This window comes from Ovis aries, chromosome 1 (assembly GCF_016772045.2).
Source record: "Ovis aries strain OAR_USU_Benz2616 breed Rambouillet chromosome 1, ARS-UI_Ramb_v3.0, whole genome shotgun sequence".
Taxonomy (NCBI): domain Eukaryota; kingdom Metazoa; phylum Chordata; class Mammalia; order Artiodactyla; family Bovidae; genus Ovis; species Ovis aries.
In genome coordinates this window covers 18,773,220-19,037,038 of record NC_056054.1, presented here as the reverse complement: position 1 = coordinate 19,037,038, position 263,819 = coordinate 18,773,220, and the positions used below count along the sequence as shown (strand labels likewise).

General features: G+C 47.6%; 2 protein-coding genes and 4 pseudogenes across 19 annotated transcripts; 5 read left to right on the top strand and 1 right to left on the bottom strand.

Moving 5' to 3' along the window:
* The first annotated feature begins 26,118 nt into the window (after positions 1-26,118).
* ERI3 (ERI1 exoribonuclease family member 3) lies at positions 26,119-158,624 on the top strand. Of its 18 annotated transcripts, XM_027969075.2 has the most exons (11): positions 26,119-26,149; positions 28,922-28,997; positions 35,138-35,302; positions 40,388-40,665; positions 60,852-60,968; positions 67,667-67,726; positions 72,066-72,157; positions 99,435-99,507; positions 110,663-110,746; positions 133,556-133,655; positions 158,098-158,624. In XM_027969075.2, exons 4-11 carry the CDS (start codon positions 40,411-40,413, stop codon positions 158,178-158,180), a joined length of 864 nt encoding a protein of 287 aa, XP_027824876.1. In that variant the 5' UTR covers positions 26,119-26,149; positions 28,922-28,997; positions 35,138-35,302; positions 40,388-40,410; the 3' UTR covers positions 158,181-158,624. The 18 variants fall into 18 exon arrangements, with proteins under 18 accessions (XP_027824876.1, XP_060258599.1, XP_027824891.1 ...); XM_060402616.1 differs by lacking the exon at positions 28,922-28,997; XM_027969090.2 differs by lacking the exon at positions 35,138-35,302 and having other exon boundaries at positions 40,394-40,665.
* Positions 158,625-159,013: 389 nt separating this feature from the next.
* Positions 159,014-168,555, bottom strand: DMAP1 (DNA methyltransferase 1 associated protein 1). Its single transcript, XM_012120828.4, has 11 exons — positions 168,502-168,555; positions 168,170-168,319; positions 167,565-167,656; positions 167,121-167,316; positions 161,072-161,230; positions 160,782-160,949; positions 160,331-160,516; positions 160,160-160,231; positions 159,797-159,869; positions 159,355-159,650; positions 159,014-159,126 (listed from the first exon to the last, which is right to left on the bottom strand). The coding sequence occupies exons 2-11, from the start codon at positions 168,272-168,274 to the stop codon at positions 159,067-159,069; spliced, it is 1,407 nt and encodes a 468-aa protein (XP_011976218.2). The 5' UTR covers positions 168,275-168,319; positions 168,502-168,555; the 3' UTR covers positions 159,014-159,066.
* Positions 168,556-178,925: 10,370 nt separating this feature from the next.
* Positions 178,926-180,540, top strand: LOC101108978 (transcription initiation factor TFIID subunit 9-like; annotated as a pseudogene).
* Positions 180,541-182,371: 1,831 nt separating this feature from the next.
* Positions 182,372-182,798, top strand: LOC101115325 (phosphatidylinositol N-acetylglucosaminyltransferase subunit P-like; annotated as a pseudogene).
* A 46,539-nt stretch (positions 182,799-229,337) lies between these two features.
* On the top strand, positions 229,338-231,080 carry LOC114115285 (RNA-binding protein with serine-rich domain 1-like; annotated as a pseudogene).
* A 5,605-nt stretch (positions 231,081-236,685) lies between these two features.
* LOC101116694 (U3 small nucleolar RNA-associated protein 6 homolog) lies at positions 236,686-238,703 on the top strand (annotated as a pseudogene).
* The last annotated feature ends 25,116 nt before the right edge of the window (positions 238,704-263,819 follow it).

Here is a 263,819-nt window from a genome sequence, read left to right as displayed (position 1 = left end):
AGGTCATAAGCACCCTAGTCAACTCCACATTGTTGAATTTCCTGTCTCCTCTCAGGATACATCAGGTTCCCTATAGGACAGGTGACCAAGTGACTTATCAGAGAGGGTGCCTGTCTCAGTGTGTTTGTCAAATATCAGCAAATCCCAAATTTCTTTCTTCTTCACATTAAAAATACATATAAATTATTGTTCAAACATTTTCTTCCTAAACTTTGAAGACCCAGAGATCAGAAGGTTGTCTCAAGTAACTAGGTTTTCTAGTTGACTTTCTATATTCAATCCAGAGTCTTCCTGAAAACGAGGTTCCAGGAAGAAACATGGGTATCTGGGTCTCTCTGTTCACCTTGTAATGGGTGAGCCTACTCTGCCTGGAGCCTGGGGAGGAGGGGGGCTGGGCCTGGACATCTCAATTTTAAGGTTCCAGAGCCCAGAAGAGTCATAGCAAAACCCTAGAACTGAGCTCTGTTCCCTTGTTTTCCTGGTGACTGTCACAAGAAGACACGGAATTTCAAATGGGCCTGTTGACGAAGGCGGCATTAGTGGAAACTTGTCAGACTCCCTGTTTCACTGGAGAGGGAGGTGTGGCTGGAAATGCCCAAGATCCCCCAAGCCAGTGGGCCTGGGGCTTTTTGTGACTCAACCAGGGGCCAAGTTTCCTTCTGGGCTTGTTTTCTCTATCATGTTACCGCTTTGGGTCAGGGCCAGGAACCTGGGGATGAACCCATGAGCAGCACAGAACAGGGGCAGGCCAGGGGCGCAGGGTCACCTGCCCACCGCACAGACGTTCCCCTCCACATGCCACCTCCACTCCATACTCTGTGATCTGAAAGGCAAGGGAATACCACATTCTCCCTACTACTCACGGGTGTAACATCTAGACCAGTTAAAGGGGGTGCCAGGCAGCCACCAACCATTTTATGCATGTCAAAAGGCTGGAGGTCTCCCATCACCTGGAATATAGCCCTTCCCTTCCATGACCCTTTTAGAGGTGGAATTCTCTGATAAATCAGGAGTCTCCTTAGCACCCCATCATATATACCACTCCTAGCCTAAATCTCTACTCCCTCTCCTTACCTCCCCTTCACTTTGAATGACTTAGAAATTTACCTCCTGATGTTTAGTTTAGGTGCTACAGGCATCCTAGGCCCTTCTAGATCTCTTTCCAATAAATAATAGTAGCTATCCCTTAATCAATATTTCAGTTCAGTTCAGTTGCTTAGTCGTGTCTGACTCTTTGTGGCCCCATGGACTGCAGCACACCAGGCTTCCCTGTCCATCACCATCTCCCGGAGTTGCTCAAACTCATGTCCATCAAGTCAGTGATGCCATCCAACCATCTCATCCTCTATTGTCTCCCTTTCCTCCTCCCTTCAATCTTTCCCAGCATCAGGGTCTTTTTCAGTGAGTCAGTTCTTCGCATCAGGTGGCCAAAGTATTGGAGTTTCAGCTTCAACATCAGTCCTTCCAATGAATATTCAGGAGTGATTTCCTTGAGGATTGACTTGTTTGATCTCCTTGCAGTCCAAGGGACTCTCAAGAGTCTTCTCCAACACCACAGTTCAAAAGCATCATTTCTTCAGCACTCAGCTTTCTTTATAGTCCAACTCTTACATCCATACATGACTACTGGAAAAACCATAGCTTTGACTAGACAGATATTTGTTGGCAAATTAATTTCTGTTTTTCAATATTCTGTCTAGGTTTGTCATAGCTTTTCTTCCAAGGAGCAAGCGTTTCTTCCAAGAAGCAAGTATATCAACATTTACTATATGCTAGCATATTCAAGGAGAAGGCAATGGCAACCCAATCCAGTACTCTTGCCTGGAAAATCCCATGGATGGAGGAGCCCGATAGGCTGCAGTCCATGGGGTCACAAAGTTGGACACGACTGAGCGACTTCACTTTCACTTTTTACTTTCATGCATTGGAGAAGGAAATGGCAACCCACTCCAGTGCCTGGAGAGTCCCAGGGACGGGGGAGCCTGGTGGGCTGCCGTCTATGGGGTCGCACAGAGTCGGACACTACTGAAGTGACTTAGCAGCAGCAGCATATTCAAAAGCAGAGACATTACTTTGCCGACTAAGGTCCATCTAGTCAAGGCTACGGTTTTTCCAGTAGTCAGGTATGGATGTGAGAGTTGGACTGTGAAGAAGGTTGAGCGCCGAAGAACTGATGCTTTTGAACTGTGGTGTTGGAGAAGACTCTTGAGAGTCCCTTGGACTGCAAGGAGATCCAACCAATCCATTCTGAAGGAGATCAACCCTGGGATTTCTTTGGAAGGAATGATGCTAAAGCTGAAACTCCAGTACTTTGGCCACCTCATGCGAAGAGCTGACTCATTGGAAAAGACTCTGATGCTGGGAGGGATTAGGGACAGGAGGAGAAGGGGACGACAGAGGATGAGATGGCTGGATGGCATCACTGACTCGATGGATGTGAGTCTGAGTGAACTCCGGGAGTTGGTGATGGACAGGGAGGCCTGGCGTGCTGCGATTCATGGGGTCGCAAAGAGTCGGACATGACTGAGCGACTGAACTGAACTGAAAGACTTTATATGGATTAACTCCTTTAATCCTCACAGCAAGTTGGGGAGGTAGATACTATGGTTACCCGCATTTAATAGATGAAGAAATAATCACTGAGAAGCTAAAACCCTTGCCTGAGATCACCTAACTGCTTAATGGTGAAGCTAGACTTGGACCCAAGCAATCCAGCTCCAGAGTTCTGTTTTTGACGACTACACCGTGAGTTAAGACACACACCATCCAGAAAATGGATGTTTTCTCGACTTGTATAAAGTATGACTGAAAGCATGTTAACAAACAGTGTTGATCTGTATCATACAAGCTATACCAATGCAGCTTCAAGGTAAGTCCCCCCAGTGATCTTCCAGCCAAACTGCTGCTGCCCCAGAGACCTTCCTTCATAGAAATTCTGGAACTGCTGCTGCAAGGCCCTACATTCTGCTCCTCCTTGAGACCCTTGCTATCCCATGGCCGCCTACATTGGTGGTCCGGTCTGCACGCAGTGATATTCCCTTCCACTCCTCAAGAGGACACCTGCAGTGCTCACTAGCTTAATGTTTACTCCTCCTTCTGGAAGGGAGATGAAAGCAAGCAAGGAGAGCTGGGTACACAGCCATCCATCACGGCGGCTTTTGATCTCTCTGCTCAGGAAGCAGATTTCACACCCAAGCCAATGGCAACAAGTTTTCCTAGTGAAGTTTCCTGTGTGGAATTGAATCTGTCCAGAGGTGAGTCCCCTCATGCCATGCCCCCCGAGGGCCCCGGGCTTGCTGTGGGGTGGGTGCAGGGAACCCTCTCCAAAGACAGGATGTGCAGTCAACTCCTGTAGAGGCTGGGGGGCCGCAGGCCTCACACTTTGAGTTCCTGCTACGTGCTGAGCCTATCATGTGTCTGTACCGGCAGCCACAGCCCACCCTGAAGAGAGAGTTGCCGGACAGGGCAACCTCAGCTGTGGCCACAGCAGCTGCGCTTGAGCCCGTTCATTTTGATGCAGGATCAGGCAGGGGACCTGGGCGCAAGTGAAGAAACTGTCTCTCTGAAATAAAAGGGACTGGACAAAAGGATGAGGGGTCTACCAGGAGGAGATGCCAAGTGGCAGCTGGAGAAGAAGAGTCAGTGAAGGCAAGGAGGGCAGGGGACCAGCTGTGATGGAGGCCAGACAGCTGGTTGGCCAGAGGAAACCCTTTAGGAGGTCATTCCGGGCCTGAAATGCACCCTCAGCAGGGTAAGTTATTGCAACGCCCTTGCAAATATAAAGTGCTGTACAAACACTAAATCTAGAATGGCTAATAATTTTGTTATGTTAAAGCATTCATGTCAGGTAATTAATGTACTCATTGTGATCATTTAATTTTATGGCAGGTAGTGTAGGGCTGGATAGAAATAGGGCTCTTTGGCCCAGTCCTCTCATTTCTCGTTAGATAAGCCAGCAGAGTCTCCCTGATCTGTGCTGAGGTCCTGCAGGAGGAGGCTGCTGCAGCAGGGGCACAGCGCCTGGACCTGAGGCTTCCACGCTTTGTGGCTGTCCGTTCCCTTGGCCCCTGGTGCCTAGAAGCCCTAGTGCCCCCTGGTGGTGCCTCAGGCACCACCAAGTCCTCAAAGAGGACAGAAACTTCTCCCTTGACAAATGGGCCTCAGAGCCACCAGATCCCATGCACAGTAAGGAGGAGCTGTCGTTGCTGCGTGGGGCTTCTTGCGGAGCTGGTGGAGCAGAAGGCTTTAGAGCAGTTGGAGTACCTGGAGGGAACCAAGAGGTGCAGCAGCCATATTGCCCCAGAAAGTCCTAAAGGGAGGCCACTCAGGCTCCTGCCACAGCCCAGGCCATGAGTGTGCTCCATGGAAAGAGAGGCTTTCTTTGGTCCTTGTGTGATCTGCTGAGGACCCAGCCTGCAGCACTGATTCACCCTCCCCTCCTCTCTGTATTCCTTCTCTCTGCCCATCATCTATCTGTCTGCCTCAACATAACCTGAGACAAGGCGACTACTTGCATTGCTTTTCCCAAACCTTCTTTCTCTTTCATAAGGAGCCCTTCCTGATTAAGTAGGTCCCAGAGAAAAAACTCACCTTCCATCGGCTCTCAGTCCCAGGCCCTGTACCAGCCTGAAGCAGGGCTCCAGGGGGTGTAAGGCTAGGCTTTGTTCTGCCCTGAATGAGCCTCCAATCACAAACATGTCTCCATGCACATAAATGTACAGACAGCTGTCTCCAGCTTGATCTTCTTATTGACCCATGTATGCCCAGAGGTGGTGACCAGAAGGCTCCTCCAGGCTAGATATGTTAAGGCTGGCTTGGCGAGATACTGAGTTATAGCGTACAGAAGCCTTGATTGAGGTCAACATGCTCTTACTTTCTCTCTCTCTCTCTCTCCCCTCTCTCCTCCCTTTCCATTTCTCTGCTGGACAAAGAGCTTGAGGGTGTGAGATTGACATTACACACTGCTATATTTAAAACAGATAACCGATAAGGACCTATTGTATAGCACAAGGGACCCTGCTCAATATTCTGTAATAACCTAAATGGGAAAAGAATGTGAAAAAGAATAGAGACATGTATATGTATAATTGAATCACTTTGCTGTATGCCTGAACCTGACACAACATTGTTAAGCAACCATACTCCAGTGTTGGACTTCCCTGGTGGTACAGTGGGTAAGAATTCACCTGCCAAAGTGCAGGGGACACATGTTGGATCCCTCGTCCAGGAAGATCTCACATAGCACAGAGAGGCTGAGCCCGTGTGCTACAACCACTGAGCACGTGTGCTGCAACTGCTGAAGCCCGTGTGCCCAGAGCCTGTGCTCCACAATGGGAGAAGCCGCTGCAGCGAGAGGCCTGTGCATTGCTGCCAGAGAGAGTAGCCCCTGCTCGCCACAACTTGAGAAAGCCTGTGCCCAGCAATGAAGACCCAGGGCAACCAGAAATCAATTAATTAAAAAACTACACTCCAATACGAAATAAAACAAATTTAAAAGGGTAAAGAAATAAAAATAAAATGTACATTGTATTTTAAAATGCTGTGAAGTGGGTCCCTTCTGTGCTGTAAAGTGGATCCCTTGGTCCGATGTGGTAGATTTTGTATGGAATTCTATGCTAGTGGATCAAACGCCCTGTAAACCTTCCCTTGGTGATGCTAGCTAAAGCCCATTAGACACAAAAGACAAACTCGTAAGTGGAAAATGGGACTATTCCTGTCAAAGGGAACTTCTGCTCCTCCTAGAATAGAAAGGGCCCAAAATAGTCAGCTTGCTGCCAGTTGGCTGATCGATCTCTTCAGCAGAGGGTCCCATCCTAGGATTTAGCATTGGTCTCTGTTACTGGTAGGTTGGCCATTCTGTAGTGGCAGTAGCCAGATCAGCCTTGGTAAGTAGCAACTCTTGCTTTTGGTCCCGTGCAGGACTTCCCTCCATCCCTGCCATCATAGCTCCTTTATTCACGCATTCATCGTGCTGATGTTGGGGTAGCCAGTGAGAGGCTGGTAGGTATCAGTGGGCTGGTTCATCTTGCTTACTTGATGGTTTGGTGCCCCTTCTATGATAGATACTCTCTGCTGGGCATTAACATGTGATACAAAAATCATCACACTTTGCGTTCATTCTCATAGGTCTAGTCACTGGCCACTTCCCAGACCTTCTTGTCTGTGATCTTCTAATCTTGTTCCTTCTAGGCCCTTGACCAGTCAGCCCATTCATTAACTACTGCCCATGAGTCCAGATATATTCTATCCTTGAATCACTTCTCTTTCCACACAAGGTGGATGACCAGTGCTCTGCCCATTGGGAACACCGTCCCTCAGCACTGTCTCTCAGTGTAGCCCCTGTCCATTTTCAGCTTGTCCCCCCGCACTGAGTCAACCCAACCAAGAACCAAGTTAGGACTTTTTCCTCCTACCCCCTGGTCATTCCTCCATGCAAACAGGTGTGAGCAGGAGAGACGCGCTGGTGCATCAGTGGAGTAGATGACACAGGAGGCTGGGACACCCACTCAGCAGCTGGCTTGTGCCCTACAGTCCTGCTCGTGCTCAGTGTCACATCTGCCTCTTCCATCTGAGGATGGATTGTCGCCAGGCCTGCACAGCCTTATGACTCAGTGTGTCTCAAAGTCCAGTTTTTATTAAAGAATAAAGTCATGGGACCTGGCTAGAAAAACCCATGTAGCAAGAGCTAGGGGAAGAGCAGCCTCCTAGAGAAATTTTGAAGGAATACAAGGTGGAGGTGAAGGGAGAATTAGGATGTTTTCTATACCACTGCTTTAATGTTCTTTACTGTTTTGATTTTGTTGACTTTAACCCCAGCAAGAGTCTATCTCTGTGTGCCATGCACACTATCCTAAGGTTTTTATATGAATTATTAATTTAATCCATCAAAACTATAAAGTAGGTATTATCATCATCATTATTATACCTATTTTTACAGAAGAGGAAACTGAGACTTACAAAGGGTAAGTGACTTCCCAGGGAGCATGGAGTTGGTGAGTAGTAGAGCAAAATTGCCTTGGAGAAGGCAATGGCACCCCACTCCAGCACTCTTGCCTGGAAAATCCCATGGACGGAGGAGCCTGGTGGGCTGCAGACCATGGGGTCGCGAAGAGTTGGGCATAACTGAGCAACTTCACTTTCAATTTTCACTTTCATGCATTGGAGAAGGAAATGGCAACCCGCCCCAATGTTCTTGCCTGGAGAATCCCAGGTACGGGGGAGCCTGGTGGGCTGCCATCTATGGGGTCACACAGAGTTGGACACGACTGAAGCAACTTAGCAGTAGCAGCAGAGCAAAATCTGAATCTCAGGACCGTGTGACTTCAAGGCCTGTATTTTATTCTTTCTAGCTAATTAAAAAAACTGAATTATAGTTCACACATAGTATTATATTAGTTTCAGGTGTATAACAGGAATTTAATATTTTAATACATTATGATCACTACAAAAAGTAGTCTAGTTAACCATCTGTCAACATACAATGTTGTTACAATATTATTGACTATATTCCCCATGTTGTACATTACATTCCCATGACATTTATTTTATAGATGGAAGTTTGTTCCTCTTAATCCTGTTTACCTATTTCACTTCTTTCCCTACCTTGCTCCTCCTGGCAACCACCAATTTGTTCTCTGTATTTATGAGTCTGTTTTGTTTTTTAGATTTCATGTATAAGTGGAAACCACACAATATTTGTTTTTCTCTAACTTATTTCACTTAGCATAATACTCTCCTGGTTTATCCGTGTTGCTACAAATGGCAAGATTTCATTCTTTTTTTAAATGTTGGAGTAATATTCCATTGCATATATGTATCACATGTTTATCCATTTGCCTATCAATGAATACTTAGGTTGCTTCTAAATCTCAGCTATTATAAATAATGCTGCAACGAACATAGGCGTACATATATCTTTTGGAACTGGTGTTCTGGTTTTCTTTGGATAAATATCTCAAAGCAGAATTGCTGGATCTTATCAAGACCTTTTCTTTAAATAGCCACACAATTAGCCATTCTCTTCAAGCCAGATGCCATGAGATAGAATGAAGAAAGAGAAGTGTGTGAGGGGAGGTTGAGGAGCTTTTCTAGTATACTTGAGCTGTGCTATGCAGGAGAGCTTCAAGATTTCTTACTGATTGAGTTGGTCCTTCATCCAACAACAATCACTAAATACCTAGTTAATAGAGAATAAAAAGGAGGGAAACATGTCTTGCCATTATACCCTTGCTACTTCCCTATGGGAAGGTTCTCCTGCGGGGGAAGGTTACTGCTCAGGACAAGAGAAGGGAGCCACCTGTAGGTAGGGCTGTGCGCATCTGCTCACGACAGCTCTGAGGGCTGGAGGAAGGGAGGGAAGGCAAACCGCTCTCCTCTCTGCTTCCAGGAGCTGCGCCTGCGGAGTCTGGGCAGAAGTGTCGACATTCTGGTCCTCAAAGTTCGTTTCAATAGCCTAGTTTCAGTCTTCTCGCTTCTTAGGGATCTCTGGGCCCTGATGTCTCAGCAGCACCCTGTCCCACCTCATCACTAGAGTGATGGATTACTTTCTATCTCTCCGGCCCTCTTTTCTGCTGGCTACCTGGGTACGTTTTTGAGCTGCAGCCATGCACTTGGCCCAGGTTTTTAACTTCAGCCTGTAAAGATTAACAACTAAAATAATACCTTACATTTAGTAAGCACTTACTGTGTGCCAGGCCTTGTGCCCAAAGCTCCGTGGATGCTTTGATTGCAACCTCGTGTCAACCCCGTAACAGAGGTCCTGTTAGATACAGAGCATGCAGCTGGCACATAGAACTGGCTCTGGTGGCCAGGATCCTGCCCAGACCACCTGGGCCGGCTGCTCTAGCCTCACAACACAGAGCACCCCCAGGTGAGCCCACTGGTGGATGGAGTACACCAGGCTGTAGGCAGGTTTCCCCTGGCCCATTCCCTTCCCTGACCTGGTCTGTGAGGGGCCAGCTGTCTTTCCCTCTGCTTCCCTTACACTTTTCCTGGCCTCGGCTCATGCTGTTCCTTCTGCCTAGAATCCTTGTGTTCCCTTTTCTGCCTGGTAAAATCCTTATTTTCAAGCCTTGCTTTAATGTCATCCTGACCTCCCTGGCCTCCCCTGTCAGAATTAATTGCTCCCTCCTTTGTGTTGCTCAACAGCACTTATCACGGTGAACTGCAGTTACTTGTTTCACCGCTCAGCCTGGGGGAAGAGATGGCAGAGGGCCCGTCTGGTCCACCTCCTCGTCTTGGGGGCTCAAGGGCCGCCCAGTAAGTGTTTGCTGAAGCCTATTGGGATTGGGGCCGGCGATGTGAAGCTTGATGTCCCTGCGGACGTCCCTGGGCTGGGCCTGGCTTCTCCTTGCCTCCCTGCTGTCAGTCTAACCTCTTTCTCCCTGGCTGGCCAAAGCCGGATTTCAGGGACTGTGACATGACTTCCCCTTCTCTGGGCTATGTGTATCTTCCTCCCCTTCCACATGAGTCTCCTTCTTCAGGGGCCAGCCTCCTTGCCTCCCTTCTGCATCCCCTCTAGCCACCCAGCTCTCCCCATTTAGCAGCATCTGCAGATTTCATTAACTTGCTACTTAACCCCTCTCGCTCAGATCAGCTCTGAAGATGATAAATCAGGCCCCTGGCTCATCCTTGCAGTGGCCACCCTCTCTGCACCCCCTCTAACGAGGCTCTGGCTGCCCCTATTCATCACTAGCTGCCCTCTCTTTCTCCTGCAGTGTCACTCCCTGTAGTCTCCCTGCCCCACGTGGACCATGTCAGTGTTGTTACAGCCCAGTCACTTTGGATTGAATTCTGGGGCTGGATTTCAGGACAGACCCTGGACCACCTCAGTCCCCTGGGGGAAATGAGTCTTGGCTTCCACAGGCAATGGGGTTAGCCCAAAGGCAGCACCCAAGAGCTACAGGGGAGGGTGGACTATGGCCCAGGAAAGGATGGGGCGGGGTAAGGATGCACAGGCTCCCTTCCTCACCATAGGACCCTGCTCATTTGCCCTTAAGAGGGGGCATGGGTGGTGTTAGAGCGGGCTTGCATGCTCCCTCCCTTACTTTCTTCCTCAAGCCCTACCCTTCCCTCCCTGCCCAGATTCTCCCAAGAGCCTGCCTCTAAATCTCCTCTGTGACCCTGCTTTTCTTGCAGGCACCCACCCTACCCCCATCTCCTGACCTGGGTGGTGGGGGGATCAGAGCACCATCCAGACTCTCCTCACTGTAGTTCACCCTGCAAGATCACCTCTTCTCTGGGACTTCTCATCCTCATCTTTCTAGTTCATCTTTCTTTTTCAAAGCTCCTCTGCTTACAATCAACCTGTGATGCCACCTGTCACTGAGGCTGCCATTCTGCTCACTGGGTGGGTCACCTGGGCCTCCGAGGAGTGCTAGAGCTGGCCAGCAGTGTGCTTTTTCCAGAACTTAGCAGAAGGGCCCATCTCTTGTAGCTCCCTTGGCTCCTTTCCTAAGCCTCACCCAAATACTCCCTCTCATTTTCCTTCCTCCATGTGAGAACCTTGTGCTCTCTCCTTTCAACATCAGGTCTCTCCTCCTGACTTATTTTAAAATTTTATTTATTTATTTATTTTTGGCTATGCTGGGTCTCCATTGCTGCTCAGGGTTTTCTCTAGTTGCGTTGAGCAGGGGCCACTCTTAGTTGCCGTGTGCAGGCTTCTCACTGCCGTGGCTTCTCTTATGGCAGAGCACGGGCTCCAGGGCATTGCGCTCAAGAGTTGCGATTCCCAGGCTCTAGAACACAAGCTCTATAGTTGTAGTGCATAGGCTTAGTTGCTCTGTGTCATGTGGGGTCTTCCCAGCCCAGGGATCAAACCCCTGTCCTTTGCATTAGCAGACACATTTTTTTTTACCACTGAGTCACCAGGGAAGCCCTCCTCCAGACTTCTTTTTCCTTCTGTCCCATGCCTCCTCGCTTGTTCCCTTCTGGTATTTACAGACATAGCGTTCCAAAGTTCAGATCAGTTCAGTTCAGTTGCTCAGTCATGTACGACTCTTTGTGACCCCATGAACTGCAGCACGCCAGGCCTCCCTGTCCATCACTGACTCCCAGAGCCTACCTAAACTCATGTCTGTTGAGTCGGTGATGCCATCCAACCATCTCATCCTCTGTCGTCCCCTTCTCCTCCTGCCTTCAATCTTTCCCAGCATCATGTCTTTTCCAATGAGTCAACTCTTCACATCAGGTGGCAAAGTATTAGAGTTTCAGCTTCAACATCAGTCCTTCCAATGAACACCCAGGACTGATCTCCTTTAGGATGGACAAGTTGAATCTCCTTGCAGTCCAAGGGACCCTCAAGAGTCTTCTCCAACACCACAGTTCCAAAACATCAATTCTTCAGCACTCAGCTTTCTTTATAGTCCAACTCTCACATCCATACATGACTGCTGGAAAACCATAGCCTTGACTAGATGGACCTTTGTTGGCAAAGTAATGTCTCTGCTTTTTAATATGCTGTCTAGGTTGGTCATAATTTTCCTTCCAAGGAGTAAGCGTCTTTTAATTTCATGGCTGCAATCACCATCTGCAAAGGGACCACCCCAAAGATGACAGGGGCCTAGAATTTTTGTGGTTCTAATCAGGGTCCTGCTTTGCCCCATGTCCTTAGAGATCCCCCACTCTGAGCCCCCTTCAATCACCTCATCTGCCCTCATTCTGGCTCTCCTTTTATCCCCACTCTCACCCCCATTCTCACCTTCATTCCAGCCTTCACAGGAGACAATGTTGGAGAAGGTGGAGCATCCTGCCTGGTTCACAATAGGCTCCTGAAAAGCATCAATTAAGCCCAAACTGAGTCTCCCCATCCCGGTTCCTTACCTGCCCCTTCCCAGGTCCTCCAATGATCCTCTGTTCTACCCTGTGTTGTTAGCCTTCTTCTGGGGTTGTGGGGGGCAGAGTCAAAGCCACTGGATATTCACTCAGTGTCTACTGCCCCCACTCCCCCAACCACTACTAACGTGTGCTTTTTGTCAGGTGCTATTTTTACAATGTCTTCATTACCTCCTAATTGGCCAAATCTCTTTTCTTTATTTTTCTTGTTAAAGACAGATTTAAAGAACGAGTTCAGTAGCTCAGCCATTTTCAGGCCATCATTAATTTCCCGCCTTCTTATTTATTAATGGGGCAACTTCCTTGCTGGTATTTCTCGTTCCCTGGATATCTCTGTAAAAGCCTGCCTGGCTCATGCAGCCCCTGGGACCAGTGCTAACTCACTCTGACTTTGTGCTGCCCTCAGCGGCTCTGGCATTCCCTCCGCAGCCCCCCTGCTCTCTCAGCCCTCTCTGGTCAAGGCCCCTCACCCACTGCCAGCAGGGAGGACAGCAAGGACTACAGCTTCGTTCTTCCTGTGCATGAAGAGAACAGAGACCCCTAGTTCCTTCCTCCACCTTCTCCCCTCCACTAGGCTCCAGGTCCTACTCTAAGCTGGACACGGGCTGTCCCAGCAACTCCTCAAGACCTTTAAGAACACTCCTGCGTTGCAATTGCAGATTCTTTACCAACTGAGCTATCAGGGAAGCCCAAGAACAAGACAGGGGGCAGCAATGGCTTGCCCAGAGTGGCTTGGCTTCGAAGGGACCAGAGCCAGGATTGGAACCCAATTTTACCATGTGACTCCACAGCTTGAGCCTTTCCCCTCTGCCAGCCTTCCTCAGGGGAGCCCATGTGAGAAGTTCAGGTTCAGGATAAGTCTTGAAACAGAGGAAGAAACCAAGGCCAGTGAGAAGGCAGCAGCAGTGATCCCACTGAAGTCAGAAGTCAGCGGCCTGAGGATCAGCAGGGCGGCGGTCAGCAAACTATGCTGAGGGACTTGTGTCTTCCTTCTGGACCTGGCTTGACCTCTTAGTGCTCCACACTCTCATCCTCCATGTCGGTTAGCTAAAGGACTCGTGTTCTCTTGGTGACATTATGTGGGAACAATTATCTGGGGACTCTTGCCACCCTTCTGAAGGGTGGGTCTGTGCACATGGCTCCCTTTGAGACCTTCTGGTGTGTTCTGGGTTAATGCCTTTTGATTCTGGTTCTCCCAGAGCCTCCATCTTTCCCTCCAGGTGAGGGGGTTGGCCCTGCTGCTGCCCACTAATCCCTGCTTTTGTGGGCCAACAGCTTCCACTCTAGAGCAGGCCTGAGTCACCATACGCTGACTCTACGATGGCTCTGAAACCTTCTCTGAGTGACAGGGACTTGTGGAATGGTCCTGTTAGGACCCTCCTCAATATTCCCATAATCAGGAATACTGTTTGTTATCCCCTTGGCTCTGAGCTCAGACTCCAGGTCAGGGCTGATCAAGCCACAGTGGCTAAGGTTGTCACTGCCTGCACATGCAGACGAGTGATCCCAAGCCAGCAAGCAGGCCTAACAGTCTCGAGGACCCTGGGGCTGCCACCAAATGCCAAGTCATGCTCTTCTCTTTGGATAGGAAAGCTCTGGGCAGGCCCTTAGAAAGTTCCAGAGAAGTGGGGAAAGAGAGAGCGAACCCAGGGCAGAATCACCTTGCCTGACCTGAGCCTCATCGGGCCTCCAGCTGCAGTAGCTGGGAGCAGCAGCAGTGCGGAGAGGAGTCCCCTGGGGCCAAGTCCTGGGAGCCGTGTTTTTACACTAAAAGACCTTGTTTCTTGTCTCATCCTGGTCATAACCCTGCTTAATAGAGACATTAAGATGAATGATTGAAGCTGCCTCTCTCCCTGCAGCCGGAAGGAGGGGCAGCCTGGATGACCCTGGACAGAGGGGATACAGTTGGGACGGGTGGAGGTAGGAGGGAATCCTCAAAGCCTCTCCCTGCAACGTGGAGCCGCAGCTTTGGGAGGCTGAAGCTCCCTGCCCTGTTAAGTGCTCCCAAAAGGCTGCTCATCCAGCGGGGCATCTCTGTACTGCCGGCTTTGAGAGGTGTTCTGCCTCCTCCTTCACCCAGCATCAGGGAGAGGGTGGTGCAGGCAGAAAAAGCCATCCTGGGTAGCCCAGGGATAACAAGGACTTTCACTCATATGAGCTTTCAAAAAGGCTCTGGTAAGCTCCTGTACACACAGGATCTAGTTGCTGTTTTTTAATTAATTAATTTGGCTGCGTTGGGGCTTAGTTGAGGCACACTGTATCTTCACTGAGGCACATGGACTCTCTAGCTGCCTTCCACAGGCTTAGCTGTATGTGGGATCTTAGTTCCCTGACCAGGGACTGAACCCAGGTCCCCTGTATTGCAAGGTGGATTTTTAACCGCTGGACCACCAGGGGAGTCCCAGGATTTTGTATTTTTAAAAACAATAGCTAGCAGTTATGGAGAACTCTCTGCTTCTTTCAGGGGCTGTGCTTTATGGGCACTGCCACATCTGACTCCCACAACAGCCTCGTGACACAGGAAGAATTATTATCCCCAATTTACAGATGAGAAGACTGAAGCTTAGGAAGGTTAAGCCACTTGCCCAAGGTTACCCAGCTAATAAGTAGTGGAGCTGGGCTATGAACCCAGGCAGTCTGACTGCACAGCCTGCGCTTGTAACTCCTGTCATCACATGCTGCCTCCAATTTTACAAATTGACATAGTCTGGAATTGGGAGGAGGGTTGGGGAAGACTAGGGTTTGTGTATCAGACAGGGAATTGATTTAGAGGTCAAAGACAACTGTTAGGGATAAACAAGCTCATCTCTGGATGGGACTGCCGGGGAGGTGGGGCCCCAGGGAGTACTCCTGAGACAGGCCTCATTTACCATGTTTATGACAGGTCTGGCAGAGGGCAGCTCACAGAAAACTGCCCCTTCTTAGATGACATGGAACACTTTTGGGCAGGAAAATGTCTTGCTTTTTGTCTTCCTGAGCCCTGCACACTCTGCATCGGATCCTTTGCTGGGTGTGGAGCACATATTCAATTAACAGCTTCTAAAAGATAGATGCTAAATAAAAGTGAAGAGCCACAGCAGCCTTGAACCATTTTCAGTGAAAAGAATGCTCTGTGAGCAGATGAATTGGGGAAAGTGGAAAGTTGGACCAGAGAGATGGCACAAAGACCAGGCTACTTCTTGTGTGGTCTGAGGACCAGCATCACTGGGGGTCTCATGAGAAATGCAGAATATGAGGCCTTTCCCAGGACCACAGAATCACAATTTGCATTTAACAAGATCCCCAGGTGATTGCAATGTGAGCACATTAAAGTTGGAGCAGTACCACAACACCAAACTGACTCAGTCACTGTCCTGCTTTAAAAGCTCCCTTCAGTTCAGTTCAGTCGCTCAGTCGAGTCCGACTCTTTGTGACCCCATGAACCGCAGCACACCAGGCCTCCCTGTCCATCATCAGCTTCCAGAGGCCACCCAAACTCACATCCATCGAGTTGGAGATGCCATCCAACCATCTCATCCTCCGTCATCCCCTTCTCCTTCTGCCTTCAATCTTTCCCAGCATCAGGGTCCTTTCAAATGAGTCAGCTCTTCGCATCAGGTGGCCAGAGTACTGGAGTTTCAGCTTCAACATCAGTCCTTCCAATGAACACCCAGGACTGATCTCCTTTAGGATGGACTGGTTGGATCTCCTTGCAGTCCAAGGGACTCTCAAGAGTCTTCTCCAACACTACAGTTCAAAAGCATCAATTCTTCAGCGCTCAGCTTTCTTTATAGTCCAACTCTCACATCCATACATGACTACTGGAAAAACCATAGCCTTGACTATATGGACCTTTGTTGGCAAAGTAATATCTCTGCTTTTGAACATGCTATCTAGGTTGGTCATAACTTTCCTTCCAAGGAGTAAGCGTCTTTTAATTTCATGGCTGCAATCACCATCTGCAGTGATTTTGGAGTCCCCCAAAATAAAGTCAGCCACTCTTTCCACTGTTTCCCCATCTATTTGCCATGAAGTGATGGGACTGGATGTCATGATCTTAGTTTTCTGAATGAGCTTTAAGCCAACTTTTTCACTCTCCTCTTTCAATTTCATCAAGGGGCTCTTTAGCTCTTCTTCACTTTCTGCCATAAGGGTGGTGTCATCTGCATATCTGAGGTTATTGATATTTCTCCCAGCAATCTTGATTCCAGTTTGTGCTTCTTCTAGCCCAGTGTTTCTCATAAAGTACTCTGTATATAAGTTAAATAAGCAGGGTGACAATATACAGCCTTGATGTACTCCTTGTACTCCTTTTCCTATTTGGAACCAGTCTGTTGTTCCATGTCCAGTTCTAACTGTTGCTTCCTGACCTTCACACAGATTTCTCAAGAGGCAGGTCAGGTGGTCTGGTATGCCCATCTCTTTCAGAATTTTCTATAGTTTGTGGTGATCCACACAGTCAAAGGCTTTGGCATAGTCAATAAAGCAGAAATAGATGTTTTTCTGGAACTCTCTTGCTTTTTCCATGATCCAGTGGATGTTGGCAATTTGATCTCTGGTTCCTCTGCCTTTTCTAAAACCAGCTTGAACATCAAGGAGTTCACGGTTCACATATTGCTGAAGCCTAGCTTGGAGAATTTTGAGCATTACTTTACTAGCATGTGAGATGAGTGCAATTGTGTGCTAGTTTGAGCATTCTTTGGCATTGCCTTTCTTTGGGATTGGAATGAAAACTGACCTTTTCCAGTCCTGTGGCCACTGCTGAGTTTTCCAAATTTGCTGGCATATTGAGTGCAGCACTTTCACAGCATCATCTTTCAGGATTTGAAATAGCTCCACTGGAATTCCATCACCTCCACTAGCTTTGTTCGTAGTGATGCTTCCTAAGGCCCACTTGACTTCACATTCCAGGATGTCTGGCTCCAGGTGAGTGATCACGCCATCGTGATTATCTGGGTCGTGAAGTTTTTTTTTTTATACAGTTCTTCTGTGTATTCTTGCCACCTCTTCTTAATATCTTCTGCTTCTGTTAGGTTTATACCATTCCTGTCCTTTATTGAACCCATCTTTGCATGAAATGTTCCCTTGATATCTCTCATTTTCTTGAAGAGATCTCTAGTGTTTCCCATTCTATTGTTTCCCTCTATTTCTTTGCACTGATTGCTGAAGAAGGCTTTCTTATCTCTCCTTGCTATTCTTTGGAACTCTGCATTCAGATGCATGTAACTTTCCTTTTCTCATTTGCTTTTCGCTTCCCTTCTTTCCACAGCTATTTGTAAGGCCTCCTCAGACAGCCATTTTGCTTTTTTGCATTTCTACTGCCTTCAAAATCAAATCCAAACACTTTAAGAAGGTTTACTTACAAGACTACACATGAGAACTTCCCTAGTGGTCCAGTGGTTAAGAACCTGCCTGCCAATGCAGAGGACATGGGTTTGATCCCTGGTCCAGGAACTAAGATTCCACATACCGCGGAGCAACCACGCCCATGGGCCAGAACTACTAAGAAACAAGAGGAGCCACCGCAATGAGAAGCCCACACACTGCAACAGAGTATTGCTTCCCCCACCCCACCCGCTCTCTGCAGCTAGAGAAAGCCTGTAAGCAGCAACAAAAACCCAGTGCAGGCTAGAATAAATTAAAAAAATTAAAAAGATAGACTATGCATGAATTTAACTCTTGCCTGCTTCAAGCTCCTCTTGTACCACTTGATTTTCCACATTTTCTCCACCTGTAGTCCTTTCTTCCCACCCACACGTGGGCTATTTCTTTGCTTTGAGTCTTTGCTCATGTTATTCCCTTTGCCTGGGTTGCCCTCTTCATTTTTTTCCTCCCCGCCTCCTGGGCCTGGGAAATTTCAGTTCAACTTTTCAGACTTGACTTAAATGTCACATGCTTGGAAAAACCTTTCCAGCTGTGACTTGTCCTTCATCTTCAGACCACTTGGGGATCTGGAAATACTTCCTGAGGCAGGGCACACTTCTCTGGGAGTTCAGTCATAGAGATGGGAATGGGGAAGGTTTCCCCAGTTTAGAGAACACCACCAGTAAAGTCTAAGAGGCAGAAAAGTGCGAAGCTCCTCTGTAAGTAATAATCAGCTCCTTTGGTCTGGAAGATAATGGAGTTAAGAACTACTAGGAGTTAAGGCTGGAAGCATAGGTTGAAGCTGAAGTGTAGAGGATCTGATGCCAAGTTAAGACCAGGAAGGAGGAGCTATGAAACCATAAGGGCTGCAGTGTAAGGATAAGGCTTCATTAGTCTGGGAAGGTAAGGGAAGATGGCAGGTAGTAAAAGGACTTTATTCACTAAATCTTGGGGGGAAATGTAGTGGAATGGGGGTTCTGATGGGTTTGGAGCTGATACTTGGCTACTTCCAGTGTTGGGGAGTTAGGCAACAACCTGTACACAAGTATCTATTTGAATCCATTGTTTTACATTAGGCTGAAAATCCTCTTAGAGCAAAACAAATTTGAACCAAATACTTAACTGGATCAGGTATACACCTGTATAAACAGATAACCCGATAGACCCTCTATTGCTGGAAAAGCCAGCAGAACTCCAAAGAGAAAACTGATATGGGAGGGGGATTCTGCCAGTGAGTGTTTCCACAGTAGGAAGGTGGCTCTGGTTCAGTATGATGGCTTTTATTAAATTCACCCTGTTTTCCTTCCTCTTGTGGTAGTAGGTGTGCATAATGGGAAGAAATAGGTCTGGTTAAATAAGTGGGAAGAACTGTCTCTGAAACACTTAGGAGCTCAAACCACAGTGCTATGGGGTGTTATGTCCCCCTAGCTGCATGAAATATGGAGGGAGTCAACTTCTTACTTCATGAGAGAGTGCCACGTGCTCATGCTGTCATGGTACCACGAGAATGAATGCATCAAGCGGAAGCATTCAAGGCGGCATCCATGGTGCTCTTAGTGACAGATGCCAGTGGAGCACAGTAGCTTGGATTGCTCCAATGGCACAACTGCGGCTTTTTTTAAAGAACATTGCTATGGATTGGTGTTTCCACAAAGGTGGGTGAGGGCCTAGAATAAGCACGACTGGTGACAATGTAAACTTACTGATACTACTACAAGCTGGTGTAGATGGTAGGGAGCATATGCATTGTTACAAGGCAGGCCAGGGAACAGAGCCACCAGGAGACAGCAGTTTGTGAGTACTTTTGGGAAAAATAGAGGGAGCCTGGTCTAGAGGAGAGGAGAAATTGGCACCACTTTGAAGGGACCAGGGTGAATGCTGGCATCTGAACAGCGATGGAAGGGTTCTAACGAGAGCTGAACTTGAAGATGAGATGCGGACAAGCAAAAAATGGGAGTGCTGGTGAGTGATGACCAACTTCAAGGGAAAACTGATGAAGGGAATTTCACTCATTGAGCAACCTACCTCGTGTTGGTTGGACACTGTTGAAGGTGCTTTCCTTGCCTTATGTTTACGTAGGTATTCCCTCCATTTTATAGTAAACAATCTTTACTTGTATATCAAATAGACACATTTGGAATATAAAGATGATTAAATCACAGTCTTCGTCCTTGAGGATCTCAGCATATTTTAGGCAAGAGATACAGAGACAAATAATTTTATTACAGAGCGGTCCTTAGACAAGAATAGAGGCAAGCACAAGATACACTGAAACCACAGAGAGGTCCCCCAAGTCACAGAGTAAGTATCAGAGACAAGGTTCAATTCTTGGACTGTCTGGATCCCAAACTTAGCACCACTCTATACAGCAACAGCTGTCAGGACCCTTAGTCATAGTCTGAGTTCTGAAGAACAGTAGCTCTTTCTGCTGGCAGGAAACATTTAAGAGCAAGAGGAAGACATGAGGAATTGGAATGTGGAAGGTACAAGTGACCCAGCAACATGTTAGGCCCAGAAGAGGAGATGGTGATGAGGAGGGGAGAGGTTACCAGGTCATGAAGCCCCTCCCCTGGGACAGGATGGTTCCAGAGTGTAGAGGTGGCAGTGAGTGGTTCTCCTTCTAGGAACCAATGGGGCAAACCAGAAAATGAAGGGTTTCATAAATCAGCTTGGGATCGAGAGGAGGGGCCATATTGGGAATGGCAGTGAGGATGTGAGAATGAAATCAGACGATTCTTGGGATGGAAGGAAAACCTGCCCAATTTCTAGACTCATCATTTCCTTTTCATTTCTGTAGAGCTCAGTAGGTCCTGACAGGGTGGTCTGCCTTTTGGAAAACAACTCTTTTGCTTTAAAATTTTTGCTTTTCCCTCCCTTTTGAGCACAGATCTGGAAGAGGCCTAAATCTATTTTAGGGGTTCTTTGCCTCTGACTGGTAGTTGGATAGCCTAAGCCAACCTTCCACAGTTGGGACAGCACGGTGGGCCCTATCTCTGGGGCATGTGAATCACAATTCTCTCTGGAACAACGGGTAAGGCAGGGAGAAGTCAGAGGATTAGGGGTGGGAAGGCTAGGACTAGAGAAAGAACAGTGGAGCAGTTGGGGAAGACAGCCTCCCTGGGCAGGTGGCTCCATTTGATTTCCAATTTAAAGGGGAGGCTTAGATAGCCAAGAAGAAAAAGGCTAATAAGAAAAATATTAAACTGCAGTGTGTGTGTCCCCAGGGACTTCCTGTTGCCATGACTGACCTCCCGGAGAGCGCCATTCGTTCCCGAGCATGGCAGCTTTATAGGCACTTGTAGGCCTGCAAAGAACACCAATTTGCTGCTGCAGTTTGTTTTGATAACTGAAACTTTCAATAAATCTATATTAAAATCAAAGGGAAAATTAACTAGGCCCCGGTGAGGGGCAGAGAGATAAGGGAGCACATTACCACCCTGGCCTCAGCCACCCCACATCCATCTCTTAGTTCAGATTCAGGTCACCAGGGAGATGAATGGCTCAGGCTCCTGGGGAACAGCCCTGGGGAAAGCAGGGAGAAGGCGGCATGGTAAGTCTAGCCCTGACTGCTCTTGGAGTGGAAAAAGCTGGGGGTGGGGGGGTGGCGGGTGAGGGGCGAGGAGGTAGTATGGTGGTGATCACAGTAGACGAGGAGTTGCCAGAGGGGTGGGGGTGGGTAAGAATAATAGTAATAGCCAATACATACTCAACTCTACGCAGGATACTGTTCTAAGCATGTTTAATTCTAGTAACAAGTAGAGACTAGTATTATCTACACTAGAGAGATGAAGGAACTGAGCCTCAGAGAATACGTGACTTGCCTAAGGTCACAGATAGAGCCAGGTTGCAAACCTGAGCAGGCTCTATCCACTCTCTCCCTCCTTATAACTGCACTATGCTATCTCACATGGCTTACAGGGACCGAGAATGGCAGAGCGGTTTTTCTAGTTACGAAATAAGATGGTTTCAGACTCAGTCTGGGTTCTCTTAGTTGTGCCATGTTTGAGGGCTGCCAGGCACTGTCCCTGGGTCCTTGAGCCATTTAACTGATAATTAAGATCCCAACTTTGACCGTCATCTTGCTGTTTTTCCTGGTGGCTTGACAGGGCTGCAGAAGAATCCATGTGGTTCTCTTCGGTTCTTGCTCTCAGTGTTCACTTTAGCTCAGTCACTTAATCCAGTAGCCAGGTGGTCTACCCAGGGTGTATCTGTGCCTGTATTGGACTCAGTTCATCTGTCTCCAACAATTCACTTGCCCCATCTTTCACATCCCACCCTGGGCCTTGACGTCCTGTTTTTTGGACAGCCCAGCTGCCACTACTATCACAACATTTACTAATACGTTTGATTGTCTTAGCTTCCTTCAGGAGGAGGGTTAGGTTGTAATAGAGCTTCCAATGTGCCCACTATGGTGAGACTGCTGCTGCTGCTAAGTCACTTCAGTCGTGTCTGACTCTGTGTGACCCCATAGACGGCAGCCCACCAGGCTCCCGTCCCTGGGATTCTCCGGGCAAGAACACTGGAGTGTGTTGCCATTTCCTTCTCCAGTGCATGAAAGTGAAAAGTGAAAGTGAAGTCGCTCGGTCATGTCCGACTCTTCGCAACCCCCATGGACTGTAGCCTACCAGGCTCCTTCGTCCATGGGATTTCCCAGGCAAGAGTACTGGAGTGGGTTGCCATTGCCTTCTTTGTGGTGAGACTGCAATGGCCTATTTTGATCAAGCCAGAGGCTCCTTATGATTAGAACCACTGTGCTTTGGGGTGTGGGATCTGGTGCTCCCTGTGGATGTGGCAGCCCTTTGACAGTGTGGATCACAACAAATGTGGAAAATTCTTAAAGAGATGGGAATACCAGGCCACTTGATTTGCCTCCTGAGAAATCTGTATGCAGGTCAAGAAGCAACAGTTAGAACCAGACATGGAACAACAGACTGGTTGCAAATCACAAAAGGAGTACATCAAGGCTGTATATTGTCATCCTGCTTATTTAACTTATATGCAGAGTACATCATGCGAAATGCCAGGATGGATGAAGCAGAGCTGGAATCAAGATTACTGGGAGAAATATCAATAACCTCAGATATGCAGATGGCACCACGCTTATGGCAGAAAGTGAAGAACTAAAGAACCTCTTGATTAAAGTGAAAGAGGAGAGTGAAAAAGTTGGCTCAAAACTCAACACTCAGAAAACTAACATCATGGCATCCAGTCCCATCACTTCATGGCAAATAGATGGGGAAACAGTGGAAACAGTGACATTTATTTTCAGTTTAGTTCAGTCACTCTGTCATGTCTGACTCTTTACGACCCCATGAATTGCCACACGCCAGGCCTCCCTGTCCATCACCAACTCCCGGAGTTCACTCAAACTCACGTCCATCCAGTCGCTGATGCCATCCAGCCATCTTATCCTCTGTCCGTCCCCTTCTCCTCCTGCCCCCAATCCCACCCAGCACCACAGTCTTTTCCAATGAGTCAACTCTTCGCATGAGGTGGCCAAAGTACTGGAGTTTCAGCTTCAGCATCATTCCTTCCAAAGAACACCCAGGACTGATCTCCTTTAGGATGGACTGGTTGGATCTCCTTGCAGTCCAAGGACTCTCAAGAGTCTTCTCCAACACCACAGTTCAAGAGCATCAATTCTTTGGCGCTCAGCTTTCTTCACAGTCCAACTCTCACATCCGTACATGACTACTGGAAAAACCATAGCCTTGACTAGATGGACCTTTGTTGGCAAAGTAATGTCTCTGCTTTTTAATATGCTATCTAGGTTGGTCATAACTTTCCTTCCAAGGAGTAAGCGTCTTTTAATTTCATGGCTGCAGTCACCATCTGCAGTGATTCTGGAGCCCCCCAAAATAAAGTCTAACTGAAAGTTATGACCAACCTAGAGAGCATATTAAAAAGCAGAGACATTACTTTGCCAACAAAGGTCCATCTAGTCAAGGCTATGGTTTTCCAGTAGTCATGTACGAATGTGAGAACTGGACTATAAAGAAAGCTGAGCACCGAAGAATTGATGCTTTTGAACTGTGGTGTTGGAGAAGACTCTTGGGAGTCCCTTGAACTGCAAGGAGATCCAACCAGTCCATCCTAAAGGAAATCAGTCCTGACTATTCATTGGAAGGACTGATGTTGAAGCTTAAACTCCAATACTTTGGCCACCTGATGCAAAGAACTGACTCATTGGAAAAGACCCTGATGCTGGGAAATATTGAGTGCAGGAGGAGAAGGGGACAACAGAAGATGAGCTGGTTGGATGGCATCTCCGACGTAATGGATATGAGTTTGAGTTGGCTCCGGGAGATGGTGATGGACAGGGAAGTCTGGCATGCTGCAGTCCATGGGGTCACAAAGAGTCAGACACGACTGAGTGACTCAACTGAACTGTGGCTGCTGGAGTGGTGAAGTAATACAACCTTCCTTTCCTGTCTGAGTAGTGATGGTTTTACATGGTCTGTAGGACGAAACGACTGACTAGCTGTGCTTTCTTTCAACCTTTGTTCATATTTATATTTTCTTTACCTCCTTGCTTGCCTCACTTCCATTTTCCCCTGACTCTTGCCATCCTGGATTTCTACTTCCCAATGAAATCTTACAACATAAGCCTTGCCTCAGGCTCTGTTTTCTAGGGAACTAGAACACAGCCAAGGTGGAATAGTGGTAAAGAATCCATCTGCCAATGCTGGAGACACAAGAGATGTGGGTTTGAGCTCTGGGTCCGGAAGATCCCCTGGAGCAGGAAATGGCAACCCACTCCAGTATTTTTGCCTGGAAAATTCCATGGGCAGAAGAGCTTGACAGGCTACAGTCCATGGGGTTGGGTTGTAATGAGTTGGACATTACTGAGGGTGTGCACACGTGCACACGCACACGCACATACACACACACAAAAAACTCAGCCAAAGGCTTGAGGGAGCCAAATGTTGGCTTAGGCAACAGTATAAGGCACCAAGTGTACTTAAATTATCCTATTATTTGGGTGCATTTTGCCTGGTCCATGTCCAAAAAAAGCTTACAATTTGGCAAGGCCCTGGAAGTTGTCCAGATGAGCTCTAGAGCACCAAGGTGGAAAGAACATATTTTGGGGCAGTCGAGGGGACCATGGAAGTCTCCATGGAGAATCCTGGGGCTGGGCACTAAGGAAAATCTCCAGTCCTCATACAGTATGTTTACTTCATTCTTACAGCCAAGAAGGCTGGCTATGACCTATTCTCACACTAGATTTAGGATATAACAAAGCCAGAGGCAAGAGAGGCCATACTAGGGCCTCTTACTGGTCTAATTTTATTATCTATTTGTTCATTGTCTGCTCTTCCTCTCTCTTCTTCCCTAATATAAAAGCTCCTTGAGAACACAAATTTTGTGTGACTCACTCACCAATGAATCCTCAGCAAAAGAAATAGTGCCTGACACTTATCAGAGGCACTATATAATGAAACATGTTGACTGATCTAATCAACTGGGATTAACATCTAGATAACATTAATGAGAGGAAAGTGAAAGTTGCTCAGTCGTGTCCTACTCTTTGCAACCCCATGAGCTAGAGAGTCCATGGAATTCTCCAGGCCAGAATACTGGGTATACTGGGAGTGGGTAGCCTTTTCCTTCTCTACAGGATCTTCCAAACCCAGGGATTGAACCCAGGTCTCCCATGTTGCAGGCGGATTCTTTAACAGCTGAGCCACCAGGGAAGCCTTTAACGGGAGGAGGAAGACCCAGTTCCAGCTCCAAAAATCAGGGGACAGGTAGATGTACTTTCACTTTACTGACCTTGGGTTAGGAGACACTGGTCTCTGCTGATGCTTATTTCCTGATTTGTTCACAAACATTTAGTGTATGCCTGCTTTATATCTGGAACTGTGCTGGGTATTACTTCACAGCATAAACAATAAGCAAATAATGCCTATGTTAAAGGAGTTTACAGCCCTGGGGGAGAGACAAGAAAGAAACAAGACAATTATAAAACCATGCAATAAATTCTGTAGGTGCAGAGCAGAATCGCCTAATCCACCATGTGGGATTAAGGTAAGCATTCCCTGATATGGGGATTATCAGGTTTTCCCAGCTCAGGTGGAAACCATATTATGTTAAAGTCAGATCTCATGGAGGTGGTAAGGTCCAGAAATGACATCATTTTCTTAAGTGAATATATTCAGATGGCAGACAGAGGGCTTGGTGACTGAAGTTGGGCCCAGAAGACGGTTTCTGGCTGAGTGGGAGGCTGTCAAAGCCATCAGTGGCTTGGCCAAGGCTGGGATTCCACAGCTCAGAACCTGGTACTCTTGACTTCCCAGAGAGGCATAATCAAGATGAAGAAATACATCTCTGGCTTTGGCCAGAGTTTCTTCCAGTTGACTGAAGTAATTGTGGAAATTCTCTGTAGCGGAGGCCAGAATCCTTTTAACTCTTTAAGTTCCCTGTGGAGCTGCTCTGACCACTCAGTTCCCTCTTCCTTGGGAAGGCCTTCAGAAATCTTAACCATTTTCTTCTTCGCCTAAAATCCCCCTCCTCTCAGGTCTTCCCCACGCTCACCTTAGAGAGGTAATGATAATAATGACTTGCTGAATGAACGACTCATGAGGTGACATCTAAGTACAACGTGTCACCTTACGAACCTATACTCACCTCATGAGCATACTGGACGGTGGGAAAACGGAAGTGGGTTACCTGGGTCGTTCTAGGCCTCAAAAAGTTTCGTTTTTTAAAAAATTTCTTTCACAGCTCTGAAGTGAGGCCCCTTCACTTTCTTCTAAATACGTGCAATATCAAAACTACAAGTCCCATAAGGCCTGCCGAACGGAGTCACCATCTTGGCACTCCTTAGCGCGCATGTCGGCGGGAGAGCGAGCCTTCGGGGAGAAGAAGCCCCGCCCTCCTGCAGCCCATTGGTCGGAGGAGCCGGCGGCGGGCTCAGCGGTTGGCCACCGCGCCCGCCCGTCCGCTGCGTCGGCCGGGGTCAGAGTGCGCGGAGGTGAGTCGGTGTGTTGTGGACTCGTGGTGCTGGCTGCCGCTGTTGAGGCGGCCGGGAACGGGCGGTGGGGAGCGGGCGGAGCTGGCCCTGCCTCTGCCTGGCCGGCGCCGCAGTCGGCGCGGGCCGCGCCCGCCGCCGTAAACTGTCCTGAGCTTCTGCTCAGGCCGAGGGAGACGTCGGGGCCTGCACCTGGAGGGAGCCTGCCGCGCTGGCCCCGAGGAGGGGGCGTTGCCATGGCGACAGCCTCTCCCGCTGCTGACGGGGGGCGGGGGCGGCCCTGGGAAGGAGGGCTGGTCTCCTGGCCCCCTGCTCCTCCGCTTACAATCCCTTGGACTTGGATGGGCCCAAGTTGGGGGCAACATCCCGGGGTGGGTGATGCGGCGAGGCCCCCCAGATTGGGCCCTGGTAATGCATGCGGGGTGAGGGTCGCGGCGCGCAGTTTGGGCAGCTTGGGGTACTGGCCCAAGTGCTCACCCTGGATGCATATGGTCTACTGAAAAACGTTCTGGCGGAGAGGGAGAGGGGCAGGGCTTTGCAGGACAGGCTAGGTGAGGTGATTAAGCATGCTGACTTCTTACCTGGGGTTCCTTAGGAGAAAGAGGTTTGATCAAAGAGGATAGAAAACTAGCAAGGAGATGGTAGATAGAACATCCCCTTTACCCCCTCTCCGACACACATAACGCGCAGACACGCTAGGTTAGCAGTTTACGTCTTTGTAAATCTGTATCCGTGGTAGTAGTTATGGTGGAAAGAGTGAATAAAGGGCCTAACTTGGCTAGCTTCCTGTTTGCTTTTCCTGCAAATGCTCCAGCAACAGGTGTTTTCTTAAAAAGTCATGAACTTGGATTGGGGCTTGACTGCAAAGTCTTGCAAAATATAACTGCGTCTTGTTGACTTGAAAAATGCTGAACATGGCTCCTCTTTGGGGGCTTGAATTCTGTCCTTAGGGCTGGATTTTGCAAACTGGTACTACCCATCATTGCCTCTGCTATAGGTTTCTGGTATTAGTTCTTGTCAGACATTTTATCAGCCTTCCAGCTGAAGGGCAAAAAAACAGGAATCCCATTGGCTAAAGACTGTACACTATTTGAACTATAGTAGGTTGTGATTGGCTGAATGATTTTTGATTGTAGAGTTTCTACCAGAAATTGGCTTCATCAAATTCTGCTTTATTTGGACTTTATCATACACAGCATGCCTTGTTTTGGTGGGTTCATGCCTGGAGCTTAAGTATATTATACCTGAATTCCCTACCATTTAAAAGCCAATTTATAAACAGGGACTTGGAGTGTGACTCCACTAATGTGTGTGTCTGTGATCTTGGTTAGAAACCCACTTGGCTGCCTCTCCTCAGAGAGGTGGGGGTTGGGGGAAGGTAGCTGCCGGGAAGTGATTGATAAGGTTTCCTTTATGGATTCTGTGGTGCTTCACTGGAGCTCAGAGCACTTTGGCAACTTAAGCAGTCCAAATTAAAAGCTCATTAACAATTCCTGCCCAAAGATCCTGTAAATAATCGGCTAGCTAGGTCACAGAGCTTGGCTGAGAGCTCTCCTTGCAACTTGAAATTTCCAAATAAAAGTGCTTTTATTCCCTTTCATTTTGAAAAGTGTTTTCTTTGTGGTGGGGTAAGTTGGCAAGTGGCATTTTCCTAGGGGATCTAAGTAGAATAAAGTGTTAAATGTGTAGAGTGGTAGACAGGAGTAGATTGGCTCCAAACCTAGGTGTTTCTTTGTGCAAGTGCGTTGCTTGCTGGCTTACAAGGGCACCTCTGCAACTTCCAGTCTTTTGGAAGATGTGGTTAGTAAAAGGTGTAAGATTTACGTGCTATGAAGAGAAAGTATGGAAGATCTGAATTAAGTGATAAATATGATAGGTATCCATTGATGATTTGACTTGGGGTTTGGTTACCTTGACTTTTTTAGAACTTGAGGCAGACCTGCATGTATTTTGCGAGTGTTACCTGGTCTATGTGGCCCACTTGCAATATAGCCTGTGGTTTTGTGGCAGTCAGTGCTTGCCCCAATCCCTGCTTCAGTTCCTGAGTTATGAATATTGTCAGCTGTTACCAGTGTCCCCTCCTTGAGTAAACTAGGATTCTGGATTATCCAGAGAGCCACCACTTCGTGGCAATATTTCTCAGTCCAGGCTCAGATATTTTAAATGTTTATTGTCTCTAGGAGATAAACCACTAGAGAAAATGAAATTCATCATTCCAAAATTATATATGTTGACCATTGAAAAATGCAAGAGTTAAGGAGACCAACTCCCCACACAGTTGAAAAATCTGCTTATAACTTTTGACTCCCCCAAATTTAACTACTAATAGCTTTGACTGGAAGCCTTACTGATAACATAAGCAGTTGATTAACACATATATTTTGTTATATGTGTATGTACTTGCATTTAACACATTCATGACATCTTATTTTTTTCTTAAATTCTTTGGCATGTCTAGGCTGCTTGGCTTATCTGCAAGTTTTTAAAAATTGTCACGCATCTCCAAAAAAGTGTCCAGTATATTTATTAAAAAACACCCTAGCATAGGAAGTAGACCCACACAGTTCAAACCTCTGTTGTTCAGAGGTCAGCTGTAAGCTTCTGAAAACTGTACTGGTACTGTGCTTTCACATAGATAACTGTTATCCCAAAGTAGTTTGAGTTTAGGAGTTTGAGGTATAGCGTGGTCTTAAGTTGTTTCAAAGAGCAGCCCCCTGGGGATATGATCATTTATATTGAAATAGACTTGTTGCAGAGATGTGTATTTATCCACAGCATTGGGGCTTTCCAGCTCTCACTGAACCTTCAGCATCCCCAGCGGCCAGTCTTGGCATCTTCGAAGTAAGGAGAGGTGAGAAATCTTATTGCATGGTCAAGTTTTGGCTTGCCGTCTTCCTGATGAGTATTTGGGCTTGGAGGGAAGGGAGTGGGGACTGGTGCACATTTTACTTTTCTGTAGCTTTTTCTGACAAAATACCACATGCTGAAAGATGACTGAAACTTATGCAAAGTTTATGAACTGGTGAGAGTTGGAGGTGGGGTATCTAGACTTTCAAGTTCTGCCGTGATTTCTTTGTGGACATCGCACAAACACTACTTGAAGTGCAGGAATGTTGACTAGAGCTGGAATAATTCTTTGTCCTAAGAAATACACGTCTTAAGACATTAGGAAGGATCATATTTATTTGTTTTTTTTTTAATAAATGCATTTTACAAAGGCTTTTGGGATGGTTTAATTTGGGTTGTGGATCACCTCTGGGTAGATGGTTAATTCCAGCCTATTCCCATTTTATGAGGATTTTTGGGGCTGGCTAAAAAGTTATACTCTGTTGACTGACATCCAGGATCTCAGAGGCTGTTGAATAACTGAGGTCCAGGCATTTTGCTTGGTGTTGGGCTTGTGGTGAACAAGACAACTGGTATCTCTGTCCCTAAGGAGCCTACATGGGAGAGACAGATAGTAAAGAAGCAGTTACGAGACCTCTGAGAGGGCTCTAACAAGGTAAGTATATGTGCTCTGAGAGTACTTAGAAGGAGCTCCAACCCAGACTGGTGGGTTCAGGGAAGGCTTTATGGAGGAAGTAACCTACTCCGCTAGAACTGAATGAAGATGTGAAAAATTAAGCGTAAAGGTCAGAGCTTTGTTGAGTTTGAGAAGCTGAAGTTCAGTGTGATTGAAACATACAGAACTCAGTGGGCAGGGGACAGGAGAATATGGTAAGAAATGAAGGAGGAGAGGTAAGCAGAAGCCAGGGCCTTATCAACTCTTAGGATTAAATAGTGGGTAGGAAAGAAAGATCTGGTTAACAAACTTTCTGTATAGGACTAGGTAGTAAATAGTTAGCCTTTATGGGTCTTTGTCACAACGGTTTACTCTGTTGCTATGGCACAAAAGCAGCCATAGTATGAAAATGAATGAGCATGGCTGTGTTCCAGTAAAACTTCATAAAAACAGGTGGCAGCTGGGTTTGGCCTGTGAACCAACCACTAGATCAGACCATCATAAAAGTAGTGAGAAGGCGTTGAAAAGTTTTAAGCAGCAGCCTGACTACATTTGTGTTTTGGAAAGTTTGCTTTGATTTCAATGTTCAACGTTAAGAATAGATTGGGATAGGCAGAGAGACCAGTAAGGAGGCTGTGGCAGTTACATATGGATGACATTTTATATTTTCACTATTGAAGCAATGTTTTAAGAACTAAAGATTGAGTACACCCAAATCTTTGCATCGATGTGTATATGCTGTCCTCTTCACTAATTTTTGGTTTATCTACTTGAGCTTAAAGGATATCTACCTGAGAAATTGTTGGCAATACCAGCTCCTATTTCACAGACTAGAAAAGATGGGTGGGAAGGACAAGTTGGTGTGGAATGCATGAGAAGTTTTGGGAAACTCTTTTCTGTTGAAAAAAGTAAGAAATAAAGGTAGCCTGGGAGAGATTTTAGTCTTTGGTCTCATAGCTTACTGTCAATTACTTTGAACTTCCTGAACTGTATACACGGAGGGCGACCCATGTTCCTAAGCTTCCCAGGATGTTGCCTTATTCTTTATATGTCCTGCTTAGTCTCTCCTTTGTTTGCTTGTAGGAAACCGGTGACCTTTCTCTGGTTTTGAGAATGTCTCCTAGTTGAGTATGACGGTATGTGTCAGGTTCAGGGACCAAATAAAGTATTTGTTGAGTGTCTGATGAATTGTCTTCCTCCCCCTACAAGCTCTGGTGTGCACTGCTGGAGGGAAGCCTATAGGTTTCTGATAGCAGTGCTTATGTGACCTTGGGCAAGTGACTGACTTCTCTGAGTTTAGCTTTCATGTCTGTAAAATGGAAGGTTGGTTAAGGATTTGATGAGATGTAAACCTCCCAGCACGATGTCCTTAACTTTTGTTATTAATAGTATTTTACACAATGTTTTTAAAAAGCAGCTAGCAATCGGGTGACTTGGCCTTTGGCTTAGTACGTTTGGGGTCCTCACAGTTGTCATTGTGGCCATGGGGTAGAAATGCAGGCCCTGGCGGAGGCAGCCAGCAGACGAGAGTAAATTATAATTAAGGCACGACACTGCCTTAATGGAAACAATGGACAATGGAAAATTTTCAGACAGCAGGAGTTCCATTCAGAATTCCAGAACTTTTCTTTGGGGTGGACCTTAGCCCCAACACCATCAGGGAAGTGAACTGGGTGAGCAACTGCCTGAAAGAAATTCATCAAAGTGTGACCAGTCATTTCTCCCAGTCTGTCAGGGCCATTTATTAGTGTTGCCACCCTTGTGGCCCTTCGTCTTGGTAAAGTGCCTCGTGAATGTTTTTTTTTAAGTTACTTTTCACCGCCCCTCTGGGAAGTGGGTCAGGTGGCCAGCGTTATTGTCCTTGCTACACAAGTGAGGAAACTGAGGCCCCGGGTGGTTGAGTGTGCTGTCAGCTGGTGCAGTTGCCTCCTGATGAAACTGTGTGAGTTTATTGCTGTGATTTCTCTTCCTTTGAGTGAGAGGTGTATAGTTGTTGCAGAACCGTGGTCTGCCACATGCCTTGTCCACATCTGCCCGTCTTGATCTGCGTCCGTTTATTCACTTGGTCCTGTTGGGTTTTAATTGATGACTGCTAGGAACAGGCCTGCTGGGAAGCAGATTCCCTTTGGGTCATTGTTTTTAGACCATCCCCCTTTGGGGACATTCTTGGGAGAGCCTTGGGTGACGAGAGATTGCTTTGATATGTTCAAAATTGTGCCTCGTGCCCCACAGCTACAGGTAAAATCAAAAGGCAGATAATTTATGGGAGTGTCAGAGCTGGCCGCTGGCACCTCAGGAGGCCATTAGTATGCCTGTTCAGACCCTCTGTGTCCTTGCAATTGATTCCTCTTTGCATGAGCTTGATTTGGGAAGCTGTAGATCTGTGGGTAGTGATTGGATGTGACAGTCCAAACACCGGTCCCTAAATTAATCCTTTTAATAGTATTCCCGCACCAAGGCAATGCTGCCTCACTCTCTAACTGGGGAGGACAGAATTGGTGGGGGGTGGGGGGGGTAGGAAGAAGAGAGAAAGAAAAGAAGCTTTTCCTGGTTCTTAGGCCCTGCTCTGTTCTGACATGTTCCAGTTCCAGAGCAGTTGACGTCATAAATCGTTCAAAAGTTGCCTCCCACTTACTTTGTGCCTGGCCCTGTGCTGAGAGTACAGAAGTGAATAAAACGTGGTCCTTGCCCTTAAGGATCTAGGCCTAGTTCAGTGTTCCTCACACTTTTTAGAACTCATATACTCCTTAGATGGAGAAAAACTATGCTTTACTTTCATGCTACTTGGAATTTTAAAATGGTTTCAGTGGTCCATCTTAAAGAAGTACTGTTTACACACACATACGTAACATATACCCCTACACCTATCTTCCATTATTCTCACCTGATGAAACTCCCTGAAAATTCTCATCTCCCTGAAAACGACTGGTAAGAGGAGAATCAGGTAACTAAACTCTTACAATATAGCGAGATGAAAGTTAGGAAGTAGGAATAAACTGTGCTGCTGGGTCACTCAAGCAATCAGCTTTCTGATGAGGGGTTAGAGAAAGTTACTAGAGGGGGGAGATTTGAGCTGGGTTTTGAAGAAGGAGCAGTCATTTGCCTGATCAAAATGGAAGTACGTTTCAAAACAGAGGGAGCAGCAATTGCCAAGGCACAGATTTGTAAAAGGAAACGTCGCGTTACGGGGCCTGAGCGTGAGCTGGTTGTCACCCTGCTTCCTGCCAGTTTCTTTGCTCTATGAGATGGGAAGATTTGCTCCTATGGAACTGGGTTGGAGGAGAGGCTTTGAGTTCCTTGTGCTGCAGTTGTTCTAATCCAAGACATTGCTTCCTGTTTCCGCTTTTGTACCCAGGGCTGCAATTTGTTTTTCTTCTTAGAAACAAATTTGGGTGATTTGGACAGACTTAATTATTGCTTATGGTTGAGTTTCTTTTAGTTAAAGTCATATCTTAGCTCAGAAGAAAAACTACAGTTGATATGCATTGTTAGCCCCGTGGCTGATGGGAAGATCAGCCAAGTGGAGACCGTGGGCCCTCAAATGTAGGAGAGGAGAACAGAGCCCTGAAGAGCTGAGTGCATCTCAGCCTTAGTGTTCTCACATGTGAAATGGGAATGCTGTTACCTATTTTGCTTGATGGTTGGGGGGCTTAAATGAGATGAAATATGTAAATTACCCACTGTAGTGCCTGGCTTATAGTACATTTTCAGAAAATAGTACTTTCCTTTTTCTCCTTTATTAACAATAATTCCCTTTAACTGAGATCGTACTATTGTGCAAAGCAGTTTGTACATATTATGTGATCTAATTTAATCTTTATGAGATAGGCATTATTGTTCTAGCTATCATTACAAAGAACATGTGGTGGAGTCGGGATTTGAACCAGTGTTTGTCTCATACCAGCATTTTTAACAACTACTTGTTTCTATTCCAGTTCTCCATCTTGGAAGCAGGGAAGTAGCCAGTTCTGGGTACCTCCCATCTGGGGTCAGATACTGTTCTAAGAGTGTGGGAGGAGCTTAAAGGGATGAGAGTACCATACCATACCCTGCCCTTTCTCCATTTCTATTCTGCTTATGGTGTGTTAGGAAACGAGCCTTTGCCCCCTCTTCTGTGCCATGGGCACAGCTGACATGCAGGTCTTTGCAAAGAGAGGTTTCTCAGCCTTGGCCCCTTAGAGGAGTTGGCCCGAGTCACTGGATGTGGCTGAGGGTTAGCAAATAGCAGGCAAATCACAAACAGGCACTTCTTTTTTCCATGCTGTCTTGAGTGGCCGAGGTGGGCTAATTGAAGGGGAGAGGGAGCCTCCTATGGCTCCTATGTTGCTCTCAGAGTTTTGTGTGTCCGAAGGTCTTCAGCGACTTTAGCTCTGCTGGTAGTTTGGGTTTAGCAGCTGCTTCCGATGTTGGACAGAGTCTCCCTAGCCTTGTGGCGCTGAAGTAGCTAAAGTGCCAGGCCAGGAGGGCGGTGGGTTGCACGGAGGAGGAGAGTGTTTTGTTTGAGATGAGGACCTAGCTTTAGAGTTCCTGCTTCCATTCTGCTTTGGGGCCATCAGGAAGTCATGTAGAAGTTCCAGGCTTTTGTAGGTCTGTCAAGCTTTGTGCCACCTTCGGCAGGTTAGGCCGAGCCCTCAGGCTGCTGGCCTCCCCTGTGAGACTGCAGGAAAGCTGAGGGGACAAGTGCTGGTGCCTGCTGCTGGTGCTGGGGGAGTGGCCGGAGGCTCTGAACTGGGAGTTGGGAGTCCCAGTTTCTCTTCTTACCCTTACTTGCTCTGTGAACCTTAGACTGTTCTTTTCTCTTTCTGGGGCTCATTTTCCCTGACTGACGGGACTGTGTCTCCTTTTAGGTTTTCTTTCACCTTTGACAGTCTGTGATTTTCACAGAAAGTGCTGCAGCAGTAAGAATGCATTCATTAGACTGAACATTATGATTCTCAAAGACAGTCAGTTTATTTATATTTTTCCCGGGTTATTTTTACCCGCTTGAGGCAGGGCCTGTGACTGATGAGTTGCAGACAGGTGTTACTGTGTTCTTGAGGACGCCTCTGTGGCTCAGGTGCCCGAGTACCTGTGCTGATGCAGGTCAGATTGGGGCAGGGACTTGCCCTGAGATTCGGTGCTGGGGATGCTGCGGCTGTCCCACGTGCTTCCAGTCACCTGGACCCAGAACCTGCCTCAGTGCCATGGGGTTTCTCTGGAATGCACCGCTGCCTCCCAGTCTGGCTCTCCCACCCCACTCACCAACATGTGGTTTGTAGAATCTTAATTCCCTGACCAGGGATTGAATCCAGGACCACAGCAGTGAAAGCCCTAAGTGCTAACCACTGGGCCACCAGGGAACTCCCCAGTCAGGCTTTTTATGGAATGGATTGAGTTCAGGGATGGTACAAACCCGTACCCTCCCCAGAGATATCCCAAGTGGATGGGGAGGTGGGGTGGGAGTGGACCCCATATTTCATGATGGGCTTCTCTTCTTTTCTCTCCCCCAGGCTCCCCTGGCCTGCATGTGGATATTAAAGGATGGCCCCCTCCTTTCGCCCTTCCTTCCCCCTCCAGTAATGGAAGGCTATAAAATGTCTATTTACCCAAGACACCAGAATGACTCCTCTGTGGTTCCACTAATCTGGTGATTTGGTGCTTCTCTGGTCTCTCAGGTAAATACGGATCGAGGCTTTTTATAAAGGCATATTATTTCCCTCATTAAATGTGTGTTTTGGCACATGCGTTATTTACCTGACCGACAGTAATGGCTGCAGAGGAGCCATTGTGTCTGTTGTGTAAATACTCTGCCCAGAGACGGTCCTCCAGGGGCTGTGGCGCGGGCCTGCGCCTCCGAATCGGGCCGTTTTCCCCTCCCCTGCCCCACGGGGAGGCTGGTCCCTTTATTTTGAAGAGAGAGAATCATTCATTTTCTGCTCTGCCATAGGCTACTTACTACCTTTAATTTGCTAGAAGGAAATGGGTGTCAGAGTAAATGTGTGTAAATCTTGGTCTCGGGTGAAAGCTGGTGTGCAAATAGATATACAGAGAACATAAACGGTTCCTTTTGAGTTCTGCCCGTCAATTAGATTCTCATAGTCCCGGCTGATGATACAGGTTATCGACTTATATTCTGCAGACTTGTGACTGAAGTATAAAGACATCAACAGAAAGGGGAAATCCCTAAGATGTCAGCGGGTAGACAGGCAGGTGGGGCACCTCTGCAGGGAGTGCAGGGGTGTTTCTGGAGCAGATGCTAGCAGTGGCAGGAGTGCCCAGTGAGGGGGCACTGGGCGGGGGCGCTTAGGATGGAGACTGTGCATTGAGGGCTGGCTTTTGCCAGCCTCCGGGCAGCCTACCTTCTGTAGGCAGTACGGGATTATGGCTCCTTCATGTACTATTCCCTATTTCACTTTTTTTTAATAACATTGCATGTGGCTTAAATTTTTTTTTTTTAAGTTTGAAATAGGCCAGATTTATATAAAGTTAGAAGTAGAGTACAAAGAATTTTTTTTCCTGAACTGTTTAGTTGCCTACCTAACACTCTGTCACCCTAAATACTTTGCATGTATTTCCTACGTGCAAGGACATTCTCCTACCTAACCATAGCACAACCATCAAAATTAATGTTGATATGTTGCTTCCATTTAATCCTCAAATCCCATTCAAGTTTTGCCAGTTGGCCCAATAATGATCTTTGTAACAAAATGATCCAGTTCAACATCATGCATTGCATTTAGTTACCAGGTCTGTTTAATCTCTGGTAGACTTTTCCCAGTAAAATTTCCATGATATTCATGACTTTGATACTTTTGAAGATTACAGGCTGGTTATTTTGTAGACTGCCTCCCTTAGGGTGGGCAGACTTAGGGTTTGTCTGGTATTTTCTCGTGATTAGATTCAGGTTATGCATCTAATGCAGGAGACCCTGGTTCGATTTCTGGGTCAGGAAGATCCACTGGAGAAAGAATAGGCTACCCACTCCAGTATTCTTGGGCTTCCCTTGTGTCTCAGCTGGTAAAGACTCCGCCTGCAATGCTCCCCAGGTTGCGAAGATCCCCTGGAGAAGGGAAAGGCTACCCACTCCAGTATTCTGGCCTGGAGAATTCCATGGACTGTACAGTCTGTGGGGTCGCAGAGAGTCAAGCATGATTGAGCGACTTGCACTTCATTTCATGCATTTTTGATAGAAATATCACAGAAATGATGCCTTGATTTTCTCATTGCATCCTGTCATGTGATGCATGATTTTGACTAATCCCATTACTGATGATGTTCATTTTGCTCACTGGATTGGGGTGATGTCTGCTAGGCTTCTGCACTGTAAACTTACTCCCTGTTAGTAAGCATTTTGTGGGTAGATACTTTGAAACTATGTGAATTCCCTTGCCAAACTTTAACTTTTAAAGTTATTCATTCATTTATTTTTATCTTAAGGCCTCATGGTTTCCTTTTTTTATTCAGTGCATAATAATCCATTAATATTATTTACTTGCCAGTGGGAGCCCCTTCAAGCTGGCTTCTGCATCCTTTGAGTGTCTCCCTGCTTTCTGGGACAATAAGATGTTCTAAGCTCATCTTGTGCTTTCTCTGCTGTAGCCCTGGAATCGGCCATTTCTCCAAAGAGGATTGTTTCTCCCTGGCCCTTCAGTAAACAGAGCTAGAAAATATATATACATGTGTCTATATATTTGTGTGTAGATATATACTCATCCTCACATCTACATCTAGCTTTATTTTTATAGCATACATGTCAGAAACCTTGAGTACAACTCCAATTCCAGTTGAAGCTATTTCCAGTTCCACTTTGATATACAGATGTTTTTCCCTTTCCATATTAACAGTGAGAAGCCTGGTCCCACTACCCTTGATGCAGTCCCCTTTTGGGTCAGTCCCTCTGTATGTAACTAATCTCCCTGTGTTGCCACTGCCCTTTCCCCTCTTGGGTGTTTCTTTTACCTACCCTTGGCTCCCCCACCAGGCTGCTCTGCCCTCTCTCCCAGTGGATGCCCTTCGTACCCAGCTAGGGCTGTGGTGCTCTGCATCACACCTTCCTGCCTCTTTATGAATGCTGATATCTAGCCCCCGCCCCCCAACACACATACTCTTCTGTTCCTCCCACTGCAGCTGATGGAGACTTGTACTTTCCTCTCCCACAATTCATGGCTCTAAAGCTTTTAGACTGACTTTTGTAGGAAGAGAAGAGCTGCCTTCTTTTTCTTGACATGAGTTGAACTCGATTTTTAGAAGTAAGGGAAGTATGGAACCCAGTGACTGCGTACATGTGGAGGCCTGGTCTACTGTCTGCTCTCAAGGCTTTTTTAAAAAAAATTCTTTAAAATTATTTTTTTCTTGGGGTATAGTTGTTTTACACTGTTGTGTTAGTTTTTGCTATATAGCAGAAAAGTGAATCAGCTATATGTATACAAAGATTCTCTCTTTTTTGAATTTCCTTCAAAGACTTTTTACAAGAGAGAAACTCTTTGATGTGGGTGAAATCAGCTGAGAAAGGAAGCGTTGGCCATTGTGAGGACCTTTGGCTATCAATGTGTTTGTTGTCCATGCCAGGGGATAGGGCATGTATAGTATATGGTATGGGAGGTCTAGAGCAGTCTGGGGAGGCAGAAGATGTTGATGTTACTCTGAGATTGCCTTATGCATTGGGTTTATAGGCTCAAAGTATGGGGGTCCTGGGTTGGCCAGGTGGGCATAACCCAACAGGATGATAGTAATAATGGTAAGCTAATACTTATTGAGCCCTGTGTGCCAAACCCTGCTCTCATTTCACTCTCATTTAAGGAGTAGGAGCTGCTATTGTCATTTTACAGGTGAGGAATTGAACAGAACTTGTCCAAGGTGCCATGGGCAAGCAAATAAGTGGTAAAACCAGGATTCAAAGCCAGAAGTGCTCCTTAATCACGATGCTTAATTGCCTGCAGTATTTGGCAAGTTGGGTCTGATTGACCATAAACACTTTGCATAGTATATATACATACTGGAAAACATTAAAACTTTCAAAAGTACTTATACATGGCCTGGCTTTGAGGACTTAGAGAATAAGGCACTGAGGGACTTTGAATCCAAACTAGAATGTATAATCTGAGCAGACTGGTGTCTCCCATGTCAGCAAGGCTTCCAATACTGTTCAGGAGTGGGTGACGTGAAGAGTTATTTTGGATTCCAGCTTTCAAAGGAGTGTTGGCCCGTTTGCCTTTCCAAGGGATTCCATAATGGAACCCAAGCCAGCCTTTGTCTATCTCAGGCTCCGGATCTGGGCTGCGGGGTCGGGCTGTGTTTTTGGAGAGGCTGTGAAGCCACGGTGAAAACAAGCACTGTGCTTGTGCTGGGATCATGAAGAACTTAAAATACTTTCCAGTCCTAGTTCTCCGTGGGCTCTCACTGTAGGAGTAGGGACATTGTGGACCCACACCAGCATGTAAATATTGTAGGCCAGTTCGTGTGTCGCAGGAGAGCGGGATGAGAAGTAATACTTTGCATCGTCTGTGCTCACTCAGGTGGTAGTAACATCGTTGCCTTGAGGGTGCAGCTGGACTTCCTGGCTGCTGGCCTCCGTGCTACACCAGGGAGTGAGTGCCCACTGCAGTCTTTCAGAGACAAGCTTTTGGATCTGTCAGAGTGGGGCTTCAGAAAGCTTAAACTGTGGCTGTTTCCATATTGAGCAGCAAGATTTCTGGTTTAACTTTGAGGATTAAAGTTTGAGGGAATTTGAGTATTGGGTATGAAATGGGAAAAACACAAAATTTCTGCTTTATTCCTCTTTTTCTTTTTTAAGGAAGCTTGAGTTATTTGTGAGTAAAACTTAAGCTTTGATTTTTATATTTCGTTAGCTCTCTAAGGAGCAGAGATCCTGCAAATTTAAAGGGAAAACTTGAAAAGTGATTTGGATTTTTTTTTTTTTTTTTGCACATGTTCACTCAGAAAACTTTACTAGATTTTTAGCAATGCTCCCATTACTGCCACATCTGGGTTTTCTCTTTTTCTTCCCTATTTAAAAAAAGTCCTGCAGTCATTCAAGGCCTCTGGTAGAGAGTCTAAAGGCAGGGGAGGGAAAGGGCTGAGGCTGTTGCCAGCTGTGCTCTGCAGGCGTCATTCATTCCCCCAGGTGCCACTTACTGTCTGGGGGCTGGAGAGTCCCCAGACTGTGGTGAGCAAGCTCCCTGTGTTGCCTCTGCCTGCTTTCCAATTGGAAGAAGGGAGGCGGGCATGTGGAGACGGTAGGATACAGAAAGGAATGCCAGGGGCAAGTGGCTGGGAATGTAGCTGAGGAGAGAATCCTGGGCATTTTCTGCGGTTTGTCTGAGTCTACCTAACGCCCAATGCTAGCACCTTTACTGACTGCAATGGGGTCACCCCCGGGTAACTTTGGGAAACTTAGCCTTAATGGTAACTGTTGCCACCTGAGACGTGACCACAGCATTTTTGTCCCTCCTCTCTTTTGAACTTCAGAGCTCCCCTTAAAGATCAAGACCAGTGCTGCATCTTGTTTTGAGATGGTCTGGGAGACTCAGAGCTGTCATAATGCTGTGGGGGCCAGTGTTTAGGGTCTCGAGCTTCAGTCATGAGTACTGGGGTTTAGAAAAGGGGCACAGGAACACTGGGGAGTGGTTCATGTTGTGTGAATATTCCTGAAGACTAGATGGAACAGGGCCACGGTGGGAGGGAGTAACCCAGACTCTGTTCTTTTTTTTTTTTTTTTCTCTTTCTTTTCCTTTTTTTTTTTTTTAACTCCCCCCCCTAAGTTTTAGATGCTTCTGGATGTTCAATGCTAGCACCTTTACAGACTGGAGCAGCTCGATTTTCTTCATATTTGCTTTCAAGAGCAAGAAAAGTGCTGGGCTCTCACTTGTTTTCTCCTTGTGGTGTTCCGGAGTTCTGCTCCATATCCACCAGAAAGCTGGCGGCCCACAGCTTTGGCGCATCCATGGCGGCAATGATGTCCTTCCCTCCCCAGAGGTATCACTACTTTTTAGTGCTGGACTTTGAGGCCACGTGTGACAAGCCACAGATTCATCCTCAGGTAACTGTTGCGTCATTGCTTCAGCAAAGGTGGGGTGGGCAAGGAGGGAGGGAGGAGAGACTGGCTTTCTGGGACGCAGAGGCACTTTCTCTTGTCTTCTTGGCTTTTAGCTACTTATCTGGAGTTCCTGCCTAAGAAGCAAGACTTGCCTCAGGCATCCCAGGGCGAGGCAAACCTGAGAGGCCTCTGGAGGCAACTGGGCACACTGTTTCTCTCTGGTCTCAGCCTTTGAGAATCAGAGATTTCCTTCTGTCCCATCCTTCCTCTCTCCTTTCCCTTCCCTCCTTCCTTCTCCTGCTGCTGCTGCATGTTGTTCGAAGGAATACTGTGTTAGTCAGCCTACAAGTTGGCCCCCAGTGATCCTTGCCTCCCAATATTCCTACCTGTGGTCGTTCCCCTTCCACACTGAATCCGAGCTAGCCCTGTATAGTCAATAGAGTAGCGCGGAAGACACTGTGTGACTTCTGAGGCTCAGTCATAAAAAGCATCGCAGCCCACCTTGCTCTTTCGGATCACTTGCTCTGGGAGAAGCCAGCCACCATGCTTTGAGGACACTCAAGCAGCCCTGGGGAGAGGTGCCTGTGTACAGGAACTGAGACTCTTAGCTAAAAGCCAGTACCAACTTGCTAGTGGTGTTTCCTGGCCCTGTCTTGAAGTGAATCTGCCAGCCCCAGTCAAGCCTTCAGATAACTACAACCCCAGTGGACATCTGACTTCAACCTCAGGAGAGACCCTGAGTCTGACTGACCAGCCGAGCCACTCCTGAATTCCTGGCTCATAAAAACTGTGAGAGAATGAATGATTATTGATGTTTTAAGCCATTAAGTTTTGGGATGATTTGTTACACAGCATTTGATAACTCAAACAACCATTGTTGCACTGTTGGAAAGGGAAGTTTCTTGCTTTTCTTTTTTCTTAGTTAATTACCAGCTGTGTTCAGGGATCTTTTACCTTTGAAGGTAGTGCTGCTAGGAAGCTTGCATTAGCAGCGAGAGACTCGTGCACCTGTGATACTAGAGTGCTTGGTATTTGCTTTGGGGGTGTGCCTGGGGGCTGATATGGCAGCTCATTATAGTGTGGGGGTCTTGGGTGTGCCTGACTCTAGAACTGTAACTTCCCTGTAGGGCTGGATTATCAGGTGTGTAATTTGGGGGTGTGTAGACATGTTGGTCTGGGAGTAGCTTTTAGTAGTTAGAGGAGGAGAAGAGGATGGTAGGAGCCCTGCAGAGGTGAAGTGGGTTCATTTCTCATGGTTGGTTTTTTCCCAGGAAAGGGTTCTATCTTTAGATAGGAGATTATTTTTCAGAAAGCAGATACCATAATGCTTTTACCTTCCCTTACTCCTCTCTTTCCTATTCTCCCTTAAGCTAGTGGTCTACTTAGGGAAAGGACTGAAAGCAGGCCTGCTAAGGCTTGAGAAGACAGGAGCCGTATGAGGAGAGCGTCCTAGGGAAAGGAACTTTGCACGAGAGGGAGGATGGCCTGGGAGCTGCCTGAGCCACTTATTTTCTCAGCCTCTTGCTCCTACCCACGCTGCAGAGTCATCTTCTCCACCTCCCCAACCTCCTGGAGATTCTGTGATAGGTGTGCTTGGGTGGTGGTTGGGAGTCTTGGTTACATAGATTCTCTGGAGTTGAGAATCAGGGAGCCATACCCCGTTGTGCCATATCTCCCTTGCTGATGACTGCAGGCACTGAGTAAGCCCAAGCAGGACCTGAGTCTAAAAATCTAACACATCCCTATTGCACAGGATTCAGCCCTCTTCTGAAGCCTCACGGTTGCTGGGTACCTTCTCCATGACATTTCCTGCTTTCTGCTTCCTGACACCTGCCTGTGTATGTTTGTTTCTGAACTTTTCAGTTAGATTGTATGCTGAGATAATGATGTAGCTTTGTGCTCTTGCCCTACAGAGGGTTCTGCCAATGTTATTGAAGATGAAGCTTGATTCATGTCTCATTTTGGTCTGTCAGTATTACCTTTCATTTCTCTTTCAAGGACATTGTTCTTTTAATTTTTCTTTTTATTAATTTATTACAGTGCTGAAAATGTAATGCAGTGCAGACTTAAATCACTTGTATCACCAACTTCCTTCCGAGGAAGGAAGAAACCTTCTGGACCGGGTTTGAAGTTGGGCTTCCTGCTGTTCACCAGGATCTGAGCCTGATTAAAGATTATCTCCAGAGTCAATGAACCCTGATGATGTGATTCCAAGGGCACTTAAGGAATTGGCTGTCCTGGTTCATTATTAGCAAAGCATTAGCTGTTGCTGTAGAGAACTCAGGAAGAAGCATTTGCTGTCTTGCTTATCTTTAAAAGGCGAATACGAATGATCTTGGAAATTATAGACCCGTTAGTTTACTGTGATTCCAGAGAAGATACTTGACCTGATCGTCAGATAATCAATCAGCAAACAGCTAGAAGAGCATAGGGTACTGAGTAATAACTTGCATGGGTTTGTGAAGAAGAGCAAATCCTGTCAGATCAATCTAACTTCTTGCTGTGACATAGTGATGGATCTGAGTGGATCTAGGGCAGGTGATAAATGTAACGCATCTCTACTTCATTAGGTCTCTACAGTGCTGTGATCAACAGGTAGGAAGGTGAGTTTGGGGCCAGACAGTTCTGTTGTTGAACCAAGACCGCTCTCAGGAAGGGGATGGGTGGCTCAGAGTGACTTGAGACTTACTGTTATTGGCAACTTAAAGCCCTCCTCTCTCTCTCTCTCTCTCTGAAAACAAACAAACAAACAAACAAAATCTTACCTAAAGTTTGCAGGTGGTGGAGTCCTGACAGAATTCAAAGAAAGTTGGAAGGTGGATTGGAACAGTTGTCAGTCCCAGATAACACCGTGTCCTTCCACTGAGCTCTTCACAGGTCAGGTTCTCATTATAACCTCTGCATTGTTTAGGTCTTTTGATCAACATGGCTAGTGAAGGAATTGGAGAGAAGCTTAGGATAAGAGGAACAAGAATCATTAAAGGCACAAAAATTAAGACTTAGAAAAAAAAATTTAATATACTTTTAGTGACTGATTTTTTTGTCCAGACTGGGAAGGAGTTGTTCCAAGGAGAATGATAATAACTTGCTCCTCATTTTAATAAAGACCAAAAAAGAATTTGAATGGGAGCAGGAAAGACTGAGATTTGGGATGAGTGTCTGCTTCTAGACATGACAGTGAAAGAACCTGAGTATGTTGTACAGGTTAGGTCCGCTCTCCCTAGTGGCTTGGTGACTGTCCACCTGCACAGATACTTCACAGGCAAGCTCTGCATGCCTCCTGGGGATACATTTGGACTGTGAATCAGAACCCCAGCTCCTCTCCTGCCTGACTCCCAAGAGTTGAACTCTTGAGAACGCTTGAGCACAGTGCACTTCTGATTCTTCTGGGAGTGTATCATATCCCTCATTTGTGTAGGAGGCAGGAACAAGTTTTGGGCCAGGGCCTCTCTGGAGTCTTGGCGTGGGGTTCATTTCCCTCATCTGTGTCTGCCATTCAGAAGTCCCTGAGTCAGCTTGTAGGGACTATCCAAAAGGATTGCCACCATACAAACGGACAGGCGCAAACTCAGTTGTACTTAACAATACTGATTGTAAATATGGTAAAACATCTGGTATTTTCCATTTGGCATAATTTTTGCTGTTTACTTTTGCACTTTGTTCGGATTGCTGAAACTGGAATGGCTGGTTTGCCAGTAGCAGGCTTTCGCCTTTCTGGTATTTGCACTCATTTTGTTTTATGTGTTTTGATTCGGATTGACATGATAGGTATAGGTTGAATATGAGACTGTTTTTCATTTGAAGATATTTTTTCACGTAATTTAGGTGGATTACCATGTTTTAGAGACTCAGAACGTGAGGTATACAATTCCTTTCTTGCCTCAGGAATTGTTTCTTGACGTGAAAGTAGGTTTTTATCTGGTTGAGAATCGTGACTGCCTTGTCCTCAATCAGCAAGAGTTCACGTTGCTCTTCTTGGTGTGGATGTGCATCAGATGATGGCGGCTGTGACCCTGAAGCCCAGGGAGCAGCCTGAAAGCTTTGGTGGGAACTTTAATTGTGCTGCTTTAACCTGGGGGCAAGTTCTCTCACCACCTCAGTGTTCAGAAAAGCCCGAAGCAAATGTAAGTGAGGGAAATGAGGGGTAGGCCACGAAACGTGGGGAGGAGGAAGTAACCTGGGCTGTCCAGATGGCCAGGGAGGGGTAGCCCAGGGCTCCTCTCTGGAAGCGCAGTGCTGGTTGCCCCTCCTCTCCCTCCGGGAGTTTGTCCATCAGGCTCGGTCAGGCCCCAAGGTGCAGTCTTTTCCTTGCTGCTCCGCAGCAGCCCCACTGACTGTTTTCCTTCCCATCTGTATTCAAGTGCCTATAACTTTGGAGGAAAATGACCTTTGGGGTTGAGGTTTTCTAGTGTTTGCTCTTTGTCCACAGGGACTTTTTTTTTTTTTTTTTAAGGAAACCTTGAAGAGACTCCATCTGCATTTTGAGTTAGAACTATGAGTAAAGGCATTTCTTTTTTATAGAAAGTTGTCCAGATGCTGGGTTATTTGGGGAGGGCAGGGTTGGGGGAGGGTTGATAGTGACAGGAGAAGGGATAATATAGAAGAGGGGCGTTTGGTGGATTTTTGGTATGATTTGAAGCTGACTCCTCATTATTAGTCTTGTGAAAGAGACACTTTGGAAAACTTCACAGGAAATTGATTATGATCACTACAGATCACACTATATTGGTCTTCTTCTCCTCCATTCGAGGCTGGGCAGCAGGAGGCCCCTACCCCCTCTACCGCCCTCCCCAGCCCCCCACCCACCTGATACACACACATTGCTGTTGCTCTGTATTCAGCTGCTTCCCTTCTCTGCTCCTGGTTCCTGCACTTTGCAAGTGGATGGAAAGGTCATTCCCTAGAGAAAGAACTCACCCCTTCTTGCCTTTCACTCGTCCTGGTCCAGGTTCCTCCAAGTGGGAGGGGTCAGGTCAGGCTCTTTAGCAGAAGGGCCCCGTTGCTGGGTTGCGGTCCATCTGCCCATGGCCCCAGTCAGCCCGCCTCCTTTTTCTGTACCGACAGGCGAAGGCGCTGACGCTATTCTATTCTTCTAAACTGGGAAATGAAATGCAAAACCGACGTTAATGTAACATTATGGTTGAGATTAAATGCACCAAAATCAGGAAATTCAAAGTTATGCTTCCCACAGCAACTATAACTCAGCCTCATCTGGCGTGTGTAGTATTTTGTGTTAGTACGGATGGTGTTATATGTTAAGACATTAAAGTTAACACCATAAGCAGAGCACAAAATGCTTGAGGGGGCTGAGTTATGATGACTGTGTGAGCCGTAAGTGTTCTTGCATAGGCTCTCAACTCCTGGAATAATTTTTCCCCTGCCCATCAGACCAATTATTGCCTTTCTTCGTAGTTATATGTCTGCTTTAGCACATCTCTTCTTCCAGGGTCACTATAAATGAATTCCTCTATTGGTGGCCAGTGATGGGTGGGAATGGGGCAGCCCACTAGGCCCTTTTGTCCTTTTTGTTGCTGCTTCCATAAATGTGGTGCCTCCCCTGCCCCCTCCCCGGGCCCCGCCTCCACAGGCTGCAGTTTCCTGGTGGTCCCTCATCGGGATGGGCCTCCCAAGGCTCTCACTGTGGCTCCTCACTAGTGCTCCCTGAATGGGAACAAGCATTTGCTGTGTCCGGGTCTTGGCCCTGTTGAAACTTCAAGTGAAAGCCAAATGGGGCCTTCGTTATTCGGAGCAGACATAGCAATGGGAAAGTAAAATGTACACCTCGGGGAGCGGGGCACCGGTGCCTGGTGGTGCTCCCTGGTGTGTCTGGCATAGCAGAGGTGCAGTCGCAGTGGGTTTATCTGCCCCTCTGCCTTCCCCAGGGTTTATACCTTTAACCCGCCCTAGTGTGTAGCTAGGCTCTGGAGTTGCCTGGGGGTGGGACCAGGAACTTTCCTTGGGAAGCGCTGGGTCACTGGTAACAAAATCAACCACGTAATTTAGTGCGAATCAGGAGACATTTCCCCCAGCCTGTTATTATCTGGTGGCCTCTCCAGGGCTGAGACAGCTGTTGGAATGCAGATTTTGTTAGACACTGGGCTAAGGTTGGTGGTGGGGAAGAGCTCTAAAGAATGGGGCCATTGATGAATGGTGAATGAAATCAGGGATTGTCGAACAGTGACACTGAGCTGCCTTTTAAGGTTTTTGTTGGACATGACAAAACCAACCAAGTCTGTAAAAGAATAGGACCTCATGGTAACCACCTTAGAGGCAATGAAAAAGCCTCTTTTTACTTTCTGGATAAAACCTTCAACCTCTATGTTAGATGCCAGGATATAAAAACAAGAAATGGTTCCTGCCCTCAAGGGGCTCATAGTCAAGGAACATGATAACCACCATCGCCTGGGTGAGTACTTGGCACAGTGGGCGCGCAGAGCAGGGGAACGGTCAGCCCTGCTTCTGGAGGGGTCGCATAGCTCCCCATTAAGGAAAGCCAGGAGGTCAGGAGTGCCAAGTGGACCCAAGGGCTCTCAGAACTGCTGCAGCAGGAACAAAAGAAGGTGCTCACAGAATGCACCAGGACCAACTGACCGGAGTCTGAAAAAACTGAGCTGGATTGCAAGCTTGCTTGTGTGGATGTTGAAAATGAGGGAGAGGGAGGATGAAGACTTTGAACTGGCAATTTTTTTTCTTTTCTTTTTTTTTTTTTTTCTGTGCCACGTGGCTTATGGGATCTTTCAGGCCCCAACCAGGGATTGAACCCAGGCCCTGAGAGCATTGAGTCCTAACCACTGGACCACCAAGGAAGTCCCAGAACCCAGCCAGTGATTTCACCATTTGGCTAGTAGGATTGTCTGTATCATTATTATGGTATTTTTCACATTCAAGAACATCAGTGAGACTGTGAAAGCTACAAAAGGTTTAAGAGAATTTTATGCAATAAAAGTGTGAGAGGCAGAAGGGTGAGGGTCAAATAGAAATATGTGAGCTGAGGCCCTGAGGCATTGTCAGGGAGCTGCCCCAGAAGGTAGCGCTGGGCTGGACTGTGAGGTCTCTAGGGAGAGGCAAGGGCTAGGGGACGACATCACCCCCAACCCCCTGCTCCCAGTACTGGCAGTTAGGATCTGAATCTGCTAGGCATCCCATGGGAAGACCTCCTTCCATAGACTGGGGAGGTTTATACCCTTCAAACAGATAAATGGCTGGCTGACTTAACACTGAGAACAGAAGGAAGGAGGGAAGGATTAATGAAGAGGCAGGAGGAGAGAAATGACTTGCTACAGACTGGAGAGGGTGGAAGGTGGGGACAAAATGAGCTGTCCGTGTAAGCAGCAGCAACAGGTAACAGCCACAGAAAGCAAGCTGGTGCTTTGGGAAGGGGAAGGGGGAGTGAAATCCTGAGGAGCATGTAGGGTTGGTCTTGGGCTTCACTTCACTTCTCCCTGCCCCCGACCTGTCTTGTTTTTCCTCTCCCCTCTGTTGATTACATTTCGTACTTTGTAGACCGGAATCGGTTGTCTGACATGAGGAAAACGGATATTAGGAGGTGCTTCCTCCATCTCTGTGTCTTGTTGGGAAAAAGGATCCTGCATCATTTTGATTAAGATGCTTTGAAATGATTATTTTTTATCCCTTTATCCTAGGTGTTCACAATACTTAAAAAGCTCCCACAGTCATACATTTATGTGATGAGTTTTGAGCTCTAGCTGTGGAACTTGAGTCATTGCCTAAAAGCCTGGAACAAGAGTGTTCCCAGATTGACATCAGCCAACCCCACCCCCACCCCCGCCCCCAGGCTGGCAGGTCTGCAGCAGAAGGGTGAGCAGGCTAGGACAGGCACAGATGGTTTGTGTGTGTTGAGTGCTGCTATGGGCAAAGCCTGGTTAGTTACTGGGAGAATCAGAAAGGAGGGAGGAGGACTCTGGAGGGGAAGTCAAGCATTATGGAAGCTCTTCACTTGAAGTAAAACTGCCTTGGAATGGGCTTGTTTAGACCCTGACCCTCCCGTCTAGTCAAGGCTATGGTTTTTCCAGCGGTCATGTATGGATGTGAGAGTTGGACTATAAAGAAAGCTGAGCGCCAAAGAATTGATGCTTTTGAACTGTGGTGTTGGAGAAGACTGTTAAGAGTCCCTTGGACTGCAAGGAGATCCGACCAGTCCATCCTAAAGGAGATCAGTCCTAGGTGTTCATTGGAACAACTGATGTTGAAGCTGAAACTCCAACACTTTGGCCACCTGATGCGAAGAGCTGACTCATTTGGAAAGACCCTGATGCTGGGAAAGATTGAGTGCAGGAGGAGAAGGGGACGACAAGGGATGAGATGGTTGGATGGCGTCATCGACTCGATGGACATGGGTTTGGGTGGCCTCCAGGAGTTGGTGATGGACAGGGAGGCCTGGCGTGCTGTGGTTCATGGGGTTGCAGAGTCGGACATGACTGAGCAACTGAACTGAACTGAACTGAACTGTCTGTAGTGGCCAGTAGGAGATCTTGGTCCATGGTAGTAAATGTCTGTTGTGTGAGTTCCACTGTTCCAGTGCCCTGGTCGGTGTCTAGTCCAGGGGAGGCCCTTCCAGCCAAGGGCTTGTCTGAAGGCTAACTGCTAGCAGAGGCTCTCTCACTGGGAGGTGCTGATGTTGCTGAAAGAAAGGACGTGCAGAGTCCACAGTAAGGTTTATAAAGTAAAATCGGCAAGCCAGGAAAGGAATTATGAATGTTGTTGAGTGGAAGAGAGGAAACAGAAGTAGATGTTGTTAGCCAGTGTTCAAGGGAATGGAAAGGAAGGTGTTCCAAGGGGTTAAATATGGGCAGAGGGAATCTGGTTAGAAGCTATTACTTGAAAGTGGGTTAGTGGGTTGGACTAAGGTGGTGATGGTGGGAATGGAGAAGAGTTTTGTGTTGTAGCCCTTAGATCTGCTGGGAAAGAAACAAGCTTGAGAACCATACTGTTTAGTAGCTCATAGCTTTTTGGGGTACTGGTGGGGTCTGGTTGTCAGTAGTGCTAAGAGATTTAATGAGGAGTGGAGAGCAGAAACCACGGTGGTTATAAATGGAGTGCTCTGCAATGAAGGCCTGTGTCAGGGACGCCTGATGTAGGTGAGCTTAGTGATGTAGGCAGTTACTTTACTGCTGTGGTATCTGTTTGATGAACTGTTTGACCATGTCCTTTGGGAAGTAGATGGTAATGGTGGATAGGACGATAGTTGGCTGAAAAGCTTGGAATCTTGCTCTACCAGTGGGATAAACTGAGGGCCATGGCTTGAAATTGCAGTGTCTGAAATGGAGTTCAGGGGCTCTGTATTGATCACAGTCTGTGCTCCCCACCTCTCCCCAGCACTGCTGCTGCTACTGCTGCTAAGTCGCTTCAGTCATGTCCGACTCTGTGCGACCCCATAGACGGCAGCCCACTAGGCTCCTCTGTCCCTGGGATTCTCCAGGCAAGAACACTGGAATGGGTTGCCATTTCCTTCTCCAATGCATGAAAGTGAAAAGTGAAAGTGAAGTCACTCAGTCTTGCCCGATTCTTAGCGACCCCATGGACTGCAGCCTACCAGGCTCCTCCGTCCATGGGATTTTCCAGGGAAGAGTACTGGAGTGGGTTGCCATTGAATGCAAAACCAACTGATCTGCTGAAAGGGATGGGTAGCTGGAGATGGAGGAGGCGGGACTGATGCCTGGGAGGAAGCATGCCATTTTGATAAGGTCTCCTTTCACTAGAGAGGTAAGGTGACCAGAGAAACAATGCCTGGGGCAGGCCTTAGAGGAAGTTCATGGTATCGTGTGGAGGTGGTGAGGTGTCTCCAGCTCGGGGCCTCAGGCTATTGTAGGAATTGCTGTGATCCTGCTCTACATCTGTGGCCAGTGTTAGGCTTAATCAGGACCAGGGGTAAAAAGAAAGCTCCTGGGTGATGTCTGTAATGAGAGGTCTTCCTTGGAGAGGTATCCAGCCCCATGTTTTGATTCATTTTTCTGAAGAGAGTAGTATGATGAGTGCTCTGTGGGTAGCTGATGCCCTGGGTCTTGATCACGTTATTGAAAGGAGCAGGCATTGCCTTGGCAGGAGAACCTCTTGCAAGCTTCTTAACAGAAATGTGTCAACTTGCTCTACACAGTTCTGGGATGTGACATGCCAGCTTTTCCACCGTGGATCTCTGCAGCCAGGAGAATGAAATGTCTGATGGCAGAAGCCAGGAGTGGTTGGCAGATATAAAGGGCTCACCTGAGGAGCTTGAAAGTGGGCCGAGCAAGGGTTTATTCTGAGAGTCAAGAACCCTGGGCTCTGATGTTCTTTTGTCAGTATCTCTGCGATAAGGACTTAGTCACACAGATATTCTAGACTATACCTTGGCTAAAATGTGGTCTGAGAACCAGTGGCATCCCCATCCGCTGGGATCTTGTTAGAAATACGGAATATCAGGCCCTTGTCGTTCAGTTGTTCAAGTTGTGTCTGACTCTTTTGTGACCCCCATGGACTGTAACCAGGCTCCTCTGTCCATGGGGTTTTCCAGGCAAGAATACTGGAGTGGGTTGCTATTTTATTCTCCAGGGAATCTTCCTGGACCAGGGATTGAACCCAGGCCACCTGCGCTGGTAGGTAGATTCTTTACCACTGAGCCACCTGGGAAGCCCGTTATCAGGCCCAGCATTAGACAGAATGTATTTTGACAAGATGTCAGGTAATTTGAAGTCTGAGAAACACTGCTTTACTCCACCAGTGGTTCTCAAACTTCAACAAGTCTTAGAATCACCTGGAAGCTTTTTAAAACACAGATTGCTGGGTCTACCCTCAGGATTTCTGATTCAGAAAGTCTGGATTGGAGGCCAGAAACTTGCATTTCTCATAAATTCCCAGGAGATGGGAATTTATGCTGCCTGTAAGGGAGCATGCTTTTAAGTCACTGACCACCTTAGCTTTCCTGTCTGTAAAATAGGGCAGTGATGCCTGCCTTATGGAGATGTGGATTCCGATGAGCCAGTGTGCGGGAGAAGTGTTCAGGCAATGTGGACAAGATGCCAGTCTGTGTCACTTGCTTACTGGTCAGTGATTTTGAAAATCTGCCGTCATGGCAGCACAAGTGTTTCCCTGGCCTGGCTTCTGGCTATTGGGCACACACAGAGAGCAGGGGATCTATGAAGCTCCCTTGAGGGATGCTGTCTTCTGTGAAGAGATGAGCGGCCCCTGGGACTGTGAATGGGGATTACTGTGCAAGGCTTCCTGAAGCCCAACTAGCCTCTCTGGGCTTCTCTTCTAGTTGCCTGGCCAGAGCCCGCTCTCTGCCTGAGTGGGCCTGGTCTGCCTTGATCACCTGTTACTCAGCCCCACATCTTCACTCCTGGCTAGTGGGTCTTCAGTGCAATATTTGCATTGATTGGAAAAAATGGACTTTGTCAAACCAAGCCCTTAATTCATCTTTTGTGTTACATAACTTTCCCCACCCTACTGGGTGATTAACTGAACAGGCTTTGGCTGCAGCATGTGCCCTCGTGCCAGAATGTAGACTCTCAACCTCCCCTCAAAGTGAGGTGAACCAAGGCAGAGGCTGTTCTATGAGAAGCCGTATAGCAGAGTGCTTAGGAGCAGGGACTCCAGAAATGGACCCTCTGGATCCGAGTCTGGTGTCCGCCACCAGTATGCCGTGCAGTATGACCTGCCTTGAGTGAGTTACTTGTGCTTTGTATGCCTTAGTTGGCATTATTGGCAAAATGGGATTAATAATAGTACCAATCTTATAGGACTATTGGGAGGATAAAATATAAGAGCTCAGAACTGTGCCTGGCATGCATGTAATAGTTATATGTGTCAGCTCTTGTTAGGAGAATTCCTACTAATGTTATTTTGACTCATGGCCTCATAGTAAGCTATTGGGGTACAGCAGGTAGCTGGGAGGCAGGCCCTCCTTCCCTGGGGAGCATAAAGAGCCTGCAGGTCCTCTATCAACATGTAGACGGAGCCACAGCACTATCCAAAGAGAGTTTTTCCCTCCGTTAGAATGGTAAGTTGAATTTGGCGCCCTTCCACTTCCATGCCCTCCTGTACTGCTGCCCCTGGGGGACCTCTCCTGCACACAACCTGAGATTTGTTTAAATTAATTCCCGGACAAATGTAGGTATACAGGTAGCTATAAAGAAATCATTTGGTTGTTTGCTGCCCGGAAGGGTCAGCTTCACAGAGGCCACTAATATCAGAAGTTATTTACAATTGAGTATTGAAGATGTTTAAACTGAGGCTGATTCAGAGTCATGTGTGTGTAGACACCAGCTTGTACACCCCTGGGTGAGGATGTAGTTTCTAAGATTTTTGGTCTCCTTCATTTATTGGTATTATATGTTTTTAAAAATTCAGATTTCAGTAAAATCTGAATTGTAATTCAGTTTGCACTCCCCTCCCACCCCCGCCGCCGTAAAGAACAGCAGTCTCTATTTTCACCCTCTTTTCTGTATTTTAATTGCTTTGGGGTCTGTGGGAATGGGTGAAGACAGACGTGTAGGTGAAAAATCAGCCTTGTACAGCTTCAATTTTTTACCCTTCCTTGTCCTGAAACTTCGAGCATCAGCTCTCATCTGTCAAAGTGTAAATCAGCAATTAAAACCCAAACAGCCAAATGCCAAAGATGACCTGAAGCACAAAGCAACTGACAAACAAGTCCGGACAAATCGACGGGTAATTTATAAGCTTTGCCCTAAAATCTAATTATTTGGCAATTCGAATTTGCAGCCAGCCAGGGCTCGGCAATAAATTTAACCCGCCATAAATTATTTAGGAGCAGGCTGTGGTGTAAATCAAAACCACGAGTGTTTGTTTAAGAAATAAGCTCCTTGTGCATAAAATGTCTTTTTTTCTCCCCCCCAAAGGAGAAACTGTTAAGTCAACTACGGTCCCTTCACTCCCCAGTGCAGCCTACACTTCTCCCTTCTCCCTCTCAACTTCCCCTCTTCCCTGTGGTCAAGAGGCTCCTTGATCCCTTGGAGAAAGGTCTTGCCTTTGCATGAAACTTTTATCCAAAAGTCTTTGTCTGGATAAAATCCACGTTTTCACTAGGTACTGCTTTTTCTGCCTTGTTGTGTGATGATGTTGCTTTTGGATTTTGTCAAACCTTTCTCTGCAGGAGTGCACACTTTTTGGACTTTGAATCAGTGGATGGAGAGAAGGCATAGATTAGTTGTAAACTGCGAGAATGCCGGAGAAGGCAATGGCACCCCACTCCAGTACTCTTGCCTGGCAAATCCCATGGACGGAGGAGCGTGGTGGGCTGCAGTCCATGGGGTCGCTAGGAGTCGGACACGACTGAGCGACTTCACTTTCACTTTTCACATTCATGCACTGGAGAAGGAAATGGCAACCCACTCCAGTGTTCTTGCCTGGAGAATCCCAGGAATGGGCCAGCCTGGTGGGCTGCTGTCTCTAGGGTCACACAGAGTCGGACATGACTGAAGCGACGTAGCAGCAGCAGAGGGAATGCCAGTTCCTAGACTGAGAAGGGGGAGCCATGAAAAATGATCTGCTCGTTTCAGAGAAGACCGTAGAAAGATTGGCTCAGGGCAAAGAAGAATCTGTGCTTTGGAGAAAAGGTCTGTAAGAGTGCCACACTATTAAACCCTCTGCCCCATTGTCAAAAAATGCCTAACCCAAAGTCCTTCTGCTTAAAATCCTTTTGTTGTTGTATCTTTGAATATCATCTTACCACTGCAGACACTTTAGCTTAAGGGAGTTTGAATACCCTGAAAGCAACCTACATGTTTATTTATTATAATCTACTGATTGTGGGCGTGAAATTTCATTTGAAATGCTGTTGCGGTTTTGTCTTCAGTTTATCAAGAGAATCACTGGGGTTCCTACTTCAGCAATTAGAAAGTAGCTGCATTTGAAATCTTTGCTCCAAGAGAAACTTCTACTCAAGAAGATAAAAGAATATTTGCTTGGTGCTTCCTTTTTATCTCTCTGTCTTCCTTCCCCTTAAAAAAAAAATACTTACAGCTGGCATTTTATTGAGTGAGACAGCAGATACAATAGGTTTGGAACCATGGGTACTTTGAAAAATCCAAGTTCTAAGGCTTTTGTGCTTAGTTGTCAAGTTGTGGCTAGTTCCCATCCATCATCAGCAGACCAGCTTTTTTGGGTTGTGGTGCTCTGCTCTTGGACAACCTAGTAGTGCAGGTAGCCGTGGATGGTGTAGGGTGACCAGCTGTCCTAATTTTAGCAGATTTCTGCTCCAGGAATCTGTGGTCCCAGGCACACAGAAAACTGGGACGTTGGTTTGTAGCAGTTGAGGGAGGCTGGGAGATGAGAGGCAGGGGATCTGGTAGAAAAGTTCTTTGCAGCCTGGCTCTGCCACCTCCCATCTTGTTACCTTAGGTAGGTCACTTTGCCTCTCTGGTCCTATGGAGAACTCTGTGAAAACAGAATTTTTCTGTTAGAGGCATGCTCTTGGCTTCTCTCTTGCCATTTATCAGCCCCTTTATGTGTTTACTTACCAAAAGCTGAGCGTGGGGTCAGTGTGCTGAAACAGACCTGAGTGCTAGAGATGCAGACTGAAGGCTCATAGTTTCACCCTCCCTGAGCACAGAGCCCAGCACTGTGTGTGTCCCTGCAGCTGTAGTGGAGGCTTTTCAGTTGGAATCCTGCAGGACTTTCTGCCTGGATGGTTCACATTCATTGCTCTTATAACTCAAGAACAGTCTTTCTTCTTAGCAGATAGAGCACTGAGCTCCTTAAAGACAGTCTTTCAGACTAAAAGAATCAGATCTTTCTTGACCCTTCAGATTTTGAGAGCTGTTAGTCCTACTGTCTTTAAGTCTCTTTTTCCCCATTTGGAGTCCCAGCTCTGTCCCTTCCTAGCAGTGCAGCCTTGAGCAAGTGACAGCTGCTTTTGGGGTCTTAGTTGTTCTGTAAAACAGGCCTAGTAGGGATTCCCATTTCGTGAGCTGTTAGGTGGATTCAGTGTCGTCATTCCTGTTGCCCATTTAGCAGAATGTCTGCCACCGCTGTTGTTGTTGTTCAGTCACTCAGTCGTGTCCGACTCTGCAACCCCGTGGGCTGCAGCTTCCCTGCCCTTCACCACCTCCTGGAGCTTGTTCAAACTCATGTCCATTGGGTCGGTGATGTCATCCAACCATCTCATCCTCTGTCGTCCCCGTGTCCTCCTGCCCTCAATCTTTCCAAGCATCAGGGTCTTTTCCAGTGATTCTGCTCTTCCCATCAGGTGGCCAAAGTATTGGAGCTTCAGCATCAGTCCTTCCAGTGAATATTCAGCACTGATTTTCTTTAGGATGGACTGGTTGGATCTCCTTGCAGTCCTAGGGACTCTCAAGCATCTTCTCCAACACCACAGTTCAAAAGCATCAATTCTTCAGCGCTCGGCTTTCTTTATGGTCCAACTCTCATATCCACACATGACTACTGGAAAACCTGTAGCTTTGACTAGAAGGACCTTTGTTGCCAAAGTAATGTCTCTGCTTTTTAATGTGCTGTCTAGATTTGTCATAGCTTTTCTTCCAAGAAGCAAGCGTCTTTTAATTTCATGGCTGCAGTCACCATCTGCAGTGATTTTGAAGCCCAAGAAAATAAAGTCTGTCACTGTTTCCATTGTTTCCCCATCTGTTTGCCATGAATGGGAAATAGTCCAGTGATGGGACTGGATGCCATGGTCTTCGTTTTTTGAATGTTGAGTTTTAAGTCAGTGTTTTCACTCTCCTCTTTCACCTTCATCAAGAGGCTCTTCAGTTCTTCACTTTCTGCCGTAAGGGTGCTGTCATCTGCGTATCTGAGGTTATTGATATTTCTCCCAGCAATCTTGATTCCAGCTTGTGCTTCATCCAGCCAGCATTTTGCATGATATACTCTGCATGGAAGTTAGATAAGCAGGGTAACAATGTACAGCCTTGGCGTGCTCCTTCCCAATTTGGAACCAGTCTGTTGTTCCATGTCCAGTTCTGTCTGCCACATCAGTTCAGTTCAGTCACTCAGTCGTGTCCGACTCTTTGCAACCCCATGAATTGCAGCACACCAGGCCTCCCTGTCCATCACCAACTCCCGGAGTTCACTCAGACTCACGTCCATCGAGTCAGTGATGCCATCCAGCCATCTCATCCTCGGTCGTTTCCTTCTCCTCCTGCCCCCAATCCCTCTCAGCATCAGAGTCTTTTCCAATGAGTCAACTCTTCGCATGAGGTGGCCAAAGTACTGGAGTTTCAGCTTTAGCATCATTCCTTCCAAAGAAATCCCAGGGCTGATCTCCTTCAGAATGGATTGGTTGGATCTCCTTGCAGTCCAAGGGACTCTCAAAAGTCTTCTCCAACACCACAGTTCAAAAGCATCAATTCTTTGGTGCTCAGCCTTCTTCACAGTCCAACTCTCACATCCATACGTGACCACAGGAAAAACCATAGCCTTGACTAGACGGAATGGAAAGAATGAAATGATTCCATCTTGTGTTTGTCTCTGAAGGTGTTGGGGCCGGCTCCTCACTACCCCTGCCCAGGCTCCCAGCACTTCGGAGAGAGGAGACGCCTCACATTGTATTTGCCTTTGTGTCTACACCCAGCCCCCGCCTGGTAAAAGTAGGTGCTTAATAGTATTGGTTTATGACCTGATGATGATGACAATATGACTTACCTTCCAGGATTAAAAAGGGTAAGATGAGAAGGTGTATTTGAAAACGTATAATAAAAAGCATAACCCTGGGTATGTTGCTCCATTAAGATACTTCTCGTAGTGCGTTGTTCGTCATTTGCTCTTTTGCTCTCTGGTTCATGTAAAGTAAAGCAGACATCTTACCTCTAAATCACATTCCTACAACCTGACCAGAGTCCCATACAGAGTAGATGCTCAGGTAGTTTAATTGGATGCAAACATCATACAGAAGTAAGGAATTGTGAAATTACTATTAGGGCTTGAAAAGAGGGCTGTTAAATACAAACCAGTTCTTCTTTCCTTCATGATGCTGCCTTTACACAAGCAGACACTCAGCTGTTCCTTTTAAAAAAACTTTGTCCAAGGGGAATGAGGAAATTGAGGGAGGGCAAAGGAGGAAGGGCAGAATAACAGGTTCATGATCCGAATAGCTGCCCCTAGGAGTTGGCACTTAGGGACATCTTCATAAGCTTTGGGTGGAATGAATGTGATCAGCCTGTAGCTTTGGGGTTCCCTCTCTGATCATTATCAGCTGAAAACTTATGAAGTGTTTGGCCTACCCTAGCTGTACAGGCTGCAGAGTTTTGTCAGCTGGTACAGACTGGGGGTCCTCTGCCATGAATAGGCTGTTGAGAACAGTGCTTTGAGGTTCTGGGCTTGTCTGGGCAATATGGAAAGGTTAGAAGTAGCTAAATGAGATCCTTTTTGTTCTAACTCCCCAAAGGGTCTTCTATCAGAAGTTCCTCTTTCACATGTTCCTTGGCTCAAAAGAATATGCCAGTGTGTAAGGTCGGTGTTACAGTAGCTGATGGTGGTGCTGAGGTAGGACCCCTCCAAACTCATGTTCTGAGATTGGCCTTGTTCTTGGTCTTGGAGAGAAGTCTTGGCTGATGGCCAAACAGCGTTGGAGAGGTGTTTAGGATAGGTCCAATCTGCTGCATGCTGGCCCGCAGACATTTCAGAGGGGTTACCCCTCTTCATACAGAGCCAAGGCTGACTTGTTCCCCCTCTCTGGGAGGGTGATTTTGAGTGTGAGCGCTTAGGTTGGCTCCATTTCCCCAGGGGCGAGGAAGCCAGTGGCAGGAAGGATTGAGCTGCAGTAGGGAAACCCAAAGGCCAAGTTTTAAGAGTATCTACTGGGAATGCTGACTTGGTGCTGGTCAGAGCGGGAGCTGAAGCGCTTACTATTTTACAATAAATACTAATAAAATTCTAGATCTATAATAACATTTCAGATCTCTAAAACAAACCATGTGCTTGTAAAAAAGTGGAAAGAGATCAACTTTAAGCCATAAATTCTTGGTAATAGAGGGGTTTTTTTCTATTTATGTTTGATAGATATTTTTGTTTCCAGAGGAATGTCAACTCCTAATTTCATAATGTATCATGGGCTTAAGAAAATTGAATTTAATAAAAGCCAGAGATGAATGGCATCCTTAAAGGTCCCAACACTTGTCTTTATTAGCAGGACAAACTGCAGGTCTCCAAACACTGCTTCTCTCCAAATGAAAGTTTAAATGAAAAGTACAGTTGTGTCACAGGTTAAATTTCATTGTGGGCCCAGCTAACATTGTTAGTGAGGAGCTGGCTGTATTTGTTTCCTTAGACACCAGGGCTGCCAAACCCACCAGGCTATGGAGCTCTTTCCATTGGAGAAGTGTTTCTTCTACTTAGTGACAGAGGAAGGATATATCAGAAACGAGCCTAACTCAGATGAGCCCCACCTCAGAGTTACAGCCTGGAAATATTGGGTATCTGATTTTTCAAGGGGGCTGGTGTGTACTTTGTGTGTGTGTGTTTTGTTTTTCAGAGCCAAGCTCTCCTCTCTGGCCTACCCTGTGGTACTCTGGGAGGAGAGGCACCACTTAGTTTAAGCAGCAGCCTGGGCCTCCTCTCCGCCCCTCCTCTGCCTCAGTCTTAATTTTTCCGCCCTTCCTGTCTCTAGGGGCTCCTGCCAGCTTCCCCATCCTTGGGGCAGCCCAGGGAACCCAGGCAGCCAGAAGCTTTGAATTTCTCTGTCATGAAATCTGGCTGCCTTGGTTTGGTCTTCAGTCCTGCTGTGATCTGTTGGATAAAGATGCTTGAAAAACGAATCCCATAGAGCAGGTGTGTTTGGTGGGGAGACACCAGGCTGCCGTGGAATATCAGGGAGACAGGCCATTTCTCCTTCCGTCTCCCCACTCATCCATTTCCTGATTGCAGTCAGGTGTCAGCGGCTTCTGTGTTGTTTCTCTGGGATGTCCCTGGAGAGAACCAATTTGCCTTGATTTTAGTGATGCTGGAAAGGTCCTCAGCAGAATGGGTGACCTGGGGAGAGGATGCCACTGGAGCTGACTGCGGGGGCCATTGAGCGGGCAAAGCCCCCCTCCTGTCTCTGCAGTGGAGGCCTCTTTCACATGCTAATTTTACTTGGAGGATTTTGCTTTTATTTATTTATTTTATTATTTCCTATTTGTCTCTTCCAGATGTTTTCAGGGCAATTTTTTTTGTGTGTGTGTGTTGTAAACTAATTCCATTCATGTTTTAAAAATTTATGAAAGCACTAATAAAAATGTCAAAGTGGTAAAAATGTTAGCTTTTCCTCTGCTTTGATTAAATTTTGCAAACTGTTTTTGAATATTAAAAAGCAATAATTTTTTTTATTCTCTCTCCTGGCTTCCCCTCGTCTCTCCGGCGCGTGCGTGCTCTCTCCAGCCCTCTCCCCCCGCTCTGGCCTGTTCCTCCCTTTCCAGGAGCGATGTATGACGCGGGCTGCACAGTCGGCATGCTGCAAGCCTGTTTGCACACCAGGACCTTGGTGCTGTGCATCTCTATTAAATAACGGAGACAAATTAATCTTAGAGACACCAAACAAATTGTCACTCCTCCTCGTTCTCTTCCATTACGTTCCAGCGGACTCGGAAGGGCTGGCTAAGCGACTGGGTTATGGGGGGGCCGACGCTGAGGGGTGGATATGCTGTCTGAGAGAAAGGTGGGAGGCACTAGCTCTTAATACTCTTACTTAGGTTTCTCTTACTCAGGTTTCTCCTCTTCAGTATCGTCTTTGGCTCCTTTGACTTTATTTACTGCTTATCTCTCTCTTTTTCTTTTTGTGAAAACTAATGAAACTCATTGTCTCTGTTTAAACTTCATGCACAGAGGTCTGTGCGTTAGTCTGATGGCTGGTTATCTATGTGGCTGGAGACTTAGGCCCCTTCCAGGGAAGGGACCCAGGCAGGAGGAAGGGGGTTCTCCTTTTAGGGGCTGGAGTGAGCAGACCCCTGCTGGAGAGCCGGGGTGGGGGGAAACAGGGCCAGATGCTCCCACTGTGTCCTTCCCCTTCCCAGAGACAGTGGGGGTGGAGTGTGCCTCGGGTCCCTGGAACCTGTGAGGATGTTAACTGTGGGAGGGTCAGGATTATAACTGAGCTGGCATCTTCTCACTCAAAGTCTTCAGTTTGACCTGGCAGGAGCTAATGAGTCCAAAACACTCCCCCATTCTTGATTCGGAGTTCTTTGAGATGGTTAGTTTAGAAAAAAACAACTGATTCTTCCTTTTCTGTGCCTTTGCCATTCCAGGAAATCATCGAGTTCCCCATCCTGAAGCTAAATGGCCGGACCATGGAGATTGAGTCTACCTTTCACATGTATGTCCAGCCCGTAGTCCATCCACAGCTTACTCCCTTCTGTACAGAGGTAAGGGCCCTGGCTAGCGGCAGGTGCTGCTGGGACAGGAGCTTGGGGATCATTGGTGCTCTATACTGGCTGCTTAGGGAAAGCATAGGTCTTCTCAGTGGTTAAGGCAGGTACACATTGGGCCCAGCAGTTGGCTTTTTACAAAGTCTGCCACTCCCCTCGGATCACTGTGGTCATCGGGGAACCCAGGGAGAGTAGTGATTCACTCTTCCCTGTAGTGATTCCCAGCTTCCCTGACACTTTCCCTTCCTCATCATCCCTACCTTTCCTGGTAAACCAGGCACTTGAAGTCTAGGAGTCGGGTGGTGCCTCTAGGGTTCAGCTTCTTTTCAGTTCCATTTCCCCTTAGGGTCCTTGACAGGAGGTGAAGATTTCAGCTTCTTGGTTATGTTGAGGCTTTCTTAGCTGTCTGGTGATGTTTTTCTGTCCTTGAATGAAGTGGTCCTCTGTGAAGCATTGATGGCATTTGTGGGAAGCACACTGCTATCACTAAGGAAAGAGATGGGCAGTCCAAGTTGGGTATGAGGACAGCATGGCCAATGCGGAGATGTCTTTATCCTTATCCTAGGCTGCTTCTGTACTTGGCCACCTTGCCAACAGATTAGTGTGGCCCCATTTTATGGATTTTGAAACTGGGACTGAGATCTTGGCGCTTGCTAGGGTCTCAGAAGAGTCATTGGCAGAGAGGAGGCGCCCCAGAAGAGTCTGACTCTCGGGACTGTATGAAGAAGCCTTCTGTGGCTGCTTTTCCCTGTGGTGCATCGTGTTATATGCTCTATGCTGGGGTGGTGGAATCATGGGCCAAGTGTGTGTGGTAGCAGAGATCCTGGGAAAACGTGAAAGCAAAGAGATCAAACCAGTCAATCCTAAAGAAAATCAACCCTGAATATTCATTGGAAGGAGTGATGCTGAAGCTCCAATCCTTTGGCCACTTGATACGAAAAACTGACTCATTTGAAAAGAAGCTGATGCTGGGAAAAGATTGAGGGCAAGAGGAGAAGGGGGCAACAGAGGATGAGATAACATCACTAACTTAATGGACCTGAGTTTGAGCAAACTCTGGGAGATAATGAAGGATGGGGAAGCCCGGCGTGCTGTAGGTCATGGGGTTGCAAGGAGTTGGACGTGATTTTGCGACTGAACAACTAGCAGTTTGGGTGAGAGTACGTTAGAGACTTTGTGCCATCATCCAGGGACCTGTTTTCTCCATATGAGTGAATCAGGAGGACAGAAGTTCTCAAGTAATCCCCAAACAATCCTTTTGGTGTGGAGGGGTTGGGGAAGTGCCTGCCTGTGCTGGCTGGGGAGGTCAGTGGTCTCTGATACTAACTTAGCCCAGATATGAGGTCTTGAGCTCCTGGCCTTGATGCCAGTGCCCCAGGTGGGCCTTTTGTTGTAGGTATCCATCTGCCAAGGTGTCTAGTCTCTCAAGCCTTTTGTTGTTCCAACCAATGATGATGAGGCTCTTGTTTCCACTGGGGACAACTTTTCTCCCCTCATTCCCCTGGGAATTACCTGTACCACTAGGGGGCGCTAATCTGTCCTGTTTCCCCCTTTGGGAAAAAATCATCACTTTAATGATGATGAAAATCCCCTTCCTTATGGGAAGGGAAGGGAAGACTTTCCTGAAACTAGCCAGGTTCTTGAGCCCTCCACTGGCCTGAAAGTGTAGTGTCCCCTTATCTTTCCCTTCCTCCTTTCTGTGTGCGGCCTCCCCCTTGGGGCCTCCAGTTCCAGCTCACTGCCTGACGTCGACAGGCAGGCCTAAATTGGGGGAAGCTGGTACTTGTTTAGGGGTGGAGTGGAGCATTGCTGGAGCTCAGCTCTGGGCAGGACTGGACGCTTGAGGATATTGGGAAACGGGGGTTTTTCAGAGCAAAGTTGCTACTGCTTCTCTTTTGAGGGAGGGGAGAAGGGATTGCAAGACTCTGCTGAGAGATGTTTCCTTTTTCTGGAAAGTCTCACCGAGGGACACGCATACATAATTTGGAGGGTAGCGGGCTTGGTGGCATAGGATCCTCCTTATGAAGCCTGCTCTGAAGTGAGGCTGTGACTGTGCTGTAGACATGGATTCTGCCATCCTCTCTCAGGCTCCCAGAGCTCAGAACTCCCCCTGGCCTGGTCCCTGCTTTTTCATCTAGCCTCAGATCTCCCTGCTTCATCTCCGCCTCACTTTCCTCAGTCTGTCTCTACACACGATGGTCCTTCTGCCTGTGTGCCCCGCCTGCCCTCCTGCTTGTCCTCCAACACTCTGCTCAGGGTCACCTTCTCTGGGAAACCTTCACTGAGCCCAGGCTGGGCCGTGCTCAACCCAGCATAGCACCGTCAGATATGTTATACTGCAGTCATTTGTCCATCTCCCCACTAGACTGTGAGCTCCTTGATGGCAGAAACTAGGTGTGATCCCTGTCGGTCCTATCCTTAGGGCCTGGCACCAAGTAAAAATCCATGTTCCTCAAGTGGCTGGTGTCAAGGAGTTTTTCTACCACAGCCTGCCTCCCTGCAGGGTAGCTGTACTGCTCACTGCTCTTTTGAGTAAGTAACGTCTTCTTTGAAAAACCTCAGGTCATCTAGATATCGCCCTGTCTTCGTACTAGATGGACTGTAATGCCAAGGGAGGCACAGACACAGGATGGGGCTGTCCTTCTGAGACCTCATCCAGTCTGGCAGAATGTGCCTTTGCGGACGGGGAGGGGTGAGATCATTCCAGCCACAAGGAATCTTTCATTGGTAAGGGTAAGGAACAACCCCAAACCTCCAGATTTTTCTAAGCAGGTCCCCCGGGAGGATTTTCTCTCTTGGACCAGAAGTTTTTTTTTAAAGAACCCTGGCTGTGTGCGTGCATGCGCAAGCACATGCGTGTGTTAGGAGCGAGACGGGCTCAGTGCCGGGCAGCCAGAAGAGGGGTTCTGCCTCGAGTGAGTCTGCAGCCTGCGTGCAGACACTCTCGCTGTCTGAGTGATGAGCATGTCATTAGCCTTCTTGAGGTCCTTTCTTAGTCCCAGTTGATAGGCTGCCTGGAGATGTTCTGACAGAAACAGGATGGGGGTGTGTTGTCTTCCTTCCCAAGCCCTTTCCTACCACCTCTAGAATCCACTCCAGCTCATTACATCTCTGCCTGTAGCAGCTGGGCTGCTGCACAGTCCCTGACCACGTGCAGTCCTTTTTGTTATTGTTGTCACTGTGGAAAAAAAACAAACTAGGAAAAAATACCCATTTTGCTAAATGCCAGTAAAGGGCTTTGTCTTGCACCTGTACTTGTAAAGGGTGAGATTTATTGGTCTCTTTGTCTGAGGAGAAAGAGTGGGTCTGATTATCAGATTGCACACCAGAGACAAGTGCTTATGTAATCAACAGACTGTCTTGGTGTCAGAATACGATTGTGCTGGAGATAAACTGTGAAGGGAGAAAGCACTGGATGCTGACACGCTATTGGCAGCGAGCATCCAGGGCTGCTTCCTGTAGTTGCCCGTATTTACGAACGAGGAAGCCCACTCGTCCCCAGACAGAGCTCTGGTGCGGGTAGGGGATCTCAGTCACCAGTTACGTTATCAGTCAGGGTCAGAAGCCCCTCGCCTTGTGGTTTCTGAGTCTGGGGAAGCGGGAGTTAATCTGTAATCCCTCAGTGAAAGGAGCCACAGAGCACACATTAATCCTTCCTCTCACCTCTCCTGCTTTAAGTGGTTAAGGTCTCTGAGCTCTGTTTAGCCTGTGAGCCCTGGTTCTCAGCTTAATAAATACTTGGCTTTGCTCTAGTACCTTTCATTGTGAGAATGTGAAAGCTTTTTACAAACATATATTAACTCAAGTGGGAATGGGCTTAAATAGCAGCGTGAAAGATTTAGGTTAGGCCTAAGGTATCACTTCCCAGTATGTATTTTATTATATTTTCTCTCTTCCTCACAGTTTCTGGTATGTCTTATAGGTTGTCGATATCAGGTACGGGGATTGACTTCTTAAATTTCACCCTCCACCATCTTCATCGAGTGGCTTGACAGAGCTGATCAGATGTGATCCATTGTTGGAGGCGTTAATGCAGGGGAGCGAGGCCTGTTCCTGAAAGGATCTCAAGCCCCTGTGTCTCTGGGGGTTGAGTACAAGTCCCTTAGCTGTGAGCTGTAAGCCATGCCTTGGCCCACAGGCGGTTTGGGAAGCATGGAGAGAGGCAGGAAGCCAAGCTTACTAGGCTCCTCCCAGGCTGATGATTCTAGGATTGCTGACCACTGCGGGGAGTGTGAGAAAGCCCCAGAATTCTGGAGGCCGTCTGCACCCCTGCACCCCACAGTGACAGGAGGCGGGCCTAGTCTTTGGTGAGAGACCCCGCAGGTCAGCACCTCGGTGGTTGTTTTCGATGTTGTGCTTTTCCTGGGACCTAGGGCAGGTGCTGACCTCAGTCCCATCTCCAAGGAGCGAGGGTTCTTGGCAAGGATGCTGTTGGTCTCCTGTGTAAGAGGGATTTTCTGGAAGCCCTTCAGAGTTCATCTGAGTGACACTTGGTGGGAACCAAGAGGAGGAGACCCAACCTTGCCTCGGGAAACTCAGACTGGACACGAGACTGTGAGCAGGCCCTGGGGCTTTCCCTGACAAGTGGCTGTGTGCCCTCTTTTCCAGGATCGTCCTGATCCAAAGCCCCAGCGCCAGGCATGGGGATGTGACTCGGCCCTAGGAGAACCTAGCAGGAGAGAAGCTGGGCGAGAAAGGGCAGTAGTGGGTGCAACCAGGCATCTGGCTGTGGGACCTGGAGTTGGCAACAGGCCTGCTCCAGACCCTGCCGAGATAAAACACAGGGCCCTGCCTGCTCAGTGTGGCTCTGGGTGCCAAGAACTCAGATTCCACAATGGCAGGGTTGTCATGCCTTTCTTCACTGCTGGATTCCTGCTTGCTTGAGTGGGGCCCCGCCTTTCCAGCAGTAGATGCTGACTGAATGGAAGGAGAAGTCTCAGCACTCCACGATGAAAGCTACAAACCTGGGGCTCTTCCCCATCCCCACCCGAGCCCTCAAGGGACCACCTTTTCTTCTCTTTGGCTCAGGCCCTCCCTCTGCTGGGCAGTTCTTTGGTCTTCCAAGCAAGGAAAGGGTGTAGAAGTGCCAGCCGGGTGGGCATGCTGTGGGTTAAAGCCTCGCGAAACAACAGTGTAGTTAATCTTTCTAATTTATTTTCCTTTTAGACCATGGGAAGTCTGTAGGCAGCAGCTGTTACCCAATTAAAATACAGATTAATATAAAAACAGTTTCTGGAATATAAAATAGAGTGGCTGTGTCCTTACACTTCCTTAAAATACCACCTAATAATGACTTGATGAACTACAGAAACCCACCTAGAGGAACTCAGCGTTCTTAAAATGAAAATTTCTTCCCTAAAAGGTGTGTATTACCATTCCGTGTAAGTCGCTATGAGAAAATAACCTTCCCTCTTAGAGCCAGCGGTTTGTGTGAGTTGGGTATTTGGTATTCATTACACATAATTATAGTTTAATTGGAGTTTAATCCCCACCCCCCACACTTAAAAAAAAAGAGAAGTTTCCAAGCAGGCCTGAGATGCTACTCTGTCTGGAAGTGGCCAGGATGCCGGCCATGGTGATTTCCAGCTGGGTCCACGTCTGTGCAGGGGCCTCCTGCTGCAGGCCCTGAAGGCAGCCTCTCTAGTCTGTACTTGAGGGATATTTTCCACTTCAAAATAAAGCAGACCAAAGCACCAAGCTGGTTTGAACCTACGCCTGACCTGGGTGGAACAGAGGCCCTTGAGTGAGAAATCCCCTAGACTAGGTTTGTAGGTTTTTTCCTCTGCTGAAGGTGCCAGTTTCCTGCTTGGCCAGCTGGTATCAAGGGCCCAGGAATGCAGGGTGAAGGGTGGATGCCTGGGGGGCACCCTGGCCCTTCAGTGGTGCAGAGGGGGAAGTGCTGGATACCGAGGCTCAGAGAAAGGGGGACTTGGAACTAGAGGTGCTGGTCCCGTGTGCGGGCATTCCCTGAGTTCTGCAGGAACTCCTAAGGAGCCTGGAGGTGAATTTACTTGGGCTTCCCAGGTAGCTCAGCTGCTAAAGAATCTGCCTGCGGTGCAGGAGACCCTGGTTCGATTTCCAGGTCAGCAAGTTCTCCTGGAGAAGGCATAGGCTGCCCACTTTAGTATTCTTGGGCTTCCCTGGTGACTCAGATGGTCAAGAACTCACCTGCAATGCGGGAGACCTGGGTTCAATCCCTGGGTTGGAAAGATCCCTCAGCCTACGTGAAAACTAAAGCCTTGATAGCTTCCTTGATGGCTCAGCTGGTAAAGAATCTGCCTGCAATGGGGGAGACCTGGATTTGATCCCTGAGTTGGGAAGATTCCCTGGAGGAGGGCATGGCAGCCCACTCTAGTATTCTTGCCTGGAGAATCCCCATGGACAGAGGAGCCTGGCGGACTACTAGCAGTAATTCGGGAGGAGTTATTGCACCTACTGAATACAAAAGATGTGTAAAATCAGATTTTCTGCAACATGAAAGCTGAAAAGAGGTCTGAGACCCAGCCCGTGCCCCCATCTCGGGGCAGGAAGTTGTGGGGGTGCGTGATCCCCAAGGCTTCTGCCAGGTTTGGAGCCTACAGCTATGCAGGTCAGAGGCTTTACTGTAGAAGGAGGAAAACAGAAAAGACTCCAGTGCAGCTTTGAGTCCCTGCGTCCCCGGTTTGCACCCATAGGCTATTTCTCTTTCCTTTCAGCTCACCGGGATTATTCAAGCCATGGTGGATGGTCAGCCAAGCCTGCAGCAAGTGCTGGAGGTAGGTTGAGTGACCTTTAATTCCTGACCTCTGACCCCTTCCTGCTGCCTTCCTCTCCCTCCCCTCCTGAGAATGTAGCCGTGTAATTTGACTATGATTATGGCTTGATTAGAATAACATTTGCTGTCACATCAGTGACATGCTGTTGAGAGTATTGAACCATTGATCTGTCATCTCCAGCTGTTCCCGTCAGGGTTACTGACAAGATGTCCGCGCGCCCCCGGGAGTCAGTGGAGGCCCCGCCTGCTCGCAGCCCGAGGCTGTTGCTGGCCGGTGGCTCCGGCGACTATCAGGCAGCCTGCGCCGGGCGGCTGGGAGCAGGGGAGCCGAGCTGCGGCACTGCGGGCGGCCCCGGGGACTGGAGGTGTTTTTGTTTAGCTTTAGTGTTGGCTTCTTGTGGCATGTGAGCACTTCATTAACTCACCCAGAACTCCCCATTGATGGCTTTTGTTTGCTGTCAGCTCCTCCAGGAGGTGCGGCCGGCCCGCCTGCCCCACTGCAGCTTGCCGCTGGATGCATTGTGCCTGTCAGGGGTGCGGAGGCTGCACTGGGTAATGATTCCTAATCAGAATAATTACAACAATTGCCTATGTGAGGAAAATCAAATTAAAGGCTTTAGAACCCTTGGCAGAGACCACACTTCTGGGATGTTCTCCTTGGGGAGCTGGAAAAGGTTAAGACGCTGCTTCTTGTGCTCCAGCCTGAGGGAGTTGGGAAGCCGTGCTTGGCCTCAGCTCATCTCCCACCCCCCGCTGGCCTGGGGTTTTCAGAGAGGGAGAGAGCCCCCCCCCCCCCCCCGCAACTTCCTTCTCTGGGGGGAGAGGAGAGGAGAAAAAGCCTGTGGATCACATTAGGTGCTTTATTTATCCTTAAGAGCAACCCACTCCAGTATTCTTGCCCAGAGAATCCCAGGGACGGGGGAGCCTGGTGGGCTTCCGTCTATGGGGTCACACAGAGTCGGACATGACTGAAGCGACTTAGCAGCAGCAGCAGCAGCAAGAGCGGCAAGCCCCAAGCTCTGCCCTGATCACAGGAGCAAGCCGTGTGTCTGGGGGACAGCAGAGCACACCTACGCTGGAGGGAGCAGGGTGGTGGCAGGGAGGAAGATCTTTTTCTTGGGCCCAGAGGGCCTGTCCCATGGAGGAGAGAAACGCAGACTGAGTTTCCTGGGGCTCCTCAGGGTGGAACTAGGGCCAGAGAGACAGGTCTAGGCTCACCCAGCGGCCGAGTGTGTTTCTGATCTCAGGGAGCATGAGGCCCAGGCTCTGTGGCTGGTCAGGCTCTTGAAGGGTTGGGAGAAGATGAGCTCTGAGGTGTCTCCCAGCCCCACTGACCCTCTTCTTGGGTGGGGAGATTCACCCTTATGACTAAGGGGTCTCCTCAGCCTGGACTGCTCTCTCCAAGACGAGACTCAAGGAGAAAGAGGGGACCCTTCTGTCCCTGTCTTCCAGCCAGCATCCCAGAGCGAGGCCAGGGGACAGGCAGCTTTTCCCTGGAGTGTCTCTTGCTGGGATCTTGGGAGAAAGATGCTTTTTCTGGGCCAGTACCAAACCAGGGCTGTTGAGGTTATGGAGTTTTCTCCTAAGTGGTGCTGGTTGAGGGGAAGGTTGGTCTTCAGGAGGCTTTCTCCTGCTGACCCCGAGCCAACCCTGAAACAGGGTGCTCAGAGGAGTCTGCGTCTCACCCAGTCTCAGTGTACGTTGTGGGTGAAGAGGGCAGATTGCTCGCATTGAGGGAGTCTCTGGGGGCTCGAGGAGACCAGTCTGGGCTCCGCTTTTTCCCATGAGCCCTGAACTGGTTAAAGAGCTGAGGAGCTAGTCCTCATCCTAACCAAGGCCTTGAGCAGTTGGCCGGATGGGTGTTCGTTCAACACATTTGTTCTTGCCGATCTCAGACTAGGCTTCTCCACACCTTCAGTAGCCAGGAAGGCTGGCTACTGTGGGTTGTCTTGGTGGTCCCTCCAACCATCTCTCCATTCAAACAGAGAAGGGAAGGAAAAGGACAGGCCTGATTCCAAACACATGACTTCCCTGGACAGCCTCGTAGCAGAAGCTGCTCACTGAATACCTGCTGCATGAGTGAATGGCCTTGGCCCTAAGCTTCCAAGGAGCAGCGAGTGCTTCCCATGGTAGAGGCCTGGTCTTGCTGGGCGTTGCCTCCTGACAGTCCTGTCCTGTCCTGCTCTCTTTTCCAGGACCACTGTGCAGGAGTTGGGGCGTTGGGGAGCCCCCTAGCAGGTGGGGCACTTACCTTGGGGATTTAAGGCCAGTGAACCGGAGCGAGATTAGCTGACTTAGGGAGCTCCAGGTTTGCCTTCCCTCTTTTCTTATGTAATGTCTTCCTGATTTTCTTTAGGTCACCCTAGGGAAAGGATGCGTGTGTGCATGCATGTGTGTGTGTGCGTGTGTGTCCGTGCAAGGGCTGGGGCCAGAGTGGCCTGGGAGACACACATTCAGCAGTGGAAGGTCCAGAATTTAGCTGCCGGGGAGACCCTTGCACTGAAGAAGATGCTCTGGGGTGCAGACTCTGAAGAGGGTCTGCAGAGTCTGGCCCTGATGTCCCAGGAGGTAGGACTGCCGTGGCCATGAAACTGCATGGGACCCTCGCCCCTGCTCCAGGACTGCTTCAGCTGGGCCAGACCTCCAGAACCTCTGAGGATCCAGGAAGCCCAGGGTTATCATGGGCTGTCCATTATCTGCTGGGTACACAAGGCCTTCACAGTCTGGCCTCCCCCAGCCTCCTTTCAGTCACTGCAGAACTCCAGTCACATTACTTCTTACTCATATCTCTATCAAGAGATTGAGAAGGGACCGTGCTGGGTCAGGGATTAGGACAGTGAATAAGACACCTAAGAGCCCCTGCCTTCATGGTGCTGTTAGTCTGGTGGGAAAGGCAGACTTTAAATAGACAGTTGCTTCTCAGACGCAGAATGTCTGTGCCTTTGCCTCCTGTCCCATGTTCCAAGCCGTCAGGCAAACTCAGCCACCCAGCCATGAGTTCAGGCATCTTTATGCAGCCTTTCTGACGCCTTTCCCCGTGAAAGGTGGGGCTGGCCTCCACCTCTTCTTGGTCCGATGGCATCCTGGGTGCTTCTCCATTGATGCCTCTGTCATATTGTATTAAGATGATCTGTCTTCCTTGCCTTCCCAGCCTCCTGTCTATTTTTAGGTAGGCATTTAATCCATTATCACACATAATTCACAAAACAACCCTGTAAGGTTAGTCATCCTACCTCGTTTTATAGATGAAGGAAACTGAAGTTCAGAGGGGTTAAATGACTTTTAAATGACTTCCCATCAGTGACACAGCCAGGATATGGAAGAGCCAAGGTTAGAACCCAGATGTGTCTGATTTTTCAATCCCGAGTTTCTAACGACTGTGCGATATAGCCTTTAAAAATAATCCCCCTGTGTGAGTGGCACAGCGGTGTGATCTGCTGCACTCTTGCCCCATGCCTGGGATCTTCTGAAAAGTAGGCACTGCTTCGTGAATGCTTTATGATAATTCTCTCGTTATATACTGATTTTAGTATTTGTACTTGCAGTGTGAGTGCAAATAATAAAACGGATCCAAGGGATGAAGGGGAAGAAAGACTTAAAGTGTGTTTAGGAGCAGATTTTTTCCCTGTCTAGGAATTGAGCTCAGCCTTCAAAAGATTCTGCTGAATTTGAATCCCCAACCAGGAGGAGAAAAATACAGATTCTGGGGCCAGTTGATGAATTTCTAGCGACTGGAGCAGGCTGTGCTCTCCCAGTTGTCAGAATGGGGCTACAGCCCGGCAGAGGAGCCTCTTCTGCTAGCCTCTTGGTGAAAGTTAACTTGACCTTCATTTGGAGAATAAGTAAATTAATGCATTTGGTTAGTAAACATTTGGTGGGAGGGTGGAATGACTAAACAAGCGAACGATCCTATGGCGTTCCCTGCTTGGGGGCCTCCTTCCAGCCTGTTCTCATGGTCCAGGCCAGCCTGTGTCTGTCCTAGGCAGTACCTTTGTTTGAGGACCAGAGGTATTTGGACTGACCTACTGGCTTCTGTCCTTATCCTGTCCAGGGTGGGCTGCCAGGCTCTGGGAGAGTGGAGGGGCTCCCTGCCCCCACCCCCACCCCTCCAGCACTTGGGCTTATGGGATCTGCCTACAGGGTTCATCCTGCAAGGGCCTCCATAGTTCTGAGCCAAGGTTGAGAGCCCAGAGTGGAGCTGTGGTAGGATAAGATTACAGTTTTCTCCTGCTCTGATTACAAGCAGCTTATCTGCGTTTCACTGTTGTGGCTCTTCAGAGACTCAGGGTAAAAAAAAAAAAAAAGGAAAATCTCATCTGTTCTTGTTGTGTACTTTTCAGAGGGTCGATGAGTGGATGGCGAAGGAAGGCCTCTTAGATCCAAACGTCAAGTCAATTTTTGTCACCTGTGGAGACTGGGACTTAAAAGTCATGTGAGTATGAGCAGGACTCCTTTGCTGACAGGGCTTGGAGCCTGCAGGACCAGGTTTTGCCTTTCACAGTCTCAAATGTCCAAGCCTACAGGGCAGCTGGGTCAGGCAGTCCTTGGATCTGGGGGCTGCCTGGGCAGAACGAGGGCTGGGAGCTCTGCATTCTGCCTCTGGATGGACCTTTCCAGCCCTGCTGTGGCCTTCTTACCTGTGCTGGGAGAGCTCTTCCTATTGTGGGCTACACGTTACTGCCCTGAAAGAAAGGAGTTAAAAGAGGGTTTTTAATTTTCTTCTAAACCAAATACATAGTATTTACTCTTCTAAATGCTTTAAAAATAGTAACTCATTTACTAACCCTTGGGACTCTTATTATTCCTATTTTATAGATGAAGACATTCAGGCGCAGAGAGGTTAAGTATCTTGCCCAGGGACACACAGAGCCAGAATTAAGACCCAGGCAACCTGGCTCCAGGGTCCATCTTCCTAACCATGATGCTATGTTAGGCTCTCATGTGGGATGTGAGGCCCTGATGATCCCCAGAGAGCCCAGGGTGGAGATGGGAGAGGGATGCTGTTGCCGGGTCACCAGCCTCCTCTTTCCCTCCCTTGTCCCCACTGCTTTTTCTCCTTTGTCTCCTGATCCTGCCCCAGTTCTGGAAGACAGAGCTGGTTCCTTTGCTGGGTTGACGCTTCTGCCTCTTGTCTACCCTCATGGATACTTGGCTTCAGAAAGTCCCCAGGGAACGAAAGCAGGGTGGAGGTCGGGAGCGGGGGGTGCTGTTTGCTGAGGATTGATGGGATCGATACCTCTGTGTTCTTTGTGACTGAAGGCAGCAACGAGCATTCTGTGTGTATATGTGTGTGAGTTTTTGAGCGTAAGATGGGGTATTGGTGGGGGTGGGGAATTGTGGCTCTGGAGTGACATTTCCTTCCAATTCAGGCATTATTTTCTCACCAAGATCCTTTTTCTGCCTTTTGCTGGGCATTGAGGTGAAGTTCTGCACCCGGGTGGCTGTCCAGCCTGCTATTGGACCCAACCCTCTAGGTGAGGTGGGAGGAAGAGCAGGCCCAGGTCACATACTCGCCCGCACACCTGTCTCCCCCGGGCCTTGGATCATGTGCGCACGCTGACTGCATACCACACGCTCCAGAGCGCCCGATGACACCCATTGTTGGGGAACTTAATAGGGGCTGTGCCTGGAGGCAGAGCTGAGTCAGGGAAGGGTTCCGAGGAGAAGGTGAGGAGGAAGAATGCTGTTGCTCTGGTTTACGGCGTTCCATATCCTGGGCAGCTCTGAGCACTCAAGTGAGAAGGGACTCCTGGGGAGGGAGCTCCAACCCAGGAGAAGCTATCCGGGGTGGGGCACAGTACAGGCTGACACCCAGGGTTCTAGGGCTCCTGTGGTCCAGGCCAGAGGCCTGGTTTCTCTAGTTAGCTGAGACTCCCGCTCTCCCAGTGGCTTCCTCTCTTTGTTGTGTTCATGTCCCAAACACCCAACTTCAGCATCTTCTGTGATAGGCGTGAATGGGTGTGCTTATATGCGTATGTGAGAGCTTTCCTGCACGTGATGTTGGGGACTATCTGGCTGGGCCTCTGAAGCTTGGGGTCGGTTTCTCCATGACAAGGAGAGGAGAGGCTGGCATTGGAAGCCTTGGCATGGTGAGCCCTGGACAAATCTTGGTGACTCAGGAGGCTGCTTTGCATTTTGATGGAACTGATGTCATCAAGAAGAGGGATCGGGCTGGGGAATCAGAGCACATGTGAAAGGAAACTCAGATGTTAATGAGCGCAGTTTCTGGGTTACTCTTTTCCTTTACCTCCTGGAGAGTCTGTTTCACTTTTTTATTTCAACTACTAAGGGAGTGAGGGAATAAAGGAAAAAAGGAAAAACGTGAAAATGACAGCTAACATCAATTTCAAGAACTACATTTTTATGTTTCTGATCTTATTTCTTAGTTGATATTTCTATGATAACATTACTACTCTATGATGCCAAAAGAATTTCATTAAATGGAAGAAATTAGATCAGTTGGGAGATGAAGGCAAAGCAACCAGTTAGATTGGCAGAATCTTAAAATCCATAACTTGTCTAGGCATGGAAGGTTGAAGTGTGTTCCCCCAGCATAAGTGCCAGGGCCTCTGAGAAGGCAAACAAATATAGACACCATCTCTGCTCTCGAGGTAGCTCATGGTACAAGCAAGGGGCAAGGGTATAAAAAGGAAGGAAAAAGAGTGATACATTGATAACAAATCAGGAATAAGAAATTAAGGGACCAAATACAAACAATACACCCTTTTGAAAGTGGCAGTGACTGTAATAAAGTGCAATTTAAAAAAATGTTAATGAGCACATGCCGTGTGTCTCTCAGTCCTCCTACCTGTCTTCTTGGGTAGGAGGTGTTATCTCTCTTTTATAGATGAGAAAACAAAGCCAAATTAAAACCCGAGGCTCAAAGTGGTAGACCCAGCTAGGCATAATCAAATTCTTAAGGCCACATAGCTTCCAAAAGAGATAACTGGAGCTGACTTTGGCAGCTGGTGTGGGTCTGGCTCATGAAGGCCAGCCAAGCTCTGGAAGCGAGAGTGCAGGGAGGAGTCAGATGTCTGGTGGCAGGGGTGGGGGGAGGAGAGTTCTGTGGCCGCCTTTTCGAAGCAGGGTTCCGCGTAACTGCTGGGAAGGCTCTTAATTAAATGTGTAACAAAATAAAAACAGCCAGAGAGGAAACCTAAGCAGTGCTGCGTGACGGCGCACAGCTTCTCCGTGTTCCCGGAGCCTCTTGTCAGATGGCTCTCGTCAGAAGCATCACCTTCTCACATGCCTAGTAAAGCCTGCTGATGAGCCTGACAAGGGTGGTGTTAAACTGACCTAACAACTTGTTAGTATGTGGCTCACTTCTTGTTTTGACATCTATTTTCAAATTTAACTAAGTCTAAGGAACTCAGCAAATATTTTCATTTCCCACTCTAGTCTCTCCGAGCCATGGCTCCCCCTCATTGCTGTTCCCCCTGCCCCCTGCCCGCACCAGCCTCCCTCTCCCTGCAGCCAGCTTCACATCACTTTTGTTGGAAAGGGCCTGATTAGTGTGGCACTGAGAAATGGGGACTGAAGTGGCAGTGGAAATCCCACTGAAGAAAAGAAATCTGCCCCCATCCTGACGAATTAATTTTGTGTCCATCTTTTGTCAACCTGAATGGGGTGACACTCAGGTTTACGTGGGTTTTGATGCTGTCATCACAGATTCCGCTTAGTTCAGTTCAGTCCCTCAGTTGTGTTCGGCTCTTTGCAACCCCGTGAATCACAGCACGCCAGGCCTCCCTGTCCATCACCAACTCCCGGAGTTCACTCAGACTCATGTCCATCGAGTCAGTGATGCCATCCAGCCATCTCATCCTCTGTCGTCCCCTTCTCCTCCTGCCCCCAATCCCTCCCAGCATCAGAGTCTTTTCCAGTGAGTCAACTCTTTGCATGAGGTGGCCAAAGTACTGGAGTTTCAGCTTTAGCATCTCAGGTGGGTTTTAATACAGTGGGTGCAGATTTCATTTTCCTTCTAAACCTTTTTAAGAAACGACACTAGCAGTCTTGGCTCTTGGTCAGCTTGCCTTCCCTACCTGACATACCTTTCCTTTGCCTTACCTGTTGTTTCTTGAAGCTCCTTGTAGAGTTTAGTGTTCTTTCACCTTATTCTCTCTCCTCGGCTATCCGGGCTCTGTGTTGTCTCTGTAAAAGGCTTCCGTCTTTGGCATGGTGAGAGGACAGGGAAGATGCAGTGAGGATGGACACCTGCACAGGTGCTGCCTTTGCGGAGCTTGCCTTTTCGCCTGTAGTTTGGAGAGCTGGGTCTGCCAGCTGAACAGCACAGGTGGCTTAGAAGCTAGGCCACAGGGTTTCTCAGTGGCATGTGGGTTTAAGAAGAGGAGCAGATCAGGAGGACTGGGGGTTGTGGAGTGGGCTGGGGGGTAAGAAGAGCTGATATGAGGGTGGACCTGGGCCTCCGTGTCTCAGGGGAAGAGGCCCTTTGGAGGAGAGGGTCAGGATTCTCAGACCCCGCTGTGGAGGAGCAGGGTCCAGGGTTCCACTCCGGGTCTGCCGGGAGGGCCCTCATGCAGCTTCCCCTCAGCTTGGGAGCAGGGCATTTTCCTGCCATTGGAGGCCAAGTATGTGAGTGCAGGGCTGGCATTCGACTTGGGTGTTTCCTCGGCTCTCCTTGTGCAGTTTGCATGCCGCACCCCTCTGTTGGTGCTGTGCAGATGTGGACCAGGAAGTCTGGAGATCAAAAGATATTTAACATTTAACAGAAGTTTGTGTGAGACCATCTGAACTAATATTTTGCAACGAAAAACTCAGCCACCTGGGTAGCAAACTGTTTGAAAATATAATGATAATTTATAAGAATGGCAACTGGGGGAGAGCTGTTAATATTAGGCTGTCTAGCCAAAGAAAATGAGATCTATTTCAGTTACTTCAATACTCGGACATGAAATTTTTTGTATTATTTTGTTCTTAATCCATCAGGACGAAGACCCAGTCAGGAGGCAGGTGGAAGCACCTCTGTGAGAGTCACTCCTGAATTCACACTCCTTTTGTTTTTTCAGATGATTGAACCCATTCTAGACTACATAGCCCTCCCTTCTTGTTTCAAGTACAGACAAACGTTGTCTCTGAAAAAAAAAGACACTTTTCAAATCATCCTACTTACTGTTTGATTTGGGGATACATACTCAACGGGGGCTTGGGCTTCCCAGGTGGCACTTGTGGTAAAGAACTCACCTGCCAATGCAGGAGACAAGAGATGTGGGTTTGATCCCTGGGTCAGGAAGATCCCCTGGAGGGAGAGCATGGCAACCCTCTCCAGTATTTTCGCCTGGAGAACCCCATGGACAGAGGAGCCTGGTGGGCTACAGTTCATAGGGTCACAAAGAGGTGGATACAGTTGAAGTGACTTAGCGCGCACACACACACACATTCATAGGGTCACAAAGAGGTGGATACAGTTGAAGTGACTTAGCACACGCACGCGTGCACACACACACAGTTGAAGTGACAATGCATGCACGTGCACGTGCGCATACACGCATACAGTTGAAGTGACTTAGTGCACGCACACACACACACGCACGCACACACACACACGCACACAGTCTCAACAGGGACTTCTGAGGGTCTCACAGCCAGGACGGTGGGAGAGCAGAGAGTGCTGTCCCCTGGAGAGAAGTCCCATGGCAGAGGAAGCACATGCCGGGGAGAACTCTGTGGGGTACACAGTATCTCGTGGGATGTGTAGGTGAAGTTTGAAAGGCTTGCTGGGGGTCATCCTGGGCCCTCTGGGCATCTTTCATCAGCCTACTTCTCCTTCTTGAAGCACTCTTCATCTCTACTTATGTCTCCTGTTTCTCTGACTTTTTCCTTCCCTTTCCTTTCTATGATTCTTTTTCCCTTTTCTCTTAAATTTGGTGTTTCTTAACTACTGGCATTTCTTTGATCTCTCTCCTAGCTGTCTTTTCCTTTTATCCTACACACTCACACTTATGGGAGTGATCTCATCTATTTCTCAGCTTCAGCTATTCTCTGTACGCTGTCTTCTCATCTTTTCCTCTATATGAGAAATGGAGCCGACATGCAGCAGTGATCCCACTGGAGAAAAGGAATCTGTTCCCTCTGCCATTTGAACTCTGAGCCTTCATATCCAGCTCCTCTTCTCTGTCTTACCTAGACACCCTTAAAGCTTGTGCTTAGTTGCTCAGTCCTGTCTGACTGTTTGCGACCCCATCAACTGTAGCCTGCCAGGCTCCTCTGTCCATGGGCTTTTTCAGGCAAGAATACTGGAGTGGGTTGCCATTCTCTCCTCCAAGGAATCTTCCTGACCCAGGGATCAAACCCACGTGTCCTCCACTGCAGGTGGATTCTTCACCTGCTGAGCTGTCAAGGAAGCCTTAAAACTTAAAGCTCAGGTGTTATTTTTTCTCCCAACACCTTGTCCTCCAGAATTTTCTTGAATAATGACTCACTGGTACCATCTACTCAGTAGTTCTGTCAGAAAACTGAAAATCTTCCTTGGTTCCCTCCTCTAGCCATAACCAGTTAATTGCCAGACCCTATTGATCCTTTCTCCCAGAGGTTTCTCAAAGTTGTTGCCTTCTTTCCGAACCCACTACCCCTGCCCTAGTTCAGGTCACATGTTCTTCTTGGATTCCTACGAATGTCTTCTTGCTCGTTGGTCTCTCCAGCTGTCCTGTTTCTTACATTTCTTTCTCCTAATTGTAGCAGATTACATCATACCCACTTAACACCCTTCAAGGCTTCCCCTTGTCCTCTAGGCAAAGTCACACTGATTATTGAAGGTTTCAAGGCTCTTGTTTATTTCTCTAGCCTCATCTCTTGATGCTCTCTATGTACTCAGGCTCCCCCTACCCCTAGCCAGGTGCTCTAACTGGCCAGTTCCTAAGGATCCCTCCTAACATCTTTTTTTTAGGTGCCTTCCTGTACGTTCCTGGAGTACATGTACTTATTCATACATGAAATTGTCTTGTAGCTGCCTTGACTTGTCTGTCTCTTTCCCTAGATTGTGTGCACCATTATAACCCCAGGACAATGCCTGACATGTAGTAATTGTTCAGTAAATGTGTGTTCAAGAAACGACGACAAAGGCATGGAGTGGGCCTGTAGAATCCCTGCCCAGGAAGAATGGCAGCAGGTGGTAGTGAGTGGATTCAGGGAGAATGGAATGGAAGAAAAAATCTCAGCTCCTCCTGCCCCAAACTGAGTGTGAGGGGATAGAGGACCGCACTGCTCATGCCAAGAAGCTCCTGGGTTCCCCTGCCAGCACTGGATTTTGGGCCCTGCAGGGTGAGATGGTGCAAGGGCCTGGGTGAGGGAGAAGGGGCTTGGTCCTAGGAGCAATGTGAAGGGCTTTCTCTGAGACATTTGTGTCCCCAGGACTGAGGGCTAGAACTGCTCTGGAAAAGTGACATCAGATAATAAAGATAGCCAGCATTTATTGACTACTTACTACATACCAGGAGTCCTGCTGTGCTATTTATGCATTATCTCATTTAATCCTTACTGCAATCCTATGAAATAAATTATTTTTTAACACATGAGGGAGGAAACTGGGGCACTGAGAGGTAAGTAAGTTGTCAAGGGCACGCAACCACTTTGTAGCAGGGATTTGAACTCTGGAAGCTGCGTGTTTGACCGCTTGGGTATCTGCCCATCTGCTTCTGTCTTCCAGCATGGCTTTGGGCTTGGTGGGAGTGCCCTTCCTCCTCTCTTTTGTTTGCACTGAGTGACAGAACCTTGGGATGTTCTCTGACACCCTGGGCTTCTGGTACCTGGGCTGGTGTTGGTTGGAGGGCTGGACCATTGTGTTCATTTTGCTCTGGGGATGTGGTTGGCAGGGAGGTGTGGTGGGGGATGGCTTGGGGCTGTCTGAGAGGCTCCTTGCTGATCTACAGATGAATGAATCCTCAGATCTGTTTTAAGGAAACCACTGCCAATATTACTTTGGACACCTCTATTCTACAGTATCCTTGAAAGCACGTGGGGCATCTCATCGTGTCTCTAAGCTCGTGAGAACCTTGTCCATGGGTTTGCCAGTTGGTTCCGGCATGGAGCTGTATCACCTTTGATTAGCAGCCTGTTGGGGGAAGGGGCTTGAGTCAGAACTCCCTGGCAGTCCTGACTTGTCTCATTTCCTGATACTTTTATCTGTCACTGCAAGCGCTTGGGCTCCCCTCCTGAACTAATTAAGTTTGCATGTGTTTAGACACATTGCCAAATAGGGCTTAGCAAAGCGGAACTGAGCTACATCTCTTTCTGAGTAGGGAAGGAAGGATATATGAATGCTCCACCACGAGGGCCGGGGAAAGCGTGGACGACATGGAGCCTGTGTGTACAGATGATAGGCATTCTGCCCTGGCCTCCCTGGGACACAGCAGGCCTGCAAAGCAGCCTTCTGAGTGGCTGGCAGCAGCAGCTGAGGGCCCACCCTCCATCTCTCTAAGTGAACTGGGCATTCTCAGAGGGCCGAGGATGGAAGACAGGCTCTGAAGTAGGATTTTTCTCCCAAGCACAAGCAAAACTGAGCAGCAAGTTTAATGGGATTTGTAGGGTAAGTTTCTAGGCCTGTGTGCTATTTGCTGCCAGCCTAAACCTACCCAGCTCCACGGCCTAAAACCACCTGTATGGCTAGCAGAGTGCAGCCTCTGCAGGGCTATGGGAAGTACATTGGAAGCATGGGCCACGTTTTCCTTTTTGCCTTGAAGACCTCAGGCCACCTTGCTCAGTCTCATGATCGCTGTGGGGTGGCTCCAGGGGGAGAGAAGGAGTGTTGCTCAGGATTCCCCCACCCTGGAGGGAGGTCAGCCTAAGGGGTCAGCGCAGTGCGGTACTGCCAACATGTTTCCACATCAGACTGATGCCTGCCTTTTCCCGCGCACTGGGTAGCCCGAGGTCTGAGATGGCCACACATACTTGGGTCCTGCCCACACAGCTGCAGACGTGGGGCCTTCCCATGTTGTGGACTCCTCCTCTGAGGTAGGGAGAGGGTGTTTCCCATAGAAAGCAAGAGAAACAGCTGATTACCATGGTCAGCGTTTTGATATAGCTGTAAAGCCCGTGGGTCAGCTTCCTGAACACGAAGAGGCTCTCGGAAGGCGAGATCAGCTCAGAGTCAGGCCAGGCTTGCGCTGCGCACCGTGTGTGTGGGTGGGCTGGGGAGGGGCTTCTGGAGGTTGTATAGGAATTCTGGGCCTTTGAGCTGCAGCCTGAGCCCAGAGCGAACAAGAACCAGACCTTCTGCCCTCCCTTTAGCTTCCCTAGAGCCCTCTCGTCAGCAGAGGTGCGTCGGGTTAGCCCCAAGAAGGCAGCTTGCGTTGATGGGGTCATGTTTCAGCTGCAGCTAATCCAAGTCACTCGATATAAATCTCTCCCTGCTGCCTCCCCTCCCTCCCATCCCCAACCCACAGACAGGGAAATGAATCCTGGCCCTCGCCCTGAATACATCATGGCAGGCCTGCCTCTAATGAGAGAGGGCCATTCATTGTGGGGTGAAGCTCCCTGCAGAGCCTGGGATGCCATTAATTAAAGAAGAGCCACCTGAAGCCAGTCGTGCGGCGCAGCCTGCCACGCTCAGATGGAGTGGTGGTGGGGTAGCCTCGTTAGCCTGACAGCTCCTCGGGCCCAGGGTTCCTGGGCGCTGGGGAGCGAGGGGTGCCCCGCCTCCACCTGAGAGCTCCGGCCTCTGGAGCCAGCCTTCTCACAGATGTGGGCGAGCCCCTTCCTGCAGCTGTCCTGGGGCCGGGACCTGGCAGGAAAGGGGCTGCTGACGGTGGGCTTGGCTAAGGATTACCCATCTCCAGCGTGTGGGCCTCGGGGCAGGAGCAGGCTCCTGGCTCCCAGCTGGCGCTCCTCCCAACCCTTCTCCACGTGGTTCTGGAGCTGCGGGTTGGCAGGCCCTGCAGCCTGCAGCCTTCCCTCAGAGCCTGAGTCCAGGGAAGGACTGGAGGGACCTTCGGCCTGCAGGGACACTCGGGGAGAAAGAAGCTTTTCCATCAGGTGTGCGGGCACAGCCCCTCCCAGGCAGACGGAGCCTCTGGTATTCCAGTTTCTGGGCATTTCTAGGCTGCAGGGTGGGGCTCCAGTGGCAGACTCATCTCCTCGCTCCCTGGGAAGGTGTCGGAGGGTCTTAAGCACTTCAGTGGTTGTGGGAATCCCTGGAGTGGGAGTTCTGCTCAGTTAAAACTCTGATAAAAGACGGAGGTGTTTATGTAGTGGCCAGTCAGGCGCTGAGATGTTTCTGGTGGTGGGAGCCTGCTGTGGCGCTGCTGACTAGACGACTCTTTATTGCTTCATTGGTCCTGAGGTGAGTGTGGCTGCCAGGTGTCTGGCCCCCGATCTGATGGATGGAGTGCCCCTTGACCATCCTTGAGGGTCTCACTGCCTCCTCCTTGCTGGCAGGAGGGGCCGTAGGCACTCGGACCTTGACCATCACCTAGAGCTGGAGTGGATCAGCTGGTCTCTGCCTGGCTTGTCAGGAAGACGGATTGTTTCTGTGTCTGTGGCTCTTCTGGGCAGTGTCTGGAAGTCTGGTTCTGTGCTCCGTGGAAGAACCTGAGAGGCTCCTTCAGAGAGCCTCAGAACCAGCAGGGCATGGCTTGACCAGGGCGCCAGCTCTACTTCTGTGGAGTCTGTGTGGAATAGAGGCTCCATGTAAGACTCAGGTGGCATTGCTTTGTGTTTTGAACAGTTTCGGACCTTCACAGGCCTTGGCCATTCATTTGGGCCCTTCTGTCCTCTGGCGAGGGCTTCCCAGGTGGCGCTAGTGGTAAAGAACTTGCCTGCCAATGCAGGAGATGTAAGAGACATAGGTTCAATCCCTGGATTGGGAAGATCCTCTGGAGGTGGGCATGGCAACCCACGCAAGTATCCTTCCCTGGAGAAACCCATGGACAGAGGAGCCTGGTAGGCCACAGTCCATAGAGTCTCATGGAGTTGGACACGACTGAAGTGATGTCCTCTGGAAAACAGAGAGTGAAAAATGGGGGGCTTGTGTCCTGAACTCCAGGGAGAACTCCTGAACTTCCACTGTTGATGCTAGAAAATATTTTTGTATGGGTGAGATACTTTTCGCGTGACTCTTGAGACCCAACTTAAAAAAAAATTTTTTTATTGTGATTTCCCCAGCAGTCCAGTGGTTAAGACTCCACACTTTCAACACAGAGGGCTCAGGTTTGATCCCTAGTCGGGGAACTAAGATCCCACATACCGTGTGGTACAGCCAAAAAAAGAAAAAGGAAAACCAAAAAAAATTTATCTTTTTAGAAATGGAAGTACGAAATAGGTACAGTAGGGTACATCCAGTATACGAGTGTGAAATAGTCAGCTCAGTATATTGTTATACATGTCTACACCTGTGTACCACCCAAATCAAGGTGAACTTTTTGCATCATCCCAGAAAGTTTCCTTGTGCCCCTCTGCTGTCAGTAATGCCTACCCTCTTCCAGGTAACCACTACTCTGACTTCCATTACTTCTGGCTCATTTTCTTCTTTTTGGCTTTCATATACATGGAATCATACAAGATGTACTCTTGTGCTCAGTGTAATATACAAGAGATTCATCCGAGTCGTTGTTGGCCATTCACCCTATTTATTGCTGGGTAGGATTCCACTGTATTACTATACTGCAGTGTTCTTTTGTTGGACTGTATACCTTCTTTTGGTCTTTTCGTTCATGTTTATCAAGTGAGTATGTGAATGTTCAATCTAATACGAGCATCTGCCTAGTCCTGCCAGCTTGACCTAATCTCCCTCGTCCTTTTAAACCTAATTCCAGCCCCTTAGACATGTGGTCTTCCCTGTCTCTTGTGGAGTCTGGACTGGCCTCCCTCTTTTCTGAACCCCCAATGATAGAGGCTGCCCCCAGGGCTGTGGAAGTGGCCTTTGAGCCCTAGTCACCCATTTATTTATTCTTTCAACAGATTTATTGAATGTCCATGATATGTCTTATACTGTTCCAGGTACTGAGGACTTAGCAGTGAACAAAGAGATAAAGCTTCCATACGTCCTGCCTTCGGGGGGCTTTCATTTCAGTGCATGCAGCCAGCACTGCCCTGTCTTTTGGACGCTGATGCCAGGAGACTTGGAGTCTTGTCTAGGCTCCTTTGTCCCCTGGGATTCTGTAGGAGCTGAGTGGCAGTGGCCCTCGCCACCTTGGCAGGGCCTCTCTCAGACTTTTGTGGGCTTTCGTCATCCTTTTTTGCTGCTACTACTGCTGCTTGGCAGTGAAAGGGTTTCTCAAGATTGGCGCCTCCTTCTACTATCCTGGAGTCTGATTCCCTCTGTGAGAGGAGAGAATTAATCTCCAACTTTCCATGCCTGTAAGGTGAGTGACCTCTGTTTTGTCAGCGCTCGCCAATCTCTCCTCTAATTCCCAGCCAGGGTAATGTAGACATTACTTTGTGTTAAAGCAAACCACCAGCAGCTCTCCTAGTGTGGATTCTGTCCCGATCTAGGCAGCTCAGAGAGGATCTCTTCACAGGTGCTCAGGCACCTGAGCATCTTTGGTCCTGAACGGTGTTTGGCAGGTTCAAGGAGGGAAGATGCCCTTCCACTGTGTATTCCCTAACCACCATCCATGCCAGCTAGGCAGCTGCCTCTGAAACTGGTCACTGTGATCAGGCTCCTGAGTGCACAGAGGAAGCTGTGAACACCCCAGTGAGGAGGAAGTCAGGAAGCAGAGGGCTGGGAAGGTGTGGGCCAGGGATCCCAAGGCTGCCGCTGGCAGACTGGCCCATGCCTGAATGATCCGTAGACTCTGGGGGCTTAGCTCTGTCGGGCTTTGGGAAGGGCGCCTGTGAGCGGGTGGGATAAATTCTCTGTCCCTGGCTAACGGGTGACACGACTCAGACTTGATAGTTCTGTAAAACTGTTTCTTCCAAAGCCTGTAAGGATGTTGGTTTGGGGAAGAAAGCCAGCCAGCCCAGAGAGTCCCAGGAGCCTGACAGGCCTTTTTCTCTGCGATTCTTTCTTGCAGGCAGCCCGAGGCAGCCTGTCTCTTTGTTAACAGAGTGACAGCAATGTGACACCATGGAAATAATTACTAACAAATCACGGTGCTGACTGCAAACAGCTCTCTGTCTTCAGAGGCATGTCAGGGTGCATTAGAGCAGGACTGGAGGAGCGGCACGTGGGGGCTGAGGCGCAGCCCGTGCTCAGACGCTCTCCTCTTCTTCCCCCACCCTGACCCCTTGCTGCTTTGTCTGACTTTCCTGCTCGTGGCCTTAACCCACTAAGTCAGCTAAGGGACCTGCTGGATAAGTAAGTGGCATGTGGCTTCCTCTGGGCAGGTAGCTGGGACTCCCAGCTTTGCTAGGGAACACCTGGGTGTGATGGGATGGTTAGATAGTGTCACCGACTCAACGGACGTGAATTTGAGCAAACTGGGAGATAGTGGAGGGCAGAGAAGCCTGGCGTGCTACAGTCCACGGGGTCGCAAAGAGTTGGACACAACTTAGCGACTGAGCAGCGACAGCCTGGGTAGTGGTGAGATCCAGGAGATTTTCTGTTATGGGGCCCCCAGATGGTGGAAGAGTGCTCCATTTTTGATGACTGTCTACCAGTTGGGACCAGCTTCACCTGCTGGTGGTTTTGGTGTGATGGAGAGTATTCATGCTAGCTGGACCCATAATCTGGGAGAAGCTTTACATCTCAGTATTGGCTCTGCTCCCTTCCCCCACAGCCCTGGATTCTTCTTCAATTGCCATAGTCAATTTTGGGTAAGTCGACTTTGTCCATTCCCTCTTGGTTAGCAGAGTGATTGCTCTGACTGTCAGGGCTGTAAATAATGTTCTTGGTGTGTGTGGCTGGAGGCAGCCGTGTCGGGTGGGGAAAGGAGTGGAGGGAGGAGCAGCACTCCGCTGGCTCCCTCGCCGGCCCCCCTCCCCTCTCATACAATATTTATCCAGGGATGGGAGTCAGATGCAGCGACCTCAGGGTCACCCAGTTAAATAGCTTCTGAACCTCCCTGCATTCTAATTGCTGCAGTTGTCCTTTGCTCTGGAGACTTCTCCTCCCCATTGTCTGCTGAGGCACACGCTAATGGCTCTCCTCCCTGGCCCTGCTGGGAGGCGGATGCGGGTGGGGGGCTGTGGAGGGAGGGAGGGGGCTCACTGCTGCCGCCTTTTCCCCGGGGAGGAGGGAAGCTGGGGCCTATTAACAAGTGGCTTCAGCGCAGAGGAGCACAGTCCCCTGCCTTCCTGCTGCCGCCTCCCCAGAGCTGGCTGGAGGAGACCCAGGAGGCGGGCCTGGTTGATGGGCCAAGGGCTTCTGCCCATTTCCAGTCCGAAAAGCAGAACTGTGGGACTCGTGACTCCTGGAGGGCACAGTCCATGGGGTTGCAGAGAGTCGGACAGTACTGAGCACGCACGTGCGAGCGCCTCCTCTATAAGGGCAGGCTCTTGAGTACTTGGCTGAGGAGCATCGTCCTGTGTGCCAGTGGTCCCGCTTCTGTGGCTTGGAAACTTCTAATGAGTGGTATTTCCTATTGGAATGTACTGCATTTTGCCCATAGGTTGGCCAGATGCAAAAGCCTCCTTGGTCCCTGGTTGGTTTAGATGATTGATGATGGTAGCAGGTGTGCTGCAGTTGGTGACTTAAGAGTGGCACGTGCCACACGTCTTCACTGGGACCTTCCTGTAAATGTCAGTTACCACCCACAGCAACTCTTGTCTTCCGAGGAATACTGTTAGAAACTTCCATTGAAGACACTAGCCACTGTGTGTCCTGGAAGAGTATTCCAGCAGGAGCCTAAAGTGAGCCCCTGTTGAGAGTTGCTCTGGGCCCAGTAAGGACTGTGCTGGGGACTCTGGGGACCACCAGGTGATCGGGACAGAAGGAGCAGCATGTGCAAAACCAGGTGTAGGCTAAGTAATAAGAAAGGTGGAGCCTGAGAACAAACACTGCAGAGAAGATACACGGTGAATGCCGCGAGAACCCAGACAGCGCAGTAGAGATCGAATGGGTAGTATTTTTAGCAGGAAACTTAGAAAAAAAATGTTGTTAAAGAAAGCCCAATATTACAAAATCTATGAAAGTTGAGCTGTTCTTTTTGAAGCTGGGGCAAGACCCTGCCCGTTCTTCCTCTTCTCACCCTCACCAGTCCACAAAGTAGCTCCATGTCCCCCCTAGAATGCTAGAGCTCCGTGGAGCACAGTTGAAAATGCCCAGCAGAAGTGTGACTCTGTAGGCTAGGTTACACGTTCTGAAGGAGTCAGGGGAGCCGGGATCAGGGCAGAGGATATCAGCGGGGTGTGGGGAACAGCTGTGTCCTTGAAGCAGAGGTCAGGCTGCCTGCCGCATCCCGAATGCTTGCAGGATGCTTTCTGTGGAGCCTCCAGAGGGCATTGTAGGCCAGGCAAAGGGCCAAGGGCCCAGGCAAAGGGTCAAGATGGCCATAGGCCAGATGGAGACTCTAGTGGGGGATGAGTGAGGTATCTTTGAGACTGCTCAAACCTCTACAGAGTGCCTGAGCCAAAAAAGCAAAGAGCTCACCATCCGAGACACTGACCAGAGTGCGCTGGAAACCTCCCAGCACCTGCCCACCCTCCTCCCCCAACCCCACTCCCTGCTGCCTACTGGGGCCTCTGCCATTCCACCTGCCCAAGTCCTGGCAGCCACTCCAGCACTTCTCACAGCCACACAGGTGGGCACGGTGCCCTTTTCCTGGAAGAACAGCAGCCGGAGAGGCTCTGGAGACGTGCCTGTCTTATCCTTTCACTGGAGAGGGGCTGGCGAGATACACAGTATTTGATTTCGTGGCGTATTTGTGGCACTGGGTAGGCGCATGTTATATGTTCCACAGGGTGTTTGTGGCTCTTGTGTGCTGTGTGTGGTTGTTTATATGGGCTCCACGAGGGAGAAATGGGACTAGAGATAGGTGGCAAGTGGGCTGGAAAGCCGTGGCGCAGGGAGGCGCACCACACACATACAGAACCTTTTGGAACCTCTGCTTGCCTGTGGGGATTTGAGGTTGGTTTTCTCTGGGAGGATGGGCAGCTTGGCCTATGGGGCGTCCCTCTGCACCCGCCTGTGTTCTGGTTTCTGTTTGGGAACTCTCCAGAGCAGCATGTCTGGGAACACTTCCAGCTGTGCTGCCAGACCCAGACGCAGGTGACGGCCTTTAGTCTGTACCATAGGGAAACTGAGAGGAAATTAAATGTCATTTGCCCCCTGCACAGCAGGTCATTGCCAGATCAGACACTGCTGATCAGAGCTGTACGGAGGGCACCCAAGGGAAGGCTCCTGCCTGCAGCCATGCCCTCTGAGCCGTGGAGACTCCCAGGTGATGGCCTGGCTCGTGCCCAGGGCTCGCTCTGTCAGGCTGGGTTCACCCTGGCCCGGGGCCCAGCCGTGTGCTGCATGGCAGCTGTGGCCCATGCCAGCCAGAGGAACATGTGTCTCTGGGGGAGGGAGCAGAGGGGCAGGGCAGGGCAGGGCTGGGCCTGGCAGTTGAGGGCACTCAGGAGCCAGTGAGTGGTCAGCCCCTCCTCAGAGAGGTGGTGGTACTGTGGAAAGAGCAGGGCCTTTAGAAGTGAAAGAGACCTGGGTTTGAGTGTCGACTCCGCTGCCTGCTAGTTGTACGATCTTGGGAAAGTCACATTACTCCCTCCGCCTCCATTCCTCATCTGTAGAATGGAGAGCATAATAAGCTCTGGCTCCTAACATCCGTGGCGGAAGTAGCTTCCTCTTGGGACTAACTGGTACTCTGGTTTCCTCACCCCAACTCCCCTAGATCTGGAACGATCTAGGAGCCCTTGCTTCTGGGCTCAAGTGAAGTGAGCTGGCTGAAGTTGCTGGGAAGTTGGAGCAGGGAGGGAGTGAGTCTGGCCGACTGGTACTCTCTCCCTGCATGAGGCTTTTCTTCTTGTCCTCCTAGTCCTCTCAGCCAAGCATCCCAAGGCCGTTAAGAGATGAATACGGTTGATGGCGGTCACCTCCTGTTGGGGGCTCAGCTGGCTTGCTCCAGCCTCACACTTGCACTCCCCTTCCTCTTTGGGAAGACCTCAGGGCTCGACCCAAGCCCTCTCCCTCCTTTGCCCTGAGTCTTAGTGGCAGGCATAGTTCTCGGTTCTGCAGTGGTGTTTATTCACAGGGCTTTGGGAAGAGACGTTTTAATACTGTGAGAGTTCTCCCTAGAAAACTCCCCACCCCACCCCCACCCCCATCTAAGGCATGGCTGCTGGTGGTGAAATTCATTAGTGTTCCCTGACAGGCAGTGGCGACAGAGGCACGCTGTCTGCTTCCCGCTCCCTCGCTCCCGTGCTCCTGCTTCATGCACACTGATATTTAAAGCTGATGGGCTGCTTATAGACTTCTTGTACCATGACAAGTTTGGGGAGGGGGGTGGGGGAGGAAGAGACAGACAAGGAGCCAGCTGTCACGCTGGTATTTCAAACAGTACTCTCTCCTGACCCTTTGCAGGCTCCGGCAAGTGTATCATCTTTCTGAAGCCTGTGGTTGGAATTGTAACCTGCAGCCGTCCCAGAGGATGGGGGCAAGTGTGGGGGCCGAGGGGGCTGAGAAGTCGGCAGTGCATCCTCCCAGGGCTGTGGGCAGGCAGAGAAGAGTGGAGGGACGGGGTGGGGAGAGAGAGAGAGAGAGAGTGTGTGTGTGTGTTTGTGTGTGAGAGAGAGCAGAGGGGATTGAAGCTGAATCTTTGTAAGTGCTCCCCAGCATTGCCTTCCCATCCCCGGAAATGATATGGCCTTTTCGCAGTAGTCTCTCCTGGAGTGATCCTTAGATTCATCCTGTGGTTATCTCCTAGGTGGTCCTGAAAGCTCTGCATCTCTAGGAATCACGGTGGCTTGGCCCCTGCCCCCTGAGGGCCCTGGATCTCAGTGATACTTGTAAATATGTGGTTTCAATTGAAGTAGAAAGTTCTCCCACTTTGTGTGTAAACTGGAGCCTTGGCATTTGCTGCCTCCTGTGTGCATGCTGAATTTTTAGATTTGGAGAGTGAGTACCAAGGTGCCTTCTTGTCCACAAGTCCTCCCCTCATCCCCAAGCTTCTTGGAATTCATTCTGGCAGCTGTTGGGTGGTTTTGGATTTCCCTGACTGTCATCCCTGGAAAACTTCTCCAGGAGGCTTTCCCTGCCCAAGGCACTGTCTTCTCAATGCAGGTGGCTTGGAAGCGTCTCCAGAGGCAGTTGCAGGTTTGGTCTCAGCTGACCTCCTTACAGCTGGGATCCCTCCTGTAAGTGCTTATTTATGAAGTGTTTCCCTTGGCCGGCTCCTTTAACCTTCGCAGAGCAGGTCATGGAAGTGATATAACTTGCCCGGGGACACATGGTCACTTGACCAAGTTTTCTCCTAGTGCGGCAGAACCACAGACCTGGTCCTTCCCCCCATCAGGGGCCCTTCTAGCTCCAGGGTCTGCAGTGGGGGAAGTGATTGGGGAGCAGAGGTGACTCCTCCACTCCCTGCTTTTTCAGCCTTGTCAATGCTGTCAGTACTCCTGTTGGCCTCCTCACTTTCAGCACAGCTGTGCGTGCATGAGTGTGTGTGTGTGTACACTCATGTTGGCTTCCTCACTTTCAACACAGCTCTGTGTGTGTGTGTGTGTGTTTGTGAGAGACAGAGAGGGGTTACTCACTTCCAGCACAGAGCTCTGTGTGTGTGTGTGCGCGCGCGTGCGTGCGTTCCTTTTGGCTTTCTCACTTTCAGCACAGCTCTGTGTGTGAGAGAGAGAGAGGGGTGGGGGGTTACTAACTTTCAGCACAGCTCTGTGTGTGTGTGTGTGTGTGTGTGTGTGTGTGAGAGAGAGAGAGAGAGAGAGAGAGGTGGGGGGCGGTTACTAACTTTCAGCACAGCTCTGTGTGTGTGTGTGTGTGTGTGTGTGTGTGTGTGTGTGACAGAGAGAGGTGGGGGGCGGTTACTAACTTTCAGTACAGCTCTGTGTGTGTGTGTGTATACCCATTGGCTTTCTCGCTTTCAGCATAGGGGTGTGTTGGGGGGGACGGGGAGAGGCAGTGATAACTTTCAGCACAGAGCTGGGTGTGTGTGTTTGTGTGTGTGAGTGAGAGAGACAGACAGACAGAGAGGGGTTACTGGCCATCTCCTGGTGGAGGGTGGAGCCAGAATGTCTTTTCTCTCTGTGGACTGAAGTGGACTTTGTTTTGTCTAATTAGCTTTGCTGTTGCTGGGTCTTCACTGCCGTGCGGGCTTGTCTTTCGTGGTGGCGAGCAGGGGCGGCGTGCAGGCTTCTCACTGCAGCGGTTTCTCCTGTTGCGAAGCGCGGGCTGTAGGGTTCTTGGGCTTTGGTGGTTGTGGTTCCTGACGCTAGAATGCAGACTCGGTAGCTGTGGCGCACGGCCTTAGTTGTTCCACGGCGTGTGGAATCTTCCCAGACTAGGGATCGAACCTATGTCTCCTGCATTGGCAGGTGGATTCTTTGCCATTGAGCCACCAGGGAAGCCCTGAAGTGTGTTCTTGAACTGTCCAGGATTGTCTTTGATGTGCTCACCTCCTATACCCTCGCTGCCCCTCTCCTTCCCCCACACCCCACACATTAGCCTAGGTTTCTAGTAGGCGTTGCTGGTGCAAGGCATTGCTTTCCTCTCCCTTCCTGTCCTTGCCTGGCCGGGAGTAACTGGGCTGTGTCTTCTACCATGGTGTGTCTCGCAGGTGAGATGGAGACTGGCCGGCTTTGATAAGTACGAGGCTCTAGCATTAATTTTTTATACATCAGCAGAGGCCAAGTGAGTGAATTCAATTATGAGTCTCCTTTCTCTCCCTCCTCCTTCCTGTAGCGTGGTGGTTCTGAGCAGAGACTAAGGAACCTGTTGAAATGAGAAACCCTTATTTCCTGGTTTGACCCTCTCACTAATTCGGGTTAAATTGCTACGTGATTGCAGTGGTGCCACATTGTGCCTGCCTCTGTTTGTCTAAGAGGATGCAGTGGGGGCGGAAGGACCAATTTGTGTAGAGATAAAAGGTGTCATGGGCAGATAACTAAGGTCCCAGCCCCGTGCCTGCTCTCACTGTAGCTCGGCTGGCTCTGTGGGAAGCCGGCTTCCCCACACAGGGAAGGAAGCCCAGCCTTCCTTGCTTCCTTCTCTCCCCCTGCTCATATTTTACCTCGATGCCACAGCATAATGATGCCCCGTGTAGTGGGGGAGGAGATAGGCACCTCTGGCTGACAGCCCTTCCTGATAACCAAATTCTAACCCATCCATCACCAGCTACTCTCCTCAACTTGAGGAAAAGTGATCATGAAAGGTGGGCCGTTTATCACCCGGGGTCTGTTTATCTCCTCTGGGTGGGGAAATGGGAACAGGAGAGACAAAGAGCTGCGTCCCCAGCAAAGTGCTGCCTGGGCTCTGGTAGCCTGCCTGAGCTGGATGCAGATGCATGTTGTGCTGACTGTGGGGCTCTGACTAGAACTCCCAGACTGGGGCCCAGGGGAAGGGGACCTTTCCTGAGGCTCAGCCTCGGTGGGACTTGGAGACAAGCCTAGGAAATGCGTTCCGAGGTGCAGGACGGCCAGTGACAGCATCTGTGGGAAGATTTGCATCAGAATGAGCAAGAGTAGAGCCCCTCATAGGTGATCCCTCAACAGGAGCTCCCTCTCTGACCGGTCAGCTGGGTGTGCAGCCTCCGCTTTCCCCAGGCTTGCCTTCCGTGCCTCTGTGCTCTGAGATGACTTTAAAGAAGACAGGGCCTTTCTCCCAGCTCTTCGCCTCTGCACCTCCACACGTCCCCTTTTCTGCATATCAGATAGAACAAAATAGTTTGCCCTTGCAGGTGAGCGATAATGTGCTCTTGGGTGCAAAAAATGACAGCCTACATCACTCTGAGATCTGGGTCCCACAGCCTTTCCAGAGAAGCAGAGAGGGGTCAAACATAGCCCTTAGATTCAGCTGACTTCCTCCTCTTAAAGGCTTGAGAGTGATCTGCATGTCCCTAAACTTGCAGAGAAAGAAACCCAGAAGGAAGAGTGTCCGTGATCTCTGCCAGCACTGGTGCCTGCTCTCTGGCTGCTCCTGGCTCGTGGTGTCTGCCAGTCTGTTTGTCAGACCTCCATGGATGCCGCTGGCCCCCTCCGCTGAGGCCAGGCAGTTCCAGCAGAGCCCCCCAGCTCTGTGTCACCCAGTCTTCAAAGCTGAGCTCTTGCTAACAATGGCTTCATCCCGCGTTTACCCATTAGCGAGGGTGGCGTTCCCTTAATGAGCCAGTCCCCTGCCTTGGCTGGCGCCGAGCTGGTCACACCTGTTTGCCATCAGGGCTGTCTGGGCCTAGCCCTAGCGCAGGGCTGCAGGTGGTGGGGCTCCCTTTGCTCTGTGCTATATGCTTATTGAGGGGGCTATTTCTTATACCCTTGTTCCTCCCATACTCTTCTTTCTAAGTAGAAGAGGGCTTTCTTTGCATTCTGTTACTTAGCCGAAGTGGTAAGGGAACTTGAGGAGTACCCCATCTTTTCTGACTTCCCCCTGGATGGAGTAGCAGGGAGCCAGTCAGGCCTCAGAGGGGAAGGTTTCATGGTCTGTTCTGATGACCCTAGGGGGCCAGTGTGATAAGAGACGAACCCCATGGTAAACTCCAAAGGCGGAGCCCCTCCCTGGCCCTTAGGCCCCATAGTATTTGGAAAGCAATCATACCCCTTTTAGAGCCCACAGGCAGGACTGGGGTGGGGGGCTTCCTTAAAGAGGGCCCCTTGCATTCATGAGGCTGAAGGAAGTTTTGATTTGGTTGAAAAAAAATTCCCATTCCTTTTTATGGCCTGGACATAATTGGCTCTTTTCTATTGGCCATCAGTGATGTCATTCCGACCCTCATAAAGAAGGGGAAATCACACCTGTGGACTTGGTGCATAAAATTTCATTGGGCAGCAGTAATAAGCATGGCCAGATGATGTTTGGGCAGTTGAGGAGCTCTGTGCCCAGTGATCCCAGCTGCATGGAGGCCTGGGCACCATAAACCTGCCTGCACGTTCATGCCCGTAGGCTAGTCCAGGGCCCACTGCCAGTGGCTCTTTTCCTGGGATCAGTGTCTGGTAGAAACTCACAGCATTCAGGCCCTTTGTGCCAGGGGCACTTTCACCTTTTTCTTTTCCAAATTAGTGGCACCACGTGCCCACTAGTACCCTCTGACAGTAGCCTTATGCTCCTAAGAACTGTGGACCCAGCAGTGACTTTGAGCACCAACCATTGTGCTACCTGCCCCTGTGAAACCCAGACCTTGCCTTCCTAGGGACTTGTAAAGACTGCATCTACATGACTGATGCCTTGTGTAGTCAGAAGGCTTAGATCCCATTTCTGGTTCTGCCCTTGGCTTCTTGTCTGATCAAGCAAATCCTTTTTCTTCTCTGGGCATCAGTTTCCTCTTTTATGAAGGGATGACAGCTACTGTAACCTACCCTTCCTCATGGGGTTTCTCTTGGTGCTCTCCGAGCTAGGCTAGGGTTCTGTCATAGAGATGTGTAGCTAGCTGTCTTCCCATGAGGCACCTGGGAGTTCAGGTTCTGGCATATAGCTCTGTGTTTCTTGTGAAGACAGGCCTGGGTCCTGCCACACCTGTAGCAGGCGTACTGCTTGCGTCTTGAAGTCACAGAGCTAGGACCTTCCATCAGCTGGAGGACTCGACAACTGGAATGCCTGTGAGTCTACAAATGGCAGGTATACCCACAAGTGACTGTACAAGCCCTGAGTGAGGGTGATGGTCCTGCCGCTCTCTGCTTCAGTTAGCCAAGGAGCCCAGGCAGCACTCCAGATGCTGCCGAACCATATCTGAAGCTGCGTCTTCAGCCTGACAATCTGTCTAGCCTGTCCTCCTTCAAGAGAACCAGGCAGGATCCTGTGAGACACTTCCTGCCTGGGTAGAGGACACTTTCTGTCTGACAGCCAACAGCTGACATCTGCCCTTGAAATCCTGCTGAAGGGGGAGCCCTTCCTCTCCCATGGCCCGCCACAGCCAGGAGCACTCCTGGCCTGGGTCAACTAAATGAACCAGAGGGTGCCTGGGGAGCGTGATAGGTGACCCCGGACCTTTGTCTTTTCCCGGCCAGTCCCCTGATGTGCTTCTTTGCAGATTCTGCTGCTTCTGGTGGCCCCCTTCACTCACAGGCCTTAAATGTGATGTTTTAAAAGTAGCTGACCTGAGCAAGCATTTTCACAAACACCAAGGATAAGGCACATGAAAGAAAAATGGAAGGGAATAAGAAAATTTCCCAAACATTACAGTTCTGTGTCTTAGGCAACCACATTCTAGTTCCTAAAGCTACCTTTTGTCTTTCAGAATCTTGCCTCATTTCCTTATAATCTTGTTCATTGGTTCCCACATGGAGACGTCCTACCTGGATACCCCTTCATCCTCTTGGTCTCAGCCAGACTTTCCCTCCCAGGAAACTGACTGGTTGTAGTTAGTGTCACTGTATCATCTGGGTGTGGAGAGGAACCTTCCCCATGGTAAGGTATTTCAGGTCTTAGAAAAGTAAGTGCTTACTCTACTAGCAGCCTAAAACACAGACATTGACTCCCACTTCAGTTCAGTTCAGTTCAGTCGTTCAGTCGTGTCCGACTCTTTGCGACCCCATCAACTGCAGCACGCCAGGACTCCCTGTCCATCACCAACTCCTGGAGTTCACTCAAACTCACGTCCATCGAGTCGGTGATGCCATCCAGCCATCTCATCCTCTGTCATCCCCTTTCTCCTCCTGCCCCCAATCCCTCCCAGCATCAGGATCTTTTCCAGTGAGTCAACTCTTCGCATGAGGTGGCCAAAGTACTGGAGTTTCAGCCTCAGGATCAGTCCTTCCAATGAACACCTAGGACTGGTTTCCTTTAGGATGGACTGGTCGGATCTCCTTGCAGTCCAAGGGACTCTCAAGAGTCTTCTCCAACACCACAGTTCAAAACCACCAATTCTTTGGTGCTCAGCTTTCTTCACAGTCCAATTCTCACATCCATACATGACCAGGGGAAATACTATAGCCTTGACTAGACGGACCTTTGTTGGCGAAGTAATATCTCTGCTTTTGAATATGCTGTCTAGGTTGGTCATAACTTTCCTTCCAAGGAGTAAGCGTCTTTTAATTTCATGGCTGCAATCACCATCTATAGTGATTTTGGAGCCCCCAAAAATAAAGTCTGACACTGTTTCCACTGTTTCCCCATCTATTTCCCATGAAGTGATGGGACCAGATGCCATGATCTTCGTTTTCTGAATGTTGAGCTTTAAGCCAACTTGTTCACTCTCTTTTACTTTCATCAAGAGGCTTTTTAGTTCCTCATCACTTTCTGCCTTAAGGATGGTGTCATCTGCATATCTGAGATTATTGCTATTTGTCCCGGCAATCTTGATTCCAGCTTGTGCTTCTTCCAGCCCAGTGTTTCTCATGATGTACTCTGCATATAAGTTAAATAAGCAGGGTGACAATATACAGCTTGACGTACTCCTTTTCCTATTTGGAACCAGTCTGTTGTTCCATGTCCAGGTCTAACTGTTGCTTCCTGACCTGCATAAAGGTTTCTCAAGAGGCAGGTCAGGTGGTCTGGTATTCCCATCTCTTTCAGAATTTTCCACAGTTTATTGTGATCCACACAGTCAAAGGCTTCAGCGTAGTCAATAAAGCAGGAAAAGCTAGTGTCTGTCAAACGGTTGAAGAGCAATGGAGGGAAGGTTGACTGCCCTAACACTTTCTAGGGTAGAAACAGTCATTTCAAGTGGATTCTTGTTGCCAAACCTCCTTAAGAGGGAGTTTCTGCTTGTGATCTCCAGTTTATTTCTACTCACTCTTCAACACGTCATCTGCTGCCTTCTGTCCCTACCAGCCCGCTGATGCCAAATTCATTGGGTTATTCTCATCTCTCTCTTACTTGATTGCTTTATGGCATTTGACATTAATAACTTGCTTTTTAGGCTCAAAAATCAATTATTCCAGAAAGGGTAAGCTTTCATCATCCTTTAGGTTGACCACAGGTGATCTGAAGTCTGAAGTATAGTCACTCAGTCATGTCTGACTCTTTGTGACCCTACGGACTGTAGCCCGCTAGCCTTCTCTGTCCATGGAATTCTCCAGGCAGGAATATTGGAAAGTGAAAGTGAAGTCGCTCAGTCGTGTCCAACTCTTTGGGACCCCATGGTCTGTAGTCTGTAGACCGTAACCAGGTTCCACCGTCCATGGGAATTTCCAGGCAAGAACACTGGAGTGGGTTGCCATTTCCTTCTCCAGGACATCTTCCCAACCCAGGAATTGAACCTGGGTCTCCCACATTGTAGGAAGATGCTTTTGCCGTCTGAGCCACCAGGGAAGCCACCGAGGAATACTGGAGTGGGTTGCTGTTCCCTTCTCTAGGGGATCTTCCTGACCCAGGGATTGAACCCAGGTCTCTTGCATTGCAGGTGGATTCTTTACCATCTGAGACACCGGGGAGGCCCCAGGTGATGTGACATAGGGTCCAAAGAGCATGTGTTACCTTGGCTCTCTGATACGAGGAGCCTTGCCCTCTGGGCATGGAGGTGGATTGGATGAGTCCTGCCTCATGGCACATTATCTCGAAGGAGCTGAGGCTATGTGACCTGGAGAAGGGAACTTGGAAGGAAGCTCCCTAGGCTGGCGCGTCTTGAGAGGTTCTGCAAGGAAGAGATGGAAGTCTCATTCTCTGTAGTTTCTAAAGACATGCCTCAGACTTGTGGGTGGAAATTACAAAAGACAGATTAAAGTTTAGCATTAAGGAAGGATGTTCTGTTAACTGGAGGAGTCCACAATTAGAGCTGACTGCTGTGTGTAGTAGTGAGTTCCTTGTCGCTGGTGGTGATCTGGTACAGGTGGCCTCATTTCATTTTAGCTCAGCAAAGCTTGGTGGTCATTGTCATTGGTGAAAGTCACTTAGTTGTGTCTGACTCTTAGCGACCCCATGGACTATACAATCCGTGGAATTCTCCAGGCCAGAATGCTAGAGTGGGTGGCCTTTCCCTTCTCTGGGGAATCTTCCCAACCCAGGGACTGAACCCAGGTCTCCCACATTGCAGGCAGATTCTTTACCAGCTGAGCCACAAGGGAAGAATACTGGAGTGGGTAGCTTATCCTTTCTCCAGTGGATCTTCCTGACCCAGGAATCGAACCGGGATCTCCTGCATTGCAGGTGGACTCTTCACTGACTGAGCTTTGTGAGACATTAACCTGGGCGCTCTTGCTCCTCTCATTCCATAGTCTTCCTGGGTAATCCTGTCTTCTCTCGTGGCTTTAATTTTACTTAAGTTACACGAGTGATTCAGCAGTTTGTATCTCCAGGCCAGATCTCTCTTCAAAACGGGATATCCATCTGCCTCTTAGACATCATTCCACTGCCAGATGTCTCCTAGGGCTCTCAAACTCAACAGATATTGAGTGCTTAGCAGGCGTCAGGCATACCTCTCAATTCACATTCCCAAACTCATGCCTCCATCCGGTGGGCTAGTAGAGGGAAGGCCGTGGGATGATGCCTCGTCTAGGGAGATACTGTATGAAGAGGACTTAAAAACAGTAATGAAACTACTAAATGCTGGTTAGTCTCGTCTGCGTTGTCACATATGCTCTCTGTGCCCCTAACTTTGTCTCAGTAAGAAGCACAAAAGCACAAAGCTGGTCTAGCCACTTGCCTCTGGATTGGGTTCTACCACTTTCTCTCATTCGCTCACCAAGATTTCCTTTCCATCTCTTTTTCTCTGTTGCTTGCTCACTGTCTCTATGGCTACTGTCTAGTCTCCTGGCTACTACTTGGCTTTTGTAATGTATTGTTTTTGTTGCCCCCGGAACTACCTTTGTAAATCACAGCTCTTCAGAGGCTCTCTATTGCCTGTGGCCAAACTCCTCTTAGCAAGAAAACTATGATCTTCCCCAGCTGATATTTCTTGTATCTTCTTCCATCCTTCCATGTACCCCAATGCTTTAACTTAAGGCTTGTAATCTATTTCTTTTACTGTTCATTCTGCTGAACAGACTGTGAGTCCCTCCTGCGCAGGAGTTAAGTTTTACTTTTTGAGTCCTGATTGCCTGACTCTTATTAAACATTAGTGTTTAATAAGTATTTGTTTGAATGGATTTGTGTAGGCAAAATGGCATCATCAGCTAGAAGGGGAGAGTTTATAAATTATAATTTAGAGAAAAATCAAGAACAGACTCTCGATTTACATTCTGACATCTTTTTATCTCTCTCCTCTCTATCACAGAAAGTTTATTGTTAGAGACTTAAATATGAGGCAAAGGCCCTGCCCAGCTGTCTCTAAATCATGTTCTCTTTTTCCTCTCTCCTCCTGTCTCTGTAACAAAATGACAACATCCTATTGCACTGAAAAGAACACAGGCTTTTGCATGAGACAGACCTGGGTTCAGCTCTTGACACTATCGTGTTTTAGCTGTGGGGACTTGGGTAGCCTCTCTGACTCTTGTTTTCTCATCTATAAAGTGTACAGATCTACCACCTCCCAGCATCACCCTGAATTAATGTGAAAATGTAAGTAAGAACCTTAGCAATATCGTAGGCCATCAGAAAGCAGTGTGTCTGATATTATTTTGAATAGTCTCCAGGTTCTCACATTTGGATCTGAAGACTGCAGCTGGAGCCCGGTGTCCAGGGTGCTGAAGGTGGGGTGCCTTTCTTGGGTGGGGTAGGACCCATGGTTGGTGGGTTGTTAGCCTTTTGGGGGTCTCTCTGACTTATAGACTCTGTTTAATTTCCTGTCTTAAGACTCCGTACCTGCGACATGGGTTGCTCAACTTGTTCTCTCCCCCTTCTCTTTCTTCAGGCTCCCAGGACAGTGCCAGTACTTGGGCTTGCCAGTAGCAGATTACTTCAAGCAGTGGATTAACCTGAAAAAGGTACTGTATCTGAGCCCCTCTCCGCATGTCCTTGGGTTCTCCTGTGCCTCAGACGCCATCCCTTCTGCTTTCTTTTCTCATTTCTGTTCTTTCCATCTTGTTGTTCTCTTTTCTTTTCGTTCTTTTCTTTCTTCAATACTCCTTTCTCCTCCCTATCTAATATGGAAGGTTGTGGTTATTTCTGAGAGTGGGGAGCTGCTTAAGGGACCAGGCTGCTGGGTGGAGTTTGACACCACCCTCCTTGGTGTCCCCTAGATGTGCAGAGAAGTCCCGATGAAGGGGAGTTTCTGTTCTTGCTCAGAGTTCCCGCTCTGAGCTGAGCTGCATTCCTCTAGGAGGGAAGTGCCAGGAGTGATCATGAGTGTGACCTCTGACCCTCCTGACTGGCACTGGCATCTCCTTCTGGTGGCGAGGTGGGGTTGGCCCAGGCTGGCTCTGGTTCTATCTACCCCTAGCCGAGCCTGTGGACACTAGTACCCACTTCCCTTTGGGCATGGGGGAGGAGGCTGGCACTCACCTAGCCCCAAGCACATGGGGAGTGGGCGCTGAGGCTGTGGGCCAGGAGGGACCCTGTGCAGCTAGGAAGGTGGGCCCTGGCAGAGAATGAATCACTCAGAAAGCTGTACTTTTCCTAGTGTGTGCTGTACTTCCTAGGTAAGCAGAAGAAGGGAGGTGTAGGAATAGACTTCCCAGATCCCTGCTGTCTTAGGATCCTGGCTGTGGGAGGCCCAGGCCACTCAGGAGACTTACTCCCATGAATCCCTCTGATGGAGGGGTAACAGACCAGGGGCAGCCTCAGGAACCTGTGCCATTAGCCAGCTCAGTGACTCCCAGGAAGCTCAGAGGAGGGAGAATACACCAGGAATCAGAACAGTGATTCCCTGGGGGTGGGGGGAGAGGAGTGCTCAGAGAAGGAGAGATCTTAGAGGGCCAGGCCCTCTGGTATTGTAAGGATTAGGGTCTTGAACTGGGCATTCTCGGAAGGTGGGATCTGGGAAGAGGGGACTTGTGCTTAGGGGGAGCAGCATTCTTTGGTGTGTGGGGGTGCTGGAGGCAAGCGAGCATTTGGAGGAGCCATGGAAGACAGCCACCCTGGGCTTTGTTCTGCAGGTCCCGGGGCAGCTGCTCTCTGTGGCGGTTTGTGTGCACTCCTTGGCTGTCCTTTGGTGTGCTAGTCCTTTGCCCTCTGGCTTGTTTTGACCCCTCCCCACCTCTCCTGCTGATCTCGTTGCAGCTGAACAATAGCTTCCTACTGCCTCCCAGCTGGGGCTGAGGAGGCCAGGCTCTGTCCTGCCTTTGGGCCTCGGCGTAAGGCCTTCTCTCCGTCTGAAGCACCCCTAGTCATCTTTATCAGGCATCATCCTTGATGATTCAGCTCAGGTCTCACCTGAGCTGAGAAGCTCAGAAGTCGATCTTTTGCCTTAAGGCTTTAACACTCTGGATATCCATGATCTTTGAGTCCATGTGTTTCCTTGCAGGCATGTCCCTCCAAAGCGCAGAGACTGAGCCTAGTTCCTCTCTGTGTCCCCGCTGGCCAGATCAAGGCTAGGTGCAGAGTGTATGCCCAGTGAGCAATTGCTAGCTGGCTGACTGATCCTTGAGAGCTGGCTCCAGAGAGGGCCTCTCACGCGGGCCTTGGCAGGGCTATGCGTGCGGGTGTGGCAAGGCCCGTGCGCCTGGAAGAGACGGCGTGCCAGCTGTCAGAGTGCATCTGAGGCTGCTTGCTGGTCTCTGCAAATGCAATGTGAAGGGCCGGCCAGGCGAGGCGGGCGCTGACCATGAACAATTGCTCTGTGAAGTTCACTAGACTTTGTGGTGTATGGATAGCTCCCTGCCTCTAGGTTCCTTGGCAGAGAGGCAGGAAACCAGCCGACCCGTGTGATAACATTGCCACTCGGGACTACCTTGGTGCTGCTGGCGGTGGAGGAAGCTGTGCTGAGCCTATTCAGCTTGGTTCTCTGCCAGACTGTGCTGAGTCGTAGAAGGGGAAATGGGTACTAGGGGAAACGGAGGACTCTGTGATCGCCTCCTGGGAGGTAGACCACGTAGGTCTAAGAAAAACCAGGGGTCTCACCCCTTCCTTTCTGCTCTCCAGCCACACTGTATTGTAGCTGCGCTTGAGGTGATCCAACTGTAGTCCTCATCAGCCATTCAAGACAGGGAAGCTGCAGGACCCTGGAGGTCCAGGCACATGGCGATCTTTCTGACCTTTATACTGCATGACTTGTGCAGGGATTTCTGCACCCTTAAAAAGAGCAATGAGAAAAGCTAAGCCAGAGAGGCCATTGCCAGGGTTGTGGGAATACCATGTAAAAGCCTCATTCCTCTTTCCCCGCATGGGACCCAGGCCCTGGCTGTCTGGGCTTCTCTCCCATCCTTGACCTTACTTTGTCCTGCCCCCTTCCCTTCCTTTCCTCTCCTCAGTGCCCCAGGAGGGCTCTGCCCCATGAAAAGAATGGGGAGGCTCCGGGCCTGCTTGGCCCCCTAGACCTGCTGAGTGAGCAAGCAACTGGGACTGAGGTCTCCGTCCGCACTTGACTAAGGCCTCCGGTCTGAGCAGAGGCAGAATGTGGTCTTTCAGCTGCCCTCTCCTGTCCATAGGTGGCATGGGTGGTCTCAGGGAAGGGCAACTCTTCCAGGGCCAAGTCTCCACTTCTCCCGCCTCCACTTACTTTCCCTGTAGCAGAGAGGAGCGAACTAGTGTTTGCTGACATTTGGAATGTCATTGAATGATCTATGCTCTTATTGAACTGTCAGCTTAGAGAGGACTTAGGGCCCTGCTTCTAGCGGCCTCCAGGAGGTCAGAGCTGTCACTGAGGGGCCAGAAGAGTGTATAGACACATGGCATGTGTACTCATGTGAATGGATACACTCAGGTACCCAACACTGCATGCATGTATTCATGCTTGAATACATGTGCATACACCTGTTCACCTGCAGAAACATGAAAACATGTACAAATGTGTTTATATATGCATATTCATAAACTGTAAAGGCACATGCACATATATAAACATACACATCTGCATAAATAAGCAGAATATTCTTGAGTGCCTTTTGTGTTCCAGATACTGTGCTGGGCCCTGGGGATATAACAGAAAATATGTATGTTAAATAAACAATTTCAGTTGTGTTATAATACCAAAAAGTTCAGAGTCATAGGATCATATCACAAGGGATATGACAGGATATCATAGGATAATATCACCTGACTTAGTGGGATAAGGGGGAGGAAGGGGGCCTAAGCTGAGACCTGGGGGATGAGCAGAAATCGACTGAGCAAAGGAGACCATATACGGCAAGGCTTTGGGTGAAGAGAAGCCTGGCAGCTTCATGGAGTTAGAATGTAAGCTCCATGAGGGTAGAGAATGTTTGTCTCTTGTGTTCCCTCTTCCTTCCTTGTCACTCTGGATAGTCCCTGGCACACTGTAGATGTGTAGTCATTATTTGCTGGACAAATGACTGTCTGAAGCACATGAATGTGGGGAAGAGAGAAGGCTGACCTGAACTGAAACTGGAGGGGAGGCAGCACCTTGTAGACCAGACTTTAGGTTTTGATTTTTGTTTGTCCTTAGGGTGAGGGGACATGATTGAAGACAGGAGAGGCATCATCTGATTTGTGTTTTGAAAAAAAAATACCTCTCAGGCTGCAGTGTAGAGAGAGCTGGTAGAGACAGGGGACCAGTAATAGAGCTGTAGCTGGTGTGTTGGGATGGGCAAATCATTGTGTGGGCAGCATGGTTGAGCTCGTAGCATCCCCAGCCCCTGTTTGTTGGATGCCAGGAGAGTGCCCTTCTCCAATTCACTGTAACAAATGAAAATGCCACCCCCCACCCCAAACAAACATACATTTCCAGTGGCCTGGATGAAGCTGGAGTAGGGAGGTACCGTACCTACTTGAGAACCATGGAATTAGACCATTGCTTAGTTCAGGTGAAAAATGATAGTTACTGGGATTGAAGTGACAGCAGTGGAAATGTAGAGAAATGGACTGAGTCTGGAGTATTAAATGGTATAGTCAGTTCTCCTGTGGTGGAACATGCGCCTCCCTGTAGATCACCATGCTGTGGAAAGCTATGCAGTAAAAGTGGGGTTAGGAGCACAGTCCTCACAAACTTCATCAGTGGCACATGAAAAGAGATGGGAATCTAATTTTAAAAAATGTAATAAAATAGAAACTGTGGGTAGTATGACTTTACATGCATTGAATGATTAAGAAATACACAAATACTACAATAACTATGGCATTTTTACCTTGAAGAAACTTGAAGTTTGCTTGGAAATGAGCATGAGAATGGTTGCAGGTTGTGAGTTACTATGAAGTGGTGGAACGAGAGTTCTCTGAAACCAGAGACTGTAACCAGATGGATGTGGCTTGTAGCACAAGTGGTGGTCCAGGTAGCTGGTATGTGTTTGGGATGTGTGCATTTTGTACGTTCGTGCACAGCTCTGTTCAGCTGGGTGTAGCTTCCTGTGTTGATCTTATATTGTTTATGGACAGAGCCTCACATAAATGCACAGTGTGTGTCCTGGTGAATTGTCCCCTAATACTCCAGTTGCACTGGAACGAGCTTGCTCTTTCAAAATGAGTGTTCCAGCAGAACCGACTGTAAAATAGATGGGAGATGGTGACCGATTGGCTGTGAGGGTTGAGGATGAAGGAGGAAACCATCATGACTCCGAGGTTTATGATTTGAGCAACTGGGAGAATTGGAACGAATTTACCGAGACAATGGAAGAAGAAGTGTAGGCATTGGAAGAGAAGGCGAATTCAGTGTGGGACACATTGAGTTAGATGCCATTGAGGCATTCTGGTGAAGCTTTTGAGAAGGTATTTGAATATATAGTCCTGGGACTCAGGGATAAGGTCTGGATAAGAGATGCAGATTTGGGGGCATTATTGGTGTGTGAGTGATTATTGCAGCCATGGAATGGAGTGATTAAGATGAGAAGAAAAGAGAGCCTAGTACAGAAGACTGGGAAATATCAATGTTCGATACATACAGGAGGGAGAGTCAGAACTAGAGGCAGAGGGGGAGTGGTCACTAGTAGTAATGATATTTCTTAATTAATGGTTGTGTTTTGTGTGCTAGACCTGGCAGTGTCCAGTATAGTTGCCACTGGAGAAGGAAATGGCAACCCACTCCAGTGTTCTTGCCTGGAGAATCCCAGGGACGGGAGCCTGGTGGGCTGCGGTCCCTGGGGTTGCACAGAGTCACACATGACTGGAGCGACTTAGCAGCAGCAGCAGCAGCAGCAGCAGCAGTCACCTATAGCAATCAAATACTTGAAGTGTAGCTAATAGGATTGGTGAACAAATTTTAAATTTTATTTAATTTTAACTAAACATAAGTTGAAAACTTTCAAGAAGAACTTTTAAGTATGTTTAGAACTGGATTGGTAAATCTGTATTTTCAACTGTTAATTGTTTAAAATCTAAATACAGCTGAAGTATTTCTGATGAAGATTTAGCATCTCAATTGAGATGTGTTGTTAGTGTAAATTACACACTTGGTATGAGAAAATACAAAATACTTCTTTAATAATTTTTTATGCTGAGTCCATATTGAAATGATACTCTTTGGATATACCAAGTTAAATAAAATACATTCTTACAATTAATTTCATTTGTTTTTTCACTTGGGCTGGGCATTGAATCCCTAGCATGCTTATAGAGCTCACGTTATGTCTGTGTTGGACAGTGCTGTGCTCACGTACCTACGTTATCTAATTCTCACAACTCTGTACGGTAGTTACTGTCATTTCTTGCATTTTAAGGTTGAGAAAACTGAGGCACAGAGTGATGACGAAACCTGCTCAGCGTCTCAGTTTGGTACGTGACCAAGTTAGAACTCAAAGTTAGCTTTGCCTGCACCTGTGCCGAAGAGAATAAACAGAGCGAAAAAAGACAGTGGAAGGATGGCAGAAGAGGAGGTAGGTCAGGAGAGGGTGAGGCCACAGAAACCAAAGAAAAAGAGTATCTTCTGGGAAAAAAGGATTGGTCAGTTCAGAGGGGCCACATGATGTAAAGACTGAAATACAAGTGCCAGACCTGGGCTCAAGGACCTTGGCGACCCTGGTGAACCCTCTTGATGGCATGATAGGGATGGGTCAAAGCTGGAGCACATTGGGGAGTAAATGAGATAAGAGAAATTTGAACTTTTTCAGAAATGTGGCTTTGAAGGAGGGAGGGAGGGTAAGAGCTGTTGTGGGGCAGCTGTGGAATTGAGGCAAGTTTTGTGTTTTAAGGTGGAAGATGTATGTTCTTGTTTGTGTAGTAGAGAGGAAAGGTTGAAATATAGGGGTGAGGGAGGTCTCTAAGAAGGTGACAGGAGAAGGGATGGAAAACCCAGTCGCTTGACACTGTCTTCAGGGGGAAGGCTGCTCTTCCACTGGGACAGGGGGAGGAGAAGTGCAGACAGGTGCAAGTAGGCTTGTGGATTTGGTGATGACAAGAGGCAGTTTCCCTCTAATGGCTTTTGCTTTTCTCTGTGAAATAGATCAGTCGTTTGCTAATAATGAGTAGGGGAGGGCTGGGAAGGTTGGCAGAAAGTTGAAAAGGATTGCTATAGTTTCAGTAAAGAATAGCAGTGTGAGCTTTACTTGAGAAGTTCAGTAGGATTTATAGGCAGTGTTGAGGGTCCAGTTGATGTTGGTGACACTAATTCACAACGGAACCTCTCTGCTCAGCTGTGTGGCTTTTCTTTAGCAGAGCTCAGCTGCCTGGCTGTGCACATGCAGAAAGCAGACATTTAGATTCATCCACAGGAGAGAGATTCCCAAGGGGTGTGATGAAAGCAACAGTTGAAGATATGGTCAAGACAGTGGTTGCCAGGATGGACTGTGGGGTTTAAGCTGGATGTTGAAGGAAGAGAAGACAGCAGGGGACCTGGCAGATATGGAAAAAGTAGATGGGTCCCAAGAAGATGAGGGACAGGTAAAAACCAGCATAGTGGAGCATGCCAGATGGAAGAATAAGAGACTGTGGTTGGAAAGCGGCATATCTGAATCAGTGATTTCAGAGACGGGGCGCTTCTAGGTGCTGGCAGGCTCCAAGTTGCGCCCAAAGGGGTGGGTGGCCAAGATTAGGTGGAGGAGAATGTTATTGTAAATAAGAGATCAAGAAATGGGTAGGTCCCAAAGGATGTGAATATGTGTGTATGTACATGTGCATACATAGTATGTGTCTATGCACTGCAGGACACAGGTATAAATTATATAAGTGCATGCCTGCACAATAAGCACTGCATGTATGGTCAGACCACGCCATGCAAGTGTATGCATATACATTCACAGATGGTCTGGAATTCCCTCTGTTGCCTGGGCCTGTTTGGATGGGCTTTTGGGGAAGCTGGCAGGCAGCCTTAGGAGGATTGTGAGTCAGTCCTGGCAGACAGGGCTCAGACAGTCCTGCTGGGAAGTTGTAGGGTTGGAGGTCACCTAGAATTTGACAGACTCAGATGAAGCAGGTTGTGAAGATTGCTGCTCCCCTTTGCCTCTGCCATCTGTGCCATACACCCTGCCACAATTGCTGGGTGCCCTGAAGGGGATGGGGTTGGGACCAGCTCTGAAAGAGGGAGAGGAGACCTTCTTGGGTCCCTGCACGAAGCCTTTCTTTCTCCCCCCTCCTCTGGGAGTGGACAGCAGGAGAAACTGCTGAAGGGAGGGTTGGTGTCTACGATTGAGTACGACTTTTCCTGACCTTGGAGCATTCAGAGTCCCAATCAGTGCAGTAATAAATTAAGGGCTTATGGAGGAATAAATTCTCGGCCTTAATGAAGTTCTTCGCTGGGGGCCATAGGCAGGTCAGCAAGTCGGGATGGTGCAGATTGGAGGCTCCAATGAGTGGGCTGAGCTAGCCGGGAAGCCGTCAGGACTGAAAGGGTCTGGAACTCTGCCGGTCAGGTCACTTTTCTGGTGCTGTGGGGAGAGAGCTGCCCCAGTCATAGGCAGGCTGACAGAGGCTGGGATTCTCTATACAGTGGTGGCCACCTGGTGCCTGCTGCAGAACCCCTTATTGGAGTGATTTGGAAAAAACAGTAACAAAACAGAAACCAAGAGAGGCGTGAAGATGTAGGGGCCCTGCCAGGTGTTTGTTTTGTTCTATTTTGGAGGAAGGAAGGCTCACACTGAGATGGATGCTTCTGGACCACTTAGTGGTCAGGACCAGAAAGGTAGGGGCTGTGGCCCAGGTCTTCAGCGTCATCCGGAGTACAGAGCACTGTCTGTGGGGTGTTGACAGCGTCACATAGGCCACTGTCTTAAGTGGAACTAGCTCTGCGGCTGGGTAGATGAAGGCCTCTAGCAGCGAGAACAGGATACAAAGCACCAGGTAGAAGTATAGGAGAGGCAGGGGCACAGGCAGGGACAAGGAGAGGCCAAGTGGGAGAGCAGCCTGGAGTGTTTGCCACGGTGTTCGAAGCTGAAACCCTGGGTGGGGTCAGCTTGGAGGCTGGAGGCTTTGGATTGAAGAGCTGAAACTGGAACCTGGGCCTCAAGAATCCATGTCCTGAGCTTTACTCCTTTCATCCCATCCCCTGTGACATCACCCCTTGGGAATGGGCTCTTGAGATGAAGCCCAAAGGTGGCAGAGGAACCAGTGCTGTGTTTGGAGTCGGGGCAGCTGGAGCTGGAGAGGCTGTCTTCTTTCTTCGCATCTCCCTGCCCCCATGGCGTAGTGCCCTGCCTGGGCTTTTCCTTTAAATATGTCTTAACAGCTGTCTGAACTCTGAAATTTCTTTCACTCCTTCCTTCGCCTTGTTAACATGTGTTGCCTTTGGGGTAATCAGGGAAAAAATATTATGTCCTTTTACAATTACCGGGTTTTGGAATATTAAAATGTCTCGCTGCATCGGCACTGTTATTTTGATTGGTATTCTAACCTTTGACTAGCCCATAAAGCGCGCCGCTCCTGAAGCCAATATTGCAGGACTGAAATTTAATTCCGGAATGATTCCAGATAATAGGGAGACAGATAATATATGCATGAAGGATATTATGTTTGGACTAACTGCAGCAGGGCCAAGGCTGGGGAGCTGAATAATAGCCCAGAGTGAGTTATAATCTGTGGGACAGAAATGCCTTACTGTCAGGGCCAGGAGAGGAACTCTTAAATCAAAGACCCAGGAAAGGGTGCGATTGCAGTGTGCGTGTTTTGACAGGAAGAGCACCAGAGCCAAGAGGGTAGGTATGGGAGGCCCCTCCCTCCTCCTGAGCATGGTACCCAAGGCCTGGCAGATGCAGCTCATGGCAGCATCCCTGTCTTCATAGCTCCTGTCCTCTAACATTCCAGCCATATCAGACTTCTTGCCGCTCTTCCAGTAGGCAGGACGTTTTCACTTCCCTTTGCTCATTCTGTTCCCTTTGCTTACATTCCTTTTCCTTTTTAGAGTTTTGGAAAAACTCCTGTTTATCCTTCAAAACCCTCCTCTGTGAAATCTTCTCTGATGCTACCCCAATTCTGGTTCAGTTCAGTTGCTCAGTCGTGTCCAGCTCTTTGCAACCCCATGGACTACAGCACGCCAGGCTTCCCTGTCCATCACCAACTCCTGGAGCTTGCTCAAACTCATGTCTGTCGAGTTGGTGATGCTGTCTAACCATCTCATCCTCTGTTATCCCCGTCTCCTCCTGCCTTCAGTCTTTCCCAGGATCAGGGTCTTTTCCAGTGAGTCAGTTCTTCACATCAGGTGGCCAAAGTATTGGAGTTTCAGCTTCAGCGTCAGTCCATCCAATGAATATTCAGGACCGATTTCCTTCAGGATGGATTGGTTGGATCTTCTTGCAGTCCAAGGGACTCTCAAGAGTCTTCTCCAACACCACAGATTAAAGCATCAATTCTTCGGCACTCAGCTTTCTTTATAATCCAACTCTCACATCTGTAGACGACTACTGGAAAAACCATAGTTTTGACTAGACGGACCTTTGTTGGCAGAGTAACGTCTCTGCTTTTTAATATGCTGTCTAGGTTGGTTATAGCTTTTCTTCCAAGGAGCACGTGTCTTTTAATTTCATGGCTGCAGTCACCATCTGCAGTGATTTTGGAGCCAAAGAAAATAAAGTCAGCCACTGTTTCCACTGTTTCCCCATCTATTTGCCATGAGGTGATGGGACCAGATGCCATGATCTTAGTTTTCTGAATGTTGAGTTTTAAGCCGACTTTTTCAGTCTCCTCTTTGACTTTTACCGATTCTGGTAGACATAGTTAATCATCTCCTTCTCTGTAGGGCTTCAGTACTTTGTAATGAGTATATCACATGATCTTGTAATCATCTGCTTACATGTTTGTCTTTTCTACTAGACTGTGAGCTCCTCGAGGCCTACTTTCCACCCGTCTCTGTACGTCCAGTGCTCAGCATTGGGCCTGGTACACACTAGGTATCAACAAGTACTCATTGAACCCACACTGAATATTAACACCAGACTAATGAGCTCCAGAGTCCAGATGCCCAGTCCTCTGCCAGATATCCCAGACAGAGAAGATAAGTAATTTGCCTAAGGGCACACAGCCAGGAAGAGGGAAAGCTAGGATTAGAACCCACATAGGTGTTGGTCTTTTCCCCACCATGTCTCCTCGGGAGATGGGCAAGGGAAGGAGTTGGAGGGCAGGATAGGAAAGGCAGAAGCTCACTTCCCTGACTCTGTCCTTCCTTCCTTCCTTCCTTCCCTCCTTCCCTCCTTCCCTCCTTCCCTCCTTCCCTCAGGACTTGGGTCCTCTTTGCTGGAGACTATACTACTTCTTAATACTCATGGGACTCAAGACCTGGCAAGGACTGTGCCTCCTGTTTATGTTAATGACCTTTAGACAGTTCTTCCACGCAAAAGCTACTTCTGTATTGTGAGTTTGTGACTGAGAATCAGGAAAGTACCTGAGAAAAGTACTAAGTGTGGTTTTGGAGAGCTCTTAGGGAGGTAGGCAGACAGAGTACATGGGGCTCTTAGTAATGTTAGAAAACTTCACAGGACATTGCTTTTGGCCTTGAACATCTGGTGGAACTAATATTGGGTGTATGGTGATAAAATTGCATAATGAAAAAAGCTGCAGTGAATTTGGTTGGCTTTTAAAGGAGCTTGTATTTTCTTAATTACAATGCTAGCTGCATCATCCTAGACAAATGGTATGGCCGTAGCTGACACTTACCCTTCACTTGGTGTTCAGGTGATACTTGATGCGTACACTGGGCCCTGTGGATGTGGCTCAGACCAGAGACCACTGGCGCAAGAGAAAGAGCTTCAGAGCCAGGTGAGTCTGGCTCAAACCAGATGATACTACCGCCAACCAGCTGTGTGATCTGGGGCAAGTTCCTTAACCTCTCTGACTATAAGAGATACCAGTATCCGACACGCAGACTGCAGTCCAGTGGGCGTGGTTTAGAATCTTGATTCTGCCCGCTTACTAGCTGTGAGATTTTAGGCAAGTCACTTCGTTTCTTTCAGCCTCAGTATCATCCTCTGTAAAACAATAAGAACAGTACCCACTCTGAGAGTTGTCCTGGGCATGAAGTGATAGCACGCGCCTCTGTTCCTCCCTTGCCCTCACACAGAGCACCAGAGATGAGGCAGCTAGGCCACGAGGGGAAGAGACAGGAGTTCAAGGTAGACGTATAAGCCTTTGTGGGCAGGAGCTAGGAAAGAGGGGTTCCTCCAGCAAAATTCAAGTGAGCCCAGGGAGGAGGAGCCGAATGCCATCCTCGGACTGACTTACCCTCAGCTGACACCAAGGAACAGAGTCTGTCATCTCATGTCCTGGATTCCAGCTGCCACCAGCGTGCCTGGCTGTTCATGGGTACGGAGTCACATTCACCTTTGGGCAGTTCCCGGCTCTGCCACCTTGCTGTGCTGTGACCTTGGACAAGCTATTTACCTTCTCAGTCCTTGCTTTCCTCACTTGTAGAGTTAATTAATAATAACAGATAGGTGCCGCTCTAAGTGCTTAGTCCTCAAAAAGCTCTGAGATAAGTGCTATTAGCCAATTTCCAGATGAGGAAACTGAGGTACAGGGGTTAAGTACCTTCCACGAGATTAAGCAGTCAATGAGTGATGGAGTTATGCACCTGAATCTAGGCAGTCTACTCCGGGGACCACGCTCAAAACTGATTTGCCTTGTTGCCTCCAGTGCAAACCGATGTTTCCCCTGGGGTGTGGGAGAGGCAGTCAGCCAAGCTTCACTGAGGAGACTCGAGGTGAGCCTTGGAAGACACAAGAATTTTCAGGAGTCAAAATGGGAGCCATGTGAGCAGAGGCCTGGAGGGAAGGAGCTTGTTGCACTTGGGAACTACAAATAGTAGTTTTCAAGTGTTTTAAGCTGCGATGTGGGCCAGCTGTGTGTATGCCTTTTAGTGGAGGAGAAAGCAAGTGAGCACAGGAAGGAACCGTTTCCCGTGGTCTGGGGTGGAGCAGCCTCAGCTCCCTTCTAACAGTGGGGCAGTTGCTCCAGGAAGCTGCCGTGTTTGCATGCAGGTGAGGGAAAAGAGCCTGTGGGCCTGGATGGCAGGGAGGGAAAGAGGCCACTAGGCTTTGTCGCATTATTGGCTGTGAACAGTCTGAGACTGCTTGGCCAGAAGACCCCAGAATCCTTACGGTAACACGCAGGAAATTACAGAGTGAAGAATCAATTAGGTGCTGTTTGTCAAGGTTCTAGAAGAGTGCTGGTGCTTGGCGTGGGACTGGGCAGCCCGGCAGAGCCTCCGCCAGGGAGCCGGCCGGCCTTGCTCTGCATCCCTGGTCTGTGTGGCCACGAGGGGGAAGGGAGAGGAGTCAGCTCAGGGCAGCCAGGATCCTCCCTTCCTCCGTGAGGTTCCCCTGCAGCTGCTACAAGTCGACCTCCCGCCGGGGGTGGCCTGCGGTGCCCTCCGTGGCAGATCTTCACCCTGAGGCCTGCCCCGGCTCTGTGTGCCTCTGGCTGGCTGCTGCTCAGAGTCAGTGTCCTGTCAAATGACACAGCGTCTCGGTCCTGGTCCCACCCTGAGCCTCCTTTGTCTTTCTTTTGTGTCTTTGAGGAAGTGAATTCCCAGCCCACTCTGGAGTAGGGGAGAGTGGGGAGCTGTCCTGGGTGTGTTGGAGACTGGATTTGAACCTTGGCATCCAGACTGCAGAGCCTGTACTCTCACCCTCGGGCAGGGGCTAGTCCATGCCTCTTGGTTGTTGTGTGTGGTGTGGTCTGTCCCTGTGCAGGGCGGTAAGCCACTTGAGGGAAGGGACCAGGTCTGCTGCTTCTCTGACCACCTGGTGAGGTGAGCAGAGGGGATGTCAGGAGGCTTGTAGAGGCATAGATACTGTGGAAGAGGTGGGCTCATCAGAGTTCAGTGTGAAGTCTGAGAAGCCAAGGGCACCCTTAGTTACTCTGCCTTCTCACAGGTTCATTCTTTTTTCTTTGCTTCCTTCCTTCTTGTGTTGTTGTTGTTGCTGCTTTGGACCCTGGAAACTGGGAGGACTTACAAAAAGGGGAGAAAAGGGCACAGAGACTTCCTGAACGCAGGAGGCACAGCCCTGTCTCCCAGCTGCTGTTTTACCCTGCAGTCCACTCTGGAAAGGCAGGTGTGGTCACGTCTGTCAGTATCAGTAATAGAGTCCCAGCTGGAGCCAGGCTCTGTGCTCCACGTGCTTCGTACATGTAGTCCTCACAGCTCCTCCCCAAGACAGGGCCATTGTCCCTGTTTTGTGGGTGCTGAAGTAGAGACTCAGAGACATTAAGAAGTTTGCTCAAAGTCACATGACCAGGGTGTTAATCCAGGTTCTCTCCTTCCATGACTTTCTTCTTGTGACTAGTCCCATAGCAGATATTACCTGAAGGCAGTTCCTCTGGTCTGGCCTGGGCTGGAGGCCTGGGCAGACACACACGGGCCATTCCTAGTTGTATGGCCGATGAGGCAGTGGTTGGGGAAGGACAGAGTTTGGCCTCATGCTCCAGCTCTCTTGGGAACGACACCTGTCTAATGGGAATCTGTGTGTCAGAGAGTGAGCCCATGTGTACTTGCACATTATGTGTGATTAAAGGTGTGGATCTTGTATTTCTCCTTGTGGGGAGGTGTGTGTGTGTATACTCAACTATGTGTATGTGCCCTCGCGTGGGAATGCAGGGCAGGGTGTGGGTATGGGCCCTGTGGTCTGACTCCACCTGGAGCTGTGCAGATGCAGGCCTTGTCTCTAGAGGACAGCATGGTGCAAGACAAAGAACTCTGGACTGAATTCGAAGCTGGAGGATAAAGACGTGGGCTCTAGCGTTGGGTCTTGTGCCCTTTCTGAGGCCTCATTGTCCTCATCTAACAAATAAGGAAGCTGAGCAAGGTGACCTCTCTTGTGGTCTCTTCTCCCGTTGCCATCCTAAGATCATTTATGGGACCTGAGGTTCCCTCAGTTTGCTCCCAGCAAAAAATGTGACAGATCCAAGGGAGGCAAGAGAAGTCCCTCTTTGACTCTTATTACTTTGAGCTCTAGCCTTGGGGCTACTGCTGTATCCTATTGGGAAAAACTGAGGGTCCGGGAAAGGCAAGGCATCGCCTGGCATCAGGTCGGGAGAGCTGGGGACTCAGATGTTGGGAAGGAGTTTGGATGGCTGGTCATCCCAGAGTTTGAGGTGACCTGAACTGGAACTTAATGCTATTGAGGTTTTGGGTGGCTTCTCCATGAGAATATGGGGTGAGGAGAAGCTTGTCACCCTGCTTCTACAGGAGGTGGCGGGAGGGGGCCTCTCAGTACTCTAAAGGCAGGGTGCAGTCCAGGCCCTTCCTCTGGCCTGTGATCTTGGCAGACAGGGACTGATGGCCAGATAGACACCAGGAAAAGTAGCTGAGTTGGGTTCACGTTCATATGGGACTGTGCTGGGTTATCCCAGGGCCCTTCTGTGAGCTCACCTGGCCTGCTGTCAGCTCCCTTTGAGGGAAGAGTGGTATAGGGTTGGGTGCTTAAGTTTTCCCCAGCCTACTCAGGGCTGATCTGTGTGGCTCCTAGAGTCTGTTTCAGTCTTCAAGTTGGATTGGAGCGGGGGTTTGCCTCTTCTGTTTCATCAATTAGCCATTCATTCCCTGAAAGTTTGAATTTGATTGACTGGATCACTAGAGGAAGAATGGGTATTGGTGGACTCACAGTGCAGCTGCCTCAGCCCTGGTGAGGGCTTCTGACTCTATTGGTTGTGTTTCGATCAGCCTGGACCTAAGCCTCAGGTAGCAAGTGACCTGCTCTCTGCCTGGGCCAGCACATCTCAGTTAACACCTCACTTACCACCATTCTTCGACGCAGCCCTGTGCCTCAGGGCATGTAGACTCAGAGATGAATCAGGTCTGCTCTCCACCTGTGCAGAGCTCTGGATCTAGGAGGGAAGATGGACGGGGCAAGGCAGATAGGGGGAAATACAGTAGAGGTAGCAAATGAAGCAATAGGAATGTGTGTATGGTAGACTCATTTGAATCCAGCTCTGTACTGAGTTGGCATTTACAGGAGAAAGAGCCCACGTAATCACGCCTCTGTGCTCAGATGTCCCCTTGCCTATGCAGCTCAGGAAGCTCGGGGCTCCCTGCAGGAGAGAGCCCTGCTGCAGCCAGGCCTGAGACCTCTTCAAGGGCCTTAGAGCAGGGCCCTCTCTAGCCCTTGGCTATCTGACTTGGAAGAGAGGAGTGGCCTTCCTGGGGAGATGAGGTCCAAGCTAGCTGCTCAGGAAGTGCTTATGTGTGGGTGTGGGCAGGTGTGTCTGTGAGCATGCACAGGCGTGAGGCCAAGTATGCATACGGCAGCAGCCAGTGGTCTGTCCTCTGCACCACCACCAGGTCTGCTGGTGCTAGGCCTGGGCTTGGCACCTATGTGGCTGCAAGCAGGAGGGCGGGCTGCAGGCAGATCCCAGGGCAGTCCTGCGGCCTCCCCAGTGGAGTGTTTGCTGTGCCTAATTACCCGGCAGTTGTTTAACTATGCAAGCTGCATGCCTGCCTTTATTGCGCTGTGATTGCCGAGCTGCCTATGGGGAGTGTCATAAAAAGATATAAAATGCCCATTATCTGTCTGACGCCCTCCTCCTGGACTGTGGGTGTTTGTGTTTTATTTTATTTTTATGGCTTGAGGGAAGCTCTGCAGGAAGGAGAAGGAGGGAGGGAAAGCGAGGGGCGGGAAGAGGCCTGAGGGCTGGGAGATGGAGGAGCCCCCTTCCTACTGTGGTCAGCCATGAGCTGAAGGGCCCTCCCGACCAGAGGGGAGGTATGGAAATGGCAGCTGTCCAGGGGCAGGACCGGTGCTCAGGAGAGAAGGACCAGATCTTCCCCTCCTCCTCCCTCCTCTATCTGCAAGTCCTGAGCTTCTGTTCCCACCCTACCTGTGCTTGGCTCCCTGCGAGGAGGCTTGCTGCTGCGGGTGCAGGGCAGTCTGCAGAGGGTTCTGAGAATGCGCTGTGGAAACAGTCTCATTCCTGCTCAATCCTTTACTAACTTGGACAACTCGGATTGCCTCCTGGCTTCCTGAGCACCATGGCTGACTTTGGGATGAATACCATGGGCATCACCCTCTGCTCCTTCCACCCTTATAGCTTCAACTTCTCTTTTCTTGCCAACCACAGTGAAGTATTCAGGCCATGCCTCTCCAAGAATCACTGGGTCTCAGGAAAACCTCCTGGACCAGGAGAGGAAAGGGAATTAACATTGACTTCAGCACCTGCCCTATGCCAAACAGAACCTGTGTAAGGCAGTAAGACAGAAGAGATCAGAGATCAGACAGAGTCCCTACCCTTGAAGAGCTCACTCTGTGTAACCAGAGTCCCAGCTTCACAGTAGGTATTCAATAAACACTTGGCAAATGGGATTGAATTCAACATAGCCATCCATTCATTCTTTTTCATTCAGTAGATGGCTGTTGAGCACCTACTAGGTCAGGCACTCTGCCAAGCACTGGGGATAAAATAGTGAGAAAAATAGCAAATTCCCAGCACATGCTGGTTATCTGAGTGTATTTGAAGAAGAATTGAAGAATTTTAAATCCTGGATATCTGACTCCAAAAACATGTCCTTGCTACTTGGACGTGTTATTTCTCCTACCTGAACCATCAGACCCCAAGCTATCCTGTACTCATCACCTAACTTCTCTGCTTGAGAAAGCTTGGTGTCTCCTGAATAAAGTACAAGCTCCCTGGGCCCTGAATGTACTTCTCCAGTAATACCAAGAATGTCTGTGTGGCTGTCCATTTCTAGGCCTTATTCACATTGGCTGCATCTGCACGGGACGTCCCTTCCTTCATTCCTGCCTTGTGAACTCCTGCTGACCCTTCACGACCTAACTCTGTCCTCTGTGCAGACTTTCCCCCTGTCCCATCGGTAACTCTCTCTCTTCAGACACCTGTTTCGAGTTCCTGAGACACAGTCAGGCTCTGTGCTGGAGCTTTCCCTGGCTCTGTTCATTGCTGGTGAGCCTGTACTACTTCCATCCTGCTGTACATGTTTTAGGAAAGAGAAAAAAAAAAGCTTTATTGAGATATAATTCACATACCATGCAATTTGCCCATTTAAAGTGTTTCAATTCAGGGACTTCCCTGGTGGTTCAGTGGTTAAGATTCCACACTTCCACTGCAGGGGATGTGGGTTCGATCCCTGGTCAGGGAACAAAGGTTCCATGTAGTGTGGCCAATAAATAAATAAATAGTTTCAATTCTGTGTTTCCTGGTATCTTCACACGGTTTTGCAGCCATCATCATCATCTAAATTTAAAACATTTTGTCACCCCTAAAACGCTAGCACTCACTTCCCATTTCCCCTCAAACACCCCAGCCCTAAGCAACCACTGATCTACTTTCATCTCTATAAATTTGCCTATTCATGCAATTCTGGAAAGTTCTTAAATGCAGCCTTTTGTTTCTGGCTTCTTTCACTTAGCATAATTTTCAAGGGTCATCCGTGTTGCACCTTGAATCAGCTCTTCATTTCTTTCTGTTGTGAATAATATATTCCATTGTATGAATATACCTCATTTTATTTATGTGCTTATCAGTTGATGGACATTTAAGCTGCTTCCACCTTATGGCTAGTAAATAATGCTGCTGTGAACAGTTGTGTGCAGTTTTGTTTTATGGCTTTTGTTTTGCAGACAGAAAGACACTTGTCTGTCTTTCCCAGTAGATTGTGACCTCCTAAGAGTAAGGGTCACTTCTCTACTATTCCCTGATGTATCCCCAACATTCAACCCATGGTTAGCACTCAGTAAATGTCAGAAAGTGAGTACATCCATGCTTTCTAATTCTCTTTCCCCCTCAGAATAAAATAGCAAATTGTGAGGGCCTGTTTTAATCCCATAACCCACTCGCCACCCACACTGAAGCATAAGTTGACGTGTCAGTGTCCTGGACCATGCCATTTTCACTCCACTGTTGGCCTTTCTGGTGTAGATCCTTTATGCAACAACAGGTGATCTGAGAAATTGAGTTGCCCCCATGATGGCAGATATAGCATCTGGCTAACTTTGACCCTGAGGCAGAGACCAACTCCACCCTCCCCTCACCTCCCCTCTTCTCCTGAGGGGCCCTGCGCTTCTTTATATGGAGGGCTGACTCTGTGGAAGTACCCCGGAGAGAGTGTGGGGCTGGGTGGCCTCCTGGCTCCAGGCCAGGCCAGCTTTGTGACTGTTCCAGACGCCCGGACCTCTGAGCAGGAGGAGGTGATTCCTGCCATTCCAGTCAGGAGCCCATGTGAACCGATTGTATAGAAGAAAAGGAGTTTCTGGAACCAAGAGCCTCTGAGAGATTAGTAAAACCAATATTTCTCTTTTCTTTGCACTTACTCACCCTAATAGTTTGAGCCCATAATTAGAATTGGGCTTTATTAGGCTAATTAGGAGGTAGGAATGATGGCAGGAGGGCATGTGGAGATGTATCAGCGTGGTAGGCAGTAAATCTCAGGTTTTAATAGGTTTGTTCCGTAATCGGGCGGCCTGGAAGGCTGGCGGGGCGGCTGGGCCCCCTCCCTCCTGTCCTCTACTCCCATCGCTCCTTGAAGTGGCCTTCACACTTTGCCGTGCTTGTCCTCGATACTGGCAGTGGTGCTGGGATATGGGGGCTCGGGAGGGAGGGAGGAGACCCCACCCGGAGCTTCATTGCCTATGCACGCGCCGTCCAGCCTGGCGGCATGATTACCTTGCTGAGAAATCCGTCCAGGCGCAGGGCTGCTGATAGCAATCATTGATTAAGAGGGTAATTGTCCTGAAAATTCAGATTGATCAGAAGGCAGAAATGATAACTTGTGTAACTGTGTTTAAAGCCACGTCCTGTCAATAGAAGAGACTGAGATGTATCGCACCAAGAGGGGGGCAGAACGGATGGGTGTGTGCAGGCGGCCGGGCGCTGCCATCCTTCTCTCAGGGCTGAGCAGGATGTTTCTTGTCAGTAACCTGGACTATTGGAGATTCAATCACTTTTATCTCCCCCTCTCTCTCAATCCAAATGCCTTTTCATATTAGGAAATTAGAATCGGCCCTGCTCATGCAAGATTTATTAGCTCTGCTGAGCAGTCGCACTGAAGAGTAAATGATTTTGCTTTGCTGGAGCTTTTTACACATTAGGACCCAACTTCTTCCCTGCTCTGTGCCCCTGGCCGCCTCGGAGAGTGTACTCAGGGAAAGAGTGTACCAGGTACTCAGGGAAAGAGCTTTCAAGTCTGGTTTGCGGGGAGAGTATCGCTCAGGTCTGGCCTCTTGACCTGCTGGAGACCCTGTTGTGTCTGGCTGACTTTTCTTCTGTCTGACCACTGGCAGGTCCTTTACTGGGGTGAAGGTTGACTCTCTGCTGCAGGGGATTTACCTCTGAGTTGGATGGCTGCAGGGAGGCCCTGGTTTGTATGTTGGGTAAAGACAAAGGATAGAGGGGCCACTGTGATTTCTCTTCCCAGGGCCAGAACTGTCCCACTGTTGCGGGGGATAGCTCTCTTGAGCCCCTGGGGGAGCTGGTTAGAGCAAGTTTAGGGGTGTCTGGGCCTGCTGGCTGCTTGTGTCTTGAAAGCTGCAGGCTTGACTGGCTGAGGCCCTCTGATCTGCCAGCAATCTGGGCTCTTAGGGAAGGAAGGGCCTGAGCTCAATGCTTCTGGAACTCTGCTGTGACCTTGGCCTTGGAGGCCTCATGGGCCTGCGTGCCAGCTGGACCTAGCTTGCCCTGGAGCCCAGGGTACTACTGGTGGGCTAGGTGGGTTATAGGGTTACCGAGACAATCATTCTCTCTCCTTCTTGTCCTCCCTCTTCAGTCCTTTGGTCAGTTGGACTCTTGGACAAACATTAGTCACGGTCATTCTTCCAGGCTTCCCTACTATAAGAGTCTGATCCTGGAGGCCAGATGGAGCAGGTGACAATGTGAATAGTCCTTCTCATATGGGGCAAAGGGAGGGTCAGCAGAACTGGGGTTTTGGTGAATGGGATTTGATCCCAAGGAGTACCCTCTTACCTACATTGCTCTCTACCTTGCCCCATGAAGCGTCCTTTTCTCCAGACTTTCCCCAAGCAGAGATATAATGGTTAAGCTCGAGAGTTGGGACTGGAAGCGATGTGGTCCCCATAGTGAGTGGTGGGAGTAGGTAGCAGCCATTTTGATCCAAAAGGAAGACTGTGATTGGGGCAGAGAGTAGAGGGAGGCTTTTTGGAGGAAAGTATCTGACGGGTGTCTGCAAGATACTTATTCCCTAGGAGGAAACTACTTCTAAAGAAATCACCAGGCTACCAGCTTTCTACTGTGGGGCTAGTCTGGGTCTTTCCCGTCCACCATCAGGCTCCATCCTTGGGAAAGACTGGACTTTCATGGAAGACTCCTCCTACTACGCTGGATTGGGCAGGACAGGCCTGCCTTCTACATATATGCCGCCCCGCCTCCTGTCATGAGGGTGTGCTGAAACAGACAGTGGTCCAGGGAGCTTGACTGATCCCCATCCAGTCTGATGGACTGGGAACTGAGTGGGTGCACATGGAGGGCTTCTGTCCCCTCGCCTCGGAGCAAAGCTTGCCAGTTGCATGGGAATATTTTTTCAGTCCTAAGGACGGCTTGAGCCTTGTTTGGCTTAGTCTCCTGCCAGGGCTACTTTGGGCAAAGTTGAGGATGAATGGAAGCGCCATGAGCACCTTGTTCCTGGGCCTAGAGAACTCAAAGGACAGACTCCTAGTGGAGTGAAGGCAAAGGTTAATGTGAATTATAGCGTAATATGAACAGTGTTGTGTTCCAGAGCCCAGAGCAAGGGAGTGCCTGAATCCTCTTGGAAGAGCTCAGCCAGGCATCCAGAGGGCCCTTGCACTTGTCCGAGAGGAGGGTGGGGGCTGTGCTGTGGAGACCAGTCTGGGCGCACACATGGGCAGGGAGAGCAAGAAGTGTCACAGGCCCCATGTGTTAGTTAGTGCGGGCCATACCTTGGTGTTTTGCAAGCTTAAGGATTGCCCACTTTCACCATCTAGCTGAGCTGCTAGCAGCTGGGGCCTTGGATTGGCCCAGCTAGAGCCTTAGTTGGAGAAATAGGCAGGACAGAGCCCTGGGCCCCTGGCTCTGCTCTGTACTCTCCCCTCTTCTACCTAAGGAGCAGGAAAGGGGCAGGGGTTTGGGCTTTAGGCCAGCTCGCTCCGCCCCTCGCTAAGCCCCTGCCCAGCCCCAGCCCTGCGCCAGGGGCCAGATTGGTTCCCTGGGCCTGGTAGGGAGGCTGGGAGGAGACCAGGAAACCAGGAGACTCATTTTCACTGGAATTTGACCTAAAGCAGGATTGGAAGGGAAGAAAAGAATTTGAACAAAAGTGCAGGCAGGAAGGAGCTGTTAACGAGCCTTTCTTTCTCTTCGGGGACAGAGCGCCGCGCATAGCGGGGCGCAGCCGCTCTCTCCTCTCGGCTCTCTGAGACCGTCGCAGTCTCTGGCCGCTGCCTGCTCTGGCCCGCTCTCCTTTTTTCCCCTCTCCTCTTTCTCGGCTCTCTCTATTATGGGGACTTGCTCCAGCTCTTTCTCTCTCTTCTGTCTCTCCTTTTGTTCTCTCTTTGTCTATTTATCACACTGTGAAGGTTGAAAGAGATGTTATTAATCTGGGAGAATGAAGGCAGGATTAGTGGTATGAATCGGATTTTGAGAGGTGTAATGATAGAAAGACTCGCTCGGCTGGCGGCCTGCGTGAGCTTGATAAATGGGGAGCACTCCAGACTGACTCGCGCCTTCCTCCGCGCTGTGCGCCCTGCCCGCTGGGGCGTGCCGCGCTCTCAGATCTGCCAGCCGGCCCACCCCGCTCCTACCTGAACCGGAGCAAAAAGCCAAGGGTAAAGCAGACACAAATATCTCCCATCGCACTTGGAGACATCATTGCTTTCAGCACCCTTTTCAAGTGGAGGCCTGTTGAGTTCTCAAAGGGCTGTGGGCAGAGGGAGTGGGGACCCAGACTTCCGCCTGCTTCTTTGGCCTGTGCCGGTGAAGCTTCCCTGCTGCCCCTGAAATGGATGTCAGGGGTTGAAAGTGACGAGACAGTCTCTTGACCAGTCAAGTAAGGGTACCAGACCATACGTAATTAAGCAAAGTGCTGTTGGGAGAACTGTGGTATGAACTGTGGAGGTCAGGGTGGGTCGTAGAGGCTGGAGGAAGAGAAATCAGGAAAGGCTCCCTGAAGGTGGTGTCCTGGCAGGGTACAAGAAGGCCTGGAGAGGGTAGAAGTACGACCTGGAGAGGGTAGAAGTACGACTTGGAGAGGGTAGAAGAAGGCTAGTGTTTTAAGTGGGAAAATAGTATAAGCAAAGATGTGGGAACAGAAATAAGCCTGACTCTTATGGGAGCCTGAAGAACCAACTGGTGAATTTCAGACCAGCAATGGACCTAAGAAATCGGGTAATTAAGCTCTCCCCCATTTTCTTTAGTTTTCACAGTGTAATTGATCTACAGTGTTGTATTAGTCTCAGGTGTTCAGCAGAGTGATTCAGCTATATGTGTATATATGTGTGTTTTTTTTTCCAGATTCTTTCCCATTATGGGTCATTACAAGATATTGAATATAGTCCCCTGTGCTATACAGCAGGTCCTTGTTGTTTATCTGTTTTATATATAGTAGTGTATATCAAATTCCTAATTTATTCCTCCGCGCCATCACCCTCCAGCCCCTTGTTTTCCAAAGAGGAAACAGCCTGGGGACTGGAGTTGCCATTTCGGGAAATGATTTTCTGTTCAAGTCCTGTTGCTTGTTTTAAAGGTGCTCCGTCCCCCATCCTAGGATGATACAGTGAGCTTTTCTGTCTTCTCCTCAGTGGCTTTGGTCACAGCCTTTCAGCCTTCATCTTTGCAACGGGAAGATCCTGGCTTAGGTTCGCTGCCACTCAGGGCCCTCCTGCCACTCCTGCCCCCCGCCCGGGCTGCAGTCTATGTTGGGAGTGCAGTCTCCCCACCCACCCTGGCTGGTGCGGTGAGGAGAGGATCCGGGGACAGCACTCCCTGTGCTGAGCTCTGGATGCCTCCGACGAGCCTGAGCACTGTCCTTCTTTCTGTCTCTACCTCAGTTCTCTCTAATCACTCCATATCACTGTGATCAGGCATTTCCTGGCATCTGTTTCCCTGCAAAGGACTGGAGGTTCCATGAAGACAGGGTTTATAAGGGATTCAGTTGAGTTGCCAGGGTCTGGCAGGCCTTTAGTAGATGTGTGAATCTTAGAATGAATGAATGAGGTCATCTGCTCATGCAGGTTCTTTCTCTCCTTCTAGATTAAAAAAAAAAATGGTCCCTGGTTCCCAGGCTTGTCCACCCTTAGGAATAGAGAGGGTTAGATGTGCCAAGGAACTAACTTTTGATGTTGTTGGAGCACCTAAGATGGCATAGCATGGCAGTGGCAGACACTTTGATGGCTTCCCATCACCTTAGGAAATGGTATGGAACCCTCATCGTGTCCTCTGAGGCCCTGGCATCTTCTGCCTTCTTCATTAGCCTCATCTCATGCTGGTTCTCTGTGCTCCGGGGACACTAGCCTTGGCCTGGTTCTTCCTAAGTGCTGTTTGCCTAGAGGCCTTAGCACTAGTCTTTCCCCTATCACCTCCCCGTCAGTCAGTTTCTGTTGAGTGTCCTCAGAGTTCCCCATCTAGGTCAGGTTCCCCTCTTCTGTCCTGTAGACAGCCTACCTTTCTTCTTTGAGTCCCTCTGAAAGCTATAACTTAGTGCTTATATATGTTGCTGTTTATTTAACATGGGCTCTCTCCAATAGACTGGAAGCTTTCTGGGGACAGTACTGTGTCTATATTGCTAGCTTCCCAGGTGGAACAGTGGTAAAGAATCCACCTACCAATGCAGGAGATGCAAGAGACGCAGGTTCAATCCCTAAGTCAGGAAGATCCCCTAGAGTAGGAAGTGGCAACTAACTCCAGTGTTCCTGCCTGGAAAGTTCTGTGGACAGAGGAGCCTGGCTGGCTACAGCCTGTGGGGTCACAAAGAGTCGGACATGACTGAGCGCTCACTCACTCACACATGTGGTCTGGCATATAACAGACTCTCAGTAGTGTTCATTGTGACTAAGTCAGTGTGACCAAGAAGTCTGCGCTGCTTCATCCTGTCACATCTGGGTTAAGTGAAGGTGGAGATAACAGGAGAGCAGAGGCCAGCATGTTGGGTGTGCCCAGAGAGCCTTAGCTCTGGAGACACTGGTGTTCAGCCTTCCCGTCTCTCAGCCTTCCTAGTTTCCATCCAGACAGCAGAGGAAGAAGGGCCTCGTTGGCCCTCAAGGCTTATTCTATATCCGGGTGATCTTACCCAGTCCTGCAGTTTCCTGCACCACCCCTGTGCTTTCCGAGGACTTTCTTGAACTGAGCTCCTGGCCTGCATGTCCACCTTCCACAGGCCCATCACCTTGGAAGTCGCATTGAAGGCCATCTTAGTCCTTCTTGGTTATTCCCTCCAACGCTGGTTTCTCCCTTGGGGCTCTTGTCGGATCTCAGTCCCCCACCCTGTGTGAGTTGACATGTGTCTCCTTCCAGCTTGGAAGCTGCTTGAAGTCAGTGGCCTAGCGTGGTTGACCTCTGGCACTGGGTACAGAGCTTGGCACATGGATTTGCTCATGAGGTGTGTGTGTTACATGAACACGCCAGCAGAGAGAGGGGGCGGTCTGGGAGGAAGGTGGAAGCCCTTTTTCCGTTTTCTGCATGTGCAGGGGAGAAGGGAAGGTGTGTCCTGGTGCCAGCATGCGCATGCCTTTGCGTGTGAGGGCTGGGTGGCTGTGGTGGTGGTGGTGTCACATGCCCGATGAAGGATTATATTTTAATTTGGAAAGCACTTTAGAAACTTAGAGTGCTTTGCCTAAGTGCTGACTGCTATTAGTGTCTCCTTTTTATTAGGAAAAAGGACATGATTTTTCTCTTTCATCTTCAGGCCTGTCTGACTTCTGAGCGTCAAACTTAGCAAAATGCCTGCCCCTCACTGAGGACTAGTTACATGCCAAGTTCAAAGCTTTGGACTTGAAACACAAAATTCTGCTTTGCAGACTGGTTTCTGACACCCCTGAGGGGATTAGTCCTGACAGCTCAGTATCAGGAAGGGGGTGGGAGAGACAGGGTCATTTGACATAGTTCAGGCCGCAATCCCAAGCCCCTCCCTTCTCCATATAGGCCTGGGTGGGAGGACGTAAGAACTTGGACCATTTGTGGGGGATAGGGGAATGACTCCAATGGTTATCAGAAACCCACTTATCATGCAGTACTCAGGGCCAAACTTCAGAGAAAGAACTGGGGAGGAATGGCCCCTGGAAGAACTGGATCTGCTCAGCTCAGGGATGACAGGACCAAAAGGCAGAGACATCACAGCTGTTAGACTTGGTGATGTTAAGAGCTGCCAACACAAAGGACTAGGGCAGAGGGAAGAATTCTGGCTCAGGAGGCCATGAGGCAGGAGCTTGCCTTGTGCCCTACCAGCACCTTTGGGGGCCTTGCTGGTCTGAAGGAAAGGTCACACCCCTCCCCATGGAGAAGATCTGGTGCCGCAATGGCTCGGAGGTCTAGAAGGCCCAGCTGCCTTGTAGTTGGGCCTCTCTGTGTGGCCTCTGCCCCAGGCTCTTGCCTGAGCAGCCACAGGACAGATAGCACCCGGGTCTCAGTCTGGCCTGTGTCTGCCAGCCCTGGATGCTGAAGGCTCTGCCCATGGCTCTGGTCCTGAGAGGCGGACGCTTTGGCCCGTCTTGCTAGTGCTTTGCAGTTCCCATCTCCTAATCGGGTCCTAATCTGGGGGAGCTAGGGCGGGGGTGTGGTGGGGGAGTACATTGAGCCTTCTGCCTTAACTGAATTTCCATACCTCCTGTTGTTAATTATAGAGATGTAATAATGCGATTAGTGCACGATTAAAAAAAATCCCTGATATGATTACCATGGATTTAATATCACATGATATATCATTATATCGTTATGCAGTGACAGATGTAATTGAAATACACTTATTGGAGCCGGGGGTGGTGTTTCATTCAATCCTCAGCACCCCGGGGAGGAAAGGGCCGGCTCCAAAGAAGCAATGGGAGAGAAAATTGTAATGAAAACAAAGAAAACCCACAATGTGGCTTTCTCCCTGGGCAGCTGGCTCGGGCTGACCTGCTCCCTTGACTTGGTGGCACGTGGGGCCCCAGACAGGCCAACCTCTTCTCTGGGGGCTCAGGCAGCAGGGCTTATGCTCCTTACCTGCTTCTCTCCCCAGAAGCCTCAGTGTCCCCAAGTCCTCTCTGACTCAGCAGAGAAGCAAGGGCTCTGGGAACATGGAGATCACTCCACCTAAAAAGAGACTCAGGACCCAAGGGATCAAACTGAGCCGGCAGCTGTCTTCCAAATAATTGTGGGTCCTGGACCTGTAGCGCAGCTCCTGCCTTTGCCGTGGTGGTGGTCCCATGTACTCGAGGCAGCTGTCCTGTTGTTCGGCAGTGAGCGGGAAGGTTAAGTACACAGAGAAGATAATTATCCCACTCAGGTTCTGTTGATGGACAGAGGCAGCAGCAGCTCTGGTGCCCCTGAAGTGTGTCGGCAGCCAGGGAACACTGAACATGCAGAACTGCCGGCTGGGGGTCGGGAAGGATGATCTTGTGCCGCCTGATGGGAGCATCCTTCCTTCTGCTGCTATAGCTGTGTTGCCCAGGTCTCTGCTGGCCTGAAGAATGGAGTCAAGGCTATCCATAAGCCCAGAGAGTTCAGAAAAGGAGGAGACAGAAGTAGTCTTCCCTTCTTTCCTAACCCAGGTAGCTGAGCCCTCAGTTCCAAGGACGGCTGGGGATGAGGCGGAATTGCTCTTCTGCTAGGCAAGATCATCCATGGTTCCTGAAGGAGATGGAATAGGACTGGCAGGAGCAGCCTCTCCAAAAACCAGGCCTGGCAGAGTTATGCCCTTCCCTCAGTGGAGACCGTTCAGAGAAAGCAGATACAGTCCCACCCCAAGAGACTCCCAGCATCATGGGGCATCAGATGTGTAAACAAATCTAATATTCCAGGTGCTACTCAGAGTCGGGGTGTGTTTAAGGAAGGGAAGAGTCAGGAAGGCTTGGTAAAGAAACGTACTTTTTTATGTATATATACATTAAAAAAATTTTTTTCTCAATTTTTGGCTGTGCTGAGTCTTCATTGCTGTGCACGTATTTTCTCTAGCTGCAGCGAGCAGAGGCTACTTTCTAGTTGTGGTGCGCAGGCTTCTTGTTGCGGTGGCTTCTCTTGTGGTTCGCAGGCTTAGTTGCCCTGCAGCAAGTGGAGTCCCCTGCATTGGTAGGTGGATTCTTAACCACTGGACCACCAGGAAAGTTGAAGGAAGGTACTTTTGAACTGAATGCTGAAAGAAGAGTATGTGTTCATTAGGGATAAAAACTGGGAGAAGGCAGAGGGCACCCTAGGTAGGCTAAGGAGTTGCTCAAGCAGAGTCTTGTGGGGCATAAAGCAGCAATCCCAGGACTTGAGGAGAGGTAAGGAAGAAGAAGGGAGCAAGGCTGACCCCCTGTATCTCTGGTAGACCAGGTAGATGGTAAGAGTTTTCACTGGGATTGAGGAGCCCAGGAAAGGGAACACTTTGGAGAGGAGATGTTGAAATGGGTTTTAACCCTATTGAAAATGAATTTCCTCAGTAGACTCCAGGTGGAAATGCCAAGTGGGCAATAGAAGATATCTGTTTGACACTTAAATAGTGGCAAAGAATAATTGATTTGAAGATTGGACAGGTTGAAGACCAGGGAGTTGAGCAAATCACGCAGGGAGAGTGGTAGAGCAGACAGAGACAGGCAGGGAGCAGGCAGGAGCCTCACGTGACCAGGTGAGCCTCTACAGGAGACTGCGAGGAAGGACATCCGAGAAGGGGACACTCAGAAGAGTTTGGGTGGAGCAGCTGGAGGCTGGCTGGGCACCTCTCTCTCTCTCCATCTAGTCCCAGGGCTTCTCCACATGGTCTCTCCTGGACTGATTTGGGCTTCCTCACAGCATGGCTGCCTTAGAGCAGTCTGACCTCTTACAGGCAGCTCAAGGGTCAGGGAAAGTGTTCTAGCAAATGAGGAGGAAGCTGCCTTGGCATTTCTGAAATGGCCTTGAGATCACACAGCATTAGTTGTGCGTTACTCTTTTGGTTGAGGTCATAACAGAAGCCCACCCCTTTCCAAAGGGGTATAGACTCCCTTCTTGATGGCAGGTTTATCAGAGTCATATCAGAAGTAGAGCATATGTGAGATTGAAGATAATGTTAATGACCATCACTGGCAAACACAGTCTGCCATAATCAGTGTTAAGCTGAATCTGGAAAAAGGAGTGATAGCATTCTCAAAGACAGTCTGCATTTTGCGTGATGGCACCAAGAACATTTGGGGGTGGCAGTGGGACTGGGTGTTCCTGAGTGACCTCAGGTATACCTGGGAGAAAGAACTATCATCCCATCTTATAGTACAGGAAGTTGAGGCTCAGAGGTTTAATGACTCATCCAAAGTTATGGTGTGCTTTTTTTTTTTAAAAAGTATTTATTTGTAATTGGGGGATAATTGCTTTATAATGTTGTGTTGGTTTCTGCCATACCCCGACGTGACTCAGCCATAGGTATACACAAGTCCCCTCTCTTGAACCACCCTGCCACCTCCCACCCCATCTCACCCCTCTAGGTTATCACCAAAGTTACACTGCTAATAACTGGCAGAATTGGGAACCAACTTCTGAACGCACAAGCTTTCCATGAGGCCTGGGCTGCTGGGTACACCATCCTCATGTATCTCTGTAGCCTTGGTGTTTGGTTTACCAACTATCGACATGTTGTCCGGTTAAAGAAAAGATTAGGTAGTAGTTCTGTCTGTCAGACTTCCTCTCCTGCATCCTCCAGAGTATCACCTCCCTGTCTTTGTCTGTTGGGCATTTATGGGAAACACAGGTGATTTGATTTGGTTCCTCGTCTTGGGAAATGGCCCTTCCGCCCATAGGCCACCCCTAAGGGCGGTCTCGTGGGGAGGCTGGATGGCTCAGACGTGCCGCTGCCAACTTTCAGGTTCTCGGTTTTCTGCCAGTTTGTGCTTCTCTTTGTGGTCTGAGCTGGGTTCTAGCCCCAGCCACTGCCCTACCCACGCTGTGTCCACCTGACTCTCAGGGCCCTGGCTGGTGGTGAACCAGTGGGCAGAGCCACCCTAGCAGCTGTCAATGCCTCTTCTTTCCTCTTTGAAGGATCTGATGCTGCTGCCGATGAGGGCTACTTCATCTATTAAACCCAATACACTTGTCGCAGCTGCTAAGCTCCCGTAAGCCGCCGGGTGCCGTGTTTGTGATGGGACTGACAGTGCATGGAGGAGGCTGATTATACACGATTCCATTTCGCGGGCCCAGCAATGTAATTTCACAGGGCGATCAGCGTTTGCATGTAATAGCAGGCTGTGCTGAGGTGTCAGAATATTAAAGGCGCTAATGGCAAAGCTCCCTGTTACACAGGGGGCCACCCGCCGCGCCTACAGCAGGGCTGCGCGGCAGGCCCGTCGCAGATGGCTGGCCACTAAGCTAATGGGGCAGCAGCCAAGGCAGGCAGAGCCGCGAGAGGGGAGAGCCAGCCGGGAACAGCTCGGCACCTGCTTCCCTGCGCATGGAAATTACAGCAGCTCAGGGGAAGGGAAGTGTGCATGCTTGCCTGGCACAGGGCTGGGGTGGGTGGCTTGGGAGGCCCAGCATCTTTCACCCTGGCTCTGCCTGCCCTGGAGAGGACTCCTCAGTCATCCTTGCCCCTGCCCCACCGTCTGGCCAGGAACCCTTAGCTGGGCAGGTGGGCCCACTAGCTAGGAGAGGTGCAGCTGGAGAAGTGGCCTCCGGAGAATTGGGAACCAGCATGGGACAGGGGCTCGGGCACAGGCTCTGGCTCTCAGATTTCTGCCCAGCACTGATCAGGTCAGAAAGCTTTTGGGTCCCTTAGCCCATGCCCCACAGATTGGCAGAAGAGAGAGAGGGAGTGGGGATAGGAAGCAGGCAAGAGTAAAGGGGGGCAGTAGATGGTACTCGGGCCCCTTGACTGATGCCAGCATTGCACGGAGCTGGGAGACAGCACCTCAAGATGTCTCCACATTTTCCGCCCCAGCCCAGCCCTTGCCTGTTGCCATCCAGCTTGCTCCTGTCATCCTCCTTTGTCCTTGCTGTGTCTTCTTTCTGGTGCCTCCAGTACTGCTCCCTTCAGGAAGCTCTCCTAGTCATCTCCAGCATGGGCCTGTCTGTCTCCAGTGTCCTTGTGGGCAACCCACAGGGTTCAGCGTCCCCGATCCTCCTGCTCTGATGGCTCTCTGGTGCCAGCCTTGACCTCTCTGCCAGAACCTGTAAGACACAGCCCACATCACCTTGCCCTGAGCTGGGCTCCTGGGAAGGCTCTGCTCAGATTCACAGATGGATGTAATCTCTGAGGGAGGGCGTCAAGAGGGGCGTAGGGAATGGAAGGATGGGCTGAGTCACCTGAGGGAGAATTTGGTGCCTGTATGGATGTGTATACCCGTGCTCAATGGTGTGTGTATCTGGGGAGGGGTAGGGACTTTAGCAGTGAGTGCCAGGGGTGGTGGGCCTGAATGTACAGGCCCAGAGGGGCAGCAGGAACAAGATCCAGAATACGCCAATAGATGCTTAGGTGGCGGAAGAACCCTGTGTTCTCTGCTGTCTGCTAGCTGTGCCTGAGGGGTGCCTGAGATAGTAGGAGCTGGGGGGAGCTGTGGTGCTGTGCCCTGGGACTGTGCCTGGGGGGGGTTGCATGAGGCAGGCCGTCACGTCAGAAGGTTCGGCTCTAGAGGCGCGGGGCAGTACCTAGAAGAGGCCTGCCAGGGTTCTCTAGCACGGGGAGGGCCCAGGCTGAAGGAGAGCAGTTTTAATTAACCGTTTTTAATATCATTTTGGACTTTGGCTGGTACATGAAGGCCCCGCTGGAAGCAGCATTTGTAAAAATTAAATCCCTCTTATTAGGAGCTTGGCAGACCCATGTGCACGCGCCTTCCTTGCCCCCCCCCCGCGCCCCCGGAGAAAGTGCTGGCTGAGGCCATGCCATGGCAGCAATTGGTTAGCACGCCTTATCTGGGAATAGGAGACCGTGGGGCGTGCCACTGGCGGCCACAGCAGAGACGCCAATTCATCTCACCCTGGCTCTGACAAGCTAGACTGCCCTTCCTGAAAGGCATTCGTCAGGCGGGACCGGGCTGCCGCCTTGTCTGGTACCCCCGCTTCCCCACTGTGGGCCCCGGCTTGTCCTGGGCCAGCCAGGCCCTCCTGGGCTCTGATGCCCCCTCACTTCCCAGTCTGCAGAAGATCTTGGGGAGTCATCATTGTAATAATAATCTAATCACGGTGACGCGTTGGGGCAGGCGCCTAATGTTATCTGAAGTGGTCTTCCCGCTTAGCGGCGATAAGGCTCAGGATGACGCGCAGATAACGCCAAGCTGCCCTGTCCCCGAGCCGCACGCAGAGCAGAGGGGCCTCCGCAGCCCTGCCGCCCGCCCGCCGCTTTAAGCCGGGGAGCGGCAGCACCTGCTAATGCAAGTGTTTAATATTTGATGGGCTGGGATAAAGCAGGATCACCTTCGAATTGAATTGAGTGTCAGCCGAGAATCTATTACTGAAATTCGGGTGTGATTTGACAGCAAAGTAGACGGTGTTATTCTTCACTAGTTACCGCAATCTTCTCCCCGACATCACTTAAATATTTTTTTCTTTGCTTGAGTAAACACACATTATCCTTCTTTTTTCCCCCTTCCTTCCCTTTTTCCTTTTTAGAGGGGGTGGGGGGGGGTGGAAAAAAAGAAAGAAAACCCATCCAGCTCGCCTTCTCCAGGCTGATAGAGTAGATTGTTATTTCTTTATTTGTCCTATTAAATGGAATTTCTGATCGTTTAATCCGGCCTTTGTAAGTGATTTTAAAGTACTTGAAAGGCGGCCTGCCACTGCTCTCTGGCCCACTGCGCTCCAGCCGCGGCCCTGACCATGCTCAGCAGTTTCTCCAGCTGTGCACCGCCCACCGGCTGCTTTTCCCTGCTGCCTGCATCCCGGCGCTGCCCTGGCTCCAAGCCAGCGTCCTCTCCCCTGTCCTTGAGCCTCATGCTCAGCCCCCGATTTGTGGGTACAGCTGTGGCCTGGGGAAGCGTGGGAGAGCAGGCTGGGAAGTCGGGCGGTGGCTGGTACCCCTGTGGTCAAGCAAAGTGGCTCTGGAGGGAGCTGAGATTGAGATGCACTCTCTCCTGGCCTCCCAGGGCCCACAGGGCTGACACTTGATTCCTGCAGCTGGGAAGGAAGGGTGCCAGCCCTCTGCTCAGCCCCTTGGTCCTGACACAGCTTGCGTGTTCAGCCTCCTGTGCTCTGTTTTGACCCCGTGCTGGGCACTCTTCCGCTGGGAGGCAGTCGGTGGTGGGACGGGGACTTCTCTGGCCCAGTGGTGGACGGGAGCTCTGTGGTGCCTGCCTGCCCATGGCTAACAGTCACCTTAGTTCCACCAGTGGACTCACCATCCAACTTCTGGGAACTTATCCAGACATCATTTGCAGTGATCACTGTCTTAACCACCCTGTCACCTTCCTGCCACTGGGAGGAGGACAGCTTGGTGCTGGGGACTTCTTGGGAGAAGAGATGGGTACTGTTTGAAGGGTCAGCTAGCTATGCAAGCCCACTGATAGAAGCGTGGGACTTGCCGGCAGGCTGAATAGGAATTAAACCCTGTTGGGCCACTTAATAGCGTTCTGACCCTTGTGAGTCTCTTCTTTCTGGGCCTCAGTTTCCTCATCTGTGATAGCTGGTTGTCATGCCTGTAAGGGATGTGAGAGGAGGTGCTGTCCCTGCTGGATGTGTGCCCCACCCCCGACCATGGAGGAGGTGGGTGGTGGCCTGGAGACAGAGGGGGGCAATGGAGTGCTGGGGGCTGAACAGATCGATGCCCCCAGCGCTTGCTTCCCCAACCCCAGGAAAACAATTAAGTACAGATCGATGGGTGGCCGCTTTGAATATGCATAAGTGAGCACTTGACCTTCAGCGAGATCTGCTTCCCACCACACACACACACACACACACACACACACACAAACACACACTCTTCGTGTGCTCCCCTCACAGCTGCTTGAGTCGGCCAGGTGACCTTACCCCTCTTCAGCTGAGGCCCATATGGCACTCAGCTCCACAATCTGGCCTACCTCCAGGTCAAAAGCACCTTGACCACAGGCATTTGGCTGGCCCCCTCGTCTCTTGCTTCAGTTTTCCTGTCTTTGGAGAGAAGTCTAGATATACTGATCTCCAAGTCCCTCCCACCACCAGTCTTTGTGACCAGTAATACCCAACGAGGCCCAGAGACTCTGGATGGGGGGGAAGGGGGGTTGCATGATGAAGGGGAGGCCTGGTGGGAGGAGGAGTCTTAAGAAGGAGGATCTTAATAAATGGGAGCTCTAGAGAGGAGCTTGGTGAGGGGCACCCCATGCGGGCTGGGGACCTCTGATGGGGAGACACCCAGGAGAGAGGGAGCTCTGAAGGTGGAAAGGGTTTTCTGGAGGGATTCTGGTGGAAAGGGAACCCAGCAAGTAGAGAGGACTCTCACGAAGTGGCGTGATGAGAGTAAGCCCTTGCTGGGAAGACATGGGGGGCTGGGGGTGTTGGTGAGTGATGGGGTTGGGTCAGGGCCTCTGGTAACCACTCTTGCCTCCTGTCTTCCAGGCTTACAGCTTCGCCATGGGCTGCTGGCCCAAGAATGGACTTCTAGACATGAACAAGGGCCTCAGCCTGCAACACATAGGCCGGCCCCACAGCGGCATTGGTCAGTCCCCTGCCCACACCCCCGTCCCGGGGCACACCGAGGGGCTCTGGGGCTCGCTCAGCGCTCCAGCGGGCTGCTCTCTGTAGCTGGGGGGTGCGGGGAGGAGGGGAGGAGTGAGGCAAGAGTGGAGCCTGCCTGCTGGAAAGGAAGGGGTCTCTCAAAACAACTTTCAGGAGGAGGCTGGGGTCTGGGCTCTGGGTGGATCACAGGTGGCCTTGGATTCAGAACAAGGGATCCCACCCTGGGTTGCATCTCTGGCGGGTGATGTCCTCAGAGGGGTGGGCACGTCAGCTTACCCACCCCCCGTGGAGCTGGAGAAGGCTGTTTAATATTGTTTCAAGTCTGTGGCCACTAAACTGGGCGATCAATGGGAGTTAAGGAGATGAATTATTTAAACCTCACCAGCTTTTAATTAGTCGGGGTCCTTCTGACCGATGGCTCCGTCCACAGGGTATTGAACTCCCCCGTAGGAGCAGCAGCCGCCATTGAGTGGTGCCTGGGCTGGGAGGGGCCACTTGGGGTACCAGATGGGGGTGCCTCCTCAGGGGGATTGCTCCGTGGGAGGGGGCTGGTTCTAGGCACGGGAGGCTCTGCTGGCTTCTTATACACCATTGTGGACGTGTGTCTGTGAGGGGGTGAATGGCACCTTCAGCTGCGTGTCTCTGTGTGTGTGTGTGTCTGGGAGTTTGTAAGTGTCCCTGTAATGTGTCTTTTTGAGGGATGCGTGTATGTGTGTATGGGTCACAGTGTTCTGTGTACACCTTCCTGAGGGCACCTGTCTCTGTGGAAGCAACCATCAGCCTGTGTGTGTATCCATCAGAAAACGTGTTCATTTCTGCGCATCTCATTTGGCGTGTGTGTCTGCACACGTGTGCATGCAAATATTTTCAAGCAGGGTACTTGACAGGTATAGACTTTGTTCCAAGTGGGGAGGAGCAGGGGTGTTCCTGGGTGATGTTACACGTTAGCATAGCCTGTGTACCTTTGTGGCGGTATGACAGGGAAGGGGCCCGGCAAGATACACTGAAAGGTGTCCAGTCACCTGCTGCAGACTGGCCTCATCCTTTCTGCAGACACTGCAGGTGCCTGCTGGGGCTGGGCATGCTGAGCGGATGGTTCTGTCCTCAGGGAGCTCCTGGGAGGACGCAGAGACTGAACTGGGCAGTCTCCACCCAGGGTGCTCAGGGTCGGGATAGAAACACCTGGGCTGCCCCAAGGATGGTTTCCCTGCCGTCAGTTGCCAAGGGCTTCTTCATTTACATTTCACTACTTGAGGATGCCCCCATATCATTTTTATTGGCCCTCAAGGTTCTCTTGGGGTCCCAGGGGAAAGAGGAAGTGGCCATCAGTCCTGGAGAATTGGGAATCCCCCACAACTGCTGTTCCCTCCCATAGGAGCTGTTTAATACAGCCTAGAGGAGACCCCAAACCTATCATGCTGATGGGCCTTCAAAGTCAGCAGGAAGTTTCCTAGAGAAGATGAGACTTGAGTCAAGGGATCCCTGAAGGATGAATAGGAGTTTGCTAGGCAGACAGTTGGGGGAAGGGTTTTCTACTTTGGGGAGGCCATCTGTATACCAAAGCGCAAGGGCAGGAGGCAGCCTGTTGTGATGAGAGGACAATTTTGGACATCTGCAAGTAGTTTCCTGTGACTCGAGGGGAACATTTGGGTTAGGGAATGAAATGGCTAGAAGATGAATGGGGAAATAAGCCAGCCTTGAATGCCAGGTCAGAGGATGTGGCTTTTTGTGAGGTTTTAAGGAGACAGGAAAAGACAGGATCAGAGCTCTGGTCCAGAATCAATGAGGCAGTTGAATGCTACACACACTAGTTCTAAGTAGGTGCTCGACAAATGCTCTGGCGGATGAACGGACGGCGAGTGAGCAATGAATCAGGCAAGGGTATTGGGCAAGCGAGGGAGCAGAGAACCTGGGCCCGTGGGAAGGCATGTTGGCCCAGGGAAAGAGGAGCTGCCAGAGGCGGAGGGGCTGGCAGGACTAGGGTGATTCACCCCACACAGCCTGAGCGGAGCTCCCTGCTTCTGTGTATCTGTCCTGGGGGCGTTTGTGAGAGGAAGGGGTGCCTTGTTCCTACTCTTTGCTGCCTCCTGGGACTCAGTGATGGCGTTCTTGTCTGTTCACCCATGTTGGCTCGAGGTGGGGACCCTTGAAGTATTCCCTCCTTCTTCAGAGAAGAAGGTGTTTCCCTCTGGGTGGGCCCCAGGGGCCACCCAAGGCTCTGGCTGTTGGCAGCAAAGTCAGGGCTTTGGCGCTAGCAGCAGTTCAGGCCCTGTGACCTTAGATCAGAGGCAGTGCCACCTGCCTCCCTGGGCTGTTAGGAACAGCTGGCGCAGTCTGGGCGCACAGTGGGTGCTCCAGGAGCTGCCTCCTCTGTTGCTCTGCCCAGGGCACGGGGGGCTCCTGGCACTCGATCCTTGTACTTGTGAATGAAGGGGGCTGCCCTGCCAGCTGCTGGCTGGCTCTGAGGAGTGGGTGAGGGTGCTTGGAAGGAAGGGAGGATGCAGGGCATTAATTGGGCTGGGAGAGGCGGGGAGGGGAGGTGCAGATTTTGAGCGGTGAGGTTAATGGCCCTCGCGCCAAAGAGACAGCTTTAATGAGCTTCAGCTGGTGGTGCCCTGAGTTACTGTGCGTGCTAAAAGGGTCGCGCTGTAAGAGTTTGATGTGGACTGTTTCCCAGCCCTGGGGTCAGGGGTCAGCTCCTGTCACTGGCCACTCAGGCTGGTCCTCAGTGACATGGTGCTAATTAACTGTGTGAGGAGCTGCCAGCCCCAAGTGGGGAGTGGTATGTATCTTGCCGGGGGGTGAGGCAGCCTTGGTGACTCTGGGTAAGGGCTCTGCAGGTCCCATAGCTTAGCCCTCTCCAGGGGCTGCTGGCTTCTCCCACAATGCCTTGGGTGGTGGGGAGTGGCAGGGTGTGCTGAGCTCCAATGATCCTGGCCCCTGGAGGAATTTCCTGAGTCTCCTTCTAAGGTATGGGTGGCAGGGGAGGGCTGTGGGGCTTACTTGGTGGGGACTCCTGCTGGGCACTGGGGTGGTAGAGGTGCTGACAGAGTAAGGGGGCAGGTGTGCTGGAGGTTTGGCCGGTCAGGCAGGACAGGGACCTTGGCGTGGAATGGAGGGGCCCGCTGGGATAGATGTGTATGGCTGGGCTGTTTGAGGGGGAGCCGTAGAGTGTTTGCATAGAATGACCTGGTCAGAGCTGGTTCCAGTCAGTGCCATCTGAGAGTCTGTGTAGAAAGGACTAGCAATGAGAAATCACGGAAGGGAAGGCCACAGGGCAATCAATGGAGGGGGCAGTGGGGAGGGTAGGTGAGGGATGCAGGCAGTAAGCTATGCGGGAGGTGGTGGTTATTCAGGGCCGGCCAGCTGTCCATGGGCAAGGGGAAGGAAGTGGTGAATGGCTGCCTTGCACCTGCTGTGTTTCAGGAGCTGTGGTAGGTGCTAAACCTGCATTGGTCCTGCCCCACTGAGCTCCGTAACCAGGATGGGGAGAGGGCGTGGCCCTGGGGACTGTAGTAGGGGAGCATCAGGGGTGGAACACCTACCAGAGAGGGGGCTCAGGGGCTGTCAGCGTGGCCTCGTGGTCAGGGAGAGACGCTTCTTCCTGGGGGAGTGGATTCAGCCTCGCGACCCCGGGGAGCAGGGTGGCATGGAGCAGGTTGCAGGTGAGGGGGACTACACATTTGCAGAACTGCTGACCGGCTGTGTCAGCGGGCTCCGTTAGTGTTCTTGACTCGGGCAGCCTCCACGGGGCACTGCTGAGTGGGCCTTCTTTCATTTCAGCAAGTGGTCAGCACAGCACATTCACATTATTTGGGGGCACTTTGTATTAACTCATTTAGGTTTCATACAGTCTGATGAAGGCAGCCATTGCCATCCCCATTTTACAGATTGGGAGGCTGAGGCTCAGATGAGTAACTTACCTGCAGTCACAGAGGCAGTCAGACCAAGGAGCCAGGATTCATTCTCGGGTCCATCCGAGCACAAAGTCTGCATTCTTACCACCGTGCTGAACTAGGAGCACCTTTTTTGGTGTTGGGCTTTGTGCTGCCAGCAGAGACAGTGAGGAAGAAAACGAGCTTATGTCTGGCATTTCTCTCAGTGTCACATAAAACCCACAGGTCTTCGCAAAGCTTTGGTAGCAGCAGGTGAGGAAGAAAGGGGAAGCAGGCGTGGCCACCCTGGCGCGGTCGCCCTGGGAGCCAGGGCCCTGCCCCTACACAGTGATTCCCATTTGCCTTCCATCCAGGAGATCCTGAGCGTCATCTAGGGGCCACCCCTCTGCGGGTCTTGCCTAGCCCTCCCGGTGTGAGTGCGCAGAATACATCCCTAGGCCCCAGGCAGAGGTAATGATCAGGCCCTACGTACTTGACATACCCTACATACAGGCCATACATACGTACGGGCTCTTCTTTCTTGTTGGAAATCCACACAGGAAACCTCAGTAAAATCTCCCCTGTTGTTGGGACATGGAGGCCCTGCAGACTGCCAGCATCACAGGTGGGGCAAACAATCGAAACCTTCCCTGGTGCCCAGCTGGGTGGTCCTGCCCTGGCTGCTTAGCTCCTCTGCTCAGGGACCAGGGATTCCACAGGCTCCAGGTGAGATGGGATGGCAACTCACCGGGTGAGCCCTCTCAGGAGCTTGCTGCCCAGCACAGTTTGGCAGGAGAGCTGGGCTGGCAGGTGGCTGGGTGGGGCCCGGCCCTGCGGGGCAGTGCCAGCCTGTAGGCTCCCCTGAAGGAGTGGGGTGTCTATCAGAGTCCAGTCAGAGCGCATTAGCTCTGTGACACGGATCTCATTAGCGCCCGTGAGAGATGTCACTGCAGGAGAATCGTCGGTTCGGGGAGATGCTTGTACCAAAAGGAAGAAAGGACAGTGACAGCCTTTTCTCTGCCGCCTCCGCCGCCGAGCTCCCTGGGCCGCCCGCCCTCCTCCTCGTGGGGGGGTGGGGGTGCTGGCTAATGAGCTCGTCTGCAGTACAGCTCTGCCTTCCCCTCCTTGAAGTTCCCCGGTCCCTCTGAAGACCTCGGGCCGGGATTAGCACACACCAAACGCCAGCAACCCCCCACCACTGCCCAGCAGGGAGTTCCTTCTGATCACCCTGCTCCTGCTACCCTGGGCGAGGGAAAGAGGTGGGGCTGGGACAGAGCCATTGGCGGAGGGGTCACTCCTGGAAGGCTCCAGCTCCTTTGCCTCCCTTGACAGGGTGACCATGTCCACTTCTCTGCAGTGGGCTCTTCCTTCCCAGAGTTCCCATCTTCTCCCCGCCTCCCCACCCCATGACATCTCCTACCCATCCCTGCATTGAACTCTCCTCCCAAGGCAGGGGAGAACGTGGGGCCTCTGGCCAAGGGCCCAGCAGGGAGGATGTAGATCTGACCTGGGACTTGCTGGCTGAGCTAGAGGGCTTCAGAATCAGCCAGAGCCCAGTCTGGACTTCTTCGGATGACCTGAGGGTGGTGAAGTGTTGAGGTGAGGCCTCTGCGACCTGACAGACTTGTTCCTGGCCATCCTGGAGAGGCAGAGGGGTGTCTCGCCCCCCACTCCTGGCTTTGGCCATCCTCAGCGCAGGCAGGCTGGGAGGGGAGAAGTCAGCACAGCTCCCTTATGAGGAGTGGGGAGGGACAGCTGGAGTGTGTGTTTCCCCAGCACTACCACCCCGCTTCGCCCTCTCCCCTAACCCCATCCAGTTCTTTCTAGAGTGTCCCAGAGAAAATGATGAGCCGGGGGTGGTGGCTGACCACAAGAAGGGACAAGTCTAGGCATCCACAGGGCCTCCACTGGGCTGCCTGCATAGTGCTTGGGGCTGTTCACACCTTCCTCCCTGGGCTGGCGCACTCGGAGCCCAGGAACATCTGAGGAACTGGCCCTTGCCAGATACAAGAGATGGAGAAATGGATGGATGGATGAGTGGAGTGGCGGACAGGCGAAGGAGGTTCTGGTGTCTGCCTGTGTGTGCTGTGTGTGTGTGATGCACTGGGAAGTACAATCTTTGTTTCCCTACCTTCCTAGCCCCAGGCCCGGCTTGGCCTCCCCTTGTCTCTCTCTGTATCTCCTGTCAAACCATCGCAGACGTAAATGACAAAGAAATCAGAAAGACAGATCAATGCCGGCCAAATTAGCACTTGCAGATAGACTGTGCGGGGATGTCAGCGCCCTGACCCCTGGTGATCTTGCAGCCTCCGCTGCTGATATTATGCAAATTGCATCCATCTGGCAGGACCTGCGTGCTGGCTGCTCCTACTCAGAGGAGTAATGGGCTGGGGTGGGCGGGAGTGTCGGAGCAAGAGTCGTGGAGTGAGTGTGTGCATGTGTGAGCATGTGCTTGAGTGTGTGCGAGGGCGTGTGGTGCCCACCAAGCGCTGGGCGGTGATGGAGTGATTGACAGGGCAGATAAGGGGCTGCATTGGATTCCTTTGGGCTGGGGGATTAGGAGCAGCCACAGATGGGAGATAACCGGACTTCATTTCAGTTTATTTTTCTCCTTATCCCTCTCCCCACCTTCACTCCCCGAAAAACACAATCTCTGTAGTTTGCGTTTCCATCAATATTTGCAAGTCATTACCACTGGTTTAAGGTGAGAGACAATGTCAAGGCCCAGACCAGTCCAGCCCTTCCCCCAGTCCCGTATAGGTCTGGTACCTTGAGAATGAATACCTAGAGTGACCCAGAGAGCCTGCATTCCCGTGGTGGTCCTAGCACCCCCTCCTCCCAAGCCCACAGTACTCAAGGGACAATCTCTATCTCATGGACCATCCCTACTACCCTGCCTCATCTGACCTCAGTGCCACCTGACAGTCCTTAAGCTGGGCCCCTGCCCCTCCCACCTGACACTGCTGTGTGACATCCCTGTCCCCAAATTGTGGCTCCAGCATCGGAGCTCCTGCCCCTGGTATCAGCTGGGTCCCCTGGGAGCTGCTCTTTTTTTTTCCTACAGGGCTCTGAACCCTTCTTCACAGCTTTTTCTGTCCCTGACATTTTTGACCCAGCGGGGCAAAGTGAGGCCTGTGGAGAAGGGAATTTGTTTGTCCTGGTCCGAATCCACCATCCTTCCACTGTACCCTTCCATAAGATTTGCTGGTGCCACGTGTAGTAGAGAGGACTCTACACCTGCTACCTCAGTGACTCCTCAGGCCCTGTGAGTTTGGGGCTGTCACCTATATCGTATTTAAGGAAGCTGAGGAAGGCTGTCACATACCCAGGGCAGCAGAGCAAGGAGGTGGGAGAGGTGGGGTTCAAACACATGTCTCTCTAGGACCAGAGCTCACCACCCAGCTCCCCTGCCTCCCTGCCGTGCCACCAGCCCCAGATGCTCACACATCACCATGCCTGGATCTGCTTAAGGGAACCATCCATGCACAGTAGGCCGACTAAGTCCTTCAGCTCCTGGCCTCTGAAGGCAGACCGTGGCCCACAGCAGACCCCCGGCCAGGCTGAACCAGCCCCAAGGGGGCAGGATTCAAACACAGCTCACCCTGGGGAGCTGTGTGGCTGAGACAGTCGGGCTGTAACAAGAAGGACACACAGAGGACAGAATGCACACAGCGGCTGAGCCGGCCCAGGGACATGTCACAGCACGAGGCCCCCGGGGCCCCGCCGCTCGGAGAGGTGCTGAGCCGCTCAGGCCAGCCAGCTGTCCCAGGAGCCCCTCCAGAACGGGGTCCCCGCTGTACCCTCCCACCAGGCAGGGTTGGGAGCTGGGAGTGCTGGGGACATGTCCGGGGACACGTGTGCAAGGGGAGCTTGTCCTAATGAGGAGAACATGGCTGCTAGTTAGGCGAGGGGCGGGCGGGGAGCCGCAGAGCTGATTGAAGGCAGGGGCAGGGGTCAGACAATTAGGCCCAGATCCGGCCGTTTGATGTGAGTTCTGAGGCCTCAAAGCCTCCCTTCAGCCCGCTCCCTCCACTCCCTCCTCTCCCTCCTCTTTCCTTTCTTCTTCTGCCCAAAGGCAGGAAGGATGGAAACGCTTACTCTCACTGTTACTATTATTAAACTCTGCGGCAAGCCAGCCAGACCCCAGGACTCTTGCCCACAGGGGGCACCCCAGGACCCCCAGGAGGCTCCTTGGGCCCCGGGGGGTGGGGGTGGGGGTGTGCAAATCTGGCCAGAAGCCAAGGCCAGCTGGAGGACTGGGACGAGCTGAGCCCTAGGGCAGGGTCACCTGCCGCCTCTCTTGCTTCTGGCTGACTGAATAAGGTCGCCCAGTGGGGAATTTGGTCCTGGGTGCCGCTAAGACCATCACCTCCTGCAGCCTCCTGGTTCTTTCCTGTACTGCCCTGGGGGTTTGGGGGTCAGGGCGGGGGTCATTCATCCCCATACTCCATCACAGAGATCATCATTTGTAGCCCCAAGCCTTGCCCCAAAGATGAAGATGCACAGAGTCACGTGGCTCCACACTGCTGTCGCACTCACACACCAAAGCAGGGCCCCACCCTCATCTCATGGCCACAGGCACCATCACAGGGTCCCATACGCCCACAGGGTCTTGCGAAAAAGCCCTGACTGTCTGTGGCGGCAGGACCCTGGGAACTAAGCCCCTCCCCTGGGGTGGCTGGGAACAGTCTGACCTTGTGTCTGGGGTGGGTGGGTATCGGACCCTTCCAGTCCCCCATCCTAGGTAATAAGCCTTGCAAGCTGGTACTGACCAGAGAGCGGGAGGTAGCCGGACTTGGGGGGGGGGGGGGGGTTGGGGAGAGGGAGGGTGGGAGGGTGGGAGCAGAGATAAATGTTAGCTCATTTCTTCCGTAATTAGTTACTCCCTCATCCCCGCGTTGTAATTGTGAACAAGCTGTAATGTTTAATTAGTCTGTAAATGAAACCCCAATTTCATAATGGCCTGGCTGACAGGGCTAAGTGAGCAGGGGGGTAGGCGGAGGGGAGGTAATAGGGAGGGCCTGTGGCGTGGGGGAGGGGGGGGTGCGGGCTCGCGGTCTCACCTCCTCTTCTCAGCCCCAGCCTGGTCTCTGGTTGGGGAGGCTCTGAGACTGATGGCATCCTGCCTTCCCGCCTGTAACCTCTCCTCAGGCCTTTCTTACCAGCAAGAGAAGGAATTCGGAAGGGTTCCTGACATCCTTCTCCCTCCCTCCCTTCCCTGCTATTCTCTGGGTGGCATACCACAGTCACAGCCCAACCCAGATGCCTCTGGTTGGAGAAACGGACAGTGGGGGGGTGTGGGGGAGGAAGACCCAGTCGGTCCAACCTTCCCCCTCCCCAAGTCATCCTACTAAGAGACCTTCGCTTGCTGGCCCCTGGACCTGAGGATATGGCCCGAGACTTCGAGGAGCCAGTGATTGGCATAGATAGGCTCCGCCCCTCCGGTGCGGCGGCTAAAGGGAATCAGCCTCGGCTCTAGGCTGACACCCCAGGCCAGACGCGGCTCTCGGTAGGTATCTCCGCAGACTGCGATGAACCGGAGCTGCCGCAGGGGGGAGCCCCCGGCCCCACCGCGGCCTCATCGGTTTCTCCTGTCTCCCCCACAACATCCTCATCGTCTGCACGCGCCCCCGCCCTGCCTGCTGCAGCCATAAATCTCAATTTACGAGGGCGGCTCTGGTGGGGGAGGGAGGCAGCGCTGCTAATGACGGCTCCTCAGCCGGATTTTTCATGTTGCACAGTCATAAATTTTTAAGGACAGCATGGGCAGCACGTTAGCGAGTTATCGAGGCTGCCTCCATGCTGGCTGCCTAGCTCCAAGAAGACAGGGGCTGAGCGGGGTAGAGCAGGCGTTTGGGTCAGGGTGAGGCTGGGTCAAGCAGGCAGGCTAGCCTGAGCCTTCTCACAGCGTGGCTAATGCTGCCAGAGCAGCCCCTAGTAAGGACAGGCGCATGGGGTGGGATCAGGCATATGGGCACCCAGGCCCTGGCGTTGGGAGCTGCTGATGGATGCCACTGCTCCATGACTTGACACCGTGATGTACGGAGAGCCTGGAGACATATGGATTTTCAAAGTGACCACTTTGAATAGAATTACAAACCCCCAAGCATGTGCACTGTGAGGTCTTTGCCCTGGCAGAGCTACATTTGGTTCATAAACAAGGTCCCTTTTAGGATTGCTCTCAAGATTGGGGATCCCTGGAGTCACCAAGGGAGATTCCTGGGGGAAATCCCTCCACAGAAGGGGCAGATCTATGGACCTGCCAGGAGCCTGGAGCCATGCTGACCTCATTCTGATTACATCCATCATTTCGGGTTGTGTGGTCCTGGGTAAGTCATGCACCTTCCAGGGCCTCTGTTTCCTCCTCTTTAAAGTGGGATTGTTGATGGTGCCTACCTGTGAGGCTTACCGTGAAAGTATTGTACCACCCTGCTTATGAGTTAGCTCGTTTATCTATATAAATCTCTGGGAAACTTGAGGCGAGTGTCTGGGGAAAGATCTTTGTGGGAGATGGTGGGCATTCATTTTTGTGCAGTGATTCATTCAGAAGGTGTTTTCTGGGGTCTGCTGGGTGCCCAGTCTGGTGCTGAGTTTTCAGAGATGAGGCCACTTCCTTCCTAGGAGGTGATTTGAGCATGGTGGCTGAGGCCAGTCAGTGTCCCCAGCCTTGGCCTGCCACACCTAAGCTTCCGGGCATTCAGAGGCCCACACTGGCCTCCTCAGAGTCCTCCAGGCCAAATGCTCACCTGAATTTCCTGATCTGTGCAGCTGAAGGCTTATAGTCTTGACCACTTGTCCAGTGCCGCAGGCACAAAGGGCAAGCAATTCAGACACTGCTCAAGTCAGCAGAGGTGGTGTGACTGTGTGCTTGTGTCCAGGTGTTTGGGAGGACTCTGTGCTAATCTCTTGGGACAAATGCTGGTCACTTAGGGAGAGGAGCATACCCAGGCTGGGCCTCGTTGATGTAGGGGCCCCTTCTGAAGCCTCTCTCCTCATGGCCCCTGTACTGCAGCACACAGCACCCTTCCTCATTCTCTGGAACCTGCCATGCCTTCATTTACCTCCGGGCTTTCCCACCTGGCTTTATTTTCTTTGGGAGCCCCCATTCCCACCCTTAGCCTAATTCAGTCCTGCGCATCCTTCGGAGCACAGCTCCGTTTGCTGTTCAAGGAAGAGTCCTTGACTCCTAGCCTTGGTCAGGTCCCCTCCCCTGCACACTCGACCTTTGGAGCATGCTGTCATAGTCCTCACTAAGAAGCTGTTAAATGCCCCCTCCCTGCTCCGCTGCACTAGATTGAAAGTTCCCTGAGGGCAGGAATTTCTGTCTCTTTCGTTCAGCTTGTGTCCCCAAAGCATAACATAGTGTCTGACTCCTGTGGGTAGATAGTGGATAAAATGTGTTGTTTTGAATTGAGTTAAGCTGTGCTGAGACAGCTCAGGCCCACCCCTGGGTGCCAGGGCAGGGGGAGGGAGCTAGGGAAGTGCCTGGAGCTGAGGTGGTTCCCATTAGTCCTCATGATTAATTCACAGCCACACTGTGATGGAGTGGGCTTGTCCCCAGTCAGCGCCTCCGCTGGGGCCCACCTGTTAGCGACAAACAAACAAAGGGGATAAATAATGCATTGGGAGCTGAGCCAGGCAAGGCGGCGGTATTGAAATTAATAGGGATTAGCTGAGCAGCTTGAGGATGAAATATTTACCAGGTGGGACTGGGCTTAGGGAGGGCCGCCCCTGCTCCCAGAGTCCCCAGGCTTGCTTAGGCCCTTCTCCAGGGCATCGCTGGCAGGGACTGTGGGGCCCAACACTGCCCCTTCTGCCCTAGATGTCCTGATTCAGGACGGGCTGGCCAGGTCGTGAGAGCTCAGGTCCCAACCTGTCTCTGGCACAGGAGATCTTGGGGAAATAAAGATACTCGGAACGAGTGGAGGTGGGAAAGGAGCCGAAGCTGCCAGCACGTGGGAACCTGGGGCCGGATTGGGGCTGGGGCCTGTCTGGGCTGCAGGCGGCAGGTATCAGGGCCAGAGTAGGCTCACGTGATCTTGTCCCCCCATCCTTCCCTCTTACTTTTCCTCCAGTCCTTCCTTTCCTCCACTTATTACATATTTACTGAGGGCTTCTGTGGAGATAACAGGAGTGCCGTCAAGGGATTTGTGGTCCAGCAGGGGTTGACAGAGGCAGTCACGTGGAGGAACAGTGGGTGCTGTGGGAACACACAGAAGGGGTTCCTAACATCAACATGGGGGTGCAGGCAAGGACCTCAGGAAACCGCAGCAAACTTCTGTCCCTCAGAATGGCCTAGCAGTGGGGGAAGAGCTTCCCAGGCAGAAGGAAGAACATGTGGAAAAGCCAAGAGGGAGAAGAGGCTGAATTCCACAGTCCGACAGGAGTGTGGGAAAGATGAGGCCCGAGAGGGACCCTGGGTAGATCCCTGGAACTGAGTGGAGGAGTTTGGACACTATCCTTGGAGCAGTGAGGCTTTGTTGAAAGTGGTGGTGGTGGTTTGAATTATGAACTCTTGAACTTTTTACTTGGAACTGGTTTTCTGTTTGCAGAAGCTTCTCTTACCCCACTTTCCCTAGTGTTAGCCTCTTGCCCAGTTGCAGTGCAGCCATCAGCACCAGGCCGTTAGCATTGGTCCCTTACTGCTTATTAAACAAAAGGCCTTATTTCAGTTTCATGACATTTCTACTGATGTCCTTTTTCTGTTCCAGGAGCATTGAAGGGGTTTAAGACGGAGTGAAATGACCAGATTTGTGGCTTAGAAGGACACCATGGAGGAGGAGGTGGAGAGGGGGCAGTAATGTCACCTGGTCGAGAGAGGTTGACTCCTGGACCAAGAGGATGGTAGTAGGTGTACAGGTTGAGAAACTATTAGAAGATAGGTGGTAAATAAAGCTTGCATTTGCTGAGGGAGCGTGCAAAGAGTCTAAAGGGAGGAAGGCTAATGACCGTGGTCAGGAGGAAAGGCCAGGGGGCTGGAGGAGGGGAGGGGAGAAAGGGTGGTGCCACTGAAACCCAGAGAAGCATCTCAAGGCCGGAGTCAGCCCACTGAAGCTGTATCAGAGAGAACGGGGGTTACTCACAATGTAAGACCCCTGAAAAGCAGTCAGGGTAGACTCCAGAAGCCAGGTAGAGTTGGGGACAGGGTGGCTTCGGAAGTAACTTCAGGACAATTCCTCTGCTGTATCAGGATGAGAGGCGGGGACCAGCCCAGGTGCAGGGGGCTGGCTTCTGTGCTTCCTGTGAAGTAGGAGACAAGATTGTGTGGGTGAGGCAGTCGGGTGATGCTGGGGGTAGAGGTTAGAGAGTTGTAGGAAGTAGAGAAAACGTGAGATTGTCACTAAGGAAAAAGAGCGCATGCACACAGAAAATGGGGTGGTGTTTATACACCCAGGTGAGGTCGATGACTCTGATTTTATGAGTCACATGAGCCTGTAAGGTTACTATTTTCTCTAGTCACACTCAGCCCAGATGTAAACTTAAAGAAGGCAGAGTTTGGTTTTTCCAGGCAAGGGTGATGGGAGGAAAAGGGAGCAAGAGAGTTGAAACTACTGGCAAGAAAGGACTGAGATGATGGACTGTGGAATCCAGGCTCCAAAGTGAGGTGTATCCATTACGTTGCCTGGACCAAAACTACTTGGTATGTACCCAATAGCCATTGACCTTCTTCCTCATTAGATAGAGCCCCTGGATAATTAGGGGTAACATGGTGTACCCAGTTAAATGCTACTTTCTTTAAGTTTCTCATACAACTAGATGCTAATATCTCTGAGTTCTGGCTAGTGAGATGAAAAGTGTGTGGGCCTGAACACACTGAACACACCTATCCCTTTCAGGAGCAATACTGAAAGGGAAATGACTCAGCTGGAAAGTACATTAGTCTTGCTTTTTTCCTTCTTCCTCTTTCCTAAAATGTGGATGTGATGGTTGGAGCTTCAGCAGCCATTTTGGACCATGAGATAATCTAGACATTGGAAGTGACATTGCTAAGAAGGGCAGAGAAGGAAGAAGAAACCATGAGTGAGTCTGTTGACTTTGTATTGCTGTGGGACTTTGAAAAAGTCTACTTAAATTGCACGTCACATACATAAAAATCCTTTCTCGGTAAAGTTGTATTTTCTTCCCTCTGTTTTCTCCTGGGTTCCCATCTAAGCTTGACTTCTTTTAGCCTTTATGGTAACATGGCCTGTATCCTGAGATATAGCAGGAAAACATTTTGAGCAAATATTTTAAGAGAACATAACAGGGGTTACCAATTCCCTAGCCTCAAATAGTGCCCTTGCTGCCCTTTGCCTCCCCTGATTTATTTTCTCACTCTCTTTCCTGCCTTTGCATTCTGTATCAGTTACTATGCTTTTGCCTACAAGAAAAAGAAAACCCAATTTAAATCTTAAACAATAAGAGGGTTTATTACATCACAAGAGAGGTAAGGTTATCCTAGCGTTGGTTCATTTAGCATCTCAGCAGTGTCATCAAGGACATTCAGGGTTTTTTTGTTTTTCGTTTCTCTGTCCTTTTATCTTCAGCATGTTCTTCACAGACTAACTGCCCTCAAGGCTGGGAGATGGCTTCTTTGGTCCCAGACATGATGTACAGACATGAAAACGTCCAGCCAGAATATAAAGGACTATTTCCCCCTCATGCTTCTCTTCTTAAGAGTCAAGAAATTTTCCTGGAAGGTCTTTCAGCAAACTTACCATCATATCCCAGTAGCCAGAATGCTTGGCCGCTCCTAAACCCATGACTGGCAAGGGATTAGGATCCCCACAAATGGCTCAGGCCCTGGGGGTTCCCCCTGGGTCAGTGAAGGAGGAGCAGGCTCCACTAGCTCTGCAGAGAGGGAGTGGCTGTTGGATAAGCAGTCAACAGTGGGCAGAAAGACCAGAAGGGGGATGTACCTGGAGAGATGAGGGATCGAAATGGTTTTGAGGTTCCAGTGAGGGGAAAGAAAGGCTTCCCTGGTGCCTCAGATGGGAAAGAATCTGCAGTGCAGGAGACCCAGGTTCAATCCCTGAGTTGGGAAAACCCCTGTTTTGGGCTTCCCTGATGGCTCAGACGGTAAAGCGTCTGTCTGCAATGCAAGAGACCCGGGTTCGATCCCTGGGTTGGGAAGATCCCCTGGAGAAGGGAATGGCAACCCACTCCAGTACTCTTGCCTGGAAAATCCCATGGACGGAGGAGCCTGGTGGGATACAATCCACGGGGTCGCTAAGAGTCAGACATGACTAAGCGCTTTCACTTCACTTTCAGTAGGGATATATGAATTTAGTATTTCAAAGGAAGAACAGTGGAGGAGGTTAGCAAGGTGGAAGGTGTGATTGTGGAAATGGGTGAAAATAAGATATAACGGAGATGGTTGTTAGTGCCGACGGCAACACTAAGAGGCTGGCAGCAAGGTTCGCAAACAGCAGGATGCAGAGGCTGTGACAGGCAGGGCTCCCGGGAGGGAGGTGGCTGTGGTCTGTGCTGATAGCGCATGCTCCCAGGACAGACCTCAGATAGGCTGCTGGCCCGTGGGTCTGGGGCCAGGTCACAGGTGCCTGGGGCATGCAGACAAGCAGCCTAACCTCTCTGTGTCCTGGGTGTCCATTCTGGAAAGAATCTGCCCTCATTGGTCAGGCCATTCTGGAAGGAGGGAAAGCCCCATCACCTTCCCAGTGGAGCCACTCCAGGGCCCCGGGAAGACAGTTCCCTGGCCCCTAGGGACAGGCTAAGGTGGGAGCTTGGTTGGGGCAGAAGAGGCTGCCAGGCATGGCGGGTGTGCTCCGCAGTTCTTAGTGGCCACTTCTTCCCTGCTCCCCTCCCACACCAGATCCTCTTTACTTGGCCTTAGGTTATCAAGCACTTTTAGCCATGGTGTCCAGAGCCAAGAGGAAGGTGAGGCTTCTTGGCCCCTCTAGCCCGGTGGGGTCTTGGCTGAGGATGAGTGGGGGGAGGCAGGCACCCGTTGTAATGGCCAGAGCAGCCGCCCTGTTACTACGGCGTATTTCACTTTTAATTCTGACATATAATGTAATGATCTTTTTTAAGGCCCGATGATATTATCTGCCTGACTAGATTATTGAGTCTTCATCATCTCCAGATAAATTTATGGCCAGGACGAGGCTCAGGATTTATCATCAGTCAATAGAGCTCGATACTCTAACAAGGCGTGTAATAAGATATACATATTTAATGATCCAAGGGGAGGAGCGCTAATGGGAGCCTAGAGTGACTGGTCCGCGGGGCTGGGGCTCTGCCCTGGGGCTGCCATAGCTGGAGGGGCATGGATGTGGTCTCTGCCCCATGGTCCCCAACTCAGGACTGCCTCAGTCTCCTGTCAAGACACTGAGGGACAGGCAGACAGGGAAAGGGTAAGGCAACAGGGATCGTGTCAAAGCTGGGCCAGGTGGGTGTGCATGCGCCCCAGTGGGAACTCCTCTTCCTGCTTCCAGGCCTTGGAGGGCTTTGGGGTGTCCTTAGACCTGTACGCCTGGGCCCCTGAGCGTTAGGGCGGGCCCACAAAGGGAGGGAGTGCCGGGGCTGCGTGCCCAGCCCGCGCTGATGGTGACGGATGGTTTTTCATTACAGCCTCTCAGGTCCTGCCCGCGCCCTGTGTGGAAATTCTATTTATTCCCTAATTTGTAAAAATTCCCTCTTTATCTGATCCCAATCAGGGCGGGGTAATTGGCTCTCTGGGGCAGCGGCTGGGGTCCTTGATGAAGAGCTATGTGGATGTACCCGGCCCGGCCCCCGCCCGGCCCGCCACCAGGGCCCACAATTAATAATGATTTGCAAATGGCAGACAAGCAATAACACAGAAAGATGTGGCGTCCGCGCTGCCTCTTCATTTCCTCCCCTCGCAGATATAAATGGCCACAGAACAAAAACCCAGCACTATAAATTCTGGAATTAGTTATTCACTGGGATAAATGGGGCCTGGAGCCACCCGCCCCTCTCTGCCGCCCCCCTTCTTGCCTACTTTGCCCAGTCCGAGTCTGTCCCTAGGTGTGTTCCTGAGCCCGGCCCCTGACTCAGTCCCCCAGCTTCCTCCTAGACCCTGCTCTACCATGCCAGCTCCCCTTCCTGTGTGGCCTAGAATTGGGAGAGGACACTTGGGTGTGCAGCTTCCGCCTCTTTTCATTGACCTCTCTGGCTACCTGATCAGGCTCCTGTCCCAGGCTCCCCTGGGGTTTGAATGTAGTTGACTTGTCCTGCCAGGCCTGGGAGTCTGGACCCGGGTTAGTCTTGGGTGCCTTTGGCATTTGGAACCTGTCCCGTCATCTGCCTGGCCAAGTCTGAGTCAGGCTCCTGGTGGCCACATGTCAGTGGCCTATAAGTGATTCTGTGCTTACTGGCCAGGCTGTCTCGGGCTGTTGGCACAGGCGTTTCCAGGCACTGTGCCCTCTCGGCCAGGCGCATCCTCTCCCCGCCCCCCAAGTGGCTTCGAGCTGGCGGGTAATGGGCGTGTAATGGCCTCATTTCCATGCCCGGCCTCCAGGAGCGGCGGTAAGTGTTTGATTGCCTTAATTTCCAAACACATCATTATCCCAGCTTTACCAGCGCTTAATAAACACTTTATGAGGATTTTTTTAAAAACATCTTCGGTCCGCATACTTCTCTGAAGTGATAAACTCTAATTAAGTCTAATATTTAAAAATATGGTAATGGTGAGTTGTTTGAATAAGTGGACTGCATTTCTGTAATTTCATTATTACGTAAAACACGCTAATTATTTGGAGCGCGCTTATTACGGAGAGAGAAATCGCCTGCTAATCAAGATGAAATTGCCTTTTCCCCTTATTGTGGAACCACCGTCATCCTTCACCATCAGCCCTGTGGCACCTCCAGGCACCTCAGTGGGGTGGAGGGGGGTTGTGCGGGGTGGGGGGGCAGCTGGAAGAAGGGGTCACTTTGGAGTTGAGGCTAAGAGGGCCCTGTCTGGGGGGAGGGCAGGGAGCTGCAGGAGCCCTGTTGGTGGGGAGAAGGGAATCTGTCTGGGGTGGGGTGTTTCCGACAGGCCAAGGTCACCCTGTCTGTGGGCCCCGGGGACTGTGTGGGCTGTGTCTGGGACAAGGAATGGGAGTTGGGGGATAGCAGAGTATTTCTGTTGGAATAGCAATATTATCATTGGATACTATTGGAATAACACTACCAATACTACTACTAATAACTAACCCAGCCACTGTTTTAAGCACTTCACAAATAAAAACTCATTTCATCTTTTTAACAACCCTTTGAGGGAAGTAGTTGCTATAGTTATGAATTATTATTCCCATTTTAGAGAAGAATCTGAAACACAGAGAGGTTAAATAAAGTACAGTAATCTGCTTGTGTTCACACAGTTGTCCAGTGATGGAGTTTGGATTCGAACCCAGAATCTAGGGATACACAGGGGCCCTCTGCTGGCTTAGTCCTGTATTCCCTGCCTTGGTCTCCTGTCTTCTGAGCTCCCATTTGTTGTTGTGCCCTGAACTGCGCCCAGCCATAGCTTGAGATGCTGCCCTCAGCACCGAGTAGCCGAATTAGCAATAAAAACATAGTATGCCAGTTAAATTAGAGTTTCAGATAAACAGCGAATAACTTCTTAGAGTAAGTATGTCCCACGTGGGGCTGGGAGCGAATTTGCTCTGGCAGTCCCTCTGATCCTTTGTGCTCAGGCGTGCTGCGGCAGAAGGAGGCGGAGATGGGCTGAGGTTCTAGAATGCTGACACGCGCCAGGTTCTTGCCGTCTTCCTTCCAGTGGTTCCTGCTCCTTGCACTGTTCTCTCCACCCATCTCTTGGGTCCCTGCTTTGTGTGCTCCAGCCCTGTTCCTCGCTGGCTCCTGGAGATCACTATACAGTGTGTTGCCATGCTGAGCGTTTTAGGCAGGGGACCTCAGTTGTATCTGAGTCTTCCTTTAGGCCTCACTGCCTCACAGCCTCACAGCCTCATAAGGTCAGCAGCTTGTTATACCCTTCTGCTCTGGGTGTCCTCTCAGTATGACTTGCCTCTCTGGTCATTTCATGTTCATTCTCTTTCCTGGCTCTAACAGATCCACGGATGGAAATTGTATATATGAGCTGCTACTGCTAGTTCACTTCAGTCGCGTCCGACTCTGTGCAGCCCCATAGAGGGCAGCCCTCCAGGCCCCCCCGTCCCGGGGATTCTCCAGACAAGAACACTGGAGTGGGCTGCCATTTCCTTCTCCAGTGCAGAAAAGTGAAAGTGAAGTTGCTCAGTCGTGCCCAACCCTCAGGGACCCCATGGACTGCAGCCTTCCAGGCTTCTCCATCCATGGGATTTTCCAGGCAAGAGTAGTGGAGTGGGGTGCCGTTGCCTTCTCCATATATATGAGAGGGATCATTTCAAAAGTGTGGGGCAGGTGTGGACAGTTGAGTCAGTGGTGACAAGACACCTGGCTATCCACTAGGGGAAAAAGCAAGTTAGATCTGCTTCTCACCACATAGAAAAGTAAATTCTAGGCAGACTAAAAAGTCAGAGTTTTTATAAACAAAGTATTAGATGAAAATATATGATAATATATTTAATTATAATAATTTTCTCTAATAATACTGGGATAGGGAAGGCCTGTTTAAGCAAGCTATAATGCCCAGAAGCCATAAAAGAAATGCCTGATAAGTTTAGTTGCCCCATAGACGTCTCAAGACTTAATACATCTGAACCTGAGTTCATCACTGACCTAAACCTGTACTTTCTCCTGTTTGCCTTATTACAGTGAATAGTACTCACATCCTAGACTTGTGCCTCCTCCAGCCCTCCTAGACCCCTCATGAAGTCTTGCTCATTCTATCTCCTGAAAATCTCTTGTCTCCGCTTCTCCACATGACCATTCTCTCTCCACCTTCGTCTCCACCATCACTGGCCTGTTCTGGGCCTGCATTTCTGACCTGGACCAGAAATACATAGTACAGTCTGCTAGCTGGTATCTCTGCCTTCTGGGTTAACCCCTCCAGTCCTCAAAGGATAATTCTGAAACTCAAATCAGAGCCCATCATGCTCCTCAAACATGTGTCTTCACCATCATTCCCAGAATAAAGAAATTAAAGCTCCTTAGTTTGGCATTTGGGGCTCTGCAGGCATTCTTCTGGCCAGCCAGTGCTGACCTCGTCACTCCCCTCTCTCTTCTTCACCTCCACCCACCATCTGCTCATCTTAAATTTGGGGGGACACCCCACATTTCCCATTGAAAGTGTGCCTGTGCTGTTCACTATGCTGAGAACAGCTCCCCACCTTGCTGGCTAGCTGCTTCTGCATTTTTAACTTACTCCTCCCAGCAATCTTCTCCTGATCCTTGACTGAACGAAGTGCCCTTTTTGGTGCCTGCGTTTCGCACAGCATTGTTCACACTGTGCCACCTGCAGATGCAGTCTCTGAAGTTCCTTGAGGGCAGGGAGCTGCAGGGTCTGCAGGCCGTGGCCCAGCATGGGCCTGTGCACCTGGCACCCAGGAGGTGTCAGTGTATTTGCTGAATGAGTGAGTGTGTGGATAGATAGCCCTCCAAGAGCTTCCTGGGGCCCCTTCCCTCCTGAGGGTGGCCCTGGCCCAGGCTCCGCATCCTGTCCTCTTTCAGGTCCCAGACAAGGGCACCAGCTGGAGCATGTCAGCCGCAGGGGGCTGCCCTGTGTGAATTCTCACAGGCTGTCCTGAGCGATCTGAGCCACCCTCCACTAGCAGCTACCTTGCCAAGCAGGTATTTGACTACCCTTGGGCCCAGCCAGCAAGCTCATCCTGTTAAGTGCTGATCCCGCTCACCTTTGAGGAATGTATGCAGCTAGCCCCTCCCCCCCATTACAGCCTTGGCAATATAAAAACATTAAGAATTAATTCCAACATTGAAAATATTAATGCCCCCCAAAAGATGAGGGCAGTCTTGTCACAAGTTGATGATCCTGCAGGAACATAAAAACAGGTCGCCACTGGTGCTGCTAAGTCACTTCAGTTGTGTCCAACTCTGTGCGACCTCATAGACAGCAGCCCACCAGGCTCCCCCGTCCCTGGGATTCTCCAGGCAAGAACACTGGAGTGGGTTGCCATTTCCTTCTCCAATGCATGAAAGTGAAAAGTGAAAGTGAAGTTGCTCAGTCTTGTCCAACTCTTAACGACCCCATGGACTACAGCCCACCAGGCTCCTCCGTCCATGGGATTTGCCAGGCAAGAGTACTGGAGTGGGATGCATTGCCTTTTCCAAATACAGGTTAGTCTTCTAGAATTTGGAGGTGTGGAAGACCTACTGTTAGAGGCCTCTGCTGTGGGCAGAAGGCTCCCTGCTCTTGACCCCCCAGAACAGCCTCAGGCTATTCCCAGTCACTCAGTGATGGGCCACAAGATGGGACTGCTGACCCAGGGCTTCGAGCCGAGGACTTTCGGGAGGCCATGTTGTTATCAGGCTCACCCAGAGCTCTATCTGAACTTACTATTAAAAGCCCAGATTTGTGTCTGTGCTGATCAGTGGAGTGCTGACTCTTAGGTCAGCTTCCAGGGGTGGAAGCCCAAAACTGCAGTAGTACTGACCTGCTGGATGAGCCCAGTCTGGGTCTCTCTTCATTATGATAGACGAGTTACAAGTTAGACTCCGGAATCCCTGGTGGACGAAGTCAGTAGTCAGAGTTTGTGGCACGAGTGATAAGTGGTTTTACCAAGTGTGCTGGCCCCTATGTCACCTATACCACAGATTGTACAGTACACACCTTCTCACCACTGGACCATCCTGAAAACCAGCATCCTTCCCTACCCATCAAGGAGAGGAGCTATTCCAGACATAAAGCATGGGCAGACAGATGGCAGTTTCACTCGCTCATTCCTCGCAGAACACTCAGGTAGCACCTCTTACCGCCCCGGTGAACCTGAAGTTTGGGGAAACTTGCCAACGGGCGAAGTTAAGACTAGAAACAGGTCTGTCTGACTCCAAAACCTACTTTGTCGTTTTCAGGAAACAGTAAGTGGCCCCTTGAGGCTGGAATCCAGGGGTTGAGGGTAGAGAGTGGCGGGGTGAGACCAGAGATAGCAGGGGTCCGGTTTTGCAGGGCTTTAACCTTGAAGTCATAATGAGTGTGTGGACTTGAGGGCAGGGAAGCCACTGAAGAGATTTAAGGAGAAAAGAATGTGATCAGATTTGTGTGAGAAAAATCACTTTGGCTGTGAGAATGGATTAAAGGGGAGAAAGAAGCCGCTGCTGTTGGAAGAGCAGGAGATGCTGGGCTCTGGACTGGGAGGAGGTGCCAGAGTGAAGGGAAGAAGAGGAGAGAGGACGATGACAAAGCCTTCAGTTCATGCTTGATTAGACTGGGGGAGCAGGCAGCATGCCAGGCTTGGGTCGGGCTTCTTCTGGGACATTTCGGGGTGCCATTCACTGTGATGGAGAACATGGGAGAGTGAAGGAGCTGGGGGGAGAAAACTAGCTCACTGCTGGCCATTTTGAGTTTGTGTGTGAATCTAGGAGGAGATGTTCCCGAGGTATCTGGATCTGTGGCCTGGAGCTCAGGAGGCAGTTTTCAGAAGTAGCTGGAGCTCAGGATGTGGATGGACCCCTCCAGGGTGTAGAGTGAGGAGAGGTCAGGGCTGAGAGTGGGGTGCATGGACCTTCACCCAGCCCCAGGCCAGGCACAGGTGGGAGATCAGTGCTTGCCCACTGGATGGCTGGTGGCCTGGGGGGAGGGGCTGGGCACATTCACTTGGGCCAGGGGAGGCAGATTGAGCGATTTGTCCAGCAACGAGGGAGGAGCCAGATGAAGTCAATAGAAAACTAATTTTCTTTTCTGCTGGAAGAAATGAGGTGTGTGGCCGCTGGGTAATTGCAGATAACGAGGGGACTTATTCTTAATATGCACAGTGGCCGTGGTCCCCAGAGTGTCAGAGACAGGAAGGACTGGAGGTGCCCTGACAAGGCCCGATTTACTTGGGAAGAAAATCACCCTATCAACAGTACCATCACAGCTCCTGGACCCTGTCGTTAAGGCCCTTCTGTCCCGCTCCCACACCCGCCCTTCCTGCACAGCCCTGCCCCATTCCCCTTCCTGTCGGCTGCCTGGCTCCTCCTGTCGCAGCCCCCTCCCTCCACCCTCTACCCCCACAGTCTAGGCGTGCACACTAAGGGAGACAAATGATGGGGCAGCAGCTGAGCGGGGCGCGTGTCCGGCCCATAAACCACAAGGATGGGTCACGTCTGGAGTTGCCGTGGCCGCCACTACCCACCCATCTGTCTTCGCACTGTTCTGCCTCAGACCAGCCTTCATGGCTTCCCAAATGCCTGGGTCACCTGTCTGCCCACATCCACCCCAGCTGGCTACATCCATCTCGAGCTCTGAGAAACAGGACCATGTGTGACTTGTCTGCCCTGTGCAGGGTCTGCAGAGCTGGGGTCCAGCTGATGGCACGAGGCTTGGCCTGACCAGACTTGCCCCACTCCCCCAGTTGTCCTCGCTCTGGTCGGTCCCCTTTCCTAGTCTAAGATCCTGGCAAGGAGAGGCTGGGAGCTTACTGGAAGGGGTTGGTCCTTGACAGATGCAGGGCTTCCTGACCTCACCTTGACCTTACCCCCCGACACCTGATTATGACATCGATGTACAGTGCTTCTGCAGTCCTGGCATCGGTCTTGTAAGGGCTGTGGCAGCGGTCCCGGTTGTGGTATAGGAGCCACCTATGGGATGTGGGAGGCGGGTGGTGCAGGGAGTCCTGGTCCATGACCATGACACTGAGGCTCCAGGAGTGCCTGCGCCTGTGGCTACCCGTGTCTGGGGTCTGGGATGGCTTTCACCATGGAGTTTCTCATGGGAATCAATACTGAAGACACTGCTGCCAGGATCTGGCAGGCGCAGATGTCTTTAATCTGAGATACTGCCAGAGTCAGGGTCTGAAGCCTACCTGGGAAGGAGAGCGAGCTTGGGCTGAGCTCCACGGGCATGTCTGGGAGAAGGCTGCTGGCCAGGGCGTGAGAGGACCACAGACCTGGCCCTTCTCTGCTGGCTGGGGCTGCACAGAACCAGGCACCCAGGCAGCTGCTGCTGGAGCGTGTGAGCCTGGGGCCCTGACTGGAAGTGCCAAGGCTTGTGCCTTGTCACCAGTGATTATGTCCTGGGCCACATCTCCCACACACACGCAAGTGCCGGCAAAGTCACCCTGGCCGTGGGCGTGATGAATGGCCGCACAGTAATGAAATGGAGACATCAAGGAGGGTGGCGGGAAGACGGAGTGTGGCGGACGGGCCGTCCCCACGCGGCGGCAACAAGAAGGATCGCCCAGCGGCCGGGGGCCGTCAAGGGAGAAATTACACATTTACTCTGCCTTTTTCTTACTGCGACGGCGCCCATACATCACCGCTGGGGCCGGGCGGGACACGCTGGCCAATTTCCAGCATGAATTATGGGACTGAGGCCCTGAGACCAGGCTTCCTGCCGACCCAACCTGAAGCTGGAGATGCTGCCACCTGGGGATAGGACCCCCCTGGTTTAGAGCCTTTGGCTCCTGAATCCAACCCTGCTTCCCATAACACCCGTTTAGGAGCACCTGTGGGCTCACAGGGGAAGGATCTGGGGCCCACCTAACTGTCTCCTCTCCCTCCTTTTAGATGACTGCAAGAACATTGCCAACATCATGAAGACACTCGCGTATCGAGGCTTCATCTTCAAGCAGACGTCAAAGCCGTTCTGACTGGCCGAGGATGGGATGGGGCAGGACAGGGTAGCTGCTTGGCCCAGCCCAGAACCTTCCTCTCCCTCAGCAGAGGGGCAAAGGGAGAGTGGCACAGCTCTGCGTCCAGAGTGTCCCCCAGCCCGCCCTGTGGGCTTCTGCCCTGGGTAAGGCCTGGCCACTTGGCCCCTCTGGAACAGACACTTTGTGCCCCCTGCCCCCAGCTCTCAACCTCAGCCCAGGATCAGCCCCTCCCACTGTGGGCCTGGGCTGGGGGACCTCCTCCTCACCGCCTCCTCCCAACACACAGGCTTCTGCTGGGGCCACCAAGCCCCCCTGTGCCCCCTCCCATCTGTAGTGCATGGTGTGTGGTGCCCCCAGGGCTCCAGGACAGATCAGGCCCCACCTCGTGTCTGCCCCCGTCCCCGCTGTGAACGTGCCACTGAATAAAGTCGGGGAAATGAGGCCCTGGGTGTGTGTGTGTGGACCAGGTGGTGCCGGGCCTGACGGCATCTGGACGTGTGGGGGACAGCACACACGCCAGGCTGCCCTGTGCTCAAGGCCACCAGTAAGCAGAGCTGGCATCAGCGGAGCACCTGAAACCCTCTGAATACGCACAGGGCTGCGGGGACTGTCTTGAGCACGAGGCTGTGTGAGAAGCAGCTGGGATGCTGTGTGCGAACCAACCCAAGTGTAGAACGATGGGTGTTCCCGGATACAGGAGCTGGGGGAGCTGGTCACTGATTAAAGGGCTGCCAAGGGCCTCAGCGCAGGCAAGCCCCAGGGCCACCCCTCCCGGCCACCCTCCCAGCCAGGGGCATCAGAAGTGGTGAGAGGAAAAGGAGGCAGCCCAGTCCAGCTCAGCAGCTCTATTTACACAGCAGCGTCCCACACCCTGTGGGGCCTCTCATGGCTTCTTGGCTTTCTTCACAGAAGAGGAGCTGGAGGCCGATTCCCGCCGCTTCCTCTGAGGAGACACAAGGTGCCGAGGTCAATGGCTGGACTCAGGCTCGGTGCCTGTGTTTCATGCTCTGAGTCAGGAAGGTGACGCCCACTGGCCACCCACTCATTCTCAGAACCCCTCAGAGCAATGATCCCTGTTTTGGGCGCTAGAGGGGGTGGGGCCTATGCATGCCCGTGCATGTGCTCACTAGCAGGGCCACCTGGAGCTCTCCTGGTCGGTCCAGCCTCTTACCGAATTGGGCGTGAGGGGTGCGCCCACCACATCGATGATGGCGTCCTTGCTGGGGTCAGAGCCAAGAGCGGGTTCAGACACCGCTGGCTCGGCCGGGGCCGGGGCTGGGCCCGAGGCCGGGGTGGTGGGGCCCCCCAGCACACCGGCCCGGGCCAGCGCCTCGTGCCGGTGCCGCAGCATCTGCAGTTCGTACTCGCAGTTGGCGCAGGCCTGCTTGAGCTCGTAGAGCAGCACCAGGTCACTCCGCAGCTCATTGAACATGTGCACCAGCTCCTCCGTGGGCGTCGGGCTCAGCTCTGTGGGCGGGCAGGAGGCACAGTGGTGGGAGGCCAGCAGCAAGAACTGCCTCCTACCACCCGGCCTTCATCCACAACCTCGCCTGGGGAGGAGGGAGGGGGTTGGTGGGAAGGTCCATCCTGAGGGGCCCAGCCCCCACACTCACCCACACCCAGCTCCAGCAGCATCTGTTCCAGGGCCTTGATCTTTTTCTGTCCCACAGAGCTGGGCAGCTTCATCTGCAATGACCCAGGCAGCTCAGCTCAAGCAGGACCCTCTCCCGACAAGCGGTTTAGAATGAAGGGGACAAAAGGAATTGGGGCGGGGTGGGGAAGACTAGAAGAGAAGTTAACTCCTAGAGGCAGCTCTGGGTCTACAACCAGTGAGTAGAAGAGGCTGAAAGCTGAGCTCAGCCTGGTGTTCACTTGAGATCCTGTGTGTCCGCCTCCACCTGCTCCAGGCCCCTGGCCCACAGCGCTCAGGCCATAGAGCCGAGGCCCAGACACAGAGAACAAGGTGACTCACGTACCCGCTGGCTCCGCAGCGTGACGCCCGCAGACTTGAAGTCCGGGAACTTGATGCCTGCCGTCTCAGGAACAGCCTGGGGAGGAGCAGTTATGGAGACCAGGGTGTCACGGGGAGAGGGCCCAATGTTAGTCCCAGCCCCCCACCCTGAGCTGGGCTGGCTTAGTCTCCACACCGGCTTCTCAGCCTCCTTTTTCTGGGGGAGCTTCTTCTTGGGGGCCTTGCGTTCCGTGCGCCGCTGCTCGGCAGTGGTGTCTGCCGCCGTGATCAGCTTCTGCAGGTCCTGGCTGCGCTTCTCCCGCTCCTTCTTCCGGGCCTCGATCTTGCGCAGCTCCTGCAGCAAGTACTCCTCCTCTGCCACCTGGGAAAGAGAGACGCTGAGAGGAGTGTGAAATTCAAGGGGCAGTGAGGGGAGAGAGGGAGATGGAGGGGTGCTGGGCAGTCTGTGAGGGACTCTGAGCAGCAAGGGGCCAGGAGGGAGGTACAGAGAGCAGGGAGGGTGGCTGGTGAGGGGTGGGACTGGATGGAGTCAGGGCGGGGGGCAGTAGGGGAGCCGAGGGCGTGCAGGATGGAGGCAGTGGTCAGGGGTCTCAGGGCTTGAAGAGTCTCTGGGACTTGGTGCTGACCTGCTCTGGGGTCCGGTTATAGAGACGCTCCAGCTGTTCCTTCCGCCGTCGCTCGTGCCCAGCATCAAATACTGGTATCTTGAGGTCTGTGCCTGGCACAGCCCGCACGTTGGCAAGCTTGGCACAGATGTGGTAGTACCGCTCCTTCAAGTCCTCCACAGAACGCTTCTAAGGACAGACATGGAGAGACAGACAAACGCTCAGAAGTGTGTAAAAAAGAAGGCATGGAGCTAGTGGCCTGCCGGGCCTGGGAGTTGGGCACACAAGCAGATAACAAGGCGCCAGCTCACCTTGAACTGCTGGTGGTCATACCGGTCATGGATGACGACAAAACGCAGATCAAAGCGGCGGCTGAGGTCAAAGAGGTGGTCGGTCTCTGCCTTTGTCCAAGCATCATCATGAAGGTAGAGCTGGTACTCCTGCTCTGAGTACACGGGCACCTGCACTGTCTACAGGCGGGGGTGGAGAGGCGGGGAGGGGGACAGGGGCACGCCCGCGTCACGGCACGTCGCACAGGCTGCAGCCCTGTGACCACAGTCCCTCCTGTTGATTGCCCATCCCTGTGCTGGACAAAAGCAGATCCTCTGCCTGGGACCCTGCACAGGACCCCTGGAGATGTTTCCAGAGCAAGGAAAGAAACTGATGGCTTGACCAAAGGCCCTGATAGGCTCCAGGACTGTCGCCCGCCTCTGGATCCACTCCAGGACTAACTGCACAAAACACATGCTCCTGACCCCATGGTTAAGGTAAGGGGCCCACAGGTAAGCATGTCTGTGGAGTCCAAGGGTCAACTCTGGAGTAGGGCAGACGGCTAAGTTCCAGAGAAAGGTCCAGCCCCTAGCAGGGGATGCTTGTCTGAAGCACTCCTGCCACCCAGTGGTGACAGGGAGACTTGCAGCTCCCCAAGCTGGCCAAGGTTTCATCTCTATAGAAAAGGCACCTGAATCCTGCTCCCAGCATAAACCCCCATCCCAACCCCCATCCCCTGTCCCCCAGACCTCCCTCAGGGGAAACAGCACCACTATGGGCTGGGTCTGTCAGTCAAGAGACCCCAGGAAGGAGACAGTGCTAGGCTGGACCAGGGAAGTTTCTCCATCAAACGACACTGGCTCTCAAAACCCTTGTGTCCAGCAGCCTCTAGGACATTTCCTACTGGAAGTCCTACATACATCTCAAACTGAATGTGTTCAGGTGATACGTGTTAACTAGATTCACTGGGGTGACCATTTCACACTATATACAAATACGGGATCATTACCTTCTAAACTGAAGCTAATATATATGTAACAGTTATACCTCAATAAAAAAAAAATTCAGTATGTTCAGTACTGAGCTCACTGTGCTCCCTCAAACTTCTATCTCCTCCAGTTCAGATCTCAATGTTGGCATCACCCAAGCAAGAACCCTAGGAGGCATCTTTAATTCCTACCTTTACCCTTGAACCCCTCCTCTTTCCCAAATCTGTGGCTTTTACCTCCCAATTCTCCACTGCCATGCCCATGTCCAGACCATCACTACCCCCTTGCCTGGATAGAGATACAGCCTCCCCACTGGTCTCTCTGCCTCCATTTAATCCTCTTCCGGGCAATTCTCTATCTGTAGCCAAGATGGGACCTCTCTGACACTGCTAAAGGGCAGCCTTTAGACCAGTGCTGCTACAAACCTGGTCTACAGTAAGCACAGAAATAGAATAAGCATTTAGAAAGCTTCACGACAATTATACAGCATCATATGCTGCTAAATAATTCAGAAGAAGCATGGACTGATGCTCTGTCTTTTCTTACAATTTTACTCTCTTCAGTAGTCTCTGATGAATTGGGAAATTTTAAAAAATGTCCTTTAGCACAGATAATTCGAAAAGCACTGTTCTAGAATATATAACTGATGTTACCCAACCATCCCTTATGAAACCCCTCAAAGGCTCCCTCATACTTTGAAAGTGCCTTCTGGATAATTTTCAAACTTGCCAAGAGCAAGGGTTGTCTGGATCACTTCCTACCTCCTGGGTTCAGCACAGGACCTGCACACTGTAGGTATTAATGAATATTTATTGAATCAATCAGTGAACACATGGTAAATGACCTGGCCTCCCTCTGCAACCACTGTCCTTCAGGGACCCTAAGTTCCAGCTGAGCAACTAGCAGTTACTGGAATATACCAGGCTCTCCCCCTCAGCCTATGTTGTTCTTGCCTGAAATGCCTTCTCACTTCCACATTTCTTCTACCTAGATAACTTCTCATCCTTCTGATCTCTCTGCAGTTGGTTAAGTATCCCTCCTATGCATTTTAATTCCATTTAACTAAAAAAAATATGCTCAGGAACAGTGTAGCTGGTCCTGTTCTCAAGAAGCTCATGATCAGGGAATTCCCTGATGGTCCAAAGGTTAGGAGTTGGCACTTTCACTGCTGGGGCCCAGGTTTGAATCCTGGTTGGGGAACTAAGATCCCGCAAGCCACATGGCGCAGCCATAAAAATAAAAAGAAGTTCACAGTCAAGCAAGAGAGATCAGCCAATATTTATTAATATCATGGGCCTGCTAGACCTATGCTAGGGACACAATGCTGAGTAAGATGGGCCTTACCTTCTCGGAGCTCACAGTCCAGCTGCAAAACTGATTTAGTACAGTGAGGCAAAATTGATGACAAAGGTATGCCTAGGATGTAATGAGTGACACCTGATTCAGCCTGGGACAAGGGTTGACAGGGAAGAGATAAATGAGGCCTGGTTAAGTATAATAGAAGTGAACTGGTGAGAGAATGCAGTGGAGAGACTCCTAAGCAGGGGGACCATGTAAACAGTGATGAGAGAGAAATGGCCAGAAGCATCAGGACACATTAGGGGAACAAGAAAACGGCAAGACAGGGAAAGGCCTGAGAGAGCCTGGAGAGTCAGCAGAGGGGAGCTGCTGCAGGCCTATACGCCAGCTAAGGAGTCTGGAATTCATTCTGTAGGTGATGGGAGCCAGAAAGGTTAGTTTTAAAGAGAGGAGTGAGATAGTCATGATTCTCTTCTACAAAGACCACCCTGGCAACAGTGAAGACAGAGGGGGTGAAATATGAGCTTGGGAGACCAACTGGCAGGTTTAAGAAATAATCCAGGTAGGAAGTGAAGAGGCCTGAAATAAAGCAGCAGCAGCAGCAGAAGGTAAAGAAAAGGGCACAGACTTGAGAGGCTTTAAACATCACAGGTTGTGACAACTGGCCATAAGGGGTGAGGGAAGATGCCGTCACAGGTAACTCCTGGGTTGCTGGCTTGAGCAAGAAATCGTATGGGGAGCCACTGACTGAAAGCACAACCCCAGGAATGAGCAGCATTGGCGGGAAGATGGTTAGTTTCCTTACTTTGGCTTCATTCTCCACCCATAATCACCACAATCTTTCTAAAACTCAAATCTGACCCTGACACCATTCTACTTAAAACCTACTAGTGGCTCCCCAAAGACATCAGCGCAAAGCCCATTTCTGAGCCTGCCTGCCAAGCCCTGCCTGACTCAGCCCTGCTGGCCTCTCAGGCCTCTTCTCCCACCATGTTCTGTCCTGGACTTCAGGCTTCATCAACAGGGAAATGCCCACAGCATCCCATATACATGACTGATTTTTCATTTATGTCTTTGCTCACGATGACTCCTCTGCCTGAACAAGTCACTGTACTCTTTCCTACTATTACCTGGTGACATCCTTCAAGAGTCAGTTCAATACCTTATGACCCAGAATCCTGTGCCTGGGCAGATACCTGGAGAAAACTCTAATTTCAAAGACACATGCACCCCTATGCTCACAGCAGCACAATTGACAACAGTTAAGACATGGAAGCAACCTGAATGCCTACTGACAGTGAACAGATAAAGAAAACTGGTGTATATACACAACGGAATACTGCTCAGCCATAAAAAAGAATGAAACAATGCCATTTGCAGCAACATAGATGCAACTAGAGAAGTCAGACAGAGAAAGACAAATGTCACATGATATCACTTATATGTGGAATCCAAATGAACTTATTCACAAAACAGAAATAGACTCACATACACAGGAAACACATTTATGGTTCCCAGATGGGGATAGGGGAGAGATAAATTAGGAAATTGGGGATTAGCAGATACAAACTACCATATATAAAACAGATAAAAAAAGGTCCTACTGTATAACACAGGGAACTATATTCAATTAACTTGTAATAAACTAAAACGGAAAAGAATACGAAAATTGATATATATGTATGTGTGTGCCGACTAAGGTCCATCTAGTCAAGGCTATGGTTTTTCCTGTGGTCATGTATGGATGTGAGAGTTGGACTGTGAAGAAGGCTGAGTGCAAAGAATTGATGCTTTTGAACTGTGGTGTTGGAGAAGACTCTTGAGAGTCCCTTGGACGGCAAGGAGATCCAACCAGTCCATTCTGAAGGAGATCAGCCCTGGGATTTCTTTGGAAGGAATGATGCTAAAGCTGAAACTCTAGTACTTTGGCCACCTCATGCGAAGAGTTGACTCATTGGAAAAGACTTTGATGCTGGGAGGGATTGGGGGCAGGAGGAGAAGGGGATGACAGAGGATGAGATGGCTGGATGGCATCACCGACTCAATGGATGTGAATCTGAGTGAACTCCAGGAGTTGGTGATGGACAGGGAGGCCTGGCGTGCTGAGATTCATGAGGTTGCAAAGAGTCGGACACGACTGAGCGACTGAACTGAACTAATGTGTGTGTCACATATATAGTTTAGTCGCTAAGTCATATCCAATTCTTGCAGCCCCATGGACTGTAGCCCACCAGGCTCCTCTGTGCATGGAATTTCTCAGGCAAGAATACTGGAATGGGTTGCCATTTCCTTCTCCAGGGGATCTTCCCAGGCCAGGGATCGAACTTGCATCTCCTGCACTGGCAGGTGGATTCTTTACCACTGAGCTACAAGGGAAGTCCTGGCATGAAGCAGTATTTACAAAATACAAAATGAACACTCTTTTTTTCACCTTGAATTGTCTCATCCAACCTTTCCTCCCCCACCTCAAACCTCCTACCTCTTAGATATCCCTACTCAGTCTTACATCTCTAGCCTCTCCCTCCATTGGACCTGAAGGGCCTAAAGATGGTGGTGAGGTGGAGAAAAAGCAATTTGGCGGTATAGGGGAGAATGATGGGTCACACCTGGACATGCTGAGTCTGAAAAGCCTGTGAGCCATTCAGGGGAACATATCCAGGTGCAAGTGGATGTACTGGCTGAGGGGAAAGAAGTCAGGACTTGGGAGTCCAGCTACAAGACCCTTGGGCTTTCAGGCTCAAAGATTAGGCTGCTCTAAGCTGCAGGGACTGGGGTCCATATTGTGTAGTGGCTTAAACAATGGCTAGGGAATCTTGGCCTAGCCCAGCTTTTTCTCACTGGTTGGGTGAGTCTGGGTAGGCCCTGTTCCATCTGAGCCTCAGTCAGCTAGACCAGAGAAAAATCAGCGTGGGCTAGGGTGCTGGTACAGAGAATGAAGAATATAGGCAGATGTCATTTATATAGAAACCATCAGCAGGACTCATGACGAGATGTATCACTGAGGTCTAGCTCAAATCCTAGCTTCTCAGAGAGGCCCTCCCTGACCACCCTACCTAAATTAGGCCTCCCCTACATCTACAAGTTCCCTCTTTATCTCGCTTCATATCCTGGTTTCATTGATCAGTCCTATCTGAAAGAATCTAACTTATTTGTTTCCACGTTTGTTGTATGTCTTCCCTACTTTCTTTGTTCTGTTGCTGACTGAAATAATATGAGTGCTAAAGGAGGCTTAGTTAAGGATGAGTCCCAAATTTCTGGTTTGGGTAACTGGGTGGATGGTGGTGTCATTCACTGATGTGGGGAACAGGTTTAGGGGTGGGGAACAGAGGGAAGATGATAAGTTCTGCTTACAGGAATCCACTTGATCTGAAGTACCTGTGGGGCCTTTAGGGAGAGAGGTAAGCAAACGACTGGATATATGGGAACTGCTGCTCTGGACTGGAGATATTAAGTTGGGGTTAGAGACATAGAGAGGGTAACTGAGGTCATGGTGTAAATGAGACACACTAGGGAGAAAGTACAGAGAGAGCAGAGTAGAGCACCTAGGACATAGCTCTGAAGAACAGCGACAATTGAAAGGCCAAGGCAGCACCCCAAAAATCAGAGCAGGGCTAGGAGAGGACAGGACCCCAAGGGCAGAGAAGACCCTGTAGGCATGTGTCCCAAGGACTGAGTGGGCAACCATGGTCGAGACCTGGTCTGAGAGTGCCTCTGGAGCCAACCAGGAGACTGGAGAGCTCAGGCATGTAGCTCAGAGTAGGTAGGCACAACCTTGGCCTATGTCCCCATGGTGGTGGCTCACCTTATTGAACCTGGCGAAGGGATAGTCCTTGCCCTCCTCTGCTGCCCTTCGCCAGTGGAAGAACATGGCTCCATCCTTGCGGGCTGGGTTGGTGAATGGCATCCACTTCCAGGGCCGTACCTTCTTGGAGCCCAACTTGGCCTTCACTGTGCGGTAGCCTTGGCCAGTGTCACTGGGCAGCAGTGGGGGTGCATCCCTGGGAGCAGGGTTTAAGGAGGTGGGAGATTATAGAGTCAGAAGGTGTGGAGAAAGCCTTTGGACCCAGGCCGCTGCTCTACCCTAGAGCAAGGAAGTCACGTCCTGGAGTGAGACATCGAGCTCCTGCATCCTAGTAGGCAAGCAAGAGCCCTGGGTGAGGAGGAAACTGGCTGGGATAATCAGGAGTTAGGGACAGGCAGGTTGGTCAGGGGCCTAAGCCTGGGGCCCTGGGGTTCTAATACTTGCTTCTTGTCAGAGTAGAGCAGTGCATAGACCTCCCGGTGCATGCCCTCGGGCCTCTTGAAGGTCAGTGTCTCCGAGGACTTCTTGGACTTTTTCTGGGGAGGGAAACCACAGGAGAGGAACCACAGCCTAAACTCCCTTTCCTGAAAATTCTTTAGCCCAGCTCAATCACTGAACAAACCAGCACCCACAGGTAGAGCGACACACATTCACACTGTGACACATCACGACCCACTATGAAGGTACAGAAACCCACTCCAGGGGCGCCTCTAACCTCAGAGCGCGACCTGTCAGAGGAGAAGCTACTTCTCCAGTATCTCAGCATGGTCTCCCCGACTTGACGCCCCTCCCCCAAATATCCCACACAAGTGTCACTCTCCAGGTCCTCGCCTACACGGGTCACACTCTCTTGGTCCCCACCACTTTCCGTGGGTGTGCCCCCCTCCGTCCCACCTCACCAAGGTGACACACGCTCTCTGTCCCGTTATGCCACATCTTTTACCGCCCGTCTCACTCCAGTGCGGCACCTCATCTCTCCTCGAGCCCTCGTCTGTTGTCACCCCTCCTCACTTCACTCCCGCTACCCAGCTGCCAGGCACCACTGCTACCTTGTCCGGATTGATAATGTCCTTCTTGCTGATGGTCCCAGAGGCTGCATCTCCCTCTGGACCCCCGAGTTCTAGAATGTCCCGGACATCCGCGCCTGTAGCCATCGCGCCCAAAGGATGGGGGAGCGCCCCGAGGTCAAGGGTCAGTGCCTGAAGAGGGACCAGGCTCAGATCAGGAGGCGGAGCCACTTCAGCCCCAAGTGGGGGCGGGGTGAGGAGGCGGGCCGCGAGGACGAGACTGGCCCAGGGTCAGGTCGGGACCTCGCCAGTGTCCCGCCACCTGAGTCTCCCCAACGGCCCCAGCTGTCTCCTAAGTCTCAGCGCCTCCACACCTAGGCTTCCCGGCTGCGGCCCAGCGGCTCCACTATCTCCTCAAAGCCGCGGACAGAAACTTCCGGTCGTGCGCTTTAGAAACGTGGCCGACAGGAACGCTTCCGGTCTGTGCTAGCGGAAAGCAAGCCGGCTGGCAACCCAGTGTGAAAACTACTGACCGCGCAGAGCCTGTCACCTAGCTTGCCTCGCAGGAGCTCGCAGGTTTCTTGGACTGCCTGGAATTCTGGCATTTTCCCTCTGCGTTGCGCCATCGCGCAATGAAAAGAGAGTGCACAGCTTTCTGACCTTGGGAGTCGCTTAATTTCTCTGCACTCGTTTCTTCAAAGTGGAAACTGTCATGGTACCTGCGTAAACGAAGTGCCAATAATCCATGTAATACATTAACACGGTGCCTTTTTCCATTAAATGAATTAGTGGTGTTAATTGCCTCTGTTCATTAAGAGCTAAGTACGTACCAGACACTGCTGAGCGTTGAAGAGATCAACCAGACAAGGCAGAGCTTGCCAGGGTGGCTGCCAAGATGGTGTGAGGTGGGGACCCTCGGTTGCAACTTCTCTGATTGGGTTGTCTGTGGATCGGGGTCCCGTGAGACTTTACTGGAGCCCAGCTTTCTGAAACTTCACTTGTCTGGGAGCTAGTTGCTTGTGTGGGTTCCAAAGAGGTCCAAGAGCACAGCCCCGAGCAGGTAGCAACTGGAGGAAGTATCCCACAAGGGAAGAGACTTGCTGATCTTCCTGGAGAGAGAGAGACAATTCAAGAGGCAGAAGGTCCTGAGAAAGGACAAAAGGACTGGGGAAACAGCTCCTAACTTCAGCCTTTGCAAAATAGCCTGCAGACATGGAAGACCCTGGGCATTGGGCATGGGAGATGGAGTGGAGCTTGTAAGGCAGGGGTCCCCAAGCACCAGGATCTAATGCCTGATGGTCTGAGTTGGAGCTGATGGTGTGAAATAAAGTGCACAATACATGTAAAGTGCTTGAAGCATCCCAAAACCACCCCCTCCCCTCAATCAGTGCAAAAATTGTCTTCCATGAAACTGGTTCCTGGTGCAAAAATGCTTGGGACTGCTGTTGTAAGGTATTAAGGAGACCAGATCCCAAGCCAGGGGCATGTCAAAAATCTAGGAGGAACAGACAGCCCACTCAAGTGAGCTATCAAAGTTGTATCCTATTCTGACCTGGGGAGGGGGAGGGGGAAATTGCTGCTGCAGCCACAAACCTAGCTAGATCCCAAAAGTTTGGAGAAGTGGGCCTAGAGATACAAACCTCGCCCTGCTTCTGAGGCCTAATTCCTGGGTGAATGCTCTGAGCTCTAATCAGTTTCCAGGGGAAGCCAGGGTCTTGCAGCAGCAAATGCCCACAGGGTATTAGGCGCCAGAAGTGGACAAAGCAGTGGGAAAGGGTCCTGCACCTCAGCCTCAAACACTTGATTCTGCTTGTAATCAGTGTTGCATGATTATTTGTTTAACATATTTCTCTCCTGATAGAATAATTCCTGTGAGGACAAGGATGTGGTACACCAATGTGTGTCTGTGATAGGCATTATTCTAGGCTTTGGGAATGCAGCGGGTGAATGAGATACAAAAATTTCCCAATGGGGCTCATATCTGGCATATATGAACAATAAAATAGATAGTGTAAGTTTCATAGGGACAAGAGCTATGAAAAAAATAGGGTAATAGGATAGGGGACTAAACAGTGTGTCAGGAAAAGATTCTCGGGGAGCTGAAATTTAAGCTGAGGTTTAAATGATGGAAACAGCCACAAAATACCTGGGGAAGGAGTGTTTCAGACATGAGGAATAGCAAGTACAAAGTCCCTAAAATGGAAGGAACACTGTATGTTGAAAGGACATAAAGAAAAGAGGCTGGTGTGGTGGCCATTGGGTAAGGAGGGGAAGAACAGGAAGACTTAAGATCAGAGGTAGGCACTAGGGGCCACAGTAATGAGTCTGGGTTTTATCCTAAGAGTAATCATTTATCTTTCTGTCTTGGACATGGCATGGTTTCTTTCCTTTTCTTCGTGTGCCACCTTAGCTGCTGTCATTAGGAAATCCCTCAGAATGATTGGTCCAGAGCGTCTCATTCCTTGGGGAAATGGAGTCCAGGATTGGGGAAAAGGGAGTGAGAGAGGGATGCCTCTCTCTTGACCCTTCTGGGAGCCACTGCCACACTTCCTGTATCACACTGCAGGTGACAGTGGGTCTCTCCGCCAGGCCCGAGGGGAGCTTGCTCTGCAGTGCCCACCCAGCTGACCCTCCACAGAAACCCAGCATCACTTCTGAAGAGACTCTTGCATTGCAGTGTCCTATTGAGGGCCCTGGGAGAGGGATTTCAGGTTGGGGTGCCATGGGGCTGCAGAGTCAACTTTAACAGAGTTTTCATTCAACCCTGAGAGCAATATGAAGCCACTGAAGGGTATGGGGGGCGGCGGCATCGGGAGGAGAGTTGTGAAGAAGGTTGAAAACAGTCAGATTCGTCTTTAAGAAAGATCACTGGTGGCTTGCTGGTGCAGGGAGCTAGAGACAGGAGAACAAGGTGGGAGGCAATGGTAGGGTCAACTGGAACTAGGAACTGATGGGATGTGGATATAGGAGGAAGAATGAAAAGGAATCCTAGAAGCCCATCCCTCTTCACCCTGTCTGTTGACAGCTCAGCTAGAAAATAGTAGACTGGCGCCCCCGAGGGTCTGGCCAGGCTCTCTCCTTCCTTTCCTCCTCTCCCTTCTCTCTTTCTCCTCCACCCCTCCCCCTCCTCCCCTCTCTTCACCAGGACTATGCACTCCTTAAGTGTGGCAGTGGGTTTTGTCATCCTCTGGGCTCTCCCAGCAAGTGGTCATGTGCCCTGTTTTCAGGGGCTTCTTAGACACTGTGGGGAAGGGAAGGTGGTGCGTTCGTGCTGTGATCAAGATCCAGAGCCACTCCATCTGCCCTGGTCTTGCTCAGGCGAATTATGAAGGACTTTTTCCAACTAACAGGACCAATTTCCCATGTTTTGAGATGGGCAAAGAACATGATTAGAAATTCACACAAGTGCAACAGCCAACAACCATACAGAAAAGCATTCCACCTTACTGGGATTCAAAGAGTTGAAGAACTGAGAGCTATCATGTGAAATCATTTATGACTATCAAATAGCTAAAACTTGAACATAATTGTGATAACTATTTTTGACAAGGGTGTGGTTGAAATAGGCGCCATATTTCTATATACTGTTGGTAGAAATGTACATTGACTTGATTTTGTTCATTAGTTTATTCAACAAATAATTGTTCAGTATTTAACTGTAAAGTGAAAGTGAAAGTGTTAGTCACTCAGTAATGTCCAACTTTTTGTGACCTCATGGACTGTATAGCCTGCCAGGCTCCTCTGTCCATGGAAGTCTCCAGGCAAGAATACTGGACTGGGTATCCATTCTCTTTTCCAGGGGATCTTCCTGGCCCAGGGATTGAACCTGGGTCTCCCACATTGCAGGCAGATTCTTTACCTTCTGAGCCACCAGGGAAGTCATTTAGTTAGGCCATCACATGCCAGGCCCTGTGCCTTAAAGGCTCCAGCCATCCTGAAGGAAAATGTGATTACTGCCTTCAGCTGGTACATTAAGAACTGTGCACTTCATCGCGTGAACATTGTACCTCAATATAAAGGACCAAGTAGATGAGAACTGGAGGTGCCTGTGAGGCCTGATCAAGATGACTACCTCTCCAAAGCATTCTGTGCCCCTGGGGCAAAAGCCAGTGGGGAGCAGGACTGACAAAGTCCAGGGCAAGGAGCTGCAGGACAGGGGTCTCGGCAAGGCCTGTGTGGTCCCCCTCCAGTTCTAGGGGCAAAAGGAAGATGAAAACCTCTCTGGGATGGCTGGAGGGCACGTGTGGCCCCAACCCGGAGCAATCCCAGGATAGTGTGTGTGTGGAGGTGGTGGGTGGAGAGGTGGGGAGTGGGGGTCGAGCAGGCAGAGTTGGGGGTGGCTCCCTCCTCCCAGGATGGAGTCTCCTGGGATATTCTTGGGAGCCCTGCCCCTGTCCCCACCCCTAGAAGTCTCCAGAATTTGCAGTAGATTGAAGAAGCTTCCAACAATCTCCACAAAGGAAAAGACTTCTGTTTTCACACTCAACTCCTATGGATTCCAGGATTTGTGGGAGGTCTCTCTCTGTACCATTTCAGCTTTTTTGAAATTCTAGCTCTTGCAGGCATCTCCCTTCTCCTTCCCCTACCAGTTGCATGTCATCAATTATCAGCTTTCCTGAGCGGACTCCTGTGGTCTATTTTATGTTATTGGCTTTTTTTATTTTTTGGCAGAACAGTCTCCTCAGTTGCCAGAACTCTAAGAAATACATTTCTTTTAAGTCACTCCGTCTATAGCTATTTCTGTTATAGCAGCTCAAGCCAAGAAATCTTTTTTTTTCTTTTTTTCTTTTAAACACATGTATTTTTTTTATTTGTTGAGCCAGTCTTTCCAAAATCTGGAGTCTCTTACAGACTTCCTTGTGAGACAATTCTTTTGCTTGTCTACACTAAAAATAAATAAACAAAAATTAAAGTAAGAAACAAGAGGCCACACCTTGTATCACTCACCTCAAAGAGTTAGAAAGCTTGGTGGCCCTCTTGGGTTTGAAGGCCATGTGTATTATATTTGAGCGTGCTGCTCTGACTCATTTATCAGTAACCTGTAGGTTTAGAGAGGAGCCTGGCTCCAAAAGATAGGCCTAGGTTGCAGTGCAATCCATGTTACTAGTTGGGCCTGATTATCCAACAGATCCAATGTTTTGGATGTATTTTTGTGACAGAAATCTTACTTAATACCTTCAGGCAGTTCCACCTGGGGAATCACAGCATGGGCACCCAGGATTCTGAAGCAAGGCTCTGATCCCACCCACAAACCACAGGCCACTACTTGAGAAGGGATTTTTGGCTTACAACGACTGTTGTACAAACTAAACACTTATCTGTGAGAGGCCATGAAACCACCTAATGAGAACTGAGAATTATTTGACCCATTGGACCATAACGTTGGGAATGCCAGCCAGCATTCCATGATAAAATGTAAGCGGTATATATGAAGTGAAGTGAAGTCGCTCAGTCGTGTCTGACTCTCTGCGACCCCATGGACTGTAGCCTACCAGGCTCCTCCATCCATGGGATTTTCCAGGCAAGCGTACTGGAGTGGGTTGTCATCTCCTTCTGCAGGGGATCTTTCCAACACTGGGATCAATCCCAGGTCTCCCGTACTGCGGGCAGATGCTTTACCGTCTAAGCCACCAGGGAAGCCCATATAAGAAAGCCCAAGGGGTATATTCAGTTCAGTTCAGTCACTCAGTCCTGTCCAGCTCTTTGCGACCCCATGAATTGCAGCACGCCAGGCCTCCCTGTCCATCACAAACTCCCAGAATTCACTCAAACTCACGTCAATTGAGTCGGTGATGCCATCCAGCCATCTCATCCTTTGTCATCCCCTTCTCCTCCTGCCCCCAATCGCTCCCAGCATCAGTCTTTTCCAGTGAGTCAACTCTTTGCATGAGGTGGCCAAAGTATTGGAATATCAGCTTTAGCATCAGTCCTTCCAAAGAACACCCAGGACTGATTTCCTCTAGGATGGACTGGTTGGATCTCCTTGCAGTCCAAGGGACTCTCAAGAGTCTACTTCAACACCACAGTTCAAAAGCATCAATTCTTCGGCACTCAGCTTTCGTCACAGTCCAATTCTCACATCCATATACGACCACTGGAAAAACCATAGCCTTGACTAGACGGACCTTAGTCGGCAAAGTAATGTCTCTGCTTTTGAATATGCTGTCTAGGTTGGTCGTAACTTTCCTTCTAAGGAGTAAGCGTCTTTTAATTTCATGGCTGCAATCACCATCTGCAGTGATTTTGGAGCCCCGAAAAAAAAGGCAGCCACTGTTTCCACTGTTTCCCCATCTATTTCCCATGAAGTGATGGGACCAGATGCCATGATCTTCGTTTTCTGAATGTTGAGCTTCAAGTCAACTTTTTCACTCTTCTCTTTCACTTTCATCAAGAGGCTTTTTAGCTCCTCTTCACTTTCTGCCATAAGGGTGGTGTCATCTGCATATCCCGGCAATCTTGATTCCAGCTTGTGCTTCATCCAGCCCAGCGTTTCTCATGATGTACTCTGCATATAAGTTAAATAAGCAGGGTGACAATATACAGCCTTGACATACTCCTTTTCCTATTTGGAACCAGTCTGTTGTTCCATGTCCAGTTCTAACTGTTGCTTCCTGACCTGCATAAAGGTTTCTCAAGAGGCAGGTCAGGCGGTCTGGTATTCCCATCTCTTTCAGAATTTTCCACAGTTTATTGTGATCCACACAGTCAAAGGCTTTGGCATAGTCAATAAAGCAGAAATAGATGTTTTTCTGGAACTCTCTTGCTTTTTCCATGATCCAGCAGATGTTGGAAATTTGATCTCTGGTTCCTCTGCCTTTTCTAAATCCAGCTTGAACATCTGGAAGTTCACAGTTCATGTATTGCTGAAGCCTGGCTTGGAGAATTTTGAGCATTACTCTACTAGCATGTGAGATGAGTGCAATTGTGCGGTACTTTGAGCATTCTTTGGCATTGCCTTTCTTTGGGATTGGAATGAAAACTGACCTTTTCCAGTCTTGTGGCCACTGCTGAGTTTTCCAAATTTGCTGGCATATTGAGTGTAGCACTTTCACAGCATCATCTTTCAGGATTTGAAATAGCTCAACTGGAATGCCATCACCTCCACTAGCTTTTTTCGTAGCGATGCTTTCTAAGGCCTACTTGACTTCACATTCCAGGATGTCTGGTTCTAGGTGAGTGATAGCACCATGGTGATTATCTGAGTCGTGAAGATCTTTTTTGTACAGTTCTTCCATGTATTCTTGCCACCTCTTCTTAATATCTTCTGCTTCTGTTAGGTCCATACCATTTCTGTCCTTTATCAAGCCCATCTTTGCATGAAATGCTCCCTTGGTATCTCTAATTTTCTTGAAGAGATCTCTAGTTTTTCCCATTCTGTTGTTTTCCTCTATTTCTTTACATTGATCGCTGAGGAAGGCTTTCTTATCTCTCCTTGCTATTCTTTGGAACTCGGCATTCAGATGCTTATATCCTTTCTTATTTTCAATCACAAGTACTTAGAGCTATAAAGTTTATCCTGCATCCTGCTAATCATTTTATGTTTTCATTATCATTCTAACTTCCCTTGTGATTACTTCTTTGATCCATGGATTGTTTAGAATTGTGTTGCTTAAATTCCAAATATTTGAGAGTTTTCTAGGTAGCTTATAATTATAGATATCTAATTTAATTCCATTGTGATCAGAGAACATATTCTGTATGATATCAAAGCTTTCAAATTTATTGAGATTTGTTTTATGGCTCAGCATATGGTCCATGATGTGTACAATGTGTACAATGTTTGAAAAGAACAGTTGTGGTATACAGTTTTATAAATTTCCATTAGGGCAAGATATTTGATGATATTGTTCACATAATCTATGTCTTTCTTGATATTTTTATGTCTATTAGTCTATTGCTGAGGGTTTTTTTCATCTCCAACTATGATTGTAGAATTGTGTATTTCTTCTTTTAGTTCTGCCAATTTTTGTTCCATGTATTTTGAAACTCTGTCATTAGGTTATGATCTCTGTGGTCACAAATTTGTAATTCCTATAGCTTCCTGGTGAATTGATCACTTTGCCATTATGAAATATCTATCTTTTAAAATATTTATTTCACTTATTTATCTTGGTCAGGTCTTAGTTGTGGCATGTGTGGGATCTTCCCTTGCAGCACGCGAGATTTCTCTAGTTGCCCCCTGGCATGTGGGATCGTAATTCTCTGACCAGGGATCAAACCTGCATCTCCTGCTTTGGAAGGTGGATTCTTAACCACTATACCACCAGGGAAGTCCTGAAGTATCTATCTTTATCTCTAGTCTTTGTCTTGAAATATACTTTAACTCATATAGTCTCTCCGGCCTTCACAAGCTTACTGTTTGCATGGTATATATTTTTTCCTTCCGTTTTATTTCATCTTTTAGAGTGCATCTCTTATACACAGCAGGTATTTGGGTTTTGCTTTTCTTTATCCATTCAAACAACCTCTGCTTTTTAAGACATAAATGTTTATTGAGGGATGGGTGGCAAAGGAGAAGACGCTTAGGCCTGGTCTCATTTGTATCCTTTCCATCTGATGATGAACGCTTTTGGACACTACAGAATTGAGAATGGATCCACTAGTTTCCAGGTTATGGAAGGAAGTCACCCGGTTGTTCCAGGGACAAGCATGCAGTCTCTATCGGGGCCTAGTAGTAAGATAAAGCTGTTTCTCAAAGGAGATCAGTTACTCATCAAACAGAGCATGGTTTTCTTCGCTTCTGCATTGCTGCTCCTGGGCTTGCTATAGTCTCCACCAGCAAGGTGATTGCAACATGGTTGGAATCTGGTGGGTCATGGAGACCAACTGGCCCACCTACTTAGATTGCAGGCTAGACCAACTGGACAGTTTCCTTTGCTCTGGATTCCTCTCAAAGCTAATAATGGTCTTTCAGTTCAACTCAGTAGATGAGTGGCTGGCAAGACATCCAAATATAAAGGGTGCTTCCTCAAAAATCCAAGAAAACCACCAAGTACCCAAATTCAACTACTTTAAGACACCATCAATTGAAAGGTGCACCTTTATTTATATTCCACTATGAAGAAACTCCAGTACTTTGGCCACCTCATGCGAAGAGTTGACTCATTGGAAAAGACTCTGATGCTGGGAGGGATTGGGGGAAGGAGGAGAAGGGGGCGACGGAGGATGAGATGGCTGGATGGCATCACTGACTCGATGGATGTGAATCTGAGTGAGCTCCAGGAGATGGTGATGGACAGGGAGGCCTGGCGTGCTGCGATTCATGGGGTCGCAAAGGGTCGGACATGACTGAGCAACTGAACTGAACTGAACTGATGAAGAATTTTATGAAACATTATTAACTAAACTATAGCATATAATTGATTGTAACATAAATTCCATTTCAGAGGTATTAGAATATTGGAAAAAAATATTGTGAATGAACTAAATGCCACTGAATTGTTCATTTTAAAATAATTAATTTTAAGTTATGTGAATTTTGCCTCAACATTTTATTTTTTAAAATGTGAATCAGTAACATATAGCATTCTGTCACTTTCATATGGTAGGAGGGTATCAGGTGAAGCAACTGGTACTTAGGAAAGGACATTGTGATACCGTCTAGAACAGTGGCTCTGCAGAAATATCACTCACGTGTATTTTCATGGAATTTACTTTGATTTACCAGAAGGGGTCAACAGAAGGCTTTCACAGAACTGTGTCACTATTTCCTCCTGCTGACAAGGATTCTCAGAAGTCTCCCATCAGCCTCAGCAGGGGAAGAGAAGCCACTTCCACTGACCGGAGAGACTCAAGGCGGGTAGGATTTTAGATGCTCAGAGTTATGACTGCTTTCTTTTCTTGTCAACACTCTGACATTCACATAACAGACTGGCAAGGCTGTGAATTTAATTAGTATTATACTACAGTAATCCTCAATATCACACTTTGGATGTGATTTTCAGTTACTATCAGCCCCATGACTGCAAGAGATAAATTATTTTTATGATAGACATAGAAAGTCAATGGTTTGGGACTTGTCTTGAATCAAAATTTTAGGGTATTGAGTTTCACATTCTTGTCTTTTTTTTTTTTTCATTCTGTTCAGAAAGAAATTCCTCTTTACTGTGTTCACAAATCCCTTCTTCCCTCCATACTGTTCTGTGGCAGAGGCCACTTAGTTCACCGACACTTTGCCTTCATCATTCATTCAGGTAATAATTGATTGCAAGTGATAATCGGTTGGCAGCAGGCCAAGGGCTACCTTTAAGATTACCTGGATTTTTCACTGCCCCCAAATAAATAACAAATTCATGCCTATTATGATACCAATTTCTTTACCAGTTAAAGCTCATAGTTCTGAGTTATGCTTTCCAGTTTTTAAAAAAAGTAGCCAAAATTGTTCCAAAAAGAATTAGAAAACCAAATGGAGCAACAATCATAGAAAAACTGAGAATTTTAAATAGGTGAGTTCTAGTTGACCTTCAGGGGAAAGATTATTCCTTGTTTATAAATAAATAAGTTGACTTTAGAGAGTATGAGATGAAATTTCCTCAACTCAGGAAAGTAGCATGATATCAGAGCCTAAAAAAGAGAGAAACACATTTGAAGGATACATAATTTTCACATTATAAAATCTATTTAAGAAAAGAAGAAAAGGCTGAACATCCTGCTCACTGGTCAGGGTGCACAACAGGGCAGAGATGGAGGGTAGGTTAGCCAAGGTAAACCAGGCACTAGGCAAAGGATTTGCATCAAAACCACTGAAATACATTCATGTGAGTGATTTAACTCGAGAAGTCTGATCGCTGGATATTATATGGAGTTTGGCAAGATGCCTTCTCCCAAGAGCATGCTGAAAGATGCAGAGATGATGGCACAAATCCTGAAGGACATGGAGATTACAGAATATGAGATCAGAGTTGTAAATCAGATGTTGGAGTCTGCCTTTCAATTTGTGACCACAATTTTAGATGATGCAAAAATTTCTAAGAGAGTTACCGTTGATGCTTATGATTTGCAATTGTCAATCCAGTGCTGTGCTAGCCAATCTTTTACCTCTCCTTCCCCAAGAGATTTTTTTTATTAGACTTTGAAGAAAGAAATCAAACTCTTTTGGAATCAATCAAGCCATATTCAGGCCCTAGATTGCCACTTGGAGAAGGCAATGGCAACCCACTCCAGTATTTTTTGCCTGGAAAATCCCATGGACGGGGAGCCTGGTGGGCTGCCGTCTATGGGGTCACACAGAGTCGGACACGACTGACATGACTTAGCAACAGCAGCAGATTGCCACTCGATAGATATTGCTTGGCTGTTCCAACCTATAGACTTTAATCTTTACCAAATAAAGACATATACTCTGCAGGTAGAGTAACAGTTCCACAGACAAATGTTGGCTCAGGTTTTGGCACACCGAGTACTCCCACTGCTGCTGCTGCTGCTGCTAAGTCGCTTCAGTCGTGTCCGACCGAATCCCCCCCGTCCCTGGGATTCTCCAGGCAAGAACACTGGAGTGGGTTGCCGTTTCCTTCTCCAATGCAGGAAAGTGAAAAGTGAAAGTGAAGTCGCTCAGTCATGTCCGACTCTTCGAGACCCCATGGACTGTAGCCTTCCAGGCAAGAGTACTGGAGTGGGGTGCCATTGCCTTCTCCAAGTACTCCCACTTCAGTCACCCAATCCCACAAACCATGTTTGTTTCAACTAAGGTTAATTATTTACCAGCTGAGCCCACCGGGAAGCCCTCAACTAGGATAGGGACTCCAATGTCCCTCACAGAGCCAAGGTTTACAGTACAGATTCCTGCTTCACAGTCCCCAGCTGTAAAAGCATCAGTTCTTGCAACAGCAGCCGTTCACCATATTCGGATTAATCCATCATTGTTGCTGCTACTAAGTTGCTTCAGTCGTGTCCGACTCTGCGATCCCATAGATGGCAGCCCACCAGGCTCCCCTGTCCCTGGGATTCTCCTGGCAAGAACACTGGAGTGGATTGCCATTTCCATCTCCAATGCAGGAAAGTGAAAAGTGAAAGTGAAGTCGTTCAGTCATGTCTGACTCTTTGAGACCCCATGGACTGCAGGCTTCCAGGCTCCTCCATCCATGGGATTTTCCAGGCAAGAAGAGTACTGGAGTCCAAAACCACTATTATTACCACTAACAGATGACCGAGGATGAGATGGCTGGATGGCATCACTGACTTGATGGACGCGAGTCTGAGTGAACTCCGGGAGTTGGTGATGGACAGGGAGGCCTGGCGTGCTGCGATTCATGGGGTCGCAAAGAGTCGGACACGACTGAGCGACTGAACTGAACTGAACTGAACTGAACTGAACTGACACCATCACAAAAGACTTGCAATGAGTCATCAAACAAGTTAAAAGAAAATGTGAAGGTGATATTGATAATGATGATGGTGATGACAGTCATTTATAATCTAGCCTTAATGCATGTAACATGTATGCCTGTTCTTGAAACCATTACACTGAAATTAAACATGCACATGATGTTTTCAAGTTGTTTTAGAAAACTTCAATAGTAGTTAATGAGTACATATAGTTACCATAGTTTTCAATTATGATGTTAGATTTTCTTTAATAGGACTAGAAATCGTTTCTCAGCAGCCTTTAAGTATAAAAAACAAGTTTTCATTAAAGAAAGAAAGGAAGATAGAAAGGAGAAGAAAAAAATAAAAAAGATGGAAAGCCACCCAACACATTTTACTGACTGGCATATCCTGAAGCCAAAGCCAGGTGAGGGCAAGAGAAAAAATATATGTACATGATCCCACATATGAGCAATGAAGCAAAAGTCTTAAATTAAATCTTAACAAGTTAAATCCAGCAGTGTATTGAAAGAGTAATTCATCAAGCCCAAAGAGGATTTATCCCAGCATTGCTAAGATGGCTCTGCATTAGATTATATATCAATTTAACTTATTATATTAATAAATAAAAAAATTTAAATGACTGTCTTAAATTCAACATCCACTAATGATATAAAAGAAAAAATTTCCTAGCATGTAGGAAAAGAATAGCTTTAATTTGATGCATTGTTTGTTTTTAATAAAATAACGATAAAAACTTATAGCAAATGCCATACTTAATGGTGAAGTAATAGAACACATTCCAATTGAAGTCAGAAACAGACAAGAATGACCTTTATCACCACTACTATTCAAATGGTATCATTTACTTTCTCTAATTCAAAGAGAGAAGGAAAGCAATAAGACGTATAAGCATTAAAAAAGAAGAGGCAAATTGTGATTATTTGCAAATGACACTATCATTTACATAGAAAAACCCAAGAAAATCAATTGACAAACTATTAGAATTAATAAGAAAATTCAGCAAGGTGACCACATACAAGATCAACGTTAAAAAAAAAAATCAATAGCTTTCCTATATACCAGCCATAACCAATTAGAAAATGTAATAGAAAATAAGATTCTATTCACAATAGCAGCAAAAACTATTAACCATCTAAGAATAAACCTAAAAATAAAAATTACCTTGGCCCCTTACAGATAGTTCAAAATTAGGAAACCTCAACCTAATTAATCACATGGATGAAAATCATGTTGAAAACTGTACAATTATATAATGGCTAAGAGAATTCAAGAAGAGCTTCTGGAAAAAACACTAAGTAAAACAAGAGACAAAGGCTATTTCCTAACTATGATGAAGAGTCTTTTCTTTTGTTTTTCTGAGAAACTAAGTTCAGTTCAGTTCAGTCGGTTAGTTGTGTCCGATTCTTTGCAACCCCATGAACTGCAGCACTCCAGGCCTCCCTGTCCATCACCAACTTCCGGAGTCCACCCAAACCCATGTCCATTGTGTCGGTGATACCATCCAACCATCTCATCCTCATCCAACCATCATCCCCTTTTCCTCCTGCCCTCAATCTTTCCCAGCAGCAGGATCTTTTCAAATGAGTCAGCTCTTCATATCAGGTGGCCAAAGCATTGGAGTTTCAGCTTCAACATCAGTCCTTTCAATGAACACCCAGGACTGATCTCCTTTAGGATGGACTGGTGGATCTCCTGAAGTCCAAGGGGCTCTCGATAGTCTTCTCCAACACCACAGTTCAAAAGTATCGTGCTTTTGAACCCCCAGTTCACAGGGCCGCAAGGAGTCGGACATGACTGAGCGACTGAACTGAACTGAACTGAAGAGCAAACATCATATTAAATGGCTTAACATTAAGTATACTCCCATAAAGACAGAAACAAGGCAGGGACCATTGCTCTCACCCAAAACTGTGTGTAGGAGTCGGCGCTTGGAGGACCCAAGAATATCTAAAGCCACGGGGAAAATGGTGGAAAATTCATCGTTGTCATTGCCAGAAAGAGCAATTTATGGCTTTGTTCTTTTCTTAAGTTCCCAATTTGGCTTCTTGTGTGGGCTTTTATTCCTGAATCTTGGCTAAACTCCTTAGGCTTAACTTATTGGCCTTAAAAGTATTGGGTTGTTGTTGCTCTGCCTGTGTATCTCCTCATTACCGTAGGCATCGGTTATGTCCTCTTATTTGGAATAAACATGATGAGTACCTCTCCACTCGACTCCATTCATAATATCACAGATGACTATGCCAAAAATCAACAGGACGAGAAGGACCAAGAAGAGGCCATCCCAGCACTAAGAGATATTCCTATTAGTGAAGTAAACCAAATGTTCTTTCTTTAAGCCAAATAACTTTACCCCAAAAACTTAATTGTATGTGGACTAATACCAAACATTTATTATAAATTTTTGACATAAAGGTTTCAACCATACTGATTTATACTGTCTTTTTGGTTAATATCCAGTGTTGAAATGTAAAAAAAAAAAAGTAGGTTGAACTTCTTTTATATTAAGTTCTAATAATATCATAATGTTATCAAATAGTAGTTACTAATGGACAGAATAAATACTGCATTATGATAGGCAAAAAAAAATGTGTGTAAAAGTGAAAAAGGTGATTGAAAAGTGAGTGTAACAGCTTCATACAGCAGATCTCATTTCAGAATCTGGGCGTACCACACCCTGCCCCATAAACAAGACCACATGCTTTGATTTCATATTACATAATAGATTGGAAATTGAAACCTCACTCAGAGGCACAGATTGATCAAAAGGGGTTTATTGCTTCTTTCCCTATCAAAGTCAGGAAGCAACAGTTAGAACTGGACATGGAACAACAGACTGGTTCCAAATAGGAAAAGGAGTACGTCAAGGCTGTATATTGTCACCCTGCTTATTTAACTTATATGCAGAGTACATCATGAGAAACGCTGGGCTGGAAGAAACACAAGCTGGAATCAAGATTGCCAGGAGAAATATCAATAACCTCAGATATGCAGATGACACCACCCTTATGGCAGAAAGTGAAGAGGAGCTAAAAGCCTCTTGATGAAAGTGAAATAGGAGAGTGCAAAAGTTGGCTTAAAGCTCAACATTCAGAAAACGAAGATCATGGCATCTGGTCCATGGGAAATAGATGGGGAAACAGTGGAAACAGTGTCAGACTTTATGTTTTGGGGCTCCAAAATCACTGCAGATGGTGACTGCAGCCATGAAATTTAAAAAAAAAAAAAAAAAACCACTTACTCCTTGGAAGAAAAGTTATGAGCCACCTAGATAGCATATTCAAAAGCAGAGACATTACTTTGCTGACTAAGGTCCATCTAGTCAAGGCTATGGTTTTTCCTGTGGTCATGTATGGATGTGAGAGTTGGACTGTGAAGAAGGCTGAGCGCCGAAGAATTGATGCTTTTGAACTGTGGTGTTGGAGAAGACTCTTGAGAGTCCCTTGGACTACAAGGAAATCCAACCAGTCCATTCTGAAGGAGATCAGCCCTGGGATTTCTTTGGAAGGAATGATGCTAAAGCTGAAACTCCAGTACTTTGGCCACCTCATGTGAAGAGTTGACTTATTGGAAAAGACTGATGCTGGGAGGGATTGGGGGCAGAAGAAGAAGGGGACGACAGAGGATGAGATGGCTGGATGGCATCACCGACTCCATGGATGTGAGTCTGAGTGAACTCTGGGAGTTGGTGATGGACATGGAGGCCTGGCGTGCTGCGATTCATGGGGTTGCAAAGAGTCGGACACGACTGAGTGACTGAACTGAACTGAACTGAACTGACTATCAAAGTCTTTGCCCAGTACTATCAAGATATTATTCATACTGTCCCTGTCCTCTGCTTGTAGGAAAGAGTTTTAAATTATTCAAACAGTCCTGAGACCCACCAAAATCTGAATGAGAGTCTTGTTGGGTAGAGTATTCTTGGTTGTAAGTTTTTGCCTTCATCACTTTAAATATGTTGTGCCACTTCCTTTGGCCTGCTGAGTTTCTGCTGGAAAATCAGCTGATAACTTTATGGGGGAATCCCTTATATGTTATTTATTATTTTTTCCCTTGTTGTTTTTAATATTTTCTCTTTATCTTTAATTCTGGTCAATTTTATTGCTATATGTTTCACCATGTTCCTCCTTGGGTTAAACATTAATGGGACTCTCTGTACTTCCTGGACTTGGGTGACTGTTTCCTTTCCCATCTTAGGGAAGTTTTCAGCTATCATCTCTTCAAATGTTGTCTCAGGCCCTTTCTCTCTTCTCCTGGGACCCCTATAATTTGAATGTTGGTGTGTTTACTGTTGCCCTGAGATCTCCTAGACTGTCTTCATTTCTTTTTATTCTTTTTTCTTTATTCTGTTCTGTGGCAGTAATTTTCACCATTCTGTCTTCCAGATCACTTACCCATTCTGCCTCATTTATTCTGCTCTCGATTCTTTCTAGTGTATTTTTCATTTCAGTTACTGTATTTTTCAACTCTGGTTGTTCTCAATATTTTCTAACTCTTTGTCAAAAACTTCTTGTAACTTCTCTCCATGTGCATCTATTCTTTTCCTGAGTTCTTTGATTCTTTTTACCATCACTGTCCCTGAACCCTTTCTTGGGTAGATTGCCTAGCTCCACATCACTTTGTTGTTCTTCTGTTTTATTTTGTTCCTTCATCTGGAACACAGTCCTCTGCCAACTCATTTTGTCTAAATTTCTATTTGTATTTTATGTATATGGAAGGTTATTTTTGTTTCTTGACCTTGGAGAAGTGCCCTCTGTGGGGAACGTCATATTTGTCGCCTCTCATCATACAAGGGCCAGGGATCAGCTGGTCCCAGGGTAGGTTCTGAACTGCATTTGTAGACTCAGTTCTGAAGGCTGTGGGATCATAGTTTTCTTGCTTCTGGTGTCTCCCTCCTGGTTGGTAAGGCTGGTCCAGAGACTTGTGCAGGCTTCTTGGTGGGAGGGGCTGGTGCCTGCCCACTGGTGAATGGAGCTGGGTCTTGGGCCTCTAGTAGGCAGGGTCATGTCAAAGGATATGTGTAGAGCTGGCTGTGGGCTCAGGAAGTTTTTAGGCAGCCTGTCTGCTGATGGGTGGGGCTGTGTTCCCACCCTGTTGGTTGTTTGGCCAAAGGCACTGGGGCCTGATTGGTGGGGCCAGGTTTTGGTGCTAATTCATTCCAATTCTAAAGGAGGGCAATGCCAAAGAATGTTCAAGCTACCACACAATCATGCTTATTCACATGCTAGTAATATAATGCTCAAAATCCTTCAAGCTAGGCTTCAACAGTATATGAACGAACAACATCCAGATATACAAACTGGTTGTAGAAAAGGCAGAGGAATCAGACATTAAATTGCCAACATCCACTGGATCATAGAAAAAACAAGGGAATTCCAGAAAAAAAAAAAATCTACTTCTGCTTCATTGACTATGCTAAAGCTTTTGACTGTGTGAATCATAGCAAACTGTGGAAAATTCTTAAAGAGGTGGGAGTAGCAAACCACCTGATCTGCCTCCTGAGAAACCTGTATGCAGGTCAAGAAGCAACAGTTAGAACCAGACATGGAACAATGAACTGATTCAAAATTGAGAAACAAGTATGTCGAGCCTGTATATTATCATCCTGCTTATTTAATTTATATGCAGAGTACCTCATGCAAAATGCCAGGCTGGATGAATTACAAGCTGGAATCAAAATTTCCAGGAGAAATATCAATAACCTCAGATATGCAGATAACACCACACTAATCGCAGAAAGCTAAGAGGAACTAAAGAGCTTATTGATGAACATGAAAGAAGAGAGTGAAAAGGCTGGATTAAAACTCAGCATTCAATAAACGAAGATCATGGCCTCTGGTCCCAACACTTCACGGCAAATAGATGGGGGATAAATGGAAACAGTGAGAGACTTTATTTTCTTGTGCTCCAAAATCACTGCAGGTGGTGACTGTAGCCATGACATTAAAAAACGTTTGCTCCTTGGAAAAAAAGGCACGACAAACCTGACAGTGTATTAAAAACCAGAGACATCACTTTGCCAACAAAGCTCCACATAGTCAAGGCTATGGTTCTTCCAGGAGTCATGCTCTGATGTGAAAGTTGGATCATAAAGAAGGCTGAGTGCCGAAGAATTGATGCTTTTGAACTGTGGTGCTGAATAAGACTCTTGAGAGTCCCTTGGACTGCAAGGAGATCAAACCAGTCAATCCTAAAGGAAATCGGTCCTGAATATTCATTGGTAGGACTGATGCTGAAGCTGAGGGTCCAATACTTTGGCTACCAGATGTAAAGAACTGACTCATTGGAAAAGACCCTGATGCTGGGAAAGATTGAAGGCAGGAAGAGAAGGGGACGACAGAGGCTGAAATGGTTGGATGCCATCACTGACTCAATGGACATGAGTTTGAGTAAACTCTGAGAGTTGGTGAAGGACAGGGAAACCTGGTGTGCTTCAATCTGTGGGGTCACAAAGAGTCAGACATGGCTGAGAGATTGAATAACAGCAACCCAAGCAAGATATCTGCCTCCAACAAGAGTTCAAGTAGATGAAGACTTCCTGATATTTCTGTCACCAGCTTTTATGACTCCAGAGAGAATAACAGACATCTTCTCCCTCCCCACAAGACTCCCTAAGACCAGCATGTAGGTCTGGCTCAGCCTCCAGTGAAGTCACAGCCTTTCCCCTGGCTTCTGGTGTGCATGAGAACTTGCATGCACCCTGCAAGAGTGGAGTCTCTGCTTCCCCCCGTGCTGTGGCGCTCCTGCAATCAAGCCCCAGTGGCCTTCAAGGTTAAATGCTCTGGAAGGGTCCTCCTCCCCATACCAGACCCCCAGTCTGGGGAGCTTGATAAGGGGTTCACAGCTCTCACTTCGGTGAGAGAACTTCTGTGATATAATTATTCTCCAGTTTGTGATTCGCCCACCCAAGGGGTATGGGATTTGATTATATGATGAGTGCATCCTTCCTGCCATCTTGTTGAGCTTCTTCTTCATGTCTCTGGATGTGGATGTGGGAGGTCTTTCTTTGGTAGGTTCAAGTTTTTTTTATCAGTGGTTGTTCTGAAGTTAGTTTTGATTTTGGTGTTCTTGTGGGAGGAGATGAGCTCAAGGTCCTTCTATTCTGCCATCTCGTCTCCTCTCCAAGTCAAGAGAAATATTTTTTAAGACAGAGAGAGAGATGACTATATGGTAAAATAGTTTATAATTAAAAACTTATTTTTACCAATACTATAAATGAGGCTTACTCACATATTACATTAAAGGAGTTTTGAATTGTCAAACGAAGCAAAGTCTAATCCTATGTTATTTAAAAACACACCTAAAACAAAGAGATTAGAATGCTTAAAAATAAGAGAATGGATAAATTTATACCAGGCAAGATGTAAAACACAAAACAGCAAGGGTCATGATGTTGGTATCTGTCAAGATAGAATTCTGACCAAAAGACTTTAAAAAGAAAAAGGAGGACTTTAAGAGATGTTAATGGCTAATTTAAAAATGTAGTCAATAACATAGAGTCAGCTTCCACCAAATAAAAACTACAGCAGGTGCAGACGAAACAGAAACACATTAACAAGAGAAAAGACTGATACATTAAGCTCATTCCAAGACAAAGCAAGTGGATGAAATATGAATAAGGATCTAGGAAACCTTATCCAGTGCTACTGAAAATGTGGTTGCAGACTGCTGCCAATTCAAGAACTGTGGTTAGCAGATGCAGTGAGATAAGAAGCTTGCTTCAGAATATAAATCAATGCACTACTTCCTTCATTTGGAAAGTCTTGCCGCAAAAAGAAAAAAAAAAATCAGCTGAACTATTGTATGCTTAATGACATAGTAGACTGGCTACTTTGAGTATCACTGACCTAAACAGCATAATCAGTATGGTAACTCTTACAAATGTATATCAAATTTGAATACTTATATTAATGAATATGCCTCCTTTTGAAGTACGCATGGAATGTTCCTGAAAATGGACATCTTAGGACATAAAGAAAACTGGCAACAAACATTGATAATTATTTGAAAAATGCAAATCAAAGCAACAGTGAAATATCACCTCATACCTGTTATCAAAAAGTCTACAAATAACAAATATCAGAGAGGATATGGAGAAAAAAAGAATACTTGTGCACAATTGGTGGAATGTAAATTGGTGCAGCCACTATAGAACAGTATGTCACTTCCTCAAAAAATTAAAAATAGAGCTACCATATGATCCAGCAATTCCACTGTTGGATACATATCTGGAAAAAAAAAACAAAAATGCTAATTTAAAAATATACACACACCCCAGTGTTCACTGCAGCACTATTTACAATAGCCAGGAAATGGAAGCAACCCAAGTGCCCATCAACAGCACATGGATAAAGATGTGATATATCTGTACAATGGAATATTACTCAGCCACAAAAAAGAATGAAATTCTGCCATTTGCAGCATCGTGGATGGCCCTAAAGAATATTGTGCTTAATGAAATGTCAGACAGAGAAAGATAAATACTGAATGATAAGTGAAATCTAAAAAATGAAATGAATGTATATAGCAACAGAAAAAGGCTCACAGATATAAAAAACAAACTAGTGGTTACCATTGAGGAGAGGGAAAAATCGAGCAGCAAGATAGGGTATGAGATTAAAAGGTACAAACTATTTTGTATAAAATAGATAAGTGACAAGGTATCAGGAAATTACAGCCATTATCTTGAAATAACTTTTTGTTGCTGTTGTTCAGTCGCTCAGTCGTGTCTGACTCTTTTCGACCCTGTGGACTAATGCAGCATGCCAGGCTTCCCTGTCCTTCACTATCTTCTGAAGTTTGCTCAAACTCGTGCCCACTGAGTCGATGATGTCATACAACCATCTCATCCTCTGTTGCCCCCCTACTCCTGCCCTCAATCTTTCCCAGCATCAGGTTCTTTTCCAATGAGTCAGCTTTTTTAGTGGAGTATGATATGTAAAAATACTATGAATCACTATGCTGTATACCTAAAACTAACATAATATTGTAAATCAACTATACCTCAATTAAAAATAATAAAATAAAATAATATAAAAAATTTAAATGCAAATAACAGGCTGTGTTCTATGACTACAATGCTATATATTGATGATAATAATAAAGTCTCTGCTTCTTGGAAAAAAGTTTTAATACACATACTTTTAAATGATTCCTTCAATGAAGGAAAAGTTAAAAATTTAGAACTCTTGAAAAGACTACTGCTAATAGTGTAAACATTACATCTGAATAAATGGTCTATGGCAAAAAAAGAGTTATCAGAAGAAAATTCATTATGTTGGATATCTCTGTCAATGAATATGAAAGTAAGTAAATGAAACATTGATGTCCCAAAGATAGAAAAAGATCAAAGAAAACCGAAGTAAAGCACAAGCAAAGAATTAATAAGAGTGAAAAATCAGTGAACTGATAAAACAGAGTAAAAGTAATACAGAAATCAAAAGGCTTATTGGAAAACACTAACAATGTACACAAACTATTGAATAACTTAATTTTTAAAATAAAGTATAAAACATGCAAACTAATGACAAGCCAGACAGGGCCATCAGAACAGAGCCTATTAATTTGTATAATTTATGCAAATAAATAGGAAAATCTTGATGAAATAAATAAGATAAATAAATAAGATAACTGAATGCCACTTGAAGAATTCTAGATCATAGAAGAGGAAGAAACACTTCCAATTTCTTTTTGTGGAACGAGTATAACGTTGATAGTAAATGAATAAAAAAGGTAAAATATTAGTAAGAATATATTAATAACACATTAAATAAATACATATAACTAAGTGGGGTTTATTTCAGGAATATAAAGATCATTCAATACTAGGAAATCTATTAACATAATGTATCAAATTTATACACCTAAGGAGGAAATGATAATCTCCATAGATATTGAAAAGTCCTTCAACACAATCCAAAGCCCATTCATGTTAAAGACTCAATAAAAAGAAATTGAGGGTTATTTCCTTTACAATATCTTGGCCCCAAATTAATTAGTGGGCAAACCCTAGAGGCTTTCCTACTGGTGATATAATTAAAAAAAAATTTTTTTTCTCCCAGATTCCTGGCTTCAAAACTTCAAAAATCCTTGGAATTTCCTGAGTGATAGGGGTGTCTTATTACTCATAACAAGCCTCTTGATACTTGAATTTATGAACTCAATACTTGAATTTATATATTTAATACTTTATAAACTCAATACTTAAGTTTATGCTAATGAGGGGTTTCATGGTGATGATTCACAGCAGAGAGGGATTTGGTAGCTTCAGGATGAAGGCTGGGGCCAGAAAAACCAAACCACCTGATTAGAGCATTGTAACTTTCAGCCCCACGCTCAACTTCAAGAAGTGGAGAGGAACTGGAGGTTGAGTTCAATCACCAAACTAACGATTTAAAAACTCAGAGCCAGCATGCTTAGGGAGCTTCCTCAGCTGGGGAACATCTTAATAGTCTAGGAGGGTAGTATCTCTTCCTTTGGCTGTTCATCAATATCCTTTGTAATAAAATGGTAATTGTAAATATAGCACTTTCCTGAGTTCTGTGAGTGGATCTAGTGACTTTTCCACTTGAAGATGTTGTGGAAAGTCCCAAATTTGTATCCAGCCAGGCAGAAGTGTGGGTGGGCTGGGGTCACCCAGGACCTGATGTGGGGGCAGCTTTGTGGGACTGAAAGCCTTAACCTGTGGAATCTTCACTAACTGTGGGTAGCTGGTGTCAGAACTGAATTGAATTGTAGGGCACACAGCTGGTATCAGACAAATAGTGTTGGAACTCATCGCAAAAATCATAGAGAAGACAAGGATGTCCACTATTTTAACACAAGAGAAAACAATTAGAAATATAAGAATGGAAAAAGAAGAGGTAAATTTATGTTCATGTGCAAATGATATAGTTCTAGGAAACTTATAATAAATGGAAATTTTATTCCTATGAAGAATAAATGTATTTTGTCAAGCAGCATGTTATAAAATTAGCATATAGAAATAAAGGGCTTTGTAACCACTTGGAAGAAATAGTAATCACTTGTAAGAAATAAAGGAGGAAGAGAGTCCTGATTCCATTCACAACAGCAAAAGTAAAATGAAATAAAATGCAGACACAAATTTAATGAGAATTGTGTAATGAGGACTGTGTAATGAGGTGTAATTCCCCACCAGGGAAGCCCAAGAATATTGAAGTGGGTAGCCTATCCCTTCTCCAGGGGAATTTCCCAACCCAGGAATCAAACCAGGGCCTCTGCACAGGCAGATTCTTTACCAGCTGAGCTACCAGGGAATTATCTTCAGGTTATTATTTTTTTTCTGGAGCCAGACAAGTTGATTATATATTATTTTGGAAAATAAATACAAGACTAACCAGGAATCTCCTAAAAAAGAAGAGAAATGGGAAACTAGCCCTACTTCACATTGAAACATTTATTAAAACTCTCTTATTGAATGAAACAATACCATTTGCAGCAACATGAATAGAGCTAAATGTGCCTAGAGCTGGTCATGCTCTGCAATGAGAAGCTACTGTAACGAGAATCGCATGCTCCACAACTAGAGAGTAGCACTCAATCTCCAAAACTAGAGAAAGGCCATACGCAGCAACAAAGACCCAACACAGCCCAAAAAAGAAGATACAGACTCACAGATATAGAAAACAAACTTAGGGTAACCAAAATGGAAAGGGGATGGGGGAAGGATAAATTAAGAATTTGGGAAAAGCAAATACAAAATACAATGTATAAAATAGGTAAACAAAAAGGTCCCACTGTAGAGCACAGGGAACTATATTCAATATACTATAATTAACCATAATGGGAAAGAATATATTTATTCATATATTATATATATTTATGTATATATATATGAATCACTTTGTTGTACATCAGGAACTAATCAGTTCAGTTCAGTTGCTCAGTCGTGTCTGACTCTTTGCAACCCCATGAATTGCAGCACGCCAGGCCTCCCTGTCCATCACAAACTCCCAGCGTTCACTCAGATTCATGTCCATCGAGTCAGTGATGCCATCCAGCCATCTCATCCTCTGTCGTCCCCTTCTCCTCCTGCCCCCAATCCCTCCCAGCATCAAAGTCTTTTCCAATGAGTCAACTCTTCACATGAGGTGGCCAACGTCCTGGAGTTTCAGCTTTAGCATCAGTCCTTCCAAAGAACACCCAGGACTGATCTCCTTCAGAATGGACTGGTTGGATCTCCTTGCTGTCCAAGGGACTCTCAAGAGTCTTCTCCAACACCACAGTTCAAAAGCATCAATTCTTCGGCGCTCAGCCTTCACAGTCCAACTCTCACATCCATATCCACAGGAAAAACCATAGCCTTGACTAGACAGAACTTAGTCGGCAAAGGAATGTCTCTGCTTTTGAATATGCTATCTAGGTGGCTCATAAGTTTTCTTCCAAGGAGTAAGCGTCGTTTAATTTCATGGCTGCAGTCACCATCTGCAGTGATTTTGGAGCGCCAAAAAATAAAGTCTGACACTGTTTCCACTGTTACCCCATCTATTTCCCATGAAGTGATGGGACCAGACACTATGATCTTCATTTTCTGAATGTCGAGCTTTAAGCCAACTTTTTCGCTCTCCTCTTTCACTTTCATCAAGAGGCTCTTTAGTTCTTCTTCACTTTCTGCCATAAGGGTGGTGTCATCTGCATATCTGAGGTTATTGATATTTCTCCCGGTAATCTTGATTCCAGCTTGTGTTTCTTCCAGTCCAGCGTTTCTCATGATGTATAATACAACACTGTAAATCAACTCTATTTTTTAAAAAACTCTTATTAAAACTTGGTATTGGTGCATAAGTAGGTAATAAATAGGTTAATTGAACAGGATATAAAAGTCTAAAGATAATACCAACCTGGTGGCTCAGACCATAACGCTTCTGCCTGCAATGTGGGAGACTCAGGTTTGATCCCTGGGTCGGGAAGACCCCCTGGAGAAGGAAATGGCAACCCACTCTAGTATTCTTGCCTGGAAAATTCCATGGATTGAGGAGCCTGGTAGGCTACAAACAGTTGGACACAACTGAGCGACTTCGTTTTCTTTTCTTTCTTCAGTTTTTTTTTTTAAACTCTTTTATTAAAACATGGTATTGGTATTGGTGCATAAATAGATATATAGTTAATTTAACAGGATGTAAAATCTAAAGACAGATTCCAAAGGTATACAGACATTTAATGTTTGATAAACAAATGGTGTTGGAACAACTGATGGCGAAGTGGATAAAGACAAAATCGGATCCATTCTTCATGGCTTGCACTTGGGTAAATTCCAAGTGAGTTAGATATCTAAATGTGAAAATAGAAAGTCACACAAATACTAGAGGAAAACATAGGTCAATTTTTTTACAACTTAGGAATGAGGAGGACTTTCCTCTGATTCCATATCTGGATTCAGTAACAGAAAGAAGGGTAAATTTATCTACCTGAAATTTTCAAAAGTTAAAAAATTGCATGCTTGAAATACCACGAGCAATGTCAAAGTTAAATAAAAACCAAGACAAAACTGTAACTAATATCACAAAAGGCCAATATCCCTAATATGTAAAATATTTCTAAATATTGGAAAGCAATTCAAATCTTAGTCTAAGTATCCAGTAATAAATGGGAAACTTAAAGAAAAGTAAATACAAATAGCTCTTGAGTATATGAAAAGATGCTTAACTTTGATTTGCTACTTGTATAGCAAGATAAATGTATATTAATACTAAAATAAGATAGCACTACTTATCTATCAGATTTGTAAAAATCTCAAACTTAATAACACACTAAGCTGGTGAGACTGTGCAGAAACAGGTACTTTCATGTATTGCTGATGGAGACGAGAAATGGTACAACTGTGGAGAGAGATTTGACATTAGCTAGCAAAATTATGTGTGTATTTATTCTATGTCCAAGAAACCTCCCTTCTAAGTAAGATAAAATGGCAAAAATTTGAAAGGATGAATGCTCAAGGCTATTTATTGCAGCACGCTGTGTAATAATATAAGAGTATCAACAGCTCACAGGTCTATCTACAGAGGACAGGTGAATAAACAGTGGTACATACATGCAATGGGGTATTCATCAATTGTAAAAACAAGAGTATTTCTATGTCTTGCTAAAGAGTGACCTCCAGGATAAAAGTGCAGAAAACCAACATGCAAAAGAGTATGTATAGTATTATACTTTTTGTATAAGAATGGAAAAAGTATATATATATATATATACACACACACACACACACACACACACATATATAAAAAATTTTAAAGTGCATAAACCAACAACTAATAAATAAAAATGATTACCTATAAGGAAAAGCATATGGATGTATCTCCCTGAATGCACCTTGTTTTATACTTATGACATAATAAAATATATACACAATTAAAATATATACACAAACTTAACCACAAAGAAAAAAGCAATAATTCCTTACTATGGCCATCATGCTGAAGGCTGTCAGGCTCTGTGCCCAGACTTTTGCCTTAGAGTCATATGATTGTTGCAGCAATGTCCTATAAGAAGTGAAGGCAAAACCAAAATACCATTAATATGTATAAGGAAGACTTTAAAACAAAGGGAAATTCATATGCCAGTATTTTTTTAATTGGGAAGCTTGTATTTATTTTATTATTTATTTATTTGGCTGCTCAGCCTGTGGGATCTTAGTTCCCTGACCATGGATTGAACCTGTGTCCCCTGCATTGGAAGTGCATAATCTTAACCACTGGGCCTCCAGGGAAGTCCCAGGAAGCTTGTATTTTAGCTTGGCAATGCACTTGATGCAATATCAAAATAAATGCAAAATGGGGAAAATACAGTGTCGTGTGTATATATATATTAATTGGCCATAAGCTTGGCAGATTTTTGCCTTTGGTTCCTATGTTTCTGACCAAAAGGTACAATCCTGTTCTTTCTATCTCTGGCTGTGCTGGGTCTTTGCTGCTGCGCACTCTTTTCTCTAGTTTCGATGATGGGGTGGGGTGCCACCCTTCAGTGCTCTGCGCAGGCTTGTGCGGGCCCCTCCCCTTGCAGAGCAGGGGCTCCAGGGCACCGACCTCGGCTGTTGCAGCGCGTGGGCTCAGTAGTTACTGTTCCTGGGCTCCATAGTCGCAGCACAGGGGCCCAGTCGCTCTGGGTCATGTGGCACCCTCCTCGTGTCTCCTGCATTGGCAGGCAGGCTCCTCGCCACTGGGTCACCAGGGCCTACGATTCTATTCTGATGTGCGCTTTTAATCTATTCAAGTTCATTTACTCAATTTATTAGTTTTCTTAGACTAGTCTGAATAATATGTGACTCTTTAGCCAAGGCTTTTTCCTTATATTTAGAAACCTGATGCCTATTTTGGGAACTAGAAAAAAACACAAATTTCTCCAATAGAAAAGACTGTATTTACCTTAGAAAATGAGAGAGAGAGAAACTTAAGAGACCTTCCAACCAAATGCAATATGTACATCTTGTTTAGATCCTGATTTAAATAACCCAACTATAAAAAGGCATTTTGAGACCATTGGGAAAAACTGAACATGGACTAATTGTTAGATGATATTAAGGAGTTAATTGTTGATTTTGGGGGGAATGATAATGAAATTGTGGTTATGTTTATAAAATTAGTCTATATTACTGAAGAATTTACAAAGTGAAACTATATGCTGTCTTAGATTGTTTAGAATACTCCAGCAAAAGAAAAAACATAGTGGTAGGAAGGACAGTGTATAAATAACAAGAATAGAATGTTGATTACTGTTGAAGCTGGAAGATAGGTGCTTAGAGGCTTATTATACTATTCTCTCTACTTCATGTATGGTTGAAATTTTCCGTAACAAAAAGGTATGAATTCTGTCACTCCTATGTCTCTCCAGATGAAACCATTGAACTCAAAAGAGCAAGATCAAATGTTAGATCAAATAAAAGTTTTATAACATAAATTCCTTTCTTTAAGTTGCTTTCTTTGGTCTTGAAAGCCTTTTAACAGATAGAAGTTAAAATATTATGGAAAAATAAAAGACCATTGTCACAGTCTGTTAATCCCATATGCTTCCCATGAGGAGGATAAATAGTTATATGGCATTTTCTAGGATTCAGGACCCAATATAGACAATTTTCCTAAAGGACTCTCCAACACTCCATCTTTCCTTTTCTTCTTCTTTTTAAAAAATTTTTAAAATCGGGATGGGAGGCAGATGGGGAAAAAATGGAGGCATGAAAAAATCTCCTATTTGACTATTTAGAGCAAAGTAAAGAATGGGGAATAGATGGGGAAACAGTGGAAACAGTGTCAGACTTTATTTTGGGGGGCTCCAAAATCACTGCAGATGGTGATTGCAGCCATGAAATTAAAAGACGCTTACTTCTTGGAAGAAAACTTATGAGCAACCTAGATAGCATATTCAAAAGCAGAGACATTACTTTGCCAACAAAGGTCCATCTAGTCAAGGCTATGGTTTTTCCAGTAGTCATGTATGGATGTGAGAGCTGGACTGTGAAGAAAGCTGAGCACTGAGGAACTGATGCTTTTGAACTGTGGTGTTGGAGAAGACTCTTGAGAGTCCCTTGGACAGCAAGGAGATCCAACCAGTCCATTCTGAAGGAGATCAGTCCTGGGTGTTCTTTGGAAGGAATGATGCTAAAGCTGAAGCTCCAGTGCTTTGGCCACCTCATGTGAAGAGTTGACTCATTGGAAAAGACTCTGATGCTGGGAGGGAGGAGGCATCCCAGGGGGCAGGAGGAGAAGGGGACAACAGAGGATGAGATGGCTGGATGGCATCACTGACTCGATGGATGTGAGTCTGAGTGAACTCCGGGAGTTGGTGATGGACAGGGAGGCCTGGCGTGCTGCGACTCATGGGGTCGCAAAGAGTCAGACACAACTGAGCGACTGAATTGAACTGAACTGGAAGAATGGGGCTGGTGGCCTTTGGTTTGAGATACTCTGGTGTGATAGAAACAAACATACAATAAGTCTGCAAGTACAGTCATCTGAAGTTGCCAGCTAACTTTATCCTAATAAATAGAGTATCATTTAGAAAGCATGTCAAATTCAGCAAATGGCTCTTTTGGGGACTAGCACCTGGCTTGCTCCTGGACTCCAGCAGCGTACAACGACACTTAACCACAAAACACTTGGTGATTATGCATCCCCAACTGATCTCAAACCATAAAACAGAGGGTACTTCATCCATCAAGTGGGAGTGGTCCTATAAGACCAGGCTCGAGTCTGAATATGCATGAAAGTTGCAAGAGCTAACTGTTTGCATTCCTACTATGTCCACGCTCATCCCCTGCCATCCATCTCTCAGCCAATGCCAATGACCTCACAGTTTCCTATGATCAGTGAGCCAAGGGAGAAAGCATTTCAACTTTTTATAGAATACTCAGCACAGGACGCTGGTGGTGGCCAGCAGTGTGCTACTGGATTATATTCGCCTGACAGACTACAGAAAAGGGAAATCCTTCTGGTGGGCAGAACTCAGGTAGCACAACTGGTACACTTTCCTTGTTAGGGAAGATGTTCCAAGGTAAAGCCCCCAGGGACATACAAAAAAGTGGTAAACTGTTAAGGTTATGGTTGGGGACTTGAAAGGGACAAGATAAGAAAATCGATGACAAGGAAGATTGGAGAAGAGATATGTAGGTGGATTTAAGACCCTCTTAAAATGGGTCTAGACTATGAGAGTATTTATTCACCTTGAGAATCTTCAGAATGGAGGAGACGCTCCTTAACCTGGTAAACAAGATGACCTGTTCCGTGGATGTCAGTCAGCCTCCCTCCCCAGTCACTCCAGTGCTTGCCCAGTGGATTCAAAAATTAAATTAAGCCCAGCTGAATCACATGCACTTCCCCTTCCCAAGGTAGACATGTTTATTGCCATTGAAGTGAAGCGTTAGTCACTCAGTTGTCTGACTGTGACCCCATGGAGTATAGCCCACTGTCCTTGGAATTCTCCAGGCAAGAATACTGGAGTGGGTAGCCATTCCCTTCTCCAGTGGTTCTTCCCAACCCAGGGATCGAATCCAGGTCTTCCGCATTGCAGGCAGATTCTTTTCTGTCTGAGTCACCAGGGAAGCCCTTATTGCCATTACTGAGGCCCGATTTATGAGCAAGTCACAAACCCTTAGCCTCCTGCACTTGGGGACAGTCAGGCACTACAAATCAAACATAGTAGTGATTTAACCCCCATGGGAATAGATACTTATTCTGATTTGGATTTGATTCCCCTGCTCACCATGTCTCTGGCAGCACTATTGCCCCAAGCTTGTTAAGTGCCTTATGCTGTTATGGTAACTCATACATATGAATCATGTTCATTTAAATGCACAAAGAAACCCAACACATTTTGAATATGGAATCCCATTAGCCATAGGTCTATCTTATTCTTATGCATGAAAAGAAAAGAGAAAATTTCCAATCATGTCCAATAAAGAGTACATCTGTGAAACTGCAATATGTCTGGAGTCCTTGAAAATGGTTTTTTTTTCTCAGTTGTTGGAAAGATGCTGTTCCCTTGAAGAGATATTATGTTCTAGGTAGTGGAGCCAGAGTCCCATAAAATTTTGTAATATTTTTCGCAAAAGCATTGTGGTTCTCTTAGGCTACACAGAAAGATAGTTGCTTTGTTTGCAAGCATCTACTGAAGGACAGAACAGCAATAGGTCATCACTGTGTCAGATGAGACCAAACAACCAAGAAACATAATATTATTTAAACCCTTTCAAAGCATTTAGGAAAAATGGATAATCTTTGGAATGTTTTCTTAGTACCCTGGAAGAGAGAAAAAGGTAGAACCCAAAGTTGTGACTGTGAAATATTTAGCAGTATTATGACTGGGTTGGGAGCAACTGGAAATGAAGGGCAGTATTGCTTCATTAACAGAGTGGACATCTTTAATTAAAAAACATATATTGACTAACTTTGCGACCTCCATAAAGGTATCCAGGTACAGAAAGTCTCTTGTTTGGAAAATACTTTGCTTTAAAAGTGATATAATCACAGAATCTGCTTCCAGATGCAATAGATTGTGTACTAGTTTGCTTGGGCTGCCGTAACAAAATGTTACGGACTGAATGACTTACAAGATAGAAATTTATTTTCTCACAGTTTTGGGGGCTAGAAGTCCAAGATCAAGGAGTTGACAGGGTTAGTTTCTTCTGAGACCTCTCTCCTTGGCCTATAGACGGCTGTCTTCTCCCTGCATCTCTCCTCTGTGCATGTCTGTGGCCAAATTTCCTCTTCGTATAAAGATACCAGGGACTTCCCTCGTGGTCCAGTGGCTATGACTCCATGCTCCCAATGCATGGAGTTTGATCCAAGCCAGGGTTTGATCCCTGGCTCCGGGAACTAGATCCCACATTGCAGCAACGAGAAAGATCTCACATGCTACAACACAGCCAACGAAACAAATTAAAAACACACTAGTCGTATTAGTGACTGATACCAAGATTAGGACACTCCCTAATCACCTCAATTTTAACTTACTTCTTTAAAGATCTTATCTCCAAATACAGTCACATTCTGAAATTACTGGGGGTTAGTACATTAATATGAGAATTTAAAGGGAACTCAATTTAGCTCCTAGCAGGTACTTGGAGAATAGATTCATGTACAAGAAGCGGTCACTGCAGGGCCCTACCCAGACCCTCTTGTTTTCCCTTTATCTTCTCTGTGTGCCCTCCCTCAAGCTTCTGCATGTTTTGGTGCTAAAATGTAACACTTGTGGCAAAGTATGCATTGTCCTAAACCTTTGCCCTGCCATACAGAGGGCTGGAAGTGCCTGGGAGTCTTATAAGTCCACCTGCTTCCCTCCCCTCCTTTCCTGGGGGAATGGGGTGTCATCCAGAAACCCTTTCCATCCGCTCTACATCAGGTTGACAGGAAAGGAGGATTTAATTAAAAATGCCGAATGGCCCTAAGGTAACATTTGCAGGGAGAGAGTTGGAAGAAGTCACACTGATTAGTAATCCCCACAACATAAGATATTTTTGAAGAGAGAGAAATAAGCCAAAACTTACCCGAACTGACCATGGGGACAAGCCCTTGACTTGGGTGCCACCTAGTGTATGGAAAACAGGAAGACCCGAGTGACCTAGGAGTTCAGCCCGATGTGGAAATAACCTTCTAATTCTTTGGCTCCCATAAGAGGAGGACAGATTTGGAGGTGCGTTTTGATTCTGAGCCCACTAAAGAGGTGGCCCCAAGGAATTACTTCTGACTGACGTCAATATAGGTACTTATTTTTTCCAGAACTCTCTGCCCGCAGAAATGTAAGCTTTTCCACTCAAAATCTTTGGTAAAAGTCCTTCCTAGCCTTTCCTTTGTAATTTTTTTGTCTTCTTCCATTATTTCAATTTTCTTTCTTTTTTAAATTATTTCTTTTGGCTGTGCTGGGTCTTCATTGCTGCGCATGGGCTTTCTCTAGTTGTGGTGTGCAGTGTCCGCTCTCCACTGCTGTGCTCGGCCTTCTTATTGCCGCAGCAGTGGCTTCTCTTGTTGCAGAGCACGGGCTCCAGAGTGTGCGTCTGCACTCTTTAAAAAACGTCGAAATGATAAAGAGCAAAGAAAGACCAAAGAGCTGTTGCCCATTGAAGGAGAATAAAGAGACATAACAACTAAATGTGTGGTTCTGGATTGGATCTTGGACCTATAGAAGATATCAGAATAATAGTGATGTGAGTGGGGTATATAAATTACATAGGCAAATTGCGCCAATGTTAATTTTCTTATTTGCTGGTTGGTTTTACTGTGGAGAGTGCCCTTTCTTTTAGCAAATCGACACTAAAGCATTAAAGGGTAGTACGACCGAGGATGAGATGGCTGGACGGCATCATGGACTCGACGGACGTGAGTCTGAATGAACTCCATGAGATGGTGATGGACACGGAGGCCTGGCTGCTGCGATTCATGGAGTCGCAGAGTCGGACACGACTGAGCGACTGAACTGAACTGAACTGAACTGAACTGATGTATTAATGGAGCGTTGTGTGCAACCTTTTTTAAAAAAAAATTTAAATTTATTTATTTTAATTGGTGGCTCAGACGGTAAAGCGTCTGCCTGCAATGCGGGAGACCCGGGTTCGATCCCTGGGTTGGGAAGATCTCCTGGAGAAGGAAATGGCAACCCACTCCAGTACTCTTGCCTGGAGAATCCCACGGACAGAGGAGCCTGGTAGGCTACAGTCCATGAGGTCGCAAAGAGTCAGGACACGACTGAGCGACTTCACTTCACTTTAATTGGGGGCTAATGTGTGGCAACCTAACTTTTAAATGGTTCAGGAAAAAACAAATATGTCTACATATATACAGAGCAAGAGAGAAAATTCCAATAAGGACGATAAGGTAGATGTGGCAAAATACTAAAACTTGGGGAGTCTGGTTGGACATATAGAAGTCCTGTGTACTACTCCTGCAGCTTTTCTGTAAGTTTGAAATGATTTCAGAATAAAACTTCTTTTTTCAAAAAGTAATTTTGGGGTTGCAGAATTTTCCTACAATCACTCTCCATCTCTCAACCAATTCATACTTTCTTCCAGAAGGAAAAATTTAAAAAAAGATCTCATGCACTCAAAGAGTTGAAGATCTTGCTTAATTCACAATCTAGAGACTTTAAGAAAATCTTCCTCTAATGTAACAGGTTCTCTTCCCCCAAAGTCAAGTGCTGATGAGTATCTCAGTCAAGGCACAGAGTTTTAAGCCGAGAAACCCCCATGTGAGGATTTTATTATTGGAGAATATTTATTCTTACTTTAATACATCTGCTGCTTCCACTGGCCAACTGGGTTGAGAGATTAGCTTAAGCTTAGCACAGGAGCTAACCTCCACAGATAAAAATGCCTTTTTTCTATTACATAAGTTTTTGTCCACTTCCTTACTTGGCTTTTGTAATAGATTGGATCAGTGCTTCCATTTCTTCACTTCCTTCCTGTACAAAAATTATATTTACATAAAAGTTTCAATACAGCAAGAAGATAACACAAATATTTACAGACATAATAACAAACCTCCAAAGTATATGAAGCAAAAACTGAAGGAAAAGAAGGAAATAACAGTCCTATAACAATAGTTGAAGATTTCAGTACCACACTGTCCATAATGGATAGAACCAGAGAGAAGATAAGTAAGAGAATTTGAACAACACAAAAAACCGATTAGTTTTAACAAGGAGAACGTTCTACCCAACAACAGAATAAGCATTCTTCTCACCTGCACATAGGACATTCTCTAATACAGACCATATGTTAGACCACAAGTCAATTCTCAAATAGATTTTTTAAAGATGTTAAGGACACCAAGTATTTTCTGTGATTGCAGCAGAATGAAGTTAAAATCAATAATGAAAGGAAAACTAGAAAATTCAAAAAATTATGGGAATTAAACAGCACACTTTTAACCATTTTAACCAAGCAACAGGTCAAATTAGAAATCAAAACAGAAATAAGAAAATACTTAGAGATGAATGCAAGCTAAAAACACTGTATTTGCAAAACAATGAAAATATACAATGAAAAGATGAAAACTTGTGAGATGTAGTGAAAACAGTGCTAAGGGGGAAATTTAATGCTGTGAATACTAACCTTAAAAGGGAAGAAACATATCAAATCAATAACCTAAATGTACACCTTAAGGAATTAGAAAAGATTAACAAACTAAACCCAAAACTAGTAGGAAGAAGAAATAATAAAGGTTAGAGCAGAGATAAGGGCCTCCCCCGGGGGCTCAGCAGTATAGAATCTGCCTGCAGTGTAGGAGACACAGGAGATGTGGGTTCGATCCACGGGTCTAAAAGATCCCCAGAGGAGGGCATGGCAACCCCCTCCAGTATTCTTGCTGGGAAAATCTCATGGACAGAGGGGCCTGGTGGGCTACAGTCCATGGGGCTGAAAACAGTCAGATGCGACTGAAGTGACTGAAGACACACAATGCACAAAGAAGAGACAAATGAAACAGAAAATAGAATAGAGGGAATCAATGAAACCGAAATTGGTTCTCCTAAAAGCTTAAAAATGGACAGACCTTCAGCTAGATCGGCTAAGAAGACTATATTTGCATTTTGACAGTTTTCCCACTACTGAACAATTTTGTTTGTTTGTTTTCAATCCAGGCCAGGATTCCACATTGTATTAATTGACATGTTTCCTTGATGTTCTCCAATCTATGGTAGTTTTCTTTATTTCCTTATTTTTTCCAACTTTTGAAGAGTACTGGTCAGATATTTTATAGAATGTTCCTCAATTAAGGATTTTCTGAAGTTTTCTCTTGACTAGGTTGAACTTATTATGCCCTTTGGGGAAGAATACCACAAGGGTGAAATGTCCCTTGGAGTACAAGATATGAGCATGACTTATTACTCCTGGACAGAAACACTCTAATGGCAGCCCTGAAGTTTTTCTCTTTGTCTTGACAATTGTTTTTCATATTGTGGGTATAACAAACAAAAGCAGTTTTAACTGCACTGTTGGACCACTCTGGAAGAATTAAGAGCCTAGTAGTTTTTTTCTAAAACACACTGTGGGGAGCATTGCCTTAGGATGATCCTGTGGAGAAAGGAATGGCAACCCTCCCCCAATATTCTTGCCTGGAGAATCCCATAGACAGTGGAGCCTGGAGGGCTACAGTCCATGGGGACGAGAAGAGGAAAACAGTCCAACAAGAGTAAATAATGGGTTTAGTCATTAAGAAAAGTCTAAGACATTTAGTTCCTCTTCATGGGCTATTGTGGAGAAGGCAATGGCAACCCACTCCAGTATCTGGCCTGGAGAATCCCATGGATGGAGGAGCCTGGCAGGCTACAGTCCACGGGGTCACAAAGGGTCGGACACAACTGAGTGACTTCATGGGCTATTGATAATATTCTGAGCCATGTCCTGTGAGCTGTTTTATAGATACTGAGCCCTACCAGGTGGAAGAAGTTAACCACATGATGGCCAGACTCTAGCCATGATGTAAACTGCCACAGTTCCAAGAAGACTACCCCTGGACCAATTTCAAGATGACTGTCAGAGCTGGTCAATCTAATCACACTAGGACCACAGCCTTGTCTAACTCAATGAAACCAAGCCATGCCTGGGGGGCAACCCAAGACGGGCGGGTCATGGTGGAGAGGTCTGACAGAACGTGGTCCACTGGAGAAGGGAATGGCAAGCCACTTCAGTATTCTTGCCTTGAGAACCCCATGAACAGTACGAAAAGGCAAAATGATAGGATACTGAAAGAGGAACTCCCCAGGTCATTAGGTGCCCAATATGCTACTGGAGATCACTGGAGAAATAACTCCAGAAAGAACGAAGGGATGGAGCCAAAGCAAAGACAATACCCAGTTGTGGATGTGACTGGTGATAGAAGCAAGATCCCATGCTGTAAAGAGCAATATTGCATAGGAACCTGGAATGTCAGGTCCATGAATCAAGGCAAATTGGAAGTGGTCAAACAAGAGATGGCAAGGGTGAATGTCGACATTCTAGGAATCAGCGAACTAAAATGAACTGGAATGGGTGAATTTAACTCAGATGACCATTATATCTACTACTGCGGGCAGGAATCCCTCAGAAGAAACGGAGTAGCCATCATGGTCAACAAAAGAGTCCGAAATGCAGTACTTGGATGCAATCTCAAAACGACAGAATGATCTGTTTGTCTCCAAGGCAAACCATTCAATATCACAGTTATCCAAGTCTATGCGCCAACCAGTAATGCTGAAGAAACTGAAGGTGAATGGTTTTATGAAGACCTACAGACCTTTTAGAACTAACACCCAAAAAAGATGTCCTTTTCATTCTAGGGGACTGGAATGCAAAAGTAGGAAGTCAAGAAACACCTGGAGTAACAGGCAAATTTGGCCTTGGAATATGGAATGAAGCAGGGCAAAGACTATAGAGTTTTGCCAAGAAAATGCACTAGTCATAGCAAACACCCTCATCCAACAACACAAGAGAAGACTCTACACATGGACATCACCAAAATGGTCAACACCGAAATCAGATTGATTATATTCTTTGCAGCCAAAGATGGAGAAGCTCTATACAGTCAACAAAAACAACACCAGGAACTGACTGTGGCTCAGATCATGAACTCCTTATTACCAAATTCAGACTTAAATTGAAGAAACTAGGGAAAACCGCTAGACCATTCAGGTATGACCTAAATCAAATCCCTTATGATTATACAGTGGAAGTGAGAAATAGATTTAAGGGCCTAGATCTGATAGATAGAGTGCCTGATGAACTATGGAATGAGGTTCGTGACATTGTACAGGAGACAGGGATCAAGACCATCCCCATGGAAAAGAAATGCAAAAAAGCAAAATGGCTGTCTGGGGAGGCCTTACAAATAGCTGTGAAAAGAAGAGAAGTGAAAAGCAAAGGAGAAAAGGAATGATATAAGCATCTGAATGCAGAGTTCCAAAGAATAGCAAGAAGAGATAAGAAAGCCTTCTTCAGCCATCAATGCAAAGAAATAGAGGAAAACAATAGAATGGGAAAGACTAGATCTCTTCAAGAAAATTAGAGATACCAAGGGAATATTTCATGCAAGGATGGGCTCGATAAAGGACAGAAATGGTATGGACCTAACAGAAGCAGAAGATATTAAGCAGGGGTGGCAAGAATACAAGGAAGAACTGTACAAAAAGATCTTCATGACCCAGATAATCATGATGATGTGATCACTAATCTGGAGCCAGACATCTTGGAATGTGAATCTTCAAGTGGGCCTTAGAAAGCATCACTATGAACAAAGCTAGTGGAGTTGATGGAATTCCAGTTAAACTATTCCAAATCGTCAAAGATGATGCTGTGAAAGTGCTGCACTCAATATGTCAGCAAATTTGGAAAACTCAGCAGTGGCCACAGGACTGGAAAAGGTCAGTTTTCATTCCAATCCCAAAGAAAGGCAATGCCAAAGAATGCTCAAACTACTGCACAATTGCACTCATCTCACATGCTAGTAAAGTAATGCTCAAAACTCTCCAAGCCAGGCTTCAGCAATACGTGAACCGTGAACTCCCTGATGTTCAAGCTGGTTTTAGAAAAGGCAGAGGAACCAGAGATCAAATTGCCAGCATCTGCTGGATCATGGAAAAAGCAAGAGAGTTCCAGAAAAACATCTATTTCTGCTTGATTGACTATGCCAAATCCTTTGACTGTGTGGATCACAATAAACTATGGAAAATTCTGAGAGAGATGGGAATACCAGACCACCTGACCTGCCTCTTGAGAAATCTGTATGCAGATCAGGAAGCAACAGTTAGAACTGGACATGGAACAACAGACTGGTTCCAAATAGGAAAAGGAGTATGTCAAGGCTGTATATTATCACCCTGTTTATTTAACTTATATGCAGAGTATATCATGAGAAACACTGGACTGGAAGAAACACAAGCTGGAATCAAGATTGCTGAGAGAAATATCAATAACCTCAGATAGGCAGATGACACCACCCTTATGCCAGAAAGTGAAGAGGAGGTAAAAAGCCTCTTGATGAAAGTGAAAGAGGAGAGTGGAAAAGTTGGCTTAAAGCTCAACATTCAGAAAACGAAGATCATGGCATCTGGTCCCATCACTCCACGGGAAATAGATGGGGAAACAGTGGAAACAGTGTCAGACTTTATGTTTTTGGGCTCCAAAATCACTGCAGCCATGAGATTAAAAGATGCTTACTCCTTGGAAGAAAAGTTATGAGTGACCTAGATAGCATATTCAAAAGCAGAGACATTGCTTTGCTGACTAAGGTCCATCTAGTCAAAGCTATGGTTTTTCCTGTGGTCATGTATGGATGTGAGAGTTGGACTGTGAAGAAGGCTGAGCGCCAAAGAATTGATGCTTTTGAACTGTGGTGTTGGAGAAGACTCTTGTGAGTCCCTTGGACTGCAAGAAGTCCAACCAGTCCATTCTGAAGGAGATCAGCCCTGGGATTTCTTTGGAAGGAGTGATGCTAAAGCTGAAGCTCCAGTACTTTGGCCACCTCATGCAAAGAGTTGACTCATTGGAAAAGACTCTGATGTTGGAAGGGATTGCGGGCAGGAAGAGAAAGGGACAACCAAGGATGAGATGGCTGGATGGCATCACTGACTCGATGGTCGTGAGTCTGAGTGGACTCCGGGAGATGGTGATGGACAGGGAGGCCTGGCGTGCTGCGATTCATGGGGTCGCAAAGAGTCAGACACGACTGAGCGACTGAACTGAACTGTCAGAGCTGACTGCTGTTTCTCCATGTAGACTCCTCCCTTCTGCTAAAAGCTCTTACCTCCCCATGGGTTGCCAGCATCCAGAATAAAGCAAACTTCTTTTCACCAACCTTGTCTCGCTCTCTCTTTAAAAAATTTATTTAGCTGTACCAGGCCTTGGTTGCAGCATGCAGGGATCTGCAACCCTCCTGTGCTATGTGGGATCTTTCAGTGGTGGTATGTGGGATCTTTAATTACAGCATGCAGACTCTTAGTGGGATCAAGTTTCTCAACCAGGGATCCAACCCAGGCTCCCTGCGCTGAGAGTCTTAGCCATTGAACCACAAGGAAAGTCCCAACCTTTCCTCTGTACTGGTTTTTGAGGAGCAAGCAGCCAGACCCAGCTTTTGGTAACAGATGCACCAATTTACATTCCCACCAGCAGTGTACAAGCATTCCCCTTCCTCCGCATCCTCACTAATATTTGTAATTTGTGGTCTTTTCCAGGTGATTCTTAGAAACTCTAAAGCTAGTGCAAAGATGCACTATTTTAGAACAAGCACTTTTTAATACTCGGAATAACTTTCCATCTCATTTTGAGTCTCGTGAAGAAGAAATATATGGTAAAAAATTATACGTATAGGTTAAAAACTCATTTGAACTTATACTTAATTAAGGTTTTATACACCAGTTTCTCCAGGAAATGCACATTTAACAAGAAAATGAGACTTGTCATAAATTCAAAATGCTCATGGCAAACAATCTAAAATTATGCATTCCTGCAAATAAATTTGTTTTATACTGTAAAAAAATCATTTGAAGATTGTATGGCAATTAAGAATTTATTTTCTCCCCCTCTCTGAATTTTAACCTCTATGAGGCTTTCAGATACAAAATGACTACTGTTATCTCAGTGTTGGATTAGTCCAAGATCCTAAAGTCAGTTAGCAACTTTACATGACATAATTAAATTATCACTAAAAAATAATACAACTGCTGATAATAAGTATCTGATGAAGAAATATGACTTTATTCAGTTTAGTTAGGACAACTCCATAGACTCACATAATTTTTGTATTTTCCAAGATTTAGAAGGACAAAATTTATAAAGATGCTACTGCTGCTGCTAAGTCGCTTCAGTCGTGTCCGACTCTGTGCGACCTCATAGACGGCAGCCCACCAAGCTCTCCCGTCCCTGGGATTCTCCAGGCAAGAATACTGGAGTGGGTTGCTATTTCCTTCTCCAATGCATGAAAGTGAGAAGTGAAAATGAAGTTGCTGAGTCGTGTCCGACTCCTAGCGACCCCATGGACTGCAGCCCACCAGGCTCCTCCATCCATGGGATTTTCCAGGCAAGAGTACTGGAGTGGGGTGCCATCACCTTCCCCATAAAAAGATGCTAGTGATCCAAATTATGATCCAACTTAATTAGACACCCATTTTTACATTTAGAATCCTTAACATTATTGTAAGTAATAATAAACTATATGACTCATGAGGTAACCATGAGGAATTTAGGTGATTGTTTTAATTTAACCTTTTTATTTAAACCAAATCCTACATAAATTAAAATGACATATTTGCAGATTTATTTCTCTCAGTGATAAAATCAAGAAGTCATATAACCATCTTTTAAGCTCCAGATTTAGCCTCCAAATTTAATTTATCAAAAGGTATGCTGTGACTAGGCATAAAAAATTAACTCATGAAATTTTAATTTCCTGGCTTTATTGAGTTGGTCAGAAAGTTTGTTCAGATATTTCCACGAGATGGTACAGAAAAATCCAAACTTTTTGGGTAACCCAATAGTTTATTTTCTAAATCAGCTAAAAATCTTAGAGAGAGGAGTTTCTTAGAATTCCATTCATGACTATGAATTATTGAGCTGATATTGACTCCCATATGTTCATTCTATGTTACAGGTAGCTTTTCTCTTTTCTTATTAAAAGTCTTTAAGCAAAAAAATATTAGAGAAATGATGTTTAAATTTTTGCCAGTACTTAGTTGCTTATATGGTTATTCACATGACGTTTTAAATTTTTGCCAGAGTGTAACTTTTATCTTTTAACCAAAGTTTTACTTTTTCCACTAGGCAGACACATTTTTTCAAAATCAAAGCTATCATAAGATTCAGACTAAAATTTCTTAAAACTGTTTACTATATTTCTTTTACAAATCAATGCAAATTCAGTCAGTGACACTGGATTTGAGAGGCCTGAGCCTGCTGTTTTGCCATGAACATGGACAGACCCTTAGTCCTTAACCAAAAGCAATTTCCAAATTTATCTGAAGATAACCTAGAAAGGAACCAGCTCTCCTTTGTCCTGGTGGTGGGCTCACACCAGATGCCTCCTGAATATGCTGGTGGTCCAGTGGCTAAGACTCTGAGCTTCCACTGTAGGGGGCACAGGTTCATCCCTGATCAGGACACTAAGATCCCACATGCCACGTGGCATGTCCCCCAAATTAAGAAATTTTAAAAAGAAAAGCCAGTCCCTCCTGAGGCACCCAAATTTTCTTGGATGCATCTCCTCATTACTCTACTCATACAAAGTGAAAAAAAGCCACAGTAAAAGCATTGCGCTAAGTGACTATCCACAAGAACAGATAGAAGATACAAGGTCCAGTGAGAAAAGGCCAGTTTCAGAATACGAGTTGAGTAATGCCATGCCATCATGTATGTATATACAGAGTACATCATGGGAAATGCCTGGCTGGATGAGTCACAAGCTGGAATCAAGACTGCAGAGAGAAATATTTACAACCTCAGATATGCAGATGACACCATCCTAACGGCAGAAAGTGAAGAGGAACTAAAGAGCCTCTCGATGAGGGTGAAAGAAGAGAGTGAAAAACCTGGCTTAAAATTCAACATTCTAAAAACTAAGATCATGGCATCTGGTCCCAACAATTCATGGCAAATAGATGGGAAAAAGTGGAAACAGTGCCAGATTTTATTTTCTTGGGCTCCCAAATCACTGCAGATGGTGACTGCAGCCATGAAATTAAGATACTTGCTCCTTGGAAGAAAAGCAATGACAAACCTAGACAGCATATTAAAAAGCAGAGACATTACTTTGCCAACAAAGGTCTGTATAGTTAAAGCTATGGTTTTTCCAGTAGTCATGTATAGATATGAGAGTTGGACCATAAAGAAGGCTGAGTGCTGAAGAACTGATGTTTTTGGTTGGAGAAGACTCTGGAGAGTCCCTTGGACTGCAAGGAGATCAAACCAGTCAATTCTAAAGGAAATCAACCCTGAATATTCATTGGAAGGACTAATCCTGAAGCTGAAGCTCCAATGCTTTGGCCACCTGATGGGAAAGGCCAACTCATTGGAAAAGACCCTGATCCTGGGAAACATTGATGGCAGGAGGAGAAGGTGGGAACAAGGGATGAGATGGTTCCAACATAGTGAGTGGTTCAGTATGATGTTTCCATCATCCATTCAAAAGACATGAATTTGAGTAAACTTGGAGACTGTGAAGTACAAGGAAGTCTGGCATTCTGAAGTCCATGGGGTCAGAAAGAATCAAACATGACTTAGCGACTGAACAACAACAATGCCATCCGTATGAGTCTAAAAACACAAAGAAACATTATACTTTGTCATTCACATATGTGGGACAGTGAGAAAAAACAGAACAGTGCTTGCCTGGGGATAAAAGAGTCTGTGTGAGAAAACTGTTTGGATTATCAACTGATCTCTCCAGAGGAGCAGCCTCTGAATGAGCGGAGCTCAAGAGCCCTGGAGATGCCCATGAGGACAAGCCTGCCAGCGGCCAACAGCAGAAGCCAGAATCAGGAAGTGGGTCCAAGGACCCAATCGGGCTCCTTCCGTCCCACTCACCTCACCTCTCAACCCACATCAGGCCAGGCAAACAGGCATGAACAGCTTGAAAATTTTTAGAGACCCAAGGCTGGTGGGGCACCCCTCCAGCAGGTCTATGAATGGTTAAAGCCCTGAAGCTTACTCTTGATGGATGAGCCATAAGCAGTGGGGACCAGACTCAGACCTGGAGTGGAGTTGCAAGAGGGTCAGAAGTCATTCTGTGACCCCAGATGTGGATTATGCTGCTGGAATAAAACAGTCTCCATGACACTTGGGGGTGGGCGAGGGGAGATCGAAATGGTTTCTAGGTGATCTCATCAAATCCAGGATTTTACCCTGGAAGCACTTCTGATTCTGTTTACAGCCTAGAGATGAAATATACAGAACTGATTGGATATATAGGCTGATTGGATCCTAGGTTGACACCTCTGATGTGTTTAAGGACCTGGATTATAAACCTTTTGAGTTCAAATCTAGAACCTGTGACTGACATTGGGTGTAATCTCAAGCAAATTGCTTAACCTCTCTGAGTCTCACTTTCTGCATATGCTGACAGTTATAAATTCTACCACATATGACTGTGCTGCTAAGCTGCTGCTAAGTCACTTCAGTCGTGTCCAACTCTGTGAGACCCCAGAGACAGTAGCCCACCAGGCTCCCCCATCCCTGGGATTCTCCAGCCAAGAACACTGGAGTGGGTTGCCATGTCCTTCTCCAATGCATGAAAGTGAAAAGTAAAAGTGAAGTCACTCAGTCGTGTCCGACTCCTAGCGACCTCATGGACTGCAGCCTACCAGGCTCCTCCATCCATGGGATTTTCCAGGCAAGAGTACTGGAGTGGGTTGCCATTTTGTGTAAACCATTTTCCCTGCACAGTTTGAATACCTGGTAAATGACTGTAAAAAAACATCCAGAAGTGCCTCTGGGTGACCTAATCAGGTAGGTACCCTGAGAGGTTGAAAATTCCCATGTGATTTGTTTCTGAGGCTGGGATCCACTCAGCAGGGCGTGGCCAACCAAAGAAATCTGGTCTGGGACTGCAGTACATCCGTCCCTGGCTCTATAAAAGGCCAGGTGCTCCGGCCAGCAGCCCAGTCCTGGAAACTCTTGGCCCGCGACGCTGAGGTCCCTGAGCACACGCTGAACGCACCAATGGTGAGTCTGCACCGTTTAAAGCAGACACCAAAGTCTGTGAGCTGGGGTGGAAGGTCAGCAGCTTCCAGGTGGACAGCCATGAGGCCTAGCAGGAGTATACTCTTGGGGAAGAGGAAGCCAAACATTCGAAATGGCTCATTTCTTCAGAGGGTTGTTGACTGGGCACTCCTGTGTGCATGCACTGTCCAGGGGATGCCCTCACACAGACAGGTTCCTGCAAGCAGACAGCGCTGAGACCTGTTCAGTTGCATGTCCCTGAAGGTCCCTTGAGGGCAAGGATGCTGCCTGGATGGTCCCCTGAGTCCCCAGATCACTGTGTGGAACAGGGTGGCTGCAACCTCTGCTTAGAATGGAAGGATGTGAAAAATGTGTGACCGTGACCATGTATGGAGGAGTCTGGGTGTATTATGGCATTAGTAGATATCGGACAATGAAGAGAGAGAGTTATAATCTATGAGGAGCGGGCACTGATTTCTTCCTACCTTGAAAAAATGTATTTTTATGCTCAGCTTTATTGAAGTAGGGCTTCCCTTGTGGCTCCGCCTTCAATGCGGGAGATCTGGGTTTGATCCCTGGGTTGGGAAGATCCCCTGGAGAATGGAAAGGCTCTGCTGCTAAGTCACTTCAGTCGTGTCCAACTCTGTGCGACCCCATAGACGGCAGCCCACCAGGCTCCCCCGTCCCTGGGATTCTCCAGGCAAGAATACTGGAGTGGGTTGAGTGGGTTGCCATGTCCTTCTCCAATGCATGAAAGTGAAAAGTGAAAGTGAAGTCGCTCAGTCGTGTCCGACTGTTCGCGACTCCATGGACTGCAGCCTACCAGGCTCCTCTGTCCATGGGATTTGCAGGCAAGAGTACTGGATTGGGGTGCCATTGCCTTCTCCGATGGAAAGCCTAACCACTCCAGTATTCTGGCCTAGAGAATTCCAAGAACTGTGTAGTCCATGGGGTTGCAAAGAGTCGGACATGAATGAGTGACTTTTGCTTTCATTTTATCGAAGTATAATTGACAAACTCCCATAGATTTAAAATATACAACATGCTAATATGAGGTATGTATATGTTGTGAAATGATGACCATACTCAAAGTGGTGAACACAGTCATCACTTGCTATGGATACCTCTCTGTTTTGGGTGATGATGCTCAAGAATTAATCTCTTAGTAAATTTCTGATATTCAATTAGCTGTCATCACCAAGCTATATATTAGATCCTCAGAACTTAATTGTCTTAAGACTTTTTGCTCTTTGACCAATCTCTCTCATTTACTGACCCCTCAGCCACTAGCAACCACTACTCTTCTCTCTGATTCTATGAGTTCAAATGCTTTTTCTTATTTTATGTATAAAATAGTACCATAAGGTTTAGGCTTACCTGACATTTCACATAAAATAATGCCTTCTAGGTTCATCCATGTTGTTACAAATGCCAGGATTTTCTTTTTTGATGGTTGAATGATGTTCTGTAATATATACACAGGTTTCCTCTGTTCTCAGAAAGTGCAACATTCCTATGAAACCTCTTGAAATGGTATAAAGCCTCAGGACACTTCTTGCTAAAGGATTAGCAAAACAAATGAGGACAAAGCACAGATGGTCACGGAGAGAGTTCAAGGCTATGGCACTTCATGCTGAGAGGCTGAGTGTAGTTCCCCAGGGAGGGTCTGCCAGTCTACTCAAGTTCACTGCAAACAGATGATGAACACTATTTTCACTTTCAACTCTTTGTAAAAGCAAAAAAAATTTTCTTTTGTAGATTACTGAAAACAAGTACTAGTGTAGATTTTCCATAAAAGGAAAATGGTAATCTTTCAAAAAGTGCTGGATACCTGAATAACACATAATCATTCATCTGCTGAACAGACACTTGGGTTGTTTCCGTATCTTGGCTATGGTGGCTAGGGCTGCAATCAACCTCGGAATTTAGATCTCTTTTCGAGATATGAATTTCATTTCCTTTGGACACCCAGGAGTGGAATACTGGATCATACAGTAGTTCTGGTATTTAAATTTTGAAGAGGTTCCATACTGTTTTCCACAACAGCTGCAAAAATTTGCATTCCCAACAGTAGTGCTTGAGAATTCCCTTTTCTCCAAATTCTGCCCCAGATTTATATCTTGTCTTTTTGATATAGCTATTCTATCAGGTAGAGGTGTTACCTCACTGGAGTTTCTACTTGTGTTTCCTTAATAAACAGTTCAAACTACCGCACAATTGCACTCATCTCACATGCTAGCAAAGTAATGCTCAAAATTCTCCAAGCCAGGCTTCAGTAATACATGAACCGTGAACTTCCAGATGTTCAAGATGGATTTAGAAAAGGCAGAGGAACCAGAGATCAAATTGCCAACATCCGCTGGATTATCGAAAAAGCAAGAGAATTCCAGAAAAACATCTATTTCTACTTTATTGACTATGCCCAAGACTTTGACTGTGTGGATCACAATAAACTGTGGAAAATTCTGAAAGAGATGGGAATCCCAGACCACCTGACCTGCCTCTTGAGAAAGCTATATGCAGGTCAGGAAGCAACAGTTAGAACTGGGTATGGGACAACAGACTGGTTCCAAATAGGAACAGGAGTACATCAAGGCTGTATACTGTCACCCTGCTTTTTTAACTTATATGCAGAGTACATCATGAGAAACCCTGGGATGCATGAAGCACAAGCTGGAATAAAGATTGCGGGGAGAATTATCAATAACCTCAGATATGCAGATGATATCACCCTTATGGCAGAAAGTGAAGAACTAAAGAGCCTCTTGATGAAAGTGAAAGAGAAGAGTGGAAAAGTTGGCTTAAAATTCGACATTCAGAAAACGAAGATCATGGCATCTGGTCCAAACACTTCATGGCAAATAGATTGGGAAACAGTGACAGACTTTATTTTGGGGAGCTCCAAAATCACTGCAGAAGGTGACTGCAGCCATGAAATTAAAAGACACTTGTTTGCTCCTTGGAAGAAAAGTTATGACAAAACTAGATAGCATATTAAAAAGCAAAGACATTACTTTGCTAACAAAGGTCCATATAGTCAAGGTTATGGTTTTTCCAGTAGTCATGTATGGATGTGAGAGTTGGACTGTAAAGAAAGCTGAGCACTGAACAACTGATGCTTTTGAACTGTGGTGTTGGAGAAGACTCTAGAGAGTCCCTTGGACTGCAAGGAGATCCAACCAGTCCATCCAAAAGGAAACCAGTCCTGAATGTTCATTGGAAGGACTGATGCTGAAGCTGAAACTCCAATACTTTGGCCACCTGATGTGAAGAGCTGACTCATTTGAAAAGACCCTGATGCTGGGAAAAATTGAGGGCAGGAGGAGAAGGGGACGACAGAGGATGAGATGGTTGGATGGCATCACTGGCCCAATGGACATGAGTTTGGGTAAACTCCGGGAGTTTGTGATGGACAGGGAGGCCTGGCTTGCTGTGGCTCATGGGATCACACAGAGTTGGACGCGAGTGACTGAGTGACTGAACTGAACTGAATAAACAGTATCTTTTCACGTGCCTATTGGACATCTGTGCACACATGCTCAGTTGCTTCAGTCTTACTATTTTTTGCAACTCTATAGACTGTAGCCAGGCTCCTCTGTCCCTGGGATTCTCCAGGCAAGAATACTGGAGTGGGTTGTTGTTTCCTCTTCCAGGGGACAGTTGGTCTATCTCTTGACTAATTGTTCCCTTTCATTATATAATGACCTTCTTTCTCTCATGTAACAGTTTTGGCCAGTGAGTTTTCCTGATATAGTGTAGCTAACCTGGTTTTTGGTTTCCTTTTCCATGCAATATATTTGGTCGTCATTTCACAAGCCTACTTGTGTCCTGAAATCTTAAACATGAATCATATTATGATTTTTAAAACTCTGTGGGACAATATCTATGTAGGGGTGGTGGGATATTTTTACATTTATCTAGATTCCCACATCCAGTGATAGATAGGGTGGCATAGGAAGAGTTTTCATTTTAGAAATATTACTCTGACTGTCTTGAAGGTTACATAAGATGGAGTTCTCTGATTCACAGAGGCCAGTGAAGAGGCAGTTGCAGGCTTTTGGGCTAGACTAAAACTGGATCAATAGGAAGGGAGAAGCATGAACGTGGAACTGGGATTTGAGCTAGGTAGAAGGAAATGGCAACCCACTCCAGTGTTCTTGCCTAGAGAATCCCAGGGATGGGGAGCCCGGTGGGCTGCTGTCTATGGGGTCACACAGAGTCGGACACGACTGAAGTGACTTAGCAGCAGCAGTAGCAGGGTACATGAGCTTCCTTTGTTTTTTCTTTCAGGACTCCACAACTGAAGCTCAGCTATCAGGCAATAGCCAAGAGGCTTCAAGAGACTCTTACCTTGAAGCAATGGAAGAGCTCGAGGCATTTTTCCAGGAACTCAATGGCGCATATGGGACAGAAACCTCAGCAGCACCAGAAGCAGAACTCTGTGCACCCCTGACTGCGCGTGAAGAGGACAACCAAAAGGAGCCCATGCAGGACCAGGTGAAGAGGCTCTGGACTCACAGTGACCACTTATACGTGTCCTAACATCCCTCAGACGCTTCTTGTGCAGAACTAACATCAACCCATGTTAAAGCCCTTGATTTGCCCCATGGAAACTTAGGCAAGATCCTTTTTGACCCAAGGGGACCTCTTTTGAGGACAGTAGATAATATCCCAGATGACAGATGTCACTGACACCCCAAACACATCCTGAGATTTTAGAGGCTGGATGCAGACCTAGAGCTAGGGGAGTGAACATCAAGTCCTTCATTGAGCCCATTTTCTCCGAGGTCGTCACAGTTATATCTGTCAGAACTCACTAAGGAGTTCTCTAGTCTTGAGGCACTTTCAGTTCAGTAATGGAGGAAGGGGAGCAGACTGGCGTGACACTATTTCAAGAGTGAGAATGGGAGGAAAGGAAGTGCCAGATTAAGGTGTCATTAGAAGTTGACTTTCTATGAGACCTTCATCTCTGAGAATCCATAAGTTTTCATGGTCCTTCTTGATGGAGTGTCTCCACCGTGACATTGGCCTCATGAGCATATCCTATTTTTACACCTCCAAGTGACAATGGCCTTTGCTCCACTGTGGCTGGGAAATTTTCACTTAGGTTCAGGCATGATTATATATAACAGCTAAATTTAAGGCCATCTCTCATTTCTATGGATTTTGTTTAGAAGAAGACTTCAGAATGTCCTCAGCTTTCTTATTCAATGGATGTATCATAATAAGTTTTGATTATAGTCCCTGGGCAAATTATCACAGCTGTCTCTCTGCTCTGAGAGTCAGAACAATGTAGAAGAGTCTGAGCTTTCTTGGCAGGGATGAGAATGGGAGAGCATATTTGGTAATACAGGCTACAGTCACTGAGACAGTTTGCTGAGAAAGGCAGGCTGAGAAAGGGACCAGATGGGGACATGGCAAAACTGAGAAGACTGACTGATCAGAGTAAAACAAGAGCTGCAGGGAGGCACACAGGGTGAAAAAGGGTGAGACTACGACATCATGGCTTTTTGCAGTCAATTGTAAACTTTCTACCAGATGTTTAGGAAACCTATACACCCAGTGATGGTGGGTGTGTAGAATTAGAATTTGAACTGGGTGCAACATTTGACTGGTGGCTTATTTGGTAAAGAATCCGCCTGCAATGTAGGAGACCTGGGTTTGATCCCTGGGTCAGGAAGATCCCCTGGAGAAGGAAATGGCTACCCACTCCAGGATTCTTGCCTGGAAAATCCCATGGACAGAGGAGCCTGGCGGGTTATAGTCCATGGGTTTGCAAGTGTTGGACCTGACTTAGTGACTAAACTACCACCACCACAACATCTGAACTTCTAACTTTTTTTTGCAGAAACCCACAACTGAGGATCTAGTTCAGTTATCAGGCAACTGCAAAGAGGCTTCTATGACATCTTACTTTCCGACACTTGAGGACATTGAGGAGTTTCTCCAGGAGGTCAATGAGACGTACAAAACAAGAAGCCCGGCTGCACCAGAGTCAGAGCTCTGTGTACCTCTGACTGCCCATGATGACGTCAGCCAAAAGGAGTCCCTGCAGAAGCAGGTGATGAATCTTTTGAGGCCCACAATGATGATTTATGCATGTTCTGTCATCCCTGGGACGGTTTTTGTCCATGTTAAAGCCTTACTTTGCCCCTTGGAAACCTAAAGTGACTTTCTTTTGACCCCAAGGTGACCTCCTTTGATGAGAGAAACCCTGTAGCAGCATCCCAATTGATGGATGTCACTGCCACTCTGAAGACATTCATCACTGATTGTCAAGCCACAGCTGTTAACGCAAACAAGTTGACAATCCCTAGCAAGGGTAGCCAGATGAAGACCCTCAGTGATGCCCAGAGCCTCTATGGAGGCCAGATGACCTTCAGTGGGGTCCAAACTACCTATGTGGGTCAGATGAAGAAACTCAGTGATGAAGACACTCCCCACCGAGTCTATATGATGCCACAATCCTCATCATCATTGTCATATCCTAGAATTCTGTATGTTGCCAGTTCTCATTTGATCCAAGGACAACCTGTGGAAATGCAGAAGTGGAATCCCAAGATTCAGAGGTGTCCATTGCAGAAGAGGCCTGACATTTTGAGGCCCTACATCTGCACCTTTAACTGTGGGAAAGCGTATGCCAAATCTTCCCACCTGCGAATCCATGAGCGTGTGCATACAGGTGAGTAAAGACAAGCACGGGGGTGTCAGGAAAATAACTACAGGCCTCTGCCTTTACAAAACGTTGGGATCATTCGAGATCATTGCCATCTCCCTCTAAGTCTGGGACCCAGAGGACTCTAGAAAATGTCGGCCAGTCTGCAAGGGTATAAAAAGCAGTCCTAAGAACAGACCCTAGTTCTGCTCCAGAGGCAACCTGGCTGCAGCGCTTTGTGGTGTTGACTGCCTGGGATGATGGAAGAAGTGGAGGGCTTTGTGTGAGCTCTTAGGATGGTCCTGACCCTACCTCTTCTGGGACTGTCTCTTCATGGACTCCCATAGTCCCAACAGATGACCCCCACGCAACCTTCCCTACCCACCACTACCCTCCTGCTTTCCCTCCTACTTTTCTTTTTCTCGTCCTCTTCCTCCTTCAGCCCTCTAGCCTATCCTGCCCTCCTCCTCTTCCTTTCCCGTACACATCGTCCAGTCCTGTCTTCTGTCTCTGTCCCACTGCAACATGCCCAGCGTTTTTCTTCTCCATTCTTTCCCAACTTCCCTGTCCCATGCTACCTGAATCATGACAAGTCTCCCTTTCTTTCTTGGTTCCAGGAGAGAAGCCCTATAAATGTAACGCGAATGGATGCACATGGGCATTCTCCCGTTCATCTGAACTCAACAGACACAAGAAAAGGCACACCAGGGAGCGGCCCTACCTGTGTACTATATGCAACAGAGACTTTGCCCGACCTGATCACTTAAAGCAGCATCAGAGAGTCCACAGATGAATTTCTCCCATGAAGACAAACCCAGCAGCCTTTGAGAAAATGACTTGAACTGAAAGAGTCTCCCTGCTAAGATTTTGCTTGGCAAATAGCACCATGCCAGCATATAGTAGATGCTTAATATTAGTTGTAAATTTTAAGGTTTTCATTAATTTTTGTATAAATGTAATGTGTAAAGAATATGTGTGTACACTTCAGTAGAATCAGAAGCACTCTGCGTTTACTTTTCTGTACCTAGTGAATGTTTTCATCAGTGTGCTATGAATCCTTGTAGAAATCCTTTATTCCTTTAATAGAAATTCTCTATTTCTATTTGTACATGTAGAGATGTTTTATGTAGATGATTGTAATGCATGCATAGTTCAAATGTGTTAAGAAATTAGCATTTCAGCGGGAGGTGGGAGGGAGGCTCGTATGTCCACCTATGGCTTGTATGGCAATGTATGGCAGATATCAAACCAATATTGTAAAGCAGTCAGCCTTCAGTTAAAAAGAAAGAAAGAAGAAAGAATGTAGCATTTCATATCTGAGCGCCTCATTTATTTCTTTGGAGGTCCATTTCTATGGAGTTAAGGGGAAAGGGACGCTTGGTCACTTCCAGTGTCAAGCGGTCTCGTTGAATGAAACTCATTTGGATAAAGTTTATTAAAGAGTTGAACCTCCTGTCTCGGCTGTTTTTCTCTAAGGCAAAGTGTCTCTTTTCCCCTTCTGCTTTCTCAGGATACAGCAGGTGGGGGTGTTGGAGGAGGAGGACTGGTCAAGTGCTGGCTGCCAGGGGAAAGATGTTTCCTTTCCATGGGGCCTCCGGCTTCTGCTCACACGCCTGCAGCTGCAGTAACCTGGGGTCTGTCTCTCTTGTCCTGGGCATGACTGAACACCTGCTCCTAAGGAGCTTAGCCATCTTCATCTGCTGTTTAGGTCCTTCTCCCAGCTCTTGCAGGCCCTACCCTCTTAGGTCTGACTTGAACCCTCATCCAAGTGCCAGCTTGAATAATATTCCTTTGAAAAAGTGTCTGGCTAAGCCCTCCATTTATTTCCAAGTTTGGGCCCCCTCAGAAAGGCACTTTCTACTGCAAGACTTCACAAAGAAGCAGACTGCAAATCCCAGGATTTCAGTTTGCCCTGCAGCATTTAAAGATCTACTTGACCCACCCATTCTCACTCCAGAGGCCCCAGGAGCTAGATTCCTGGGTCTTTGAGGGTCTCACATTAATTATCTCTTAATGTGGTATTAAGTATGATATGAATTAATATAAGTACAAAAATAAACATCTGTGAGAGCCCATCACCCAATGGCCTGCACTCAGGTATTGAGATGATCAATCAGGACAATGAGCCTACCTGAAAGTAGGGATCAAGCCTTTACTGTGGAGAGTGAGCAGGCAACCAGAAGAAGAGGTGGCAGCTCTCCAACGTTCCTTCTTTCCTTGTGAAACACCAGGCAAGGGTTACATTACATACAGTTATGGGGGAGTTCTCTCATCGCCTCCAACAAAAGACCCCTACCATTTTGTGAAAGGGAGAGAGAGGTGGGAAAGGGGAATTTTAGGAGTGGAAACATATTGAGTCAGATGGGAGAAGAATGCTTCAGCCAAGACCCCTAGTAAGGAGGTGTGGGTGTCCTTGCAGCCACTTGCTTCAGAGATTTGCACTGCAGGGATCTGCCCCAGGTCTGGTGTAGGGAAGGGAGCTTCCAGCATGAAGCCATCCATAGTCTTGTAATGGCCTGGCCCAGAAGATCACAAATAGGTACTGACCTCCTGGAACTGGACTCCTTGATTTCTGGGTCCTTTAGGATCGGAATGAGAAGCAAAGGTTACACCATCAGGTCCTCTGTGAGTCACACTGAGGGGGTGTAGCCATGCTGACTGGTATGAGGGCCATTATCTAAGCCACTCCAAGTCGAATGATTAGGCCTGCCTGGAGGAGTGAGTGTACCCATGAGCCCCTATGTTTGTTAAGCAAGATAAAGATGGCCTATAACCCATTAGGGTCTATTCTAGAGGGCCAGAAGGACTTCTGCCTCAGCCTTCTAATGGACTGCTCTAATTTGCCAGTTTTCTTGATCCAAGTGTTGGCAATGGCACAGATCTCCTCCTTGACTGGGCAGCTGGAAGCCAAGGACTAAGCAGTTAGCCAACACTACTCAGGCCAAGGAGTGGGGGCAGTTCTACTGTGCCTTAAATGCTCAAAAAGTATCATTACTAACTTCAACAAGGGCCTATGGCAGGTTGCATAGAACTTTTTAATAGTTGGAGGCTTCCAGCAGTGAGAGAAACTACCAGTCTGGGCAGAGTAGGAGTGTAGGAAGGCCACCACTCGTGTGGCCAAAATTCTCTGACAATGGATCTTCCACTGCTCTTCCAGATGGTCCAGTGGCCTCCTTCTCTGACAGGAGTGAACTGACGTTTAGGGAGGTGTTTTGCTCCTGCAGAATCCAGTTGCATCAACAAAGAATGTCACACTGATGGTGCTCGTGCACTTGAGGTACTAGAAAGGCCCTAATTGCCTATCAAAAGAGATGCACTTTTCAAGCAAATCAGAGTTGATGAATCCAAAGCCAACTAACACAACTGGCCTATGACACTGTTCTCTTGCCCAGTCTGAGAGATTGTGGAGACATGTAAGACAAGAGTAAATGTAGGTAAATGGGGCCCAGGAAAAGGGTGACTGGGTGGGCCATTGGATGGCTTCCTGGCATTTCATTGGTAGAGTCCCCACTCTAAGGAAGCAGCCTTTCTGGTAACCCAGTAGACAAATACCATCAAGATCCCCAAATGGGTCAGTGGGAGGGCACCAGTTCTAAAGCCTCCCACCAAATACTGGGCCCTCTCCTCCCCTTTTTTCTCTTCCTTCCCAACCAAACTGTACTGTGTTGGGGCACTTTGAGAGAGGGGGCCTGTGGCAATGCACCCCATCAAGAGATGCTCCATCACAAGGTATAAGAAAATTATCTTTGTCATGGAAAAGACAAACTAACAAGGTCTCTCTCTAGGTCTCTTTGAATTACTATAGATGGCGACCCTGAAGGACTTTACTTTCTTTTCTGGAAAGCATAAGCCTCAATAACACACTGAGCTGCAGAAAGTCTACCGACACCAGGGACCTGCTCACAGTCAACAACAGTCACCGCCTGCAACTAGAACAGCTTGGCTTTTGGCTTGTCCAACATCCATTGCACACCTGCTTTAACCATAGATTAAGAGAATGCATTGTCCTGAAGTAAAAAGAACATCTACTTTGAGGGCAGGGATCAATGCCGCCCTTCCTATGACACCGACACTAGTGCTCCCTGAAAGACTCCCTTCCCAGATGCCAAGGCCATACTGACTTACCGTATACATGCTAATTTCTTTCTTTTGAAAATTTGAAGGAATATTTGTCATGTTTGATGTATGCTTTTGTTCTGAGAGGTATAAAACTGTGCTGAACGCTACGTATCTCCGGAGCACTTTCTTCCTTGGTAGAGACTGAACTCCCAGACTAGTCCTCAGTATGGCTAAAATAACACTCTCTTCTATCCCTTAGCTTCCCTGGTGGCTCAGATGGTAAAGCATCTGCCTGCCATGTGGGAGACCCAGGTTTGATCCCTGAGTTGGGACAATCCCCTGGAGAAGGAAACGACAACCCACTCCAGTATTCTTGCCTGGAAAATCCCAGGGACAGAGAAGCCTGGTAGGCTACAGTCCATGGGGTCGCAAAGAGTCTGACACAACTGAGTGACTTCACTTTCTTTCTTTCACTTTCACTTTCTTTTCTATTCCTTATGTCAGACTATGTAATGATTATCTGGGTGGACAGCCACTCAGAATAGTACCAGTCAAGTGTCAGATGTTTGCAGGTAGAGAGCGATGTTTTTACTGCTGTGCGTTTGTGTGATCAGACATATATGACTCTTTGTGACCCCCATGGACTACAGCCCACCAGGCTCTGTCCATGGGATGATCCTGGCAAGAATACTGGCGTGGGTTGCTATTCTTCCTCCAGGGGATCTTCCTGACCCAGAAATGGAAACCACAGCTCCTAAATCTTTACCACTGAGCCACCTCGGGCCCCAGACAAAAGTCGTCTACTTTCTTATGGACCTGGGAAACCTGGAGAGGAAGAGGAAGAAGGGCTAGATGTGGAGAGATGTGAGTCATAGTGAAGAGATGTGCCTCACCAGTGCCTCCAGTAAAGAGGCATATGGATGGAAGTGAGCAGGCCAGAAACAAATCTTTCATCAGCCTGTCTGATCTAAGGGGCCATGGGTCACCTTCAGAAAGTGCAATGCCCTGGTATGCACCACATGCCATGTGGGGAGGGTAGCTTCCCCCAGGAAACCAGCCAGGGACAGCCTTAGGGACAGCCTTAGGGTCAGCCCTGAAAAAAAACCACGCATAAGGCTTGGACTTGAGCCAGAATCCTCACCTAATTTAAGAATTGGAATATTACTGACAGTTTTTGTATCTATTCATGTGCTTCTTCCATCTAACCCTCTGTCTATCATCTAGGAATAACTACTAATCTGAATTTTGCATATATATATATGTATATCTCCCCTTGATTTACCTTCTATGGATTTATTACAAATGTATGTATTTTAAAAATGTATAGCTTTGGGAATTGGCTATCCAGTGGTTAAGACTCCAGGCGGCACATTTTTGATCTCTGGTCAGGGAACTAATGGAGAAGGAAATGGCAACCCACTCCAGTATTCTTGCTTAGAGAATCCTGTGGACAGAGGAGCCTGGTGGGCTGCTGTCCATAGGTTTGAACAGAGTTAGACATGAATGAAGCGACTTAGCATGCATGCATGCATTGGAGAAGGAAATGGCAACCCACTCCAGCGTTCTTGCCTGGAGAATCCCAGGGATACAGGAGCCTGGTGAGCTGCCGTCTATGGGGTCACACAGAGTCAGACGTGACTGAAGCGACTTAGCAGCAGCAGCAGCAGCAGCAGGGAACTAAGATTCTGAGTGCTGTGAGGTGTGACCAAACAAACAAATAAACAAAAGACCCTCAATAACAACCACCAAAGAAAAATTCAATGTATTATCAACACACTGGGGTGGGAAGGAGACCAAAGAAAGATGAGCATGCACTTGAGTCTTTTATCAAGTGTAACCACCATAAAGAGAAAAGATAATACACAATTCTTCATTATTCAAGTTTAATCTGCTGGAAAGTGAACTTTTAGACATTAACCTAAATATGAAAAATAGTAACACATTCCCACCCCATTAAAAATCCCAGCCATTTTCTTGAAATTTCACTAAAACTAAAATTCATTAAGGATTTTACATTATGTCAAGCAGTGGAATGCGAAGTCAAGTGGGCCTTAGAAAGCATCACTATGAAAAACGCTAGTGGAGGTGATGGAATTCCCGTTGAGCTGTTTCAAATCCTAAAAGATGATGCTGTGAAAGTGCTGCACTCAATATACCAGCAAGTTTGGAAAACTCAGCAGTGGCCACAGGACTGGAAAAGGTCAGTTTTCATTCAAGTCCCAAAGAAAGGCAATACCAGAGAATGCTCAAGCTACTGCATAATTATACTCATCTCACAAGCTAGCAAAGTAATGCTCAAAATTCTCCAAGCTAGGCTTCAACAGTACATGAATCATGAACTTCCAGATGTTTAAGCTGGATTTAGAAAAGGCAGAGGAACCAGAGATCAAATTGCCAGCATCCATTGGATCATCAAAAAAGCAAGAGAGTTCCAAAAAAACATCTACTTCTGCGTTATTGACTATGCCAAAGCCTTTGACTGTGTGGATCACAATAAACTGTGGAAAATTCTGAAAGAGATGGGAATACAGACCACCTGACCTGCCTCTTGAGAAACCTATATGCAGGTCAGGAAGCAACAGTTAGAACTGGACATGGAACAGCAGACTGGTTCCAAATAGGAAAAGGAGTACATCAAGGCTGTATATTGTCACCCTGCTTATTTAACTTATATGCAGAGTACATCATGAGAAACGCTGGGTTGGATGAAGCACAAGCTGGAATCCAGATTTCCAGGAGAAATATCAATAACCTCAGATATGCAGATGACACCAGCCTTATGGCAGGAAGTGCAGAGGAACTAAAAAGCCTCTTGATGAAAGTGAAAGAGGAGAGTGAACAAGTTGGCTTAAAGCTCAACATTCAGAAAACCAAGATCACGGCATCTGGTCCCATCATTTCATGGCAAATATATGGGGAAACAGTGGAAACAGTGACAGACTTTATTTTGGGGGGCTCCAAAATCACTGCAGATGGTGACTGTAGCCATGAAATTAAAAGACAGTTGCTTACTCCTTGGAAGAAAAGTTATGACCAACCTAGACAGCATATTCGGAGAAGGCAATGGCATCCCACACCAGTACTCTTGCTCGGAAAATCCCATGGACGGAAAAGCCTGGTAGGCTACCGTCCATGGGGTTGCAAAGAGTCAGACACGACTGACTAACCTCACTTTCACTTTTCATTTTCATGCATTGGAGAAGGAAATGGCAACCCACTCCAGTGTTCTTGCCTGGAGAATCCCAGGGATGGCGGAGCCTGGTGGGCTGTCGTCTATGGGGTCTCACAGAGTCGGACACGACTGAAGCGACTTAGCAGCAGCAGACAGCATATTAAAAAACAGAGACATTACTTTGCCAGCAAAGGTCCATCTAGTCAAGGTTATGGTTTTTCCAGTAGTCATGTATGGATGTGAGAGTTGGACTGTAAAGAAAGCTGAGTGCTGAAGAATTGATGCTTTTGAACTGTGGTTTGGTGAAGACTCTTGAGAGTCCCTTGGACTGCAAGGAGATCCAACCAGTCTATCCTAAAGGAAATCAGTCCTGAATATTCATTGGAAGGACTGATGCCGAAGCTGAAACTCCAATACTTTGGCCACATGATGTGAAGAGCTGACTCATCCGAAAAGACCCTGATGCTGGGAAAGATTGAGGGCAGGAGGAGAAGGGGACGACAGAGGATGAGATGGTTGGATGGCATCACTGACTTGATGGACATGAGTTTGGGTAAACTCTGGGAGTTGGTGATGGACAGGGAAGCCTGGCGTGCTGCAGTCCATGGGGTCACAAAGAGTTGGACAATATTGAGTGACTGAACTGAAAGCAGTGGAAGAATAAAATACAGAATGTAATAAAAGAGTAACTCTAAGATATAAGGGAGCACTATATGGGACTCTAGGGCTGAAAGAGGACAAGCTAAGGAGTAAAGGCAAGCTTGGCAGACGAGCCCTCTCTCTGAGGTCTGGGTTCAGATCTCACTGAAGAAGGTATATTTGCAGAAGGTGGATGGCAGATAAGTTTGCAGGTTTGTGGTCTTTGCAGAAGCAGAGCTGGTCCACCGTCACTGGTCAGGCAGGAAGGAACCCTCCAGGATGCAGGCGAGCTGCAGAAGGGGGCTGGGAGCCTGAGAGGGAATAGAGGTGCTCGTGTGGGCTGAGGCACAGAATACAGTGTCCACGGTGGGAGGGCTGTGGTGTTGGGGGAGTCAGAGGAGACAACCCTGGGGGTGAGCAGAGGGCCTGACGGTGGTGGTGTGGGTGGAGGCCGGCAGTGTGCAGTGTCTGCATTGACAGGGCTGCGGGCGGGCGGTCTCCGGGCTCTGCTCTGGCTGCAAGGCCAACAAAGAGTAATGCGGAGCCAGTGGATGAGGAGACGGATCAATGGGATAAAATAGAAAACCTATAAAGAGACACAAGGACATATCAGAAATAAGTACAAAAGTGACAAATCAATAGAAGAAAGATGAACGTTAAGAAATTGTGCTGGGGGAGTTCTGTGGCGGTCCAGTGGTTAGGATTCTGGGCTTTCTTTGCTGTGGTCTGGGTTCAATACCTGGTCAGAGAACTGGCTGAAATGCAGCCAAAAAAAAAAAAAAGAAAGAAAAGAAAGGAAGAAAATGTGGGTATAGCTGTTTAACTTAGTAGCGAAAGCTGCAATTAAATCTATAATTCATTCCATGTGTAAAAGTAAACACAAATGGATCAGGTGTTTAAAAGTAAAACATGCAGCCGTATGGGCAACTGAACAACAAGCACCAGGAAAAAATTGGTGAATTCCTCTACGTTGCTGTTCAGTTGATAAGTCATGTTCTACTCTCTGCAAGCACGCCAGGATTCTCTATCCTCCACTATCTCCCGGAGTTTGCTCAAGTTCATGTTCACTGAGTTGGTGATGCTATCAACCATCTCATCTTCTGCTGCCCTCTTCCCCTTTTGCCTTCAATCTTTCTCAGCAGCAGGGTGCTCATTTTCCAATGAGTTGGCTCATATAACCAGAATTTATAGAAAGAATTCTAAGACTCAGGTCCAGATGCAATAAAAGAAGAGAGTTGGTAAAACTGTCTGTATGAAAATAAATATCTTTCCCAGGGCAAACAATAGAGAGATTAACAGGCAGACAGATAAAATCAAGAGACAACTGGCAAACTCTAAAAACTGAGGGGAAAATATACCAAAATCCAGAGGAAAATGTGGACAAAATCACTGAATAGACAATTTACGTGAAAATATACTTGAATAGCCTGTACATATATGAAAAGAAATCTATCATTTATAATTTGAAGGGTAAAAATGAAAACTACAATTAAAGAATGAAGGCAGTGAAAATGGTGAAGGACCTTCTAAAATCCTCTCCTCCATAAAAGTAATGCCAATGGATTAGAATAAAAAATTTTAAACTCAAGAAATTAGTCGCAGACTTGCGACTGGGGAGCATTTATATGAGGAAAATGGCTGACATGAAAAGAGCAACAAGCTCTGTGGTATTTCAGCTTGTCCTGTTTCCATCCGTGAAGGCTTCCTTCTGGACTTGAAAACTAACAGCCTGCTGTCATGGTGAAAACTAGCAGCCTGGCAGCCGCTATAGAGGACAGAACAAGGCTGGAATTCCTGTAAAGCACCCCTTCCCAGAGAACTCTCATTATTTGACCTGTCTGGTGGGTCCCTGGAAGACCCCAGTTGCAAAACTGACAATATTTGACCAGACTCAAAGTTTGCCTGGGGCAAACACCATTTTCTCTGGGGGCATTTATTAAAAATCACTCTAGGTATTTTTTGGACATCGCATCTACCTGAGGCAGTGGGTAACAGATCTGATACTTCACACACGTCTTCCTAAAAATCAAACAGAGAATTGAGAGTAAATAAAAACACCTCTGGCGGCGCTGGCCTCAGAGGCTGAGGAGAGCTGGAGGAGGAAGCGGCAGCGGGAAGTTGCTGCACGTTGGTGTCAACTGCAATTCATTAGGGATCCTTTCTCAGACTCCAGCTAGAAGTGAGTGTTCACATAAGTGAGGCTGCCGTTCTGTTTTGAACACCTCAAAAGGGGAGAATGAATTTATCAGGAGTGAAAAACAAGAGCATGCTATAAGCCAAAAAATAAAAATAAAAAGTCCAGCACTAGGGCCCCTTCAAAATTGGGAAAGGAGTACATCAAGGCTGTACATTGTCACCCTGTTTATTTAACTTCTATGCAGAGTACATCATGCGAAATGTTGGGCTGGATGAAGCACAAGCTGAAATCGAGATTGCCGGGAGAAATATCAATAACCTCAGATATGCAGATGACACCATCCTTATGGCAGAAAGCAAAGAAGAACTAAAGAGCCTCTTGATGAAAGTGAAAGAGGTGAGTGGAAAAACTTGGCTTAAAACTCAACATTCAGAAAATGAAGATCATGACATCTGGTCCCAACACTTCATGGCAAATAGATGGGGAAACAGTGGAAACAGTGACAGACTTTATTTTGGGGGCTCCAACATCACTGCAGATGGTGACTGCAGCCATGAAATTAAAAGACACTTGCTGTTTGGAAGAAAAGCTATGACAAACCCAGACAATGTATTAAAAAGCAGAGACATTACTTTGCCTACAAAGGTCCATATAGTCAAAGCTATGGTATTTCCAGTGGTCTTGTATGGATGGATGTGAGAGTTGGACTATAAAGAAAGCTGAGCACTGAAGAATTGATGCTTTTGAACTGTGGTGTTCGTGAAGACTTTTGAGCGTCCCTTGGACTGCAAGGAGATCAAACCAATCAATCATAAAGGAAATCAACACTTAATATTCACTGGAGGGACTGATGCTGAAGCTGAAGCTCCAATACTTCAGCCACCTGATTTGAAGAACTGACTCATTGGAAAAGACCCTGATGCTGGGAAAGATTGAGGGCAGGAAGAGAAGGGGACGACCAAGGACAAGTTGTTTGGATGGCATCACCAACTCGATGGAAATGAGTTTGATCGAACTCCGGGAGATGGTAAAGGATTTGGAGGCTTGGTGTGCTGCAGTCCATGGGCTCACAGAGTCAGACACAACTGAACAACTCAAAAACAACAACAAGGGCTCCTTCTCCTACCAAACGCAAAGACTGCTCTAATGAGAAGTCAAAGGATCGCTCTAAAGATAAATGGCCCCTCAATGAATCAAGCGAGAAGGAAAGATGGTGGAAGAGGTTCAGTGATTCCGGTGGTAGCAGCACCAGGCCTGGCTCCAGCCACTCCGGAAGCCCCAGCACATCCCGTGGCTCCAGCTCCAGAGGCTCCTCAGGCTCTCCAAGTCCTTTTTGGGGAAGACAGGACAAGCGGCATTCTTGTTCCAAATCCAAACCACCCAAAAGAGATGAAAAGAGGAGGAAAAGGCAGAGCCCTTTCCCTAAATCCAGCAAAGTCCACAGTGGGAGGCTGACCAGGAATGTGACCAAGGGTCCCATCATGGAGATAGTGTCCACCTGTGGAAAAATTTAAATGACTGATATGTCTGCCAAAAAGATGCACCCCTATCCGTATAAAGGTTAGGCTTATGTGAAGTTTGAGAATCCAGGTGAGGCTGGGAAGGTTCTGAAAGCACATGGCCAGAGGAAAGATCGATGGCCAGAAGATCACTGCTACTGCTGTGCCCGCCCCCTGGCCTCAGCCATCCCCCAGGCGAGCCAGCCCTCCCAGGAGAATGCTCGCACTGTCTCCCGTGGGGTGCAGGTCACCCATCACCCCCTCGGGTGAAAGAGGTCGCATGCCCCCCGCCCCCTGCCACTCTCTCCATAGGAGCCATTCGAGCTCCAACTCCTCTGGATAAGCAGGGCCACCAAAGTTCTGCCCCTGTGACTTATATCTCAGCCAGCTCACTTTTGTTTCTTTCCCAGCTGAACTCCCTCCCTCCCTCCGAGGCAGACTTCCAAGGTGAAGGCAGCAATTGAGATGTTTCCCAGGTGGCAGGGTTCCAGCTGCAGAAGTGTTGCTGGTTTGGGATAATGCTTGTAAAGATGCAAGGATGAGCAGAGGGCTCTAGGTGGTGGTACCGTCCCAACCTGGGAGCATGTTTCCCCATTCCACAGATGACCTGAGGCCTATCTGGTTATCTGGGACTCTGCGGCAGAGTCCCAAAGGAAAGGGCATGCCCAGCTGTCCTTCCTGGTAGCCTGGCCCTGCTCCCCTGCCTGAGTCCTCTTCTGACCTCTGGATCTAAATACTCTGTTATCTGCCCCAAATGGTTCTTTTCACATGTATTCACGTGCATGCATACACACAGGCACACACACAAACACACACACACGTCTCTCTCTCTGAAATTGGTAAGTTGACAATAATAACTGCCTGGTCATCACAGAACTCCCTGTTGTGTTGATATTCATGGTATTGGTGCAGGTTACCTTAGCAACATGCACATTGCTTTTTTGGCTTTTATTGTACACTCAGTACTATGAATTTTTTTTTTGAGTTTTGTAACTTTGCAGCTTTTTAGATAATATTGTGTTTGTACTTTGTTGGGCAGAGTAAAAGAGTTCTGTTGAATAAATGTATGATTAGAGAAGGCAATGGCACCCCACTCCAGCACTCTTGCCTGGAAAATCCCATGGACGGAGGAGCCTGGTGGGTTGCAGTCCATGGGGTCGCTAGGAGTTGGACACGACGGAGCTTTTCACTTTCACTTTTCACTTTCATGCATTGGAGAAGGAAATGGCAACCCACTCCAGTGTTTTGCCTGGAGGATCCCAGGGATGGGGGAGCCTGGTGGGCTGCTGTCTATGGAGTCACACAGAGTCGGACACGACTGAAATGACTTAGCAGCAGTAGCAGAATGCAAAAAAGAGAGAGGGGGCACCCTAGAAGACAGTAGTGTTTCCAGGAAGCTTAAGCAGATGATGAAAGAAGGAAAGAAATAGCCCTGAATAAAGATTCTACTTAGAGAAGATCTAAGAATCAGAGAAAGCAAGCAGAAATAAAAGTGCTCATGTACTAAAGAAATAGCTCTATGTTGTGCAAACAAGAGGACAGTCTTGAACTGAAAAGTACTAAATTTCCCCACCTCATACACCAGAAATTCCTTTCAAATAAATGGTCCAGAAAAACCCAACACATTCTAAACACAAACAAGAAAAATCAAACCTTGATACAAAGATACAATAATTGTTTAAAATGAGAAGCAATTATTTTTCTCAGACAAAAAGACAATTAAAAAGTCCCTCTCATGTGCTTAGTCTCTCAGTCATGTTTGACTCTTTTTGACCCCAGGGACTGTAATCTGCCAGGCTCCCCTGTCCATGGGATTTTCCAGGTAAGAATACTGGAGTGGGTTGCCATGCCCTCCTCCAGGGGATTTTCCCCACCCAGGGATCAAACCTAGGTCTCCTGCATTGCAGGTGGATTCTTTACTATCTGAGCCACCAAAGGAAGCCCCCCGAAAGTCCCTGGCAGAGGAAAGTTGCAAAAGAAGAACCCAACCTGAATCTCAAATATTTAAATAGGCTATTGTCAATATGGGGGAAGGGGATCACAAGAAACAAAGATGCAAATACAAAAATGGGCCAAACCAAAGGATCATATAAAATGTAGCTTACTTACTAAAGCAGGAAACAGATTGAAAAAGACAAAGTGATCTCAGAAATGAAAATTAAACTATAGGGTGTCAGTGAGAATAAATAAGATGGAAATATAATAAAGGGTATAGAGAACAAAATGAAAGGAACTCTAGCCGTGCAGAGCCAGGCTACTTTCTAGTTGTGTTGTCTAGGCCTGTCATCGCAGTTGCTTCTCTTGTTGCAGAGCACTGACTCTCAAGCGCTGGCTTAGCAGTTGAGAAATACCAATACAGTATACTAACGCATATATATGGAATTTAGAAAGATGGTAACGATAGCCCTGTATGCAAGACAGCAAAAGAGATACAGATGCATAGAACAGTCTGTTGGACTCTGTAGGAGAAGGAGAGGGTGGGATGATCTGAGAGAATAGCATTGAAACATGTATGTTATCATATGTGAAGCAGATCGCCAGTCCAGGTTCTTTGATGCATGAGACAGGGTGCTCAGGGCTGGTGCACTGGGGTGACCCAGAGGGATGGGACGGGGAGGGAGTTGGGAGGGGGGTTCAGGATGGGGAACATAGGTAAACACATGGCTGATTCATATCAGTGTATGGCAAAAACCACTACAATATTGTAAAGTAATTAGCCTCCAACTAAATAAATAAATTAAGAAAAAAAAGTAGCTGTTGCCCCAAGGCATGTGGAATCTTGCCGGACCAGAGATCAAACTTGTGTCCCTCACATTGGCAGGCAGACTCTTAACCACTGGACAACCAAAGGAGTCAAGGAACTAATTTTTTAGAATTCTAATTCAAGAAAACATTTGACGTTAAATAGGACTCATCTGCATATATTTAAAAGGCACCATCTTTATCTAGAGAAATCAACTTGGTACAGTGAACTCTGAGATGTATCCACATAGAATTCTTAAACTTTAAAAGTAAAAAGTAATTCTTCCATAAGCACAGTTTTTTTTTTCTCCTTTTCTTCAAGCAGAAAGACTCAAGTGGAAGAAATCAGTTTGAAATTATGTTCTTGGTGCAAATAATCCGTAAAAGCAACAACAAACAAACAGTGGGATAGCGCCTACACAAGGAAAGAAATTGTGGAATCCTTTACCTATAATATCAAGGCTGTTGGAAAGCAATTTTAAACAGGCCAGAATTTAGGGAATATTGTTCCCATTAGCTCTTCCTGAAAGGAGGTGGAGACTGAGCTGCAGAGGAGCGAAGTTTTCTTATGTTTTTGAAGTTAAGCTAGTATAATTCCAGATTAGAGTATAAAGCTTTATAATGTGAAACATAGTCCCCATGGTAGGCACAAGTTAATGGCTGTACAATAGATACAAAGGAAAGCAATTAAGCATACCAAAGGTCAACTAAATCTAAAAGAAGACAGTAATAGAGGAAGTGAGCAACAAAAACCGCTATGAAGCATAGAGAAGAAAACAGGCAGCGAAGTGGTAGAAGTGATGCCCTCTGGGCAGTGATTACTTTCACTGACTAAACACTCCAAAGACAGAGGCTGGTGGAGTGCAGTAAAAAGCATGATCCAGCTAAATGCTGTCTACAAGAGAATCCACTTAGATCCAAGTACACAAACAGATTGAAACTGAAAGAATAGAAAAGAGAGTCCCCACAAATAGTAGCCAAAAGAGGAGTAACTATGCTGATAGGAGACTTTAAATCAAAAGCTTACAAGAGACAGAGCGCTTTATTACATAAGGTTCAATACAACAAGAAGGCAATTATAATTACAAACATTTAAGTACATAATTGGAGAAGGCACTGGCACCCTACTCCAGTACTCTTGCCTGGAAAATCCCAGGGACGGAGGAGCCTGGTAGGCTGCAGTCCACGGGGTCCCACAGAGTCAGACAGGACTGAAGCGACTCAGCAGCAGCAGCAAGTACATAATAACAGACCACCAAGGTATATAGAGCAAAAACTGAAGGCAATGAGGGATGAAACAGTCCCACAGTAATATAGTTGGAGATGCCAATACCACACTGTAAATGATGGATAGAACCAGGCAGAAGCAAGAGAACTGGAACAACACAAAAAACCAATCAGTATTAACAAAGAACCGACAACAGGACATTCTTCCCACCGCCACTTGGGACGTTCTCTAATACACACGATTTAGTAAACCACGAATCAATTCTCAATAGATTTTTTTAAAGATGGGTAAAGTTACCAAGTATTTCCTCTGACTATAATAGAATGAAGTTAAAATCAATAACAAAAGGGAAACTGGAAAATTCCCAAAACGGTTTGAATTAAACAACCAACAGGTCAAGAAAGAAAGAAATACGTAGAGATAAGTGGAAATCTGAAAAAAAAAAAAAAAAGTTTTCATTTGCATAATAATGAAAATACACAATAAAAACTTGGGAGGTGTTGTAAACACAGTACTAAGAGGGAATGCTCACTTTAAAAAGGAAGAAACATATCAAATCCACAATCTAAATGTTTACCTCAAGGAATTAGAAAAGAGCAAGCTAAATCCAAAGACAGCTTGGGAATAAATAAAGATTAGTGTAGAGATAAATGAAATAGAAAAAGAATACAGGAAATCAGTGAAACCAAAAGCTGATTCTTCTAAAAGCTTCACAAAATGGACACACGTTTAGCTAGAATGCTTAAGAAGACTGTATTTGAATTTTGACAGGCTTTCCACTATTGTTTTTTGTTTGTTTGAAATTCCAGTCCAGGATCCCATATTGCATTCATTGACATGCTTCTTTGATCCTCTCCAATCTATAGTAGTTTCTCTATTTCCTTGTTTTTCCCCATCTGGACATTTTTGAAGAGCACTGGCCAGGCATTTTATAGACTGTCCCTCAGGTAAAGGCTTTCGGAAGTTTTCTATGACTAGATTGGATGTATGCCCTTTTTCATCACAGAGGTGCAGTGTGCTGTTAGGGTATATGACACGAACGTGACGTTACTCCTGGGTAGAGACAACCGCAAGGCAGCCCTGACATTTTTCTCTTTGTCTTAACAGTCTTTTTCACATTGTGGGAATAACAAATAAAAGCAGTTTTTACCATACTGTTGAACCACTCTGGAAGAATTAGGAGCCTAGTAGTTTTTTTTTTTTTTTTTCTAAAATTCCTTTTGTGGTGCATTGCCTCAGGATGCCCAAGCAGTGAGCAGCAAACCTCTGGTGATATTCAGTGTCTCTCTGGGCAGTCTCACAAGCGAAAATAAAAATAAGGTCTAAATAGTTACCGCAGAAATAATCTGGATGCAAAAGAGAGCAGGATCCAGCTGCTAAGATCAAGTCAAAAGTGCCAGAAAAACTGGTTAGTTCACAATCATAAGAGCAAAGGTGACTGAGAATGAAATGGCTACATCCTTGCCTATGTTACTAATCAGTTAGAATATTATATTATATCTCACCCAAGATAGATGAGTCATGGTGGAGAGTTCTGACAAAACGCGGTCCACTGGAGAAGGGAATGGCAAACCACTTCAACATTCTTGCCTTGAGAACCCCATTAACAATATGAGAAAGCAAAAAGATATATCACTGAAAGATGAACTCCCTAGGTCAGTAGGTGTCCAATATGCTGCTGGAGAAGAGCAGAGAAATAGCTCCAGAAGGAAAGAAGAGGCTGAACCAAAGTGGAAACAATGCCCAGTTATGGATGTGTCTGGTGATGAAAGCAAAGTACAATGCTGTAAAGAACAATATTGCGTAGAAACCTGGAATGTTAGGTCCCTGAATCAAGGCAAATTGGAAGTGGTAAAACAGGAGACAGCAAGAGTGAACATCAACATTTTAGGAATCAGTGAACTAAAATGGACTGGAATGGGTCAATTTAATTCAGATGACCATTTTATCTACTGCTGTAGGCAAGAATCCCTTAGAAGCGTGTCGTCGGTGAGAGGAGCTGTGGTGGGTTGTGAAGTTCGGCTATCATGGCGGAAATAATTCAGGAACGTGTAGAGGATCGCGCACTGGACTCTTCAGTCAAATGGAGATTAGGGCAATCATTAGGAAGGCTTTAGAACTAGAATACAGGATACAGCGAAGGAGTCTTTTAAAGGATGACTTTATCAGATACGTTCAGTATGAAATTCATCTTTTGGAGCTGATCGAGAAACGGAGAACTCGCGTTGGATATACATTTAAGAAGGATGAGATTGAGGATCCTATAATACATCGGATACAGAGTGTCTTCCGACGTGCATCAATTAAGTGGAAAGATGATGTTCAACTTTGGCTGTCTTTTATAGCCTTTTGTAGGAAGTGGGCTGCCAAGGTTCACCTTAGCAAGGTATTTTCTTCCTTGTTGGCCATTCATTCGAACAAGCCAGGTTTGTGGATTTTGGCGGCCAAATGGGAACTGGAAGACTGCTTGTCTTCAGAAAGTGCAAGACAGTTATTTCTTCGGGCTCTGCGCGTTGCCCAAAACTTTATGAAGAATACTTTAGGATGGAGCTGATGCATGCTGAAAAATTGAGGAAGGAAAAGCAAGAGTTTGAAAAAGCCAACATGGATGTGGGGAATCTTGAGCATGCTGAAGAAGTCCTTACGGGCGAGTTGGCGCGGATCATCTATAAGAACGCTATAAGTGTAATTAAAAGTGCAAAATTTCATGTGTCACTGCTTTCAGTTGCACAGCTGTTCGACTTTGCCAAAGATCTGCAAAGAGAAATTTACAATGACCTTAAGGCTCTGCACACAGACGACCCCCTCACTTGGGACTATGTAGCCCGGCAAGAATTGGTGATTCAGTCACAGCCAGGAGAAGAGCTGCCTGCAACCAAACAAGCCAAAGCGAAGGAGGTGAGAGGTGCTGTGCTGTGTATGAGGAGGCAGTAAAAACTGTGCCCACAGAGGCTATGTGGAAGTGTTACATGAACTTCTGCATGGAGAGGTTTACTAAGAAGACAAGCAGTCGCCTCCTCAGAAAGAAGAGGCTGGAAAGAACCATGGCTGCATTCCGGAAGGCACATGAGCTCAAACTTTTACCAGAACTCCAGTACAGGCAGCTGAGCACGTTGTTGCTGCATCGCCAGTTGTTAAAGGAATCCCTGGAGGTAGTGAAATTGTTCAGGAAATCAGTGGAGATGTGGCAGGTGAAGCTGGAGGCCCTGATTTCATCAGAGAGCCACGAGATGGCCAAGGGTTTTGACCAAGCCTTTGAGTACCTGAAACCTCAGATGTGTCTTCCATTGTGGCTTACTTGGGCCCAGTGGAGTGAAGATGCCGGAAAGCAAGAAGAAACTGAAGGAATCTATAAGAGAGCTATCTTCCGTCTCTCAGGAGCTGACTCAGTCCCTGTGAAGGAAAAGTATCTGAATTGGGCTTATCGAAGTGGTGGTTACAAAAAGGCTAGAGATGTGTTTAAAAGTTTACAGGAAAACCGTCCATTTTCAGTTGATTTTTTCAGGAAGATGATCCAGTTTGAGAAGGAGCAAGAATCCTGTAAGATGGAGAACTTAAGAGAGTATTATGAGAGGGCTTTGAGAGAATTTGGAACTGAAGATTCTGATCTCTGGATGGATTACATCAAAGAAGAATTGAACCACCCGCTTGGTAGACCTGAGAACTGCGGACAGCTCTACTGGCGAGCCATGAAAATGTTGTAGGAGAGGTAGAGCAGTTTATGGCTAAACATGCTCTGCATCAGGCCGGCCGTTTGTGAAAAGAGGAAGAGCACAGTCACCTTTGTCAAATAGTGCTGTAAGCCCTCCGGGCAGATTTGTTTTATGCAGTCATCTGCAGTTTGCTGAGATGGTGTCTCATTTTGAGGCCTGCTTTAATTTTGTTGACGTGTTAATCTTGAATTCCAGAAAAGAGAAGTGCTGCTTAATGGCCAGAAGCCAGTTGTTGAGGCCAGGCCTGTGTAGATCCTAAATGTTTTTCAGAATACATGGAAACGATGTAACTGATCTTGTTTTACTACACCTTGTCAGGCTTGAGTAGCTCTAATCTAGACCTCAGGTTCAGTTAAAATGGAGACGAAAATACAGTTCTGTTTATTTTCTCCTTATATGCGCATTTAGTGAAAGTATGGAGGACAGAGTAATTTTGCAGTCTTGTCATCTGGGCTTAAACTCACTGGTATGATTTCCTTTGTTAGAATTGGATTTACACTGTTAGATCATTCATTCATTGAGTCCCTGTCATGGGCAAGAAAGAAGACAAACTTTTGGGATGGAAGTGGGGGTTAAAGGCATAGAGCTGATGTCCTGAGTTGGTTGAAGCAGCAGAATAGGATGCTAGGTATTAGGGGGAAAGTTATCCTTTAAGAAGATCTTAAGAAATTACAAAAGTGTTTTTGTCTCTGGGACTGATCTGAGAGAAATGTTTGCACTGGAGAGACCCAGTAACAAGGAAAGGCAGGGTAGGAGTAGCTTAGAAAGAGAAGGGCTTCAGAGGCAAGGATGGAGGGTAGCTTACAGCAGAGACGGGCATTCTTGGAGAAGAAGAAGCGGTTGTTTGAGTTGTATATCCTTCAGCGTAACATGATACTGGGAGAAGGATTCAGTACAGTTTTACTTACAGTGTTTCACTTAATATTATGTTGTTTTCCATGTTATGTCTATGTTATAAGTAGCCTTGAAAATGTGAAATAAATCCATAGCATTCCATTGAAAAAAAAAAAAAAAAAAAGAATCCCTTAGAAGAAATGGAGTAGCCAGCATAGTAAACAAAAGAGTCTGAAATACAGTACTTGGATGCAGTCTCAAAAAGGACAGAATGATCTCTGTTCATTTCCAAGGCAAACCACTCAATATCACAGTAATCCAAGTCTATGCCCCAACAACTAATGCTGAAGAAGCTAAAATTGAACAGTTCTGTGAAGACCTATAAGATCTTCTACAACTAATACCAAAAAAAAAAAAAAAAAAAAAAGTCCTTTTTATCATAGCGGACCAGAATATAAAAGTAGGAAGTCAAGAGATAATTGGAGTAATAGGCAAGTTTGGCCTTGGAGTACAAAATGAAGCAGGGCAAAGGCTAACAAGAGAATGTGTTCTGCCAAGAGAATGCATTGGTCATAGCAAACACCCTCTTCCAACAACACATGAGATGACTCTACACAGGGACATCACCAGATGGTTAATAATGAAATCAGATTGATTATATTCTTTGCAGCTGACAATAAAGAAGCTCCATACAGTCAGCAAAAACACCCCAGAGCTGACTATGGTTCAGATTATCAGCTCCTTATTGCAAGATTCAGACTTAAATTGAAGAAAGTAGGGAAAACCACTAGGTCATTCAGGTATGACCTAAATCAAATACCTTAGGATTATATAGTTGTGATCCCAAGAGAGCTGTAGCCTCTGAGTGAGTGGAGGGCAAGAGGACTGGAGATGCTCAGGAGGACAGGTCCTCCAGCAGCCTGAGCAGAAGCAAGGACCTAGATGTCGGCCCAAGAACCCAGGAAGGTTCCTTCTACCTCTCTAGCCTCACCTCTCGGGGCACAGGTGAAGGGACGTGTGCTGCTTGCTTTTAAAATTTTACAGATCGGAGGCTGGTGGGGGGCCCCTTGAGCAGGTCTATGAATGGTTAAAGCCTGGGTGCTTGTAATTGGCGGTGGGGACCAGACACGGACCTGGAGCGGAGTTGCAAGAGGATCGGAAGTCACTCTTGTGACCCCAGACGTGGATCACTGCGCCGGGATGAAACAAGTTACAGTGACACTTGGGGATAGGAGAGGGGAGATGGAAATGATTTCTCATCAAATCCAGGATTTCACCCTGGAGGTACTTCTGATTTTGTTTACAGCCAAGAGATGAAATATACAGAACTCAGTGGCTGATTGGATCCCGGGTTGACACCTCTGATGTGTTTAAGGACCTGGATTACAAACACTAAACCTTTTGAATTAACACGTGACTGACTCTGGGTGTGACCTCGGGCAACCTGTTTAACCTCTCTGAGCCTCAGTTTCTGCATCGTACGCTGACACTTATAAATTCCACCTTATAGGACTATGGTAAGGATTAAATAGGCGAACTATGTAACTCATTTACCCCACACTGTTTGAACACCTGGCAAAAGACTAAAAATGTCCCGAAGTGCCTTGTGGGTGACCTAATCAGGTAGGTACCCTGAGAGGTCGAGAATTCCCAGGTGATTGGTTTCTGACGGCTGGGATCCGCCCAGCAGGGCGTGGCCAACCAAAGAATGTTGGTCTGGGACCCCGGTACATCCCTCCCAGGCTCTATAAAAGGGCAGCCGCTCCAGCCAGCAGCCCAGTCCTGGTAACTCTTGACACACCATACTGAGGACCCTGAGAACATGATGGATACGTCAATGGTGAGTGAGAACTTGCTAAACAGAGGGGCCAAAGTCTGTGCGCTGGGGTGGAAGGTCAGCAACTCCTAGGTGGACAGTCATGAATCCTAGCAGGGGGCTAGGACTTGGGGAAGAGGAACCCGAATATTCGAAATGGTTCATTTCTTTGGGGCCTTGTTGACTGGGCAACCCTGCATGCACGCACTGACCAGGGGGTGCCCTGGTCCAGACAGTCCCATTCCTGCAGAGTGGACAGTGTCGAGATTTGTCCAGTTGGTTCCGGTTCCCAAATGCCCCTTGAAGGCAAGGCTGCTGCCTGGATGGTCCCCAGAGTCCCCAGATCACTGCGTGGTACAGGGTGGCTGCAACCTCTGTGGGAAGGGTAGAAGGAGGTGCAAAATGCATAGCCATGTGTGGAGGGGCCTGGGTGAGTTCTGGTAGAAACTGGACAATCTAGAGAGGGAGTTATAATCCACGAAGGGGCACTGATTTCCCCTTTCCTTGAAAAAAAATTTTTTTTAACCCAGATTTATTGAGGTATAACTACCACCCTTATGGCAGAAAGTGAAGAAGAACTAAAGAGCCTCTTGATGAAAGTGAAAGAGGAGAGTGAAAAAGTTGGCTTAAAGCTCATTCAGAAAACTAAGATCATGACATCCAGTCCCATTACTTCATGGCAAATAGATGGGGAAACAGTAGAAAGAGTGGCTGACTTTATTTTTGGGGGGGCTCCAAAAATCACTGCAGATGGTGACTGAAGCCATGAAATTAAAAGACACTCTTTGGAAGGAAAGTTATGACCAACCTAGATAGCATATTCAAAAGCAGAGACATTACTTTGCCAACAAATGTCCGTCTAGTCAAGGCTATGGTTTTTCCAGTAGTCATGTATGAATGTGAGAGTTGGACTATAAAGAAGCTGAGCACTAAAGAATTGATGGTTTTGAACTGTGGTGTTGGAGAAGACTTTTGCAAGTCCCTTGGACTGCAAGGAGATTCAACCAGTCCATCCTAATGGAGATCAGTCCTGGGTGTTCATAGGAAGGACTGATGTTGAAGCTGAAACTCCAATACTTTGGCCACCTGATGTGAAGAGCTGACTCATTTGAAAAGACCCTGATGCTGGGAGAGATTGAGGGCAGGAGGAGAAGGGGGTGACAGAGGATGAGATGGCTGGATGGCATCACTGACTCAATGGCTGTGAGTTTGGGTAAACTCCGGGAGTTTGTGATGGACAGGGAGGCCTGGTGTGCTGCAGTTCATGGGGTTGCAAAGAGTTGGACATGACTGAGCGACTGGATTGAACAGAACTGAACTGACAAACTCCCCATAGTTTTAAAGTGTACAACATGCTGATTTGATGTATGTGTATGTTGTGAAATGATGACCACACTCAACGTGGTTAACACAATCATCACCTGATGTGGTTACCTTTCTAATTTGGGTGATAATGCTCCAGATTCACTCTCTTAGCAAATCTCTAGTGTCCAATACAGTGTGATTAACTGTCATTCCTGGGCTGTACCTTAGATCCTCAGAACTTATTTGTCTTATGACTTGTGTGCTGTTTGACCAACATCCCCCATTTCCCCAACCCTCAGCCTCTAGCAACCACCACTCTTCTCTCCAGTCCTATGCGTGTAAAGCCGTTTCAGTTGCGTCTGACTTTCTGGGACACTACGGAGCCTGCCAGACTTCTCTGGCCATGGGATTCTCCAGGCAAGAATACTGGAGTGGGTTGCTATGCTTCCCTCCAGGGAATCTTCTCTACCCAGGGACTGAACCCGCATCTCTTACGTCTCCTACACTGGCAGGCTGGTTCTTTACCACAAGCACCACTTGGGACGCCCTTTCCTTATTTCACCTATAAGTAATACCATGAAGTTCATGTTTTTCTTGGACATTTCATAGAATTATGCCTTCTAGGTTCATTCATGCTGTCACAAATGTCAGGATTCCCTTCTTTCTGATGGCTGAATAATGTTCTGTAGTATATATACGAAACAAATGATGAACACTATTTTCATTTTCACCCCTTTTTGTAAAAGCAAAAATTCTTTCTCTGGTTTTTCTTTTTTTTTTTTTAAATTATTGACCACAAAACTTTCCAAAAACTCTGGATACCTAAAGAACACAGTTTCTTTAATCATTCATCCTGTGGACAGACACTTGTTTCCATATCTTGGCTATGGTGACTAGGGCTGCAACGAACCTCTGAGAGTAGATCTCTTTCCAGATATAAATTTCATTTCTTTCAATATCCAGCAGTGGAATACTGGATCATATAGTAGTTCAGGACTTCCCTGGTGGCTCAGACAGTAAAGCGTCTGCCTACAATGCAGGAGACCTGGGTTCAGTCCCTGGATCGGGAAGATCCCCTGGAGAAGGAAATGGCAACCCACTCCAGTATTCTTGCCTGGAAAATCCCATGGACGGAGAAGCCTGGTAGGCTACAGTCCATGGGGTCACAAAGAGTCAGACATGACTGAGAGACTTCACTTTCATAGTAGTTCTAGTATTAAATTTTTCAGAAAATTCCATACTGTTTTCCACAACAGCTGCAAAAATTTGCATTCCCATCAGCAGTGTACAAGGACCCCTTTTCCTCCACATCCTGCCCCAAATTTATATCTTCTCTTTTTGTTAATATAGCTATTCTAACAAGTATGAGGTGCTATCTCACTGTGGTTTCTGTTTGCATTATTCTGATGATTAGTTATGATCAGCATCTTTTTATGTGCCTATTGACTGTATCTCTTTGCAAAAATGTCTATGAAGGTCCTTTGTCCATTTATAAGAACAAGTCAGATTGTTGTTTTGCTATGGAGTGATATGGTTTCCATGTGTATTTAGATATGAACCCCTTCTCAGGTAAATGGTTTGCAAAGGTTTTCTCCCAGCCACAGGCTGTTTTTTTCACTTTGTTCATTGTTTACTGTGCAGAAGCTTTCAGTTTGATGTCGTCCTGATTGTTTATTTTGGCTTTTGTTTCCCGTGTTTCTGGTGTCAGATCCAAAGTAATCAATGCCGCGATCAATGTCAAGATTTTCCCCCCATGTCTATTTCTAGAAACTTCATGGTTTCAAATTTTATATTTAATTCTTTGGTCTATTTCAAGTTAAATTTTTGAAAGTTCTATAAGATGAGTATCCAGTTTCATTCTTAAGCCTGTGTGAATCTAGTTTTGCCAAGACCCTTTATTTCAGTGACTATCTTTTTTGCATTGTGTCTTCTTGGTACCCTAGTCAAAGATGAGTCGACCTACATGCATAGCTTTATTTCTGACTCTCTACTCTGTTTCATTCATCTGTGTCTGTTTTTCAGCCAGCACCATATTGTTTAAATCACTATAGCTATATAAGTTTGAAATCAGGAGGTGCTCTACCTCCAGCTTTTTAATTTTTTTTCTCAAATTGCTTTTGTAATTAGTATCTTTGATGGGTTGAGTTGAACTTCAGATTTGTTCTTTTTCTATTTTGTGAAAAGAGGCCATTGGAATTTTGATAGGAATCCCTTTGATTGTAGATCAACTTGGGTAATGTGGACATTTTAACAATATTAAATTTTTTCAGTCTAAGAAGAGGGGATATCTTTCCACTTCTTTGTGTCTTCTTCAATTTCATCACTATCTTATAATTTTCACTGTACAGATTTTTCACCTCTAAGGCTAAGTTCATCCCTAAGTATCTTATGATTTTGACGCCATTGTAAGGGTTTTTTTTTTTTTTTAATTTCTCTTTCTGAGAGTTCCTTGTGTACAGAAACACTACCAATTCTTGTATGCTGACTTTGTATCCTACGAGTTTTAATAAGGGCATTTATCATTAGATACTTCTCTTCTAGAACTGCTGCTGCTGCTCTCCTAGGTTTTGGTATGTTATATATATATTTCCATTTTCATTTGTCTCAAAATGTATTCTTTTCTTTTGATCTTTTCTTTGATACATTGGCTGCTCGGGAGTGTTGTTTAATTTCCACGCATTTGTGAATTTTCCAATCTTTCTGTTTCATTTCTACTTTTTCACCATTTTGGTAAGAAAAGATACTGGGTATGATCTTAGTCTTAATAAATTTTTAAGTCTGTTTTTGTTCTGTGAACTTTGATCATGATCTATCTTGGAAATTGTTCTACGTGTAGCTGAGGAGAATGTGTATCAGGTGCTGCTGGACTGAATGTAGTGAGTATGACTGTTAGGTGCATAGGAGCTAACAGGCAGTTCAAGTCCAACATTTCTGTGTTGATCTTCTGTCTGGATGATCTATCTGTTGTTGCAAGTGGAGAATGAAGTCCCTGACTACTGTTGTGTCATTGTCTCTTTCGGGCTTCAGAACTGTAGTATTGTTTACCACATTTATGTGTTCTTACGTTGAGTCCATTTATTTATAGTTGTTATATCTCTTGATTAATTGTTCACCTTCATTACGTACTGACCTTCTTTGTCTCATGCAACAGCTTTGATTAGCGAAATTTTCTGAGGTAGTTTAGCTACCCTGGTTTTTGGTTTCCATTTCCATGGAGTGTGTTTCATCTTCATTTTCAGATTATATGGGTCCTGAAACTTTAAACAGCAAAACTATGTTGCAACGTATCAAACTCTGTAAGGCAATATCTTTGCAGGGGATTGTAGGGTATTCATGCATTTATCGGGTTTCCCACCTCCACTGATAGATAAGGGTAGCATAGAAAGAGTTCTAGTTTCAGAAATATTACTCTGACTGTCTTTGGAGGCTACACAAGATGAAGTCAACCTCTGACTCACAGAGGACAATTAAGAGGCAATTGCAGGCTTTTACTCTGGCCACCTGATGCAAAGAGCTGACTCATTTGAAAGACCCTGATACTGGGAAAGGGTAAGGGCAGGAGGAGAAGGGGACGACACACGAGGGGATGTTTGGATGGCATCACGGACTCAGTGGACATGATTTTGGTAGGCTTTGGGAGTTGGTGATGGACAGGGAGGCCTGGTGTGCTGCTGTTCGTGGGGATGCAAAGAGCTGGACATGACTGAGCGACTGGACTGAACTGAACTGAGGCAAGCAATGATGGTGGGCTAGACTAGAATTAGGTCATCAGAGATGGAGACACATGGTATGTGGAATTGGGATTTCAGCTAGGTAGAGAACATGAACTTCGAACCTTTTTTTTTGCAGGATTTCACAACTGAAGACCAAGTTTATTGGTCAGGCAATAGCGAAGAGTCTTCAAGAGACTCTTACCTTGAAACAATAGAAGAGCTTGAGGAATTTTTACAGAAACTCGATGAGCTATATGGGACAAGAAGTCCAGCTGCACCTGAGCCAAAACCCTGTGTACCTCCGACTGCCCATGAAGAGGACAGCCAAAAGGAATCCATGCAGAATGAGGTGATGAATCTTTTGATCCACAATGATGATTTACGCATGTTTGAACATCCCTGGGACACTTTTTCTGCAGAACTAACATCAACCCATGTTAAAGCCCTTGATTTGCCCCCTGGAAACATATGTGAGGCCTTTTTTTTTTTAACCCCAAAGTGAAGTCTTTTGATAAGAGTAAACCCAAGTAACACCCTAGATGATAGATGTCATTGACACCTCAAACACCTTATGAGACTTTAGAGGCTGGATGGGGACCTAGAATTGGGAGGCAAAATCAGAAGTTCTTCACTGGATCCCTTTTCTCTGAAGACCACCCAACTATCTCTGTCAGACCCTTCTAAGGAGGAAATCGAGCTCTCTAGTCTTGAGGAGCTTTCAGTCCAGTGGTGCAGGAAGGGGAGTAGACAGGCTAAACACTATTTCAAGAAAGGAATGGAGAGAAGAGGAAGTGATCCCTTGCACTGGCAGGTGGAGTCTTAACCAGTGGGCCTCCAGACAAGTCCTGAATTCTTCTTTCACAGGGTTTAAGCATGGCTTCTGTTTCTGGGGTCGTTGTGTGAATCAAACGAGATACTGTGTTTGGACTTCCATTGATGTAAGCAAATCTCCAGTAGGATGTCTGGGAGATGGGGCATCTTTGGAAAAGTCTCTCTGGGGATTGGAGGGGAGGAAATACAGAGAGAGGCGATCAAGTGTTACAAACTCTTATGTGTTTAATAAGCTACGAGGATATATTGTACAAAACAGACAGCCAATATTTTATAATTACTAAAACTGGGTATAACTTTTTGGGGGGGTATACTTTTAACTACTGTGAATCACTATATTGTACCCCTGTAACATATAATATCACCCACCAAGCATACATCAATTTCAAAAATAGTCCGTGGGGCAAAGCCTCTGCAGGGGATGGTGGGGCACCCACGCATTCATCCAGAGGCCCCCCTCTGCCGATAGAGGAGTGTAGCATAGGAACAGTTCTCATTTTAGAAATATTAGTGTGTGTGGAGGGCGTATGAGCTAGAGTCAACTCCAAATTCATAGAAGCCAATTAAGATGCAATTACGGACTTTGGGCAACATATGTTGGTGGGCTTCGGACTGTATCAGCAGGGACGGAGAAGAAGGGAGTGTGGAACTGGGATTAGATCTGGGTACGACCCATGAACTTCTTTCTCGCAGGATCCTACAACTGAAGATCTAGTTCAGGTATCAGGCAACAGCAAAGAGGTGTCGAGGTACTCCTATCTTCAGACGGTTGAGGAAATTAAGGCATTTCTACAGGAAGCCAATGAGACGCATAAGGCAAGGACCCCAGCTGCCCCACAGCCTCTGACTGCCTGTGAGGAAGATGACCGAAAGGAGTCCATGCAGAGACAGGTAATGAATCCTTTGATGATTTATGCATGCCTGAACATCCCTGGGACAGTTCTCAAGCAGAACTAACATCAACCCATGTTAAAACTCTTGATTTGCCCCCTGGAAACCTAAGTGAGACCAATTTTTGACCCCACTGGGAACTGCTTTGATGAGAGTACATCCAAGTAACGTGCCAGATGACAGATGTCATTGACATGCCAAATACATCCTGAGACTTTAGAGGCTGGATGCAGACTGAGAGCTGGGAGGGGAATCAGAAGTCATTCATTTGGTCCCTTTACTCTGATGTATGTCCAACTGGGTCTGTCAGACCCTTCTAAGGAAAAAGTAGAGTCCTCTAGCCTTGAGGAACTTTAAGTTCAGTGATGGGGGAAGAGGAGCAGACAGGCATGACACCATTTCAAGAGTAAAAATGGGAGGAAAGGAAATGCCAGAGTAAGACATTATTAGAAGTTGACTTTCAATAAGGCCTTCATCTCAGAGAGTCTGTAGGTTTTGATGGTCCTTCTGGTGGAGCATCTCCACAATGACATTGGCCTCATGAAAGTATCCATTTCCACACCTCCAAGTGACAGTGACCTCTGCTACACTGAGGCTTTGAAAATTCCACTTCTTTCAGAGTGTGATTGTAGATAACAGATGCAAGGCCATCTATTTCTTCTATGGATTTTGTGTAGAAGAAGACTTCAGAGTGTCCTCAGTCTACCATATTCAATGGCTGTATAGTCATAAGTTTTGAACATAACCTGGGAAGAATTATGATATCTGTGTCTCTGTTCTGAGAGTCAGGGCAAGGCACAGTGTCCAGGCTTTGGTGGCAGGATGGGAATGGAGATCATATTTGATAAGACAGGTTATAGTACCAAGACAGTTCGCTGACAGAGGTAGGCTGAACTCGAGACAGGGCAGGGATATGGCAAAACTGAGCAGACTTCTCTGACTAGAGTATGACAAGAGCTACAAAGAGGCACTCAGGGTGAAAACTGTGAGGCTACTGACATCATGGCTCTTGGCAGTCAACTGTAAACTCTCTACCAAATGCATAGGGATCTGGAAGCATAAGGATGGCTACTGAGAAGAGAAGCCTAGAGTCTGGGCACGTGCACATTAAGCCTCTGCCTGTAGAGTAGCTTCTTCCTGGACTGGTTTCTGGAAGCTGATGCTTTCCAGGATAGTTCTCAGGAAGCTGCAGTGCCAGAGGGAATCCCAGGAAGATTCAGCAGGTACTTTCTACAGTGCTTCAGTGAGCACCCAGAGCAAGATAGGTCCAATTCAAGTTAAGTCATTTCACCTCTTCGAACTTCTGTGAGTCCTTCTTTAATAGGGTTTTATCATGGCTCTTCTTTCTGGGGTAATAATGTCAATAAAGTGAGATAATGTGGTTGGGAGTTCATCAATTTAACCAAAAGTCCAGTAGGATATCTGGGAGATGGGGCAGCTTTGGAAAAGTCTCTGCATGGAAACAGGGACAATATTGAGATAGTGGATTAAGAGATACAAACTATTATGTATACAGTAAGCTACAAGGATGTATTGTACGAAACAAGGAATATAGCTGACATTTTATATAAGCTACAATTTGAGCTTCACCTTTAACTTCTGTGAATCACTAGAGTGTACACCTGTGATGTATAATATGGTACATCAAGGGTACATCAATTTTTAAGAAGTCTGTACAGCAAGGTCTCGGCAGGGAATAGTGGGATGTTTGCATTCATCTAGATTCCCACCTCCACCAATAGATAGGAGATGCAAAGGAAGTGTTTTCATTTCAGAAATATTACTCTATGTGTGTGTGGCGGGGGGCACACAGGGTGGAGTCAACTCCAGATTCACAGAGGCCAATTAAGAGGCAACTGTAGGCTTTTATCTAAGCAGTGATAGTGGTGTACGGAATCAGAGTTTGAACAGGATAGGGTATCTGAACTTTAACTTTTTTGCAGAAACCCACAACTGAAGATCTAGTTCAGTTATCAGGCACCAGCAAAGAGGCTTCCACGGCTTCTTTCTTTGTGACACTTGAGGACATTGAGGAGTTTCTTCATGAGATCAATGAAATACACGAGGCAAAAACCCCACCTGCACCAGAGTCAGAGCTCTGTGTACCTCTGACTGCCCATGGTGACGTCAGCCAAATGGAGTCCGTGAACAGCCAGGTAATGAATCCTTTGAGGCCCACAATGAAGATTTATGCTTGTTCTCACATCTGGACAGAACTAATCACAGCCCATGTTAAAACCTTGATTTGCCCCTTGAAAACCTAAAGTGACTTTTTTTTGACCCCAAGGTGACCTCCTTTGATGAGAGAAACCCAACAGGAACATCCCAGTTAATGGATGTCACTGACACCCCGACGACATTTATCACTCTTTGTCAAGTAACAGTTGTTAATGCGAACAAGAGGACAATCTCCAATGAGGGTAGCGAGGTAGGGACCCTCAGTGATGACCAGAGCCTCTGTGGAGGCCAGATGACCATCAGTGGGGATCAGGCCCTCTATGGGGGTCAGATGAAGAGCCCCACTGTATGCCAGAATCTCAGTGGAACCCAGATGACCTTCGCTGCAGACAAGACCATCTGTGGGAATCAGATGGAGACCATGGATGAACACCAGACCCTCAGTGTAGGGCAGATGAACTTCAGTGGGGACCAGACTCTCTATGGGGGTCAGATGAAGACAGTCAATGATGACACTCTCCATGAAGCACATATAATGCCACAATCCTCATCATCATTGTCATATCCTAGAACTCTGTATGTTGCCAGTTCTCATTTGATCCAAGGACAACCTGTGGAAATGCAGAAGTGGAATCCCAAGATTCAGAGGTGTCCATTGCAGAAGAGGCCTGACATTTTGAGGCCCTACATCTGCACCTATAACTGTGGGAAAGCGTATGCCAAATCTTCCCACCTGCGAATCCATGAGCGTGTGCACACAGGTGAGTAAAGACTGAAGCACGGGGGTGTCGGGAAAACAACTACAGGCCTCTGCCTTTACAAAACGGTGGGATCTTTTGAGATCATTGCCATCTCCCTCTAAGTCTGGGACCCAGAGGACTCTAGAAAAGGTCAGCCAGTCTGCAAGGGTATAAAAAGCAATCCTAAGAACAGACCCTAGTTCTGCTCCAGAGGCAACCTGGCTGCAGCGCTTTGTGGTGTTGACTGCCTGGGATGATGGAAGAAGTGGAGGGCTTTGTGTGAGCTCTTAGGATGGTCCTGACCCTACCGCTTCTGGGACTGTCTCTTCATGGACTCCCATAGTCCCAACAGATGACCCCCACGCAACCTTCCCTACCCACCACTACCCTCCTGCTTTCCCTCCTACTTTTCTTTTTCTCGTCCTCTTCCTCCTTCAGCCCTCTAGCCTATCCTGCCCTCCTCCTCTTCCTTTCCCGTACACATCGTCCAGTCCTGTCTTCTGTCTCTCTCTGTCCCACTGCAACATGCCCAGCGTTTTTCTTCTCCATTCTTTCCCAACTTCCCTGTCCCATGCTACCTGAATCATGACAAGTCTCCCTTTCTTTCTTGGTTCCAGGAGAGAAGCCCTATAAATGTAACGCGAATGGATGCACATGGGCATTCTCCCGTTCAGATGAGCTCCTCAGACACAAGAAAAGGCACACCAGGGAGCGGCCCTACCTGTGTACTATATGCAACAAAGACTTTGCCCGATCCGATCACTTAAAGCAGCATCAGAGAGTCCACAGATGAATTTCTCCCATGATGACAAACCCAGCAGCCTTTGAGGAAATGTCTTGAACTGAAAGAGTCTCCCTGCTAAGACTTTGCTTGGCAAATAGCATCAAGCCAGCATATAGTAGATGCTTAATATTAGTTGCAAAGTTTTCATTAATTTTTTTCTGAAACATAAAGAATACGTGTATGCATTTCAGTAGAATTAGAAGCACTCTGCAGTGAATTTCCTGTACATAGTGAATGTTTTCATCAGCGTGCTATGAATCCTTGTAGATCACTATCTGTGTATTTACTTCTATTTCTACATGGAAAAATGTTTATATGTAGAGAATTGTATTCATAGTTCAAATGTGTAAAGAATGTAGCATTTTATCTCTGAGCTCATATTTTTTTTGAAAGTCCATTTCTATGGAGTTAAGAGGAGGGGGACACTTGGTCACTTCAGTGTCAAGCGGTCTCAGATTAAATGAAGCTCATTTGGATGAATTTAATCTATTAAAAAAATGGAACCTCCTCAACAGTTGTCTCAACTGTTTTTCTCTTAGGCAAAGCGTTTTCATTTTCCCCTCTGCCTTCCCCAAATGCTGTCAGGACACAGCGGTGGTGGTGTTGGTGTCAAGAGCTGGCTGCCAGGGAAAGGATGTTTCCTTTCTGAATGTGGTCCAGTGGTTAAGAATTTGCCTTGCAGTGCTGGGACAGCAGTTCAACCCATGGTCTGGGAAGATCCTACATTCCACGAGGCAACTAAACTCACATGCCACAACTAGAGAGTCTATATGAGGCAGCCAAAGATCCCACGTGACGAAATGAAGATTCCATGTGCTACGACTGAGATCCCGTGCAGCCAAAGAAATATTTTTTAAAAAAGCAAAGTTGGTAAACAGAAGGACTTACTGTATAGCACAGGGAAGTATATTCAATACCTTGTAATAACCTAAAATGGGAAATAATCTGAAAAGGAATACATACAGATACACATATAGATATCCGACTCATTTTGCTGTACACCAGAAATGAACACATTGTAAGTCAACTTCAATTTTTAAAAAAGGGTCAAGAAGTGCAGTTCTCCCCCACATCCCTGTTGAACCTTGATCTTGGCCTAGGGCTTCGATCCCTTGCGGTGACAGAGGGATCTTAGCATGGCCCATAATCTTGTTGATTTGTTTTTTTTTTAACGTCAGGAGGTCCACGTAAGAGTGGCAGTACTCTTCATCTCCCGGCTCCACAGGAGCCCCCGCGTCAGGTGACCCATGGCCAGCCCTTGGTCTGGGTTTCCCTGGCCTAGATCAATCTCCTTTGAGACGGCCAGCGAAGAATCAAGTTCAGGGAACTTTCTGAGGAGGCCTTAGCCCAGGTTGCCCAGGAGAGGGCGCCAGGTCATTACTCTAACACCTGCTCTCTCCATCAATCTTCGCTATTTTGGCAGTGGCGGCTTTTTCCACATCTAGGAATGTGTCAGTTAAGACTTGAACTGTGTCCTGGACCAACTGCCCAGGGCCAACTCAAGCAGCATCTACAAACCTAGAAATCTGAATCTGGCTAAGTCTTACCACCTACGGTCCTCAATCCCTATTGTTGGTTCCCTTAGGACCACAGGGATGGCGGCAAGGAGGCTCTAGCCTCTGCAAGCGTAGTCCAGAGGAGGAACTTGTCACGGGTGGATCAAACCTAAGGGAGCCAAATAGCAACTCGTAGAAGAAGGAGGTCTCAGATGGTTGGGCCCTCTCCTCTGCATCTTCCTCATGCTTCCCAGCCAAAGCAAACACTGTCAGGGCACTCTGAAAGAAGGGTCTGTAGTAATGCACCCCAAAACAGACTCTCCACCACAGTTTATTTGTTTTGGCTGCGAGGCATGAGGGGTTTTAATCCCCCCACCAGGGATCACACCCATACTCTCTATGGTGGAAGCGAGGAACCCTAACCACTGGACAATCAGGGAAATCCCTCCAGCACAAAGCTTAACAAGGTGATATCTGCCATGGTGATGGCAGTCTAACCAAGTCTCCAGGTCTCTTTGAGCTGCTGAAGAAAGTGACCCTGGAGGAGTCTATACTCTTTGACAGAAACCATGAATCTCAATTTTTGTGTTTTGACAACCCACTCGGGTATTCTTGGCTGGAAAATTCCATGGACAGAGGAGCCTGGTGGTCCATGCGGTGGCAAGAGGTGGACATGACAGCACACGCCTGCACAAACTAGCACTATGTGAGAATCGATAACACACTGGGTTGCAAGGCTTATCTTGGCACCAGGGACCTGCTCAGATTCAACAACAGTTACTGCACAGTGGGAGGTGTCTCTGACAGTTGTTGGTCCCAGAACCATGAGCAGTGGCCAGGGAGCTGCTTCCCTAGCTTTCCCAGAGCCCCTCTGTTGGATTGCTCATTTGACCCACAGGGAAACTCAGCCAAGGAGTTCAAGACCAACAGTTCCTCTCAGAACTCAAAGTTGCCACATCTCATTCACTAGTGCTCCCAAGGTCCACTGGCAGAGCTATGGAAGTGCCCATGGAACCCCCAGGCCTTTCATTCTTCCGGAAAGGCTTAGGGCTCAATGGAGCACCCTGCCGGCTGCATGAATTTGTTGAGTTGCCAGGTGCCAAGATGCTTAATTAAGACAACAAGTCAAACTGCGGGTAAAAGTCAAATATCTACTCACTTCCTGTGACACTGCAAGAAAGAGGTGAAACAAAGAGGTGCTGGCTCCCTGATGCTCCATTTTCCAAAATGGAAAAGGTTTTCACCCACTGGAATGTGGGGAAAGCATTCTGGCATATGCAACATTTGGCCTGAACTTTTTGTGGCTACAGCAGCCTGGCTTTTGGCCAAACATCCATTGTACATCTGCTTTAAGTCTAGAAGAGCAGCATGCATTGTCTAGAAGTGAAAAGAATGTCTTGAGAATAGGGATCAATGCCACCCTTCCCATGACACCAATGCTAGTACTCACTGGAAGATTCCCTTCTCAGGTGCCAAGGCCACACTGACTCACCGCATGCTAGTTTCTTTCCTTTGAGACCTTGAAGGAATATACTCACGTTGTGTTTGATGTATATTCTTGTTCTGAGAAGATATAAAGCTGTGCTGAATGGCACCCACCTGTCTCCAGGGCACGCACTTTCTTGGTGGAGACTACACCCCCAGGCTAGTACTCAGTATGGCTAGAATCACACTCTCTTCTATTCCTTATTATAGACTGTTTATTGATTATTTGGGTTGACACTCTCTCAGAACAGCACCAGTCAAGGGTCAGATAATGCAGGCCGACTGGAATGATCTCACTGCCAAAGGTGCACAAACAAACACTTCCTGTCTTTTCATGCACTTGGGGAGTCTGGGGAGGAAGGGCTAAGACTAGAAAAGTACTGGGTGAAGAAGGATGCCTCACCAGGGCTCCGGTAAGAAGGCCTCTGGATGGAGGTGAGCAGGCAAGAAATACAACCATGCACCAGCTTGTCTGCTCCCAGGGACCCCGGGTCCTTCATCTCCCTTCAGAAACTGCAGAGCCCTACTGTGTACCATGTCTGGTGTGGGGAGGGCAGCTTCCCCCAGGAGACCAGCCAGGCACAGCCTTAAGGTCAGCCCTGAAAAAAAAAATCACACATAGGGTTTGGACTGGAACTAGAATCCTCACCCAATTTAAGAACTGGAATATTACTGACACTTTTGTATCTACTCATGTGCTTCTCCCATCCAACTCTCTATCATCTAGGATTAACTACTACTCTGAATTTTGTATATATAAATTCCCTTGATTTTCCTTATATCGGTTTATCACAAATGTATGTATTTTAAAAATGTATAGCTTTTCGAAGCATTTCCCTGGCTGTCCAGTGGTTAAGACTCAGTGCCTCCACTGCAGGGGCCATGAATTCCATCTTTGATCAGGGAGCTAAGATTCTGAATGCCAAGAGGAAAGGCCCTGCCTCCCTCCAAAATCTTCAGTAACAACTGCCAAGGAAAATTATCAACTCAATGGGGTGGGAAGGAGACCAGAGAGATACGAGAGTGCGTTAGGATCTTATGTTAGTTGCAGCCACCACAAAGAGAAAAGATAATACAGCCATCCCTCATTATCCAAGTTTAACCTGCTGGACAATGAATTCTAGACATTAACCTAAATATGAAAAATAGTAACACACTCCCACCCCATTAAATATCTCAGCTACTTTCCTCACATTTCACTAAAACATTCATATAATAACCCACTAAGAATTTCATATTATATGAAGCATTAAAACCAATTCCATATATTTCTAATGTAATAAACTCATTAGTAGACACAGTTGCATGCAGTAGGCAATGATACAGTACAGTTTGGGATACTAATTGCATTTTCCTTTCACACCACAAAAAACATGCTCTGTGACTACACCGTTCTGAGTCCAGTCAGGAGACAGTAAACAGTGATTTACACAAGAGAAGTTTGATACACAGAATGAATAAACTGTAATAAAAGAGAAACTCTAAGATATAAGGGCACACTATATGGGACTCTGAGACTGAAAAAGAAGAAGCTTTTAGTTCAGTTCAGTCGCTCAGTCGCGTCTGACTCTTTGTGACCCCATGGACTGTAGCACACCAGGCCTCCCTGTCCATCATCAACTCCCAGAGTTTACTCAAAGTCAAGTCCATTGAGTCAGTGATGCCATCCAGCCATCTCATCCTCTGTTGTCCCCTTCTCCTCCCGCTTTCAATTTTTCCCAGCATCAGGGTCTTTTCAAATGAATCAGCTCTTTGCATCAGGTGGCCAAAGTATTGGAGTTTCAGCTTCAACATCAGTCCTTCCAATGAACATTCAGGACTGATCTCCTTTAGGATGGACTGGTTGGATCTCCTTGCAGTCCAAGGGACTCTCAAGAGTCTTCTCCAACACTACGGTTCAAAACCATCAATTCTTTGGCACTCAGCTTTCTTTATAGTCCAATTCTCACATCCATACATGACTACTGGAAAAACCATAGCTTTGACTAGACGGACCTTTGTTGGCAAAGTAATGTCTCTGGTTTTTAATATGCTGTCTAAGTTGATCATTACTTCCCTTCCAAGGACCAAGCGTCTTTTAATTTCATGGCTGCAGTCACCATCTGCAGTGATTTTGGAGCCCAAAAAAATAAGGTCTGTCACTGTTTCCATTGTTTCTCCATCTATTTACCATGAAGTGATGGGACTAGATGCCATGATCTTGGTTTTCTGAATGTTGAGCTTTAAACCAACTTTTTCACTCTCCTCTTTCACTTTCATCAAGAGGCTTTTTAGTTCTTCTTTACTTTCTGCCACGAGGGTGGTGTCATCTGCATATCTGAGGTTATTGCTATTTCTCCCAGCAATCTTGATTCCAGCTTGTGCTTCTTCCAGCCCAGCGTTTCTCATGATGTACTCTGCATATAAGTTAAATAAGCAGGGTGACAATACACAGCCTTGATGTACTCCTTTTCCTATTTGGAACCAGTCTATTCTTCCATGTCCACTTCTAACTGTTTCTTAGGACAAGCTTAAGAGTAAGGATAAGCTTGGCAGACGAGCCCTCTCTCTGAGGTCGGGGTTCAGATCTCACTGAAGAAGGTATATTTGCAGAAGGTGGATGGCAGATAAGTTTGCAGGTTTGTGGTCTTTGCAGAAGCAGAGCTGGTCCACCGTCACTGGTCAGGCAGGAAGGAACCCTCCAGGATGCAGGCGAGCTGCAGAAAGGGGCTGGGAGCCTGAGAGGGAATAGAGGTGCTCGTGTGGGCTGAGGCACAGAATACAGTGTCCACGGTGGGAGGGCTGTGGTGTTGGGGGAGTCAGAGGAGACAACCCTGGGGGTGAGCAGAGGGCCTGACGGTGGTGGTGTGGGTGGAGGCCGGCAGTGTGCAGTGTCTGCATTGACAGGGCTGCGGGCGGGCGGTCTCCGGGCTCTGCTCTGGCTGCAAGGCCAACAAAGAGTAATGCGGAGCCAGTGGATGAGGGGGGATAAACTAGAAAGCCTATAAATAGATATAAGGATATTGGGGAAATAAGTATGAAAGTAACAAATCACTGGAAGAAAAATGAACTTTATGAAGTTCTGAGAATGGAGGGAAAGGAGGTGCTAGTGTAGCCTGAGGCACTGAGGCACAGAATACACAGTGTCCACGGTGGGAGGGCTGTGGTGTTGCGGGAGTCAGAGGAGACAACCCTGGGAGTTAGCAGAGGGCCTGAGGGTGTTCTGGTGACCCAGTGGTTAAGAATCTGCCTGCCAGTGCTGGGGACACACATGTGATCCCAGGCCCGGGAAGATTCCACATGCTGCGGGCTAACTAAGCTTGTGTGCCACAAGTTCTGAGCCTGTGCTCAGAAGCCTGTGCTCCTCAGCAAGAGAAGTCACTGCAGGGAAAAGCCCACACTGCGGCTACAGGTAGCCTCTGCTCAATGGGACTAGAGAAAGCCTGCTCAGCAACAAAGGCCCAGAGCAGCCAAAAATCAATCAGTAGAATTGTTTTATTAAAGACGGATTTTCCTGGCAATCCAGGCGTTAAGACTCTGGACTTCCAACGCAGGGAGCACGGGTTCAATTCCTGGTCAGGGAACTAAGATCCCACATGCTGTGCAGTATGGCCAAAATAAATAAAGAAAAGAAACTGTTCTGGGATAGCTGCTTAACCTACTAGCAAAAGTTGATATTAGATCTGTAGCTGATTCCATAAATAAAACTAATCTCAAATGGATCAAGAATCTAAAAGCAAAATATTCAAGATACAATTACTAGGAAAAAAATAGGTGAATTCCTCTATAACCAGAATTTAGACAAAGGGTTTTAACTATGACTCAAATCCAGATGCGATAAAAGTAGGTGAGGAAAATTGATTGCATGAAAATAAAAATCTTTTACATGGCCATAAATATATAGACGGTAGATAAAATCAGAAATCAACTCAAACTCTAAAAATGAGGGGAAAATACATCAAAACCAAGAAGAAAAAATGGACAAAATCATGAACAGATAATTCACATCAAAGAATAATAGACCATAAATGTGTTAGTCACTCAGTCATATCTGACTCTTTGCGACCCCATGGACTATAGCCCGCCAGGCACCTCTGCCCATGGGATTCTCCAGGCAAGAATACTGGAGTAAGTTGCCATTCCCTTCTCCAGGGGATCTTCCAGATGCAGGGATCGAACTTAGGTCTCCGGCTTTGCAGGCAGACTCTTTACCATCTGAGCCACCAGGGAAGCCAGTGAGGGTAAAATAAAAGGGTTCAGTACTAAAGTAACTGAATGCTAAAATATATGAAATAACTATATGAAAAGAAATATAGTTGTCATTCATTATTTGAAAGTTAGAGTGGCAGATTTTATTTTCTTGGGCTCCAAAAATCACTGCAGATGGTTACTGTAGCCACGAAATTGGAAAACGCTTGCTCCTTGGCAGAAAAGTTACGACAAACAAAGATGGCTGCAAAGAATTGATGTTTTTGAACTGTGGTGCTGGAGAAATACTGTTGAGAGTCCCTTGGACAGCAAGGAGATCAATCCAGTCCATCCTAGAGGAGATCAGTCCTGGGTGTTCTTTGGAAGGACTGATGCTGAAGCTGAAGCTCCAACACTTTGGCCACCTGATGAGAACTGACTCACTGGAAAAGACCATGAAGCTGGGAAAGATTGACAGCAGAAGAGGGTGACGGAAGATGAGATGGTTGGATGGCATCACGGACCCAATGAACATGAGTTTGAGCCAACTCCAGGAGATAGTGAAGGGCAGGGAAGCCTGGTGTGCTGCAGTCCATAGGGTCGTCAAAAGTCGGACACAACTGAGCGACTGAACAACAAAGGGAGAAAAATAGTAAGCCTCAAAGAGATCTAACTATTTCCAAGTAAAATTCATACTAGAAATAAAAGCTAACACCACACTTAAAAGAATAAAACAATCCAACAATCAACAGTGTAAATTCACAATTTTCTGACATCCAGAAAATAAATAATCAGCCATTCAAAGACTGAAAAAAAATTTGAGTATTACTGATCTTTGGGGCATACTCTTGCCTGGAAAATCCCATGGAAGGAGCAGCCTGGTGGGCTGCAGTCCATGGGGTCACACAGAGTCGGACGACTGAAGCGACTTAGCAGCAGCAGCAGATCTTTGGGGCAGTGCTTCCCACGTGGCATTAGTGCTAAGGAACCCATTTGTCAATACAGGAGACACTGGAGACGCTGGTTCGATCCTTGGGTTTGGAAGATCCCCTGGAGAAGGGCAGGGACCCCACTCCAATATTCTTGCCTGGAGAATCCTATGGACAGAGGAGCCTAGTGGGCTAAAGTCCAGAGGGTCACAAAGAGTTGGACATGACTAAAATGTCCGCCTTTGTTGGACTGCATGTCAGACTGTGTCTGTGTGTCAGAAGGAGAGGAGGGCTGACAAAAAACTGACAAAACGATGGCGAAATTTTTTCCAAATTTTATTAAGACAATAAAACTTTAAAGAAGCTTCAGTTCAGTTCAGTTCACTCAGTCGTGCCCAACTCTTTGCAACCCCATGAATCGCAACACGCCAGGCCTCCCTGTCCATCACCATCTCCCGGAGTTCACTCAGACTCACGACCATCGAGTCCGTGATGCCATCCAGCCATCTCATTCTCTGTCATCCCCTTCTCCTCCTGCTCCCAATCCCTCCCAACATCAGAGTCTTTACCAATGAGTCAACTCTTCACATGAGGTGGCCAAAGTTTCAGCTTTAGCATCAGTCCTTCCAAAGAAATCCCAGGACTGATTTCCCTTAGGATGGACTGGTTGGATCTCCTTGCAGTCCAAGGGACTCTCAAGAGTCTTCTCCAACACCACAGTTCAAAAGCATCATTTCTTCGGCGCTCAGCCTTCTTCACAGTCCAACTCTCACATCCATACATGACCACTGGAAAACCTATAGCCTTGACTAGATGGACCTTTGTTGGCAAAATAATGTCTCTGCTTTTGAATATGCTATCTAGGTTGGTCATAACTTTCCTTCCAAGGAGTAAGCGTCTTTTAATTTCATGGCTGCAGTCACCATCTGCAGTGATTTTGGAGACCCAAAAAATAAGTCTGACACTGTTTCTACTGTTTCCCCATCTATTTCCCATGAAATGATGGGACCAGATGCCATGATCTTCATTTTTTTAAATTAGTCTTTTAATTGTGTGTGTGTGTATATATATATATATGATTTTTTGCACACATTAAATATCACAATAAAAATAAATAAATGATTGTCATCCAGTTCTCTTTCTGTGTTACTTACAACACAAGCCAGAAATCTAGGTGTCATCTTGACTACTCCCTTACCAACCAAATTCAATTAATTTTACCAGGGTTAATTTTCTCTCCTAAATCTACTACCCTCTACCTCTATTTCGATAACCTGGTCAAATCCACTTTCCACTCTCACCTGGAGTACAAAAATCCCTCCCTCTTTTTTTGGTCAAACCATTTTTGAATGTGATTAACTGACTCAAATTGAAGAACATAGGGAAAACCGCTAGACCATTCAGGTATGACCTGAATCAAATCCCTTATGATTATACAGTGGAAGTGATAAATAGATTTAAGGGCCTAGATCTGATAGATAGAGTGCCTGATGAACTATGGAATGAGGTTCGTGACATTGTACAGGAGACAGGGATCAAGACCATCCCCATGGAAAAGAAATGCAAAAAGCAAAATGGCTGTCTGGGGAAGCCTTACAAATAGCTGTGAAAAGAAGAGAAGTGAAAAGCAAAGGAGAAAAGGAATGATATAAGCATCTGAATGCAGAGTTCCAAAGAATAGCAAGAAGAGATAAGAAAGCCTTCTTCAGAGATCAATGCAAAGAAATAGAGGAAAACAACAGAATGGGAAAGACTAGAGATCTCTTCAAGAAAATTAGAGATACCAAGGGAACATTTCATGCAAAGATGGGCTCGATAAAGGACAGAAATGATATGGACCTAACAGAAGCAGAAGATATTAAGAAGAGGTGGCAAGAATACACAGAAGAACTGTACAAAAAGATCTTCACAACCCAGATAATCATGATGTTGTGATCACTAATATAGAGCCAGACATCTTGGAATGTGAAGTCAAGTGGGCCTTGGAAAGCATCACTACGAACAAAGCTAGTGGAGGTGATGGAATTCCAGTGGAGCTATTTCAAATCCTGAAAGATGATGCTGTGAAAGTGTTGCACTTATTATGCCAGCAAATTTAGAAAACTCAGCAGTGGCCACAGGACTGGAAAAGGTCAGTTTTCATTTCAATCCCAAAGAAAGGCAACGCCAAAGAATGCTCAAACTACCGCACAATTGCACTCATCTCACATGCTAGTAGAGTAATGCTCAAAATTCTCCAAGCCAGGCTTCAGCAATACGTGAACCGTGAACTCCCTGATGTTCAAGCTGGTTTTAGAAAAGTCAGAGGAACCAGAGATCAAATTGCCAACATCCACTGGATCATGGAAAAACCAAGAGAGTTCCAGAAAAACATCTATTTCTGCTTTATTGACTATGCGAAAGCCTTTGACTGTGGGGATCACAATAAACTGTGGAAAATTCTGAAAGAGATGGGAGTACCAGACCACCTGACCTGCCCCTTGAGAAATCTGTATGCAGACAGGAAGCAACAGTTAGAACTGGACATGGAACAACAGACTGGTTCCAAACAGGAAAAGGAGTACATCAAGGCTGTATATTGTCACCCTGCTTATTTAACTTATATGCAGAGTACATCATGAGAAACGCTGGACTGGAAGAAGCACAAGCTGGAACCAAGATTGCCAGAAGAAATATCAATAACCTCAGATAGGCAGATGACACCACCCTCATGCCAGAAAGTGAAGAGGAACTAAAAGCCTCTTGATGAAAGTGAAAGAGGAGAATGAAAAAGTTGGCTTAAAGCTCAACATTCAGAAAACGAAGATCATGGCATCTGGTCCCATCACTTCATGGGAAATAGATGGGTAAACAGTGGAAACATTGTCAGACTTTATTTTTGGGGGCTCCAAAATCACTGCAGATGGTGACTGCAGCCATGAAATTAAAAGACGCTTACTCCTTGGAAGGGAAGTTATGACCAACCTAGATAGCATATTCAAAAGCAGAGACATTACTTTGCCGACTAAGGTCCATCTAGTCAAGGCTATGGTTTTTCCAGTGGTCATGTATGGATGTGAGAGTTGGACTGTGAAGAAGGCTGAGCACTAAAGAACTGATGCTTTTGAAGTGTGATGTTGGAGAAGACTCTTGAGAGTCCCTTGGACTGCAAGGAGATCCAACCAGTCCATTCTGAAGGAGATCAGCCCTGGGATTTCTTTGGAAGGAATGATGCTAAAGCTGAAACTCCAGTACTTTGGCTACCTCATGAGAAGAGTTGACTCATTGGAAAAGACTCTGATGCTGGGACGGATTAGGGGCAGGAGGAGAAGGGGACGACTGAGGATGAGATGGCTGGATGGCATCACCAACTCAATGGACGCAAGTCTGAGTGAACTCCGGGAGATGGTGATGGACATGGAGGCCTGGCGTGCTGGGATTCATGGGGTCACAAAGAGTCGGACACGACTGAGCGACTGAACTGAACTGAACTCTCTTGAACTTGAATCTATTAATCTGGCCTCACTGCTATTTGAAGCAGAGATAACTAATTTGCCCAAGGGCTTCCCTGGTGGCTCAGATAGTAAAGTATCTGCCTGCAATAAGGGAGACCCACATTTGATCCCTGAGTTGGGAAGATCCCCTAGAGAAGGGAACTGCAACCCACTCCAGTAGTCTTGCCTGGAGAATCCCATGGACAGAGGAGCCTGGCAGGCTACAGTCTATGGGGTCGCAAAGAGACGGACACACTGAGTCACACACACACACACACACACACACACACAGTTAGGGAATGGCAAAGGCAGGATTAAAACTTAGACTTACTCGAGAGCCCACAGTGTCTTATCCATCCATTATCCTGTCTTGTGTTGAAACCAAGATAACATTGGGAGATGTGAAGGATAGATTTATTTCTTCTCCAATCATCCTTTTACCTCCTTTATCTTCCTCAGTTCAGTTCAGTTCAGTCACTCAGTCGTGTCCAACTCTTTGCAACCCTATGAATCGCAGCACGCCAGGCCTCCCTGTCCATCACCAACTCCTGGAGTTCACTCAGACTCATGTCCAGTGAGTTGGTGATGCCATCCAGCCATCTCTTCTGTCATCCCCTTCCCTTCTGCTGCCAGTCCTTCCCTGCATCAGGGTCTTTTCCAATGAGTCAACTCTTCACATGAGGTGGCCAAAGTATTGGAGTTTCAGCTTTAACATCAGTCCTTCCAATGAGCACCCAGGGCTGATCTCCTTCAGAAT

Bases quoted from the DNA above. Each gene is read 5' to 3' on its own strand.
- ERI3 (XM_012121548.3), top strand. From the start codon at position 26,383: ATGGCGACAGCCTCTCCCGCTGCTGACGGGGGGCGGGGGCGGCCCTGG. The intron at 26,518-28,921 runs GTGGGTGATGCG...ATTTATCCACAG, and splicing joins GTTGGGGGCAACATCCCGGG to CATTGGGGCTTTCCAGCTCT. The intron at 60,969-67,666 runs GTAAGGGCCCTG...CTTTCCTTTCAG, and splicing joins TTACTCCCTTCTGTACAGAG to CTCACCGGGATTATTCAAGC.
- DMAP1 (XM_012120828.4), bottom strand. From the start codon at position 168,274: ATGGCTACAGGCGCGGATGTCCGGGACATTCTAGAACTCGGGGGTCCA. The intron at 160,232-160,330 runs GTGTGGAGACTA...GCTCCTCCCCAG, and splicing joins AAAAGGAGGCTGAGAAGCCG to GCTGTTCCTGAGACGGCAGG. The intron at 159,870-160,159 runs GTACGTGAGTCA...GGGTCATTGCAG, and splicing joins TCACGCTGCGGAGCCAGCGG to ATGAAGCTGCCCAGCTCTGT.